Source organism: Arvicanthis niloticus, chromosome 9 (genome assembly GCF_011762505.2).
Source record: "Arvicanthis niloticus isolate mArvNil1 chromosome 9, mArvNil1.pat.X, whole genome shotgun sequence".
In the NCBI taxonomy this organism is placed as follows: domain Eukaryota; kingdom Metazoa; phylum Chordata; class Mammalia; order Rodentia; family Muridae; genus Arvicanthis; species Arvicanthis niloticus.
In genome coordinates, this window is record NC_047666.1 from 52,356,381 (window position 1) to 52,644,738 (window position 288,358).

Sequence of the window (288,358 nt, forward strand, 5' to 3'; positions counted from 1 at the left end):
GATGGGTGGGGGCACACCCTCATAGAAGTAACAGGAAGGGAGATGGGATAAGGGGTTTCTGGGGTAGGGGGAATGGGGAAAGGGGGTAACATCTGAAATGTCAATTAATAAAATATCCATCTCTCCTGCCATCCTGAGGTAAGCCTTCGCTGCCCCTGTGACATACTGAGGCTGTGGGTGAAATGAGACCTCCAGGGTAGAGGGTACCGGGCACAGGGTTAGGGTTAAAGCCCAGCTACCGTCACCTGGGAGCTTCAAAAGGACTTCCATCTCATGCCCCGGCCGTACTCTCACCAGTCTCCTGCAATTGAACGCTACCTACACAGCTGTTCGCCCTTCAAAAGTTAGAGCTGCTCATCTACCTCTGAGTAGAAATGGGAAACCTGAGGCCCAAGATTTGAAAGGTCACAGAGAGGGGGTAGAAGTTCAGGTGTCGCACTCATAGCCCACTTGGGCCTGGATAGAGGACTCTGCTGTTACCTGCACTCAGAAGCCAGTGAGTCAGGCTGCAGGGCAAAGCCTGTTCGGCCAGGGGCGCGCAAGGTCAAGGTGTTAAGGGAGGCTCTGGCCACACCAGGTCAAGTCACCGGGACTTGCAGCCCCTCTTCCACCCCGGGGTTCAGGCAGGCAGGAGGTGGCCTGGGCACCGCGTCCCTGTCCCGTGAGGTCCGGCCCGGGCGGCTCCCTCGGCTCCACCCCCGGCTCCCCCGCCCGCCGCTCGAGCCTCTCAAAAGCCCGGGCGCCCGGGGCGGCGGCGCAGAGCCGGGGCCGGCGCACGAGGCGGCAGGGCGGCCATGACTGCGGAGCAAGCGCTGCCCCTGGGCAACGGGAAGGCGGCCGAGGAGGCGCGGGGGTCCGAGGCGCTGGGCGGTGGCGGCGGCGGGGGCGCGGCGGGGACGCGCGAGGCGCGCGACAAGGCTGTCCACGAGCGCGGCCACTGGAACAACAAGGTGGAGTTCGTGTTAAGCGTAGCGGGAGAGATCATCGGGCTGGGCAACGTGTGGCGCTTCCCCTACCTGTGCTACAAGAACGGAGGAGGTGAGCGCAGAGGGGATGGCAGAGATGCGAGGCGACACATGGGGTGGGGTGACACCTCTTGCGCAGGGGCCCCGATCCCCCTTCCCAGTCGCCAGGAGCAGAGGGACTGCACGGGGCCCACCTGTTTCTCTGCGCCTGCGTGCACAGAGCCGCTTCGCACCTGCCACCTGCCACCTGCCATTGGGCCCAGAGCAGCGTCTGTCACCTGCGTGAGAGACAGACCTGGTCCAGGAGCTCTGCTTTCAGGCAACTCTGCTTTCAGGCTGGCATTTTGGGCAGAAACCTGTTATTTAGTCTCGGAGGCTCTCCGTCAGTACAGGAAAAGACTGATCTGAGCTGTCTTTTAGAGAGGTCACCGAAGTGCCAGGAGTAGGGGCCCAGTGTTAGGCATGTCTTGTAATTTTTAAAATTGCCTCACAGTCAGTCACCTCGGAAGGCAGTGCTTTTATGGATCTCAAAGATGATGGGACTAAGCGTCTGAGAAGCTCTCCGTTTTACTACTGCTGAGGGTGAGATTCAGACTCCAAAGGCTTACGGTGCAGGGTTGAGCTGACCCCTGGGGAGAACTTTTGGACAGGCTTTGCTGCACGCTCCTCTCTGTAGTGTTTTAAATGTGCTCTTCAGGCCCTTTCTAGGGAAAGTATTTTAGGCCTCTCTGGAGGAAAAACTGGCACCAAGCAGTTTCTTTTACTGGGCTCAGACTCACCCACAACAACTGCAACCACACTGATGTGTGTGAGACGGGGAAGACCAGCATCCCTTCCAACGACAGCATCACAGTGCCATTGGGAAGAACTGAAGCTGTGGTCCCCAGCTCTCCCAGCTTAGTGGTACCCAGGTCCCCCCATCCCTCCCCCAAACCCCCACACCCCTCCTATCACAGTAGGATGGCAGAGTAGCAAGGGGTCCCATTGAAACCTGTGGTGGCACAGTTCCTCTTAGAAAAGGCCTATGTTGGCATTACCCCTCCTCCCTGCGTTACCCCCCCCCCCATCTTCAAGAAAAAAATCCTCAAACCCTAAAAAGGTGACAGAGAAGTTGGTTGGCAGGGACAGTGCAAGGCTTCCTGTACAAACAGCTGAGGGGCCTGCGAACCACACTGCCCTTTCTTTGGGGACATTCACCCTGAAGGCACAGGCTGCTCCAGGCCTGCCTTGCACTGGTAATGAAGTAGCCAGTGGTGTCCGTGGCTTGGCAAGGGGAGACAGCTGGCTGCAGACTTGGAGACCCAAAATGCACCCTGTGCCCTCAGGCAGGCCCTGCCTCACTGTGCAGATGGAGCCTTTAGAAGCTCCTGTGTGTTCTTAGGAAATGCTGTATGTACCTTTAGGGTAGTTTGGGGCAGAAACTACTTTAATATCTTCATACAATCTAGGCAAGGTTGGGCCTAAACAAGAAGCATTCTGCAAAGTAGAAAATGGAGATAAACCGGGCTAGTCAGAAACCCTGTTACAAATTGTTTCTAAGGCTGTAGTGCGTAAAGTTGAGACGTGACTCATTGTTGGTTGTTTGCTCTTTGGTTTGCCAAAAGCCTCCATCGGTGCAGACACTCCAGTTTGGTCGAGTTAGTTATTTTAAGAATGACAGTACTAGCTTTGTGAGTATACAGGCCAGCTGGCTTCCCCCCAGTGTCATCTGTTGGGTTCGCAGAGGCTCACAGGTGAATTACAAGCTCTTAAGAGAACCACTTCAGCTTTTTAATCAAATAGATTTGGAATCAGGCCTTGGACGCCACTTACCCTGTCATATAAGTTTCTGCCTTCAATCTAGCTGGACTGTGGTTTCCTCTAAAAATAACGTGTCCACAGGCCAGACTAGTAGATTCTCACAATAATTGAAAGTATCTCATTCACAGGGTAGAAATCTTAAATTAGTTCCTTGCCCAGAAAAGATTTAAGACCCTTTCAAAGCCTAGCAGATAGGCCCACACTATCAGGATTGAATCAAGGTTGTTGCTGTTAATCTGGTGGTTAAAGAGGCTTCATTTAGCAAAAGCAATTTCAGGTAAAGCCTCCCTTTGTAACCTCAGATGGAGGATACTATGTTTTTATGCTTTGTTATTAGATGAGAGAAAGAAAATGAGGGATTTGGGTGGGGGCATCCCCATCTGTGCCTAGGAGCAAGGCTAACTTTGTTTCATTTATTTTGTAGAAAGGCCCGAGCCAGTGGGAATTGTGTTTAGGGCAGTCCTTACCCAGGCTTACCCTAAGTCAGCTTTGAAGGGGAATTCTTGCTACAAATTTCTTGGGGCTCAGATCCATACCTCAGTCATATGAGCAGGGACATTTAACCCTTACAAGCCTGGTGCTTCTCATTGTATGATTCTCTAAAAAGTTTTCTTCTTCTTCTTCTTCTTCTTCTTCTTCTTCTTCTTCTTCTTCTTCTTCTTCTTCTTCTTCTTCTTCTTCTTCTTCTTCTTCTTCTCCTTCTCCTTCTCCTTCTCCTTCTCCTTCTCCTTCTCCTTCTCCTTCTCCTTCTCCTTCTCCTTCTCCTTCTCCTTCTCCTTCTCCTTCTCCTTCTCCTTCTCCTTCTCCTGCTCTTCTTCTCCTTCTCCTTCTCCTTCTCCTTCTCCTTCTCCTTCTCCTTCTCCTTCTCCTCCTCCTCCTCCTCCTCCTCCTCCTCCTCCTCCTCCTCCTCCTCCTCCTCCTCCTCCTTCTTCTTCCTCTTCTTCTTCTTCATAAGAAAACCCTTTTTGGGGGATTCTACAAGAAAATAATGAGGGGTTGTCTCCCTCAACTCACCCCCTTGAGGTTAGTTTGGGGTTGAGAAGGGAGCAACACGGGATGGGGACCTGCTTCATCTGTGTGGAGGGTGGAATGGGGGCTGGAGAGATGGCTCAGCTGCTAAGTGCTTTCTCTTCAGGCATGAAGGTTGGGTTTGAATCCTCAGCAACCCACACAAAAAGCCACGTGTGGTAGTACACACCTGCCACTCTAGCACCAGGGAGGTGGAGACAGGAGGGTACCTGGAGCTCCCTGGCCAGCCAGTCTTGCTGAATCAGTGAGCCCCAGGTTCACTGTGAGACCTGTACCAGCCATGGGGTCAAGGTTCCTGAGGAAGACATTTATCTCTGGTCTCTATATACATGTGCATAAACATGTACACATACACTCACAGAAAGTAAATCTCGTGCGCGCACGCACACACACACATACAAGGAATTAATCAACAAAACACTTTTTTCCCCAAACATTCTTATTTTAGTCATGCGGCCATCCCAGGAAAAGGTCAATGGCATTAATTATTAAAACTCATTTTACAGCTGGAGAAGTTGAGGCCCAGAGATGGGGGGAGAATTACTTAAGGTAAAAGGTGGTAGAGGGCACAAACCCCCTTCCCATATTTTCTGGCCTTTCCAGTCAAATTGGAATTCCAACTGGGAGAGAACCGTGTGCTGCCCTGGGGTAGATGCCCACGGAATAGGACTGGTGCTGGTGGAGAAAAGCGGGGCAGTTTCCATATCACCCCTCTGCACCCCCACAGGGGCATTCCTGATTCCTTATGTGGTGTTTTTCATCTGCTGTGGAATCCCTGTCTTCTTCTTGGAAACGGCTCTGGGGCAGTTCACGAGCGAGGGCGGCATCACGTGCTGGAGGAGAGTCTGTCCTTTGTTTGAAGGTAAGTTTTGATCTCATGAGCAAAGCAAAGTTTACCTCACTGATGCCGAGTTGCCAGGAGCCGCCAAAGGCTGTTTCAAAGGGCAGAGACCCCAGCTGCTCTTTTCCGTTTCTCCTCACAGGCATTGGCTATGCAACACAGGTGATTGAGGCACACCTCAATGTCTACTACATCATCATCTTGGCCTGGGCCATCTTCTACCTAAGCAATTGCTTCACCACCGAGCTCCCCTGGGCTACCTGTGGGCACGAGTGGAACACAGGTATGGTCTCCAGGCTGGGCCTCTCCTGGTCCTGTGGAGGGATCTGGGGTTGGTGGTGCACCCTGAGTTCAGTTTCCTGGGAGTGGCCTCTGGAACAATGGTCACTTGACCACAGTCTATTCAGCAGTTAGAGGTAAGGCTGAGCCCTGGGGACAGTTAAGTTATAACCAAGTGTGGGACTGCAATTTGAGGATCAGGCATCCTCTAGTTTTGCCTCACTGAGTGGTTCATCTTCCATACTAAGATGGAGGTGGTAAACTAAGGGCAGTAAAGATGATTGCATCTATGGTAATGAGCACAAACTCAAAAATGCATTTGGTTGCCAGAATTCGAAACTCAGAAGACATTGTGTGGCAATCCCAATCTCCAGCTTCTCTCGTTTAAAATATTTATTTATTCTTATTATATGTGTGTGAGTGTTTGCTTGTATGTGACCATATTCATGCAGTACCTATGGAGGCCAGAAGGGGGTGTTGTATCCACTGGGACCAGAGTTACAGATGATTATGAAGCACCGTATGGGTGCTGGGAATTGAACCCAGGTCCTCTGGATGAGCAGTCAGTGCTGCTAAATGCTAAATGAGCCAACTCTTCAACCTCTGGCTCCTCCCTACTTGACAGCAATAGCCACAACCATGAGTGGGAAGCAGCAAACGCTTACAGATGACACAGTTGACAGTACCACACCCAAGTTACTTGGTTTGCTCTACTTGTTCAAACCAGCTAAATGTTTAAAGGCAGCAACATCCCCTATATATACATACACACACATGCACAGTGGAAAGTCTTGTAGGTCATCTTTGACTTAAACACAATCTGTCATTCTATCAGGACTTCTTTGGCAATCTAGAGAAGGAGAATACCGGTCCCACCCCTTTCTGAGATTTCTGTGCTCATATCAGGCATCACCAATAGATTGTAGCACTCTTTCTTTCTGAGACAAGCTTTGGCCTCTGAGCCCTTCTCAGAGGTGCTGCCTTTTGACTGGAATTGGCACACATACTTTGACCTATCCGTCTATGTTAGCATCTTTGGTTAATTGTGTCTGGGAGGGGCCTATGACCCTGAGAACTGATATATAGCGAGCCTGGGTACTGCACTGGTCACTGAGAGACGCCACAGCCATGTTAGGTCTAGAAAGCACAGCAGTCTAGTTTCTAGGTCTCTGTGTCTTTGCCTCACCTGCCCACCAGTTACTTCTGTGACAGCTGTTGTTAACTGTCTTCAGGCCCAGGGTTCAGTCAGCCTTCCTTTGGCAAGGGACCTCATAGAGATGTTTATCAAACTAAAATTCAGGGTTGCATTCTTGGACTCCTGATCATTAGTGTGTTAAGGAAACCAAAAACCTATATATGCCCCAAATCTCCACCACAGCCACTGCCACTGAGGGCTCTTGGGAGATTCTGTGGCTCGAATCTGTTTTTATAATTTACAATTTCTCAAGATTTAATTTTAAAATCATGTGTTGACAAGACATATGTGGCTTAGTAGCCCAACAATTGCTTAGCATGCATAAGACCCTGGGTTCCATCCCCAGCATTGAAAAAGGATGGAAGGAAGAAAGGGTGGGTGGACGAATGGACAGACAGACATGTTGGAATGAGCTGAGGCTGAGGCACGCTGTAAGGGAGAAGGCTTTGCAGAAGCATGAGCTGGGCAAATATGGGGGAATGTGCAGGGTGCTTTCACAGACCCTGCTTCTCTGCTGTTGGTCTGCTTCTCTACTAGAAAGCAGTTCATTATCACCACATGGAATTGTTCTGCACGTTGTGGGAGGGTGTGGTTTTGTTTAACCTTGTGTTAGTTTCCCAGTTGAGTTGGTATTTCATTTACAAGTTAATTAATTAATTAATCTTTAAGATTGAGTTTCATGTAGCCCAAGATGGACCTAGAGTTCCTGATCCTCTTGCCTCCACTGTCCAAGTTCTGGGATTAAAGGTGTGCACAGGGCAGCTTTAACTTGTGTTATGCTTGATCTTAGATCAAAGGCTAAGAAGCAGTTGGTTTGCTATAATTTTAATTTCTTATCGGTGAGAATACTCACACAGGTTTATAACCATGGTTTATTTTTATATAATCAATTTTAATGCAAATGACAGATCAATTTTGAAAATCTGAAGGAGTGTGTGTGTCTACCTTCCTCTCTGTCTGCCTGTCTGCCTGTCTGCCTGTCTGCCTGTCTGCCTGTCTGCCTGTCTGCCTGTCTGCCTGTCTGCCTGTCTGCCTGTCTGCCTGTCTGCCTGTCTGCCTGTCTGCCTGTCTGCCTGTCTGCCTGTCTGCCTGTCTGCCTGTCTGCCTGTCTGCCTGTCTGCCTGTCTGCCTGTCTGCCTGTCTGCCTGTCTGCCTGTCTGCCTGTCTGCCTGTCTGCCTGTCTGCCTGTCTGCCTGTCTGCCTGTCTGCCTGTCTGCCTGTCTGCCTGTCTGCCTGTCTGCCTGTCTGCCTGTCTGCCTGTCTGCCTGTCTGCCTGTCTGCCTGTCTGCCTGTCTGCCTGTCTGCCTGTCTGCCTGCCTGCCTGCCTGCCTGCCTGTCTGCCTGCCTGCCTGCCTGCCTGTCTGCCTGCCTGCCTGCCTGCCTGTCTGCCTGTCTGCCTGTCTCCCCGTCTCTCTGTCTGTCTCTCTGTCTTCTCCCTGTCTCCTCCCTGCCTGCCTGCCTGCCTGCCTGTCTGCCTGCCTGTCTGCCTGCCTGTCTGCCTGTCTGCCTGCCTACCTGCCTGTCTGCCCGTCTGCCCGTCTGCCCGTCTGCCTGTCTGCCTGTCTGCCTGTCTCCCTGTCTCCCTGTCTCCCTGTCTCCCTGTCTCCCTGTCTCCCTGTCTCCCTGTCTGTCTCCCTGTTTGCCTGTCTGTCTCCCTGTTTGCCTGTCTCTCTGCCTGCATGCCTGCCTGTCTGGCTTGTTTTATTCTGCTAGGGTTTAAATTGTTAGCATTGAGACATGGACTTGCTCTGTGGCCCAGGCTGGCATCATCTGTCCTTCAGCATCGACTTCCCAAGTGTTGGGACTTCAGGTGTGACCACCACACCTAGCAGAGTTTCTTTTTCCTCATAGGAAAAATACTAAGCAGCACCATTTTAGAGTCTGATAAAAGCCAAGGACACCATCAAGGCAGAAACAGGCCAGGGTATATCCAGTCAGTTTGCTGACAAAGTTGGGTTCTAGACTCCAGCACAGACTCTCTGGGCACCCAGACCCACCTGCTTTCAGCATGAGACAGCACTAGCCAAGAGGAATGAGAATGACACAGACAGCCGGGCCATTTATCCCCTGTGGAGCACAGACCTTCCTGGGTTGTGATCCCCTTTCTACAGAGCCCATGACATCATCACTTGCTATGCCTAATATGCTCCTGCCTGAACAGCAGGTGCAACTGGGGGGGTTCATCTGAGCGAGAAGGCACTGGCAGATATAGCAGCACCTACTCCTCACTGGAGTTGACTGAATGTCTGGGTCCTAAGGCAGCTGATGTAGGAGGCTGTGCTCCAGGGAGCCTGCAGCCCAGAGGCTCATGCAGCTATGTCTGCAGGTACAAGGTCCATGGTGGCTGACAGGTTCCAAATCGATGGCAGCCAGCAATAGAACCCTGGATGGAGTTATTCTTGTTTCTGTCTTTAGCAGACTGTAGGCTTTACAGAGGAGGGGAGGGTGTACATGGGGCCTCAGCTATTCTTTATCCTTGGATTCTTTCTTTTCACAGTCAGGAAAGTTAGAAGGTAATTCCTTGGAAGTTCTTGGGGTTCTCACTTAGTTAGAATCCAGGAGAGGGAGGTCAGAGAAGGCTTCCTGGGGAAGAAGGCAGCTCAGGATTGCTCTGGGACACTAGGATGCTTCTGCTGCAGAGTCCCTTGGTCATCAAGTTTTTGATCAGAGTTTGTTCAATAACCAACTTTTTTTTTTTTTGACTCATTGGAGTGAGGGAGGGAATAAGAGACCATAGGTCTCTTCTGTGTGTGCTCCTGCTGGTTCACCCAGACCTCAGCTCTTCACGAGGCAATTCCAGTAGTCACCTCATGCTATGTGAATGGGAATCCCAGCTCCATCAGAGCCCCTGGGAATGTCTGTTCTATCCTGTTCTTTCCCATGAGGACACTGGGCACCAGAGACCAATGCCATGGGTGGGGCTAAGCAAAGAAAGAGTAGAAGATGGTGCTGGTGTGTGTGTGGGGGGGGCGGTGAGGTCAGGAGGTGCATGCAATGAGATTCTAGATGACAACAGAGTGAGGATTTGCTCCCACCACATTCCCCTCCTGTTAGAACCAGAGCAGGCCACCAGGGAAGCTGTTGTCAAAGTGTGGATTCTCCTGTGTACTCTGACCCGTTTGCCAACATCATCTGGCTGTGTCATCAGCTCTGTGTGCTCCCTGGGTTCAGCCCCATGAAGGTTAATTTCCTGTGTGTTTTTTCTTGTTCCCATTCAGAGAAATGTGTGGAGTTCCAGAAGCTGAACTTCAGCAACTACAGTCATGTGTCCCTGCAGAATGCCACCTCCCCGGTCATGGAGTTCTGGGAGTAAGTGAAGGGTCAGCTGGCCTTGCCTCATCCCTGCCTTCCCATCTCCTCCCACCTCCACCCCACTCCTGGAAAAGCCTAGGCTCAATTCCCTCCACTCCAAGCTTCTTGGCTTCTATGGCCATCAGACTGCTGTAGAAGCATGTGTGTGGGTTTTTCTTGGGAGTCCCATAGGAGCAGCTGAGAGGAATGCATTCTGGTTCTTTGAAAACATGTCAGCATGCCTGCTTACTAGGGCGGGAAGTGCTTGGTAAAAAGACAGTTTAAAAATTCATTCTGAACAGCGGAGAAGGCAGAGCGTGCTTGCCTTGCCGTAAGCAAAGCCGGGAGTATATTTAGCCTTAGAAAGTAGAAGTCTGGGGGGGGGACGGACGGAAGTGAGGGCTAGCTTGCTCTCAGTACCTGAAGTGTATGAATGTTTCCAAGTGTATTTAAGAAGGATGTGAGATCAGAAGGACCCAGAAAGTTGTGAGCATCCCTTATCCTAGAAGCTAGCATGGTTTTATCAGAGTTCTAAACACTGTCATCCTCACAGGACTGAGGAATACAGTTGTGTGTAAACTGCACACTAGATATAACCTGGGAGAGCATCATTCTGAGGTGCCTTATGAAGTGTGCTCCGGAAAAGTGTACGATGCACAACCTGCAGAAGGTATACAGTGGCTCTGACTCCTATCGTAGGAGAGTCCCTCATTGCAGGTATAGATAGGTGGTTTTTGTAAGCGTTGGAGGCTAGACCAAATGTTCCTTGAGCTTTCTCAGTCTGCAGGGATCTGACATCATTGATGAAGTCTCTCCTACTTTGTGGCTAATTATAGTAACATGTGAGGATGAATGGTGGGTTTCTGAGTGATTTTAATTGGTTTTCCAGATACCATATCTTTCCTTTGTTCTAGAAGTCTGGCTGAATTTAGATCTCCTGTCTGTCTTTATATTTATTTCTTCTGTTTATGTATGTGCCCGGAGTAGAACATTGTCTTATATATTGTAAACCTTTCCAGGACTAGTATCCAATCCCTACATTCTCTTTTTACTATGTTTCTTTTTCTCAGTTGTGGTTTTCAGCTGAGTCTATATTGATACAAAGATCCTGACTTCTGCATTCCTACCCCCTTCTAGGGTTGCACTCCCTGAATGGTTACTTTGTATTTACAAGACTTCTTGGTAGGGTTAGACTATGATCCATCCCCACGCATGGTTGAGCTAATTGAGCTTTCTTGACTGTTTCTAGCCTGTAAACCCATCTTAGTTTGTTATATGCTACTGTGACAAAATACCTAGGGCTGGGTGACTTATAAAGAACTGAAGTTTGTTTCCTATACTTGTACAGTTTGGAAAGTCCAGGGTGGAGAGACTGGTGCCTGGCAAGAGCCGGCTCTGGCAATAGAAGAGCAAGGGGTCTAAATTCAGCTTTTTCTTAGGAAATCCCTGTTGGTCCCATGGTAACTATTCAAATCAGTTCCCATAAGCTACTTTTCAACGCTGTTGCATTTGGATCTCACTCTCCAACTCATACTGTAATGGGGGCACATTGAAACCATGGGCAAAGGTGTAACTGCTGGGTTGTGGGGCACACATGGCATCTATTTTATCAGACAATAAAGAGATTGCTCTAATATGCATCCTGAATGTCAGCTTGAAAGAATTCCTGCTGCTTTGCTTCCTTCCTTCTTTCCTTCTTTTCTTCCTTCCTTCCTTCTTTCCTTTCTTCCTTCCTTCTTTTGGGAGGGGAATTTTATTTTGTGTGGAGGTACTTTGCTTGTTTATATGTCTGCACACCACATGCATGCAGTACCTGCAGAAGCCAGAAGAGGGTGTTAAATCCTCTGAAGCTGGAGTTGCAGATCATTGTAAGCGGCCATGTGGGTGCTGGCAATCAAACTCAGGTGTCTCCAAGAGCAACAGTTAGGCCCTCTCTCCAGCCTCAAGTGAACACTCCACTTTCTGTGCAGCACTTTATCTGAGCAAGGGGTTTCTGTTTGTTTCATGTTGTTTTCTCCAGACAGGGTCTTGCTGTGTAACTCTGGTTGGTCTGGAACTTGCTGCATAGATAACACTTTCAGCAATCGCCCTGTCTCTGCCTCCCAGGTACTTGTATTGAGGGCCTTTGCCACCCACACTCCAGCCAGATTTTATTTCTCCCAGGTAATGAGTGTGAAATGGTATTTTACTATTTTAAACGCGCATTTTCCTGACTGCCAGCAAGGTGAGCATCTTTTTGTGATTTTGATGCATCTGGAGAAAGACAAAGCCTCCTGTATTTCTCTGGGTTGTGTTTTCTTACTGACAAACATCCTTTATACTTTTTTTTTCTAATACAATTTTCTTCTCTGTAGGATCTTTTCTGAGTGCGCGGCTTTTTCTTCTTAAGCTGTACAGAATTTTCCATTTTACTGACGCTGTTCAGCAGTTTCTCCTTTGTGGCTGGTACAGTTGGCCTCTTATTTAGGATGGTATTCCTCCCCAGTTGTATGAACAGTTTCTGTCTCTTCTCCTAAGAGCATTAAAGTTTCGATTTTCTCACATGTAGGATCACCACGTGTATGTGATGTAAGGTAGAAATGTAGCTTTTGTTTTTATGTGAAGATTGGATTTCTCCAGCAGCTGTTACCCATCTGCCCCCACCCATCCTTCATCTTGGCAGATTTGCAGTGTCTTCATCTAGACATCTAGGCTTTCCTAAAAGCACAGGTCTGTTTTGGCATTCTTTGCCTATCTAGTTGATCTTTTTGTCTTTATTGATGTCACCCTGTGCTGCTGTTATGACCCTTGACCTAGTCTTGTTTGTTCATTTCCAAAATGATCTTTCTGTTCCAAACACATTGCAGAATCAGCCTATTTAACTTAAGCAGCAAGAAATAAGTGAAGACAACTTTATGGAGATTTGGGGTGGAAGTCTGTGGACCTGTTGGCTTAATTTGAAGAAAGTCATCTCTCTTGGATTGAACTTTCAGTTCGTGAACATGGTTCAGTGGGCTCTTCATTTATTTTGGGCCTTTTAGATGTCTTCAAGTGTGACCTTGGAGCAGTTAGCATCCAAACGAATGGCATTTACCTAGTCAGTCACAGTCTCAAAGGAACCTCGGATACTTATGCACTAAGGAGGAGGTTTCGGTTCTGGGTGGGACAACAAAGTTTTTTTCCAACCACACTGGGTTGGGGTTCCCTTGAGAAATGTACAGGAGCTTATTTCGGCCACAAAAGGTTAAAGGTATATACATACATACATACATACATACATACATACATACACACACACACATACACATATATCAAGAAGACAAGACATGATATCTTTATATGGCACCATGTGTTCTCCCTACAGACCAACCATTCACTCTTTTTGTAACTTACTTGTGAATCTTGTGGGTCTTAAATTCTTTTAAATTGTATTGTTCTTCACTTTAAGCGGTTATATGCATGCAACAGTACACTGTGAAGGTCAGAGGACAACGTTGAGAATTGGCTGTCTCTTTCTACCATGTGGGTCTTGGAGACTGAACTCATGTCTCCTGGGTTGATGGAGGGGGGCCTTTACCCATGGAGCTGCCTTGTCAGCACAAGTCGCTGTATGTGCAATGTCTTTGCCCACAGCCTGTGCTTTCTGCCAGGCTTGGAAAGGCTCTCAGTGAGTACTGATAGGATGCATAGATGGAGGAGGAGGGCAGGCAGGTGGTACAGTAGCAAACCCTACACGAGAAGGGGCAAGGAGGCCCTGGTGGGAGCCCACTCTTCATGAGTTTCCCATTCATCAGCATCCATCACTCCCAGCATTGCTGTACCATGTCCTTGCTACACATCAGAATGCCAGCCTTTTCCAGCCGCCTGCTCACTGCAGATAAATGAGCATGGGGAGCATCATCTCTTCAGTGTCTGTGTTATTATATACAGGGTGCTGATTGCTTTGTACCCCCGGTGCCTTTTATCAGACCCTAACAATTCATCTTCTCAGAAGAGGCCTTGAAGCACAGAGACCATGTGAGGGTTCACATCATCCTGTGAAACTCTGAGAAAAGTCAAGACATTGGAGGAGCATGGCTGTGCCGTTTGTTGGGACCACCATGTATCTTTGATCAATCCAAGTTTGCAATCATCTGATATTCACTGGAATCATTTAGACTCACCTCTCCACAGTGTGCCCTGGACACCATGAACATTTCCTCCAGCCCCATGTTTGAGAATGCTTTGCTAGGACATGGCTCTTTCTTGCTTTGAGCTGATAGTTGATCCTGGGACTCTGGGAAGAACTTTCTAGTTTTCCACCTCACAGTCCTTGGATACCGGGTCAGTTTCCCCAGAGCTGTCCCACCACCCTGCTTTCTGGCCTCTTTCTTGTATAGCCTGTTCATTTTCCCCACTTGTTCTCAAGTCCCTGTCATCTACACCAGGGCTACCATGCTTGGTCAAAGCACAGGCTTTGGCTGCCTGCTGGTTCATTCGTTCTACAAATGCCTGCCTCTTGCTATAAGTAAGAAAGACACTGTGTTTGAGGGAGGCGGAGATGACAAATGCCAATCTCTAATACACAAGTGAACCATAACATCCATGACAAGTAGCTGCTTCCCTGCCTGCAACTGGTCTGGCTTCATATTGCTGAGAGCACCCAGCCCAACCCACACCAAACCCATTTAAAAATTTCATTTTCTTTTTCAGAATGTATCTTAAATGACTCACTCGGCCAAGAAGACGAGCCAGACCTTGCATCTGTCCTGGTTCTGACTCTGGCAGGGGCTTGTAGGGTGGGACAGCTTGTCTTTCTAATGTCACATTTCAAGATCAGGCCATGGTGGTTTCCCTTAGTTACCATTATGCATCAAGCCCATGTGCTTATCTGCATATGTCTGCATTTCTAAATCTTGAGCCTGCATCCTCTGGCGAGACAGAGCCGACAACATTAGATGGGCCGTGTGTTCGCTTTTCTTTCTCAATCTCCTCATTCTCCCTGTCCCAGAGTTTCGTGAGCAACCAGACTCATGATGCATACAATTACCACTCTGCACAGGGCCCACGTGAGGAACATGTCCTAGCATTTACTGTATGCTGGGCTGCAGCTAGGCTCAGAGGGAATTTCACCTCTGTTTTATAATTCAGAACCCAGCCTTGTCTGTCTGGATTATCTTTACTGCAGGTTTGTGTGTTTCTTTTGTATTTTTAAAAGCTGAACAGACATCTTAATTCATCATCTTTGGATAGAAATCAGGGCTCAGAGGAACAAACCTGTTCTTACTGTGAGACTGGGCATCTCTCTTGTTGCCTTTGCTCCTCCTTATTTTATTCTTCCTCCTGCTCTTCCTTCCACCTCCTCCCTCCTTCTTCACCATCCTCATCCTTCCTCCCTCTCCCTCCTTCCTCCCTTCTCCCCTTTCCTCCCTCCTCCCTTTTTCTCCCTCCTCCCTTTTTCTCTCTCCTCCCTTTTCTTCCTTCTCATTCCTCCTCCTCTTTACTGGACTCCCTCCCCTCCCCCTATTTTCTTTCTGCCTCCTTTCTTCCTCTTCATTCTTCCCCCCACTCCATTCCTTCCCCCATTATCTTCCTCCTCCTCTTCCTTTCCTCCTCTGGTTGCTAGCTTTCATTGTGGCCCATACGTGCCCTGGCCTGTACCAAGGTCACCCTTCTGGCTTGTTGCCCTCCCCTTGCCTGTGTCTGTTTCTGTGTTTTCACTGAGTCTTAATTCAGATGTCAGCACCCTCCTGGGTGGCACAATGGGATGATGCCAACTCCTTCAGCTTTCTCTCGGCATAGCTGTCTCCTGAAATCCTGTGTCTGTGAACTGGCTCGTTCCCCTTCTTCTTCGATGTAGTTTAAGCTCCATGCTAGCTCAGCCTGTGTTCTTTGTTCGCTGTTGCTTGCCAGCACATTTGAGGTGCTTTGAAAACATTGTCAAAAGTCCATGAATGGGATGGTGAGTGAATGGATGCATGCGTGCTGCATAGCCCCTTCTGTTTCAGCTGGAAGTTGGAAGTGGGTAATTCCACCAGTCAATGCTGGAGGCGATGGTGCCTCCCTACACTGTGCTGTGTGGACAGACCTGCTGCACAGGTGGAACATTTGTGAGCAGCTCTTCTGCCTATGAAACGGGGACTTGTGCTAGTCAATGTCCCTTGATGTGACAAAGCACCCCAGGTAAAGAGCTTCAGGGAGGAGAAGGGTCTGTGTTTGCTCCTGGTTTCACAAGTCTCAGTCTTTGCTCACTTGGTCCTGTCTGAGTCCATGGTGGCAGAGTGCACTACGGTGGGAGCAAGTGACAGAAGAGGGGGCTCACCTTAGGGTAGCTGGGAAGTGGACAGAGATTGGAAGGGGACTAGGTTCCAGTGTCAGCCACTCGCATATATGTCTCTGTGTTCTAACCTCCTCCTAGGCTTGCCCTCCTAAGGGTCCCATGGCCTCCCCATTACTAGACATTAAGCCCTCATGGGACATCTAAGATTCAAACCATCAGGCATTTTATGCCTGTTCTCTGTCTTACTGGCCTATCTGGGTAGCTGTGAGGAGACTTGAGGAACATGGGGCCCTGCATGGGCTGTAAGCAAACACACAGGTTAGTTCCTGCTTATTGAGTATCCTAGTTAGAGTTACTGTTGCTCTGATGAAACACTATGATCAAAAGCATGTTGTATTTGACTTATACTTCTACATCATAGTTCGTTATTGAAGGATGTCAGGACAGGAACTCAAACAGGGCAGGAACCTAGAAGAAAGAGCTGGTGCAGAGGCCCTGGAGGGGTGCTGGTCACTGGCTTGTTCATTATGACCTTTTCAGACTGCTTTCTCATAGCACCTAGGACTACCAGCCTCAAGCTGGCACCATCCAGAGTGGACCAGACCCTCCCCCATCAGTCATTAATTGAAAATGCCCCACAGGCTTGCCTGCAGCCTTATCTTATAGAGACATTTTCTCGACTGTGGTCCCTATCTCAAATACCTAGTGCACCGAGCCACAATGTTCCTTCTGCTTACCTCTGCTGAGGCAGTGTAGTGGCTGGGGCTGAGCTGTCATGGCCTGTGCAGCCAGCCTGTGACCTGAAGAAGCCTTTCATACCCCTGCTTCAGGGACAGAAGGACCCCATACTATTTCTCCAGGTCAGACCTGAACACTCTGGTACATATGCTTCCTGACCCTGTTCCACGCTAACCCATCTCCCTGCATGTGGCTGCAGTATAGATCTCAGGGGTAGGTGCTGTGGCCCGGCTGGAATCTCTTTCTTTTTCCATGAAGGCTGTGGCCCTGGGCAACTTGGGTGGCCTCTGGAAGCCTGCGTGTGCTCCTCTGAACATAGCTGAATATTATTGAACATTAGCGTCAAATGAGACAGTATTTATAGAACACCTGGCACGTGGTACATGCTCAACAAACAGTTTTAACCTTGTCCAAACTCCTCCTGGGTGTGCTTGCAACGTCTCCAGAGATGTGAGAAACAGTGGAGGAATCCAGGAAGTGAGAGGGACTAGACTTCCTGAGGTACTTGACAAAAAACTGAGATGCTTGCACAGAGCCAAGAAAAGGAAGATTGCCTATTCAGCTTGTGGGACAGGCTTCATAAAGGTGCTTGGCTGACCCAAGCTGGGCTTTAAAGGATGAGTCGAAGTCCAGATGGTTGATTGTGGAGCTAGGAGAAGGGACTAACACAGAGGAGGTCACAGACACTGAGGTCACACAGAGCTTGTGGGCTTCAGTTGCAGTGCTAGAGTGTGCATGGAGGGAGGCTGAAGGTAGCAGGACAGTGCATCTGTTCGCTTACAGTACTTACCCCCTTACCTGTGGTCAGCTGATCAAAAATGTCAAGTGGAAAATTCTAGAAACAAATCAATTGGTGTCCCTGTGTTTTAAATTTCACTGTTTGAAGTACTAAGGTGAAATCTTGTACTTCTTTGGATAAGATGTCATTTGTCCTCCATTGAGGGGGAGGGAGAGAGAGTGGAAGCAGGGAGGGGGAGGGAGAAAGAGGTGGAGGGAGGGAGAGAGGAGGGGAGAGGGAAGACCAGGAAAAGGGGAGAGCTGGGAAAGAGGGAGAAGGGAGAGGGAGAGAGAGATAACACAGGCCAGGGGTTGCTGGAGATTTCTTCCTCCCTCAATAACGTTCTACCCTCTCTCTCTCTCTCTCTCTCTCTCTCTCTCTCTCTCTCTCTCTCTCTTTCTCTCTCTCTGGTATATTCATGCTGTTTATGCTGCCTGCCAGTCACTCATAGCATCTTGGTCAGGTGCTGTGGCATCAAGCTGCTTGTGTTCAGGTGACACATATTCTTTAGTAACAGCCCAAGAATACAAGAATAATACCAGGATTTCAGATATGCCAGTCAGTAAATGCTTTAAGGAAAATTTAATTTCCCCTCTCTCTTTTTCCCCACCTCCATCCTTTTCTCCCTCCCCTTTCCCTATCCTCCCAATCCCCTATGTGTTCTCGTGTGTGTGTGTATGTGTGTGTGTGTGTGTGTTGGGAACAGTTTTTCTCTTTAGCTTAGGATGGCCTCAGATTTCTTATCTGTTGGAATCTGTTGAATTTCAAGTTGACTTGGAATTCACAGCCTTCCAGCTTCAGCCTCCCAAGGGTGAAATATGCACTCGGGTGGCTGAGACCTTTACAGTTTCCTTGCATTTCCTTTGCAGTTCTTTCTTTGCAATGTACTTTAGTGAACATTTAGATGTATAGGGAGAGTGTGGCACATATAAAGGACTCATTGTGTAGTGTCAGGCAGCCACTGGGGCTCTTGAAACTTCTGTTCTCTGGTTAGGAGGGAGCTGAGCGCTTGCCCTATGCCCGGTGTCATGGAGGGCCTGAGGTGCATTATAAACAAACCATTAAGAGAGTGCCTGTAAGTCAAGGTCCATCCTCTAAGGAAAGCACCAGCAGGCTAACAGACTTGAGAAGGTCGGGGTCAGGAGGGCTTCTTTGAGGGGATGTTATTTGAAAGGGACCCAAGAGAGTGGAGTGATAGCCTTATATGTCAGGGACAAGTTCTGAGGCCAGAGGAGCAGTGCAGGCTGTGACCCCACTGTGGAGGACATGTGTGCCTTCTGAGACTCCCATGCAAGGTGGACATTTCCTGATAGATACTTGAGAGAGAACCCATCTTAGACAGCTTTCTGTTGCTATAATAAAGAGCAGGACTAAAATCAACCTGAGGAGGAAAGGGTGTATTCAGATTCCCTGCAATCGTAGTCCATCACTGAGAAGGTCAGGGCAGGTACTCAAGCAGGAAGAGAGTCCAGAACTATGGAGGAGTGTAGCTGGCTTGTTCTTGTGGCTTGTTCAGCCTGCTTCTTCCTACAACCCAGGACCATCCACCCACCCAGAGTGAGCTGGGCCCTTCTACACTAATTGTTAATCAAGAGAACACTTCCTTAGACTTGCCTACAGCCAGTCTGATGGCACATTTGTTCCTATTGTAGTTTTCTCAGATGACTCCAGCTTGTATCAAGTTGACGCAATACTTACCCAGCACAGGCCCTAAGGGTGTCTGGACCTAGTACCTTTATGAATGGTTGGAAGTGATTCTGTGGACTGTCCTGAAAGAGTCCCTGTGACTCTGGGAATAGGACAGAGCTCTGCCTTGCATCCTGGGTGTGCTCGGTGTGGCCTGGGTGCAGGAAGCCAGTTTCTTCCCAGGCAGAGGGAAACTGGGACACGACTGCCCTCAACTGTTGGAAAAACACGGGTGGAAGCAGTCTTGGGGGGGGGGTTCACTCTGCTCAGCTGTGCTGCTCCCTTACAGAGCTGTGCCCCGACTTATGAAGACTCCACCAATGCTTCCTCTTGCTATAAGCTATCTTCCGACCTCACATCACATCTTGGGTGTGCCTTTCTCAATAGAGACTCATGGGAGGCTCCAAATTGGCCAGGACTCAAGGTTTGTTTCTTTTATTTGATAGTAACAAGGAGACAGGTCTCACAGGTACCAGCTTTTGGGATGCATATAAGCTTTGTCTCGTTTCTGAAAACTCTTTCTGGGGTGTGACCACACAAGTTATGTGTAGTCCAAGCATGCCCGTGGAAACACCATTCATGATGCTGAGAGAGAGAGAGAGAGAGAGAGAGAGAGAGAGAGAGAGAGAGAACAAGACCACCTGTGAGATGTGCCATGAGTGAAATTATGCAACAGCTATAAAAAAAAAAATGAACAAGGTAGGAAATGTGTTGCGCAGAGGTGAAGGAGGGGTGAAGTGTGGAGAGAGACATATGCAGGCTGAGGTGCTGGCATCTGAAATGCTTCCCCTCTTCTTTGGCCTCTGGAGTCCCTGTATAACCATATTGAATGAGGATGGGATCAGAGTCTCAACAGGAAATTGCTCATTATGAAGTTATACTTAGTACACACAACCTAAAGGCCATTGTTCCTGGGTGCTGGAATTTCAGCTGCAACTTGTACTGGGGAATGTTTGTGTTCAGAAAGTTTCTTATGGGCCTGGAGAGATGGCTCAGTGCGTACAATGCTTAGGACCTCAGCTCCGGGGCACATAAAAGATGGAGGAGGGAGCATGCCAGCCTACCTGTAATCTTAACACTTGGGAAGCTAAGACAGGAGATCCCTGAGCAAGCAGGGTAGCTCAGTTGGTGAGCTCTGGGTTTAGCCAGAGACCCTGCCTTTGTAATTAAAATAGATAAATGATCAAGGAAGGCACCTGATATCACCTATGACCTCCACATACATGCAAGCACACATTCATGAGTATTTGCACACACATGAGAATTACAAATACACAGGGGCTTATGTATACAAACACGTACGTACGTACATCCTACACACATACACCAACACACACACATGGAGGGGAGAGAATTTAAGATTTTAAGCATTTCAGATTTCAAGTTTTCAGATGAGAGGGTACACTACCTGGATTTATGGATGCTTGAAGACACACACACCCCTTAACCCCACAGACATGTCTGGGCAGGAACATGAGATGTCATTTATCCCCAGCAGTAGAACATGGGGAAAGGGAAAGTAGATAGTAACAGAGCTGTGCTTCTCTGGTCGGTGCTCTGTACTTGAGCTTTCAAGTTACAACTAGCAGAGTTGTCCTAATAAAAGCAGGACTCACCTCATCCGTGAGTGAGTGTCAATCTTGACGGCTCTCTTAGCTTGTGTGACAGCCCCACTTAGAGCTCTAGCCTCATCCTGTTATCTTTACTTGTTGGCTTATTCTTGTTAATATTAACTCATTTAATCCTGCAGTTATCCCTAAGAGGTGGGCAGAAGATGGATCTCCATCTTCCCTTTAACCAACACAAGGACCTGAACCCCAAAGCCAGTCCATCGTTCACTCCTACCCCTGAGCACCTGGTCTCTGCTGCTACAGGCTGTGCATATGCAGAGGACCTCATCTACATGAGGGTTCTGCTTGTCATTGTCCCCTCATTGAGGCACTGGGGTCCCTTGACTTGAACACAGCTAAGAAGAACAGGGAAGGGGTCAAGACATTTGCCAACACAAACCACAATGGTCCTTTGTTGTCCCAGCAGGGTTGTCACCTCTTTATTCTAACTGTTAAATATTTAAAGGGTTGCATCACTGGCAAATGGAGTTTTAGCAACTAAAATGTAGTATATTCTATGTTTCTATAGTAGACTGTAAGTCATGTATTACCCCCTGGCCCCTAAGAAATCACACCACTAACAATTCACTCTCTTCCTGTCCCTGGGATCCTGTGCTGCCGAAACTGGAAGATTCTTGCCAAAAAGCTACTGTTCCATTTTCCTCATACCCAATAAAACCTCCCTGGTGGTCCCTACAAGCTCCAAGTGGAGCCAGCCCTCCGTTTTACTGCCAATGGCACTTGAGAAGTAGAGACGGCCCAAGAGGGACCTTATCTGCTCTCGTGTACCACATGAAGCCATCTGTCTTAAGCCATCCCCACGAGGGTTGTCTCCTGGCCAAGAGCCCCATCTCAGGAAGGACCACTTTGTGTTCTGACATGGTCTGAGCCCCTCACTGAAAGCCCCACTGAGGGTCAGGCATTGTTTCCATGGACAGTTGTGAAAAGCTGTTCAATGCCATGATGTAATGTGGGAAGACAGAGACTTGGGCCTTGTAGGGCTAGCTAGCATCAAGAAATTAGCCAGGAAGGTACTGGCAATTCTAACTGACACATTACGCTGTATAATGGGAAGGAGCCAATTGTGCATAGGTCCCCTTTTGAATCCTGATGGCTATGGTAAGGAAAGAGGGGTCACTTTCAGATACTCCCTACTGTGTACCCTGCCGTTACACAGCTGCAAAGGCTTGTTCCTTCCATGCACCTGTGCAGACAATGGGTTGCAAGGCTTGCTATCTGCCCTGCACGTCATGGGGGATCTGGAGGTCAGAGGTTAAGGGGCTTGTTAAGGTACCTCTCAGGGTGAGCCAGAGCTGTGGTCAACAGCTCTGATCCCCACCTACATCCTCCTTTGATTGCTCACTCTTTTCTCCTGCCCTGAAACAATGTCAGCTTTCCTCTGTATCTCAGGTACAGCATCCACTGTCACATGCTTCCCACAGAGTTCCAATAGCATCCCTCTGCCAACAACCTTGTGCTCACAGCCCTGCCCTGGAAGATTGTCACTAGATAGGGTATGTTCCTAAAAGGAAAAAGGAAGGGAAGGGAGGTTGGAGAAAACTTACAGAAGGCTCCAGCGTCTGCACTGAGTGAAGGCATCTGGTCTTTGTGGTTTGTCCTTTAAGAAGATCGTTTAGAAAGTGGCTTGAGCCTTGTTTTAGAAAAAGTACTTCCTGTTGGGCTGGGCCAGATGTTAAATGTGAGACTGGTCCTGTCTGCTACCTCTTGGGAGGATGGGGGTTTGTGAATCGATGCTGGCTCCAACATGCTCTCCGTGGTCCTTTCACTGGTGGCAGGAAGTATCAGTGAATAAATGATTTTAATTCAGGGACAGGAGCAGAGAGGTTTGGAAATGGCTGCTGCTTCATGATCTCAGATTGTTTTTCACAGAGTTATAAGGGCATATTACACGGTCCAGATTTGCATGCGCACGTGCATGGACACACACACACACACACACACACACACACACACACACACACACCTCTGTTCCCCTGTGCTCTATCATCTTCTCACTGAGTGGGCAGATGAACGACATCCCGGATAGAGATGGATCCTCAAGCCTGGGGCAACCCAAGGCTCCTTCATTGACCTAGAGGAAGTAATTCAGATTCTCAGACTCTTTCTATAGCGTGATGTCTGGCTTCATGACTCTTTCACTTACAGTGTTCAGCTTCATAGGGTGTAAAAATGGTGAACACTCATAAACTGGGCTTTGATTTGGGGATTGGGGTTTGTTCCTCCATTAAAGACACGTGATCTATCCCATCTCTACATTGTGCAAGGGCAGGCAGCTACAGCTTGTAGTCAGCCCGCAGTCACAGGGATAAATGGCCAGCACTCACAGTGTGCTGTGTACTGCAGCTCCAGGATGCTGAGTTCACTGTGTCCAGCCCTTCCTTCCATCTGGGTGTTTCCGACTGCCAGGGGGTTTATCAGGTGCAGCCCATTGCCCATGGAACAGTTTCTAAGCCTTATTTTGAGCTGTAGTGGGTGGATAGGATGTGATCTCTTGTCCGTTGGTCCATCTGCTCCTGTCACTCCTGCAGCCTTCCCCCACCCACACTCACTTTCTGTTTAGATCTCAAAGGTATGAGGGAACAGGACAGTGGTGGCCTCTGGCAGACCCTATTCTTCACTGCCATTGCCTGTGTGTCCCTTGATTACTATCTGGCTGCTACAACTGTGACTCTCCGCCAGCCTCTATCTGTGTAAAGCCTTGTCACCATGGATTTGTTACAGGGCCTTAGTGTCCCTGGGCTTACAGAGCAATTATGGGGACGGATGTGGCTTAGACAGTGCCTCCGAGCTCCCTGAATCCTACAGAAGAGGTAGGAAGGCGGGATGCTGGTGCTAGACAAACAACTTGAGGTCCTATGGATGAGAACAGATTGCACTGTGAAGCTTCAGCGAGTCGCCAGCAGCTCTGCAGCCCTCTGCTTCTCCTGGCTGTACTTGTCTCTGGCCTGTCGAACTCTGTTCACTCATCCCACAGAGGAGCAAGCTTTGGGCGCCAGTCTCTGTGCCCTTGCTGTCTCAAATGTGCATACTTCTAGACTCGCTGTCTCGTCTTCTTTCTCCCACCCCTCTGGTCACACCATACAGCTGTAGAGGGTGGGAGAGACGAGGTGTTGAACTGACATATGGGAGACTAGAGTTCAAAGCCAGGCTGTGCCACCCATCAGTTTTGTGATCGTGGGCAAATGAATTAGTTGCCATTCTACTGCTATTGTAAACCAACCCTGAGCAAGGCCACTTATAGATGGAAGGGTTCACTGGGGATTCTGATTCCAGAGGGTAGGAGTCTTCAGCAACTGGCCTGGTGACTGGAGCTAGAAGCTGAGAGCTTACTTACCTCTTGAACCATAAGCAGGAAGTAGAAAGCATACCATGAGTGGAGTGGGTTTTTAAAACCTCAAAGCACACCCCCAGTGATGTCATTCCTTCAAAGAGGTTACCTCCCCAAATAGTGCCACCAACTGGGGACCAAGTGTTTAAATACAGGAATCTGAGGGCAGAATTCTCATTCGAATCAGCAAGTTAAATGTGTACAGCCCGCATTTCCTCTGAACACCAAACGACAAGCCTAAGTGTCCGGGTTCCTGTCTGTGTCAAGCACAGTGTGGAATTGCAGTGGCCCCTTATTCTTGTGCTCCAAATCAAAGTTCTGAAAGCCATGGAAATTTAAACCTACATATTTCTACATATACACACCTGTGGTAATGGCTAATTGATAAATTTCAAACAGTGGTTAGCAGTAATAACTAATAGTAACATCTAAGAATACCACCATGACAAAGTCACCAAACCCCCAATTCTTGCACCTTATTCTTATTAAGTGGTTCTTATTAAGTAAATTAAGGGAAGCTTCTAAGGTGGGTAGCATATAGACTGTGGAAACTTTGGTCAAAGGGGCAGCTCATGTCTTGGACAGGATGTAGTGGCACAGTGAGAGGGTTCGTCATGCCACTCAGAATGATGTACCATTTAAGACTTAGAAATTGTTTATTTCTGAGATCTCCCATTTAATATTACCAGAATGGCAGACCCTCAGTAACTGAAATTGGGGACAATCATGTACCTTGGAAAGCAGAAACAGGCTGGGTGGGCACTTCCTTCTGAACGGCTGTTTAGTTGATTTATCGAGGTACAAGTTACCTATACGATGAGACCATTTTAAGCATACAGCTCAACTGTCTTGTATAAACTTACAGCGGGCAGCATCACAACACAGGTTTAGACCACACCCATCTCCCAAATTATCTGCTACTGTCTGTCATGTGTCTCCTCCCACCTCTAAGCCACTTCTCATCTGCTCTGACTCCATGGACTTGCCTCATCTAGACAGAGTATATAAATGGAACTGGGTCTTTGGTAATTGGCTTCTTCCATGTAATGGAGTCAAGGGTCATCCCTGAAACGACAGCTTGAGTCTGTGCAGGAGGGGTGTCCCTGGTTTACTCTGCTTAGTGCCAGAAGTGTTTCAGACCTTGGATTCTCTCCTAGCTTTTGAGGTACTTACACCAAGTTTAAACACAGAATCATTTATGTTTTATATATAGCTCATACAGCGGGGTGAAGGTAACTTTATATAGTACTCCCAGTGTGTCTGGATTTTACCGTGAGCTAGAGTTTTCTACTTATGATGTCAAATGACCACATAAAAGGTTTCTGCTTTGGGAGCACTTGGGTTTGGGGTTGGGAACCCTCACCTACACTTCATCCCTTTGTTTTAAGTAATACAATCTATGTCCTATGGACACTGCACATCCTATTGGCATTTATAACTGATGGATGTCTGAGTGGCTTCTCCTTTGAGCTGTGAGGACTGAATGCTGTCCAGGGCGTTCATGTGTAGGTTTGGGGTTGAACCTGTGTTTGCTATTTCTGGGGTAATACTTACTCAGGAGTGGAATTGATACTTAAATTTTGGTTCTTACTATGTGTGTGTGGGGGGGGCACGAGTGCAGGCCTGCATCATGTGTGAAAGTATGGTCATGTATGTATAAAGGTCAAAGAACAGCTTTCACAGGTCGGTTCTCTCCAGAGATTGAAGTCACATGGCAAGCGCTCTTACCTGCCGAATCACCTTATCAGCCCGAGATGTTAGGGTTTTTTTGTGTCTAACTTTTACAAATGTTCGAAGCTGCTCCCCAGGGCTTCCGATCTTTGCTACATCTTTACAATGTATGACACTCTATTGTTTCTAGTGCTGTTTGTTAGTTTCCGCCTTTTGCCTTGGAACCATCCTCCTAGTGACTCGGGAGTGGGTGTTACTGTGGTTTTGCTCCACATCTTCCTGAAGGGCTTCTGTAGACACAGTTATGGAGTGCTAGGTCAGAGAGCTATTGGGGTGTTTATTTCCGGCCTTCTAAGAGAATTCCTAGGGAAGTCTGCAGCGGGCAGTGTTTTCCTGAATGAGGTTCCACTGTGGGCTGAGAACTCAGTGCCTTGAAGAAGTCATAGGGGTCAGCAAATTACTGGCCAAATCCTTGTTTCTGTAAATAAAGTTTTATTGGAAGAGAGCCCCACTCTCTCATTTGCAGATTGCTTCTGGCTGATCTCACATTGCAGGGGCAGAGCTGGTGTCTGGGATGGAGATGGATGCCTTGCAATGACTCAAGCATTTGCTCTCCACAGTGTAGCTTGCATAGCTTAAGCCTCAGAGATCCTGGCACATAGTGAGGTGTCTGCACTGTGTGGATGACCCTGCTGTGGGGACTGGTGGCCTATACAGTCTGAACTGGAGTGTGCAGGGTGGGTAAAACTTTGTCAGCTTGGGGGGAATGAGGAGATTCTCTGAAGAGCAAACAAGAGAGTGGACATGAGTGGGGGACTGATGGGGGACTTGTTTAGCTATCTGAAAGGTCTACAGAGACAAGAAACTAGAGAAAACCCCAGATACTTTGTACCAAGTTCCTTCTCTAATTGGTCATCTTCCTTGGATTCTGGGGGTTCGAACTCCCACCTACAAGATGCACTTCTGATCTGGCTGCCCCTAAGACAAGGCATTCACATGAAGGGGGGAGGGTCCTTGCTCTTGATTGGGGGTGTCTGAGCTGGGGACACTCTAGGAGCCCCCCAGGTTTGGGAAGGGTTGAAGAGCTGAGTTTGTTCCCAGAAAATCGTAAGTAGAATCTGGGCAGAAGATTCCAGGAGGTGGCCCTGGCTCCCCTGTAGGGGCCAGGAAAACACACTTGTTTTGGTTATGGGCCCTTTTTTGTTGTTATTGGAGTTGGTTGCTTTGAGAGATCAGCACAGCTATTTATAGCCTAGCCCCTCTGCGCCAGCTTTTAGGGCCGACTCCATGTCCCTGCCAACCCACATGGCAGGTTTAAAAAAGGTGATCTGTTTGCAGGCTCCGTGCAGGACATGAAGATGAGGCATCCAAGGGGAGGGTGAGGGCTGTTCTTTGCAAGGTCTCTCTGAGGTTCTAATGGAGAAAGGGACAGAGGAAGGGTGCTGGAGGTTTGGGGAAATTGCTGGTCTCCAACTCTGCAACCTCTGATCAGAACCACCTCGTTCTGAGAAGTTGTTGCGTCTGTCCAGAGGAGGACCAGCACACAGGGTAGGTGAACCTTTTAGAGGGAAAGAAGGATGCTGGGAGGACTCATTGCATATTCCAGATACTTCCCTTGGGCCTTCAGAGACAGAGGTTCAAAGCCCAAGACTTCCCCTTGGTAGGTCTTCACCAGGCAGCTGGTGTCAGCCAAAGAATTTGGCCCCAATCTCACAATCTCACCTTGAACAATTGCTTTACCAGCCTGGGCCTCCGTTTCACCATTCATGAGTGAACAGTCCGTACTCCAAGTCTGGGTTCTAAATCTCAGGTTTCAACCAAGCATGAACTGAAGATACTCAGGAAAAAAAAATGTGTGTGTCCTGAATTTTCTCCTGGTCATTAGTCCCCAAACAGATCAGCTGTTTGACAAGCACTGGGGGTTGAGGTTATAAGTACTTCCACACAGCAGGCTGCATCAGGTTCTGTGCAAATATTTCACCATGCTATATAGAAGGGCCTGGCATCATCAGGGTCTAGAATCAATGCCCCATGGACATAGAGGATGCTGGAACTAACTCCCTGACAGTAGTTTGCTATGAAGACAAAATAGAGTGAGCTGGGTGACCCTTTCCTTAGCTCCTGTCATAACCCCCTCCACCATCAGCTTCTTCAGTTTGTTCCCTCTCAGTTTCCTAATAGGGAGGCACATTGTGTGCTCAGGGCTTGCTTTCTACCAGCATGCCTTTCTCTATGGAGAGGTCCTTCCCATCCCTCCCCTCATGTCCTTGTTCTCTTATGTCTGGAACTCTGCCCTCCCTCTTGGCCTTTCCCTTGACAGCTCTTATCCACTGCGTCCCTTTCACTCCTCTGACCCAAGAACTTCACTCCCTGAAAAGGCCACCTGGCTGAACTCTCACCTCCCCTCAGCTTCCTTCCACAGGTGTCCCTGCATAGGGAGGCTCTCTGCCTTAATGGTAGGCAGGTCAGTCACTTGCCCCCATCTTCTGTTTGTCTTTGGGTGCCCTTCTACCATGCTGTCCTGCCTGTCTGCCCTGCCTTTGCCTCTTTAAGGGGTTTTCCTTCTCTGTGCCCTAGACTGGAGATTCTGGAGTAGTTGGCAGATGGTCTCCCTTTTCCAGCTCTCTCTCTCTCTCTCTCTCTCTCTCTCTCTCTCTCTGAACCAGAGTTGAGGTATGACTCTTCACCCTACCTGTTTTCCAAGCTTTGGATCCAGAGACCTAGTGGGCTTCAGGCTTTTCAGTCGCTGAGTGTCCCACCTTGAGCTACCTGAGCTGCTTAGTTCTTTTGTCCATGTGATACAGTCTAGAGTTATCTGAGAAAGGGGAAACTCATTTGAGAAAATGACCCCAACAACTGGCCTCTAGGCAATTTCTGCGGGACATCTTCTTGATGGATGACTAATGTGAGAGGGCTCAGGTCATTGCGAGTGGCACCACCCCCGGGCAGGTGGTCCTGGGTGGTATAAGAAAGCCTTGAGGAGCAAGCCAGGAAGCAGCACGCCTCCATGGCCTCTGCTTCAGTTTCTGCCTCTGGGTTCCCACTCTGACTTCCCTCCATGGTTGACTATAGGCTTAAGATGAAGTCAACCATTTCCTCTCCAAGTTGCTTTTGGTCATAGTGTTTTACCACAGAAATAGAAAGCAAACTAGGGTGCCATCTTGTCTTAAAGTATGGTGCCCACCCACTGTTTTCCAGTCTGCCTCACTAGCCTCCCTGCTGTTTCTCTGGACCTGGCCACCTCTGAGGGGGTCCATGGCCCTGTTCTTTCAGGCAGTCACCTTCCACCTCTGCCACTTTCAAACTCATCCATCCCTCCCCACTGACACTTCCTACCTTGATCCTAAGCTTCTCCATTTACTGACCTAACTAAAATGAGTTCTTCTGCACTGGGTACCCCGCAATGCCCCAACTTTACAATCCATTCTTCCTGATACAGCTGAAGCTGGGTCTCCAGAGGTACCCCTCTGTGCTGACAAGGTATCACCCCTCTTCAGACTCTTCCACCACCCTTGTGGGATGCAGCCCCACGCTCTGCAAGGCTCACACTCCACTTTGCCAGCATCTCCGCTGCAGCACTGGGCACACATGCCCTGCTGCACCATTGCTAGCCTCCAGCTTTTGCTCTGGCTTCACTTCCTGCCCCTGAAGACCTCTCTCTCTGCCCCCCTTTTTTGCTTTCTTTCTACCTTTTGGTACCCCCAAAGACCCCCACATTCTGATACTGGTGTTGACAGTTTTGATGGTGTTCCACTAAGCCTTGAGGGTTTGCTGTTCTCTTCTCTCCATGACAGCAGTTTCCGTGTCTCCATTTTCCACTGGGTCCTGAGGTCTTATAGAACCTCTAACTCGCCACAGCAGCCACTATCCGGATGGTGCTCAGTAAGCACTTGAATATAGCAATCCACGAAGTAGTGATAAGCACTTGGTACTCTTTTTATTTACTATGCAGAGGTGTGTCAGACAGCTCTAGCCTGTAGTGAGTAAAGCTGGAAGGAGTTCAGTAGTGACTGTGGGGTTCTGGAAGACCCAGTGGCTAGCATAGAGGCTTCCAGATTCCTACCTATGCTCCATCGCTTGCTCATGTGGCTCTACCAAGTTCCTTGACTCAGCTGTACCTCAGTATCCCCATCCTTGAAGCAATAATATGTGTCTCTGTCTCAAGGCTCCTGGGATGGGTTAGATGCTTTCATCCCTGGGCAGCCTGTGGAGGGAGGGGCCATTAATTCCTTTTTACAGATGAGGAAGCTGAGACCCAGAGAGGTGATGTTTCCCAGTCAAGGTATAACAGATGGTGGGAAACAGAGCTGGCTTGAGCCCAGCTGTTTGGTATGTATCAAGGGCTGGAGACACCTGGCCCTATCCCTCCAGGGAGATTTCAGCCTTCAGGGGTGCGTCTCCAGAAATATGCTAAAAGGTGCTCTCTGGATTTGCTCCAAAGCCAGTGCAGAGTGCTCAGCTAGCGTGACTTGCATATGCTCATCTCCCCAAGAAGTTCTGGCTAGTCCTGAGTGCTGAGTGTGTCCGCTCTGGGCACAGTGTCCAGAGGTCCGGTCCTGGGTCCTTGCCGGCCAGCATGTTGGCAGCGAGCTCTTCCTCATTCAGCTGCCTCTTGTGCTCCAGTGCTTTATGGGGGAGGGTCATTAAAAAAGCTTTTTCCCAGGAAGAGCTGTGCCTTCCCTGAGTCTCTGCTGTGGAGTGGCCCAGCCCCCATGCTCTCAAAAGCTGCCCTTGTGGGTTTCAACACAGTCCTATAGCCCAGTAGGCCGAGAACCCCATCCACCGAGCTCAGCTTTTCTCCAGAACCTTCTGAGTGACAATCAGCATTGGTTCAATGTAAAGAAAATAGTTTGACGATGTTTTCAAATAAGAGTCTGATGGAACAAAAGAGCAGTTCATCCGCTTTGGCTTTTTGTGTTGTGCTTCTCAATTGGGAAATGAGATGGTTTAGTTAAGTGAGGGGGCGCCAGAGCTGGCTGTTCAGGACTGAGGCTCACAGCTTCCAGAGAGTGGAGCCAGCTCACTCCTAGCAGGCCTGTTCCCTCCTTCCTCTCTCCATCCCTGTGTATTTTTAGACTTCAGATCCACAGTTCAACAGACAAGTCCACCAATCTGAACACACACACGCACACACACACACACACACACGCTAGGTAGGTAACCTGTATGTTTTTTCATAAGCGGTCCCAAACCTAGAATAGATGGATACAGAGCATGCCACGCCATGCCCGTGCACAACGACCCAAGGTCTTGTCTAGACCTTGTCAACCAATGGGCTACCCTTTGGGGGTGTTTAGAGTAGCAATTATAAGACAACAGATGTATATCTGTGACTGGGTTCTTAAAATGTAAACAGGAGAGGCAGTGGGCACCCTAAAAGTCCCTGTACAGTTTAGGGAGTGGTAACATTTTGCAGGAAAAATTTTAACCCTGTAATAATTCTTCAAAAGATCCATTATACAGGAGCAAGAAAAGAATGTGTTGTTTTCCATCTTTGAGATCTCTGGGGGGGGGGGGGGAATACTTGTTACTATGGCAAAACTCAACCTCCCCTGACTGCTACAAAGGGCCCAAATTAAGCTTCCTGTAAGAAACTATAGGTAAAGCCATGCTTTGAAGGGTGAGTGGAACTGACCCAGGAGAGGAAGGTACAGGAGATTACATCCCTCAATTCCTGTCAAGAAAAAGGCAAAGTTAAAAATGCAATTGTAAGTCTCTTCTTGTAAGTCTCCTGCTTCTGTCGAGTCCAAGTGTTTCATTTGGTAAGAAATCCATGGCTCAGTGCTCCCAGGGATCTGCTTGACAAAGGTGCTTCTCAGTTTCCACACTAGACTTTCTTTAAGGTCTTTAAAGACTCATCATGTCCCCGTGAGGTGTGAGCGCCTCAGATGAATTCAAGCTAAAGATTGCTAAAGCACTCCAAGCAAGAACTATGTTCGTTGTTGGGCCTGGCTAGACAATCCTTTCTCCTCACTTAACTCGCACCCCACTTTTGTCCAGCTTAGCCTAGTTGAGCATACTGACCTTCTATTCTCAGAACCTAAGGTAATGAGTGCCTAGCACATTACCTGGGACCTAGCACAGTAGGTCCCAGGAGATGAGTACTGAGTGTGGTTGCTCCTGTTTCTTCCAGCCGTGAGCTGGTTTCTAGTAACTCGGAGGCTGCCCACAGTCTGATTTTGTTTGGGGGCCTGCCTGATTTCTCCAGCAGGGGCTGGGGCTACAGGGAGCCTGCTGACCAGTGCTAATTGGTGTCATTGAGTAATTAATGCAGAATCAGACCCGAGCTGATTCCCAGGGAGACAGACACTGAGGGTGGCTTTCATGCTTGGTGGGATGGGAGTTCCTTTCTCCGGGGACATTCTCAGAGCACTGAAGGCGACTGGCACCGTCTGGTGGGGGTGGCTTGGCAGCCAGAATGGGGTTCGTGGAGCAAGTGTGGAGGGGGTTTGTGCTAGTGCCACGGTTGGACACAATATGGAGCGTGGCAAGTTTGACTTTAAAGAAACACAACCCCAGGGTGGGCGCTGGGAGCCAGGCATGTGTCAGCTCTGAAGAATTGATGCACTCTTGAAGAAGGCTATGGCGAAGGCATTTCCCGAGTACCTGGTATCCTCAGTGCTCTATAGCCTGGGTCCTCTTGGTATGGGCACCTCTCCCCATTAGCATGGGTTCTCCTCCTCCTTGGCATGGATCCCTCCTCTGTCTTCTCCTCCCTCCATTCCGTCTGCCCTCTGTGCCCTGCGCCTCTGTCCCCAAAATGCACCACACTCTGTCTCTAGAGGTTTCACTTAACCTAGAATAGTCTCTACTCCTCCATTCAGTGTGCAGATCTTGCATCCCTTCTCCCAGGAAGTTTCCAGGGACTCTCTGCAGCAGCAAAGATGGGTTCTGTTTTGTTGCAGTGACAAGAGCTCCAGAAATCTGAGTGACACAATCCACTATCTTCTAGTATTGCTTGTACCGTGTCTTGGGCAGTCCCTTCCAATGGGCCTTCTAGAACCCTCACCATAACACTCTTCTTTGATCACAGCAAAGGGAGGAAAAGGGGAACTGGAGAGCCATGACAGCTGGCTCTAGAAAATTCTCTGTGATTTGACACATGTCCCATTGTCCTGTGACTGACCCTGAGTTCAGCAGTATTGCAGTGAGTGGTCTTCTCTTAAAGACACAGACTATTTTCATAGCGGTATGGTTTCCCAGATACATCAGACTTGGTGAGGTGATTCCTAAGCCCATTGTGCCATATGCCTTTTTACTTTCCTCTAGAGTGGTTCCACAAAAACACAGGCTTGGTCTTGTCCTTCTCAGAGGCTTCCTGCTCAGCCCAGGGTCTCATAGTTGGTGAATGACAGAGGCTGGAGGGGTGGGATCATTGGAGGGCAGCCTATCCTTGCCTGTCTACTGTCTTGGCTCTACCATAGGTAGAAGCACAACAGCCATCTTTGGTTCAGTGACTCCCCACCCTCTCTCCACAGACGGCGGGTCTTGGCTATATCCGATGGCATTGAGCACATTGGGAACCTCCGTTGGGAGCTGGCACTGTGTCTCCTGGCAGCCTGGACCATCTGCTACTTCTGCATCTGGAAGGGTACTAAGTCGACTGGAAAGGTAAGATGTTAACAACTGAGAAGCTAGCCCAAAAGCAGAAGATGAGAAGAAGTGACCTATATGTTGGCCACCAAGAAGCTCATGTTGGAAGCACCAGCTCTAAGTTGAGAGATGGGAGAACAATGGATGAGGAGCCCACCTAGGAGCTTCTCCACATAGCTGCCATACCCTAAAACTTTGGGTTTCTCCTCTGTGAAATAAAGATGGTATACCTTTCTGGGTGAGTCGAGAGTCACAAAGGGAAGGCAGGATAAGATGTACTGAAAACTGAAATACGCTAAGCAGCTAATGACTATAACAATTCTTATGCTACCGAGCCTGACTCCAGATACATACCAGGGCAGACCATGCTGGCCTTCCCACAAGCCACCCTAGCTGTGTCTATGTCTCATGTTCCTGCAGTGTGGCATGGGGAAGCAATGCCTTCTCTTACAGTGCTGCTGTGCCAGCTGTACCGGGTGACCTTAGAGGTCACAATGGAGGAGGAAAGGGAGATAGTGGCCAACTCTGAACTGTCTGGGAGTTAGCTGTATGTGTCTCCTTCACTTACAGGCTACTGATCAGAACCTGGGCCATAGCCTCTTCCAATCACAAGGTAGCTGGAAAGCACAAGGGGGCTTTGGTTAGCACAGAGTGGACTGTGCTGCTGCCAGATTGATAGAGGAATAGAAGTATGACCTTGTGGGCATGTCCAGCTTGCTTGTGTGTGGCTTAGGAAAAAAAAGGGATTTAAAGGAAAAGTTAATCTATTGGCAGTGTTTAGAAATCTGGTGTTCTGGTTGGGTACAGCCCTCCACTGTCCCCTGCTGTTCTTACTCCTGAGGCTGAGCATCAAGGCCATTAGTCTTCTGTCTGGGACTCAGCCATTAGCCTTCTGTCTGGGACTCATTTCATTTTCTTGAGAAATAGGAAATCAAATTCTTACACCTGGCTCCATCACTCCTCATGAATGTAGGTGACACAGGTCATTGCTTGTCACTTGTGTTCTAAGTTCTTGTCTAAGGTGAGGGCTAGAAATGAGGCTTCGAAGGACAGAGGGATGAGCAGATCTGGGCCTTGTGAAAGCTGCTCTCCAGAGGTCCCTCAGGGCTGGGTGGGATGAAGAAACTTCTAGGGGTCCAAACATGGTGGTCCAAAGGAGGAAGCTGGGAAAACACAGAACACAGAGGGATGGCTTATGGGCAAAGCAGGTGTGCTGAGAGGTCATCACAGAGGTGTTTGGGGACCCCAGCAAGCAGAACAAGGACGTTTGTGTTCCATGTCACGTCCAGCCATGTCATCTGCTGACCTTTGCCTTCTGTGGGCTATGATGCCACAAAGCAAGATGATCCCTCTGTTTCTGCAAATAAAGAATGCTTATATTATTGCTATACTTGAAACTGTTGCCTTGCTCTCCCCCGTGGCCCTCCTTGCTGCCTCCTCTAGCTGAAGAAGAAGATAACTGGATTGTTAAGAGCCAGGCTCAGTGCTTGGAGAGCTGGCTTGGCAGCTGAGAGTGCTTGGTGTTCTTCTAGGGGACCTGAGTTTGGTTCTCAGTACCCATGTTGAGTGGCTCATAGTTTCCTATAACTTCAGCTCTAGGGAATCTGATACCTCTGGCCTCCACAGGAACCTGTGCTTACACATGTGTGCCTACACATACACACACACACACACACATACACACACACACACACACACACACACACACACACACACAATCTTAAAATTAACCTTAACAACAACAAAAGTGTCTGGAGTCAGGACTCAATCCCCAAGTCTGTTGTTCAGCGAGTATGTTCTAGAATACCCGGATTAACTTCTCTTAGGTTGTTTCCCAGGTGTGAGCTTGCATGTTAGGGCTGAACAGAGTGGGAGAACTCACAGCAGGACTGAATGAATGGAGGTTTTCAATAATCCTTTATAAGGATGACCTATTATCTGAGGAGTGGTTTCTGAGCTGGGAGTGGTGGTTCACAGCTATAACCTCAGGGCTTGGGAGGCTGAGCTGGAGGACTGAGTTTAAAATCTGCCTGGGTTATATAACAAGACCCTATTTAGAGAAAGCAAAGGAAGAACAGGAAGAGGGGGAAAAATATTAAAAATGTTTTCTGAGTCCTGCCGTAGGCTCGTATAATTCAGTGGGTTTCATGTTTTTATTACATTTTTATGTATCTGATGTACATATTGGAGGAGCCGGGGCATCAGAGGATAATTTACTGGAGCTGGTTTTCTCTTTCAATCATGAAGTTCTGAGGGATCAAACTCACATTGTCAGTCTTGATAGTAAGTGGTTTTTCCTGCTGAGCCATCTTAGCACCCCTCAGTAGGTTAAAAAAAAAAAAAAAAAACGGGAAAAGTGCACCCTGCACCACTTCAGAGTAGGTCAGTGGAAATGCATAAGGAACCCAGAGGGGAGGCAATGTTAAGCTAGCACAGTCCCAAGTACTGCCTCTTGGATGCTGAGCCTACATCAGTGGGCTTGGCTGGGCAGCAGTAAGATGTGGCATGGAGAGAGCTGGGGTTTATGTAGGAAATTTGTGCATAAGAGCCCAGCATGCAGCTGCAGCAAGATGCATGTATACTCCACCCTTGCATGGGTTGTGTGCTGTTGTCTGGGGTGGTAGACAGCCCAGCGCTGTAGAACTGTTGGAGAACTGAGATCCAGGAAGGGCAGGTGCAGTCTGGGGGATTTCAGATAAAGCTGCCAAGAAGGAGAAGAAGCAATCGTATCTTCAGCCGTGGCTTCTCTCAGGGCCCTTCACATCTGCCTTAGACATCTCGTTTCCTTGTTATGGGGAGTTAGTGTTGTATTTCACAGAGAACCAGAGTCTGAGTGATCAACCAGCCCAGTCATAGGAGTCTTGTGTCTGCCTTTAACTCACCTCAGAACGTTGCACTCTGCCTCTCTTTGACTCTTGTTTTACCCTTATTCCTCCTGCATCCACCTCCTGAGTGTTGGGACTACAGATGTATGTCACCACACCTGCCTCCACCTCCTGAGTGTTTGGATTACAAATGTATGTCACCACACCCATTGGCATGCACTTGACTAACATGTAGACTATTGTAGCACCATGAAGGGCACACCTTCCTTTGTCCCCTTGGTCACATGGTTGGTAGAAGTGACAACCGCAGCTACAATCATAACCAGAGTTCATGGTGAGGCACTGCAGGTGGATGTTCCATTCAGGCCTTGGAGCAGCCCTGCAAGATGGAGGCTCAGTAGCCCTGTTTGCAGAGGCAGCAGATTGAGCATCTAACCAAAGCACTCTCAACAGGCAGCATCAGATGGGGCTGAAATCTAAGCGTTGGTGACTTCACAGCTCGTGTTCTGTATAAGGGCACGGTCATGCCACCTGCAGCATCCTGAGGACGGTGATGGATTTCTTATGACTTAATTAGGAAGAAGTTAAGGAGAGTGCTTAGGTACTCAGGGGATGCTGCATATGTCTGAACAAGTGCTTTTCAAGGAAGTAGTGATGCTGGATATGGTAAGCTGATGAACCATACATACTCTTGCAGGCTGGCTTCCATAAGATGCTCCCTGTGTCCCCAGTGCCACAGTGACATGAAGGATGAAAGCTATTTTGACAAAAATAAAACTCTTTAAGCCATTAAGCTCACACTCCCCTGACTTTATGTATGAAGAAATTGAGGCATGGAGACAAAAGGGGGACTTGTCCAGTGTTACAGAGCCAGCATGTCATGCCAGCTCATGGGCTTTTTATGAATGGTGGGGTTCCAAGGTTACACCAACAACTTATGGAGGTACATTTGGTTTGGGGGGGGGGATGGTGTATGGCATAGGTTAGTTACTGGGTTTTTCTCTCCACAGCATCTTGGAGATGAGTCTGGAATCCAGAAGTCTTTGGATTCTGCTCAAAAAACATATGAAAACAGCATGTTGGGTTATCTGAGATGTCCTATGTGGGTAGCGGTTGCCTCTGGTCCCAGAGTGCAGACCCTAGCCAGAGACATTTGCATGGCAGTTCTCAAGGAAGGAGGCATCTATCTTCCGTGGACTGTCCAGGTCTAGATGGGCCAGTGTTTCCTCTTCATCTCCTTCCTGAAGATCCAGTGTACTACCCAGAGTCAGATCTCAGTGTCTAACATATTCTAATGTGAGAAAAGTTCCTGGTGCCCTCCATCTCCAAGGTGAAAACTGCGCCTGATTTCAGCACAGTTTACTTGCTTCTTTCCATGGTCAGGGAGGCAGGCACTGTTGACCTGACCTCATTATCAATGGACATGGGAACAAATGACCAACATACAGATCCCAGGGGAAGCTATGATGTACCACAGATGAAGTCCCTATAGCACTGTCAAGCAGGGACATGCCCAAAATGGCCACGATGAGCCACAGGGCTTTTCTATCATTGGCATCTCTCTCAGAAGACACCTGACACCACAAAGGCCAGCACTCAGTATCTTCTGAGGTCCTATGAGAAACCCCCCAACCTCAGAAGATGCTTCTCCAGGGAAAAGGGATGCAGGAAAGTTCTCTGCCACACATCCATTGCTTCATAAACCTGGTATAGAGCACAGATCCTACCCCGTGCCAGAGAAGGCAGTGGACAGCGTGGTCCTCAGTAAGCATGCAGTGTGCAGCCCTCAAGGGTAGGTGAGCCATGCAGCCTGTGGGAGTGAGCATGCTCAGAGAAGCAGCTGCATTTGAGCTAGATGCTGCTGACCAGTAATGAAACAGATGAGCATGTCAGAGCCTGAGAACTCCTAGGGTCTCTAGAATGATAGAATTCAGGGCATTCGACCCTGGGGGCATCTTTATTTTTTAAGGTAAAACTCTCTTACAAGCCACAGAACACCATATAGTTGACCCAAGGTGGTTCATTGGCCAGGAGCACTTGTAGCATTCAAATTCATGTCTGCGCCTGCTCTGTGCCCTCAGTGAGGCATGGACTCAAGGACAAGACCTTGGTTGTAGTTCTCAGCACACAAGGGTTGCTCATTCATCACTTTATGTTTCCTGCCATGGGAAAATAGCTGAGGTTTGGATGCCATTTCTTCTCTAGGCCAGTGGTTCTCAACCTTCCTAATGCTGCGACCCTTGAATTCAGTTCCTCATGTTGAGACCCCCCAATCACAAAATGACTTTTGTTGCTACTTCATAGCTGTAGTTTTGCTACTGTTATGAGTCCTCATGTAAATAGCTGATATCCAGGATATCTGATATTTGACCCCTGAAGGGATCTTGACCCACAGGTTGAGAACCATTGATCTAGACACCATGGAAGTGCCAGCAGTTTCCTGTGGATTAAAAAGAAAGTCAAACGTTTGTTAATAATATTGTAAGTCCTGAGTGAACAAGGCTGAATGAGGACCTGTTACCTCTCAGGTGATAAGGTGTCACTGTGTAGGACTAATAGGAACCCTAATCACTGAGGCAACTTTGTGTTTTTCTTGTCTCCATGTTTTGTACATCTACGAAATTCATTATGCCTGCCTCTGCCCTTCGCCTCCATTCTTGGCTCTAGGGGCACAAGATCACTAAGTCATATTGACGAACTCCTCTGATCTCTCATCCAGTTATCAGGCAAGCCTCCTGACAACCTTTGTACAGACAAAAACTCTTCTCTGCATAGACAAACATAAGTGCTGTATGTTCCATGAAGCACAAAATGCAAGTGAATTTGTAGGGTTCATCTTTTGCCCCATCTGATTAGAACACTGCCTGTGGGCTGGTGCTGTCCTTGTCGATCTTTTGCTTGTAGCTCTGTGTATCCCAAAGCTTTCTGTCTGCAATCTCTTGTGCTGACTTTGCCTGGCCTTTATCTACACCAGCAGTTGGCCAACAGTGGTTTCAGCAGATCTGACCCCACTGCCTGTGTCTTTAAGCTGCACCTCCAGTGTTGCCACAAATCAAGGGACTGAGGAACTGCAAGAGGCTGAGAAGCCCACAAGACTCCACTTGTAGGCCAAGCATTCCATTACCTAAAAACCCAAAATTCAAAATACTCCAAAATCCAAAGCTTTCTAGGGGCTGATATAACACTTGAAGAAATTCCATATTGTCCAATTCTATTTTGTGTACAAATTTACTGAAATATATAAAATTACCTTTAGGATGTGCATTTAAGTTGATTAAGAGCATAGCTGAATTTAGTATTTAGTCTTGGTCCCATAGCCAAGCTGTCTCAATGTGAACAATATGTATAAGTATTTCAAATAGGTTTGTATGAATAACCCAACTTTAAAAATTCTGAAATCACAAGCAATCTGAAGTCCAATCTTCTATATTGGCTATGTAAAACATTTCTCTTTTAATAAGAAATTACTCAAAACTGATGTCATCTAATGCATGGGCTATTAACCAATGAGAAGCAACAATGACCGTCTGTGAAGAATTCTTCACATATGCACACACACACACACACACACACACACACACACACACGAAAAAACATATAATTCCTAAATATACATATATAATCAAACTCACATAAATATACATGCAAATAAACATATATATGCAGGTGTGCACATACACATGCATGTACATATACACATCGATACATATTTACATGTATATACACATAAACCAATATATATGTATATATACACATAAACATACATATGCACACATGTGCATATACATACAGACACCTATATATACATGTCCATATGCACACAGACACATATCCATACATATACACATAAGTACACAAAATCATAAATACATGCATGTGCACACACATACCCATGCACAGGCAAGCACATACATATACATGTACATAAATGTGTATACAAATGCTCAGACACATGTACACATAGATAGATATGATTACACACATACACACACATATAAACATCCACACATGTAAACATACATGTGCCCACATGGGTGCTCACAAACACACACTGCTTGTTCTGTCTCCTCATACAGTATCTCCTGTATCCAGAAGCTTTTTGTGTGTTTGAAGTTTAGCTTGTTGTTTGGGCAGTACTGGAGTTGTAGCCCAGAGCCTACCACAGAGCTCCTGTCTGAGCCCAGCACTCATTTTCTAGGGAGCCTAATCCTTCTGTCCACACCTTCACCCACCCAGTGAGTGTTGGCCGTGTACCCACTGTGCACTACGTACCGAGTGGGGGCTGTTTTCAGTTCAGTGGCAAGTGGCACAGACTGTGGAACCTTTTCTTTCCTGCAGAGGGAAATACATGCATACATACATACATACATACATACAAACATACATACATACATACATACATACATACATAACAGAACTGCTGTTTGAGGACTGCTAGAGTCTGGTAGAAGGATGCTGAAGGGACCTCCCAGAGAGAGCATGGGACAGACAGTCGAGGGTCAAGCCACGTGTAATTCTCCAGGTGGAGAGGCCCTGGTGAACTTAGAAGCATTGCAAACCAAGGTGAGAGCTGATGATTGGCAGTCAGGAGTGGAGCAGAGAATTGAATCAGACCTTCTGCACTGTGCAAAGGGGCAGGACTTAGTTCTGAGGACAAGGAGACCTTTGGAGCAGAGGAACATGGCTGACTTTCTGCTTGTTGTTGGAGGAGAGGCTGAGGGCATCGCTGCGATGACCAGGAAGGCAATGGCAGAGTGTGGGTCAGAAGCTACACCCACAACCCACTTAGGGTGCCGTTCTTGCTCTGCCCACATAGACACTGAGCCCCTGCTGTCTTTCACCTTTTAAGCAGGGGAGACCAGCCCTGCTTCTAGTTTGGACATTGAGCTTTCAGCAGACAGCTGTCCCATCTAGCAGATCAAATCAACCCTCAGCTGTCCCGATGCCTCCTCTTCGGCTGGCATCCTGTCTTTCCCTGTTTCTTCTGTCCTTCACCGTGGATGATTTATGGATTTTTGCCCCTCGTTTCCTGGTCTCCAAGAGCAGTGGTTGAGAGGGGAGGACCTAAAAAAACAATTGTGGTCCTTTCCCACCTCCCCCACTGCCCCTTCAGAGGAAGCTGCAGGATTAGCTGGGATTTGAAGAAGAATCCTGTCTTTTCACTGCTCTGGGGCTCTGTTGCTATTCTTTTCAAAGGCCCAGGACACCAAGGCAAGGGGAAAAAAGTTAGGAAAAAAAAAAGCCACACACACACACACACACACAGACAGACAGACACCCTCGCCCAGAAACAGCTGCAAACAGCCTTGAATTGAGTTTGTTTTCTTTCCCTTCGCCCCATTCAGCCACCAGGAGAGGAGCTGGAGGGGACACAAGGACTCCCAAACAGACTGTGTCTGGTCTGGAGGTTAGAAGTAGTGAGCAGTACCTCCTTCACTCACTCTTAACCCGTTCTGTCTGCACACCAGCCCATGAGAACAGTGCTGCCACTGTGTAAATCAGAAGACAGTTTCACAGGCTGTCAGAGTCCATGGGGGTCTGGAAAGGGCAGGTCCACAGGCACATGTTTTTCTAGATGGAGACAGCCCAGGGGTACAGGAGACTCTGCCTTCCTCCCACCGCTGAAGCATGGATGCTTCACATGGCGATCTATGCATCAGGAGCCCCCTGTAAAGTGCCTAATGGGTTTAGTGAGGCATGAAGGAAGAGAGAAGGGGGCAGGGAAGTTAAAGAGAGAGACATGTAGGAGAGCAGAGGACAGGCTCAGAAGGAGACCTGGGCAGCCCTGCCTCCCAGCCCTCGAGCAGCTTTGGTGGTGGGACTGACTGCCCTAGTGGTGGCTGATGTCTGCTTTCAGAGAGGAAACTGGAGCAATCATGAGAGGCATGCAGAGAACCCCAGCAGCTGCCATATGAAGGTTTCAGCCAGGAGCCCCCATGGGGGTACAAAGGTACAGAAGCCACACTGCAGTTTGGGGTGCTACTTTTCACTGCTGCAGTTTGGGAGAAGGGGTAGATCGTGTCATTAAGTCTAAAGAGTCCAGCATCCAATTCAGCCCTTTCTCTGGTGCTGAATGGCTGTGGTTCACCTTTATCAGGGCTCTGGCAGCAGCGAGGGGACTTGGAAGGGATGAAACTTTGCCACTCAGTAATACCGTCTTTATTAAAGCACAAAGGCCCCCCAAAGTCCGAGTGATTGCTGGGGGGGAGGGGGCGTTCTGCAGGCCCAGCCAGCTCTAGAGAAAGCCTGCAGGAGCTCAAGTGGGGCCTGGAGTCCAGGGTTGGGGGATGGGGGTTGGAGGTAAAGGCACTGTTAACCCTTTCCAGTCCTTCCCTGACACCTAGCACTGTGTGGAATCCCAACCCTGTATAGATTGGTGGATATCCCGGGGTCACACAGCACCACTGCCGTGCAAGGCGGACACAGAACAACTAGAAAGGCTCTTTTTTTTTCCCAGCAGAGCTTTAGCTCTGCACCCACAAGATGTTAGCGTTGTCGGAGGCCCAGGTGATGGTAGAGGTGACAGTCTCCATGCAGTAAGCAGGTGTCAGGAGTCCTGCCTTTTCACTTTCAACAGTGTTAACAGCCCAGACTCAGTTTCCTCTTCAGTCAAGGGGAGTTTAACAAGTTCAGAGCCTCAGAAGTGTCTAGTACAGGGAAGGAGGACACACTGTGCCACCATGTGTGCATGGCTTAGGATAGGGTGAATTGTGGGCCAGCTCTGAGGATGCATTAGAAACATAGTAAGGAAATGCCGGGGGTGGGGGGCACTAAGGGCAAATCATGATCTTTTCTAGGGAGCTAACAGCTGGATGGCTAAATCACAAGTGTCACAGTGTAGGTGTCCTGTCACCTGCAGACCATTGGCTAGTTCACATTGTGGTGGATGGGACCTGCTCCATTCTCCTGGGGTCCCTACTACATGCCCCTGTTTCAGCATCACTTCTGTACCACGATTAGTCTGGGCCCACTTAGAGAGCAATTGTGTGCCACACAATGATGTTTTAGTCAGCAAGGGACCATACAACAGTGGTGCTTAAAATTAACAGTGAATTGGAACGTTCCTGTCAGTGTCATCAGAGGCACTGTAATGATCCTTCCGTGCTGGTGCTGATGATGGCGGGACACAGCAGTTGCCCTAGCTATATAACGTTTATTAGGCACTTATTCTCAGTGCACTCATGATGAGGATGCACAGGACTGCTTTTATCCTATACTGCACTTTGGATAGTGACTTTAGGTATGGTCGTGTACACAGAACTAGGATAACTATAAGACAGCCTTTCTCCTCTTTCCTTCCTCCTTGTAGACAGTGAACAAGGTTGAGTGCATGCAGGTCAGGGGTGCTGAGAGCAGCCATGACTTTGTCCCCAAAGGAAGTCACATAGATACTCCAAATGATGACCTGAATGAGTGAGCGTCCAATGAACATGTGATGCCTGTGTGTGTGGTGCCTGCTGTACTGAGTTAACAAGAAACAGCATTTCCTGGGTGGTCAGATATTTGATCCCCCTCCCACCTTTCTGTACCTACAGTGGCTCAGGAACGCTTTCTTGGGGAAGAAGATGAACATGGGCACAGAATGGGTAAAAAAAGATTTGTGGCTCCGAGTGAGTGAGACCCTTGAGAACCAGCTCTCAACGGAGGGCGACTGCTGATAGAGGAGAAAGCATGGGGGAATGCCATAGAAGCCATCTAGTGGCAGGCAGATAGGCCATGCTCCAAGTTCAGGCCTTTCCCATTTTCTAAACCCTCCCTGTGTTTCTGACATGGGATCATGGTGCTTTGCTGCCAGATGGGATTCAGCCTTTCCAGTAGGTGCTCATGTGAGTGTAGGCAAACCTACTTTAGGAAATGACACTAAGGTCCAGAGAGCTAAGTGGCATACAGAGTCACACAGCCAGCAGATGAGCCAAGGTACAACCCATCTGCCTGGGCGCATCGCAAACCACCATACTCATCAGCACACAGAGAAAAGCAGAGACCAAGTGTCTCTGGCCCCTGGCAAACGTGGTTCTGAATGTAGTGACCACTGGGCTTTCTGTGCCTCTTGAGGAATAAGAAAACCTACCTTGTTATGAGGTTTCTAGAAGGTGCTACATGTAAAAATACTCGAGGCTTGTATGTAGCAGACACAGTGGCTAGCCTTGCTGGAACTATGGGCTCTCTCTGCTTTGCTGAGCTCACCCTCTGACTCCAACTTGAGTCCCTCACCTGCAGATATTCACAGTGACACTGTTGTAAACAATAGTTGTCCACAGACCAGTTGTTGATGTTTGGGTCGGGATATTACTATGGCACTGGGAAGGCTGGAAACTCTTGAGAGAAGCTCCATAGAGGAGGACAGCCAGGTGGAGAGACTGGAGCCAGGCCCACCTTTGCAGGAGAGGTGGGGGAAGTGGGGCAGAGTGTTGCCATGGAGGTTAGGAAGCAAGCAAGAAGCTGGGTTGCCCACCTAAGGACCCATGAGCAGTGGGGAGCCATTGATGATGGCCCTTAAGCAGAAGTGTATTTTCGGAAAGTGGAGATCACACTGACAGGTCTCATACTGTGTTCTGTACTGTGACCGCAGCTGTCTTCCTTCCGTTTGACAACCTCAGGTATGTAAGGAACAAGAACCCCATCGAGAACATTGAGGCAGACCATATTTCACTCTGCAGAAGCCAGCAAAGTCTTTATCCCATTAAATCATTTGTGTTTGGATCAGTGAGTTGATCACAGTCCTGGGAAGAGCCTGCTACATGCCAGGCCTGCTGCTTCAGATACTTAGGGCTTCTTAAGTCACTCACAGCTGTAGGGCCTCCCGTTTATAGCAGGGGTTTTTATAGCACACCTTGACCAGCCTGAGGTGCCAGTCACATGTAGTCAGACTGCTCAGATCGATTGCAGAAAACCTCACTACATTGCAGAAAAAGCCAAAGACAGCAGCTTTTACATACAGCACATTTGTAAAGATGTGAGAGTTCTCCAGTGAGTGAGCCAACACACTGAGTCCCAGTAGCGGTGATTCCAGTTGTGAGAAGCACGCATGGATGTGAGGCAAGATGGCAGCCCCAGACTGCTCAGGACCATTGCTCTGGGGTTTTCATCTTGAAATAAAAGCTTCAAGTAAGCACAGATATTAGTTTAGAGTCCCCACTATTGCAATGGTCATAAACACAGCTGCCCAGGAGCGGTGCCTTGGTCAGTAGGGTTAGGTTGGTGTTGGCATAGCAACATGAGTTATCTGAAGGGAGGGGTGATGTTTAGATAACCTGCCTCACCTCACCTTGACTGATGATTATATTTGTGGAAACTTCAGTTTCAATTAGTATCAGAAAGGAAAAAGGCACTGGATTCAATCCTTAGCAGCCCCAAATAAAACCTTTCAGTTTCATGTAAAACAGACTTGAAGCTAAGTGGTTAGAACTTCTTGCTCCCACATGGTTGCCAGGCCATTTGGAAACCTTGGGAAGCTCCTAAAAATCCTTGGATTTTAATGCAGTGATTTAGTCTCTGTGATATCAGGAAATGCCCCATGTGTCTCTTGTTTAGACCTTAGGAAGCAAGACAGACATTACTGTAACCACCAGCTTGCACTATACCATGTAAGCTTCCTAAGAATTCCACAGCATTTATAGATATGCGAGACCATGTGTAATGAGATGCCAGCAGGAAGACTATTGCAATGGTTGTAATGGTGAAAATGAAGCATATGATATTGCTTCGTGGTTTTATGCAGTTGATGAAGTGGAGTCAATCAGCAAGTGTCAGACCTTGAGACAGTACGTGGGTGGGCACAGAGAAGTCGAGAATGCAGCTGGTTACTGAAAGGCCTTTTGATACTGTGATACAATGATGGTGTCTATAAATATGTTGGGCTACATTCACAGCTATCTTGGGACCCATGTGGCCCAGAGAATGCAGCTTGGATATAACTGGAAGCAAAGCGGTGGCATGGCCTGGCTTCCTCCTTGTGGTGCCCCCAGAGCCATGGCATGTAAGTAGGTGACCATGGAGGAAGTGCAGGTCAGGGATGCTAGGTACTTTGAGGTGGAGAGAAGAGCGTGGGCTTAGGAAGTGCCACAGAGAATAGACCCTCCCCTCTGTTTGTGGTAGGTTTAGGAAACAAAGAGATTAATGATGAAACCCAGGCCATAAGCTACATGACCAGAGCCAGATGTGGTGCCACTAGGGAAGAGGAGAAATACACTAGGAACAGAGACTAGAGGAGATAATTCTCTCTTCTGAGTTCTCATCAAGATTGCAGTGGCCAGTGGGAATGCACAGGGAGATATCTGGGATGCCACTGAGGTATCTAGGCTCAGAAGAGAGGCAGGTGGCTTGGAATCACCTCATAGAGGTTAAGATTCTTTTTCCTGGGCATGAAGAGGCATCAAGGCTCCCATGAACCCATAGGAATTCTATAAAACTCCTAGAGTTATTTGGGGGTGTGTACTTTTCTACACTTGGGTGCCATAGATATCATCTTGAGTTTTATTTTGTGCCCTACTCTTAAAAGGAGAAATGTCTAACTGATATATTTCACCTGCATTAAGTCATGCCATTATTTTGTGCACTAAAAAAAATGCATTGTGTCTCCCATCAAGATGGAACAGAAATCAGAAAGGTTGTGCACCTCCGTTGGAACTATGCCATGTGTTGGTCTGTGGCACGGCCATGTGGACTCTTGCTGCTATGGAGGCTCTTCCACAGGATCCTCAGCATATGCAGGCTCGGATTGCTGGTCAGAGCACTAGCAGGTCATGTGTGCAGTTTGGCCACGGTAACTCGGGATAGCACAGTAACAATGGGATAGCCTACTCTGCCTGTGGTATCTTCTTTTCTTGGATCTGTAAAGTACTGAGTTGCCTCAAGAACATGTGGAATTTTAAAAAATGGACTCAAGATAATGTTCCTAAAGTTGGCTTTTCAGTATCAAATTCCACCAACCTTTTTTTTCTGATACCTTTCTACAGAAAAGAATAGTTCAATCTTTTAAAGACATTTAAAGTATCTTATCATAAATTTAGTGTGTGATGTACCATGGCTTATATGTGGAGGTCAGAGAACTATTTAAAGAAATTCATTCTCTCCATCAGTGGATTCTGGGGATTGTACTCAGACCCTCAGGCTTGGCAGCCAGTGCCTTTATCCACTGAGCCATCTCACTGGCTAGAGTCATCCTAAATGTTAAACAAGTGGTCTCGATTATTTTAAGATATTTCAACCAGGAGCTGGACAGATGGTTCATTATGAGCACGCACTGTTCTTCCAGAGGACTCAGGTTGGATTCCCAGCACCCACGTGGTGGCTGACAACCATCTGTAACTCCAGCTCAAGAGTATCTAATGCCCTCTTCTGGCCATCATAGGTACCAGACATGCATATATGCACAGATGTACATGTATGTATATAACACTGATGTACATAAAATTATATTATGAAAATTTAGCTATTTTAGCCAATAAAGTTTCTTGCTCATCTATAGTTATAGAGATGGTGATGGCCTTGGTGCCTTGCATTCAGCAGTTTAGTAGTAGACTCTCACTTTCATACACACCCTGCCATGATATCATGAGGTGTTGCCCAGGGCTGAGATGAATCGTGTGCTTTTGCCCTTGTATTTCCTGAACTGCTCCCTAAATAAGCCTCTTCTCTTTACAAAGTTAGCTGTCTCTGGTATTTGGTGATAGTAACAGAAAATGGACAAATACAACAATTCAGAAATATGTGTTATAGGACAGATGGGATCACGTGAGCAAAGGCTTGCTCAGGAAGAGGATGCGGGGAAGGTGGAGGGACAGAGAGACATGGGAAACACTGACATTTAAGGAACAGGAAGAAGACTGAGGCCCAGAAGACCAAAGTGGAAGTGTACACTGGGGTTGGCTAGCCTAGAACAGGCCAAAACAAGAGTGATGCATGCTAGTGCTTCCAGAAGTAGCAGCCATGCTTCCTGCATTTCCAGAGTTTAATTCAAGCTGAAGCAGGAGAAAAGGAAGCTACAGGCCAAGGGCCAGAGCTTAGGAGGCCAAGAAGATGATAGGGAAGGTGTAGGTTTGGGGGAGAATGTGAGGACTCCAGGCTTGAACATATGGATTTGTAGGTATCTACGTGGAGTTGTGGAAAGTCCAGGCAGATATGAAATGTGGGTCTTGAACTCTGAGGCTTCCACCAGTTGGTGAGTGGGACTAGGAGGCACCAGCCAGTCTCCGAATCCATAGGAGGCAAAAAGATTGAGACGCAGCTCAGGAGAAGAGGGCTTACTTAACGTGATAGAGACCTTGATTCAATTCTAAACACACACACACACACACACACACACACACACACACGTTAAGTATAGTGGCACACACTATTGATCTCAGCATTCCAGGGGCATAAAACAGCCTGGTTTACATAGAGCTCCAGTCCCATGAGGAAGGGGTGCAGGGAGAAAGGAAAGTGGGGTATACTAGTCTGTTTTCATTTCTATAATTAAATAGCAAGGTCTTCTTTTATTTTGTTTATTTCTATTACTTGGGGAGGATGTTCCTGAGTGTGGGTACACATGTGTGTATGAGTGCACATGTGTGTAGACATCAGAGGTCAGCTTCATGTGTTTCTCTTCAGGAACTATCCACCCACCTTTTTGAGTCAGGGTCTCTTGCTTGCCTGCTGCTTCATGGTTTGAGGCTCATCTGGCTGGCCAACAAGCCTCAATGATCTCCTTGTCTCCACCTTCCCTGTTCTTAGATTAAAAGGACGACCACTCTGCCCACCTCCATGGGTTCCAGGGATCAAACTCGGGTCCTCATGTTTGCACGTAAGCACTTTACTGAGGAAGCCATCTCCCCAGGCCTGATACAAAGTATCTCATAAAGAAGTTGCTCATCAGAGTTGGTTGATTGAGCCATTAATTGTTTATTTGATGTAGGGAAAATATTACAAAACAAACTGGGGCAGAGGGCCTTTCAAATGAGACGGGGAAGAAACAGTAGTATAATAAAGGAAAGTTTTAAGTCTGTCAGGACAGAATGAGGATCATAACTGAGAAACTGTCAGGCTGGACTTTTAAGGGGGAGCCTGGTGTCTTCTGGGATGCTAGCTGAGTAACAGAGGCAACAGAAAAGCAACTGAGGCAAGGGAGAGAGGGGAGCCAGATTCTTTTCTGCCATGGATCTGGTTTGTCTGAGATGAGGTCTGTTTTTAAGAGCCTGGTAATAGCCATGGTCCCTGCCTGAGCCTTTGCTGTTCTTCATGTCTCCATCTTTACAAGTGTGTTCAAGAGAGCCAGGACACATGGGTGATGTTTCCATCTAGCACCCCACTACATACATACACACTCTCTCTTTCTCTGTCATATCTACACACACACACACACACACACACACACACACACACACACACGAATACACACAGACACGTGAATCCACTCCAGGGTATGTGTGCTTTCTTTGTGCCCTTGGTTGCTATGGTGACAGAAGCCTTCTAGTCCAAGAAGATGGATGGGACTTAAATCATTATTAGCCAAGGTACTGGGCATGTTTTTCAGGCAGTAAGCAATAGCTCTTAATACCAGAGTAAGCTTGACTGGGCACAGCATGGAATATTTATGTCACTCAGGCTTGTTTTGAGATTGTTTCCATTTCTGTGGCCTTTATGGTGGAGATGTAAAAATCAATAGCATTGACTCCCTAGCTAATCTTAATTCACCATGAAATAGGCTTAAACCCTGCCTCTCAAATCTGGTCATCTTTCGATACCCTGTGGACAAGGATTTCAATTGGATTCGGCCATCCTAATGAGCGTGCAAAAATGCCTGCTGCTTCAAGACCATGTCACCCAGCATGTAGGGCTTGCTTCTGTCCCTGAAGGTTACTTTTTCACAGGCTAACACATCTGCCTTGCAGAGATTTGCTCTCACAGTGGGTTCTAGCAGGATTAGAGCTACAGGGGCTTGCTGTGCCCCTCAGAGCTCATCTTCAGGAGCCCTGAGCCACCCTCCCACTATGCTGTGTCTCTTGTGGAATATCTCAAGGATGGGGACATGTTCATTCATCAGCTTCAGCCTGCTCTGAACCAAGCACAGAGCCTGGCCACAGTGTGCTGAGCAAACCTGACTGTCTACAGATGGGATTCAGTAGAGAGATCTCAAGTAGATGAACAGAGCTACCTCAGTCCCAAAGGCTCGATGTAGTGTGTGATGTTCACTGTCAAGATCTGAATTTCATATTAGCCTAGTATTTACAGTATGCAAAGGACTTAATAAGAAAAGCTTTGGAGCCTTGAGGAAGCATACAGCCCCTAGCCTTGAGCAGCTTTGAGTAAAGCCACAGCCAGCTGTGTCAGCAGCTGCTTCAGTTTAAATCTTAAAGAGCCCCCTAAGGCCTATGTGTTAAAGACCGAGTTATCAGTCATGACAATGTAGGAATATGGTCCAGCCTTTAGTAGGTAGGGCCTAGTAGATGGAAGTTAGGTCATTGGGGGTGTGTTTTTTGAAAATGATGCTGAGATCTAGACTCCTTCTCCCCTCTCTGCATCCCACTTCATCTTCTCCCCTTCTCCTCTTTCTTTCTCTTTCCTCCTCTTCTCTTTCCTCTTTCTCCTCTCTGACCATGATAATGATATAAAAGGATCTCCTCTACCTCACATTCCCACCACGATGTCTCTGCAGACCTAAAGTAACCAGACCAAGTCACCACAGGTCAAACCTTCTGAACCATGAGTCAAAATAACCAATCCCACCTCTTAAGCTGTCTGCCTTGGTTATTGTATCACGGAGGTGGGAAGCTGACTCCTATGCTGGCTAACTATATTATGAGGTAAGATGAAGTAGAGCTGAATAAAAAGAAGGTTGCCATTTATTAAAGGCTGATGCGTCAGGATGTAGGACTGATGCGTTGTGGACCTTGGCTTGGTTATCTCCCAGAGTTAGTACAGAGGTGGGAGCTGTCATGGCAAGAACCTGAGGCTCAAAGGACACATCTTTTTTTTTCTAATTGGATTTTTTATTTATTTGCAATACATATGTCATCCCCTTTTCCCATTTCCCCACCCTAGAACCTCCTATCTCACCCCCCTCCTCCTTTATGCTTTTATACCATTTTAATTACATGTATGTATTAAGGTCAGTTCTAGGTTGAGGGTCTAGCAATACAATAGATGCAAATAGTCAAGGAACAAGCAAGACAATAAACACAGATAGTCAAAGAACAAGGAAGGTATTAAACCCAATTACGTGAACACTCCCATGATCACTGTTTCTAAGGGCTTATCAGGATGATCAAAGTATCTGAGCCTACTTCCCTGTCCTAGCCCAAAGTAATTCTCATGTCTGAAACCTGCTTCCTTGTTCTAGCCTAAAATTTAGATCCCTGTCTGAAACTACTTCTTTGTTTTAGTCTAATATTTAGATTCCTGCCTGAAGCCTACTTCTCAAAGGACACATCTCATGATCTGTAAAGAAAAGAGAATCAAACCCCAGAAAGACAGTGGCTGGCAGAAGTCTAGTGGATGCACAAAGAAATGCTAGAGACTGGATTCGTGTCTGTATGGTGTTACTGTGCTGCTGAGTGTTGTATGCCATGTAAGGGTGGTTCTTATAGCCTGGGTGAAGGCAGCCATGACTAAAGAGGCAGGAGGAAAGGGTAGGACAGAAGCAAAGGCTCATGGCATGGGAGAGCAAGAAACACTGGTGTGAAATTATCCTACTTAACTACAAGACAAGACTCCCCACTGGTCTATGTGGCAGTCAGGGTGCAGGCTTTGGAGCCAAGGGGATCTGACCAGGAATTCTGTACTTTCCTGATTGCAAAAATATATTTCCTTCTGGACATGGGCATAGTTTGTTTATAAGTGGTCTTCAACCTTCCTAATGCTGTGACCCTTTAATATAGTTCCTCACCTTGTGATGACCCCCCAATCATAAAATTATTTTTGTTGCTACTTCACAACTGTAATTTTGCTACTGTTATGCATATTTCCTTAGGAGTCTGGGAGTGATGGCTATGCGTGTGTCTTTATGCTACGGGTCATCTTCTCTCCTCACCCCCTTTGCTCTCAGGCTTCCCCAGCCAGTGAATTAGCCCCTCTTAATATCAGCTTTCCAATCCCACCATGTCTCCAGTCAGTATCACATTCATTAGTGATGTGGTCTCCTGAGTATTTTCCAGAATCACTGCTCTGACCCCCTTGCAGCTGAGGTGAGACTGTTGTAGCTTCTGTCTGAAGTCTAGAACTCCTGCTACATTGTTCCCTACCCACAAAGGCTACTCATTTGCTAGGATGATAGGCCACCCAGCCTTTTTGGTGTCTGAGTGATGGTGACTTCTAACCTACCTTCATCATCTGTGTGGGAATTGACCTCTCTTCACAAACCGGGAAGACGTAGTTCAGGGCACCACGTGCACATACTATGCATGGCAATTCACCTTATGTGCAGGTCCCCACCAACACTGCTCTTGAACCATGGCAGGGAAGCTTTAATTTCATAGCTGAGCCCTTCCTATTTGTTGATATTCCTGGTTGATTCCAGAAGTAGCAGATCGTCTCTCTCAATAGCCTGCTTCTAGGGGCCTCAGGTCATCCTCAGCATCTCTGTGTCTGTGAAGGGAGATATGGGTCTTCTTAGCCAGTACCCTCACTTAACAAAAGACTCAGACCCAGACCCAGACACAAACCCACCCAAAATGGGAACAGCAGTGCCTACACTAGGTCAGAGAGACAGTTGGTGGCTAGACATTTAGATTCTCTGTTGGACTAAGTCCCATTTCTTTCCTCTCACTTGATGGATCAGACTCGGGAGCTCAATCCTCTGTTTTCACTCCTGTCTATGTTAGGGTACTGCCCACAATTTCATAACCTAAAAGATCTTGTCTTCATTTAAGACCATATGAAGGCAAGATGCAAGGGTAGGATCTAGCCCTTCCTTTCACATGCAGGATCTTGAAGTGGTACACACACCTTTGTTTGTATCTTATTGGCCAGCTATCATCACATGACCAACCAGCTGTGAGGGAGGTTGGGTTAGGCAGTCAGAAGTTCTCTTAAGGGTGAGGAGTCTTGGACTGAGGAGATTTTTTTTCAGTCAATAAGGGGTTTGGATCCCAGAACCCACACAAACACCTTGGTGTAGAATTGTATGCTGCAAACCCTGCACCAGGAAGGCAGAAAAAAAGGAGTGCCTAAGACCTGCTGGCCAAATAACAGACCTCCATAATAAGTGATTCTTTCTTGAAAAAAATAGAGAGTGTGATTGAGGAAGACAACTGTCAGTGACCTGCACACACATGCATGCACACTCTAAACAAGGGTCTAGTTACTGCCAAAGAGGGAGTAGATATTAGGTCTCCCTCATGGTCTTACAGTAAGTTCCAGGTTCTGCTCACCACACGCATCTGGGGCATACTCTGATGATGTCTCACAGAATCTTCCTCTCTTCCTCCTTAACCCTGTCTAGGGATGTCAGTGTGAAACATGCACCTTACAGTGACACAGTGTTTGGTGACAGTCAGGTAGTCTCTGCTGTTTTTAAACGCCATTAGTCAGTTGTTGCTTAATAATCATCTCTTCATTTGCCTAGAGAAATAGAACTGTCTTGTTAAAATACCCTTGCCTCAATAGGGAGATGATACCCTTACTGTCTTATGAAAACACGACACTACACAAGTCATATTTAGTTACTTAGAAGTATGTTTTTCCCCAACATATACAAGTTTTGTTAGAATAATCTTGAAAACATCTCTAAAAGTAGTAAAGAAAAATAAATGTGAGAAGCCAATTATGTCCATGGAAGTTTCCATTTTCAGATTTTCATCTTCCTCACATCTTCTCAAAACCCAACAAGTCGTTAATGGAGGGTATGTCTGACTATTTGGTGAAGGTTAGAATAGTCTTCCCTAGGAAATCTGGGAGTGATCATTAGAAATCTGGGTTGGGGTGAGTAACAATGATCTGTTAATAGTCAAAAGAATGCTTGTCTAACCACTGTATGTCTAGTGCTGTGCTTTCTAGCCCAGGGAGCAGGTAAATATTCTAGAATGACCAGCTGGAAAGGGAAATGGGAACGGGACATTGTATGGGCTTGCCATGGCTGGGGGTAATGTGTATTGGTGAGTTTCTGGCAAACTCTAGTCAAGCCAGAGGCTCCAGGTTAAAAACAGAAGCTGCAATGTGGAGAGGACAAACTTCTGAGTGCTTCCAGCTGTGTGAAGGATAAGCCATCTTGAAGGTTTCAGTCTGAAAATAGAGAAACCCACATAAGCTTTGAAGGCAGGTTAGAGGTAACAGTGTCAACCGTCTCTGGCACCCAGGTGCTCAGCTAATGAAAGCATGGTTCAAGGCTCTGGGCAGTTAGTGCAAGCTAAATCAGTGTCAGGACCCTGGAGAGCACCAGGGAGTCCTGGTTCTTTGGGAAGGCTATCACTTGACAAAGGACTGGTATCTAAGAAACTGAGACCCCTGGCAGGACCTCACATGACATCTGACTGCTCTTTCACTACAAATATGGAAGAAATTCTGCTGGTAGAGAATCCCAGAATGATCGTATCTGCATGAAAGTCAAATAAGATCATTTTTACATCGTGGGATGTTTGCTTCCTCGGCAGAGTCCAGGGAAGAGCTGGTTTAAGGTTAGCCCTTCTCAAACCTGATTTGCTTTCTTTAGACATAGACAGAGAATCCCAAAGGACAGCCATCTTTGGGCTAGAGTTTATTCTTCTCTTACTTCACCACATTTAATTCTGCAGTTACTGACTCATTGGGCTTAGAGATGGTTTACTATCTGGCAGGAGTTCACAGTTTCCTTTCACATTTGATAACATAAAAGGCATACTACCTTTGAGAAGATTCTGGTAAATAACAAAGACTAGCTCACATGAGTAAGTCCATTTGTGGAATACAAGGTGGAAGCTTGAATTAGCCTGTCTGTCTCTGTCTTCACTGTATCATACCTTCTCAGTTAGTGAGGAATGAAATCTGCCTGAGCAGTCCAGCATTCTGGATCTACTGACCCTGGGGACCTAGGCCTTTGTTCCCACATCAATCCACTTTTCAATGCTTTTTGAACAACACTCCACTTTATAACTTGCCCCATTGTCCTGAAATCTTCGGGAGGGAGGCCCTTCTGCAAACTCTATGGCATTCCCAGTGACCAGACAGTCTCCCTGCTATAAAATAAATAGCTGTGTCCTGGAAGTAGGGGGGAAAGCACCCCAGGATTCCAGTATTGGGATGCAAATGAGCAATTAGAGTCAATTAAGACAGGATACAGTGTAATTACCACAATTATGGGACCTTTCTGTGCAGAAGGAGATGACCTGATGCAAGGGGATTCAACAATAGTGAAACTCTTCATTAACCTAGGGGTGTGCTCTGGGTAGGGAGGCCTCACAGCCTGAGGCTAAGGAGGCTGACAAATGGGACCCTCCCTCCTCCACACCCACCTCCCTGTATTTGAGTCACTGCTGGCAACACCAAGGAACAGTCTGGCTGGGTGCTGCCTTGTCAAAGGACTTATTGTGCCTGTCTTAGTTACCTATCATCCAACACAGTCACAGGCACTGTGAACAACTCCTCCCTCTTCCAGACATATCCTGGGTCCCCAGATGACTTCAAAGGGACCATATTCTTGCCAGGGGGCACCTTGATCATGAGATCCCTGACTCTCAGTATATGTGTATATGTGTGTGCAGGGGGTGGGTCTGTTACAAGGAAATCCCTTGTGATGACCCTCCCTATAAACACACCTCCTAAAATCCAATATTCACCAAACCTCAGTTCACAAGGCTCCCATGTTTCACAGGGACCTGGCACAAAACCATATTCTAAATGACTGGCACTCTACCCTAAGTTTGTGTTTCTCCCACCAACAAATTGTGACTGTTCCCATCTCACCCAGAGCCCTCTGTGCTTTGGGACCAGTGAGTGCAGCATTAGAAGTCAAACATCAAAGTCCATTCTTCTACTTTAGAAGTCATGAATGAGCTTTCAAGGCAAGGCAACCATAGTATTTGGTTCTAGAGAGAGGACTGGAATAGTTCAAGTGATGGGTGACAGGGGTTGAGTCAGGATGTGGCAGTCCTTATAACCACAGCAGGGCTGGCAGTTTTGTTTGTGGGGTAAGAGGTCATTGCTGAGGTGAGCAAGGGGTATTTCAAGTCAGCCACTGTGCGCCTTTGCCTCTAGAACTGTGAGATGGGACAAGGACATCCTGGTGGAGGGCAGAACACGTGACCTGGAGGAAACTCAGCCAGCTGTGTGGGGACTCAGACACACAGAGAGTGAACACCGTGGGTGGCCTTGAGCTGGCGATGGACCTCTATGGACAAAGGAAGGCTGGGAAAAGGCAAGGGGACTTGGAGGAGCCTGGCATGCTCCCTAGCAGTGAGGAACTGGCGGTGGGTATGGGTGGAGACCTGCCAAGTCACACAGTAAGAAGCAGAATTGGATGCTAACACTCGCTACCAAGGCTCGACCATTTCGCTCCACCCCACCTTGAGCATGGGCTGCTGGCTGAAATTCACAGGACAGAGATGAGCCAGGTCTTTGCTTCTGAACCTGGGCAGCAGTGTGGATAGCACAAGATTGTCACAGTGACCCAGAAGGAAGGAAGCGAGGGACCCTTGCTGTGAGTGAGCCAAATGGTGGGAATTGAGTGTGATGCTTGTGGGGACAGCTGAGGAAAGAGGCCAACCTCCTCATCACCCCAGTGACCACTTGGAAGCTTCTAGATGTTCAGAAGGCATATTCTGTGCCCATCCCACATCCTTAGCCTCTACCATTCCCACTTACCCAGGGATGCTTGGCTCCAAACCACTTGTACAGATCTGTCTCAGAGACCTGGGAATCACTTGGCTCAGCAACCTTCTTTACCCATTTGACTCTGCTGTGCAGCAGTATCAGGACTCCAGGGGACCCAGACACACATGCATACAAGTTTTTCCTTAAGGACTAGACCTGGATCTTATACATCCATTGACCTATAGGAAATGCACATGTAATATGTGGAGTAGGTCAGGGGTGACAGCTGGAGTCTTACATAGAGGGCTTTAAGGCTGCAGGCAAACTCAGCTGCAAGGAATGCTGTGATTGATTAGTAGTGTCTGACAAGTGCACAAGAGAAGTGGGTGCTGGCACATGTCATTCACGGGCAATCTTTTGACAGCCAGAGCTATACGGCAATAGTCAACAACTTCTCTGAGGCAAGGGTGAGGCAAATCAAAGATTACACAAATACCTGGAGTAGCCAAAAATAGAGCTACATGAGAGGGGATTTGGGGAGATAATACATTTTCAATTTTGATGCCACTCACCCCCCTGTGCATATTATGTAAGGACGCCCCAAACCACCCTTTATACCCTTGTTGAGGCTTTCACACTTCAGCTTAGGAGTGAATCTTGGGTAACACATGGCAGCCAGTAGTTTCATTCTGGTAGGAAATATGCCCACTCTATGACCTGTGGGCAACTCATTTGCATATTACTTATATTTTATGGTTTTGTTAAAAGTGTAAAAATGAAAGTATGGACACTGGTTAGGGGGCTTGGCGATACTAACATAATATAGAAGCATAGCATCCACTGGGAGCTCATTCTGTGGCCTCAGAATCATCACTCAGAACCATCAGCTGTTTAATGGATCACACCACCACCAGGATGAGGCTCGGGCTGCCATCCACACTCTCTGGGAACAGAGGGCATACTTGGTTAGGTCTTAGGTAATTCTCTGAAGGATACCCCAGCGACCCTATCCACTCAGTAAAGACAACATAGGAAAACTGGCAAATTCAGCCTCATCAACGTGGTCTTGCAGGTTGAGAATAAATTCCTGTGAATGTGAGTCATCCTTGTGTTTCTCATCTTTCAACTGTGCAAGCAAGGGCTCATGGCAGTTAAGCTGGAGAAAGAAATATGGGACATGGCAGCTCTTGGCTACTGCATCTGACTGGCACATTTTTGTTGGGTTGTTACCCTAGCTGATGGCAGTGAGGTTGTTACCTCTACCTGACTTGTAGGTTTGAGCTGACTTTAGAGTACTCAAAAGAATCAAGTGTGTATATACAGGGGCCAGTAAGATGGCTCTGAGGGTAAGGGTGATTGCTGCCAACCTTACAATCTGAGTTCAATCCCAGGGACCCGTGTGATGAAAGGAGAAAACTAACTCCTGTAGACTGTCCTTTGACTTATACCCCTTCATATCCCTACACACACCCATCCCCATGCCCCCACACACACACCAAATAAATGAATAAATCAACATTTTAAAATATTTAAAAATTTCTTATGTTTTAAAATTATGTATAGATATGGGGGGGGTTGGTATGTGTACACATCCATGCACATGCAGATGCATGCACATGAATGCAGGTACCCTCGGAGGACAGAGGTGTCAGATCCTGAGGAACTAACAACATGTGAACCACCTGATATGAGTACTGGGAACCAGTCAGTAAGCAGCACCCCTCCCATGACTTCTGCATCAGCTCCTGCCTCCAGGATCCTGCCCTGCTTGAGTTACTGTCCTAATTTCCTTTGGTGATGAACAGCAATGTAGAAGTATAAACTGAATAAACCCTTTCCTCCCTGGCTTACTTTTTAGTCATGGTGTTTCATGGAGGTAATATAAAACCTGACTAACACAAATTGGTACAAGGAGCAGGGTATTTCTGACAAGTTTTAGGGAGGATTGTGGAAGGATTTTGGAACTTTAGGTTAGAAAAGCCATTGAGTATTGAGACCTAGTGGGATGTTCTGGAGGAACTTGAAAGATAAAAATGTTGTGAGCAGTGCAGAAGATGGAAGCTTGGCTTGGATCATCTGGAAGAGCAACAAGGGAAAGTGCTCTTAACCACTGAGCCATCACTCCAGCCCTAACAAGCATTCCTTAGAGAATATTTGTGCAATGCTGAATATCTGTCATAGACAAAGTCTATAAAACTACGTGGAAGAGGAGAGTCTTACAGTAGTCAGCTTGCTGGCCGATGAGCCACAGCCATGGCTGACCTTTTTCTTATTGTTAATATTGACTGCCTACTCCAATCGTGTGTCTTATTTGCATATTCTTTTCTTTGAATGACACTTTGTGGCATTGTATATGACAGTATGAGAATGCATCCATCATATGACATACCAGGGAGCCCATGGCTCATTTGCCAGCTGCAATGCAGGCATCGGTGGACCAGAGGCTTAAATGAGCTCTCATTGAAGACCAGAAATAGCATCCACAGAAATTATCCAACCTTCAAGGTGTGTCTAGATGATGCATTGTCACCATCTCTGCTAATCCTTGTGTCCTCTTGTTTGAGGACTGTATTTAAACCTGTGCTTTGTGCTAACAAAATGACTGCAAATCTCTCAAATGAGGAAAATAATAAGGTATGTTTATGAATGTCATTATGATCTCATGAGTGGAATATTGGGATGTTCAAATAGGTGACTTTGGAAATAAGTCAGCCTTGTTATGAATCTATACCTAGCTATTAGCTGGGTGACTTTGTTCAGGCTACTGAGCTCTCTTTAGTTCTTCTTCTTCTTCTTCTTCTTCTTCTTCTTCTTCTTCTTCTTCTTCTTCTTCTTCTTCTTCTTCTTCTTCTTCTTCTTGTTCTTCTTCTTCTTCTTGTTCTTCTTCTTCTTGTTCTTCTTCTTCTTGTTCTTCTTGTTCTTCTTCTTCTTCTTCTTCTTCTTCTTCTTCTTCTTCTTCTTCTTCTTCTTCTTCTTCTTCTTCTTCTTCTTCTTCTTCTACTCCTTTAGGATCCGATGTCTGGGTCACCTTTTTGGAGAAGTCTACCCTGACTGCTCTTGTCATGGACTGTTGTCCCTCTGTGCCCACCACTGAATGTATTATATGTCTTTGTCTCTTTCTTTTAACCAGTTGGGCTCATTGGCTGAGTTTTCCATACCCAAGCATAGTCAGTACTGACTGCACAGGAATGGCTTCAGTGTTGTGAATGCATGCATAATGAGGAAATGAGGTTATGAATGGAGGACTGATATGAAGGACTGGAGCCCTGGCTAAAGCATGCCCAGCTTACACAGGAGTGAGGGATGATAGCAGAGGCAACCTGCTCAGAGCACATGCTCATCCTGTGGTGTCCAAGTCCCAGCCATCAGCAAGCCTGTGCCCTGCATCTGTGTGCACTGAGGGCTATGCAGAGCTAAACTAGAATCTAAGGATGTCCCTGACCCTTGAATGGTGACAAGCTCCCTTCTAAACAGGAGTGGGGAGGTCCCAAAAAAGAACAGTGCAAGTGATTAGAGAATAGAAAATGACAAAGGAGAAAGGGTCAAATGTGGCAGTCCTGCAGGGTCTTCCAGTGGAGGAGGGCTGGCAACTATGTGGGGACCCAGGGCTGGGGTCCAGAGTATGAATGGTTGGCCAGCTCTGTGTGAGCAGTGTTCAGGACAGAAGGCTCCAGGAGGAGGGCTATGTGTCCCTGAGTACACTTTCTCTACTGGTTCATCCTCTCTCAGCTTCTCTGGGTTCACACATCTGCCTCCAAGCAGACCAGACCTAGGGAGTTCCAAACCAGTGTGGGATCTTTCCTGCTCCCTCAGCCTCCTCTCCCAATCTCTGCCTCTACCTCCCATCTCCTTTCCTACTCCCGTGCCCCAGCCTATCTTAGGTTATAAAAAGAAAAGATTTTTACTAAGAACAGTTCTTTTCAAAATTGCATATCTCAGACCATTGATGAGTTGTGATTTACAAGAGTCCTGGCCAGGTTTAAAAAGAGATGAAATAGAGGACCAGCAAGATGGTTCAGCTAGAAAAGGTGCTTGCTGCCAAGTCTAACAACCTGAGTTTGATCCCTGGGGGGTGGGGGGGTGGGGGGGGACATGGTGAAAGGAGAGCACTGACTCCTGAAATTTTTCCTCTGACCTCCACACACATGCCGTGCCATGCACACAGCCTCCACACAGTAAGAAAATAAATTTCAAAATGAGTGGAGTCAGATAAACATTAGCAAGTGACCCACATGGAAGTGTTTTGGAGAAACTTCTTCTTTCCCAGAGCTCCAAGTATGGGGTTGTGATTTCTATGTCTTTTGGTGAGTTTGAAACTCACTGCTGTCAAGCTCCTCATATGCCCTCCATATACACTCCCCTGAGGAGTAGGCAGAGCGAGGCAAACAGGTGCACATGTGAGCCCTCTCCCCTTAGCTCTCAGTGAGGCCTACTGCTAACACAGTCCTTCCTTCCTTTTCTAAGTCTATTTATGCAATAGGAATCATGGAATCTCCCCTCTCAAGGTTTAAATGCAGGACACATTGTTGCTGACCATGTACAACCTTGGAAGATACATCTCCTGCACATGTTCCTCTTGATTGACAGGGATGTCATGCCCAACATAACAAAGATGACAAGGGAGGCAGGATCATCTCACTCTTTGCTTCTAGGACTCTAGTATGGGTACTTTCTGTCAGTACAGTCACATAGGAGCCACATCTGTGAATTCAAAGAAACCCAGATAGAAATAATGAATGGCTGTTTGCATGGGAACTGGATGTGTAGACTTTTTTCCTTGTAATTGTTCCCTAGATAATTCAGGGTGCTGATTACATGGTGCTTGCATTGTATCAGATGTTGTCAGCTGTCAAGAGATGACACAGAGAATTGTGGAGCTCTCTGTAAACACCGTGCATGCCATTTGATGTGAGAGGCATGAGCATCCATAGTTACTAGCAGCTATGGAAACAAGACCCTGAGGATGCCCAGAGCCAACTGTCTTTCTGAGACTGGGCTGTGTAGATGGATACAGACAGCATGGTCCATGTATATCTAGTTAATTTCAAGGCAGCCTCCATAAAGGATGATTTGTAGCACGGAGAGGGAGCTGTGCTGAGTGAAATAAGCTCACCACTACCACCCCTGCCTACCTCTTGTCTCTCTTCTCCCGGGCAGGTCGTGTATGTCACTGCAACCTTCCCCTACATCATGCTGCTGATCCTCCTGATTCGAGGGGTCACACTGCCAGGCGCCTCTGAAGGCATCAAGTTCTATCTGTACCCTGACCTCTCCCGACTCTCTGATCCACAGGTAAGGGCTGCAGCTCAAAGCACAATGTCACCCACCAGCCACTTAGGCTGATCTGCTCACCCCCAGGTAAGTAGGTGAAAGCCTGTGGCCTCCTCAGGATAATAATTATTAATACACACAGGAAAGCAAGTGTACTAAAGTGCAAGTAGAAATCATTTAAAGGTAACTACATGGGCTGTTAACAGGGGCACTTCTCGGTGAGTGCCTTCAACATGTGATCCTACCTGGAATCCCTGAAATCAAACATGTCAGGTTTGGGATTTTTCTGAATTTTGGAATATTCCATATAGCTGATGACCATTTTGGAGATGGTGCCCAGTTGTAAGCATGAGATTTATTTGTTTCATGTATTTCTTATATATGTATTTTTAGTTGTTTTGTCTGTGAAACAAAATCCTTTTCCTGTGAGCTTTTCTACTTGTATTATCACATTCTGGAAGTTTCAGATTTTGGGTTTGGAGATCCGGGATTTTGTGTGTGTGTGTGTGGGGGGGATCACATGATCACTCAGTATCATGATTTCAAGGCAACATTCATCAGAGATATTGCATTTTTATTTATTTGTAATTTTAATTAACTGATTTGAATCATGTATATGTATGTATGCCATGTATGTGTGGTGTTGGAGGAGGGCACAGATGTCAGATCACCTGGAGCTAGAGTTCCAGGTGGTTGTGTGCTGCTTGATGTGGGTGCTGGGAACTGAATTCCAGTCCTCAGGAAGAGCAATATGTGCTTCTAACCACTGAGCCATCTGTCTCTCCAGCCCTCGCCATAGATATGAGTTAGCCATACCACCATCATATCTAGGCTTTCCTTTGTGAGAAGTCTGTGGCTTGTTGACAACACTCACTGTCACAAGTAAAGGATATGTTAAACTTCACATAGGACTTGGTTAAAAGTACGAGTTATCTTTTCCCCCTGCCTGATGTCACAGACCTGCCATGGGGTATCTTGGGGAGAAGGTGGATTTTTATTGTAACTGGCCTTTTTGGTAGAATAGTTTACACCCAAACCTACCCTCGACCCCACCTCCACATAAAGAATTGGAGAAACCAGCTCACCTTTAGTCAGGCCTGGGTTATTCTAGTCATGAGTGACAAGTGTTTATGCCTGAGCCCCTCTGACTCCTCATGGCCTGGGAGTGTGTTAAACAGAGACCTCTCATCAGCCAAGCCCTCAACCTGCACTGCATGCCTGAAGCCTTCAGGGAATCTCCCAGATACTTGCCTAGGTTGGAAGTATCCAATTACCACTTCCTCAGAGAGCTCTGTACTTATACACAGATACATTCAGATAAACACACACAGACCCAGACATGCATATACATACATAGACACACACGTACACACAGACATACATAAACACAGAGACAGACAGACACAGAGAAAACAGATACACTTGTTGTCTTAGTCAGGGTTTGTATTCTTGCACAAAACATCATGGTGAAGAAGCAAGTTGGAGAGGAAAGGGTTTAGTCAGCGTACACTTCCACATTGCTATTCATCACCAAAGGAAGTCAGGACAGGAACTCACACAGGGCAGACACTTGGAGGTAGGCGCTGATGCAGAGGCCATGGAGGGATGCTGCTTACTGGATTGCTTCCCCTGGCTTGCCCATCTTGCTTTCTTAAAAAACCCAGGACTACCAGCCCAGGCCCTCCCCCTTGATCACTAATTGAGAAAATGCCTTACAGCTGGATCTCATGGAGGCATTTACTCAGGGGAGGCTCCTTTCTCTGTGATAATTCCAACCTGTGTCAATTTGACACACAAAACCAGCCAGTACACCTGTACATGAATGCACATATGCACACATATGTACACACGGAAACACGTGAATGTGCACACACATCTATACACAGATGGGCGTGTACATACATATGCACACAGATGAATACACATGGACACACAGTCTGAAAACACAGATTGAACCCAAGGCCATCTCAGGTTCCCACTGTCTTCCCAGGTCTCTTTCTGCACCTCAGTTTCTCCATCCGTGGCCTGAAAGGGTTGAAATCAGCTGGTGGTTTTTCCAGGTAGAGTTGTGAGAGTATAGCCTGGCAAGCTATGGCCTCTGGTTCAGTTCAGGCCCTCTGCCTATTTTTACACTGTTCCTGGAGAAGGCTTTGCTGTTTCGGTGTGGCAAAGAGCTGAATAGCAACATGCTGTGTAGACATCTGGATTGGGGATCCCACAACCACCCATATACTCAGGGCGTCACAGAAGAACCCCCAGGCCCAGAGGCGGCTATACACAGAAATACAATGTGTTCCTGTCATATGAAATTGCTACATCATGACACATAGAGATCATCCTAAAGGCTGAGTCCCAGACTCCAGCCACACCTGGACTTGGCCACCTCAGCTTGCAGAGCTGATGCATTTACCTTTTAGTCTTTGCTGACCTCTACCCCAGAGCATCCTGGGAACACCCAATGCTTCACTGCTCACCAGATCCTGTTGTGTCTTTTCTATTCTCCACACCCTGTGCCCCTAGTGTTGTGCAGGCTACTGCTGTCTCCACACAAAAGCAGGATTGGGCCCCCCTCAGTGGTTTTCAGAAATGACACCTGACTCCTCCAGGACACTCCCTGGCCAGACAGACAAACAGCTATTTGAAATGTGAATCTGATTGGCAGCTCTTCACTTAAATCCTTTCTGGGGTGCTCATGGTTACTTGAGTAATTCCAAACGATGCCCCCCCAAGACTTCTGGGACCTGTATCTACACTGTCTTTTCATCTCTGCCCTACTTTCTAGCTCCCTTTGTTACAGATAAGAGCCTCCTTTCTGAACCTCAAACATATGTATCATTTTGTCTCAGGATCTTTACACATGCTGTTTCTTTACAGACAACTTTCCTTTTGTCCCTCACTCCTTCTTACCCTAGCATTTACCCCCCCTCTAGGACTCAGCTGAAGTATGTCTTCCTCAGGAAGGTCCTTGCCATCTGCCACTGTGAGCTACCCCTGTGCCTCATGCCTAGTTTCCAGGACATCCATGTTGACTGTGGAATATTTATATAAACATATGTGCATGTACAAGAGGTGTGATTTTTATCTGTATAATGTCCATTTCTTTTATCAGCTGTTTGCTGACCCTGTACTTAGATAGAGGGTCTGTAAAATAAATTGAAAAAGCAGAATCCAGAACCCAAGAGATGGTGGAGGGTACTGGGTTGGCAGAGAGGTAAAGAAACAAATATGCTGGGTGGGGTGGGGGTAGCTGCTGTGTTCAGCAAGAAAGCAGCTGAGAGAACAAGGTCCCCATCAGACTTGCCCACACTCCCCACACTCAGGCTAGCCCATGCTAGGTATACAGTAGGTGCTCAACAAATGCTTGCTTTCTGAATGTAAGAACCGGAACTCTTGATGTTTGGAAAGTGGTTTATTTAACAGAGACTCTGGGAGCATCCTGACTGTCATGTCTAGGAGCACCTCCTTTAGTAAGGCCAAGTTTTTCTGTTGGTTTAAAGAATGATCCTGGCTTTGTTTCCTATTTGCACTTCAAGTTGTGCCACAAGGAAAAGTTCCCAGAAGCCATCACTGGGCCTGGCATTTAGTTGGCACCCTATTTCTTGAAGATGATCTTGAAGCCACAGTGTTGGAGCCTCCTTCAGCCATGAACCAATAAAGGATCACTCCATAGCTACCCACGTCTCCCCTGAGAGCCAGGGAGGAGATAGCAGGAGGGCAGAGAAAATCTAGAGCCCTAGAGTATTGTCAGGTCAGGCAAGTCTCCAGCTTCTGAACCCTTGGCCTCAAGCTGTCCATCTAGACATGGGGAGCCTGGGCAATTGGGGTGAAATGATGATCAGATAGGGTGTCTCTCCCGGCTAGGAATCCTGCCGGTCTCATGAGCTGTTCATCTATCTACAAAGTCCTGCAGAATGGCTGCTGAGAGTTGTTCTGGAGAGGCTGCAGGCCTGGGCCCATCAGTTTGCAGAGTACACAATCCTGGTCCCTGGAGTCCTCAGGCTGGGGGGAGAGGAGAATCAGGCCACTTCCCTCTCCAGGTCTACCTCTGAGAGAGGAAAACAGGCTAAGTTGAGATCAAAGGTTCATGTCCTTCCATGGGGTCTACCATCTGCATCAGAGAGAGGGATATATATATATATATATATATATATATATATATATATATATATAGAGAGAGAGAGAGAGAGAGAGAGAGAGAGAGAGAGAGATCCACCAGGCACTGTGGTCTGGAAGGGCATCAGCCTGGCCACTCACCTTTCCTCCTCATTCTCGGTGCCAAAGCCTGTGGGCAACTGCATCTGACCCTCACTAACCCTCACCTGCCTTCTCAGGCCTTCTCCCATCTGGAGCTCCATAGTGGGTCCTTCTGCTTCCTCTGTGCCTAGTGTGCATGCGGGTTGGGGCTGGTGATGGCACTACTCTACTCTCCCTCCTTGGAATTTTGGTACCATTTCAGTTTTGTCATCAGTAAAATGGAGCCAGTTCCTTTTCTGTGGGCAGAAAAAGATAGCTGTGAAAATTGTTTTAAAATTCTAATGGTGTGCATGCAGCTATTGTAGTCACCAGAGAGACCCCAGAATTTAAGACCCCACCATATCCTCCCCAACCCCCATATCTCTTGTCAGTCCTCAAGTTCATTTTCCACCATTTCTGACATCTCAAAGACTTCTGGGTAGGACTTGCAATTCTTCACTGTAGTGTAGACTCAGTGAGGCAGGGCATATACATGTTATACCCACTGTCCAATTGCCAGCTCCTGGCACAGCCTATAGTGAGGTAAAATGATCTGTGACTATTTCTTGGAAGGAAGATAGTTGATCCTAGGAGTGCTCACTGCCGTGTCATGGCAGGCCAATTTTTCAGTACATATGAGCATGCTCTTCATGAAGCAGTGACTTGAGAATACTGAGTCTACTGCTGCCTGCTGTGCAGCTGTGTGACATCATGTTCTCACTTGTCCTTTAGGGTAAGGATGCCAAGGCATAGATACATACACATGCCCAAGCCCTTGTATTTCTCTCACTTCTGCCCAGACCCAGGCCTGACACATAGTAGGACCCTAAGTCATGTTGGCTTGTGTCTGGCTCTTAGTAGGACAAGTCAGAGCCCCACGTGGCAAGAGGAGGCCTTGAACTAATAACCAAGGCTTTTATTGAGGGTCCAACAAACCAAGTTTCTCCTATGATGCAGCAGTTTGCCCTGTGGTTTGCATTCCGTGGTCAGAACTTTCTAAACTTCTGTTTGTCTTCGCTGTCAGCCCTGAAGTGTGAAGTGCTCCATTTTTACCTCGTTAGATTTTCACTTTCTGTCTTTTCAGTCTTTGGTGAGCCAAGGGGATCTTGCAAGAAATCACATTGTCCCTGTCCCAGATTCCTTTCGCTCTCGCTTGTCATTGTGTTTCGAGTGTGTGTTTTCAGGACAAGAACAGAAAGGCTTGTCACAGATCCAACTCGGGCCTGCTTTCCCAGGCAAGCCACTGGTACACCACTTCCCTGTGCTGCCTCCTCTACAGAGGGAGCAGAACCTGAGGAGGAGGTGTCCAAATGCTGGACCTCAGAACAGGACCTTCCCTGCCGCCCACTCCACAGGAGGACAAATCAGACCACCTAAGAAGACAAGACCCTGGTTCGAAGCCTTCTGAACCTTGAAGATGACATGAAATTACTGCCACCTGGTGGCAGTGTACTCTGGTTCCATGCCAAGACCCCAAATAAAAAATGGCCTCTGGGCTGAAACACTTCAAACCAAAATATCCACTGACTCCACTATCTCCACTGACTTAGAGATAACAGAGACATTTAAATAGTATTAGTGTTAGTGTTAGTATTAGTAATAATAATAATGATAATATAATGATAATAATGATAATAAAAATGAAAATAATAATAACAATGAAATGTCACTGGTGTGGTGCTCATGCTCATTCCCTAAAACTGGAAGTCCCTTAAATTTTTCTTTGAGTATGTTGGTTCTGCATTAAGTGGTTTCTCTAGCACCATGAGTTTATTGTCTACTTTTCAGGCCTAGCCATGGTGGCTCTTGTCTTCAAGGAGGCTCCTGTCTCTTTCAAGAGGCATTGTTAGGTCAATAATGACAATGGTGGGACAGTATTGGGGATTGGAACTGGCCTTCAATGTGTATCTTACCTAACCTCATTTCCAAAGGCAGAAAATCCTCTCCTTTTCTTGTCTTATGGACTCAACATTGTTGGGTTCCTCCTTGGGGTTCTGCACATCATAGAGATGTTGTCAAAGAGTTGGGGCCCCATGTCTTCCCAGAGTGAAGTTCTGTGGCCTCTTAGCTGTTTTGATGCTGGAGACTGGAATGTGGCCCAATCATGTAGCATACACTTAGCTTGCCATCTAAAAAGTAACTACTGATGGTTATCATCTAGTGACAGCTGGTAGTCTACCAGTCACTATAACTGTCTTGTCTCTCCAGTTCGCTCAGCCACCCAAATCATTACCGAAAACCATTGTGCTCTGCCTATGAAGGTATAGGTGCTTTTTATAAGCAAAGTTCTCATAGGAGATACAAGCTTAAAACCTGATTTAGCAAATGAGCTGAGCTGTGAGGGCTGAAGTTTACACTGCTATCCCCGAGCCCAGGGGCTTGTGACTCAGCTGAGCACAGGGCAGGCACGATGCTGGAGCTGTCATGTCTGACCACCTGGCTTCCCAGTCACAGCTGCTCTTCTAGACTCTGAAGTTGCCACACAGATTCTTTACTAGGATCCTAGATGTTTCATCACCACCCAGGCACCACTTCTGACTGTGCCAGGGGTCCCTCATCTCCAATTTGAAGCAACTGCCCATAGCTCATGTCTCAGTGTTCAAACTTTGTCTGTTTGTCTTCCCCCTCCCTCTGTCCCTCTTTCCAACCCTCCCTCTCTCCCATTCTGTTTTGACTTTTCTGCCTCTGGTTTGTTGGTGTCCCACTTTGAGAGTAGCTACTGGGCAAATTCAAGTTCAGCCTAAACAATGGGGGTAAGCATCTCAACACGGCTCCTGCTTCTTACTGCTTACGACCCTTCCCTCACTGGGCCTACTGCCTTCCTGCAGCACCCTAAAGGAGCTCAGTGGGGAACCTGGATCACCAGCTCCCTGCCTCAGTGCTTTGAATGTGCCCTGTAGTTCTCTGAACATCTGTAGGGTCACTGAAGCCTACTAAATGCAATACCTTTGGTCTAAAGCCTGTATTTTCTTATCTGCTTGTGTTGCCCACAGTTTGTGGCTACTCTATGTTACAGAATTGGTGTAGACACTAGATTATGGTTTCCTCCTCTGAAGAGTGCTGGCTTTTGTCTTCGTGTGCATTTTATTTCAGTCCTTGACAGTCAGCTGGACCTTGTATAGGCTAAACACACTGTGAGGGTTCACCCTCACATTTTCACAGTTCAGCTCTTGGAAGCCGCACACTGACCCCAAAAGACTGACTTCACAGGACTCAGTAGAAGGTGATGGGCTTCTAAGTCATGGTTCCCCTATGGGTCCCTTCAAGCCCTGGCTTTAAGCTTGGAGAAGGTGAGTATAGATATTTCCTTGGTCTAGAGCAGTGCTGCTTAGCTGCAAAGTTCTGACTCCCAGGAGACATTTGGCCACATCTGCAAATTTGTTCAATCACCATAATTGGACCTGGTCCTATCTCACATGGCCCCCACTCCCAGGTCACAATGGGCCTGGCACCAGCTGCCAGGAACCCATCATCCAAGTTTCTATCTCAGTTATTTTTTTCTCTATGCTATCCCATAGCTGGCCCTCTCACATGCTGCTGGTCATTCTGCTCCCATGTCAGGTCCCTGCTCAACCCATGACTTGAATAAAAAACCTGTTGTTTTTTAATTCATGGAACTGGTAGCTGCCTGGTTATAATCTCATGTTTATTAATCAATATGTCCATGGTTAGTATCATCAGAATTTCAACTCTACATAAATAATGTTTGTGTGCCATCCATTGTGGATTCCCTGGCACTTGGGACAGAGCCCAGGACATGAGAAAATCCTAATCATTATGAGATAGATGGATAGATGGGCAGATGGACAGATGGACAAATGGGCAGACAGATGATGAATAAGTGGATGAGTGGATAGATAGTAGATGATGCATGTTAGGTGACCTTGTAGATGGTTAATAGTTGAGAAGTCAGGTGAATGAGTGGTGGATGAGTGGGAAGATGGATGATGAGTGGTTGAGCAGATGGATGGGTGGACTGATGATGGATGTAGAGAGGGCATATAGATACATGGATAGATGGATGGACGGATGGATGATGGATGGATAGACAGACATACATGGTCATGTGGATGAATGTTAGATGAATGGGTAGGTGGTTGAATAGTTGGATAGGTGAGTAGACAGATGAATAAGCAGATTAATAGATGAGTGGTGTGTACATGGATGGTTGGATGGATGCTGTTTGGGTGGACAGATTGATATATGTATGAATAAGTAGATAGATAGTAGAAGGATCAGTGGGTAGGTGAGTGGATGGATGGATGGGAAGTGGGTGGGTGGATGGATGGACAGACAGATGGAAGGGTTGGCAGATAGAAGCAGATGAATGGATGCCATGTGTTAGTTTATCTTAAGGAACACCAATAGTCAGAGGTGAATAAATTATTCTTTCTGGCTGCCTGTCCTGGAGACCTTGTGGAGCTTTGATTTGCTGTCTGAAGGAAGAGGGAGAAAAAAAAAAGGTAGTTTGGAAACAAGCATGGATCAAAAGAATAAATGCCTGTATACATGCAGGAAGTGGCCAGAGGGACATGAGTGCAGGGGAGAGTTGGTAACTAGCAGCCATATGTAACATGTAATGTGCCTTTAAAGAAAGAAAGGTCATGTTACTCTCTCCAGAGACTGTAGCTGTCAAGCCAAAGAATACAGACTTCCCCCGTGGTCTGTGGGTGGGTGTGGAATGCTCCGCATGAAAAGTTGATTGGTGTGAAGAGATCTGTAATTTTAGAAGGCTGTCTAGCTCAGGGTAGACTGAGTGAAGCGAGGCAGAGTGTGTTAGGGAATTGGCTGCTTTTGAATGTGCTCTTTTCTTTCCTATGTGGCTATGTCTTAGAAACTCACCCTCTTTCATCTTCAGACTGCCCTGTTGTGTGATCCTAGAGGGCAGGGACTCATTTTTACTTGTCTCCTGGCCCACATGGATGTGGTCAGACTAGGTGAGACAGCCAGTATTAGGCTCCTCAGAAGTCTGGAAAGTGCAGAACAGGGAGGATGGAAGGAGGAAGAAGTGGGGCCACGTATTCAGTGAGTTGTTGGGGTTTTAGCAAAGTAGCCATCTAGGTGCTGGAGATGAAGGAGGCCTTGTAGTGCTGTGGGGTCATGAGAAAAGCACTACGTCTATGACATTAGAGGTGGCTGTGGCTGAAGCTCAGAAGGCTTGACAGGAAAGAGGTAGTAGGGTCACTTCCAGGAGACACCCAAAGTCCCTCATGACATGTGCTCAGTGAGAAGCACGTCAGCCCTGTGGAGTGACCCCAGACTGGCCGTTGGCTGGATTCCTCCTTGAGCTTATTTGCTCAGAACATATTTATGAAGTATTGCCCCTGGCTCTGTTTTCATAGACCAAGTGCCCATTCTTGCTAGCTGCTGGCTGGCCACTGTGGGGGTGGGTGGAGGAGCAGGTGGGTAGATATAGTTTGTGTTTTCTGGGACAGAAGTTTTTAACTGGGGAGAGTCTTTACATTAATAAGACTTACTTTTTGGGTGTTTTAAGCTTATAGAAATAGAAAGCAGAAAATCTGAATGACTTTGGTTCCCATAGCCTGCCTTTGCTACTCTGTGGGTTCTTCTTTTTCCCACCCTTATCCCTACCCCATGTTTCACCTTCTATCACTATATAGGGGGAAAGAAGGATAGAGGGAGGTGGGAGGGAGGGAGGGAGAGAGGGAGAGAGAGAGAGAGAGAGAGAGAGAGAGAATATTCGTGAACTAATTTCTTTCTTGAGCACGACTGTTAACAAACCAAAACCAATGCCCCCTGAATGACCACCAACCACCTAGCATTTATTCATCCTTTGAAAAATTCCCAGAACTCCAAATGTCACACAATTGCAGAATCTATCTGCAGCTGTCAGAACCACACCTCTGCTAGAGCACGAGCCAAATCAGTCAGCAGTTGCAGAGCATCTCAAAGCCTCACACCTGGGATTAAGATGAAAACAGACTTATAACATTTTTGTGTTTTTAAAGAAACCAAACTTCCAGAATTCTCATTAATACCCCAGGTTTTCTGTCATTGTTAAGGCAATCCACTCCCCCAAACTACAGAGCTGTTTTTGATGTCTTATATTCACTGAAGCCCATAGATTTTATGTATTTTTTAACTTGTTTGTTCATTTGTGTGCGCACACACATGCATCACAGTACACTTGTGAAAGTCAGAGAACTGCCCTTGGAAGTCAGTTCCCTCCTTCCACCATGTGAGTCCTGGGATCAAACTCAGGTCATCATGCTTAGTTTCAGGTGCCTGCACTCTCTGTGTTAGTCATTCTGTAGACATTCTGTGGGTTTGAACAGCTGTGTAATGACATGTCCTCAACATTTAAAGTATCATACAAAGTAAGATCACTGCTCTAGCATTCATGTATTCTGCCTGTTCACACCCACCCTCCTTCTGGCATTTTCCCTGTTTCCATAGTTTTGTCTTTTCCAGAATGATCTGTAGTTGGAATGGTGCAAACGTAGGCTTTTCAATACTGGCTTTTTTTTCCTCACACCTTACTACACAAGGTGTTTTCAAGCCAGCCATGCTGTCTCCAGGAGTTTGTCAGAAGTGCTGACACTTGGGCTCCATCACAAGGCTGCTCTCTCAAAGACTGCATTTCAGCAGTGCCCTCAAATGACTGGCACACAGGTGGATGTTTGAAATGTTCTGATCTAAGAGATCATTCCAAGCAGGTGAGGCTTGTAAGGTAAATCAGTAAGGGCTCATGTCTAAAATGGCTGTTGTTCTGAGGACAGATATTTTTCAAGCAAAAATTTCTTGGAGTTTTGGCCTTCTTCCTGCCTTCCTGCCTGCTCTAGTGTGGGAGAAGGTAGAGGAGCACCCCAGGCTTCCTGAAGGTAGAATATAGTAAGCCCTTTAGGGTACTACTCCCCTAGAGCTGTGCTATACAGTAAAGTAGCCACAAATCATGTCAGTTTAAATTGACTGAAACTAAATCACATTTATAGTTCAGTGCCCTGGGCACTGTAGGCAAGTTTCAGATCATCAACAGTCACATGTGACCAGTGATCAATATAGTGAAGAATGTATTAGTCAGGGCTCCCTAGAGCAGTGGTTCTCAACCTTCCTGATGCTGCAACCCCTTAATACAGCTCCCCATGTTGTGGTGACCCCCAACTGTAAATTTATTTTTATTACTACTTTATAGCTATAATTTTGCTACTACTATGGATCGTAATGTAAATATCTGCATTTCCTAATGGTCTTACGCTACCCCTGTGAAAGGATCATTCAGTCCCCAGAGGGTTCACAACCCCCAGGCTAAGAATTGCTACCCAAGAGCAACAGAATCAAGAGAAGGAATATGTGTTAAGAAGGGACTTGCTGGATTGGTTTATGGATGCCATCAGAGTAGCCCAACCGTAGCTGCTTCACACCAGAGAGGCCACCAGCCTGAGTTAGTTCATGAGGCTGGATGTCTCAGAGGTCCCAGTCTAGTGCTGATGGAGTCCTGAAGAGCTTCTGGACTTTATCAACGAATGAACCAACAGTAGTGAAAACACCAGGGTAGATAGACTAGCCAGCAAGCAAGATAGACTAGCCAGCAAGCACAAAGACATGCAGGAAAATGCAAAGCTTCTTTCTGTTTTTATCTGTGCTTCTACCAGTGCTTCCCAAATTTAGAGTGGGTCTTCCCATTTCAAATAATTTGATCAAAAAGATCCTATATGTGGATGCCCTGTGACTTGACTTTTAATTAACAGGCAACTTGACAACCATGACTAGCTATCACAATGAGCATTGGCATGGAAGGATTTATCTTTGTAAAGATGTGTGTTAGGCAGAAATGATGTTTAGAACTGAAGACCCCAAAGCAGGGGAATCTGTAGAGGCTGACACTTATGTCTCCCTGGGGGGTTAAACATGGAGCTGTTACCTTGTCTTCTTGAAGGCATATTGCTTGTTGTGTGACTATCCTTCCTCTAGCTCCAGGGGCCTGCTGATATCCAGCAGTGTTCTGAGGATGACATTGAAGAGCCAGGGCCAGAACTGTGGCCACTGTTTATCTGGACAGGAAGAGCCATGATGAAGGCTCACTTGTGAGCCTTACAGGAGACTGTGATAGCAAGGGTCTGGGAAGAAAGGGTCTTTCCTGAGCCAAGGGAGAATGTGGAAGGCATGGGTGTTGACTCAGCCAGCCTCATTCTCTGTCTGAACGATACACGGTAGGACACACAGTCTCCTCTAAACACCACACTCATCAGCTCAATGATTGTTATCTACACCTAAATTCCTCCTTATTACATTTTAGGAGTCAATAGTTGGATTTTATGCCATGATTTAATGATATATTTTATTCCCTACCATTTTCATTTGTTTCTATAGGGTTATATTTGTTTTTCTGGCTAAAGTATAACCTTTACTAGCTCTTTCCACAGAGTTTTAGAAGAACTAAACTCTCTCAGTCTATATGTGATTAAATGTATTCCAGTTTTTCCTCTTGAGTGATAGTTTATCTGGGTACAGAATTCCAAAGATAACTTCTCAGTTACATGTTGGACTTGGATGTTTCTATACATACATCCAGTACTTCCATGTTGGGTCCTATGCTGAAAAATAATATTATAACTTCTTATTTACTACAGGAAACTCATAGTTCTGCGGAGTAATTCATCTTAATTTGTGGGCATCCCTAGAGCTCAAATGTTAACTATCCTCAGGAAGGTAAACCCCAGCTGCTTGGGCTTCTGTTTGCTCAGATGTCCACAGGTTGCTGGGTCTTTTCTTCCTCTTCAACTTTCATCTTTGACTTGTCTCATTTCTTTTGTCAATAGGGAGACATTTCTATCTTCCTCCAAGCAAGACTGGCAGTTAAAAATGCCAATCATGTATCGTGCTTGTATATTCTTTGTATCTCCCATGACAATATCCTTGATCATTAGCATTTGTCTCTCTTTATCTGCTGGTCTTAAATCTGGCTGGCTAATTAGTTGAGCATAGTATGAGCATTCGGTGAAATGACCTCTAGTCATTCTTAATTCAAATATGACCATGACAAAGTCCTATTTCTTGGTTGATTTCCCAAAGACCATATTTTGACTGCCAATTTGTTTCTTGTATAGAATGCAATTACATTCATTAAGGTGTGTGGTAATGGATGCAATGCGGTTAATTTCTTTCTTATGTTAACAAGCTGGGGAAAACAGTATCTGGGACTAACTGCTTCCTTGATGGGGAGTAGCTGGGTCCCAGAGAGAGGGTGTGGCTCACCCAAGGCCACAGTTGATGGAGAACTAGACTGGGACATAGGACCCCAAATGAAATATCTGCCACTTTCCCAACTTTCTGAATCTGTCTCATCACTTGTGAAATAGTAAGTATAGACCGACATGGAATAGAGTCCTGACTCACTAGCTTTGTGACCTCAGACAAGGGGTTTGACATCTCTGAACTTCCATCTTAATTAGCCCTGTCCCTTCTACTTCTGTTGGTGGCAGAGAACATCAGATATACTAATAGTCTGACATGGAGGAAAGTGCCCTGAGATTTGCAGAGGCCACAGGGAGGGAGGTAGAGGAAGGCTCCCAACAGCCCCACACTTCTACCATAATTACAATGAGCACCTCATGGACATAGTAGTTTCTGATAATTTCTGACCCAGCACAGCTTTGTGAAAGAGTGAGGTCTCTTTTGCCTGTGAGCAACAAGATGATGGGGCATTGATAGGTCTTGGGTGACTGGGATTGTGACAGTTGATGTTCGTCTCTGTGCAGACTCACTGGTGTGTGAATCTCCTGTCCCATTTCTTTCACTTCCCATATGCAAGCTGAGCTCTAGAGCACCCACAGGGCAAGCACAGCCCTGCTTTTGCTCACAAAGAGCTCAAGCCCGACTCCACTCCTTGATTAAAACCTTAGTGACATTTCACCAGGCATAGGCAAGGAGATACAGCTCCTCCTCCAACCATATAGAGTCTTAGGTCATTGTCTTGTATAAGCCACCTCAGGAGGCTGTGCTGTATGATGGGAAACTCCCCACTCAGACTCTGGGGACCCAACACTATCACTAACCTTAACAAGCCACTGTCTCTCCCTGTGCCAGAAGTTCCCTCATCTAGAAAAGAAGGTTATTGAGTAACATTGCTGGCTTTTATCTTTTCACTATCAATACCCTTTAATTCTCTATTTTGACTCTCCCACTTGGGCTGCTTCATGACAAGTGGAAATTCCTCTTAATAGCCCCATGTGTCTGAGTCATAAAAGGTGCCAAAGTCCAGGGATACATCTTCAGGGTGTCTCCTGAGAGAAAACAAGGCCTGTAGAAGAGATATGATTTATCTTTGGTCCTCTGTGTGTTTCTACTTTACATAACATCTAAAACGGGATAGATGGATATTAGTTTAAGAGAGCATGTGATTAAATCAGGTTATACTCATTCACTACCCAAATGGCAAATCCCTTCCAACATGTGGACAACATCTTACTCAGTTCTCCTCTTGAGATGGCTAGTAGATAGCAGGTATCAACTGAATACTTGTTGCAGAGTCTCAAAGTTATGCTCTTGCCTGGAATAGTGTGTACTGTGGTGTCCATTTAGACCTCTAAATAGGTGATTGAGTTGGTGGAACAGTCACAGAGTAGTAAAGAAAGAAAGAGCTCCCTCTTGGCATGACATAGTCTCTCTCTCTCTCTCTCTCTCTCTCTCTCTATATATATATATATATATATATATATAGTTAGATAGATATAGATATAGATATAGATATAGATATAGATATAGATATAGATATAGATATAGATATCTCAATACCTGTGATTACTAGCACGAGATCAAGTCAGTCAAAACAGTCCAGAATGAATGTGGGATGGACCTTGAGGACCCACCTTTAGCAGAAGAGCTAGTAACAGCTGAGGGCCACTGAGGGAAGGAGATTTGGTGATTCAGCTAGTAACCTGTGCCTTGGTGGATGGCCCCGCACCAATGTGCATATAGGAAGCACTTATTAGACTCAGGGGACTATATTGATAACAACAAAAAAAGGAAGACAGGGAGTTTGGGGGTGGTGCAGTGGAGACACTCGTGCAAGCTGGGGGCAGGGGGTAGTAGATGAATATGATCAAAATAAAATGGGTAAATGTATAAACCTTCAACAAGCAAATAAAACATTATTTTAAAGGAAAAAAAAAAAGAGAGATTCCTAAGAAAGTCAGATAGAGAGAATAACAGCAGTCTCAGGATTCTCTACTATGTCTGAGACAGAAATCCCAAAGAAAGACCAAAATGGAACAATGGAGAGAAACTCATGCCTTCTTGTACTTAGCTTGTCCTTCATTTTCTCTGGATCCATGGCAGGCTGTGCCATCTCATCCAGAGGGATGTGTGGCTAGAAGCAAGGGTTAAGAGCCATCCAAATAGGCATATAGCTTTCTGATGGATGATGTTAGGCACTTTAAAGTGTCATTAGCCTGTGAGGCAATGTCAAGGCAGAGATAGATGAGTTCCCAGAATTCTCTGGTTTTCTGGTTACAGACTGAACACTTACCTTTGTCCTGGCCACTGCCAAAAAAGAGCAGAGCTTTACTCAGTTTGCCACCACTGATGCAAGTGTGCATGTGCATGACTTTTCCCAGGGAGATGTGAACAAATCTCTGCTTATCCCAGATAGGGCACCAACAACAGACCAAAAGAAATGAAGTCACCCAAATCTTGCTTGGTGAACCAATGTGTTTGTTTATTGGCATAACTCCAAGGCAGATGTATCACTAAGAATCCTTCTCAGCATGGGTGATGAGTCACAAGTCTACTGAAAAGCCTTTTTCTCCAGCAATTATTTATTGCTTATATTACCTGGGGGAGGGGTCTTTTGAGTCCTGTAATCCTCTGTGATTTCTGAGCCTTATGAGTTTCCTTAGCTTCCTGAGTCTTTTGAGCTTCCCTTATCCCTCCAGGAGAGAATGCTTCAATTTAGAGACAACAGGTGTGCAACAGTCCACCCCTTCCTCTGGCTCTGTCCTCTTCTGAGTTGTTCCCCAAGAATGGAGTGAGTGGTTATTGTCTTACATTTATGGATGAGCATAGAGCCCCTTTGCCAGGGCAATAGTCAGTTATTCTCAGCAGCTTGGATGGCTAGGAGTTTTCAAACCCCCCTCCCCCACTGCCAAAGAAAAGTTTCTTTCTGTGACTGAGGGTAACAGCAGCAGTATTCCATGGCAAAACCAAAAATGTTTGCAACCAAATTGACAGACACATCACTTCCACTTGATAAAATGATAGAAGTTGCTTCCTCACGGGCACCTATGATCTCACCAGCAACGAGCTTTGCCCTGGAGCATACTTAAGTTCCCATCAAGGGAGTTGAAGCCAACTGGAAATCAGTTGGTTGCCCCCTGAATAGTCTTAGTTCTTCTATGAACACAATCCTAGCAGGCCAGTGAGCTGGGCATGTGCACCAGAGGGCACGTCTTGTCTTGTATGTTGTTAATGTAGCATGTAGGCTTCATATCTGAGTAATACTGTCAGCAAAAATGCCCATCCCCAGCCTGCTTAAGCACTACGAAAGCCAGCCAATAGATAAGTGGCTTCCAGCTTGGTCCCAGCTTGATTTCTCCATGTCCTAGAGAATATTCAGAGAATATCCAAGCACAACTGCTTGGATAGAGGTACTACCTTATTTATCTCTTTATAATCCAGTCACTCTCCATGAATGTCCAGCTTCCTCATCCTGATGTGAGGCTTCTGTGGGTCTTCCTGCCTGCCATAAGCTCGTGGGACTATATACTACTGCTTAGCTGACAGGGAACCCAGGGAGCAGGGTTATGCTGTGCCCTGCTGTGACAGGCTGTGCCTGCTGCTGAAACTGATTCTGGGGTCAGATAGGCTCCTGGTCTTGCAGTAGCTCTTGCCTCTCTGATGGCCACTCTTGGCTATAGGAAGGGCCCTGGGCTGGATAAAGGATCCCTACCCTCAGTGTGCTTTCTTTCAGGGAAGAAATGTATAGCATATATTCAGAGGGTACAACTGCCCACCACTAGAACAAGCTTAACCTTTGTCTCCTTACTGTATCATTTATGTCTTCTGTGAACATTTTTTTCTGGCTTTAAAAGCATCCAGGTGCCCACCAGTAAAGTATTTTGCTGTCAGGTTTACCACACCCCTGGGAAAACTAGCTTGATATAAATCTTGCCACGGTCACCTTTGGGTGACCCAGACAAACCCCTATGTTTGCCCTGCTGTCTCTTCTTGATTATCTCAGTACTTTATAAGCCCAGTTCACATGCTGGTCTAAATCACAGATACATCAGAACCTCTTCTGAAGCTCACAGATATCATACTTCACCATGTGGCCACAAAGCCACTGAAGCCACATAACAGTCCCAAGGTCTCTGCTGAAAAAGCCTCTTTACTAGCTCTTCTGTGGACACAGTCCTCACAGGCTGCTGAGCTGGCCACCAAGCACCACCGTCTAGCACCACCTCACTCATTCTTTCCCTCTGTTGTCGTCCAGCCCTGATATTATTGGGGGAACTTAACTGATGATGGCCAAGTGTCTTTTATGGCTCTGTGAGGCAGTGCATCAGGAACTGGTTTCCTTACCATTGTGTCAGATTCTGCACCCTTTGGCTCAAGGAAGGATGGGTAGTTTTATTACGCAGTTGCTCCATTTCCACAGAGCTCAGACTGATCCCTACAACCTCATAAGCCAGGCTGTGGGAACTCTAACAGTTATTGTTCCAAAGTTGTTCCCAATCTAAGCAATGCAGCTGAGTGTTGCCTGATTGTCTGTGTCCTGTACTGAGCCATCATTAAGGGGGGTTTTCTTTCCTTCAGAGTTAAAGATTGAACCTGTAGGCTTCTCCCTCCCTAGACACAATCTGATTCTTCTCATGAGTGACAAGGTCTATGCCCCCAGTAGACTCTCTAGCACATATTTGACTGAACACTCTTTTTCCTGTACCCTGTCAGCTGTAAGAAACGGCAGGACAACACCTTACACACACACATACAGGCATGCACGCCCACATGCACATGCACACGTACATACTCTTTTCCTGCCAATGAAGGCAATAATGTAGAAGAATAGGATCCATTTGTCTCTTATTGTAATTCCTCCTACTCAGGAATGTTCTTTCTGAACAGACAATTGAGCATGTGTGTGTTCAATGCCACCATATCCTGTATATGATCCCAGTCTATAGTGCTACTCTTGGGGATGGCAACATATTTTCTAGTCCTTCTGGCAAGAGGGTATCCTCATGTTCATGCAGTGGGTGCTCCTCTTCAAGGAGGCATATAGCTTGGATGTCTGAGATATTCAATGTCAGCTTAGATGGATGTGGAACTTCATAGGAGGCAAGCCTCCAGACACACCTATCTGGGAGTATTTGGCCTCTGGGTATGCCTTTGAGAGGTTTTCTTGATGAGCGTCATTGATATGGGAAGCCCCATCTTAACAGTGGGTTAGACCATTCCCTGGGCTTGTGTCGGGAATGAATTTTCTCTTTATCCTGATGAGATGCAAGTGGGGGGATCAGTAGATGATCCCACCCAAATGTAAATGATAAACCAGGGAGTTCAGTAGCAACTGCATCAACAAGATGTCCTCCCATCCCCAGTATGAGTGACAATCAGAAAAGACCTCCTTGGAACTCCACTGAGGAGTCTCCCTTGTTACCACTGCTGCTTGTGTAGCCTTGGGAGTGGCCTGTGTGAGTTTCATAACATTCCAAGCTTCCAGAATCCCACAAGCCTCCATTCTTCTTCTAGAGCATGATGTCTCCACGCAGAGGGGACAGCTACACAGCAGTGGCATTGAGCAGGAATCATGTCTCCTCTTCAGAGTGTCCTGGAGTCTGTCTCCCCTTCTTTTTGTAGTCTTGATCTGTCTCTTCCAGGGAGTATCCCCTCTGCCATCAGTCTGTGTAGCCCCCATCCCCTAGATTCTATCATTGACATTCACTGTGTCCACTGCTGCCTAGGACTCTCTATCCTTCCTCCATCCAATGTATTTCCTATGCATTTTAAAGTGTGTGGTACACATGCGCGCCCTTCACTCGGGATGTGTCAGCCTGCATTTCTTGATTTATCTTCTTAACAATCATTCTTAGTTTTGCTGTTCAAGATATAGCTCTGGGAAGTCACCTAGGGAACCATGAGTAGTAAGGACCTTGGCTCACTCTGTGCCTTTGCCCCAAGGCCTGGCACACTGTGCTGCAGAGAATCTTTTGGGAGGGTGAGTAGCCATAGCTGCCGTGTGTCCTATTTGTCCTCCTGAAGAAGCCAGCTCTCCTGCATGCTTGCCTGCAGATTTTGCTGTGGTTTGGAGCAAGGCTCCTCCTCAGGGTCTGAGCCAACATCATCCAGCTGTGGTGTCACTCCCCAGCCACCCCAAAGCGGCCTCTTCAGCCCTGTGTATGCCCCATAGACTACCATGTCAAAGTCCCAGGTACACAGAACTCTTGAAAGCTGTCACTGAGGACAGACTGTGTGAACCTTTCAGGATGGCAAGGTGACCTTTCAGGACGGCAAGGGTTCCGAGAACTGAAAGAGAGCCCTGAGAGGAGGTGGGTGGATCGCTGGAGGCTGAGCCTCAAGATCCATGGGAACAGTGGGTTTTGTTGAAGCAGAGGCTGGGGCAGATGCATAGCCTGCTTGGAGACTCTGGACCCTGCCCTGGGTTCAGCTGGCAGTAACTCCCTGGACGGTTCCTCAGGTTGAACTGATCTTGGTTCAATAAACAAAACTGCATCTTCATTGATCGTGAGGAGCCTTTTACCTGTTGTTTTCCCTAAATGACACACAGCAGCTCGCCCATGGGTTCAGGTGGGTTAGGTTTTGCCAGTCACTGACAGACAAGATAATGTGCAGGAGGTATGCAGAGGTTGACACAAATACTTCACTACTTTATTTAAGGACTGAGCATCCTAGCATTTTGGTAGAGTGGGGGAAATCCTGATACCAGTTCCCAGTAAAATCCAAAAGATGGCACACTTTAAAAATCACTGAGAGAAGTCGATTAAAGTGTTCTCACCTCCCACTACACACTGTGAGAAAACGTGTGTGTTAATTAGTTTAACCTGGCCATTCACACTCCCAAGAGCACCTGCCTCCTGAGAGACCTGGCTTCAGGGAGACCCAGAGACTCTGAGGAAAGCCTCAGATGATGACTCTCTGGGAAGTGTCTACTGCCCTTGGGAGAAGAGATGTTGACCCCCAAAGAGAGCTGGGCAGGAATGACTCTTGGGGGTGGGATGGTTTCAAACTAGAATGAGGAAGGCAGGCCTGCTTTACTGGTTGAAGGCTCCACAGCTAGGGCTGGGATGGGAACAGGGAGTTAGAGGTTTCCGAGCAGCTCCCTGGAGGGGGAGAACACACTTCCCTCTGCTTCCTCAGCTCAAGATTATGTATAGCCTCAAACCCTTCAAAAAATCCCTTTTAGACACACGTAGCCATGACCCTTTCTGGCCACGTAATGTTTTCTGTGAGCCCTTCGCATGAACACTGCCATGAACTGTCAGGGCAGCCTGTCAGTTCCCAGCTGTACCGTCACAACCACAGAGAAACTGTGGCTTCAACCTCTCCAAAGTCACCCCAAGGTCACTCAGCCTAACTGACCTGCATCCTCCAGGCCTGCTGTTTGTCTAAGTTCCTTTCCCCCTTGTACACCTGCTCTTGAGCAGAGGGTCTTGGGGTCTGACTACTTCTGAATGCCCATATCTGGGCGCTATACAGATAACGGTCAGAAAATATGACTGAGAAAGTGTCTCTGCAATGGTTCGGCTTCTCAGTTGCAGAAAAGCTCAGAGATCTGCCCAGACTTAAAGTGCGGTTCAGAGCACTTTAAGCACCTACTTCCTCCTCATCCCCAGGCACAGGGGACTCATTCCAGGATAGACTGTCAGCCAGGGAGGAAGCTCATTGACTCCTGTGACTGTCGGAAGTCCCCAGCCAACATGGGTCCTCTTTAGGAGGCTCCTTGGGGACTTGAGTGTGTTCCCACTCAGCATCAGACATCTGATAATTACAGAATTGAGTAATCTCTTCCAGCAGCCTCCCTGTGAGTCCCATGGGCACATTCCTGTTTGGGAACTTTGAACAACTTCCAACCAAATATGCACTGATAAATTGGTACCTGCTCCATGGATTCTGGGGAGGGCTCAGGAATACCCCTCATCCCTCACTCAGCCATTTGCTTGTAAGTGCCCCTCCTAGGCAACTTCAGTCCCACCCTAGATTTCCCAACCTGGGATTTTGTTTGAGTCTTTGCCATCTTGTTTCCTTCTGACCTCCCAGGCCAATGCATACACCAGAGGCCCACTAAATGTGTATTCTTTCTGTAAGTATAGGCTTCTGCTTGTGACTTCTGCAATGGGTTCAACTAATCCTGAAATCTAGCTATAACTTCCTTGCCTGAAATGTCAGAGATGGACAGTCATCTCCCAGGCTTTACTTCATTGCCAGCTCTGGCTGATAGCAGACCCTTTTACCACAGCTGGACTGAGGACTGAAGAATGATTGATTAGTAATGCCTGCCATTGGCGGCAGTGAGAATGGGGTATGCATGTCACATAGTGGCCATCGCCATTGCTGTCTAGTTTCTGCATTTTATATAATAGGAAACCAAGGCTAAGAGAAAAAGAAAGGGCTTTAGGAGGATACTCACGAACTTCAGGGACTATCTGCAAGGGAACCCAGGTCCCCTTCATTTTCAGACCAACAGGTTCCTCACCTGGTCTGACACTTAGGATTCTGCATGGACCCTGAGGGTTGTGTTCCTGTGTTCTGAGTCTCAAGCAGTGGTGGTCTGGCTCTTGAGAGCTTGCCAAGCATGGCACAAAGGGCTGGGTGCTCTCGTGGAACCCCATCTTTGCTAAGACAGACAGATGATGCTCAGGGAACACAATGGGATGCTGGGAGGTCTCTGTTCTGTGTGTAGGCAGACACAGTAAAGTGGGCAGTCTTCCACCGGACAGCTGTATTTTCTCTCCTCCAACCCCAAGAGACCCTTTTCTGTAGACTGGACCCCACTCTGCCATGGCCCTCAGAGAACACAAAGCATCCCTGACTTTGAATCAGTTCCACAGTTATTAGAGGAAAGAATGTGGCCATAGTGGGAGGGGCTAAGGCTTCATCCCAGGGCCAACTTGGCTGACACAAGAGAGTATGCCAGCTCAGGCTGGACTTGGGAGCTAGAGTTTGGCTTGGTCCAGGGCACACTGGCCTGGTGCTGTCTGTGGGTGATGGCTACTGCTGCCAGCCCAGCCCCCTGCCAAAGCAAGGCTGGACCTCTGATCCAGGTCACTTTGAATGGGATAGGTCATCAGCTTGGTGTCCACAATGGTGGGGGGCACCTGTGGCTCTTAGTGGGAGTCAGTGGGGCTTATGTGTATGTGCCAAGTCCTGCATGTAGAATGTGTCATCTATAGCACCAGGGATGGTCCCCTGAAGAAGTCCCAGTGGGGGAGATCTTGGCTTAACTGGATCTCTGATCCCATGGACAGACCTTGGGGGAGGTCCAAGCTGAAAAGGGGTCCTGGCTCTGGACCTCCTCTGCTGAGCTCTTGGAAAATGGGGCTCAGCACCTCATGTGATAAGCTGGGGTATGTACGCATAGCCCCCCAGGATTTTACTACATAAGACACCAAAGGTCACGTCTACGTACTTGGTACCACCAACCACCCATCCACTTCCTCTGTTTTCTGTGTCTCAGATGCAGCCACTTAGCATCCTGGACAAAGGTCCAGCCACAGTGACCCCTGCTCAGCACTGCATACACAGGGGCCACCAGGATCAGCCTACACACCCAAACTCCACACACAGAGAGCCAGCCAGCACCTCAGTACTCACAGTTTAGCCCGTCAGCCCACTGACACTTTACTGGCAGGTTCCGGGGGTAGCCAAAGCCAGCTGCCCAGGGAAGGGCTTGGCACCCACTCGAGAAGCAACAGAACATGTTTCCAGTGGGCCTTTCAAGCCAAGATCCCCTGCCCCTTCCCACCACTACCATCCTGCTGGCCCTGCCTGCCAGCCCCGCACATTAGCATTTAAATATATCCAAAGTCAGTTCCCCCCAAACCCTCTTCCCCATAGAAGCCACCAGGGAGGAGCATTTGAATCCTTCTCCTGGACTCCAGGCCCCTCATAATGGCCATACTGTATTCACTTGCTTCTGTATGTGGCATTAGCCGGGAGAAGGATCGAGGGTGCCTAGCAACCCGGAGGAGGCTGAGAAAGAGGTGGGAAGGAAGCGGTTCTCATGTAATTATTCACTTCCACAAAAGCCGTTGTCAGGTACACACTGGAAACACAGCTGTTTCATTCTTCTTCTAACCTACTTTTAATCCTTTCAGAGGCCTTCCCAATAGAAAAGGTGGAAAGAAAGACCTTGATTCAGCCCTTTCCTGCCAGGCTATATAGTTATGTTTTTTGCTTCGACTGAGGGCTCGACTTTAAAAAGTTGTGTGTGTGTGTGTGTGTGTGTGTGTGTGTGTGTGTTTGAAAATAAAAATGTTCAAGGAGAGGCTGTGGATCACCAAGCCCTGTCCTGGCTCCTGGCTTCCTAAGTCAACGGCTGCCGCACTGCTGGGTCTGGCAGTTTCCACTGAGCATCAGGGAGGCAGGGAGCCTAGGAATCGAGAAATGTTGGCTCCTCCTACCCATCATTGGTTTCTGCACTCATGACCAGAGGAACTAGGTATATCTGTGCAGTGTTGAGGTGTCTCAGAAACCTGAGAGGGTGGTTGAATATTGGTTATTGGAAAAGACATGAGACCTTGTTTCCTTAGCATAAAAGCACCAGAGTAAGGGGCAGGTGCCCAGTGCCCACTGCATACTTTCTAGTCATCTGCTGCTGTTCACGAATGATGAACTGGAGACCCAGAGAGATGAAGAAATTTACCTGGGGTTACATGGAAGGAGTGAGACCCCAACCTACCTCTGCCTACACACAGCTTTTGTTCTGTTCACAAATCCCTCTGAGGATTAGAGCAAGACATCTGTCAGGAACTCCCCACCAACATTTTCTTGTTTGTTTGTTGTATTTTGGTTTTTTTTGTGTGTGTTTTTGTTTGTTTGTTTGTTTTACTTATTTACTTTACATCCCATCCACTGTCCCACTCCCGGGCACCTCTCTCACAATCCTTTCCCTACCACCCTGTACTAGTTAGGGTTTTACTGCTGTGAGCAGACACCATGACCATGACAAGTCTTATAAAGGACAGCATTTAATTGTGGCTGGTTTACAGGTTCAGAGGTTCAGTCCATTATCATCAAGGTGGAAGCATAGCAGCATCCAGGCAGGCATGGTGCAGGAGGAGCTCAGAGTTCTACATCTTCATCTGAAGGCTGCTAGTAGAAGACTGACTTCCAGGCAGCTAGGATGAGGGCCTTAAAGCCCATGTCCACAGTGACACATCTACTCCAACAAGACCACACCTCCTAATAGTGCCACTCCCTGGGCCAAGCACATACAAACTATCAGTGTCCCCTTCCCTTCTCCTCTAGTAGGTGGGAACTCTCTAGGTACCTCCCACCCTGGCACTTCAAGTCTCTGCAAGGCTAGGCACTTCCTCTCCTACTGAGGCCAGACAAGGTAGCCCAGCTAGAAAAACATATCCCACATACAGGCAACAGCTTTAGGAATAGCCTCCCACTCCACTTGTTCCAGACCTACATGAGGGTCAAGCTGCACATCTGCTACATATGTGTGGGGAGGACTAGGTCTAGCCCATGTATATTCTTTGGTTGGTGGTTCAGACTCTGAAAGCCCCAAGGGTCCAGATTAATTGACTCTGTTGGTCTTGCTGTGGGGTTTCTATCCCCTTAGGGACTGCAATTCTTCCTTCTATTCTTCCATAAGCATTTCCAGGCTCCACCCACTGTTCGGCTACCCCAACATTGTTTTATTGAATTCTCCCCTATCCCCAGAGGCATGTATCCCCAAGCCAAGAGGGACTGTACACATACCAGGGTCCATCTCTCCCAAACTGAGTAGGTGAAGTTTTCTTCCCCAGATGCCTTATCTACCTAAAGGACAAAAGACCTCCAACTTGACAGTGAGACTGAAGGACAGCTGAGGTGCACAAGCAACTTGCCCAGCCTTTGGGGTCCCAGGCTCTGATACAGCTGGTTGGAGCCACTGTGGTAACCAGAGTTACTATCAGCATACACCTGTTCTTATTAATGTCTTCATAAGCCCACTAAGGGACAAAGCCATTGGTGCTGACGAGCAGTGGGCTCTTTGCTGACCTGGAGGAACATTCTGGCTGGGGTTTCTCTGTGGTGATCCATCCCACCTCAGATGCCTTCAAAGAAAACACCTCTTCCAGCTCACTCTTGACTTCCTCACCTGCCCTTCTCTGCCAAAGTTGTTCTTTCTCTATCTTTATCTCTACTGGGGGGAGATGGGTGAATTGTGTCCCTACTGTGTTCCTTACTCTCAGAGATTAGCCAGTGTATCCATGTTACAGAGGAGGAGATAAAACGAGTTCTCACCTCAGCCAGTCTCTCTGCTCTGGATATTAGGACAGAGGCTGTCTGGTGGAGAAGTGAGGATCACTGGACCCCTTGGCTCATTTAACACTGAGACTAGGATGCTGAGTCCCCTGTGGGTGCCACTCCTGGCTCCCCAGGCATGAACCCTGATTCTATCTTTTGTGTGTGAGACAAACAGAAAGATGTGGTCCCTACCTAATCACAGTGTCCTGCCCCTGCCAAGTACCCTGGGTCAATCACCCATATCTTAGAGGCACTGAAAAGACACACAGCTTTTGTCTCTACATGTGGATAAAATTAGACATTCTACAAGTAAGCTTGGGACAGGGCCATGGGGAAAAAGTGAGCCAAGGATCCACTTAGCCATATCTTTAACCTTGGTATGGATGCCCCAGAGTGGGTACAAGATTCACAGTGCAATAGTGTGAACTGTGGCATGCCATCCCGGTGACTGGGCCACCCGTTGTGGCAGCAGAGCCTCTAAGTATTGAGAGAAAATGTGTCCTCGTGCCTACAGCTGCCCTTCCTGAATTCTGAGGGTCCCACTGGGCAGGCAGGTAGCACCCTGACCCATGTGCTGGGGCTCCTTGGAACCAGTTGTCCTGAAAGCCGTGAAGGGGCTTTTCCTGTTCCCACACAAATCTGCCCTAAAATCTCTGAATGTGGGCCGCCCTTGCAGCAAGGCCAGCACGCCCCCCATTCATCCTGCAGAACATGGGGAGGATCCGCTCCTCCACTGACCTGGCTTCCTTAGAGTTTGTTTAGTGAGACTGTTTTCCCTTCACATTGTGTAGGGGGCAGGGATAGGAAGCCATTTCTCTCAGGAACCTCCACCTCTGCAGCTCTTGGGAGATGCAAGCAGAGAGGCTGGGGTGTTCCCACCCCCACCCACCCCCCCACCCCCACTTACCAAGATAGAGTTATTTGTTTTGTGGAATTCAGGGATGCCAGGTGCATGCTGAAGACCAGGAAACTCTCCCACCTTTCTCTGAAACATAGACCCAGAAAGCACAGACTCAGACCTGAGTCTTCTTTGAGAGCTATTTCACCTCCACTTGGTCCACTTCCTCTTCAGTGAAAGCAAAGATAGCAGAACGACCCAACAAGAACAGCATACAAATTCTGAAATTTAAACATGGCAGCCACAAGAACATGGTCCACTTCAGTCAATGTGAAGTCAAGTCTTTCCTGAGGGGCCAATCAACTGCATGGAGGGGTCAAAAGTGTTCATTTCCCCTGTTTTCTTTACCTCTCTTCTTTTTAATTATCAAACCCTTCCATGGCCATCATAATTTTATGCATTCATCCATTCATTTATTCATTCATCTATTCATTCCATATATAGAAAATTTCAAGTAGTGAAAGAAATATGTGATAAAGTCGTGCCTTAGAGATAATGTGATGTGAGCCTCTAGCCACTTATACCCTCTTCATGGGAATAGTTCCCAGATGTCCTGACCTTTATGTTGGGATTCAGTGGCCTGGCTCTAGTCAAGGTATGTGGACAGAAGTGACAGGAACCAGTCCCTGCAGGTTCCAGAAAGTTTCCCAAAGAAGCTTCTGGATTTTTGTCCCTTCGCCCCATTGACTGTGTAGGAAGCAGTTACTGAGGTAGCAGGGAAGGTTTGGGTCACCATGTAATGGATGGCAGAGGACCTGAGCACAGGCTCTGTGGGGGTGATAAATAGGCTGGTATCTAGCTAAACCCCCAGACGTCAAGGCTCATAAGTGGCCCAGCCATCTTCACCAACTGCAGCAGCTCGCTGATAAAACTCATTATCTTCAGTCTACACCAAGAAGCCAGGCACAATAGCATCTTCTTAGCCACAGGCTTATCTGCTATACCCAGTTACTGAGGGAGTTACTGAGTTACTTCCAGACTTCACATGAAGACATGTCATGGCTCTTCATGGATTGTTCTTAGGAAACCTAGCCTGGAATATTCTCAGACCCTGTGATGCCTAAGATGCGTGTGTCATTATTAGAGAGGTTGACATCGGGACTATAGATGTCATATATATATAGAGATGGCTTGGTAGTTAAGAGCACTGGCTGGTCTATGAAGAAGAACCTGGATTTGCTACCAGCACTCATACCAAGCAGTTCATATCCTTCTGTAACTAGTTTCAAGGGGTCCAGCCCCTCTTTTGCCTCCATGACCACTGCATGCATGTGATGTACACACAGACAAGTCACATACACAAACACCATTTTAAAGACTCTTGATAGTCACTGAAGAGGGAATCCTAGAACTACAAAGACTGGAAAATACACCCTGGGCCATCACCACCCCTCTCCTCAGCAACATCATCTCTAGTCTGCACCAAAGCAGCAGAAGAGGACTGTGGTCCAACCCAACACATGGTTTTTATAAGAAAACCATGAGAATAGAGTTCTCATGGTAAAGAATGTACTGTAGACAGAGCCACAGGACAGCCCAACCCTGTGGTGGAGCTAGGAACAGCTGGCCACTCACTCACAAAAGGAAAACAACTAAAATAAAAGAAACTGTTTGTGGCCATGATAGTATCATGAGGTAAACAGAGGCTATTGAGGAGAAAAATAAAGATCAAGTCGTAGAGATATATAATTTAAGATTTAAGAAAGGTCTGGCAATGCTTATGTTCAAAATTTGTAAAACAACCAATCATGTGTAACTGCATGAAAATGCAACCAATCATGTGTAACCGCGCAAAAATTCCTTCCTTTCCCCACCCCGTGCTATAAAAAAAAAACCCTCAGCTTGCTGGCCTTTTGTCAAAATTCTGTTCCTGCGTGGATGAGCAGTTTTGACCTTGGCTAGCCAACTCTCCCCAATAAACCTCTGATGATTGCATCCAGAAAAAAAAAAAAAAAAAAAGAAAGAAAGAAAAGAAAAAGAAAGGTCTGGCAAGATGGCTTACTAAGGAAAGGTATTTGCCATGAAACTGGACAGCCTGAGTTCCCTCAGCAGGACCTACACGGAGAGAAGAGAATCAAATTCCGCAGTTGTTTCTTAACGACAGGCACACAGGAGCACACATGCACCCTCACACATGCATACCCACAACAAATAACACATAAGCCAACAAACGAGTGTATTTTTTAAATGTGAGAAAAATCAGTAAGTATAATTAATATGCAAAGAAGGCCCAACACAGTCCCTAAAGAAACGAATCTAAAATAGTAATGAAAGGCTATCTTCCCACCCAGAAGGGAAAAATGTACATCTTGTTAAACTTATTATACCTGGCACTGGGAATGTGGCTCATCTGGGAGAGTGCTTGCCTTTCGTGCTTGCCTAACATGCATGAGGCTGGGTTTGATTCTAGCTCTATGTGAACTGGGTGCCTGTAATCCCAGCACTTGGGAGGAAGAAGCAGATGGACTATGGGCTTGAAGTTATCCTCTGCTAAATAAGGAGTTCAAGGCCAGACTGGACTATATGAGACTCTATCTCAAAAATAAAATGAAATGAGCTTTTAAAACTGATACACAAACTATAGACATTGAGTATATCAACTGAGATAGTATGTATGTTATGTATGGGATATCATATATTTTAATGTATATACAAATTACATAATGCTTAAATCAGCTCAAACACCCCTCTCTTTTCGAATATTTTATCATTTCTTTATGATAAAAGCTTTAAGGTCCTTTCTTCTGGATTTGTTTATTTTGTTTTTGTACAGTGCTGGAGACTGAACCCAGAGCCTTGTGTGCTCTAAGCTACTACTGAGGGTAGCCTTCCCCTTATTCCTTTGCAGATCTGGCCTCTCTTTAGTAGATCTAATCTCACAATTATAGCCTCTCTTCCAGCCCCAGCCTTGGCTGTCACATCAGGCTTGTCAGGGTCCTATTCCTCTCTATAATATACATTTAGTATCTTTTTCTCCTTCATTGTAACTTGCTTACTACTAATTATTAATAACTACACGACAGAGTCAATATTAGACTGTCTTTAAATCTCTTTCTTTGAAGAAATTAGGCTTATGCTTCTAAATTTTGCCTCAGGCAAGTTCTTAGGACAAGGACAGAAAGCAAATATATTTTGCCAAACTATCATAAAAATGATCTCTAGCCCAGATGCTAATATCATTCTCCCATGAAACCTCTTGAGCTGGGCCTCCACAGTCTACACAGCTCTTGGCATTACTGTCTTCCAAGTGTCGTCTAGGATAGCTGATTAAGCTCTGCAGATAGCATTCAACTGCTTCCTAGTCCAAGGTTTCAAAGTCTTCCACATTTCTGGAAAAGCTAGCATGGTCAGGCTTGTGATATGGATCTACCCTGAGTAGAGGAGAAGTAGATTCCCAAAGAGAATCTGAAGTCCCATTACTCAAAGGGAAGGGATGGGTGCTAGACTGCCAAGAAAGTTGTCTGCAAATGCAAATCCATTCATGGGTTTGTGATGCCCATCATTGGGATGTGTGGACAGGAGCTCTGGAATCTTTTCTAACTCAGGGTTAAGGACTGTGATGGGGGCACTGTTGAGTGATGGTTGATCAAGCTTTCCCACCAGCCTGTGGGCTTCACCCTCTCTGGCCTGTGAGAGGCTGAACTCCTAGGACCACTAGTCTCAGGTGTGAGTTGCTGGTGAACCAGTCAGCCACCAAGCATCTCATGAGGCTCCATCAGGAGTGGGCATTCTATTCCTGATCCAGCATCTGAGCTGTGTTCTGCTTGTGGTCTGCTTGCTTCTCTGTGTAGAAAGAGGCATTCTCAGGGAGAGACTGGCACATGGGAAAACCGAGACAGGATGTAGCATTTAACAACATATTCATCTCCTCAATCTTCAGCAATTTTTACTCTTCTGGGTCCTTTCTGCCAACATGTAGGTATTCTCAAGCTCCTGACACCTTGAAATTCCCTCCTTGAGTTTTGATTTTTCCTTGCACTGCTAACCGCTCGGACTCTCCATCTGCAACGGTGATTCTTGAGCTTTGTGGGGCTTTAAAAATCATTTTTAATATAATATTCTTTCTTTGAGAACTTCATATGATTTGTTTTAATCATATTCACCCCCTTTGTTTTCCCAACCTCCACTTAGTGTTTTGTTTTATTTTTTAGATGACATTATCTCTCAGCAAACATCCTGGTCTTCTGGCTCTTCCAGTCTTTCTGTGCCCTCTTCCAAGATGTTCCCTGAGCCTTAGCTAAAGGAATGTGTTATAGGGGCTAGATGCTCATGATCAGTTGTTCTCCACATCTGGCCAGTTGTGGCTTTCTTTGACAATCTTTGCTGCTAAAGGACGCTTCTTTGAAAACAGGTGAGAGCCACACTCACCTGTGAACATAAGGATAAGTATTTTGAGGGCATCGAGGAATCATACTGCTTTATGGTGGCTGTAGTAGGTTTTCCTCTAGGGTCTGATGCCTCAGCAGGCACGGATTTAGCAGGACTAGGTTTACAGTGCCAGGCATGAATTTTTTTCCTATTGAGCAGGCTTTAAGTTCAGTTAGACAGCTGTTGGTTATCCCAGAATATGCCATTCTTGCAACTTTTAGAATCTCTTGTTATTCTGGTCATTGTTGGGGTTCACAGGTGTTACAGCTGGCTAGGACTACTGATTGCTTTCTCCTTGGCAGCCTGCATGGCTTGTTCTGATGCTATGAGAGGTGGTCCTCAGAAAGGAGGCGTTCAGGTCAGATCCAGATGGATTCCTCCTGTGTCCAAATTATGTAGTGTTCTCAGTAATGAGGTCTTACCTTCTTTTTCAAGAAGTCACCAAGGGCTATGGCCATAGCCTATATTATTTGGGCATTTTCATGGGCTCATCTAGCCAACAGTGCAAAAGTTTACTTCCCGTGCCTGGCATTGGGGTTTATACTATCTAGTCTATGACTATTGAGAGGTTACCCAAAGAGCATTACTTTAATTAAACACTGTGTGTGTATGTGTGTAATTTTAAGTAAACAAAAAATAATATGATTCCAATGCCTTTTTAAAAATATTCTTGTGTTCTCTCTCTTTCTCAACACCCATGCCTTGGTACACCCTGATTTGGTAGCACCGCACATACACACACACACACACACACACACACACACACACACACACACACACACACACGATGTGCTCACCCTGTGTTGTTCCTTTGCTGACACTCTAAAGCCAGCCAGCCTAGGTTAGGAGAGGTAGCAGATACTCGGTGTCAGAAGCACTTCTCACATGTTACCATTGGATGGTTTCACAAATGTGAGCAGACCAGGCAGAGTGGCCTGTTCTGTGTGAGGAAATCTGGAGAAAAGATCGTGCCTGAAATGGGGATACTTTGGGAGCTAGGAGGCTGTGGGGCAGTACCACCGTGTGCAAGAGAAAGCTGTGGTCTGGGGGACACAGAATCAAACACCAGGAAAGTTCTCACTTTGGGAAATGACTGCCAGTTGGAGGTGCCTAAAGAAGGAAGACATGTGTCACTCCCTGTCCCTGAAAGCAGTCAGGCAGAAGTCCATCAGAAAGACTTGGAGAAGAGCCTGTTCTGAGGTAGGAATGCTTCCAGGATGCAGGGTCTAGTTCTGAATCTGCATGAGTCTGGCAACGCTATGTCTCTAAAAGATCTGTCTGTGTTTCCACCCATCATGTTCCAGCTGCCTGGTCTTGGGCAGGCTACTTGCCCTCTTTCTTCCTGAGCTACAAGAGGAGGCTATGCCCACCCACTGTACCCTGCACAGGGCTGCCCGGGACTGCTGACATTCAAGGGCAGTCTTACATAGAGGTTCAGCAAGGTGCCTTGCATACCAAAAGTGCCTAATAAAGGCTGCTACTGTCCGTGTTCAGTGCTGAGTTTCGTCTCCAGGTGGCGCTGGATGCTCAGCCCAAATCCCAGCTTGAGTTTCAGCTGTGGCTTTCCTTAGAGACTTCTAGGTACTGAGTTTAGAGCCTCAGAGAGGGAAAGTACTAGAAAAGTCAGTGTAATTGCCACAGTCTAGTTCATTCTGTCCACAGGAGTTTTAACCAGAGGGGACTTTTGTGACCAAGAAGCTGCTGGCTGTCTGCATCCCTAGGAAGCTCGTAGACCCGAACACATGTACACACACATGAACACACACACACACACACACACACACACACACACACACACGTCTCCTCTGGACTTGGGGGAGCTGAATTAACACTTTCTCTGCACAGTCATGAGACTCTGTTCTCGTGATTATTTCAGTTGCCAAGAAAAGGAAGTGTTTTTTTTTATTATTTTTTATTTTTTTATTTATATTTTGGACTTAGTTGTGATGTGGCATAGAAGCAGGCTCATGGCCAGGAATCCCAATCCTGATCTGCTCCTCCTCATAGCAGGCCTCACAGGGTCCTTCTGTTCCTACTTTGCAGATGAGGAAATGAAGCCTGAGAGATACTAAGCTACTTTTCCAAAGTCATAGAGCTGGAACCAGGGCCCTTAATATCCAAATACCATTTTGTTTGTTTGTTTGTTTGTTTGTTTGTCTTGTTTTTGAGATAGGATCTCACTATTTAGCTCTGGCTATCCTAGAACTCACTATGTAAACCAGGCTGGCCTTGAACTCACGGAGATCTGCCTGGCTCCACCTCCCAAGTGCTAAGATTAAAAACATGTATCACTCCACCTGGTTTTATTTACTATTTTATTTATTTTTTAGAGACAAGGTTTTGCTATGTAGCTCTGGCCAGCCTAGTTACTAAGTAGGCAGGTTGGCCTTGGACTTGCGGAGATCCTCCTGCCTCCGCCTTCTTAGTGCGAGGCTTACAGGCTTGTGTCCACAGGCTGAGGTCAATATCCAAATTCTCATTATGTAGTGGACTGTTACCAAAACCTTTAGAAAAATCTAGAATTTATTAAGGAAATTTTGTTTTAATGAGGTCGTCCCCAGGAATATAAATGTTTTAGTAGGGGTTTCTAAGAAAGTTAGGAGTTTGATATTTCTGTCCTAGAATTACTTGGGGGGAAATGTCCAGAGAGCAAACTCCCTCCTCCTCCATTGGACTCTCACTTTCCCCCATTGGACTCTCCTTCCTACAGTTGACTCTCCCTCATCCCACATCTGACTCTCTCAATGCCCACATTTTTGTGCCCTCCTCCAGGTGTGGGTGGACGCTGGGACGCAGATCTTTTTCTCCTACGCTATCTGCCTGGGCTGCCTGACTGCACTGGGGAGTTATAACAACTACAACAACAACTGCTACAGGTGAGCCCGTGACAGCCACAGGTGTCCACCGCACAGGGCCCAGAACACATAACTGCTGGTCAGCCACTCCCTTTCCCTAGGATCACAGGGACAGAGCTGGGAAATTGACACATGCAAGCAGAGCCTTCCCTGGATGCACAGAAAATCCACCCTGCAGCCTCAGTTGGGACCTAGTGCCAGCATGTGCAGCAGAGGTGTCTGTATATAGACACTTTATTATAAATAGGTGTAAATACTGTATATAGACAACTTGTTGTATATAATAAGTTTCCTATGGCCACACAGGTAAGAAGAAGTAAACTGGTTCAATCCAACTGTTTCTGTATCAGGAACCTCGTTTCTGACTCCTGTTGCCTCGCACAGGTCCATGGGGCCTCTCTTGACCCACCTGGAGTGCCTGGGCCCTCCGTGGCCCATTCTTGGCCCACCGTCCTCTTGTCATTCTGCAGCTAGCCACTTGCCCCTAGGGCCTCAAGGGGTCGAGGCAGGGAGGTGGCTAAGACTATGGATCAGCCTGGCAGGCCTGTAGCCTGAGTGGCGATGGACCTTAAATTCACTCTGGGGTTCTTGACTGTGATGCCAGAGTTTGTTCTCACACCTAAGAGCCCTGCACGTGGCACACAGTAGGTGCGCAGAACATCGCAATGTGAGATGGAGAGCTCCTTCTGGAATTGTGATGGGGAACTGCCATGAGAACAGACCAGTTGAGAAAGGATATCACGCCTGTATATACTCTATGTACCAGTTTCCCACAAAGCAAAACTATCCCAGAGGAAGGAATTAAGTGCTAATTAGAAAATGTGACATGATGCTCGAAAACTAAAATCGAGTTCATAGAGGAGGGAGCAACTGATGGATCCATGTGAAAGTGTAAACTGCCTCAAACTTCTGGGAGGGTAGAGAAAACTATTCAAAGCATCACATCAAGAAGCTGGGTCTGATTTTCCCTCTCTGGATTCCTGTACATAGAAGGTGTTAGTTGTTAACTCAGACGTCTGACTGCAGCAAACAGACCACTCCGGACCACACAGTTCTGGGGGTGGGGGTGGGGGTTTATTCAGGAGATAGGGCAAAGGTGGGGGGAAGAAGAGGGAAGGATAAGAGAGAAGAAGAGAAGTAGAGGCTGGCCATGACCATGAGGAAGAGAAGTGGGGAGGGGACAGAGAGGCAAGAGGGTAAGAGAGAGAGTAGGGGTAGGAGATTAAGAGTAAGAGAGAGAGGAGGGGGCAAGCAGCCCCTTTTATAGTGGACCAGGCCTACCTGGCTGTTGCCATATTACTGTGGGGAGGAGCACACCTGGCTGTTGCCAGGTAACAGTGGAGGTGGAGTTTAGACAGAATACTAACAGAAGGTATCCTTGTTTTCTCTGGGTTCATATTGCTTTTATGATAAAAAAAAAAATAGAGTCAGGATAGCCAGGCATATTAGTATACAACACTAGGATGCTAGAGGTTGAATCAGTATTGCTGTTAGTTTGGGGCTAGCCTGGGCTACATAGTAAGTTCAGGCTAGCCTAAGATACAGTTAGACCCTGTCCTAGCCCTTCCCCATTCCAGCAAGGAAAATCAAATTAGTACAGATAATATCTGTGTATTATTTAACTTGAAATAAAATATACAAATTATCTATTAGATTAAAAGATATAATAGTGACATAAAGGTGTTCAGGGCCTTAGATCATAATATATAAAGTTAAACATGAAAGATTTTCTCTACCAGCAACCTGGCAGTGAATCTGAAAATGAACAGCATTTTATTTTGCAAGAGCAGCCTGTCCCAATCCACCGCTGGTAGGAACTCAGCAGACAGAATCTTTCCTCTTCCTGTCCGCTCAGTGGAACAAAGCAGATGCCTGCAAAAATCTGTTTCCAGATTGTTCTGCAAACAGGTCTGCCCAGCAGTCAATTAATCCCCTCTCCTGACAGCTTAGTCGCCTCTGGAGCTCCTGCAAGCCCAGCTCAGCTCCTGCTGACTTCAAAGCCCCGGTTACATAAGCCTTCCCCAGAGATTGCAGGGAGCTGTAGGGAAGGCTTCAGAGGGACTGAACAGCCCTGGCCAGGCAGGGTCCAGCCTCATGTGGCTGAGTGAGCTCACAGGTGGAGACTGACATCCAGATACAGTGCTAAAGGGGTAGGGGTCCCTAAGAACTCAAATACAAGAAAGTGACCAGAGAGGCCTGTGGGAGAGATGGGATTTACCGATAGGGACATTTGCTTTCCCCAGCTTCATGGTGGCTCAAGGTAACTGCCTGGTCTTGGAAGCCCTGTTTTAGCTCCAGAAAGGGTATCTGGGAGGACTGGATTCCCAGCTACAGTTTACCTGATAACTGATGATGAAGCCGGAACTCCAGTCATGGGATTGGGGGACTTGACACAGAGCTGGCACACAGTAGCTCCTTCAGCGTGACAGGAGAAATCTAGAAGGTAGCAAGCATGGAATAATGCCCTCCTCTCCAGATCCTTCTCTTCCCACAGCTGGATAAGTCAGGGCTGTTTGGATTTAGATGAGAGGAGAAGATGCAAAGGGCAGCTGTGACTGGATTTTGGACAATAAGATGCTAGTGAAAGTGTGAGTCTCTCGGGAATAATGTGGTCCTCTTCTGGGCTGGGCTGAGTTTCTTCCAGAGTAGAGGCAAATCGGGCTTTAGACAGTATATGTAGTTAAGGTTAGCAGCTCAGCTGGTGTTCATTCTCTAAGGGGTCTTTAAAGGGAACTGTATCAGTCATCTGTTGCCATGGTAATGTTCATAACAAATAACCTTGGCCCCAGGGGCTGAGTGTTTGTGTTGAGGTTGGCTATGAGTGAATGGGTTTGGCTTCAGGCCAAGCTCAAATCTGCTCTTTGTGTGTACATCCTGTGGTCTAGGCTGAAGGGACAGTTAATCCCCTGGAGAGTTCTTCCCACCCACATAATCATCACCATCAGCATCACCACCACCACCACCACCACCACCATCACCATCACCACCACCATCACCATCACCACCATCATCATCATCAGAATGATAGAAGACAGGTCCAATTAAGAAGATACAAGTCAAACATCTGTATCATGTCAGCTAACATCTTACTGTCCAAAAGTAGGTCACATGGCTAAGCCCAAACCAGTAGACCTGGAGGTTCTATTCCACCCCCAAGAAGGGGGATTAGAAACAAGTTGTGAGGCCTGCCACCAAATCCTTTATCATGGTTAGGTTAGTCCCAAAGAAAAGACCTTGCAGGGAGATTCATAGGCCCAAGCTCCTGACTCTGTGTCTAGTGCTTTCTCCACTGTGCCCTCATTACCAGGGTCATTGTTGGTTTGTCATAAGTATCACCTTTGGTTCTATTACAAAAAGCATGGTACAAGAAGAGAGGAGAGTTCTCAGTCCTGCGTGTGACAGCTACAGAGGCCCTGGGCAAGCCAGAGTGCATGACAGACAGATGGAGACAGGATGAAGGAGTGGTAAGAGAACCACATGTTAGCCGAGACAACAGAAGGCAGAAGGAGCTGTGAGGCTCAACCTCCACACCACCATAGCCTCAAGCCCCAACCCCTGTGCATAGATTTTGACTAGCAGAATATAAGCAGATTCTCTGTGCTGTCAGCAGGAGATGCCATTCAGTAGGAAGGGGCCAGTTGAAAGCAGCAGTAAACTCTAGCTCCTGACCAGAAGCAAAGGCCACAATGTCACTCCATCTAGGACACTTATTGGTCAGGATCACCCAAGGACACCTCCCATAGAGAGCAAGGCACTGGCATGCACCCCGATCTGAATTGTGAGCCCACACTACACAGGCTGAGTTCTAGGGCCTGTGCTAGGATGCACCAAGTCTCTGGACCATCATCCTCACCTTGATAAAGCTCCATCACTTGTTGCCTGGTTTCCCGTAGGTTGGGGATTTGTTTGTGTTTCCCAGATGGTTGTGTTCCTCTTAAGAAAAGGTCAGAGTAACTGCTCTGATCATTTTCCTCTGTGAACTGGCCAATATGCAGAACCTGCATAGAGCAGAATGCTGGGCTTTGCTTGGTAATGAGCTTAGCCAGGATGGGTGCCACCACAAAACCTCTCCCTTGTTTGGCCATGATGGGTGTCACCACAAAACCTCTCCTTTGGAAGCTGCTGGGCTGCAGGCCTAAGGTTCTTAGTCACTGATCTGGCTTCTTCCATGGAGGCTTCTCTCACTTTCTATAAAGCTAGGCTCCCTTCCTTTAGCCATATCCTTCTCCCTGTGACCCTGTGTGGTTGTGGGTCAGCTACCCTCTCTCTGAACCACAAATGCTTCATCTGGAAAACAGGAGGCTCTTGGTATCTATGCTTTGATGCCTACCCCAGAGTATGCCCTGGTCTTAGATGGGGAAGGTTCCAGAAGGTGCCTATTCTGCTCATGCTGACCCAGACACATCTCACTGTTTCCCAACAGGGACTGTATTATGCTCTGTTGTCTAAACAGTGGCACCAGCTTTGTGGCTGGGTTTGCCATCTTCTCCGTCCTGGGCTTCATGGCGTATGAGCAAGGTGTGCCTATTGCTGAGGTGGCAGAATCAGGTAAGTCGACAGAGCTGGGATATGGGAAGCCCAAGCTTATGGGGGAAGCCAAGGGGTGGGGCTAATGTGGCCACACTGTGGTCTTCCAATCCTCAGATTATTCTTAAGATGTGGCCACACTCATCCACCACCTGCGGGGAAGCCCTGACCTTCCTGGTTGGGAAGCCAGAGCCATTTACTTCCCAAACTACCCTGTATCCTGCCCCACATCTTCACCCAGCTTGGACTTGCTCTGCTCTTCACTCAACCCCATGGTGTGTTTACAGAGTGGCCTTGAGCGTGGCCTGCACAGCCTGGGCTGCTGGGCCAGCCCACCCATTTTACTACCACTGGCCCACTCTGTCCAACCTCGGTGGTCTATCTCACTTCTCCACCACACTCAAGCACAGACGTGCTCCTGTGCTTGGAAGCACAGGAAGGGAGGTCCCTTCCTCCCCTCTGCCGCCCCGTTCTTCATATAGAATCCTCACAGATGTCACAGCCTGAAGTATTGATGTATTTGTATTAAATATACTATGAGCAGAGTGAGGGTTCATTGTGATCACAACTCCTTCTTGACTTACATAGTTCTTGGATTCTGCAAACAAACACTGCAGTGAAAAAGTGCCACGGATCCTGAGTACTGAAGATAGATATGAACCTTAAGGAGGTTGGATCAGAGTCAAAGTAGATGACATCAGAGGTGAATGGTGTCTTACACAATGCCCAATAGTATGCTTAGTTCCTCAGCCCATTGAAGGGGCATCATACAGCCTTGCACCAAACAACCTCAGAGAAAGATTCTCTTCAAGCAAGCATGAAGTGTTTACCAGAATAGGGTGCACAAATGGGACACTATTAAACCCAAGAAAAGTAGAACCAGAGAAAATTTATACAATTAATAGAGAATATTTTAAAGCCAAAAACTCTATTAGAAGAGATGGACAAAAGTCATAATTCCTTGGCAAAACTACCAAGGGAAAAAATAAAATTAAATAAAATTTAAAAATTAAAGAAAATACAAATTTCGGTTTTCTATTGCTGTAATAAAGTGCCATGACTAAAGCAACTTCAGGAAGAGTTTATTTGGCCTACAGTTTCAGGGGATAGAGTCCATCATGGCTGGAAGACATGGGGTGGTATAAGCAGCAGAAAGCTGAGAGATCACATTTCATAACCTCCTCAAACAGTACCACTGTCTGCAAACCAACTGTTGAAACACATGAGCCCCTGGGGTACACTTCTTATTCAAACTCTGACAGGCATCCAACATCAACAATGAAAGGGGCCAGCAAGATGGCTCAGCGGATAAAGGCACTTGCCACACAAGCCTGATGACCTGAGTTTGATCCCCAGAACCCACATAAATGTAGGAGAGAACTGACCCCACAAAGATGTCCTCTGACCCCTACACATGTTCTCACCCGAATAACATGCACATGTGTAATATAATAATAAACAATAATAAAGAAGTTTTAATGGTTTTTGAATAATGAGATAAAGAGGCAGATCTACAGACCCCACAGACATTAGAATAAAAGTCGAGAACCACCATGAATAGCTTCAACCTATATTTGATCACAGGTTATGTGGGTAAATGTGTTTTAAAAGGCAGTGTACTTGGACTGATACAGAAGAGACAGGAAGACTGAATAACTCCATATCTTTTAAAGACTTAATTTTTTTATTTAAAATGTTTTGGGCTAGCTCAGTTGGTAAAGTATTTGCCACCCAAGCATGAGGACCTGAGTTTGGATCCCCAGAACCCCTGTAAAAAGCTGAGTGTGAAGGTGCTTGCCTATAACTCCAGCCTTGGATGTAGGATAGAGAAGACAAGCAAATCCATGAAGCTCATTGGTTGGAAGGCCTACCCAGATCAACGACTTTCAGGTTCAGTGAGAGATCCTATCTGTAAAAATAAAGGTGAAGAGAAAAGGCATCTAACATTGATGTCAAACCTCCACATGCACATGAACACATAAAACATGCACATGAACACACATGCTTACAAACATGTCAGTTTCAGGGAATCTGATAACATCTTCCAATACCCCTGAGAACTGCTGTACTTACAAAGTGCTTAGAAACTTAAGCAGGCAAGCATGTACATGTTACATATATATGTGTGTGTATATGTATGTATATATATATATGTGTGTGTGTATATATACATATACATAAATATGTGTATATGTGTGTATGTGTATATAAAGATAAAGACAGAGGGAGAGCGGAAGGGAGAGAAGAAAAGCTATACACGCTACTATAAAAGCCAGGAATAGGAATTTCCCATGAACTACTAAAGAATCATGCTCCTCTATAAACCAGCTATAAGATATGAAAAACTTTCAAGTCCACAGTCTCCAACTGTTCCCATATGCTTTTCCTATAACAGAATACCTAAGTTGGGTAATTTATAAAGATGTGTTATTTGTTTATCTGATAGTTTCTGAAGAAAGAAAAATTTGGTGGTTGCATCATGTGTGGGGGGATCTCACGCTGTGCCATCACATGACAGAGGCATCACGTGGCAGGAGCCCATAGACAGTGAGATAGGTGCTCAGTAAAGAGGGTGGGCACAAAAGAATTGGCCCTGCCTACCAGTCCACACTGAGAGAACCACTCCATTTTCACAGGAACTAATCCAGACCTGAGACAGACACTGATCCTCCACCTAATCATCTTTTAAGACTTAATTACCTCTTTAAAACCCACCTGCCTGTGCTGCTACCCTGATAAGCACATTTAAATATGAGAGCTTGGCCTGGGGGTGCCTGGCATTGAACCAGATAGAAACAAAACTGATAGAGAAAACTCACTGTGGTAAACACTGGAAAGGTGCAGAAGTAAACTGATTCGTAGGTCTTGGCCAAGAAGAACCACTGCAGGAATAATGCAAGTTTTTTTGTTTACTGTTAGGGACTCCATTAATAGTATACATTGTATTCATAGATTAATAAAACCCTAATATCTTCATGGTTACTGAAAAAAAAGATGTTGACAAAATGTAACAGCAGTATGTATATTAAAAGTAATCAGGAGTGGGGTGGAGAGATAGCTCGGCACTTACAAGCACTTGCTACTCTTACAGAGGACTCAGGTTCGGTCCCCAGAACCCACATCAGGCAGCTCATACCACCTGCAACTTCAGCTTCAGGGGATCTGATGTCCTCTTCTGGCCTCCACGTGCACTGAACTCATGTGGTGCACGTAGAACCACACAGGCAGGCACACACATACATATAAATGAAAAAATTGTCTTACAAAATGTTAAGTAGTCATGAAAATATCAATTGAAGGGTAGTTTTAAATCAATGTGTACAGAGAGCCGTTCATGGTGGTACACACTTGGAAGCCTGAGGCAGAGGACGGTAAGTGTCTTAGTCAGGGTTTCTATGGCTACAATAAAATACTATGACCAAAAAGCAAGTTGGGGACAAAAGGGTTTATTTGGCTCACACTTCCACATTGCTGTTCATCACCATCATCAGGACAGGAACTCAAGTAGGGAAGGAAGCCAGATGCAGACACCATGGAGAAGTGCTGGTTACTGGCTTGTTCCTTAAGGCTTGCTCAGACTGCTTTCTTATAGACCCCTGAACCACCAGCCCAGGGATGGCATCACCCACGATGGGCTGAACTGATCATTAAGAAAATGCCTTACAGCTGGATCTTATGGAGGTATCTTCTCAATTGAGGCTTTTTCCTCTCTGATAACTCCAGCTTGTGCCAAGCTGATATAAACACACTGTCAATACAGTGAGTTTGAGGCCAGCCTGGGCTACACAGTGAGACTTTATTGGAAAAAATGGTATGTAATTAGAAGTTGAAAAATAAGTATCAGTGTTTATCCCTCATTGGGGAAAAACAGAGATGCAGGAAACTATGCGTTGTCAACTGTGCAAAAGAGATACAGAAAGGACTAGAAAGCAGAGAATGGTTACTGTCATGAAGGGCAGAAAGGGGTGGGAAGAGGAGGGAGGGGCAGAAAGGGTGAGTGGGGGAAGGAAAGAAAGATCAGTGCTTCCCAGAGTGTCTTCTTCATAGCCTGGACCCTGGGCAATATCTTATACCCCATCCAAAATGGAATATAAGCTAATAACAGTGACCTCACTGTGTAGAACGACAGCGATGCATTTATGTCTGTGTGCAGTGCCTATGGAGGCCAGTTGAGGGCAATGGATCCTCTAGAACTGGAGTTAATAGGAGGGTGTGATCAAACATGTGGGTGCTGGGAATTGAACTTTGGGTCCTCTAGAAGAGCACCTAGTGCTCTTAACCACTGAGCCACCTCTTGAGACAGAATAAAAGTACATCTTAAAAAAAAAAAAAAAAAGACAGAAAAAGACCAGTCATAGCCTGAGAAGAAATGTCCATGATACCCAGTCTCCCCATCAAAAGAAAAAAAGAAAAAAAAAAAGAGCTACTTCAACTAATAATAATAATAATGATAATAATAATAATAATAGACTAATAAAAGGGACATTTGTTTAAATAGTAAGCGCTTGAAGGTACCCAGGCAACACAAATTAAACCAAAGTGATGGTATAACGCTCAGTCACTTTAAGGACTAAATCTGAAATAATAACAGTAGCAAGTATTGGCAGGCATGCAGCCTCACACATTGCTGTAATTATTTAATTGCTGAAGTATTTAATTTTTCCCGTGACAAAACTACATGGCTGCTTTTGAAGTCAACATTCATAGGTGAAGTGTGTGGTTGTCACCCCAGCAATTTCCTCCTAAACAGCACAAGCAACATTAATCTGAGATTTAAACAACAAACAAACGAACAAACAAACAAAAACCTGACTCCAGCTCTGGGGTATCTATTGCCCTCTTCTGGATTCCACAAGGCACTCCACTCAGACACACCACACACACACAGAGACACACACACATTAAAAGGAATCTTTTAAATAAAAAATCCTACCAATAGTTGCCCAGTATGCTGATGGGTGTGGAAGTGGTATGCACCTAGAAGCAACAGGAACATTGTGTATCTTGATGGTGGTTGTGGTGTGGCCATCTTTTCAGAATCCACTGGGATACATACTTACACATGGCTCTTATCGTATATTGGCTGCAATAATAGATCCTCCTTCTGCGCATTCCCTGCTTGGTGGCATCCCACTTTTCTCAGGAGCAGAGACTGCTCTGCTCCTGCTTAGATTCAGCTGCTGTCCGGTCCAGGTGAGAACAGACTCCGCCCTGCACTGTGAAAGCAGGTAGCAGGTGGATACAGAAGACGATCTGGGGGGCAGACACTCCTGTCTTGAGCCCTGACCCATCCAGTTCCTCTCCACAGTAGGTCCATACTAACATGGCACCATCTGCACAGTACAGACAGGAGCTCTGAGTGAGACCTATCTCAGGAACCTGCAACCACTACCTACCTACCAGATGGAAATACTGAACTCTCTCCCTCCCCTCCAGGTCCTGGACTGGCTTTCATCGCCTACCCCAAGGCTGTCACTATGATGCCTCTCTCCCCATTGTGGGCCACCTTATTCTTCATGATGCTTATCTTCCTGGGCCTGGACAGTCAGGTGAGGGGGGCGGGAAGAGGGAAGGAGATCGTGGGGGAGGGGGAGGGACATTCAGATAAGAGGAAGAGAGGAGAAAGGAAGCTCAGAGGACTGGACGGAACAGGTGCTAGCTAGTCTTAGGAACAGCTTCTAGCTGCAGAACTGTCTCCTGGCTTTGGACATCAAGCCATCCAGCAGCCCGCCACCTTCTTGGCAGCCTCCTAGCCACAGACATGTCTATTTGATATTCCTCCACACATTGTTCTTGTCACTCAAAATGCCCAATTTAAGTGTTTTGGGGTTTTTCCTTTTAGCTTTGTTTTGTTTTAATTTTTTGCATTTATTTATATTTTCCATTTCTTTATTTAATGCTGAGTGTGTGTAGACACACACCTGCTACAGTACACGTGCAGAGGTCAGAGGGCAGCTTGTGGAAATCAGTTCTCTCCTTCTACCATGTGTGTCCCAGGGACGGAATTCAGAATCTCAGACTTGGCAGAAAAGTTCCTTCTGCCAAGCATCTCCCCAGACTCCAGTTTGGTCTTTAAGATAATGCCCTACGTCCTTCCATTCTGACAAATGATTTCCAGCCAGAGGCTCCTGGAAAAGCAGAAACAAGGCCTAAAGAGATGGGCTGTGGCAACTATAACAATTATAATGATAACAGTGTAACCAGGGGTCCCTGTGTCCCCATCCTTACTGATCCATGGAGCACATGGGAAAGCCAATTTCCTTCCTCAGGCTCTGTCACGAGGTCTTCATGACCCTTTCCTGGCATCCCCCTGGTACCTCAGCACCTTCTCCCACCAGCTCTATGCTCACTAATTCCTATGGACATCTGTCCATCCATCCATCCCTCCCTCACTCTGTAGCTGTGGTCCATAGAGCAGGTACCTGCTCAGTTCTAGGAGTGAAGTGCATGTTCCTATCCCCTCATGCCTCCACACCAGCCTCTCCTCCCTTTCTGCTTCTCTCCATGCTCACCCTCATCCTCCCCATGACCTCCCGGCTTGCAGCGTGTGGCCTCTCTTTGCCCCATAGGCCTAGAATACAGCCTCTGCCTGCCGCTGAACCCAGCTAGCTGTCTAGAACCCAGAGAACTGCCTGCAGCCATGTTGGTCACAATCAGTAATCCTGACAAGTCTGTGCTGTGCAGAGAAGCCCTGTTTGACAAAGGAAGCCTCCCCAATCCTCCTATATTAGTGGGAAGGATAGTGCCCAGGTTGGTCCAATGAGCACTGCTCCCATCACTGAACACACAAGCCCTGGCCTGTGTGTCTGTCAATCCAGCCACATTCAGTTTCTCTCTGAAGCCAGAATCCTTCCCCAGAAACCACTAAGCTGCGCTGCAGAAGCACTGGGTGTTTTTGCTGATAGCTTTTCTTCCTTTGTTGCTGGCAAAGCCTTTCAGAAATCAGAGCTCTGCAGCTGTTGTGACTGACAGACAGTCCTGCCTGGCTGAGGAGGTGCTCATGCCCCTGGGCTCAGTGGCTTTCCTGCCATGTGCCTGGGCCACATTCTAAACCCACCCTGTAATCATCACATGAGCTGAGGACCCCTGTTCACTGTCTGGGTTTAAAAACAGAAGCTAAGGCTTAATGTTGCTGAGAGATTTGCTGGGACAGATATTTGGGTCTGCCCGCCTCTTACCTGTGCACATTGGCAGCCCACACTCCCACTCCCATTAGCTTCCTGGGTAAACAGCCTTCTTTGAATCCCATCTCCCTCCCTCAAGACCCTGGAGAGAGACTGGCAGTACCACCAGCCCTTGTGGAGGCAATGCAGGGGCAGACATTGGTTTTGAATAGCTCCCAGCTGTGTGACTTTCAGAGAGTTCCCACACCTCTCTGTGCCCCAACCCTTAATGTATAATGGAAACACCTTATCTGGGAAGATAGATGTGAATTCGACAATTAGGGGAGCCCAACATGGTAACTAGCAAATGCATACACCATTTGCAGCACAGAGGTGGGAGACCACCTCAGAAGCAGGCTGGTTCACAGCTGGGCTCTGTTACCAAGCACCGGGCTGACAGAGCTGAGTGTGGCTGTCCACCTACCATAGGACAGGGGACTGTCACAGTCCTAGAAATCTAAGGTAACGGCCAGAGCCTGCTGCCAGCAGATGGCCAAACTCCCAGGACAATTCTGAGATTCCCGCCTTGCCTCAAGGGCAAGGGCTAGGTCTCCTGGAATTCACAAAACCCAGAACAGTGACAGTGATGAAAGAGAAGGAGCCATCACAGTCTGAACTGCATGCTGAGTGACGCTGAGCAGTACTTCCTGTACTCTCAGCATCTTCTTCCTGGTCCACTCAATGGATATATTGGAGCATGTTGGTGATAGGCTTACATTCATCACTATGGGTGGAGTGTGAAGGTGGGGGCCAGACCAGTGAGAAGGAAAGCCCTGGTACGTGGACCTAGGGTACCAGGACTGGCCTTTTCCTGGGCTTCATGCACTGTCTCTCTCCTTCCAGTTTGTATGTGTGGAGAGCCTTGTGACAGCCGTGGTAGACATGTACCCCAAGGTCTTCCGGCGGGGCTACCGGCGAGAACTGCTCATCCTGGCCCTGTCCATCATCTCCTATTTCCTAGGCCTGGTGATGCTGACAGAGGTACGTGGTGTTAGCCGTGTGCTCTATCAAACTCCTACTCTCAGACCTCAGACTCTGTGGCTGTGCACAGATCCAGCACCTTCTTGGTTACTCAGGTACCTGCTCTTTCATGAGAGTGAACACAGACCCTCAGTGAGCTCTGAGTACAAGGTCAGCCCTGTGTTGGTGCTAGATGTTGTTAGACAGGATAGCTCACACAAGGACTCGTCAGGCCAAGCCACTGATTCCCTGATTATCCCTTTGGTGACCCTCCAATGAAAAGAACAGTGTCAGCCCTCAGACCCAGTACTGGCTCCTTGTCATGGCCTCTTCTTGTCAATGCTGGCTCTTTTGGGACTCCTCTCAGAACAGGCACTTGTGATAGCATTTGCTATATGCTCTAGTCTTAGCTTCCTATGTGTTCCTCCTTCCTGTCTGTGCAGGTGAGGTGGGCTTCTCCCTGACTCTGAATTGAAATGGTCTTCTAAACTATGTGTTCACCCCACCCCCAGCCATTCTGTCTCTGTTCTGTGTCAGGTATCTGGAAGGTGAGGTTAGGCAGTTTTCTCTGCATAATGCATAAAGATAATGCAAGGAAGGAGACAGGGATCTGTTGCTGAGAGACAGAGAGGCTGTGTAAGAAACAGGAAGGAGTGGAGAACAGGAATTCATTAGGCAGCTGGGGTGAAACAGAGGCCAGCCATCTTCAGAGGCCCTCTTCTGCATCCCCCTCCCAGGCCACAGCCTCAGGGAAGCTCCCCTGCTTTCCTTCCCATCAGGCTTACACATACACACACACACACACACACACACACACACTCTCACGCACACACACACACTGACACACACACACTCTCACGCACACACACACACACACATGCACACATGCATGCACTCGCGCACACACACCACTGTGTTCTCAGCTCCTTCCCTGTCCCTCTGACTATTATTAAGATCCCAGATCAGCCTTTTTACCAGTTGTCCTCCAGACCCAAAAGTCTAGGAGAACGGGAGCATCCTATTCAGTCAGAGGCAGCTCAGGTCTCCTGCTCAATGTGAGTGCTCAAATGATCGCTGTCCTTGCTCACTGTCACATTTGAGCAAGCGAATGGCGTGAGAGTCTAGTTCCAGCTCTCCCTGCAGTGTTTCCACCTAGAGTTTCTCCACGTAGGAAAGCCAGGCTACAGTGACTAGGGCCTCATTAAGCACTGGTTAATTATACAGAATGGAATCATTTGTCACATACAAATTGGGGGGTTAATCTGATGCCTTGAAGAAGCTAATGGGAAGGTGCTGATGTGGGTACCATTGACTCCGAGCACAGGCTGCCTTGGGTTGCCCCTAGTGCACAGAGCCTCTGCCCAGTGGTGCATGGTGACTCCCAGGGGCCATCAGGGAACCAGTACTCTAGTCAACCAAGACTACTAATCAGCAGGCATTTGGGCTTCACGTGCCAGCCCTCCACCCCCACAGCGGGGTATTCAAGCCCATTGTGCTGAAGAAGTTCACAGTGGGCCCAGTGAGCCATGTAAACCTCAGCCATCCTGCTAATTGCCTGCCAGAGCCTCTCTCACCCATTTATGCATGGTTAGAGCTCAGGTCTAAGGAAAACACAGGCTGTCCACTTCTTGTCTTCCACCACAGCAGTATGACTGATGGTTAAGGCTGTGAGCCCTGCCACTCAGTTCTCAGCCCTCCACTGAGCTCCATGACATCATGCTGCAAGTTGCCTTGCCTCTTGGTGCCTCTATTTCTCTGTAGGGACATTGAATATCAGTAGTCATGCCCGTCATTGTGTTGTTGGAAGATGGATATAAGAGGTATAAGAAATACATTAAGACATGGAAAAGTTAAAGCCAATCTAGCCATCAATGTCTTAATGGGGCTATGCTGTGAGGCATATGTCATCAACGTACATATGGACACCAGTGGACGTACGGACACCAGAGCAGGAATTCCTAAGCTTTGCTACACACAGCTCCTTTTCGCCTAAGAAATTTGTATTGTAGGTATATAGGAATATAAACTAGATATACATAGTTCAGGGAGATGGCCCAGGGGGTCAGAGCACCGGCTGCTCTTGCAGAGGACCTGGGTTTGATTTGCAGGACCCACATGGCAGCTCACAACTATCTGTAGCTTCAGTCTCATATGATCCAGCGCCCTCTTCTGGCCTTCACAGGCATTTCACACATGTTGTGCACAGACATATATATGCAGGCAAAAAATACTCACATACGTAAAAGATAATAAGAATACAAACCAAACACTTACTGATAATAAATTATAAAGACATGTCTTTGAAAACAATTCTTTGGTATATGTAGAACTTTGAAGCCAGTCTTGGCTGAATATTTGACACCGCGGGATGCAGAATGTCTTTAATGGTTTTCTGGGTTGACCAATATTTTGGTTTCATGATCATCGATACTGAGAACACTACATAAATATATAGTTTATAATTTCAAATGTGTACTCAGGGTCATTTCAGAAATTATAACCCTATCCTAATCCCAAGACAAATACATTAAATCATCTTTTATGCAACTCAAACATCAGTTTTTAAAACCAAATGTTCTAAGGCTGTCAAGATGGCTCAGTGGGTAAAGGTGGCACCAAGCTTGACAACCTGAGTTTGGTCTCAAACCCACATGGTAGGAGGGAACTGACTCCCATAAGTTGTACTCTGATGTTCACACATGAGCCAAAACAGCTCACATGCATGTATGCACACACACACATATGTAAACACATGCACACACATATACACACATATCCCATATACGTGCACTAAATGTAAAAAAAGATATCAAACATTCTAGCAATAGAATGTAAAGCTGGCCTAACTTGATACACACTGAGGAAAGACTGAAAAAATGTTTTGTTTTCCATAATTAAACCTTCATGTTTCTGATAGAACAGAAGCCTTTGGGGGCCATTTCCTGGAGAGCAGGACCTTGTAGCTGCTCAGCCCATGGAGCCCAGTGGTTGTAAACTAGAACTGGAGGCCTGAGATATCACCGGAAAGTTACTGGCATTGTGTGTGTGTTGGAAGGCTAGAGAGGCTGGGGTCTTGGATGATGGTGGAAGCCAAAATAGAAGCACTCACTCAGCGATAGGCAAACACGTGGTTTTCCTCAGATCTCTTTCTATCTGGGTCCCCTACTGGAAGGTGCTCCCCCAACCCCCGCCCCAGGCCAGGTTTTTCTCACTTTGGTCAAGTCTTTCTAGAAACCTTCCCACAGACATGCCCAGAGGCAATTCTGATTCTGGTCAAGTGGATAATTAATAACAGCCACCAAGGGGTCAACCATGTGTTACAGAGTAGGCCCACAGACAATCTTCCATCAGATGTATTACTGTGCACCTACTGTGTGTCTGTTTTTGAGTCAGAAAGAGGGACATGGCCCTAGGCAAACCAGCCAGTATCACGCCACAGAGCCCATGCTCTTGGTGATTCTACTTACATCTTTTTAGGGACCTACTGTGCGCTGGACTCTGTGCTGAGAGTTGCAGATACAATAAATTCCAAGGTGTGGTGGCTTCCTGAGCAGAGATCAGAGCTCTTGGCTCCTAACAAGGCACTTTTAGGATTACATTGTGAGTTTAAACAATGTGGTCTGGAGGCCTGAAGAGAGAGTGAGGCTGAGGATGGAGGGCTTCTCAGAGGAAGTGACATTTGGGCTGAGCTTTGAAAGGACTTAACCAAATGCAAAATGAGGCCACTTTGCTGCGAATGGGTGGTGAGCGGGTTGGGGGAGAGCTGAGGGTGCTCTTAAACCTCTGAAAATATAGAAAAGGGCGAGACCAGCAGCAGTAAGGCCAACCTGGAGGCTGCTGAGAGGCTCTGGGGGGAGGTGATAAGGCCATCTGCCACCCACTCTGGTTTCAGTGGAGCCTCTGATGCCACAGACCAGCTGCAGCCCTGACATCTTGGCAGGACAGGGCCTTGGAACACCCAGCTGCAGAGTGTGTAGCACTCAGACTAGAAATGAACAAACCAACTGGCTAGCAGAGAGAAGACCACACAAAGGCTGGCTACTGACCCTGTGCTCCAACATGTCTGTCTGTGTGTCTGTCTTCCTGCCCTCAGGGAGGCATGTACATTTTCCAGCTTTTCGACTCATATGCCGCCAGTGGCATGTGCTTGCTCTTTGTGGCCATCTTTGAGTGTGTCTGCATCGGCTGGGTGTATGGTAAGTGAGGGCTGGACCACTTGGGGCCTGGTAAGCTGTATCTGCCCCAGTACTTCCCCTGGGGACTCAGGTCCCTTCCTACTGTCACAAGATCTTCCTGGTTTTATGCCAGTGTAGGATGTTCAGGACCCAGACTCCCTGAAAGCTTGCCAGTCCTACCCAGAGGCTCAGTTTTCTCCTTTGTGAAAATTGTGTCCCAGAGCCCCTAGCATGAGCCATGCCCTTATTCATGCCACTTTCTGGTCCTCACATCAACCAGGAAGAGATCTGCCATGTCCAGAACAAGCAGAGTGTAGCCTTGCTACATTAGCCAGTATTCACAAGCAGCCCAGACAGCCTTCACCCCAGAACCCTGTTTCCTGTGAATCACCAGGCCCTCATCTCACCTTGTCCATTATGTTAACTGTTTTTTTTTTTTTTTTTAAAAAAAAAAAAAAAGGTTGCCATGGGCTATGGAAGAAGTAGAGGGTTAGCAGAACTCATGGTTCCAGAGTTCAAGTCCAAGATTGGGTGGTGCCATTGCTTCTGGTCCTGGTGAAGAACTTTGATGCTGAGAGTGTGTAATGGAGAAAGATATCACATCCCTAGCCAGGAACAGAGAGAAGCACTCCCACCACTGACCTAAGGAGCTCTGTAGAGCCCTTTCCTAGAGCACGATAAGACTACCTAATAATGTTGTCACCCAAGGGACCCCACTTTAAACGCTGGCACTCGACACTCAAGCCCAAGCACCCTATGTCCCATGTAGACCCTCCTTGCCTCTTCTCTGAGACACATACACTTGTCTGCTTTCCTCTGGATAGGAAGCAACCGGTTCTATGACAATATTGAGGACATGATTGGTTATCGGCCACTGTCACTCATCAAGTGGTGCTGGAAAGTCGTGACTCCTGGGATCTGTGCGGTAAGGCTGGCAGAAAGTTCACCCCCTCACCGACTTGTTCACCAGCCACTCTTCAGCTCCAGCCAGCTCAGCTGAGGCTAACCCTGAGGAGGGTCATGTCCCCAAGGTCCCTGCCACCTGACACTCTCTAGAGCTGATGTCTCAGGTCAGACTCTGGGCTTGCTGAGACAAGGCCTCATTCAAGTGTTGAGTGACCCTGAACAGGTTTCTCCCCTGTGAGGGCCTTATGTACACCAGCCCAACACTGGTCTACCTCTCTGGAGACCAGGGGTATGCAAACATGGGTGAGGAGATATATTACTGAGAAGGTAACAGACAGAGTTAAGGAGAATGTCTGTCCCTGGAACCAGGCCACAAACCAACCTTGGTGAGAGGACCATTAACAGAAAAAATGACCCTATTATTCTTTGTCCTGTTTCTGGTTCTGGAGGTATCTGAACTTACCTTCCCAATTGAAGGGGTCAGAACAGCAGGTTTGAGATAGCCCCAAGACAAGCTTTTGAGTGGGCAGAAGCTGGGAAAGAGGATGCTAGGAAAGGGGAGAGATTCCACAGCCCTGAAGAGACCCCAAGGTCCTTAAGAGCCTGGGCTCCAAGGCCACAGTCCCTGTGTTGACAGTCAGACTGACTTCCTCCCATGGTTCTGCCTCAAGCCCACTGTGGACAGTTGAGGTGCCTGGGCCTTTGAAATAGGGCAGGGGTACCACCAAGGACCTCCTCCACCTGCCTCTCCACAGGGCATCTTCATCTTCTTTCTGGTCAAGTACAAGCCACTCAAGTACAACAACGTGTACACATATCCTGCTTGGGGCTACGGCATCGGCTGGCTCATGGCTCTGTCCTCTATGCTCTGCATCCCACTTTGGATCTTCATCAAGCTGTGGAAGACAGAGGGCAGCCTGCCCGAGGTGAGCAGTTGGTCGAGGAAGCTGCTGAGGCTGGGTCTGAGTGCAAGGGGAACTGCAGCAGGGTCCTCTTTGGCAGGTGTCCATCCTCAAACTGTGTCAGAAGCACCTCTGTGAGATTTCCGGTTTAGGCCAGATTCTGTGGATTCCACCTCAGCCTCCCATCCGCCAAACAGGTTGATAGTGGCCCTTAATGGATAGAGGGTAGAAACGGTCTGGGCATTCCTACGGGGAAAGCATTTGAATCAGGATCTGAACTGAGGTGTAGCCAAATGTCATCTCTGACAGGTCACAAGGAAACACAAGTGTCACCTAAAATGCTTCTTCCAGCTCCCTGCCCATGGGGACATGGGCTTCAACAGAGACAGATGGATGGAGAAGGTCCCTTCTGTTGCTTCTGTTGTTCACAGGAGGTGCTGGTCAAGGGCGGTTGTTTAATTCAGATTGAGACCAAACTGTCCATAGGGGAATTGACCTGGGACTTTAAAACCTCAGCCTCAGGACATCCCGATCAGCCCTCCAGCTGCCTGCTGGTACTTACAAGCCCTTCTCTCTCTGTCTCTGTCTCTCTGTCTCTCTCTGTCTCTCTGTCTCTCTCTGTCTCTCTGTCTGTCTCTCTCTCTGTCTGTCTCTCTCTGTCTCTCTGTCTGTCTCTGTCTCTGTCTCTGTCTCTCTCTCTCTCTCTCTCTCTCTCTCTCTCTCTCTCTCTCTCTTGTTATCCTAGTGCATATCCTATCTATCCAGACAGCAGGACTTGTTACAGAGTGAGCTCTCTGATCTGGCCTAGCCTCAGGCTTCTCTGCTTTGTGATCTATACCTGACAATTCACTTCTGAGCTTGAGGCCCACACAGCCTCTGTCAGACATGGGAAGGGTCTAGAGGGAACTGAGAGGTATAAGGACCTTCCCAGCAGAACAACTCAGAGGAAGAATCATGTTGGAGTTGTGATTGGTTCTTTGGCTCAAGCCTCACAATAATTCTGGTCAGCAGCTGGGGAAACGAAGCACCAAGTTTACATTTTTGCTATGTAGGTGATTAAGCAGGGATTTGAACCCAGGCACCTGCCTCCAGAGCCTCTTCTCTAGACGTTGGTCTAAGACAAAAGCCTGGTGCAGGGCCTGGCATACAGGAGCACAGTTAATCAGCTGCCATGAATCTAAATATTAATTCTACCTAGACAACTTCCACCTGAGAGAAGAGAACCAAGCATGTCTTTGAGCACTAAGCCACCTCAAAGTCCCTGCAACTTTTTTGTTTTTTTTCATGCTCAGGAATGGTTTACTGAATCCTGATTCCAGGGCATGGCAGATGGTGCTGAGGTGGGGCCCATGCATGAGATGCATTCTAAGAGGTTGAGGCAGCCCATGGCAGCTGAATTAGGGGTGGCAGCTGCCTCTAAGCATAGCTTGAGGAGCTTGAGCTCAGTACATAGAGCCCCCCCACCCCCCCACCCCCAGCACTGCAGTGGTGTGCTGACGAACCCAGGGCAGGGTAGAACCCTGATCAACCAACATTCACATCAGTAGCCCTGGAAGTGCCTTTCCCTCTGGTCAGTGCCTGTCATCCTGGCTCACAGATACAGTGATGCAGCCAGAGGTCAGGAGACTGGCTGGCACAGCTGTCAGGCCACTTCAAAGCTGAGCTGCCCCTGCTGCCGAGGAAGGAACAGGGTGGCAGCCCTGATTCTGACTCTCTAGTCCTGGTTACCTTCCACATCCACGCTGCAGGAGCTAAATGCCTTCATTTTCTTATTTCTCACTTACTGCCAGGAGCAGGGATCTCAGCCATCCCTGTTTCTGGTGGTAGGAACTCAGGGAGGTAATGCCTCACCCAGAACTGAGAAGTAAGGCAGAGCCAGGTATTGGCCCTAGTCTGATGGCTCCAAGGAACATCTGTATGGCTGGGGAGGCAGAATGGACAGACCCGGCCCCCGGCATCCTTGCTCATACATCCTTCTCCTCCTCTCCAACCATCTAGAAATTACAGAAGTTGACAGTCCCCAGTGCTGATCTGAAAATGCGGGGCAAGCTTGGGGCCAGCCCACGGACGGTGACCGTTAATGACTGTGAGGCCAAGGTCAAGGGCGACGGCACTATCTCTGCCATCACAGAGAAGGAGACGCACTTCTGAGTCCTCACCAGCCACTTGGATGCAGCTCCAACCTTCCTTCCCTGTGTGTAAATGAACCCCGAACCTCGTACTTCACCTAATGTTAGGGGCTTGCTCGTCTGCACAGGACTTATTAACAAGTTAACTCCCAGCCGGCCACTGTGTGCCCTGTACCCTCGCCTCACCCCTGTGATCGTGGGCATATCCACCTCACCAAGATAATTCTGTACAGTGACTAGTAGATCCTGGCCTAGGGTGGCTCAGCCTGTGTTTTCTAGGGTTCTTGTATTATACTGTCAACTCTTATGCTGGGGGCAGGTGGAGTGGGGGAGCGGTGCCTGTCTGCCTCTGGCTTTCAGTCATTCCTGGTTTTATCTCTGAACTTCCCTGGCCATCCTCCTCTGTGCCCTAGGACAAGCGTGTTTTATTTTGTTTTATTTTGGTCTTCCCTCTTTCCCAGTGACACCTTCTACATGTCGAGGTTGCAAGATAGAAAACAAAGCATCCCACCATCCTCAGGGCTCCTGAGTAACCAGGAGTTGCTGACTGTCCCTTCCAGTGACTGAGGCTCCTCCTTTCTCTCCCTAGCCTCCAGTTTCTCCACCTCCCAGACTGGGAGGGGATAAATGGAGTCTTCAGAGCAGGGAAGAGTACCTGCCTCACTGCTTTGCAGGGCTGAAGTACCTGCAGAGACTTGTAGACCTCTTCTCTGTCCCCTTGGTTACAACCTACCCACTTGCTTGTCTTAAGTCAAACCTACCACCAATGATGTGGGGAAGTGTGTTTCCCTAACAACTGGAGTTTTAGCTTAACCCTGATCCCTGGAGACTAGTGCACCCCCAGCCCCTGTGGCAGGGGCTCCCACCATCTGTCCAGCCTTCTTGGCCACCAGCTCTGTCCCTCCTTCCTAGGTAGGGATGATCAGAAGGTAACCATCTCTTCTTGCAGCTGTCTGGCCAGGATCTATGGCTTAGGATCTATGGCTGCCCCTGCAGGGGAGCTACAGTGAGGCCTGGGGCTGGATTCTACCCACAGTCCCTTCCCTGTGCACCCTGCTTTGTCCCCTGCCTTGTCCCTGTCCTCTTTTTTACCTTTCAGCCTATCCCTGCAGATCCTGTAGGCAGACACCTTAACTCTGGAGCCATTCCACCTGCCTGTCACCTGCGTCTGAGGAGCCTTCACTTCCATTTGCCAGAGGGAAGAACTGGTTACCCATCCCTCAGACTCTTCCTTGGAAATGGAGCATATAGTCCCTAGGGGGAGGCCTTTTGCCCTTTCTGCCTAGCTCAGACCTCTTAGGCTGCATCTCTCTTCCTCAGCTGCTGTGTTTTTTTTTTTTTTTTTTTTTTTTTTTTTTCTTTTTTAGCTGCGTTGTCAGCCCAGCTATTGGAGGATGGGAAGTGGAGAGAGGGTCATTCTTTCCCTCTTCCTGTAGTTTTCTAGATTTGTCTGCAGAAAGGTGAGATGTCTTCATGGTACAGCTCCAGTGTCCTGTCAGAGACCTGAATGCTCTATTTACCCAATGCTTCCAGACTCTTAGCTGTTCTGCCCAGACACCTCCCTCCCACTTAAAGCCTGAGCTGGCTGAGCCAAATGCCCAGCACTGTCCCTATCTAATTGGGCACTTGTCTAGGGCACACCGCCCCCAGGTGCTCACACACAGGCCATATACTCCTTCTGGGAAGGCCAGCATCATCCTGAAGATGACCTGTGGGGTTGGTCCTTGATTGCTGTCCCCCCTACAACCCCTGAGAAGGGAGGCTGCCCATTGCTGCTATTGCTCCTCACCACCAACTCCCTCATGGACAGATGGACAGACAGATCCCTGATGTCTGTCACCATAGACACACGTGTTGTACATGTGGCCCTTAACACTTGACACTCTTAACACTACTCATGGGGCTGGGTAGAGGGAGGCTTGTGGTTTGGGGATTGTTGTTTTTTTGGGTTCTTTTCTCTCTCTCTCTTTTTTTGTAATTTCATACTAGTATTTGGGTAACTGTAGGGAGGAGGGGAGGGAACATGGGAGCAAGGGAACATGTCATTGTGACAACTTTTTTGATATTCATTAGAAATGATGCAATATATCCTTTCTGAGATATTTACAGTATTATTAAAAAATGAAAAGGGTTGGACTGTTTTGCATAACAAACTTTTTATTGGCAACTCAAAGAGCACAAGGTTGTCTGTCTGCTCATTTTTAAAAATTAAAGGATGTGGATCAACTCCCATGTGGCTGTCCCCAGCAAGTGGTCTTTATTGGGGTTTCCTTCTGTCTTTGGGTATCCTCAGGGTGTGCCTTCCTAACTGTCTTGGCTCTGTAATTAAAGTCTGTGCTCTGGACTCAGCACTACAGACCAGACGACACTGGGAGTTGTGGCGTTTCAGGTCCCACCTCCTCCGATGGCTCGTGGGTCCTGTAGTCACTGCAAACTGTAGTACTTGGTGGCTGCTGCAGCTTCAGGTGAGCTGAATGTTCAGCATCTCTCTCTCTTTTATTCTCACAACCAGTTGCCCATTTTACAGATAGAAAAAATCAGAGCACAGATAACTCAAGCAATTTGCCTTCCATAGTCACATGGCTTATACACCGCAGAATCTGCCCCGTCCCTCTCCTTGCTGAGTCGGATGAGCTGTGCTCTCCCTGCTGACAGCTTAAATGTTCACTTTATCAGGGGTCAGCAGCAAGGCAGTAAAAGACTGTCATAAAAATGTCTGTCTCCTTCCTTCCCAGGAAACTTGAACTGCAGACTTTTGAACTTACAGGATTTAAGAATTTGCCTGGTTCACCAGTAGGCAGCTGTGTGTTCTAGTGACCCCTGCTGGCCAAATGAGGCTCTGCAACCTAGCTCTGATAGACACTGCTAATAATCGGAGTCTGGAAGGGGAGATCTGAAAGTGAAGTCAAAGACCCTCCCGAGTTCTAAAAAGTTTCCCATGAGTGGTGGAGGGGACCAAGCATCAAAGAGCAAGCGGTCTGCTGGAGCCTAGTGCTATCAGGTTCTTTCATGCATCCAGTAGGCTGTCTCTAAACACCTACCAGTTTCCATTCCAGGACTTCGGGGTGGGATATAAGGGCAGCCCTCTTTCTTCAATGTTCCCACTCTTAGTCAAAAGAAGCAATGTCTTCGGCCTTCTTGATGGAGATTGTCTGTGGAGGAGCTGCCTCTCTGGCCTCTCCAGTAGGACTGTGCTGTTTACTGGGTGAGTCTGCCCACTTTCCTAGGCCCTGCCTCAGTTGTCTGTAATGGGGTAGCAATGAGACCCAGGGAGGATATGTGACTAGCCCACACTTCCCCAGGGGTTCCATGTAGACCCTACCACAGCTCCCAGGGTCAACTGTGGGTGTCAGTAAGCTGGCAAACCATCTGCACGTCACTCAGCACCCAGCAGGAACAGGGATGGGTTCTGAGCCTAACTCAGAGGCTGGGGTATCTTTCTGCTCCCCTGTTGAGAAAAGGATACTCCACAGGGAACACTGTGGGGATCAACACAGCATCTACCCTCTGTGCACTGGAGACACTGAAGCTGTGGGGTGTAGCCCCATCCCAGGGGAAAACTCTGAAGGAAAAAAGTCTGCCTCAGCCCCAGCAGAGTGAGCCAGGTCTACATGTCTTCTACCTTTCCGTTCTCCCTAGGCCCTCTACAGAGGGCATGACACCCACTCACCAGGATGAGGGATGTCTACTTTACTCAGTCTGCTGATTCACATGCTAACCTTACCCTACCATGACGCCCCACCTGACCCACAGGCAAGCCCTGTTTCACCAGCTACCTGGGTACCTCCTTAGCCCAGACAAGCTCACACATAAAATTGACCTTTGGGAGCTTGGAGAGACTGTCACCAGCACCACTGGGTCACCCAAGAGTATGCTGAGATTACAGATGGTGGAGTTTCTGTAGGGAGAGCCTTGAAAGCCACTTGGGAACATGATGCAACATCTCAAGGGTTCCACGTTCCTCCAAATGACGGAAGGCCACTAGAACTCATTCTGAGGGATGGAGACATTGAAGACTCCAAGAGGCATTGAACATGGGAGATACATCCTCCCCTGTAGGACCTGAAAAGAGACATCAGAGGTTCCTGGTGGATGGTTGAATCAATGAGCTATCAGTGAGGGAAACGGCATTGGGAGTTAGGATGGACAACTGACAAGAGCCTGTGGGAGGGGGAGGGGCTCTGGGAATAGGAGAGGCTGGGGACCAGCAGAATTTAAGAAATCAGGGTTCAGGGACATTACTGGGGGCTGTTGTAGCCACCCATAGGCCTACAGGAGGACATGGGTTGACAGTCAAGGAGTACATTGCCAGATGGAAGGGTAGGAATGGGGAGACCCCTCCCATCCCTTATTTTGGCCTTAGATCAGCAGGTGGCAACAAAAGAGGCTACCAGGAGGCACTGCTGCTAACCTCAGGCCATTGAGGTAGGACCTGGAACAGGGGCCTGAACAGGAGACTTGGGGTGGGGGATGGGAATTGTTCCAAGGTCTTATCTAGGTTCCCAGCTGAAGGAACAGAAAGGCTACCATTGACAAAAATAAATGAATAAATAAATAAGTATAATTCATCCTCCCCTGCTTCACCCCTAACCTGACAGCAGACACCCTCTCCCTTGGCTGTGACCTTGAGCAAATGGCTTCACTTGTCTGATTCAATCTTTTTGACTACACAAAAGAGCTAAGTGCAGGTATCTGACCCACCTGTGGGTCTGTTCACACTGCACCACACTATCCTGGCTTCACACCTGCTGGCCAGCCCTGATCTATCTGCTGTGGAGTCAGACCCCCATCCCATCTGGACACGGAAGTTCACAGGAGAGCCACAGAGACAGGACTCAGATTGGGGGTGGGGCACAATACCAAATAGAGATGCCGAAAGTTTCTGGGGAGAAGATTTAGGCCAATTTCCCTCTCTTTTTTTATTTTTCTTTTCTGTACCATCTAATTATTTTTTTTTCCCTAAACAAAACGCGTCTATTGCTTTTTTTATTCCAAAACACGAAATCAATGACGCTATTTTTAAAAATCCTTCCCAGGCCACTGAAAAGTTGGTTACAAACGCACGTTCTGAGGGGGAGAGAATGTGATTGGAAGAGATGGGGAGAGGAAGCAGAGAGAGCCAGGAGGGTGGCTGCCCACCCTCGCCAAACTCATCAGCCCAGGAATTCAGCTCTGCCCCAAGATGCCAGCAACCAAGCAGGACCTGTCCTTTGTGTCACAGGCAGGATCCTTCCTCTGGTCACAGCATTTATGGGCATTGTAGCTATTTCTAGATTGTGGCTTCTCACAGCTATTGGAGGAGAGAGAAGAATCCTTCATCAATGGCTAGCCCAGTCTTGATGGCTTTCCTTTTCAGCTACATACAAAGCCAACATTCTCCCGCCCCCTTACCCACTGAGGGCATGGGGTCACTAACCCAGTGAATAGATAGAGAAACTGAGTGGTGGGGCTTGCACCACCAACTGCCTTGCAATCCTGTTCTCTTTCTCATTTCTCAGGCAAATTCAACCCCTGCAGCCTCTCCCCCTACCTATTCTGTTCTCCTCCATCTCTGGTCCTTCATCTAGCCACTACCTACATCCAGAAAATGCCAGTTTTGTGCTCTCTGTATCACACAGCTTCATTCTGGTAGGCAGAGACAGGACTGTGAGCATCCCATGAAGTCAAGTAAAGAGAGGGCCAGAGCAAGTGAGCTACATGAAAGGTGGAAGGTGGCCATAGAGCATGGCAGGGATCAAAGTGTGTGTGTATGTGCGTGGTCTCCTTGAAAGGGGAGGGGAAAGACAGACAGACAGAGACAGAGAGAGAAAGAGAGAGAGAGAGAGAGAGAGAGAGAGAGAGAGAGAGAGAGAACATCATGACCTTGTGGGGAATAGCATTACTGGAAGAAAGAGCAACACGTGCAAAGGCCCTGTGGTAGAAACTTGTATGCTTGTATATGTACTATTCCCAGGATTGCAAGAAGCCAAAACAAGGTGCTTAGTTTGGTACATGCCAAACTGAGAGGTGGTGAGTAGATGGGGATGGCCTGGCAGGCTAGTGTCAATGTAAAATGAGAGAGCCGGGAACCATGGAAAGGTTGAACAGAAAAGGTACAAGTTCTGCTGTCTGTTTGTGGCATGTATGTATGTATGTATGTATGTGTTTATGTATTTCTTTTTCTTTATTTGCATTTACATGTGTATGTTGTGGAAGGGGTACATGTGTGCCCAAATGTGTGTATGTGGAGGTCGGAGGGCAACTGGCAGGAGCTGGTTCTTTCTTTCCACCATATCAGTTCTGAGGATCAAACTCAAGTCTTCAGACCTGGTGGCAAATGCCTTTATCATTTGAGTCATCTCATAGGCTCTTGTTTATGTCTGAATGAAACCTTCCAGCTACTGGAGGGGGCCCAGGTAAGATGGCAGCTAGAACCAGAAGCAGAGGGTGAGTGGGGAGGAGGATGGGGTCAACCTCAAGGGGGATATGCAGCTCCTGGGTGTGGTTTGAACGTGTGATTTCTTGGTGCTCTGGAAGTGGAGCATCTGAGATGATGGGTTGGAGATAGGAGCAGCTGAGCAGATCTCAGTCTTCTGGTCAGCGCTGGGTACCATCATGAGCCATGGGTGGAAATCCCTCCACCTCTTGAGGTCTCACTTTGCCTCATCTGCCAGCTGGAAACAGTTGTTCTTGGGCCTCAGAGTTTTGCAAGGCCTGGTGTCCTGTTAGCATGGTGCTTTGTGCTAGCTGAGACCATTATCTCCTAGAGACTAAAGGGCTCCACTATGGGTATCAAACAGGATACCCTAGGATGCTGCCCTAGCTAAATGACCTTTGACCAGACAGCCACTTCTTCCATCTCCGTGATCTCCTCTGCAAATGGGAACCCACTTTACACAAACAAAGCAGCTGTCCATGCTCCCAGCACACAGTAGGACCTCCACCAATATGCAGAAGGAGAACCTGGACTCCGCCCTAGTGCAGCTGGACCCATGTTCCCATACCCACTCCTGGCCGGGGCAGCTGCAGCCCCAGTGGGGCATTTTTACCCTCCGAGATTGCAGTGGGCTTCGGAGCATCACTGCTGCTCTGCTGAATCCCTGCGTGTGTGGGCAAAGCTGCTGTTCTCGAGGATCTAAAATTGCCTTCCTCTGATTGCTGCTATACAAACCGAGGCGCTGCTCGCTTCCCCCATCCAGTTGGGTCTATTTCAAGAATGCATTGATGAGCACTGATTGAGCCTTGATTACTGCAAGCGGAGCAAGCGAGCTGGTGCCTTGGCCAGCCCCCTCCCCAGCCTCCGTGGGATGTGCTCACTCCCACTTTGCCACTATGGCCCACTGCTCCCGAGGGCCACCAGAAGAGTCGAAGAAGGGATGCAGCACATGGGACAGGCATCTCACACTTATCTACCTCCTAAAATCCTTTGTTGAGTCCCTTCTCTCCAGAGCCATTCTCTCCATTGCTAAACTTACCTCTGGATTTTGGAGCGGGGACATGGGGGACAGAGTGAAAAGATTTGCATGTTGGGTTTAAGATGCACTGAGCTATTGGCCAGGCAAAAGGATCTTCCATTCATCGTCTTTGTCAAACACACAAACACACACCCACACAAAACCATGCTCACCCATGCCTGTATCTGGCTGTGCCTGAGGCCACCTGGCTCACTGGGCTGGACCTTAAACTTCTCTCTTTTTCTCTGCTGAACAATGTCCCAGACCCCAAGCACATGGTCACATGCAAACTCCATGGTCACTTTTGTGAGTGCACCTGTGACTGTGCATGTTCCTGTGTTGTGTGAGCACACACATGCATGTATGTCATGTATGCATATAGAAACCACAGGTCAACCTTCCGTGTGTTTTTCTATTGCTTTTCACCTAGTCTTTCTTTTCTTTTCTTTTCTTTTCTTTTCTTTTCTTTTCTTTTCTTTTCTTTCTTTCTTTCTTTCTTTCTTTCTTTCTTTCTTTCTTTCTTTCTTTTTTTTGAGACAAGATTTTTCCACAGGCTGACCTTCAACTCACAGAGATCCACCTGCCTCTGCCTCCTGAGTGCTGGGATAAAAGGCATGCGCCACCACCTCCTGCTTTCACCTAGTCTTTGATACAGGACTCTCACTAGGACCTGGGATCCACCTGTTTGCACCTGCCATTGTTGGATGGCTAGTGAACACTACCATACTCACTTCACTTTCCCACAGATTCTGGGGATCCAGCTCTGGGCTCATGCTGCCCCACAAACTCTTTATAGACTGAGCAGTCAACCTCCCCACCCCCACCCCCACCCCCCGCTCTCCAGTCAGTTTTTCAGCTATATTTGTGCCCACTTTGCCAGTCAGGACACTGAGGCTGGTGGAGCTGGATTGGGGCTGCTCTGAACCCTACATCTTTGGTATATATGCTATTTCTTGGCAACCCCTGGGGTATCTTTTTCAAAGCAGCCTCTGGCTCTTACCTGAGAGATTTGGTGTCAATGGCTTTTGGCTGGGGCCAGGTCTGCATTATGAGATACTATCTGTGTGGCAGAGTGGGGAGGTGGAGCAATTACTGCCCCAGCTCCTGTTTAGTCATCCTGTGGCTCATGGGGTGTGTGGTACTCTCTCTTCTCCCTCCTGCTGCTCTGTTCTCATGTGTCCCTAGCACTCATCCTTCTTGCCACTTCCTCTGCCTCCCTCCTATCCTAGTCAGCAGTTCACATCCTTCCCTGTCCCCCCTCCTCTCCTCCTCTTCCTGTAGTCTTCTCTTCCTCCTCATCAGATTCTCTTCCCCTTGGCAGCCATTGCTCCATCCTGTCTGCTTATCAGACCCAAGAGGGCTGCAAGGGCAGACCCCATGAGGATTGCTGCAAACTGACTGCAAGACAGCTCCACCTGGGGACAGGATGCACGCCACAGCCCTTGGCTGTGACCCAGGCATTTTAGAACCCACAGCACCTCCTGAGGAAGGAGATAGGACATCAAGGAGCCCTCCCCTAATATCCTGAAACAGATCATAGTGGCCAGGGCAAAGTGCCCTGGGTAACCTCATCAGCCTGATCCCTTCCTACTGTGTAATCACCATGTTTTCCTTCTTCCTCCTGATATAACAAGGGCTCCACATTTAACACCTTGCTGTTCCTCACAGCTAAAACTACTGCTGTCAAACTTCTGTCCTAGGCATAAAGCCGCTGGCTTTCTATGTCTTGCATCAGGTGTGCTTATACACACATGCTTGCACACCCATGCATACATGAATGCACATACATACACATGCACATGTAAGGACACACACACACACACAGAGAGAGAGAGAGAGAGAGAGAGAGAGAGAGAGAGAGAGAGAGAGAGAGAGAGACTATATTTCCTAAGTAGGAACCTGGGAGAGGAATCCAGGAAAGGCATTGTAAGTTCAGGGTCTGAAGTCACATGGACCTAGTTTCAGATATTAACTCTATCTCATTCATTCTATATAATGCTGGGCAGGTCACCTAACCTCTCTGGGTCTCAGTTTCTTTTTCCCTAGGGTCGTAGTGAGTACTTAAGCAGATACATACGAAGTGCTTCATTTCCACCCAAAACCCAGATTTCATGTCAGGAGCTAGTCTTGTTTGAGAACTCACATCTGGGAATAGAGAGTGAACTTCTGACTGAACCATTTCCTTTGTTTCTGAGTTGGAGGAAGGGGTCCCAAGGTCAAGACTCTCAGGTACCTTTTGACCTAGTATCCTCCCAAACTCACAGTTCCTAAGCCTGGCAGGATGACACAGTGCCCTGCTCCACCCAGAAACCAATAGTAAGAAGCCAGACTGGGCCTTTCAGCACATTAGCAAGGCCAGGCACAACCCACTCCATTACCTGGCATTGGGTTTTAGATCTGTGGTTGGCACAGTGTTTCCAAAGTTCATACCTGAGATGTGGAATTCAGGCAGGAGGTTTATACAGATCCCAGGATTCTGCAGACCCCCTACCTCCTACTTCTGTTGCTAAGCAACAGCTGCTTATTGCTGAGGGTTCCAGCAGAGGATGAGCTGAGGGAGGCTGCAGCAGCTGGCTTGTCCTTTACTAAGCTGTCCCCTAAGTCAGACACAGTGAGAATCAGAGTCCCTGTGATAAGCAGGGACTTGCCCAAGATCACTAGAGCTGTGAGTGAACACATCCTCGCTCCATAGTATCAGAATGACAGACTCCCGGGAAAACTTGTTCGGACCCTTAATTCCTAAGCCCAGGGAGACATTACTATGGTAACAGGGGAGCAGAGCCCACATTGCTGTGTGGTTGCAGGCGAGGCCCTTCACCTCTTTGAGCACGGTTCCCCTCCAGTAGGAATTGTTTGATGTCAGTATGCCCTCCCTGAAGTAAAGTGTGTGTGTGAAGTGTGTATATGAAGTGTGTATGTGAGTGTGTGTATGTGTGTGAGAGTGTGTGTGTGTGTGTGTGTGTGTGTGTGTGTATGTGTGTACATCAGGCACAGAATGGCCAGTGGCTCCATGCATAAATGATGGTTTCTGTCTGTGAGGGGACAGCATGTTGTCTGTCAGATGCAGATTTCACAGGGCTCTTGGTAGGATGAAAAGGAAAAGAGGAAAATGTGGTGGCCTGAAGGGTGGGATCCAGCCTGAGGATAAACAGTTGCCTAGCAACAGCTGGGGTCTGCTGATGCTGACTGCAGGGAGGATTGGAGTCAGCAGTCTCAACTTCCTTCCCTTCCATTTCCCTGACTCAGAACCTATACATGCTCCAGCAGAACTAGCAAGGGCTCCTCGCACATGCATACATACACCCTATTAGTGAGGGTTGGCTCAGCCCCATGAAACACAGGGAGAGCCATTGCCCTGGAGCCAGGACTTATCTAGCCCCCAGGTATCCTGTACAGTGTACCTGAAGCACCACCTTACCTCTAACTCTAGCTGCTGGCCCTGCGGGGTGCCCTCCCTGACTGCCCTTATCACAGAAGGTGGGGGCAGGGCCTTACCAGTACCTATAGCAAGCCTGGGCTCTCTAGAGGCAGGACCTCAGCCTGGAGACTCAGCCCAACTAGAAGGAACCACCCCACGGGTGCCATAGCTAAATTCAAGGGAACTGCTGTGAGGACATGAATGAATGGCAGAAAGGAATGTGTCCACCATGGCCTGGTGCTGTGTGGATCACCTGAAGGTAGACTGAGGACACCCAGTAATGGACTTAGTCAGAGACAGGATTCTACCTCAAGAGCTCTTCTCTGACTAGACAGCTTGGGAAAAAATAGAATCTCCCCAGCCTCAGTTTTCCTATCTGCCAAGTGGGGAACTCTGAACAGATGCCCAGGGGCTCACCTCAGTGGTTGTGGACATGGCCTGGATTCCCCCAAGAATTAGGATGAAAGTCCCTGAAGTAGTCATGGGGAGAGAGACAGCTTGGAACCTCTTGGGTCCCAGTAGAGACAATGCTTTGCTAGAAACAGGCTCTGTGCCTGGGCCAGAAGGACACTGTGGCATTGTCTGGCTTGTGTCTTGGAAAATGATTGTGGAGGGCTGCCGGGAGGAAACAGTGTGAGAGAACTCACCTTGTACCCTGCCTGTAGAGGAATCTGGGATGTGGAATAAGGTTGAGAGTCAGCAAGTTCATATATGTTAAATGTGTGTATACACATGCATAGGCATGCATGCACACATGCCACATACTTGTTTGCTATGTGCATACACACTGGTTTTCTTGTACAGCATTTGGGCTCATTCTGGCCATGAAATCTTTCCATTGCCTTGGCCTTCACATGGAAGGTGTTGTCATCCCCTGCTCAGGTAACGAATTCAACTGTTTTATAGTGAACCTGAGAGCCAGGCTTCTGAAGGGGCCTAGGGATAGTACAAGTACTCAGGGGTGACAGCCAGGGGTGACAGCAGCTGGAAGCTCAGGAGCAGATGCTAGGAGACAGTCATCATTTACTTCTTTTTGTTTGTTTGTTTTTGTTTTTGTTTTGTTTTGTTTTGTTTTTCGAGACAGGGTTTCTCTGTGTAGCCCTGGCTGTCCCGGAACTCACTCTGTAGACCAGGCTGGCCTGGAACTCAGAAATCTGCCTGCTTCTGCCTCCCAAGTGCTGGGATTAAAGACATGTGCCACCACTGCCCGGCTCATCATTGATTTTTTAGGTTTAGGGCTTCCACAAGCTTGTCCAGTCTGAAAAGGAGGCCTGCAACTTTGCCAGTGCACCAGGGGCCTCATGGCTTGATCTTGGGCAGCTCTTTCTCCAGCCTCTCCCTTTGGCTTCTTAGACAAAGGGCTTCCAGTGCCTTCCCCCTCTGTGTGTGTCTTCATGAGTGTGTATGTGTGCGTGTGCATGTGCATGTGCGTGTGCGTGTGCGTGCGTGTGCGTGTGCGTGTGGCTGTGACTGAGGGTTGTCACCAGGACCACTGTCTGCCATGTCTCCACATTCTATTTAAGCTTTAGTCACTAAGTTGCCTATCCCTTTCCATCTTCCATTTCAGAGCCCTCCCTCCCGCAATGATAGTGTGCCAGGATGGTCCTGAGGGCCCAGCACAGGCTTGAGCTTATTTCAAACTATCCAGCAACTCACAGAAGACATCTCGTGAAATGTCCCTTTACCCAGACACTACGCTTTATACAAGCCTCTTGACCTGTGGAGTACAAGCATACAGACCAGCAAGGAGACATGAGTCTCTTGATGTGAGCAGGGAGCCATGACATCACATGGAGGTGTCCAGACACTGATGTGATGAAGCTGGAGCTATGCTCCCAGCAGGTGGCCACAGCTGCTGAGCCCCACTCTCCTGGGGAAAGGGCAGAGGCACACAGAACCCTGCTGGAGTGCAGAAAGGCGATGGGGTGGAAGGGTTGGGGATGGGGATGGGGGAGAAGAGCAGTGCTGGTGCTGCCGTGGAGGGGTGGGGGAGGGGGAGGCTGGAAGGGGGAGGAGGCAGGGTGGGGGACCCGGCAGACATTCAGGACTTGAGCAGGATGGGTAGAGAGGGCTTGTCGAGGAGAAGCAGTATTGGAGGAGCTCATTTCCTCCTTAGGCAACTGAAGCTAGTCCAGCAAAGCATCGGAGAGGCAGACTACAGCAGACTGCAGGTGTCACCCAGCTCCTAGGAGATCAATGTAGGGACACCGTGACCAGAAACCCTGGCCCCAAGGACGGCCTCACAGACAGCTGTGAGGATGTCTCCTACTTCCTCCCTAAGCATGTGGCACAGTCTGGCTGTCATCTGAGGCCACCTGGGGGACTGAGTCGAGAGCATTTTCAAGGTTAGTGGGGTCTCCAGGACACAACTATTCTCTTGGGTTCCAGGATGTCTGCCATTCTGTCCTCAGCCTAGAAAATATATCACCACCACCTCCAACAGAGACAGAAAGACACCTAGCCCCACTACTAAAGATTCCTCCCCCTAGAATTCACCTTCCACCTTCAGAATGTGGCTTCCTTCTTAAAATAAGGCTCTCACTGAAAACCTAACAACAACAACAATCCTGGCTGACCTGCTATTGGTTCAGATCTCCCCCCTCCCCAGAATCCCTCATCTCTAACCAGTTTCTTTAGGGCAAGGGCCATTAGTTCATCCCATTGAGCTCTCTCTAAGACAAAGCAAGAAACAAGAATCCTGGGAGCAGAAATTCTAGATTAGAGCCCATCAGACCCATTGTGTGACTTTGGACAAGTCCCCTGAGTTCTCTGCCTCATATTTTATGGGGAAGTTGAACGTAACCCCAATACCTCTAGCCATTGCAAGAGAACTTTGCAAACAATGCCAGGTTCTGGTACATAGCAAGTATCTAACCAATGGCATCTGTGCCATCATTGTCTCAGAGGTATGTCCTTCTGAGTGTTAAAGCAAAACAAAAACGTCAACAAAACAAAACAAAAACAAACAAACAAACAAAAAGCAAAAAGCACTGGTTTGTCCTTGGCTCCTAGCCATCTCCGGTGGCTGGCAGAGAGACTCCTTGTCCCTGCTCAGATAGGCATGTTAGAATCTCTCAGGCAGGTCTCCCTGGCACAGCTGAGGAGACCAAGCACGTGCTTCACCACTAGCAGAGGCAGAGACAGGACTGCCACTGTCCCCAGCGGCTTTGTGAGAGGGGGATGGGGCATACAAGCCCCTCACCAGGTCCATGTGAGAAGTGGGCGGGGCCTGAGGAAGACGCAGACAGAGAACAAGCCCCAAAGTGGGTCATCGCTGCCCTGGATGCCAACCCACTTCCAGTCCCTGCTGCCCACAGGCCTGCGGCCACGGGCTGTCATCTCCAATTCTCTCCTCCCCTGCCTGCCCCGTTTTTCTCTGAGGTCTCTTGCCAGTGTGGGCTGACATGTGGACTGAGGGAGGTGGGTGAGGCCCTTGGGGCTACAGAGAGAGCCATTGCAGTACGTTTGAGCAGACTTATCCCCCACCCCCACCCTGACTTCATTTGGGACAGGAAGTACAGGTGACAGAGACATGGTGCAGCAGGAGCAGGGTGTGCTCCTCCACTCGGGGTTCCGTGGCTTCTGGAACTGGATTCATTTCTTCTGGACCTGTTTTCTTGTTCACAAGATGGGCTATTATTAAGAAGGTTTAATGAAGTAACCTTTCCCTGTGCTTGCTGAGGGCCACTAGAAACTGCCATATTTTTTTCTGGGTAATTGCTTCAGAATCAGCCAGACTCCCCTAAGATCCTGGCTCTGGCCCTCTCTTCTGTGCAATGGAGGAACAAGTGACTAAACTTCTCAGCTAAGAAAGAGAGAGAGATTTACCTCCTGGGTCTCCTTGGTCCTCAGCACTAGTGGGTTTAACATGAAGCCTCATAGGAGAGCTCCAGACAGTGATGGCCATCTAGATGATGTGGGAAGTCATCCACTGTATGTCACTGAGGCTCTGTGTGACTGTGAGCACTGGGAACTAGCAAGGAAGAAGCCACACTGGCTGCAGACCCCAGGAGAGCTTACCAACAGTGGGCAGATGACCCCATGATAGGTCAGAACAGGGACCCTGCATGGAGACACCTTCCTGGCTCAGCCTAGTCATTCTGCCCATGAGGGTCTGAAGGAGGGTACTAGATGCTGAATATCCCAAGCTGGGGAGGGTGTCAGGTGCTCCTATGTTCTCAGATGTTCACACTTCATACCTGCCAGGCATCCTAGCCTGGGTACCACCCTGATGGAGTGGCATGTGTGTGTGCAGTTGCCTGTGCATGTGGATGGAGGCTAGAGACTGACAATGGCTGCCCTCCTGATTTCTCTCCACCTTATACACTTTACAAAACAGCATCTCTCATGTGAACCAAGAGCTTGCTGATTCACAGTCTAACTGGCTGGCTTGCTGTGAAGATCACTGGTCTTTGCCACACCCACCTACCATTTCCTTGATCCATGGGTGTCATGGATCAAGACTCTGATCCTTATTCACATTCACACAGCAATCTCTTTACTGCTGGGCCATTGTACTGGACCCAGCTTATAGATCAGATGACAGTGGAGTGGGTGAGGGGAGAGCTCATGGAGTCTCCAGAAGCTGGAGGCCCAGGGCTGCTACCCACAAACTTGAGAAAGGGACCCAAGATTTCCACACGTTGGTCTCATCACCTCCAAACCAGAATAGTGATTCCACCTCAGGGGGACTCTACAGGTATCAGGGGACAATGCAAGCTGAATATTTTCAGAAGAGTCCTCAGCATAGGGAACTGGTTCTCAACACATTGCAGCTGTAACTGAGATGGGATCCAGAGACACAGGGCCAGACCCCTACCTCCCTGCATGGCTGCCCTTCAAATGGTAGCAATTAGCTCCTTGTGCTTGGCTCTATGAAGGGGAAGGCAGCCTTCCCAGGGGCATCTCCCACATCCTGCTCCATGTGTACCCCAACTCAGTAGGTAATTGAGGACAGCCCCTCCCATCCCCTCAAATAGAGGGTATTCCTGATAGTTGTAGGTGCATGAACTCTCTCTGTGAGCTATTAATGTCACAGGCATAACTAGTTGGTGGCAGTGTGAAAAGTGAGAAATATATGTATCAAGAATTAAGATATTTTGCCGGCCATGGTTGTACATGCCTGTAATCTCAGCATTCAGGAGGCAGAGGTGGGACGATCATAAGTTCTAGGCCAGCCTGGGCTACCTTATCTCAGAGAAAAGTCAGACATGGAGGTGCAGTGGGCAGGGGCGCTTACATCCCAACAGGACAGAAACAGCCTATAATTGTGGAGATATTTAGTCTCAAGACCCCAGGAACCCAAAGGAGGAGAGAAAGATGGATTCTACTATGCTATACTTCAGGCTTCAGGATTGTAGGAAACAAGATTGTGGGAAGGCCCACCGACATGGTGGCCAGCCTTGGTCTAGCACCTATTCTACTTGGGGCCAAAGGGGAGTGCCATGACCTGCTCTGAGATTACATGTCTCCTGGCAGCCACCATGGCTTTCTGACTCCCAAGGTGATAGTCACATCTATTACTTTCTTCTGTGGCTGCCCACTCCAACTGTAGCAGCCAGAGCCAGTGGCTGCAACCTCGGTGACCCCCTGTTCATTGCAGAGATTGCTAAGGCCCCATCCCTGTCACCTCTTGTCCCCAGACAGCAAAGTGCTGGGACACAGCCTGAAGACAGTAATTGTCTTTCTGGAGCAATTCAGGTGACTAATAGCACCATGGTACTGGCAGCTGTGAGTGCTAATGATATTAGAAACTGTCAAACTGACGGTAATAATTGTTTCCTTTAAACAACAACAACAACAAAAAAAGCCTAGCTAATTAGCATAATCAGAAACGGGCCAAGATTTCTAGCCCAATGTGGGGGTTGGGGGGTGGTGAACGAATGTCAACTGTGATACAGAGCTGGGAGGTTGGGGTCACCAGGCCAGAGGCAGAGGAGAGAGCAGTGTGTGTTTAGAGTGAGCCTGTTATAAGAGCCTAGGACTTGTGATTCTGTGTAAAATGTAAAACTGGCATTTTTCCAGTCTGGCCCTTTGATGTGCGTTTACTGAACACCTGCTGGGAAGACAGCCAGGGAGTCAATCATTCTTGGCAAAAGAAGGGGGGGTTGAACTTGAAGTTCTCAGAGGGTGCCCCTCACCCCCAGTTCCCTCAGCTCTCTTCCCACTCCTGGCTTGATTGGCTGCCTGGGTTGTCAAAGGAAGATAAGAACTTAATTCTAAGTCACACTTGTCTGGCAGGTACCCAGAGGGCTCTGGAAATGGATAAGAATCATCTGTCACACCTCTCATGTCACCAATTGGATCCAAGCAGACAAGAGCTGCCAGATCCATGTTTCTGTGAGGTGGATACAAAGGTAGACATTACCCACGCGCACTAAGGAAATTACTGTCTCGGTCTAAGCAGAAAAGTTCTGGCAGATGAAGCCACAATGAAGGCTGAGAGGGAGAGTCCCAAGTGAGGAGGCTCTGGCTGAATCCTGAGACTCTTAGGAACCAGAACCTCATCCTCCTAACCAAGGGACTAACAAGGCACCAACACCTGGAGGGACAGACACAAAACTAGCCTGGCTCTTCACCCATGTGATGGGGCTGGGGTTTAGTCTGGGCCAATGACAAAAGTCTTGATTTGCCTGAAAATTGTCCCTAAAACAAAGACTCAAGGCTCACCAGTATTTTTGGAAGCAACTCCAGGAAACACAGGTAGTGGAGTGAATTTATTACCTTCTGTACAACAAATTACCTCCAGCACTTAGCAACCCATTAACTAATCATTTCTGAGGACCAGGAGCCAGTAAGTGGCTTGGCTGGTGATTGCTGCTCGGGATGTCTCTTTATGTGTCAGGGAGTTCTAAGAACAGGAGCGTGTCCCACGGCTATGCTGCTCAATGGTCTGAGAAGCCTGGGAGATTGCCGGTGCCACCAAGGTGTTTCAGCCACTGTTTCCCTCTTAGCCTGTTTGCTGGTCTGTACGCTAGATTGCTAGACTGACTTAATGGCAGAGTAATTGTGGCGGGCCTCTTCCAACACATGGCAAGCGCTCAATGGAGCATGTGAGAGTGTGGCTGAGGGGTCACTCTGATGGATGGTCTTGGGATACACTGACAGGAGCCACCATTTTTGGCAGGTCTCCATGGCCTGGCTTTCCTCAGTGCCTTCCAATCCAGAGCTCTTGCTGTCAAGCTCAGATCAACTAAGAAAGGGGACAGATAGCGTCAAATGCCCTTACCCATTTCAGCGTGAGTGAGACTCAATGCTTGGGAAGCATAATACAGGATCAACACTTGAGACAAACTCCAGCATGGGGCATAGCTGAAGCTGGCCTCACCTGGTGGGCCTGCTTCTGCCACTGTTAGCTGTGTGAAGTCTGTTTTGTCTGTCAGTAAAGAGCAGAGCTGAGCCCATGTGTAAGAGCCTTTGGTGAGGTACTTGATGCTCAGCTCTATCCCTTGGTCTCCTCATCTGTGTCTTGGGAACCAGCCAGCTTCAAGGGTGTGTGACAATCAGTCTTTATTTCTGCCTTCAAATTCTTAATAGTTTTTAACAAAAGGCTAGCATTTTCCTTTTTTTCTGGACCCTCGAAGTCCAGCCCTTCAGATAATGGATATATTTCATCAGGACTTGAAGGGACTGAGGGGACACTTTCTACTTCCAAGAGTCCTCCACTATTAACTGTGGCTCAGGAGAGAGCTGGAGAGAGCCATCTTCAGGCTCCCTTGTCCTGTCACAAATCCAACCGGGCTTAGCCAATGGATCCTGGCAAGAGTCAAAGGTCAGGAGAAGAGTGACTGTCCACATCCAAAGCTGTCTACCTACCCCAGGGACTTGGACACAGGTTGGCAACATTCTTTTTGGCAACCCTCGCTCTGCTGGGCTTCACATTGGTCCTTCCTGTTTCTAGACATACACCCATTCCTACCATATTCTGGTGGCGTCATCTCCTTCCCTGGACTCACAATTGCCAGTCTCAGATGTTTGTCCCTTTTGTTGTTTTCCTCAACCATATCTTTAGTGCAACTCCATTTTACTGCCTGAGTGCCTGGCCTTCTCACGGGATTCTAGAGAAGATTAAATAAAATCCCAGAAGTAACTCATTCCCTGGAGCACAGAGTGCACAAGCCAAGTGTCCTGTTACCCTGGCTTATCTACATCCAAATACAGCCCTTAGGTCCAGCACAACACCACACTACAAGCTTTGTTTGCTGCTCAGAGACAATCAGTAAAGCTGTAGCTAGGCTAGGAGCTTCTGGCTTTGAGAGTAAAACCTAGAATTTAAATTGTCCCTAAAGACATTTTGTTTCCAACCCAAGGACTCAGAACTGCTCCCTGATTCTCATCATGGGAATTTATCTCTCTCTCCATCTGGTTTATTGCCCCGCCCCCATATGCTCTCCAGCCAAGTAGGTGGCTCAGAGGCACCCTGGCCTGTAAGACTCAGGTCTCTCTCAGACTTGACCCTCCTCTGGAGACAGAGGTTATACAGGTTCTCCATGACAAGACACAGATTCACATACAGCTTCTCTCAACTCTGCAGCCCCTACCACAGGGCAACTGGAAGACCAGAGAGTAAAAAAAAAAAAAAAAAAAAAAAAAAAAAGAGAGAGAGAGACCAAGATAATGCTGCCACCAATCAAAGGTACAAAGTGTGCCCAATGCAGACCCTACTTGGAGCAGTGCTAGGGGCTCTCAGGGAAGGCCAACTAGAAGAGCCAACCCAATAGGCTCCCAACTCCATAGAGCTCAGATTCCTCACACTGCTGCAATCTGTGGATGGCCTTAATGTACCAGGGTCACATCTGTGCCATTCCCTATTGTGTCCTTGAATCCTAATACAAAGGTGAGGCCTCTTACAGCATGCTGAATGGGGGAGTGAACATTCATGTCTGGAAGCTACTGCAGGAACTGGCAGGGCTCTTCCTGAACCCCTTAAGGTACCCTAGCCTCTGGTTCTCGGCAAGAGCCATTAGAAATGTGCAGGAGCCATGTCTTCTCATGTAACACACAGGTCAATGTAGCACCATTCGATTTGGAGGGCACCAGATCATCACTGCTTCAATTAATTATTCTCCTACCATGTTCTGGGTGGTAGGATGAGGTAGAGGTGGAATTTTAAAGGAACCTCTAAAGACACTGTAAGAGGACTACAGGGAGAGTTGCTGGGAGGGAAAGGCATGGCTGGACAGGGGAGAAGGGGGTGCTGAGAGTCCCCAGGGAGGCTCCACCCCAAGAATCCATGGCAAGTATGTGACCTGCAGTGCCGGCATGCAGAGCTCCCTGTACAGCCTCCAGGAGCGTCCTGGTAGGGTGTGCATTTTACAGACTGGGAGACACAGACATTGTATAGTTCTGCAGTGCCCCTGTGGTCTCAGGTCCCCTTTAATGGCCTTAATAGCTTTGAACATGGGGGTGGGGCTCCCTTATGGCATGGTTGACACATGGCCTGGCATGGAACACGCTTTTAATTCCAGCACTTAGGAAGCAGTGGCAGGTGTCTTTCTGTGAGTTCAAGGCCAGCCTGGTCTACTGGGTGAGCTCCATGTTAGCCAGAACTACACAGTGAGACTCTTTAAAATAAAGGGTAATACATGGTACACAAGAAAAGGAAGGCAAACACAATGCTGGGAATGTGCAAGGGCCATGGCTCAACAAGGGTCAGAAAAGGATGCCGAGGTAGCACCATTTAAATCTAGACTTGCAGGAGATGAGACAGAAGGGAACTGTGTAGTCTAAGGGGACTGAATTCCACCTGGTGGAGACCAGGTTAGGAGAGGAGAAAGTAACATGTGAATGACTGAACGAGGGGATAGATAAATAGATGGATGAATGAATGATGAATGGATGGTGTGAGGGAGGGAGGGAATGAATGAGGGGTGAAATTAGTGAATTAATGAGGTGTGAATGAATGAATGAGAAAACTGAAGAACCAGGGAGTGATTTAACAGATGGATGTATAAGCCTCTTTACTGCTTTTCACAGGTCTTAACTGTTTTCATTCATAGGGATGTCAAGAGACAGGAGAAGGGAGCAGCCTAGTGGGTCACAGGAACCCAATCACACAGGCTGGACCTGATAGGAAACGGAAGGTCTCAGCGGCCCTCCTACCCCCACCTCATGGTTCCAGCACAGGCCAGCCCAACCCAGGAGAGCTGTATAATCACAGACTTGAAAGGCCAGCCAGGTGGGGAGTCTGGTTCAGGTCAGTGACAACTGCTTTTGCAGAGTACAGGTTCAAGAGGCTAAGACATCACAGAGGCCGTCTCATCTTCTTCCAGCCCACAGCAGTGGACCAGGCCTCCTGCTCTGACCCAGCAGGAGAGAGCAAGATGCTGAGACAATAACAAGCCTTGAGGGAGCCCTCCCTCAACTCCAAAGGGGAACCGGAGACCACGGGGTGGCTGCAGAACATGTTTGACATGCTTAAAAAGAATGTTGGCTCCCAGACCCAGAACTGCACACCTGCTCCCAAGAGAAGGAGGGAGAGGGAATCAGAAGCTGAAGGTGGAGGGTAGAACGGAAGATGTTTGAACCATCATCTGGGGCGAGACCAGTTGTCCAATCACATGAAGACCACATGTTTTCAACTCACCGCTGCCCTAGAAGTGGACCCCATCAACAGCCCTTCTTTGCAGATGTGAAAGAGAGGCTCACAAAGGGCATGTCACCTGCCCCTGGGCAACTATGGTGACTATGGCCTTTGGGAGGCTCTCAACCAGACTAGAGAAGGGTAGGGCCGGCAGATGTGGGATCCCCAGTAAATCCAGAAAAGGCAGTGAACACTGGGAGCAAGCATTTTCAGAATTGAGTGAAATGTAGACAGGGCTGGTTAGAGATCTTAGAGTGGTCATTGTGCTGGGCTTTGAGGTATAATTAGGAGTTTGCTCTGACTAAGAAGACAGACCTGAGCATTCCTGGAAAGGGAAGGGTTTGGTAAAATCCCAGGAGAGGAGATGTCACAGTGTGTCTGGGGACATGCCAGGAGACCAGGGCAGGAGAAACAGAGAGGATAGACCTGAATCTCCGTCCCTCTCCTTCTTCTGTGGTCTCAAGCCTGCCCTGCCACTGGACCAATGGCAGTATGCCCTCAGCCTGCTGCTCTCAAGCAGTAATTTGCCCACAGTGTTCCCACTGGTAAACTTGACCTCAGTCTCTTCCTCAAAACCAGCATGAATTGTCTGAGCTTCATTACCCTCTTCCATTGGAGAAGAGTACAGGGAGAGGGCAACCATCATTCCAGCGGTAGAATGTTCTGACAAATGAGACTGGACAAAAGAAATGGGGGTAGAGGGATCATCTGGATCCCAGGGAAAGAGGCAAGGGAGACCAGGCTGGGCCACTGAGCATGCAAATGGGACATTGGGTGCATTGCATGAACCTAGGCCCAATGGCTCCCTCAGGCTCCCTCAGGCTCCCTCAGGCTCCCTCAGGCTCCCTCAGACTCCCTCAGTTTCCTCAGGCTCCCTCAGGCTCCCTCAGGCTCCCTCAGGCTCCCTCAGGCTCCCTCAGGAAAAGCAAAGTCAGTGTTCGGAATCATCAGGAAAGGCTGATTCCTTGGCAATAGGGTGAGTCACTCTAGATCAGTGCCCATTCACACTTCACACTGACAGACAGCAACTGCTAACACAGGAATCTCATCCTCAGGATGATGATGGACCATGCCCATTTCACAGATGAGTAAACCAAGGTCCAGCCAGATTAAATCTAGTACCCTAGATGCCACAGCCAGAAAATGAAGCCGTTAGGACTTGAATCTGGGTCTTCCCATATCAAAGACTATGACCTCAGCAATACATAAACCCACTTCAAAAGACCACATGCACCATGGGGATCCTTTTCCAACTTCCTTGAGGTGATTAGTTGCCCTTGGCATCCCCATGATCTCACAGACCCCTCTTATCTTGGGTTCTAGAGGAGACACTATGGTGTTTCCTGCATCCACACCCTGCATAGACTTTTCAAGCTGGGAAGGCACCCACAGGCATCACCGAGGGGACCTTAGACCACATGAGTCTTCAGCAGTTGACGTGAATGAACACTCAGCATAGATGGACAGCCAGCACTGTCCCCAAGCTATGGTCTTTCAACCGTCCTCCATATGTGACCAGTCACCCTTCCAGAATTCAAAGCCATTCCATATCCTCAAAGTGGACAGAGGGAGGAATGTTGCACAGCCGTGGGAAGCTTTGAGGCCAAGCTTCCTGACTCTGAACTCGGCTCCGTCCCTTGACCTCAGAGCCTCCCTACCCAGCCAAGGTTGAGGCTGAGGCTTTGACAAATGAACAATTAATGTGAAGCCATCTCACTGTACTACCATGGAGTGAACAGAGCTGTGTCCCATCCTCCTGTGTCCCTACCACCCAGGTCCTTATCAAAAGAGCTCCACCAGTCACAGTGGTGTGACAGTGCTTCAATGCGTGTGCATAGCTGATGTGTGGGGGTGAGGTTTCAAAGAGGCTGGTGTATGTGAGGTGATCGGGTGGTAACTGTTCTATATATGTCAGCTATGGCTGGGTTCTGCTGCAGTAACAAACATCTCCCTGCTCAGAGAGGCTCAATACCCAGACTGAATCCTTGGTGTCCTCCAGAGAATGTACAAGTCTCCTGAGACTCTGCTCCCTGTCGAGTACCTCTTGGGACCCAGAGTAAATGAACAAACCCTTCAGAAGGTCACCATGGGTAGAGAAAAAAGAGCACATGGCAGAGCAGGCTCGTAAAGTTCCAGCTGGAAGAGACACACAGCTCTCCAGAGGCCAGCACCTGCAGGTGGGGAAGTGGGATCCTCCCTGGGGATCCAGAGGAGGCCGTGGACAAGTCTGGGGTGCACCGCTTGGCTTACTGTAAATCAGGCACCAATCAAACCTGAGCATCTCTGGGGGTGGGGGTGGCACAGGGACTCCCTACACATTGCTGTGAGAAAATCCCGCAGCCTGCAGTCTCCTCACCTGCCTCTTGGGTTTGGGAACACATCCCTCATGGGGAATGGCAGCATGTCCTCTGGAAGTGAACCATGGGCTGGCCTTTCATGGACCTGTGTGAAAGCATGGGCGAGCGCAAGGATGGATGGATTTTGGTGCAGGGGTGGCTAGAACTGGGCAGGCAGAGGGTTCCTGTGGAAGTGTGCATGTGCAGACACAGAGGGTACATGCTCATCCCGGCACAGTCCAGGCATAACTGCACAAGGTCTTCCACAGGGAAGAAGGGGCCTTGCAGATGGAAAGCAGGACACTCACTCCCAGTGGGCCACTTAGCAGCTTCATTTGCCCCTCATTTGGGGCTATCCATCTCCTTCCACGATACTCTGGATCCATCTGGCCTTGAGCTATGGTCGCGGGGCTTTTCGTCTTTGGCTGCTGACTCCAGTGTGGGTTCTATCCAGGGCTCAGAAATGGACTCTTGAGCAGATGCTCTGAGAGAGGAGGCTCCAGGGGGTAGGAGCTAGGTCCATTCCAGAGAAGACTTGGGGATTATCCAGATACTCTGGACTCCCCCAAACCACCAGCAGCTTTTTTTCTCCTCTGATTCTGCACCTCATTGATCATACATGTCTCAATGAATGACCATTAAACCCAAGAGGCAGGTGAGGAGACTGTAGGCTGCCTACACAGGGGGGCTGAGACCAGGCCACATAGGTGTACCGTTCTGAGAAACCTCTTAACACATATGCCCGGAAGGGATGGACAGGCATGGCGCTCCAGCTGAACACTTTGGGAGGTGGGGCAGGAACTTAGGTTTCTTGTCTTCTTCCCTGACCTCTAGAGGAGTGACCTATCCCTGGAATAGGACGCTCTTCTGACCCTAGCACATCTTCAAAACTGGCCATCCAAGTCAGTTGGTTGTCATGATACGTACATGTACACACACACACACACACACACACACACACACACACACACACTTTCCGCTCCAAGCTACTACTTGAAGGCTCCATAGTCCTGGTGATTCCCACTCTCCCCAATCCTGCCTCAGTTTCCTGGCAGCCACAACTCACCCATCTCCTTGGACTCTTTGTGTAGGCTGTGCTCCCTACCAGAATCCCTCCCCTCCCCACTTTCTCTGCTCACTCCTGACCATCTGACCTCCTGCTCTGGAAAGCCTCCCATCTCAATCCCACAGTGGGACTCCTGTCTGTGGCCCCTAGAGGCACTACCCTACCAATCTTCGCATCTCAGGATTCATATCTTTCCTGTAGTCCCCAGTAAGACAAGATCCCTAGTCACTAGTCACTCAGTTTCTACTCTAGAATCCAACCATGGGGGGTGAGGGGATTGGCAGTTTTATGAAAGGTGATCAGAGAAAGCTGGGGACAAGGGTGCTAAGATTTGAACAATGAGGGGGGTCTGCTGTAGTTGGGGCTGCCTGTGCAAAGGCCCTGAGGCAGGAACAAGTTGGGCATATCCAGGGACATGCCTAGGGCCTGTAATAAAAAAAAAAAATTGGGATGGGGAAGGGTTCCATATAGTGAAGGAGCGTACATGGTCATTTATTTCACCTTGAATTCCCACCCTGCTTCCTGCCGGGCAGTGGTGGCGCACACCTTTAATCCCAGCACTTGGGAGGCAGAGGTAGGCGGATTTCTGAGTTCGAGGCCAGCCTGGTCTACAGAGTGAGTTCCAGGACAGCCAGGGCTACACAGAGAAACCCTGTCTCGAAAAACAAAACAAACAAACAAACAAAACCTACCCTGCTTCCTCCTCCAATGCCCACTGCTTCAGAGATGGGGTCTTTTCCTCATCTCAGAACTAAGCTCCCAGGGAGGATTCCCTCAACCCCCGTCTCTCTTGCTTCAGCCCCTCGCTGCCCCTTTGGAGAGGTCTCCAAACCCCTCCTCTGTCTTACTCAGAGATAGAGTAAGCATTTTGCAGATGGGCCTCCCTCCAGTGCCCGATTCTGCAGCCAGCGGCCATCTGTGGGGTTTGGCCAGAGTCCCGGGCTGGACACTCGTCTCCATATCAGCTCTGGCTCCTGCTCTGCTTAGCGGGCCCCGAGGGAGCTCCGGCTGAACTGGCTGTCTGGTATTCACAGATTTTAATTTCCCTGATGCTTCATGGTGAGACCTCAGCAAAAACTTGTTCAGTGCTCACTCCAGAGCGGGAGGCAACTACAGGTTGATGGAGTACCCTGGCATTCACTCCCAGGGGCATTTCAGGACGGGGTTTGAGGAAAGAGAGACGACCCTAGGTGCGGCTAATGTTTCCAGAGGGATCAACTAAGGTGAGACAATCACATCATCCATGGATTGGGGGCCAGAAAGGAGTAAAGGAAGAAGGAGGACTAAACCAAACTGCAGGCATCCTCTCTTGGCTTCCTGCTTACAAAGATGCAAGTTGTTCAGCTGTGCCCTCCCACACTAAGGGACTGAAGCCTCTGAGACCGAGAACCGAAATAAGAGTTTCTGTATTGGTGACTCTTCTTAGTGCTAAGACAAATATCCTACACATGCGAGCTAAGGACTAGGGTTTGTTGGCTTGTGGTTTGAGGGGGCAGCAAGCACAGTGGGAAGGTATAGCCCATGAGTGTGAAGTAGCTGGTCACATTGCATCCACAGTCAGAAAAGAGAGAGAGATGAATTCCAGTGCTCAGCAAACTGCTTTTCCCCTTATTTAAAAGGACACCCCAGAACATGTGATGGTGCAGCTCATAACCAGGGTGGATGTTATTTTTCCTCTGCAGTTAAAGCTCTCTGGATATCCCCTCCGAGAAACACCCTGACTCCTAGGTAACTCCCAGTCCAGTCAGTTGAGAAATAAGCTCTCACCCTCCCTTACGATGTGGAACCTTCTTACATGCTTTCCAGGAATACAGAGATATATACAAATGAAAAGAACATTCTAGAAGGGCCTGCAGGGAAGCTATTCCTGGCGGTTCTCTGTGGGAAGGGGGCAGGAGGGCAAAGGATTAAGTGTGCTGATCAAAAGGAACGCTCTAAGTATAGGGACCTGAGCTCAGATCCCCAGCACCTACACAAAAGCTGGGTGTGGTGGCATGAGTCTGCAACTCCGGTGCTGCACGGAAGCAGAGACAGGAGGATTCCCTGAGCTCTGGGTTCAGGGAGAGATCCTGCCTCAAATGAAATAAATAAGGTGAAGTCAATAGAGGAAGACACCGCACAGCATCCTCTGTCTGCCACATGTGTGCACACCTGCATGTGCACACGTGCATCACAAGCACACCACACACACATACACAGAAAAGCAATGTCTGTCTTAGATACTTGTACTCCTGCCTAAGAAATAGATAACTGAGACATTTAAAGAGGGGAGGGGAAGGGGAAGGGGAAGAGGGAAAGGAAAGCCAAGTTCAAGCATTCCCACTCCGGAGAGGGAGGGGGGGCAGTGTGGGGGACAAACAGGTGCAAAGTTCCTCTTCCCCTGGGACTCCTGCTCCTCTCACCTCCATCTGCCAACACCTCCCCAGCCCCATCCCTACAAAATCTGGGGTGCTTCTCCCCCACAACATGCCGGCTCCTCTTCTGGTCCCACGGCAGCTCTAACCCTTTATCCTCCTATCAGAAGGCCCATGTGGTTGGTCCCAACCTTGTTGACTGCTCATTGTCTCTAAAGGCTCCATTAACTGTGGGCTTTCCCTCTCAGGAGCTATTCTAGGACTGTCAATAGCTTCCGTTTTGAGGAAAGATGCTGAATGCATGGTTTATCTCATAAATAAGGAGGCCGTGATTAGCTGTCACTTAATGGCTGGCTAATGAGAGCGGGAAGAGCTGGCTGCCTCTGGACTGCCTGAGATATGGGAGTTATGGGTCACATCCCTGGTTGCCATCCACTTCATGCCAGGATTCCACCTGCCACCACCTCACCTGGATAGTCATGATGGTGTCTGTGTTGATAGAGGGAGGAGTACAGGCCCCTCTAGGAAGACCCTGGAACAAAGCCGACTCCCAGGTCAGAATTCTCACCCCAGTGTGCCATAGCCTATGAATCCAGGAGGCAGAGCCTGTGGAAAATGAGCACTGCTGAGCTGTCTCGGCGCAGCCTGTGCACTCCTCAGCTGCCTTTGTGCTCGCGAGCAGTGGTTTGGAATTACTATTCCAAATTAGCTGCATTACTATCTGAGTGCTTTGTGGAGGGGCTGCAGCCTTTAGGAGGTTGGACCTCAGTAGTAGAAAGTCTTCCAGCCATGAGGTGTGGTGGGCCCAGGGAGAGGGTCATTGAACAGACCCTCCCTCCCTCTATCCCTCTTTTTCTTTCCCTCTTCCCCTTCCCCTCCCTTTCTCTCCCCTCCCTTCCCCTCCTCTCTCCACCTCTTCCCTCTCTTCCCCACCTTGTTTCTTTCCTCTCCTCCTCTCCCCTCTCTTCTTCTCCCCTCTCTTCCCCACCTCATCTCTCCTCTCCCCTCCCCTCCTCTCCTTTTCCCACCTTATCTCTCATCTCCCCTCTCCTCCTCTCTCCTCCCTTCCCCTCCTCATCTTTTCCCTCTCTTCCCCACTTCACACTCCCTCTCCCCTCTCCTCCTTTCCCCTCCTCTCTTCTCTTCTCCCCTTCCCCTCTCCCCCTCTCCTCCCTTCTCCACCTCACTTCTTCCCTCCCCTCCTCTCTCACCTCATCCCTCTCCTTTCCTTCCCTCCCCTCCCCTCTCTTTCTTTCCCCTCCCTTCCTCACCTCATCTCTCCTCTCCCCTTCACTCCTCTCCTCTCTCCTCCTCTCCCCTCTTCTCCCTTCCTTTCCTCACCTCATTTCTCCTCTCTCCTCCCCTCCCTCCTCTTCCCTCCCTTCCCTCCTCTCCTCTCTCCTCCTCTCCTCTCCTCTCCCCACCTCATCCCTCCCTTCCCTTCCCCTCTCCTTCCTTCCCCTCCTCACCTCTCTTATCCTATCACCCTCCCCCTCCCCCTCCCCTCCCATGCTCTCCCCTCCCCTCCTCTCTTCTTCTCACTGCCATCAGGTGAGCAGCTTTACTCCAAAGTCCTGAAAACAACAGAAGACAAGTGACCATGGCCTGAGTCCAGGAGGCAGAATAACCCCTTGCTGCCTGGACGCTGCTGTCTCAGGTGCTGTATCGCTGACTTCTGAGGTGCACACAGCCCCATCACCCCCACTGGCAAGGACACAATGTGGCACTCATAATGGAGCCTGACCTGCCTCAGGTGCTTTGCTTGGCCTGCCCCCCCCCCCAACCATTGTTGTCATCTGGGCATCTGGGAGTGTTTCCATGACCCCAAAGTCTGCAGTCCTGTGGGAGTGGCTACACCAATGCCCCAGTGCCTCTTGGGAGATGCCTTCCAATGCAGCCATAGTGTTGTTGTTAGGCTGTTTGTTTGTTAGGGTGTTGAACATTCACACTAGGGTTCTCATACTTACAGAGCAAACATTCTTACCCACCAGGCCATCTCCTCAGCCCAGAATGTTTGATTTTAAAACTGCTATTTGAGTTTCAGAAAATTTGGTTCAGTGACTTTGGGCTTAGGATAGGGACAGACTTTCTGATGATTTCAAAAATGGCCTTAAATGAGCTTCTGCCTTTGAGACTGTTTCTCTGCTATGGTGACACTCTCAGCAATTTCAATTATTCAACCAAGATTTAATCTTTATAAGAAATAAACACATCTATCTGGTTAGTATGCAGATTTGCTTTCACCTTACCGGTAAGCTTGTATGCATAACAAAGAACTGTTCCAGCACAAATTTCTTTATGATTTGTTAGTTAGTGTTTGATTTGCATGCCCATTTTATATACCTTGGGCTGCAGAGAGAGTTTAAAAAGCCTGCTCTACCCAATGGCAAAGGGAAGCCTCCATGCAGGACGAGTGTGTTTGTACCCACAGGAGATTGGAAATAAACCTGGGCTCTCGAGTCAGGTGGATGGATGTGATAGCTAATACTGATTGTCAGCTTGACAGAATCCAGTATGAAGAAGAGACATGCATCTAGCACATCTGTGAGGTGATCGAGATTAGGTTAACTGAGAGACCCACTCTAAATGATGGCATCATTTTGCAGGATGGAGTTTGCAATGTGACCAACTATTCTACATTCTCCCACCTTGGCTACCCTTTTGTGACAAGCTGCACCCTCAGACTTCAAGCTAAAATACATCTCTCCTATTCTAAATTGATTTTATCAGGCATTTGTCATAACAACAAAAGTAATACCATGGTCTCCACTCAGATTCTAGGGAGATGGTGCCTACGATGGAGCTTGTAAGGAAACATGTGATTTCTCACATCTCCTGGCCCACTCAGCATGCCCGTGTGCATGGTCCTCTCAGACACCCTTTGTCTAGGCCTGGCACCAGACATGTAAAGGCACACTCTCAGGGTGTATTAGCACAGTGGTTAGGTACCCTCTCTCCGCTCCCACACTCCCAGCTGTGTACCTGGGTAAAGCACCTGCCCACTCTGTGCCTCAGATAAAAATAAGGACAGGAATCATTCCTACTTTTGTGGCTGGTTGTAAATCAAGCACAACCTGCAAAGACCTGCCATTGAGGCTACTGGAACCATCTTCCCATGGGAGTTCTTCATAACATCTGTTCTCTGTGGTTGAGCAGTGGCCAGTGTGTGCCAGTCTTGCCTAGCGCTCATTCTCCTGAAGCTTACCTCAGGCCAGAATCTCCGTCTCATCCCTATTTCACAGACCATGAGACAATAGCTCTAAGAAATGAGTGACATTTCCAAACAGTGGGGTTTTTGTTTTTTTGTTTGTTTTGTTTTGTTTTGTTTTGTTTGAGAGTAACAGGCTTGTGAAGGGTCAAAGGAGAACATGTGTAACTTTGGTGGGCAGGTCACTTTGTTTCTTAGCCTGATCTGTGATGGGACTTACAGTCTCCTGTGCTAAGGTGTTTATAGGGATCGGTCGGCATTGAGGGTTCTGGCACTAAGTGATGGCTCAGTAAATACATTTTTGTGGTTGTATCGTGTGGAAAAGGCTTCCTTCAGGTCGTGAGGTTCCTGTGTGGCCTACTGGGGTAAGAATCCAGTCCTTCCACCTCGTCAGCCCTGTTTTGTCCTAGAGCTCAATGTCAAGTTGGGGGTGAGATGGAATTGACCCTGGTGTATCCAGCTCAACCCTACAGGAGAGCTCCCTGGAAAAGCACAATCAGGAACAGTGTCTTTGGTAGAGGATCCGAATGTGCAAGAACCTAGAGGTGTCTTTTGAAGGACCTTGAAAATAATGTCATAGACCGGATGCAGGCAGAACATAGATGAGTGTGAATCAAAGGGTCCCAGCTACCTTGTACCAGGAGGGGACATATGGGTCACAGTATTGGTCCCACTGTGTACAGGCTCCGAGAAAAAGGCACACATATTTGAATGTTCTGCAGGGGAGCCACAGCCAGTGATGATATGCCCCAGTGTGACTTGGGGACAGAATAACAAGATGACCGCATGTCTTAGTACCTCCCTCAGGTTCTTCAGCCCTATCTTGCTTTCCTGAGCATTCAGTGGCTTCCCTGTACCCTCAAGATCCAGTCTCAGTTCTCTAAAGGGGTGAGTGAGCTATCCACTCATCCTCTGGACTCTTAAATGAGATATTCCCAACTCTGGGGATTGTCTTGTGCCTTCAAGTACTAATTCCCATAACTGTAGGGACTCACTGATGGTGAAATTCTGGGCCCACAGCAGGGATGTGAGTAAGGTACCCACAGCTCTTCTGGAAATCAAACACAATAGGAAAAGGCCTGCTTGCCCACAGCAATGATTTTATTGGGATGGAGGGAGATTTTCCATCTTGCTACACTTTCAGCAAGACTGGAGGATAGAATTGAATGTTGTCATGGAGACAAAGTCAGCTTGAGCAGCAGCAGATAGGGGTCCTGAGCAGTGAGCCTGTACTTAGGAGAGGACAGCAGACCCCAAAGCATAGCACACACAGCAGCCTAGTGGCTTGAGATGCCTTCTGTTTACAGAGGAGGAAATGGGTTCAGAGAGGGAAAAGACTTATCCAAAGTCACACAGCAGATTAGTGGCAGTTCTAGACATTCTGACAACCACATCTGGTCTTATTTCATAGTGGTATCATATAATCTGATGAGCAGCTGTCAAGAATTACCAAAAAAAAAAAAAAAAAAAAAAAAAAAAAAAATCCAGGGACAAGATCAAGAGTTATTGGCCTTAGAGACAGACAGGTCTGAATTGGGATCCCAGCCCTGCAAGTCATCTACTGTGTGTCTCTGAGCAAAGTACTCAACATCTCTGTGTCTCCATCTCCCCATGTATCAGTGGTATTATGTATCCCACAGCGCAAGTGCTTGGAAATGCATCAGGTATTCATGACTTCTTGGCTTTGCCACTAGATAGCTAGGTGCCCTAAGTCAAGCCACTGCTCCCTTCTGGGGCCTCGACTCATCCTCAAATGGTCTAACTAACACCCACAAACTGCTTCTGGTTTGATGACCCATGGAACTAAGACTCAATTAATTCTCCAAGTTAAGGAAGAGAGGGGATTTTAATAATAGTAACAGCAATAGTTCCAGTCATATATTGAGTGCCTACTATGTGCTGGGCACTCAGCTAGGTACCAGCCCTTCCAGCCTCACACCTATCACAAAGCTGCCCCCATGAGCTGTCAGCTTACAGTCTTCTTTCCCTTTACTTCATCCTGTACTCGGGCCAGTCTCAGCCTCCACACAATCAATCTTACTTCTTAGCCTAAGGTCAGCTCCCCAGTGCTCTTTGGATCAAGTCTCTTAATGTGCTGTGTGGGTGAGTTTTCCACTCAGACCCTGGATTCCTCAATGGAATCTTGCAACTCTGGTGTCTTCGTTTCATCCTCCTCCAGTGTCTCACACCCAGTAGGTGTTCAATAAATATTTGTTGAGTCAATGAATACACAGAGGAAGCATTTCTCTAAATTAGGCCACAGAAACTGAAGTCATTTGCAAGCCAGCCACAAGAGCTGGGCAAACTTCTGTGTGCCATGTCTATTTTTATTTACTTAAATATTTCCTTTTTTTAGATTAAATAAGAGTATCTCAAAAGGAGATTTTACATCATATTGTAACTGAAAGACCAATATTACTTGCCAGAAATAGGTCTCCCTGAAAATGAGCACAAGGTCAAAGCAGAAAGACACCCAATGTGTTCTAGGCCCCGCTGCCCACCACAGCTGGAAAGATAGAGCCCTCACTCATGCTTGTCCTCACTCCTGAGAGATATTAAGCTCTGCCCAGCAACAATCTGAGGCTTGTCCTGTTGTATGAATATTCCCCTGACCACAGCTAGGGCCTGGAAGCCCACATTTTGGAAATGAGATGTTACAGGGGCTGCCACCAGGTCATGAAATGACTGTGAGTTACCTGGCAAACTCTCTCAGGCTTTGCACAAGGGGTTGGTGAGGGGTTCCACCTGTACCTGGCTTGCCTGTAGACAGACAGACAGACAGACAGACAGACACACACACACACACACACACACACACACACACACACACACACCTGACCCATGCTTCAGAGATAGTACTCTGAGCTCTACCATGCCAAGTTTGTGGTTCAACACCATCTGCCTAGTGGGCATGCCTTGAGGGATGAAGCTATCCTGGGAGGCATGGGGGTGGCAGTGGGCATGGGGTGGGGAAAGGGTGTGAGGAGGTTTTAATATGTAATAGGCAAGCCTAAGAAGCTGTCTCAACAGCCAGGGGCAGCTTTCAGTGGGAGGTTGTGGTGGTTTGAAAATGCTTGGCCCATGGAAAGTGGCACTATTAGAAGGTATGGCTTTTGTTGAGGAAGTGTGTCACTGTGTAGGTGGGCTTTGAGGGCTTCCTAGCGCTCAAGCTCCATCCCATCTGAAAGAGACCCTGTGACTGTCTTCAGAAGAGTCTTCTGCTGCTGCCTTTGGATCAAGATGTAGAACTCTAGGCTCTTCCAGCATCATGTCTGTCTGATGCTGCCATGCTTCCCACCATGAAGATAATGGGCTGGACTTCTGAAACTGTAAGCCAGCCCCAATTAAATGCTTTTCTATGTAAGAATTGCTTTGCTCATGGTGTCTCTTCACAGCAATGGAAACCCAAACTAAGGCAGAGATCAAACAGATACAAAGACGTGCAAAGACGGAAATAAAAGCAGATCAGTAATACAAGACAGAGGGGCTGGAGAGATGGCTCAGTAGCTGAGCTTTCAGTGAACCTGGATTTGATTCCCAGCACACACACACATAGTAGTTCACAACCATCTGTAACTCCAGTTCCAGGAGATGCAAGATTGTCTTCAGAAATCTACAGGCACAACACACACACAAATGAGCATACCCACAGACAAACATGTAACAGTAAAATGAATTAATCTTTAACAGAGAGTAATTCGATTACTCAGAGAACCATTCTGCCTTCAGGTACGGCTGGATCAGAGGGCTCGAACAACTTTCTCCAGCCTCCGCCTCATTTCTGCCACCCTCTATGTTCCCTTATATCCAGGCAGGCTCCATTGCAGGTGTGGCTGCCCAGATTTAAAACCTGTTAGTGATTAAGACTTTTGGGAAAGGTCCTGGGTGATGGTGCCATTGGCCTAACATCTGTCACTTGCCCTTGCTTTGAGGTGACATACCCTGACTAGCATGGCTCTAGTCACATTCATACTTGTGGGCAGGAACTTTGTACCCAAACATATGCTTGTGACAAGTGCGTAAAAGACCCTAGAGTAAAAACTGAGCTCCTGAGACCGTAAGACATTGAAATGATCATCAGGCAAGCAAAAGCCTCCCCACTTCCCTAATCTTGCTTGAAGCTACACCCACACCCCCCCTCCCTGACAGCTTTGTACATCCATCTATGCAGCAGCTCTCACCCCAGTGGCACTTTCATGAATGGATCTAACTCTCATCCCAACCTAGGCTGGGACCCTCATGGATGGCCCTGGCAGACCTCGTCATTCTGGGCTCTCAAATGGTTATTTCAGGAAAGCCTGTTCCTTTCACTTGCCCCATAAAAAGAGCTATGGCCTGTGTGTCTACCATTGTGCTCCCAAGCCCAGACCAGTGTTCGGCTCACAGGAGCTCCAGAAAGATTCATTTGAAGTACACATAGCACTTGGTAACCAGTCAGGAGGCCAGAGAGCACAAAACCTCAATGCTTGTGGAAGTAAGTATGGAGAAAGAGCCATAAGCCAGGTAGCCCTTGGGTGGTGAGGCTGGAAACCCCAGGGTTGATGAAATTAGAGGATAGGAGGTCAGATATTGAATGCCAGACTTGGGGACAGAAGCAAGAGGCCATTGAAACTGGAGAAAATTAATCCTTTCTGAGGCTTTGGGGATCTCGAAAAGGGAGGCATGGCCCTTTCCCCAAAGCCTCGATGGAAGGAGCCAGACGTCTGGACTGGGGAAGAGGCAGCTGGAGCTGGCCAGGAGCAGAGGTGTTCTAGGCAATCCCTCACACCTCAGAGCTGGAAGCAGAGCACCTAGGGTCCTTAGCCAACCCTTGAGTTTCCAGATTGTGGTTTGCTGCACGCACACACACACACACACACACACACACCCCTCCATGACCAATCCTGCACTGACAATCTTTCCCAGCCTAGTAGCTCAGATAGTAACTTTGTTTCCCACAGAAGGCAGCCGAAGACAGGAGAGGTAGGGATGGGGCAAGAGTCCTACCCAGCTCTCACAATGCTTCCAAGAGAGAAGATGTGTCAGAGCTAGAGAAACCAAGAGACCAATTAAGGTAGACCTTTGAGGCCAGGAGACTGAAGGAGGATGGATGCCAAAAAGGGGGGGGGGGGCTGAGACGTGGGGGTGGAGAGAGGGAGCAGGGTTAGAAGAGAGAGGAGGCCAGAGAGAGGAGGGAAGAGAGGAGGGAGCAGGCAGAGAGAAGAGGCGGGCAGGGCCTAGAAAGGAGGGGAGCAGGGCAGAGGGATAGAGGGTGCTAGTAGAGGGAGGAGGGGAGCAGGCAGAGGGAGGAGAGAAAAGGGGGTAGGCGGAGGGAGGAGGCAAGCAGTGGGAGGAGGGGAGCAGGGCAGAAGAAGGACGAGGGGAGAGAGAGCAGGGCAGAGAACTGGGAATGAGGAGCAGGAACAGAAAAGGTGGAAAAGGAGAGATGGAGGCTGAAAGGTAGGGGCGGGCAAGACGGCGCGGACAAGCCCCGCCCGGAGGGCGTGTCCTGACAGCCCCGCCCCCTCCACCCGCCCTGGGAGCCCTAGAGAGCTGAGAGGTTGCAGGCGAGCTGCGCGAGCCCAGGAGCCCAGGCGCCCGCGTCTTAACGCGGCCGAGCCCGGAGCGGCCCGCGCAGCCCCGGCCGCAGGTAGGAAGGGATGCTGGCGTCGGGGCACTGGGTGGAGGGAGGGACCCTAGGCTGCAGCGTCCCCCGTCCTCGCCCCACGACGTGCGCGGGCTGCAGCCCAGGGATGCTACGGAGGCGGGAGGGTCCCAGGAGGCCAGGTGCTGTCGATGTCCTGGTTCATTCGCCAGCCGACGGCGGGGTGCCCAGGAGAGAGCCAGACCAACCTGCGCCACGTCCCCAGTCTCCGCGTACCTCATGCACTAGTGGCGGGAGGATGGAGGGGCTGGGGATCTCCTTCCCATCCCGGGGCAGCTCAAGATCTCAGGAAACCTTGGCTTTAAGAAAGTGCATAGCAGCTGAAGCTGAGCGCGCGCAAGCTGGCGCTGCTGCCCTGTTCACCTGAGAGATGCCCAGTGCAAGAGGTGGGTAGGGCCAGGACTTCCCGTGATTTGTCTTTCCCAAGTATTTATTCCTTTCTTTCTGTGGCAATGACCACGGCTCTCTACGCTCAGTCTCTCTGTACCCACCTACCCCATGGGTGACACCCACAGATGTCCCGTTCTGTGTTTGCTTTGGGCTTCCAACAAGAGACTCAGAATGGGCAGCTCTGTATGGAGCCAATGTCCTCTCGAAACAGACCTGAGTCTCAAGGAAAAAAAAAAAAAAAGGAAAGCCAGTTGATAAGACCAAGATACCTGAGGTCTACCGGCTGGACCTCCTGCCCACCCACGAAGATCAGGGGTGAAAGGGGTTGTGGCCACATCAGGGAAGGGACTGTGTCCAGCCGAGTGGAACTTGATGCTAGTCGCAGTTTTTCTATGGCAAACAGGGTATGTGTTGGACAAAAGAAAAAAAAAATGATGTGCTGGGTCCTGCCTATGTTCTCTGCTGTGAACTTTGGTAGAAATAGTGGAGCGTGCATCCCCCAACTTCCAAATTGCAAAACAAAAGAGATCTGTGGGAATTCAAAGTGCCTAGCAGTCTTTCCCTACCCCAGTTCTGGAAAGGATGGACCAGGTCCTAGTCAAAGCATCCTCAGACCTTCTTCCAAACAAAGGAGGGGGGGAAAGTGGCCCTGGGAGGTGTAAATCCCTGCCGAGAAGAGAGAAAGAGGGAGCTTTCCCTAGAGCAGGAGGGCAAAATGGCTGAGCCTCCCTTGAGCCTCAGAAAGGAATTGCCAGGCAGGCGGCAAACAAAGAAAGCGCTCTGTCTCCAGCCAAGTGCTGGCTTGGTGGCCAGTGGCTAGAGGACAAACAGTGAGTCCCAGGCAGTGAGACACAGGCTGCCCTGTCCCCAGAGCTTCTGTGGAGTGGGGTTCCCTGAGAAAGGCACAGGAGACAGACGTCCACCACGGAGGGAGAATGGTCAGTCCCCAGTAGAAACCTTATTCCAGGGACCCACATTTGTTGAAAAGTAACGTCTCCTGGGTGAGGCTCTAATGAGGGGTCCAGAGGCCAAAGAACAGGCAGCTAAGAGGGTGAAGGCAAGGCTAAAGAAAGATACACATAACTCCACACTTGTGCCAGCCTAGTATTTGATATTCCTGGCAACCCAGGAGAAAGGGATGCAAATTTGTTTACCCACGGCCCAGAACCCAGGAGGAACTCAATACGTGTTCCAGAATAAAGTCTGCCTGGGTGGAAGGTGATTGCCTAATAATGGTCCAGCTAGCTGGGACCTGCCTTTATATCTACCTGTGTTGCTGAGGCAGGAAGGCTGTAAAATGCTTTGCTCAAATCCACACTCAGGAATGAATGAATATGCCCTGGGCTGGGTACTGCTATTTCTTGGCCAGGTGACCTTGGCCAAGTTCTGATTCCCTTTGGAAAGAAGAAATGGAATGTCAAAATCTTTTGGTGTGTCAAGCTTGTAATTTCTACCCTAACCTTGTACAGCAGAAACTGCTCTAAACCGAACTTCAGAAGTGAAGAGAGGATGAGACAAAGAGGGAGAGCGATTTGTCCAAGGTCACACAGCAAGGAGGAGGCAAGGCAACCCTAGGCTGCCATACCCTATCAGTCTTCACATCTGTAAAGTGGGGTAGTCAAGGGAAGAGCAATGACAGTGGGATTTCATGGTGGACAGTTAGTTAGTCCCTCTGGACCTGCTGTCAGAGAAATGGCTACTTCTCTTCCTTCCCAGCAAGGGGCACATCTACAGCAACATTAAATAAATCGCCTCCCACAGAAATACCATCCCTAGGATTGGCTGTGAGAGATTTCTCAGGTCAGTTGGAATTCAGATTTGTCTCTCCCTCCGTCTCTTGCTTGTTGGCAGAGTGTCGACCCCAGCAAATGCAGACTTGGTCCCCATTCACAGCCCTCTGCATTCTGAAAGCTCCTACGACCTTGAGAATAGGCAGCATGCCCATGACATGGTGCGACAGGTAGCCCCTTGATCTCAAGCTGTGCTGCCCAGCTCCCTTCGATGCTCAATTGCATTCCTAAAGCCAAACCCAAGGAGAGAGAGCCCCTTTGCCGCCCTGCCTGGTCCTAAAATGGAAACGTGCCAACAGGGCCTGTCTTTGCCCAAATAGGAGCAGTCTCTTTCACTCAGCTCTGCAATGTCACCAATTCCTTACTTGGGGAATAGTGCTCAGCCATTGCCAAGATGGAAATAACCTTAAAATGACTTCATATGACCTTGAGATGACTTCATCTGCAAAGAGCAGCCCCTCCCCCAGCTGATGAGGTCACCTAGTATCCACTGCTCCAGGATTTGGCCACTTTTTTTTCCCTTTTTCTTTTTTGACAGTTTTGCCCTATTCTCTGAAAGTCATTTTTAGGTAGTGGAAGAGAGCTTGGTCCCCCAAGAGGGAAGAGGATGGGTGGTCACATTCTAATCCCAAAGTAGGGCTTCCTGGGAGAGATGTCTCTGTGAACTTGTTAGACACCCAGCACTGTCCTCTACTCCAGACTGACTCTGAGCCCTCGGAGGCAGAAGGAAGCAGAGACAAGCCCACGCAGAACAGGCTCCTGTTTCCTGGTTCAGGCAGTAGGTGTGAACGCAAGTTGTGATGCTTAAACAGAGACCTGGAACTCAGATGCAGAGGAACGAATTCCAAGAACCCTTATCCCCACACCAGCCTCGCAACTACAGAGACAACTATCCTTGCCTGCGACACTTTATGTCATTTAATTTGTATAAGCTCCTGTGAGCTGTGTACACCTGTCCCTGTGTACATGTTGTGACAGAGGACAAAAATGGGTCTGAGTCTGTACTTAGTCATAAAGTCTCTAAGTCTCTTGCAGGGGATACCCGCTGCTGTGGATCGCAGGCACAGCCTACTAGAGAAACTACAGGGTCTCCCGAGTGCTTCCCCAGCACCTGAGCCTAAGCATAGATTGAGAAGGCCAGACATTGGCCAGTGTAGTGGCTCTTGACATAGGGGGAAGCTGAAGTTTGGAGACCTCTGCCGTTGTGATGCAGAACTGAGATTCTAGCCGAGGTCACCATCCTATCCCAACAGGTCCATGGTCTGCACTCCACTTACAGCTGGTATTGGTGGCCTGCACCCAGCTGCCACCTTTCCCAAATTTCCCGGTGTCTCTTCATTTGTCCCCACCACCTCCCGGCTCAGGAAGCCACTGAGAGCAGCCCAAGGAAGCCATCAGTTCTGTTTACCGTGATCTGACATGACACAGAAAGTGGCATGCGATTCGATGTGAGCTGCCTGCAGCGAATGGACTTCTATTTTTATATTTCTCACAAATTGGAAATTACAAGGGGACCAGGTCTTGGAGAATGATTGGCGGTGGCACTCTGGAGGTGGGGGAGATGTGCAGCTGGGCGGAACGGAGCACATTAGGATGTTAGGCCCCCTCAGCTGGCAAAGCGGCCCCAGGCTTCTGGGCCTGGGTATAGTCCTGATACAAAAGCAAGGTAGAGAAGAGAGGAATTGGTGGCTGCTTGGGATAGTGACCTGCCACTCTGCTCACCTGTCAGCTGCCTGATGTCTGCAAGACCAGAGTCTTGTGCCAGCCCTTGGGATAGCTGAGCCTTAGACAGAGAGACATTCAAGGTCAAAGATGCCCTGGAAGGGACTGGCAGCAGGTTGCCTCACTGGCCTTATTGCTTGAGACGAGCAGAGAGTGCGCGCAGGCAGCAGCCATAAGGAGGCGAGTGGAGACATTTGGAGTCAGTGTTTTGGTTGGTTGCAAATTGGTGCTGACCACATAACCCCTGGTTATCAGCATAATACTTTACAGTTTGTAAACCATGCCCTTGCCGGTAGGATGGGGACATAATCCAGGAGAAGAAAGGGTGGTCCTAGAGAAGAATCTTCCATCAACCAAAGAGAATCTTTTTAAAGCTGGGTTTCTAATCTCAATCTGAACGACCTTGACCTAGATGAGTTCTCTTTGCACGAGGGAGAGAATGCTCACTCCTTCAAAGCCTTTTCTTTGTTGAGCCAGAACACAGATAGTATTGCTCCAAACACCGATAGGATTACCTTTACTATCCTCATCTTTTGGGGAAACTGAGGCTCAGAGTGCTGATCTCTCACCTGTCCACTGGCTTCTCAGCCAATGTTTGTCCCCTTTACTGAGCTATTTCTTCCTGAGAAGGAGCCTAGGGAAGCACTGTGCTGGCAGGAAAGGAACCCACAGCACTTGGAAACTGAGGTAGCGCATGACACAGGTGTGCTCAGCCAGAGGCTGTGGAGGGAAGTGCCCTCCCTGGATTCCATTTGAGCCTTACCTAGGCTCTGGCCAGAACTTGTCATTATCTAGGTCATGTCCAGAGTTTAGAGTTCAAAAATGTGGCCCTTTGACCCCATCAGTAGCCAGACACCAAAGAGGGGAATATGTGTGTTCTCAAACAGGCCTGCATGACATAGGCATGCTCATCTGAAGAAACTGGGGTGACACGAACCACCCCCTGCCTTTGTGAGGTTATACAGAGGGGCCTGTGGTCTCAGGAGCCAGGAACGATGTGGAACAATGTTTCTATGTGAGCCAGGTCACCTGAAGCCCACTGTTGGAGCATCATGTAGCTGCCAGCATGCTCGGCACAGAGGGTTGGGCGGCAGGAGACAGTATAGAACACTGGTCAGGATCACCTTTGAACACTTTCAATGCTGGCATATGTGATTAAAGGTTTGGGACACTTGCCTCTGGGATGCAGGAGGTGAGGCAAGAGGCCACCCATTTGACCACTGCCCAAGTGCCCCCACCTCCAGGCCCTGGACAAGGCTGGGTGCGTCACTTCACCCATGGTGCTATGGTGGGTGCTCTCTCCTAGCTCTGAGGCTGGGGGCAGGAGTGGGTGTCCTGCTTGTCAGCTATGTCTGTGGCAGGGGGTTGCTGGGTTGCTGATGTCAAACCTGGTGCTTTTCCATGTTGTTCATTTCTTCAAAAAGCACCTGAGCAGAGATAAGGGTGTGAGGAGGCGATGAGAGGAGATGGGGCTCATTCTTTGCCATTGCTGTGACTGTTTCCAAAGCTAGATATCAAGGGCTCACTTGTAATGGAGAGAGAGAGAGAGAGAGAGAGAGAGAGAGAGAGACTACCAATCCTACCCTCCCCCAAAAAAACCCCAGCATCCATGGAGAAGGATAAGAAGGGATCACATAGATAGATATGTGATGGGGTTTAAGGCACACACCTGCCTCAGAGGCACTGAATGGGTTTCTTCAGGAAGGAAGCACAGAACGGGGTCATTTCTCCCTAACCCCCATGCTGACTCTGTGACATGATACTGAGCTAACTGCTGTGCCAATGCCCTCTGTAAGGGAACAGAGGCACCAGAGTTGAAAGGTTGTCCCAGGTTAGTTCACAGACACATGACAGATCTGGGACCCCATCAAGTCTGTCTAGCACACCTGGGAAAGAAATGGAGCACTACCTTCTGCCTGGCTTTAGGCTTCATGGACCATGGATAGTTCCCTCTCTGCAGTGTTGAACAGGATAGACAGGAGTTTGCTGGAGCTCATTCCTCAGACTCCAGGCAGGCCTCGGGGAGGGAAGCTGCCCACCCCACTTCCCTTTCACCCCCTTGAATTTCTCCACGACACCCTCCCGAGACTAATGGCTGGGTAAGATAAGCGCTCTCTCTCCGAATGGCAGTGAATGGCAGTAATGACAGAGCAGATGTGGTACCGCTCATTTGCTAGGGCATTCAATGGAACTGTCGACCGAGGGAGTTCAGTAGCAGTGCAGGGCTGCCATCAGCCTGCTCAGAGCCGCCATCCTGGGCCAGGGCAGACCCCCCCCCCCCGCCCTTGGAGACTCATTAGGTCCCACAGGTAGCTGATTGTCCTTCCCAGGCTTGGGCTTCTTGGCTGCTCCTGGGACATCAATCCATAGTATCTTTGGGAGACTTTCCCAGAGGCTTCTGGGAACCTGAACAAGTTAGCTACTGGGACAAGTATAAGCAATCAGCTGTATCAGATAGCATGTTGCACACCTACTGTGTGCTAGGTTCTACAAGGTTCTGTTAAAGAAGAGCTGTTTGTTGTAGAAACTGCATACTTTCAGGGACCCAGATCACCCTTCCTTCTCTCTACCCATCATCTGTATGGTTCCTTAAGTGACAGCCAGAAGCCACATGGCTGGGGACCATAGCAATAGGGGCTAAGGGTGGGTAGAAGTACAGGCAACAGACAGGCCATTCTCTGTGTCCCGTTGATTCAGTCTTCCTGGGTAGTATGTTACTGGGTTCTGAGGACAATCTGGGCTTTTCCCAGAATGAGGACTGTTTTGCCTCAGTTTGCCCATCTATATGGCTGCTGGCAGATCTGTATGTCCCAACCAGTCCTAGCCCTAATGCTAGAGGATAAGGGAGATGGTTCTGTGTCTAGAGGTTACATGTTAGAATTGGTTCAACGGAAGGGAGTGCCATTGCCCAAGACAGCTTCCAATTCACTCTTTGGTCTAAAATGTCATTCTCGCCTTCTGCACTGGTCCCCCTTGGGGCCCCCTAGACCTAGAAGGCTACTTCTCACAATTTCGAAGTTAAAACCACAACCATACCCACTGCAAGTAGCCCTGTTACAGATGGATAAACTGAGGTCTAGACAGTTGTCCCAGTCACAACAGGTGCTAGGACCCAGAACTTCTTACCCGGTCTTGCTGCTCTTTCCCCTGCCCCAAGCCAGCCCAGCTTGACTGTTGAGAAATTATTAAATAGAGTTGGAGGAAGGACTCGGGTTGCCGTGACAACGGAGCATGTGTCCTCGGGAGATAATGGCATTGCACAAGGAGAGCGATGTGCGTGGAATGCTGATTCGGGAGCTTCTGGAGTGAGGGAGCCAGCTAGAGCTGAGAGGACGATGTCTAGGCATTAGGCTCCCATAAAGGATTCATGGGAACCTGGGGATGGGCGCTCAGGGTTGGGATCTCTGCAGAGATGCTTGCTGCTGCTGTTTCTTTCTTTCCCAGCCGACTCAGAAAGGGATACTTCACTTCACTGTCATCCAGAGTTAGGTAAAGGGAAGGCAAATCGGAGGCTCAGGTCATTCCACCAAGATGCATAGCTGGCCCTTGGCCTCTCCCCATTCCAGGGAAAGTTTCGCATAGGGGACAGAAGCTAACTGCTGGGGTCTCCAGAGGGGTGGTCTCAGGTTTCAACAGAACTCTTGTTTCCCCTAAGTGATAAGGACAATGAATGTGAAGATTCTGCTGGACAACCAGGAACGGGACAGCCCAACAAAAGAGAAAACTACACACCCCAGAGCCAAAGGCATCAGTTTTGAAGTCAAAATCAAATTCTCCACTATGTCTTTAGTTTTATGGCCCTGGGCAAGTCATGCATCTTTGATTCTCAGCATCCTCAGCTGGAAAAGGGGTGGGGGGAGGGATGCCATTTCCCACTTCACAGGAGATTACAAGATGGTGTACTGCATGGTAGGTGAAGCCACCAGCTAGTCCCAACTGGCTCCCTCGATACCAGCCACCATCTGTCATTAGCCCAAGGAGCAAGGCCAGGAGCAGGGGTTGCTGCAGCCATCTGTGAAGTTGCAAGGATGAAAGTCGCTGAAGTCAGTGCAGGTGCACAAGATGCTTGTCCCCAGGCTTGGACAACAGTAGAACACACAAACGCCTCCATCCTCGGAAACAGACACAATGTTTTGCATGCTGCGTGTACTGCGTCCCTAAAGATCTGTGAGCATGACATCCAGGAGATGGGCTCTTTCCGCCAGCTGTGTAAATGGCCACAGGCTGCAGAGCTTTATGGAAAACAGTCTCACCCCTACCATTTACGCGTGTCTCTCCTGAACAGCTGTAAAGTGTATTTCCCTCCTGGATTGATCAGAGATCACAGACTGTGAGGGTAACACCTTGGAGGAACCCCAGAGAGCACTGTTTGCATGCTGATAGGGATGTGAGCTGGCTGTCACCCCATTCCTTCTCGGAAGTGGAAAGAGAGAGTGCTGGATTTGGGCATGTGGCCATTTCGGAGGCAGGGGAAGAGCTGCAAGTGCTCACAGAGGTAAAAGCAGGCGACCATTTTGTCCGCGTAAATGAACCTATTTGAGCAGACCCAGTCCGCCATAAGATGATATCCTGTTTGTGACTGCTGTACCGTTGCTGGCTGACAGGATGGCAGGTCCCTGTAGTCAGGAGAGGGTCAGGGGACTCACTCCGAGGTAAATGAGTACTGTTCACATGTAGTCCGGATTTTGGTAACATTCTAATTTTTGAGTTCACTGGAGGAGTTCAAAATGATCAACCTCTCCCTTTATTTCCCCAGATCCTTCATAACTGTAGCTCTGCTACCGTTACGAATCGTAATGTAAATACCCATGTTTTCCAACGGTCTTAGGTCATCTCTGTGAAAGGGTCATTCAACAACCTCTCCCCCCTCACACACCTCCCTGCAAAGGGATCAGAACCCACAGGTTGAGACGCACTGGCCTGGAGTGTTTTTACAAGAATGACAGAAAACTATATTTTTAGAATTGACAAAGGGTCAGGTTCTGGGATCTAATGCTGGTCTGTGTTGCCTGTAGCTGTGAACTCCTAACATCTTTCTCCTCCTGTTTCCCCATCATTATCTCAAGATATAAACAATGTCAGCCGCCAAGCCTTTTCTGTGTCCCAGGTACTCACCACACCTTACTCCCCAAGAATAAGTCCTAAAATGAGACACTCTATGTACACAGAGAGCTTACACGACCCACCTTTAACCCCACAGCACTCATCTCGGACTGTGACTCAAAAGCAGGTTTCCTTACTCCAAGGGTCTGGGTCCTGGTCCTGCTCCGCTCTCTCCATCATAGTTTGTGATAAACATCTGATCGTCCTTTGACCCCCGAGCAGAAGTTCATATGTTTGAGCTGACTTCACCGAGCCTATAGAATCTGTTAGAATCCCATCTTCCGGGATTCTTGCTCTGTCAGCATTTTTACTTTATGGCATGGAGTGGAGACAGACAGCATGAAATTCCTCTGAATGCAGATGTGCTGGCGAAAGTGAACCTCCGACAGAGTCTTTATAAATATAAAACCAGCATTCGATCCTGGAACCCGACCTGGAGCCTTTGTCAGTCCTAAAAATACAGTCTCCCCTCAGTCTTGTAAAATACCCTAGACCATTGGTTCTCAACCTGTGGGTCGCAACCCCTTGGTGGAGGAGGGTTGAATGACCCTTTCATAGGAGTTAGCTGAGATCATCGGAAAACACAGATGTTTACGATTTATAGCAGTAGCAAAATTACAACTATGAAGTAGGGCGGAAATCATCTTATGGCTGGGGTCCCCTGCATTAGGAAGGTTGAGAACCACTGGTCTAGACATTTCTTTTTACCCCGACTGAGATCTTATGAAAAGAGGACTGAGATTTGTAGTTTTCCAAATAGAAAGCAGAATGCCTCACAAGCTTCCCTGAACTCCATCTCCCCAAGACATGGCCATCTCTACCTTCCCCCTTTTACTACCTCCCAGAGGAGCACTCTGCAGAAGGACCAGAATGGCACTGTGTACCCTGAGACTGCAAATCAAAGGCCATCTGGGGCCAAGTAGTTACACAGGAGTGAGGGGCTCAATGATCAGGTCACAGCAATGCAGGGTCCAGTCCCCTCTCTAGAGGATACAAATTCAAGTCTGAAAATTCTAATTAGGCATCATATAATGCAAACCTATTTAGCCAAAGACCACTGGTTCTCTGGTGACCTTGTGTGACCTTGTTGCTGATAGTATACCTCTGGAAAGGCTGGATGGAGCCTGTGCCATTGTTGGGAGTGGGGTGACCCCAGTGTAGATGCTTGGCCTGGAACCCTGAAGCTGTTCTTGGTTACCTTCACTGTTGAGCCATTTCAAGCTGGTCTCAGTTCTCCATGACACTTACTAGCCATGTGTTTAGTTCAGCAAGCCTTGAGAGATCTTTTTTTAAAATTTCCTCCAAATTTGCATTCTGCTAACTCCTGTGGGAGTCTCCAGCATTCTGAAAGAGGCCGACTGGTTATTTAACCCCATGGGCTCTCACAGTGTGTTTGACAAGGCAGAGAGCCATGTGAGAGCGTGCCAAGTGGCCACCCTGTCACTCACTTCCTGATCCCGGTTAATCCTTCCGGTGGGCTGAGCTCAGAGCCTTTGCAGGAGAAGTCTTGGAACTGAGGCCCTCCCGAGAACCAGCCTGTGTCACCACAGGCGGCCAGGAAAGGAGCCGGAGGAGCTGGGAGAACACCCACCCCTGGCCGACTCTGTGAGGTTGCCTTGTGTCCAGTGTGGGGCTGGATCCTGGATCAGCACAGGCCTGCCTGCATGGAAGTCTGGGTAGGGAGGTTCACTCGGCACCCCAACCTAGTTAGGATCCACAAAAGAAATCAGTGGGCTATGCCCTGAGGCCAAGTTTGAGTTCAGATCATTCCCCCTGAGTGACCTTGGGCTCCTCCAACCTTAGGCTGCTTCTGGTGAGTGTATGCTCCCCCACTCCCTGGGTACTCAAGGGTCTGTAAGACAGGAGACTATTCTGTTCCCCCTTTCCTCCCTTTTCTCTCTCTCCTTTTATTTTCCTCCCCCTTGGCATTTTCTCCCCAGCCTCTACCTCCTCTGATTTTTCCTTCTTACCCTCCTCCTAACCCCCACCATCCCCACTCCTTCCTCTGTCATATCCATCCACTATGCCTCCCCGCTCTCTTTTGGATCTAGGATGCTACAGCTAGGGTGACTGGGGTGACCAAGAGGCATTCTGAGCTGGACCTCTTGGGAGCTACTGAACATGCTCAGAGCCAGTGAAGGGACATGATCCAGGGCTTTCTTTATAGGAAGCATCAGAGAGGTCCAGCATGAGGTCACTGGGTGGTGAGGATCCTGGCTACATAACATCCAAAACCCTGTATGTGGAGCTGGAGACAGAGCCCTGCAGCCATGCCACCGCTTGTGGGCACCTCCAACTGACCCCAGGAGGGACAGCAGCAGTGCCACCCATCCAGCCTTTTGCCTTGTTTTCTGAGAGCCCCTTGTTAAACATTTACCAGCACGATGCTGCTTTGGAGACACATGATGTCATTGGACCTTAAGGATGGTATTCAAAAGGACATGCATGCATTCAGTGCTACTGTAGAGGGAACTGAGTCCCATCTGTACAAAGCTGGCACCTCCCTTACAGGGATCAGGCAGTGGTATCAAATTCCTTCACATCAGTTTCCTCATGTGCTGGTGGCCCCGTGTACCAACCAAGCATAGGATCTTGGGCATCTGATCTAACCACCCTCTCCTGGACTTCGGCAGGCTTTCCTTATCTGAGCCTCAGTTTCCACCTCTGTGCAATGAGGATGTGGTGAAGGGAAATGAAGTGGTGCATGAGATACACAGAACATATTAAGCACACAGGAACCTTTAGTGGGTTGGATCTGCAGCCCCAGTGCAGTCTAAACACACCTTTCTGCACACAGGGCTCTGTAGAGCAACTAGCTATGCCCAGGGAGAAATCCACGAACTTGGTCCATCTGTGTTCATCTCTCAAATGCCCTGGGAACTCTGTAAGAGACTGCAGGTTCCATCTCGAATCTCATCCCCCAGTCCCCAGCATGGGACCTGGCTCACTGCATGCCGGGCAGATTAGATTGAAAATTGCCTCAACAAAATGAGGTGCACCACCAGACACTGTGGATAATTAGGTATCCGAACAGAGTTTGGCAGGATGCCTATGGTGTAATGGAGAGAGAGCGGGGAGGTTAGGATCACTGGGAAGCAGAGCCTTGCTTCTCTGCCGCTGACATACAGAAGGAAACCACGGCGCAGAGAGGGCAAGGTGCTGGCTCAAGGCTACACAGCTAGTGAGATGTGAGCTCAATGATCCCCATGGCTGCCCAGTTGGTATCTGCGGTGAGCCTAGAGCCAGGGGAGAAACTCCCAGTCTAATGAGGACTGCTGGCCAGACTGTCAGGTTAGCCCTCAGGAGCTCTTAGGGCATCCCTGACCCAACTGTCCTCTGTGCAGCCCATCTAATGGCCATAGGGAGATGTCGTCTATTAGGTTTCTTCACAGAGCAGCAGGCCATATCCTTGGAGGTTAGTCCTGTCGGGAGCTACCTGCTGGGGACAGGCCACATAGCAAAGGTATGATTGAGAGTCCCCCTCTAGAGCCAGCAAAATGGAGAAGTTAGCATATAGGCCCAGCAGCATTTAAATCTTGACACCCAGCTTCTGGCTAGGAGACCTTGGCAAGTCACTCTGCCTCTCTGTGCCCCGGTTTATGCTTCTGTGAAATGGGACTGTTGCTAATCAATAGCTTAATAGTTCTTCAGGGCAGCCACAGCTGCTGTGTATTTGATGTTCTCACCCAGGGTGTTGGGTACCTTCAGCTGCTTCTCCCTGGAAGGCCAGAGCCTCAGTTTCCTTTTCCTTTTACCTAGGCAACTTCATCTCCCAGCAGCCCCAGATCTCCCACTGTAGCCATACCAACTAGGATGGACTCTGGGGCCAGGAGGCCTAAAGCTTCAGAGAATTTACCCAGGCCTGGTCCCAGGATGCAGCAGCTAAGGGAGGTAGTAGCTCAGGCTCTGACTTCAGGGCCCAGGTTAAGCTCTGGGTGATATGGGACAGGTCATTTGACCTCTTTAAGCATCATGGCATCATGTCTGCAAGATAGAACTATTGACCACGTAGCTTCGGTATTTCACACTCTTCCCTGGTCCAGTTATGGGAGCTGGGAACTTCACCTCTGTATGAGGGTTCTGTAGATCCTTGAGTAAAGAACTTACTGGACCACCTGGGTGGGATAATGGGAGAGCCTAGCATCTAGTACTTTCTAATGAGAACTGCAGCTAGGACTGCTGCTGACCTTGGGGTAAGGTGAGGCGTCAAAAGATTTTCAGGTCCTGAGTGAGCGTGGAGAGTTCATAAACTGGCAAGATGAAGTTACTCTTGTGCTGTGTGATCCTGAACTCATGCCAGCCTTCTCTGAACCTTGTGCACATATATAAATGTGGCACAGAACCAACCTATACCAGTCAGGGCCTTTTTTTGATCCCCTGAAATGTTCAAGAACGGGGCTTGTTTTAGATGTCCAGCTGGACACTCCTGTCAATCTTGCCCAAAGCGGCCCCTTTTGCATGAACATCTGTCAACTTCCAGGACTCTACCTCCCTCTGGCCTCTCTGCCCTGGGCTATCTGTCATTGCTAGTTGCTCTCTGTGACAGGGTGTGTACACAGCTGATCATCTCTGCATGGCAGCTGGAACTGCCCCTTACTGGAACATCCTGTGTGTCCTGGCTTTGACTCTCATCACATTCCTGAAGCCTGAGGCCATCCAAGTCAAATATCCCAACTAGCCACCCTGCAGGGATCAGATGGCAAGCCATCGCCACAAAACGTGAGGTCCCTACCTCACAACCTCAAGGCCCAGCACACCCAAGTCACACTACCTAGTCCCAGTGGACACTGCTGCTAGCAGAGCCACCCTGTGCATGCAAGGCAGGAACTGCACAGCCCTCTGAGACCCCTTCTGACTGCAGCCTTGGGCTGGCAGGCCCCAGTTTCTTTCTCTATCTGGGGAATATAGTAACTCTCAGCATATGTAGTTGCAATCACTCTGGGCACTAGAACTCCTGTGACATGCCTGGAACACAGTAGACGTCCAATAAATGCAGTGCCTCTATGAAAGGCTTCATGCACAGGGACTTGGTACACAGCAGATGTCCCAAGGGTGGGCCTAGCATTTCCCTCTCAATCGGATAATAAAATGCATTGTTTCCTCTTGGCACTTAGCCAAACCCAATATTAATTCCTTTCTTGAACCATCACAGTTCTGAAAGAGATAAAAGCAAGTGGGCCCGTTACAGCTGCTACAAGCCTCTGCTGTCCCAGTAATTACTGAGCGGAGGGGAGGGAGCAAGAGGAAGCAGCAGTGGGCCTAGCCAGGGTGGGAGGGAGGGAGAAGGGGGGTAAGGGAAGGAAGAATAAAGGGGGAGAGGGGAGGGAGAAAGGAGGAGCGAGGAGAGTGGCAAGCAGGAGCAGAATTCAGGCCAAGCCTGTTGCTCTGCCTCCTCCAACCCACAACTCATGTGCTGGGACAATGGCACCCCTGACTGTCAAGCTCTGGCTTCTCAGCCTCTGCCTATTTTCCACCCACAGGACCACACCAGGCCTTCTGAAGTAATGGGACAGAGGGAGATTGTCCCTCAGGGTCCCCTGCACTCATGTATTCCACAGCTGGCCACTGGTTCAGCCCTGGGCTGCCCATCTACCCACCACCAGCAGGCTTCCAGGCCCTGCTCCAGGGTGGAGCCCTAGTGCCCCAGTGGCCAAGACCAAGTCCTCATGTCTCTCTTGGACTCTGTTTCCCAAGAGTGTCTCTGCTTCTGCTCCTGACCCTTGGAAATATTTGTCACAGCTAGGGTGAGATCAAGAAGCATGAGATAGCCTTGCCCACTTAAGATACAAAAAAATAATAATTTGAACTGCTGGCTTTGGCCTCTGAGACCCCGTGTGATGTGACCCCCTGTCACCCCTCCACCTGGATCTGTTCCCTTCCAGCCCTCTGTGCTGTCTTTCAAACACCAAGCTCTCTGCCCTACCTTGAGGTCTTTGCATTACTTTCCCACTGTTTAAAACACTGTGTCCTAGAGTGTCACATTTTCAACTTCTAATTCAAACTGAATCTTCTTGTTGTTCTGGCCAAATAAAACAAGCCCAAGGGCTACTTCTGACCTATTTGCCATGTCTGATCTAGAGCTTCCAGCTCCGTACTCCTTCCTTACAAAGTATCTCTGGCTGAGGGACCTGCAGATCTCTGTATGCTTTAGCTGAGTTTTTGTCAGTGGCGTTAAGACTCGGTCACAGAACCACACTAAGGAAGGATGGGTCATCACTGAGACTCACCACTCTTCCATCTGGTCTCTTTCATTAACTCCACCCTCTTAGAGGCCTCTAAGTGAGTCTTCTGTTTGCCTCATTATCTTTCTTGTGACCAGTCCTCACATACATTACCCTAGTCTTGCTCCCATCTCAGCCTCTGACAGGGATGAACTGGATCTCGTTCTCTTTGGGCTGGGAAGAAGACACACAGCAAAAGGTCTCATGTGTTTACACCTGCTGTGCCTCACTAGGACTGACAGAATGACACTCTGGGACCAGAGTACCAGTATCCCTGTGATATCCCTGCTGGTATATTTCCACAAAGCTGTAGCCAGAAGTGCTGGGTGGTGAATGTTCATATAGTACCTGAGATTTCCTGAGGCTCTGTCAGCCAGTGCTGGAGTTACCCTGCATACCTATCTACGTGCCTGGCCTTGTTGTTCTCATCCCCATTTATCCAGATAGGGGTCAGAGAGCAGAGGTAGCTCACCCTGCATTAGCAGGTGCTGGAGACAGCCAAGGTCAGGCTCAAGACTAAAATGGCTTTTGTACCAGGCAAGTCCAAGTCTGCATCTTGGATCTTCCCTGGGCATCAGTTCCATCACGCCGGCCCCTTTTATTTATGCTCAGACATAAACATGAAATTACAGCTCTTGGCTCTGCAGCTCTTTCTCGGATGCTGCAGGTGTTCGGCTGCATCCAGACATACATTTCTGGAAAACAGAAATGACAGTCTGGCTCCCTCAGGGCCAGCTCTTCCAAGTAGCCCTGCCTGGGACCCCTGGGTTGGGTCTGAGGACTGTGGACTGCCTTTCTCGAGGAGTCTAAGAGCAAGCCACATGTGACCATGGGGAAGACCTTTGCCCATCAGTGCTTCTGTCATAGAATGCCACAGGCCAGTTTTGCATAATGGCTGGAGGCTTGTGGTTCTGGAAACTGAGAGTCTACGGGAATAGGGCAAGAGAGAGGCCTAAAAGGTGGAACTTACTTTTTTTAACAACCTGCTCCAGCAACAATAAGTCACGCCTCACTATCAACCTGTCCTCTGAAGTGTCTCAATCAAGACGTAGTAAGGGACACTTAATGGCATTCCAGAGCAGAATAGCTGTGCTAAAGAAAGCCTGGAAGTACGAGCTAGAACATCAGCAACATACCTCCTTCCTCCTCAACAGCCAGCTCTCTGTGCCACACTGAGTATAGGGTGGGCAGCCCATGCTGCCGCAGAGTTCCCAAGACTCTTCTTATACCAAAATCCTAGGGAAGAAATCTGATTGGCTAGCTTTGGTCACGTGGTCAGACTGGCCAGAGGTGATTGGATCGTTCTGAATAAATATGGCAGCTGGAACCTACTGGGAGAGAGAGTGGGACAACTGAGGACAACTGTGGTCACAAAAGCTAGCACATTTGTCTGTCTCATCTGAGTCGGCAGTCTGCATATCCTGATTCTGGAACAGGCCCTATCTTTCACCTTCTGTTCTCTCCATCCTGGAGGGAGCAGGCTGCCTCTACCTGAGGCCACAGTTCTCCCTAATGTGGCCAGGCCCGGCCAGAATGGAGATAGTCATTCAGGACAAGACTACCACTGTGCAGGAGGCTCAAACTGAGCCGGCCACCTTGAGGAAGAGAAGCAGGAGTGGCCATGAAGTATCACCACGAGGAGGACACGTGGTGCTGGGTAACAGGCTGCATGCGAGGGGCTGAAGGCCGTGCACCCCACACCAGGCATCTGGGGCAGATCCCAGGCACAATGCCCATGCTACCCATGGCTTTTGCTTATCTCCTATGTGGGGGCCACGGAGCAGCACTTCTTCCCGATGTTCCAGTTTGTTCTGAGGGTTCCATAAGTTTAGTGTCGTTTTAGTGAACACCTTCTATAGAATGTTCTAGAAAAAAGTTGACACAGAAGAAAACAAATTCCATGACCGTCTGTTTACATATTTAGGGGGCAGGACCTTAAATAGGACACCTGAAGAAGACCTTTCCAAATCCACCTTCCTCGCTATAAAATATAGGGCTCTTCTCTCTGCTCTGACATCTTTTTTTTTTTTAAATAACATTTCTGCAAGATTATAAGAAGGATGGAGAACAATATCAGCTAGAATAAACTTTAATTTTGCGTATTAAAAAAGAAAAAAAATCAGCCCAGTTCGGGACTCCCAACATGCCCCAAGTGTTATCCTACCCTGGCTCCTCTTTTCCTGTTGATAAAATTATGGAACACCCTGCCCAATGCCACAGCTGTCTCCACACAGCCCATCCTGCATGTCTCCGCATTGGCAGGCCAGTGCCATGCTGCATGGACTCACCACAGTCACTCTGGCTGGGGACGCTCTGCAGTCGCAGGCACTGCCTGTGTCCCAGCTGCTCCCTCCCCCCCCTCCCCCCCCCCCCCCCCCCCCCCCGCTTGTTGCCCCCTGCTGACAGTCCAGCCCCATCTGTTGTAGCCTGCCCATTCACCTCCTTGCCCTTCTCCCTACTCTGTTTTGCAGGCTCTGCGGAGACAGCCTTTAGGAGAAGACCCCTAGCAGAGAACCTAGGTAAGATAAGCAGCCAGCTGATGAATCACACCCTGGCAGACACAAAAGCTGAGTTTGTTGCAAGTTGGCAAGCCAGAAGAGACTGGCCCCATTGGATAGATGGGAAAACTGAGCAACCAAAGGGATGGCTGAGTCAGTAAGTACATCAACATGAGGCTCTGGTTTGATCCCCAGCACCAACGTCAAAGGCCAGGCATGGTCACTCACATAGCCTGCAACCCCAGCACTAGGAGGAGTAGAGATAAAAGGATTGCCTAAGCTTGCTGGCAGCTGGTGTACCTGAAAGAAATAAAGAGAGACCATATCTCAAGTGACCATGACTGGGGGTGATAGACGTGGAGCCCCAATAGCCTCCTTTAGCATCTCTGTGCATTCTCACATGTGCTTGTGTTTCCCACACTCAGCCAGGTGTGGGAGTGCACACTTGTAATCTCAGCACTAGGGAGGCAGAGACAGGAGGATCCCCAGGACTTACTGGCCAACCAGCCCAGCAAAAGACATGGTCTCAGAAATAATGGACAGCTGCTGAGGAATGGCACCCAAGGTTGACCCCTGTCCCATATATATGGGACACACACACACAAAAGACAGACTCAGTAGGAGTTGTTAAGACCTAGTAGTAAGTACTAGTCCTCAGCTGGTAAAAGAGAACTGACCTGAAGGCAGTTTCACATCTACGCTACCTCTTTAACTATAACCCACCCTGTCCTCCCACAGAAATCCCAGGCCGCAAAGCTGCTGTCCACGTGGACTGGAGCTGACATCACACGCCCACCCGCCAGGATCCCCGCTGCCAAATTTGTGCTCCGAGACATGGCGACTGACAACAGCAAGGTGGCTGATGGGCAGATCTCTACCGAGGTCAGCGAGGCCCCTGTGGCCAGTGACAAGCCCAAAACTCTGGTAGTCAAGGTGCAGAAGAAGGCTGGGGACCTCCCTGACCGGGACACATGGAAGGGACGCTTCGACTTCCTCATGTCCTGCGTGGGCTACGCCATCGGCCTGGGCAATGTGTGGAGGTTCCCTTACCTCTGCGGGAAAAACGGTGGTGGTAGGTGGCCACCTGGTGACCTTGGGACCAGGTCTTTGCATCTCCCGAGTCTACCTTGAGGGAAGGGAGGGTCTTTGAGAGCAAGCCCTATTTGTAACCCCTTGTCCTCTCTTCAAGAGTCCCTAATGACAGTTGTCTGTGGCAATGATGTCACAACTACTGTATCTTTTACATTTTGAATGAAGGACACCTTTGGGCCTGGCCCTGGATACTGCTTTTCAGGCAGGACACATGGGAATGGTGGGTGGGACCCCAAAACTGCTGGGAAGAATCAAGGTCATGAGTGTGTCTCTCTTCTCCAGGGGCCTTCCTAATCCCATATTTCCTGACGCTCATCTTTGCGGGTGTTCCTCTCTTCCTTTTGGAGTGTTCCCTAGGCCAATACACCTCCATTGGGGGCCTGGGTGTATGGAAGCTGGCCCCCATGTTCAAGGGTGAGTGTGAGAGCTGGGCATATGGAGGGGCCTCACCCAAGATCCTCCAGGACAAGGAAGTCTTGGACCCATTTCTAAGGATGCGGCGGCAAACCCTGTGTGCGTTCCTCCCCAGGTGTGGGCCTTGCAGCAGCTGTGCTGTCCTTCTGGCTAAATATCTACTACATTGTCATCATCTCCTGGGCCATCTACTACCTGTACAACTCCTTTACCACGGTGAGTGGCTTCCGGTCAGCACCTACATGACCTGTGGGAATCCCCAGTGTGCTCACTGGGTCAGTAGCTTGTCTCCTGTAGTGTCTTCCCTGATCCACCATGTTGAGAGCCACTGTCTCGTACCCCAGGCAACACACAATTGGACCCGGTAGCCATTTTGTATGGACTCGGCTAGCGTAGGTTTGAGTGCTAACTCTACTGTCTATCAGCTGTGCAACTTCAGAAACCAGCTTTAGCTTCTCTGAGACCTCACTGATCTCATTTATAAATGTGATTCAGCAATTCTGTTTCCACAGAAGCAAAAGCAGGGTCTCAGACACATGGGGGTTGATGCCCATATGTTCACAGCATCATGTTTTATAAGAGCCATTCATAAGCAACCCTGGGTCCCCAGGGAACACGTGTGACTGCATACACACGTGTGTGGTGGAATACTGTGCATCCTTAACAAAGGAAGAAACTCTGACCCATGTACTGTGGGTGTGAAATTTGAAGACATTAAGACAATCACAGAAAATGGATGCTGTGTGATTCTGCCTGCATGTGCTTCTTAAAGTGGTAAGATTCCAGGAGACAGGAGGCATCATGGGGGAGCCTGGAGGATGGGGAGGTGGTGAGTAAAGGAGACCAAGGTCCTAGAAAGAGCTGCTCTACACTACTGTGTGTGCCCCATGCTGCTCAGCTGAGCACGGAGCAGTGGTCAATTTTACATGACCTGTATTTGACCAGAAAGAAGGAAACAAAAACTGAAACTCACTTCATAAATCATGTATAAAGAGTCTAGAGCCAGGCTGGACATGGGACAGACCTTGTCTGCTGGGGTCACCCCTGGAGACACAGGGTGAACACAGAAACTAGCTCTTGGAGGGGCAAGAGTTCAGACTTGGGTGGTATGATCTTGTCTACCTGCCTCTGAGAGCTCTCAGGAAGAAGAGGTGGAAAGGTGGTTGTGAGCAGGTGCGTGGGGTGATAAGGGTGGGCTGGTTGAGTGGGGTCCTCTCTGGCCAGCTCCAGGGACTGAGTGGGATCTGTCTGTGACTCTGCCCTTGCAGACCTTGCCATGGAAACAGTGTGACAACCCCTGGAACACTGACCGCTGCTTCTCGAACTATAGCCTCGTCAATACCACCAACATGACCAGCGCCGTGGTGGAATTCTGGGAGTGAGTGGGGGATGGGATGGGGCTGGGGAGGATATGCCAGCTGGGGTGTGGCAGATAATATGGCTTTTCTTTCAACTACTTATTCTTGAATGTTTCTTGAACACCTACTGTGTGCCAGTAACTGGGGATGCCAATAGACAGTGACAGCAGCAGGTGACTCATTGGCAGGAAGACATTCAGGGTATGGGAAGTGGCCTGGATGAGCCTGCAGGAGGATGTAGCTGCCTACTATGACAGGTGGGGTCGGGGAGTAAGTGGTACTGAGTCAGTGGGGAGGAATATATGTGTAGGCACAGTGAGGGGGCCAGGCAGCTACAGAGGGTGCCCAGTGAGGGGCTGTGCTGAGAGGCAAGGGTGATCTCCGGATGTTGGGAAGTCTTGGTCATCTGTTCTTCAGACTCAGACAAGAGGGTCCTGTGTACTACACAGTCTCAGGCAGGAGAGTGAGCACATGGTCCTACCTGGGCCTTATAAGGATTCCATGGGGCTGGGTAAGCAGAGCGGAGGAGGGGTGAAAGCCTAGGAGCCCAAGAGTTGCAGTTGACACTAACTACTGCAACTCTCCAGGGTGAGAGTCCTGGCCAACAGTCCCTGTCCAAATCACAAGGTCACAGTGTCACCAGGACACTCAGGGATAGTATGATCTGTGACAGAGCCATGCATACTCACCTCCTGCTGGCCCTGTATGACCCTTTCCTCTTTTCCTCTGTCCCCAGACGCAACATGCACCAGATGACGGATGGGCTAGACAAGCCAGGACAGATCCGCTGGCCGCTAGCCATCACACTGGCCATTGCCTGGGTGCTTGTGTATTTCTGCATCTGGAAGGGTGTTGGATGGACTGGAAAGGTAGGGACATGAGTGGATAATGGAGACATACAGGAGAAGGGGCAAGTCTATAGGTGGAGGTAGGTCCTGGATCTGAACCCATGGCTCCCACATGCTCCATCTGACTTGAGTTAAAGTCCTTTCAGCTCTCTATGCCTGGGTTCATTCTTGTGAAATGAGATGAGCCAGTGTCAAGCTCACAGATGCCACTGGGCTTGATGGAGCCATAGCCAGATGGCAGGTGTTGCTCCAGGACCACTGGACCAACTTCCCCTGACACTTGTTCTGTGACTACCCTGTGTCCAGTACAGGAACCCCAGAGATGCCATCTTCTATCTTGACCCATGGATGAAGGGATGGATGGTAGAGGCATACAACCCTAAGCTCAGATCCCTGTATCACTGTATCATTTGGGGATATTGACCCGTCAATTATTGCTGTCCTTCAGTAAGTTTCTATTGAAAACCTACTGTGTGCTCAGCCTCCTGCTAAGCATGGAGAATAGAGAAATACTGACAGCAACTATGTGTTAGACATGGCCTGTGTCCTTGTACAACAACCACTCTGCTCACTGAGATTGAAGATCATACCCATGTGCTAGACAAGCAAAAATAAGGCTTAGAGAAGGTAAGAAATCACCCAAAGTCACACTGATGATTAAGTCCCTTTTAAAGGTTGGTTTCTTTATGGTTTGTGGCTGCTTTTCCTAATACAGAGGACTTCAAAGTCCAATAAGTGGAGTCACATCAGACTTTGGGTCAGCCAAAGTCACAAAGAAGCACAGTGTGAAGACCAGTTCCTTAGTGATGGGTCTGACAGAAGACAAAGTTTAAACATACTCTGTGAAGCAATACAGAAGTCACCATGCCCTTCCATCTGCAGTTCCATTTCCAGAAGGTTCTTAAGCAATATAGGTCACAGGCTTGGAGAAGTTGCTGGTTTTAGATTCAGCAATTACACAGCTGGAAGTTTCCCCAAGCATGGAATGACACTTTTTTGGATAAAGACCTGTATACAGACAGGTTCAGTGTTGCATTTAGATCTCCATGTAGCTGGAAAGCTGTAGGGGAGAGCTGGCAGGTCCCAAAGGACATTCTGTAATTAAAGATCATTTTCTTCCTGAGACAGGGAAGCATCGTTTAGGAACAAGCTTAGCCTGTGGGGTTTTGGTTTATTTGTTTTGTTTTGGGGGGGTTGTTTTTTTTTTGTTTGTTTGTTTTTGATTTTGCATTTGAGCTCTTTTGCAAGGACTTATGGTCAGCCATACAGAAAAAGTGAGAACCAAAATGTTACGTGATTGTCAGACACCTACCAAGAGTCCACTGAATCCCATAGCATTGGGAGAACAGAGATATCAGCCATGTGGGACCTGTCCTTCATGTAACCAGTAGGAGCTGTCTATGGGACATTGTGTGCATGTCCAAGCGGACTTTAAACTCCCCTTGTTACATTTGTGTCAATCAGATGTAGAAATTAAAAAAAAAAAAATAGAGATGGGGGCTGGGCATAGTAACACACATCTCTAATCGCAGCGTTGCAGAGGTAGAGGTAGGTGGCTCTGTGCATTCCAGACCAGCCATGACTACATAATGAGGCAAACAAACAACACCCCCAACCCAAAAACTAGAGCTCACTCCTGTAACCCAAACACTCAGAAGGATGAGGCTGGAGGATCACTGTGAGTCTGAGGCCAGCCCTGAGCTTCACAGAGAATTCTAAGCATGGGGCATGGCCTCTGGTTGGGACGGGGGTGGGGGAGTGTCTCCCCTCCCAGAATTGTGTGTCTTCTTCCTTGCTTGGCCACAGACAGGCACTAGCCTCATACACCTGAGAGGAGAAGGGACAGAGGGTGGCTGACAGGAATGGGGCAGGGGAGGTGATAGCCAGCACTACAGACTCTGTGGAGGGGCTTCAGAAAGGTGGGCAGCCTACCAGGCTAGAAATCCAGGGATGGAGTGGTCCAGGAGGAGGAGGAACAGATCTAGTGCTGCAGAGAGGGGCAGCCCTATGGTCCTTTGCTTCTAGGTGGTCTACTTCTCGGCCACATACCCCTACATCATGCTCATCATCCTGTTCTTCCGTGGAGTAACGCTTCCTGGGGCCAAGGAGGGGATCCTTTTCTACATCACGCCCAACTTCCGAAAGCTGTCTGATTCTGAGGTGAGTGTCTGCATTGCCCCACCCTGTCCCGACTGCTCTGCCCAAATGGGTTCCCAGGGTCACGAACATTCTACAGCCACTAGGTACCTAAGCAGGTTATACGGAGCAGATAATCCCTGAGGACTCCCAGGGGGCTGAGGTATCGATGACAATTCTGTACTTGACCAGATCTGAGGTTCTGTTCCTCTGCCTGCAGGTGTGGCTTGACGCCGCCACCCAGATCTTCTTCTCCTATGGGCTGGGCCTGGGGTCCCTGATTGCTCTGGGAAGTTACAACTCTTTCCACAACAATGTGTACAGGTGCGAGGGGGCGGGCTTTGAGGCTTCCTTCCTGACCATGCCCCTGACCATGCCTCCCTGATGCTGAGGCCACACCCCAGGCATGAATGCCAACCCGTACCCCCCCCCCCATGTGCCTACCCCAGTAATACACGCTTATCCCTCGCACTTCCCCTCTCACACGCTGGAGGCCATACTCGCTCTTCATCTGAGACTACATCCCTCGTAGAACCTCCATCTCCACGTCCTCTGTAGCCACACCTACCCTATTAGGTCTCTCTTTACCTTCTTAGGAAACCCCTCCTTCCTGCTCTACCTTGCCTGGCTTGCTCTGGCCTTGCCCTTCTAGAGCCACCGGACCCTGTAGTTTCTCTTCTAGAACCCTTCTCCCTTCCCTTGGAGGTTACTGGCCCCTGGTCCCACTCTCCTGTAGTCGTCCCCAATCACCTCACCTGCCCTTCTGTTCTTCAGGGACTCCATCATCGTTTGCTGCATCAACTCCTGCACCAGCATGTTTGCCGGTTTCGTCATCTTCTCCATCGTGGGCTTCATGGCTCATGTCACCAAGAGGTCCATAGCTGATGTGGCAGCCTCAGGTCAGCACTACCTGGGCAAAGCAGGGCTTGCTATGATGATTGTGTGTGGTCATGAGGCGTGTGCATGTGGGTCCAGCTGGGCCATGGTCACCTCCATGATACAAAGCTCTCCAGGCTAGACTTTTGTCCTAGCTCCAAAAATATTATCACTGTGTGGGTTGTGCCACTCTGCTCCCATGGCCACCAGTGTCAAAGCCAGGAAGATCCTCAGGCTCGGACCCCTTTTTTTCTTTTGGCCAGGGCAAGCCACAGCAGGAGGGACTGTGTACCAGGCAGACGCCCCTCAGGGAGGTCATGTGACTTGTCCCTTGGAGAACTGGGTTGGTCATGTCAGAAATACTCTTTGCTGAGGTTCCTGTCTCACCTGTAGGGAAATCCCTCCTCCAATTTCATTTTCCTGGGACTCTTTAGCCTCTCAGCCCACCCCTCTGCCCCAGAGCCACAACCAGAAAGATTACAGTATCCTCACAGGAGGCTTCTCCTGAGCTCCTATGCATCTCCTCTGGGGCCTCCAGATCCACCCCTACCCCATCCCCACACAGACATCCCATATCTGCTCCATCCCATAACTTCCCACCTTATGATGGGTTCAGCTGCTGAACAGAAGGCCCAGTCTCCACCCACCTTCTTCCACAAGCCTTTCAGGTCTAGCATCTGTCCTCCACCTGCCTCCTTCATGTATTCCCACCCTGCCTCTCTGCATGTGCGCTGTTCCTGCCACTGGCCAGGTCCCCATGGTCCCTTGCTGGATGGTGGCCACAGCTATGCACCACCTGTCTATCTTCCCTCTGGACTCTCACTGTTTCCTAAGGAATGACAGTGCACACACAAGGCTACCCAAAGGATGAACTGAGATCAAAATGAGCAAGTGATAGTGTGCTGGGTGTGTGCTGGGTGTGCTGGGTGTGCTGTGTGTGTGCTGTGTGTGTGCTGTGTGTGCTGGGTGTGCTGCTGTGTGTGCTGAGTGTGTTGCTGGGTGTGCTGGTAGCATTCACACTCTCCTTTTCTTTCTTGTTTTGCTCTCCCCACCAGGCCCTGGGCTGGCATTCTTGGCGTACCCCGAGGCTGTGACACAGCTACCCATCTCTCCCCTCTGGGCTATCCTCTTCTTCTCCATGCTGCTGATGCTGGGCATTGACAGCCAGGTAAGGCCCCCTCCCCACAGCACCATGAGGACCCCATCAGGACCAGCCTGGCCTTGATCAGCTCCCACAGTCCCTGGAGGATCTGTCTAGCCTGCCTCTGCTGTCTGGTTACAAGCCTTTCCTTACAAGGCCAGGTTTTGGGTGGGTGGGTAGGTAGAAGGAGGATGGCTGCAGCTGGTAGCTAACCCCATCTTCCCCCCAACAAGTTCTGTACCGTGGAGGGTTTCATCACTGCCCTGGTGGATGAGTATCCCAGGCTTCTCCGCAATCGCCGTGAACTCTTCATTGCTGCTGTATGCATCGTGTCCTACCTGATTGGCCTCTCTAACATCACCCAGGTAGGCTGACCAGCATCTGACATAGGGATTGCCATACCTTTACGTGCCAGGAACCTTGTTCACCCCCAAGACCCAAAGCTCTCCAGCCCTTGGACCTCCTTTTCCCAGGGTTAGCCTATGCCACCATCTTTCTCTGTACTGAGCGCCATTGTACCAAACCCAATCACAGCGTTGTGAGATTCATGGAGTCCTAGATGGGTGGGAGGGGTGGACTTTGAACTAGAAAGTACGGGGTAAGTCTAGAGAATGTAGCATACATCCCAGCCATGGAGGAGGGGATGGAGGGATAAGAGAGATAGGGAATCAAGGGGTGGGGGGATGAAGGGTTGAGGGGATAGTGAGCTTGCAAATGCTCATAGAAATGAGTCAGAGTCAAGTGGGGCCTTTGACACCATCACTTTCCAAATCCCGTCTATCTCAGAGAGAAATGCTGCACGTACCTGCTGTGTGATAACCCAACCCTGAGATTCAGCAATTATCATGATGGGCACAGCTTTGTTGGTTTTGTGGAAGGTTGTGGGGGGTAGGGTCAAAGTGCCAGGAGGGAAATGGCTAGTGGGCTCAAGAATGATCAGTAGGGATGGGAGGAGCTCTTACTCCTAAGGTAGCTAGGAGAAGCTTCCATACGCAAGTGACCATTGAGCTTTGACTTCAGAGATGAGGCAGAGTCAGTGTTGGGGTGGGAGTGGAAAATCTTAGGGGAGCAAGCAGATCAGGCACAAAGGCCCTGCAGTAGGAATGATCTGGGGAAGCAGAGGGACAAGAGAAAGCCAGTATGGAGGAGGCAGAGAGTGGGAGGATGGATGGAGATCCAAACTTGCAGGCTTTGCAGTTAGATCTGACCTAAAACAATAGTGTGTGAGAGCCAGGAGACTGTTTAAACAGGAAAGAACAATCACTAGTGTATCCTGGTGATGGGCTGGCTGCTTCTCAGTCCTACTGAAAGCCATAGTGGAAACAGGACATCTCCTGCCACCACCTAGACATCTTCCCGGCCCCGAGACTATGAGCACCACTGACCCTAAGGGCTTCTTCACTGCCTTCAAGCTTTGTGGCTGCCATGTGCCTAATCCCAGCCTCTTCAGGATCTTGGAGCTGGGGGAGCGTGTGCAGTAAAGGAGCTGTGTCTGCACTTTGTCCCTTTGTCTCTTTCAGGGTGGCATTTATGTCTTCAAACTCTTTGATTATTACTCTGCCAGTGGCATGAGCCTGCTGTTCCTGGTTTTCTTTGAGTGTGTCTCCATTTCCTGGTTTTATGGTGAGATCCAGCCCTCCTCCCTCATTAATCCTTCCATCCATCCAACCATTTATTCATTAACGATATCTTGACCATTAAACCTTTATCTTGCCTTTATAGCACTCCCACATGCTTAGTTAACACAGGTGCTGCCCTGTTGAGAAAGTGTGACAGAGAGAGTCACACATGTTCACTTAACATGCAAGCCAGGGGCTGCAGGGATGACTCAGAGGTTAAGACCATGGGCTGCTCTTGCAGAGGACCCAGGTTCGGTTCCCAGCATTCCTCATGGAGACTCACAACCTCCTTTAACTCCAGTTCCAGGAGACCCAATTCCTTCTTCTGGTCTCTGTGGACACTGCATGTACATGGTGTGGATACACATGTAGACAAACACTTACACACATAAAATAAAAATAAGTACATCATTGAAAAGTAAAATGCAAGCTATTATGACTTCATAAATTGAGGGCGAAAAGATTGGTTTGAAATTGATTAAAAGGTGACATGGCTCAAAACACTTGCCACCAAGACTGGCAACCTGAGTTCCTCTGTAGGAGATAAGTGCCTCCCACAGGTTGTCCTCTGGCCTCCACACACACAAACAAAATAAATGTGAAAAAAATATGAAATTTTACCTGAAAAGGGGGAACCCCAGACTATACAGTTTTCAAAGTCACATACTTAATAACTGTAAGACTGTATATTACAGGTGTTCCAGAACTGATCCCAAAGACTCAAAATAGACTTTTTTTGGTTTTTGTGGGCCCAAGGTTCCCCTAATGAATGACTGCCTGGGAGTCAAATCCCTAAGAATGTCTTTCCCAAATATGTCCCTCCCCCATCTTCCACCTGCACCCAGTCTCCCTCCTCCCACCACTGTCCGCTCCTCCCTCCTAATGGGTCCCCTCTGTGCCTGCTCTGTGGTTTTCCACAGGGGTCACAAACCGCTCCTTTCTGAGGCCTTTAGGCCTCTCTTTTATCATTAGCATTGATTTCCTAAATTTGGAATCTCTTCACACGCTACCATCCGTTTCTCATAGTAAGACCATCACAGGGAAATGTGCCCTCCTGGTAAAGCCCATGAAGGCATGGCTAGGACAGGTGCCTGTGGGCGGGGCACTAGGCCGGTATGTCTTTACACATCCTCCTGTCTCCGTGTTATGGCGCCACAGGATTTGATTAAAACCAAAGCACATGTTCCATATAAGAGACAAGGACACTGGGTCTCATAGACATGAGGGGACTTGCTCATGGCTGCACCTCAAACAAGTAGTAGAATTGGGTCCTAGAGCACTGTCCTGGAAGCTGTCCCTGCCTTCTGTTCTTGCCCCTATATCACAGGTGTCAACCGGTTCTATGACAACATCCAGGAGATGGTTGGCTCCAGGCCCTGCATCTGGTGGAAGCTATGCTGGTCCTTTTTCACACCCATCATTGTGGCGGTAAAGATGAGGCTTAACCAGCCATTGGGATGAAGCTAGTCCACTGGGATGAGGCTAGCCCCACTGGGAAGAAGTTAGCCCCCTGGGATGAGACAGGCTGTGGTACAGGCAGGTCAGCTCCCTGGAGAAAACTCTTGGGAGTGAGGACAGGGTAAATCTCTCCAGGTCTTCTGCTTCATGTGAGTAGTAATGCTTCCCCTGTATTGTTTGCTGCTCATCTGTGTCAAGCCCTGCTGGGGAACAATCACATGACCTCCTCATAGCCTTAGTACCCAGACTGTTGTCCTAAGTCACTCCCCTAGCTCAGCCCAGCCCAGGAGCCCAGGTTCCTGACATGCAGAGCCTCCTGTTCTTCAGCAAGTCACATTCCCTCTTTGACGGGCACTGAGGTCCTGAGAGCCCTGGCAGGGACACCCCAGGTCTTTGAGGTGGGGAACTGGGCTGCTGCCTATATTGTGCTATGTGTAAGATCATGGTAGCCTGGAGAAGCCATGCAGCCCATTATACCAGCTATCCTGCAGGAGGCAGATCTCCTCTTTAGGCCTTTTCCAGGATAGCAGGCCATAAGAGTCAGCTGCAGTGGAGGTAGGGCCTGTCTTGGTCTATGCCCCAGAGCTGACTGTCATGCCCTTCCCCATCCACAGGGCGTGTTTCTCTTCAGCGCTGTGCAGATGACACCACTTACCATGGGAAGCTACGTTTTCCCCAAGTGGGGCCAAGGCGTGGGCTGGCTCATGGCTCTGTCTTCCATGGTGCTCATCCCCGGGTACATGGCTTACATGTTCCTCACCCTAAAGGGCTCTCTGAAGCAGGTAAGCCCTTCTGCATTGAGGGAGCTCAAGGTCTAGTTGGGAAGGCCTGAGTTGGCAAGCCAATGCCATTTAGAATGACAGGGAACACCTCTGAGGCATTGCGATCCTACCTGAGTGGAACAGCATTGGATGGCTCCCTGGAAGCCTGAAGAAAAGCCAGGCTGAGTGGTAGAAGTAGAAAGACTGTTCTTAGGAGGGTAGGACGGGAGCGTGGGATGGCAGGGCAGGGATGGTAGGTTGTACAAAGGTCCAGGCATCAAAATGCCATGAGGTTGGCTGGAGGGAGAGCAGCATGGCTGGAGGGCAGGAGGAGGAAGTGGAGTGGGCAGAGTAAACTAGGTAAGGATTTGAAAGGAAGGCTGTGGCAGACAGAGGAACAGATTGTACAGGGCATTGTAGGATCCGGCTTTTACACTGGATGAAATGGTTGGGTCCTGAAACATGGAGGGAGACATTCTGACCATCTTCCTGCTGCCATGCTGAGGCTAGAGGGAAGATGGTGTCAGGAAAGGCATGAGAGGACCAGTCAGGAGATCTGGTCATACAGATGGGAGCAGGAGTGTTCTGGCCATGTGGCCTCCATTGTATGGGACATTTGGCTTACTAGTGAGGACACTAGAGCTGAGTTTGGTGGAGGAAGAGGGGGGAGGACTGGTCCTCACTGCAAAGGGTCATACCACCACCCCCTGCCCACAGCGTCTCCAGGTCATGATTCAGCCCAGTGAAGATATCGTGCGCCCTGAGAATGGCCCTGAGCAGCCGCAGGCTGGCAGCTCAGCCAGCAAGGAGGCCTACATCTAGGGGTGCGGCCCCCTTATCACCCCTACACTGGCACCCTGGACTGGCTGTACTCACACCCCTTGAAGATTGAAGATACTCTCTGTCTCCACCTACCTCAAGGGGCGGGTCCAGACACCATCACCATGCAGAGAGGGGAGGTGGGGGACAGTCTGACCCCTGGGTGGGCCCTGAGTGGGCAGCCACCCCTGGGGGCTTTCACAGAGGCCCCTTAGCAGGAGCAGGTGGCTAGCCTTTGTAACTGCCGCTGTAGCTCCTCCTTATGCTGCCAGAGAGGGTGATAGCTGAGTCCACACACTCCTGGCTTTTAGTCTTCTTCAGACTGTTGTCCTGTACCCCAACTGTAGACTGTTATCCAGACTCTTCTGTCCGCCTTGGCTCTGAACTGGTCATGGACCAGGGCTACGGCATATTGCTCATGGCCTCTGTGAGCCAGCAGGCTCTGCCTCTTCCTTCTTAAGTCCTCCTTCCCGAGGCCGCTTCACAGACCCACCCCAGACTGTTCACAGATCAGTGCGGAGAGGATCCTCTGTCCTGTGACCCTGTGACCCGGGCAGCTCAGTGTCCCCTGCCCCACCTCCCCAGGTGGCATTAACAGCAACAGCCCATCCAGAAGGGCCTTGTGTGCTGAGGAGAAAAAAAAAAAATCACAAGCACAATAATTGCCTTTTTTGGTCACCATCCTAGGATGTTCCCCAAGTGGGAGCTGTGTTCCCTCTGAGCTGCCCAGTTTTACACAAACAATGACCAAGGTAATCAAGGTGAAGGTTCTAAGTCAGGACCAATCCAGCTCGCCCTGGTTTCCCTCTTAGACAGTCACTGCCACTATGTTCTGCCGTCCCCCTCACCTTTCTGGAAAACTTTCAGACGTACACACCCACTAGTGGAGGAGGGTTACTCCAGAGGCTCCACCCACCCTACCCTGGCTCTGAGCTTCCCTTGCTAGCCTGCTCCAGGGGGAGCGTCACTTGTCCCTTCTGGCCTTGGGTTCTGTGTTGGTGAAGCCAGTGGAGACAGTTTCTGGAAAGTTCCAGCAGCTCTGTCTCTCTCCTCTGCCGAGAGGATGGACTCCCATGTAGCAAAGCATATGTCTTGTCCTGTAGCTTCTTAGCTTGATAGCTCACAAACTGTGTTTATGACTAATCCTTAATAACTATGGTGAATAACTGTGACCGTGGGTTTTTTGAATCTCTTGTCATTCTCATCCAAAAGTGACCAGCACACCAGTTCTTGCAATAAGCTATCTCCCTCCCTCAGAGCATTAAGCGCACTGTAGAGAATGCAGACACGTAAGCACATAGAAATGCACACACATGCATACCCATCCTCACATGTGGCATTTAGCGTCCCGTGTGATATTGTGTAGGCAATCTACCAGCTCTTCCCGAGGCCACTTGTAACAGGGTCGTGTGGCTGAGGCATCTGCCTGCTCAGTGGAGACTCTGCGACAGACCAGCTTGCACAGGTGCCTGTTCTCCAGAGTCCCAGGTGTGGAATGCAAGGACCCTCCACTGTGTCTCGTGGCCCCATCCCTCCCCCACCTGTGTAGGAAGCCCTTTAGGATGAGGGCAGGAGGTTTCCTTCTTGCTGCTCGCTGTTCTTCAATGTGAAACTGAGAACAAGTCTTTTTGAGATAAATGCAGTATATTTCATGTTTGTAAGCACCTCTAAGATGTTTGGCAAGAAATCTCCTGATTTCCACCCAAACTTACCTTATAGAGCACAACATTAAGGGTCGTACTGTGAGAACTGTGAATATGTGTAACTTTTCTTTTTTAGTTTTTGCCCAGAGGGAAGAAGATAATTGTATTATCATATATGCTTTTTTTTTTGCAATAAGGATTTATTCTCAGAACACCAAGTAAATTTATCTCTATATAAAAAGTATATGTAATATATGCCTATTCAGACTATATACAGAGCCTGTTTTAAAAAAAATTACAGTATTATTTAGTAAAATTATCTGTTCTATGGACCAAATGTAAAATATTTATACATGAAGATGTGTTTTAAATGTCTATAAAATGGTATCACAACTAGAGCACGGGCGTTATGTACGTTTCTAAGAATTTAGAGGAAAAATAATAAAGGTTCTATGATATATGGTGTATTGGTTACTTTTCTGTTGCTGTGACAAAATGCCATGATCAAGACAGCTTACAGAAGAAAAAGGTCATTTGGGCTTATGGTCCCAGAGGGATAAGAGTCCAGCATAGCAGGTAAGCAGCAGGCATGGTGGCAGGAGCAGGAAGCAAAGACCTAACATCCTGAACCACAAGCACAAAGTAGAGAACAAACTAAGTGGGGGAGGCTATTTACCCTCAGAGCCTACCCTGGAGTGACATACCTCCTCCAGCAAGTCTGCACCACTAACCTCACCCCCAAACAGTGCTACCAGATGGGCACCAAGGGTTTAAGTGCCCAAGGCTCTGGGGGTACTGGGGGTAGTTCTCTTTTCAAACCACCACACACTACAGACTTCCCTTTCTTAGAGCTGGGAACAGGCAATAATCTTTTGCTTTGGAACAACACAACAAGGCTGAAAACTAACTCAATCCCAGAGTGACAGAGGTGTGGGCTCAGAACCCACTGCCATAGAGCTGGTTCCTCTAAGAACAAGTAATGTATGGAGATTTCTCAGAGCTACACAGCGTAGACCCTCTCAACTGTGTCAACCAAATAAAGATCAAACCTGGAAGATAATAGAGGCACATTTGCTGTCATCGACTTGATCCATTCTTTAGAATTTTAACTTTTAAATCATATTTAGAAAAATGTGACTTGGTAGAGATGTTGCAGGAGTAGCTAAGCTGGACTCCTATCTTTGCTTCATCCAGGACCCACTAGTTGTAGGCACGCCATGTTCTCTGGCTCCACCTCCCCCACTTCCTCCTTCTCCTCTGTCAATCAAACCAGTCTGGGAAGAGAATCTGTTACAAGTATCATGGGATAAGAGATGTATTAAGGGATATAGTTATTAGGTAACTATGAGAAGGCTTGGGAACTATGAGCCTTAAAGGGGACTTGAGTGACCAGCGTGACAATTCTCCACAGTCCTTGACAGCTCTCTGGCACACTGCCTCTAGCTGCCCCACCAGCATGGAATGCAACTGCATTCCACAGCTGGGTGCTGAACGAGACTCAAAACCTGTACAAGGTAGGAAAGTGTATCAATGACTCCGTCATCCTGGCCTCTGAGAGCCCCGAAAGGCCGCTCTCCACTGGGATCAAGAACTTGCTTTGAACCCTAAAAGAGCCTCAAGGAAACATTAATGACCCAGGAGTTGTGCTACTGAGATAAGGTGTTCACAAAACCAAACTGAAGGATGGTGAGGAATTGGTGAAAGTCAGAGGGGCTTAGAACAAATTCACATGGGCAGGAAGGCATCTGTTTTGCACATCATTGGCTGTGGGGCTTTATACTTGCTCATTCTCTTAACCTGCTCTCCCAGCATAGCCCACAGCTGCTTCCTTCCTTCATTCTTGCCTTCTCTCAAAGCCATCTCGTTCACAGACACTTTCTGTGATCACTCTAAAACAATTGCTCTCTCTCTCTGTCTCTCTCTCTCTCTCTCTCTCTCTCTCTCTCTCTCTCTCTCTCTCTCTCTCTTTCTCTCTTCCATCTGCTGTTTGTTGATGCAGTTTGTTGGGATAGGTTCTTACTATGTAGCTAAGGCTAGCCTCAAACATAAAATCCTTCTGCTTCAGCCTTACAAGTGCTGGGGTTACAGATATGCACCTGTTTCCTCTTTATTTTTCTTTACTTTTAAGTTGTCAATTATATTCGTGTGTTTATTTGCTTATTTGCCTGGTTATGTATATCCCACAAATGCATGATCAGGGGTTGGAGACTAGCTTGCGGGAGTTGGTTCTCTCCTACTATGTGGGAACTGGGGATAGAGCTCAGATTGTCACATGGGTAGAAAATGCCCTTGTCTACTGAGGCATCACCTAGCTTCTTTTATTTTGCCTTGTCTAATGCATTTTTAAACCATCTTTTTCTCTCTCTCCCCCAAATACTATAAAGAAGGTTGCAGGTGGCGAGGACTTTTAAAATACACTACCATGTCCTAAATATCCATAGAATGACTGACACACAGAATGAGTTCAACAAATGTATAGAAACTGAATGCATAGATGATGGGTTGGTGATGCATGAGTGGTAGATGGATGGATGTGTAGTGGATGGATGGATAGTAGATAGATAGATAGATAGATAGATAGATAGATAGATAGATACTAGATGAATAAATGGTAGAGACATGGATGAGTCGAAGAAATGTGAAAAGCTGCTGGCTAGATGCAAATGGATGGTTTTGCATCTATTTGGTGGTTGTTGGATGGTGGCTGGAAATGGGTGAATGCATGGTGCATGAATAGATAAGAGGGTAGACTGGTGTGCTGGTGACGAGATGGGTGAGCAAGTGGGTGGTGGGCGAGTAGGTCTCTAGGGAGCAGCAGTGTGAGCACTATCAAGGCACGTGTTGTCTTAGTTAGGGTTTTACTGCTGTGAACAGACACCATGACCAAGGCAGCCCTTACAAAGATAACATTTAATTGGGACTGGCTTACAGATTCAGAGGTTCAGTCCATTATCATTAAGACAGGAACATGGCAGCATCCAGGCAGACATGGTACAGGAGGAGCTGAGAGTTCTACATCTTCATCAGAAGGCTGCTAGCAGGATACTCCCTCCCTCCCAGGCAGCTAGGACAAGGGTATTAAAACCCACACCCACAAGGCCACACCTGCCAACAGTGCCACTCCCTGGGCCAAGCATATACAAACCATCACACCCATCAACCCCCTAATGAGGTCTGTCTCTGCTGCTCACTTTCCATGCCACTCCATAAACAACGGTGGCCTGGATTCCTTAAAAAATTACTGGTAAAGTGCAGTGAATTAAACCAAGAGAAGTACATAATACCTGGCCCCAACCGAGCCATCAAAAAACAAACAAACAAACAAAACAAAACAAAAACAGAAACAAACTGATGTCCATATAGCAACCAACCCTGAGACCTTCCTCCTCAGTCAGAACCCATCCCCCACCCGGAGCCCTGGGGTTTGAAGCTTTGGGTCAGTAACACTGTCACTTCATAATTAAGCTGTTTCTCTCCCTGCTTCTATTAATCAGATGTGGTTGCTAATGAGAGCTTCTGGTTAGCGTGGGGTAGCCAGGGTGACAGCGCTGAGCTGTTATCATTCCAGGCAAAATTGAGAAAATATGGCATTTTGGGTCCCCAGCTTATGCCAATGATAGACAAAGCTAATCTCCCCCAGGCTCTCTAATGTGGAAAGAGCTTCCAGATTTCTCAGTCAGCTCTCCCGGGACTCTTTCAGTTCCCGAGCCTCAGGTGAGGCCTATGGCTACATCATTTCACATAATGTTTAGCTAAAGGCTTAATAGTTTTCCTCTTTAAAATCAAAGTGGTGTAGATAGCTGTGAGGGACATTTTGCAGGCTTGAAAAGAAGGGCTCTTCATCTTAAGTGTTAAGTTCTGTGCATATCTGTATCTCTCCAGATGTGCTGGTAGCATCAGAACTATCGAATCAAATCTAAAGGTCTGTATTTGCAAGACTGCTAACACTTACTTATAAGCTGTCCTCATGAAGTTGTGTCCATTTTTACGAATCGCTCCCCCATGCCCTGTCTAAATTGGATCTTGTTAGTAAGTCTTTTGTCAGTTTAACAGCTAAGATACCTTAAATGTAAGCTTGCACTAATTGACTTTATTTTTTGTGTGTGTTATGCCTGCATCTATGTATGTATGTATGTATGTATGTATGTATGTATGTATGTATGTATGTATGTATGTATTTATGTGCACCATGTGTATGTAGTACCCACAGAGCCCAGAAGAGGGCGCCACATTCTTCAGAATTGGAATTATAGACCTGGGTCCTCTGGAAGAGAAGACAGTGCTCTTAATCTCTAAGCCACATCTCACCATAGCTTTTGAAACCTCAAAGCCCACCCTTAGTGGCACATGTCCTCCAACAAGACAATGTTTCTTCCAACAAGACCACAACTCCTAATCTCTTTTTTCTAACCCGTCTCTTTTGGGGTAGATGGGTATCTGTCACTTTCTACTTTGTCTTCCTACAGGCTTGAGGATTGGTGACTCTTCAAGCATCAAGTTGTCAGAAAGGACCTTGAAAACAGTGAGTACTCAGAAGGGACCATGCTGACAACATCCTATGATGTCACAGTAGTGACAGACTCTTCTCGATTATAAACCAGACTGCTTCTGCCTCTCAGGGGACCTTTCCTGGCTGCTTGAAGAAGCTCATGCTGGAGTAATGGTAGCAGCAGAGACAGTGGTAATGGGCAGGGTCTATACCAGCCACCTTCCAGCCCGTGGAATGCAGATGACCCTCAGGGTAGCACTCCAGATGTATTCCCTCTGGTTTGTTTTGTTTTATGATTGCTTGTTATTGTTTTTGTTTTTGTTTGTTGTTGTTGTTTGGGGTTTTTTTGTTTTGCTTTAAATTTTCATTTGTGTGAATAATGGCTTCCCATAGAGTCAGCACCCTGTCTGCATTCCAGACATGGGTGTTATTTTTATAGCGAGAAATGCATAATAAACTATATTTTAAAAAATGTAGTCCTCCTTTGGAGGGGGACAGTTCACTGACAAGAACATTTCATTATGATGCACACCAATTGAAGCCTGTGCATATTTTGCTCTTGATAGCTTCCTTGTGCTAACAAATGCTAATGGGACAGAAACAGAGAGCCTCATCTTGATGGACACATCTAATAATATCTAACACTGTCTCTGGAGAAATCAAGGGAAAGTAAGATTTTTCCCTAGATATTACTTGTCAATAGAATGTTTTGGTGTTCCGATCACATCAGGTTAGATAGGAACCAGGAGAGGGAGGGGCACCAGTGCTTTATACTAAAGGGCTAGATGCCTTTCGGTGGCCATAAGGACACCAGGCAAGAGTGGACAGGAAGATATTCTGCTTGGGAAAGAAGGGAGAGCCTGGGGAGGGTGCTGACTAGCAAGGCCCCTGGGCAAAAATATCATTAAAAGAAGTCATCATAAGAGTCCACACCCTTGTACCTCTGCAAGGTTCCTTGACTTAGTGCCAGGGCCATGTGGATTGTCTCAGACTCTGCTGATCCCAGGGTGTTGATGTCTAAGCCCCCCTCTGGCCAATGATGCCCCCTCATTCATGATGCAGGGTTCAGGACAGAAAGACTAAGGAAAGGAATCGTGTTTCCTAAATGCCTGCTACATACATACCCGGCACTGTCCCCTGGGATGCTTCCTGTCACAAGCCAGGAGAAAAGCTCAGCTCCCTGTTTCTACTACTTGGTGAGAATCCACAGGCCCTCAGAAGTAAAGCAATACTCCCAAGGGCACACAGACGCAAGCTGGGTCTGGGAACATGATCCCCGATCTTCATACTACACCACAGTGACCTCCACAGGCAGAGAAGTGACAGGGCACGAGGCAAAGGGCTAAGTCTAGGCAGGGTTAAGGCAGGGCAGTGGTCAGGAAAGCTCATAGCATGGTCTCTAGGGCTTTTTCCACAGGAGTCTCTGGAGTCACCTCTGTCTCTCTGCCTGCCCCTCTGGAGGTGCATCTTACTGACTTAATGGGCTGCAGCGTGAACAGAGCAGAGCTACAGAACTCAGTCAGACTATGCTGGGAAACGCCAGCCCCAAGCATGTGAGAACCATTATTAGTACCAGCATCAGAAGCCTCTGAGTGTCCATGAAGGACAGAGTCTCCATGCATGGCGGAGCTCCAGACCTCACGCCTATTCAGATGCAGGAAGCCTCAGCCAACACTCAGAAATTGCTCAGTAAAGAACCTCACAAGCCTTCCAGAATGCCCTATAAACCAACCCAGGAGAGGGCTGGAGAAATGGTTCAGTGGGTAAAGGCATTTGCCAGCAAGCTTGACAACTTGGGTTCAAGGTCAGGAACTCACTCAATGGAAGGAGAGAAATGATGCCTCAGCACATACATATGGGAGAGAGAGAGGGGAGAGGGGAGAGGGGAGAGGGGAGAGAGAGAGGAGAGGAGAGAGGGGAGAGAGGGGAGAGAGGGGAGAGAGGGGAGAGAGGGGAGAGAGGGGAGAGAGGGGAGAGAGGGGAGAGAGGGGAGAGAGTGGGGAGAGGGGGGAGAGGGGGGAGAGGGGGGAGAGGAGGGAGAGGAGGGAGAGGAGGGAGAGGAGGGAGAGGAGGGAGAGGAGGGAGAGAGGGGAGAGAGGGGAGAGAGGGGAGAGAGGGGAGAGAGGGGAGAGAGGGGAGAGGAGGGAGAGAGGGGAGAGAGGGGAGAGAGGGGAGAGGAGGGAGAGGAGGGAGAGGGGAGAGGGGAGAGCGGAGAGGGGAGAGGGGAGAGGGGAGAGGGGAGAGGGGAGAGGGGAGAGGGGAGAGGGGAGAGGGGAGAGGGGAGAGGGGAGAGGGGAGAGAGAGAGAACCTGAACTGGGAGACAATATACAAAACAACATACCTATGTTCTTGAAAGCAATCAGTCATAGACAATGATAAAGGATTTTGTTCGGATTTAAGAGACACAGCAGTGAAGGCAGCCTATTCTCTGGTTGGCTCTCTGGACAACAAACAAACAAAACTGTAGTTAGTCTTCTTCATTGTTAACCTGATTGTGTTCAGAGTCATCTGGGAGACACAACTTCAGGTGTATCTATTCAGGAATTCCCAGAGAAGTATAACTGAAGAGGGAAGACCTGCCTGGATGTGTCTGGCATCTTCCCATGGCCTGGGGTCCTGAACATAAAGTGAACAGAGCAGCAGCACTTGTGGCTCTGTGCTTCAAGCCTGGGGATTAGTATGACCAACCTCTTATTTCTATTTACTTATCTCTATTACTGCACCTCCCTGGCCATGATGGACTGTGTTCCCTCAAACCATGAGCCAGGACACATCCTTAAGCTGCTTTTTTAGTTATTTCATCATAGCAATGAGGAAAAAGTAACTGATATAGTGAATTAGTAACCGAGAAGTGGAGCCATTGCTTGTGACTAACTGGCCATGTCATCTTTATGACTTTGGAATTAATTTATGAGAAGAAGGTGAATGTGAAAGCGTCCCCCCCCCCAACCCCCGGAGGCTGCAGGAGCCCTAGAATGCTTTAATCAGAATTTGATGGGCTATTCTGGTGGGAGTTTAGAAAGCCAGCAATCTGAGATGAGGATAATAAAGACTGTGCTCCTGAGGATTTGGAAGGAATAAGGACTCTTACTGGGAATTGGGCTGGAGGCCATCTGTGCTGCATTCTGGCACAGAGTTCTCTGTATTTTGCTCATGTTCTGAGAACTTAAGTGAGGCTGAATTTAAAGGCAATGGACTGCTATTTGGCAGAGAAAATTTAATGCATCTAATGTTTAGGTTATGATTATGGTGTGGCTACTGCTGTTATGTTTAGTGAGGTTTGTAATGAGACTCTGAAGCAGAAGGATATTGAAAATGTGTAATCTGTCCAGGAAGGAGCACCAGGAAATTCAAAGTTGTGTTGAGGTGAGTGTGCAGGAAGCAGCTACAATTGTTACAGAAAGTGCACCCTTCAGAAAAAAAAAAAAAAATCTTGTTTTCTATGCTGGAACAATAGAAAGGATGCCCTGAGGGTAAGACTGTAACAGACCTTAGCACAACTGACTCCATGATGGAAGTATTATTTGGGCCATACAACTCAGCACACAGACAACAACACCTGATATATCAAAAACAAAGACCTAAAAACAAAAGTCTCTAAATGTCCTACCTTTGCTTTTTGGCTTCTGTAGTTCTGTTTCTGGCTAACTGCTATTCTTAACTAAAGTATGTCAGCCCAGGACATGGTTTTTGTGCTTTAAAATTTCACCCTGAGAAAGGCTCAGGGCTATATGGGATCCCAAACACCCAGTGTAGTCACCAACAGCTAACAAAGCCTTCCTAGTGGCTTAAATCGTGTCCAAGCTGTCTTCTCTGGTGAATACCCCATAATAAGACAACACCCATTAAAGGCACCAACCTGTGGAACACAAATGTATCAGAAAAGAAAGACTTAATCTGAGGATATCTCTGAAGAACTTCTCCATTTGACACCAGAGAGGCCATTGCATGAAGCTAAGAAGATAACGCCTAAGTGATCTGGAGATGCCAGGATGTTAGGACAACCACCAAGAAATAAAGTTGGCCCAAGAGAGAAGAGAGAAGGTGTGTGTGCTAGGGACAGTGGACCTGGAGGGGCAGGCTGCCCAAGCCCCCGTGGGACTCAGATGAAGCCACCAAGGAGCTCCAGATGCAAGGTATGGAACATCATAGTTTGTCCTGTTGAGTCTTGGTCTTTTTAATCCCATCTTTCCTTGCTATGCCTGAGCTCCTCATTTTTGGAAGACAAATGTTTACTCTGCCATTGCATGAGAGTTTTATATTGCTCAGAATGGCTCCAAACTCAGTATATAACCAAAGATGGCCTTCAACTCCAAAATACTGGAATCGTAGGCCTGGGCATTTCTAACATTTAAATAATTAAATTTAATTAAATTACATTAATATATTAAATAACATTAAATACATGTAATTTAATTACATTAAATAACATTTAAATAATGTTTAAAAGGTTAAGATTTGGGAGACCTTTAGAGATGAGCTAAATACACCGTGAGATGGTCATGACTCTGAGGGTCAAGGTTGTTTAATGAGTTAAAGTAATGAGTGTCAGATTGACAAGGGGTGGTCTTTGATGACTGTGTTTCACTGTCAATGTGACTGGACTAGGAATCACCTAGAAGACACATCTTTACCTACAGGAGCAAGGGGTGTTTCCAGAAAGGCTTAACTCAGGGGGGAAGATCTACCTTGAGTAGAAGTGTCACCATTCCATGGGCTGGGATCCCAGACTGAATAAAAAGGGGAAAAGAAGAGACAGACAGAGACAGAGACAGAGACAGAGACAGAGACAGAGACAGAGACACAGAGAGACAGAGACTCACCAGAGAGAGAGAGAGAGAGAGAGAGAGAGAGAGAGAGAGAGAGAGGCACCAATATTCTTTCTTTGCTCCCTGATTCTGAGTACAGAGTGCACAGCCATCTCACACGGCAGCTGCTGGGACTTCTTGCCACAATGTACTACAATCCCTCAGACAAAAGTGAAATAACCCCTTAGGTCACTTTTATAAAATACACATTTTGCTTTTACTCTAAAGGACTTGGTGGATCAGTGGCTGGAATTTGAATACACTACGTAGTGAGATTAAAATATATTGTATCTGTGTTAATGCTTTGATCTTGAGCAGTGCATTGAGGTCATGTAAGAGGATGTCCCATGCTTGAGAAATGCATGCTGAAGGGTGTGGAGCTAACTTGTCTGAAACTCAACCCCAAGTAACTCAGAAACATGTAACTCATATATGCGGTGTGTGTAGAGAGAAGATGGCAAAGGCAGGAAAATGGTGCTCAAGACAGTGGAGCAATTGCTGAAGGGGTGAGTCTGGATTGGACAGGAGATGATAGAGCCTCGGGGCCTAGGGGCAAAGGCCTAGGGGTAAGAGGCTCTAACATTCTGATAGCCAGGCCTGTCCAAAACTCGAAAAAAATCTGCCCTGGTCATTAGGGAGTGAACTCACTATTCCTGGAGGCATGTAAGCAGAGCAGGAAGGGACTGCACGCCTGGCAGCAGTGACTTTGTGACTCTTCTGGAAGCAATGGGCTTCTGAGTGAATCCACTGGAAAAAGGGACCTGAGATAAGTATTTTCCCTTCTCCTCAACCCTGCCTCATTGTGAGAATAACATTCCCTAGAGGTCCAGCTGCTAAATCCTGGTCATTAAAACATTCATTTTCAAATTGGCCTTTTCCCTTATGAGTGTTTTTAACTGACACTTTGTAACAAATTAATGGCCTCGTGAGACTTTGTTTGAAGTAAGGAAGCTGACCTCAAACCGGCTAGTGATCTTGTGAGACCCACAGCTGGACTTCACGTGAGCTGAGAGCCAACCTGGGGGTCAGAATTGCCTCTCCCAACCCAGATCATCGTGAGGATGAGAGGTTAGACTCTCACCTCAGTTGTCTCCCCCCAGCTCCACCAATGTTACAGCTCCTCATTGCCTGCTGGGGCTAGAGTCATGGTTCACCTGCCTACTACCATGCCCCCTTCTGTTCTCCAGAACTGCAGCTCTTTCTCCACACTCGGCCACAGAGCAGGCTCTAAGGCAGCAGTTCTCAACCTCTGGGTCACAACCCCTTTGTGGGGGAGGGAGTCTAACGGCCCTTTCACAGGGATCACCTAACATCATGGGAAAACACAGAGATTTATATTATTATTCATAACAGTAGCAAAATTACAGTTTAAAAAGTGACAATAAACATAATCTTATGCTTGGGGGCCACCACAACATGAGAAACTGTATTAAAGGGGCACAGTGTCAGGAAGGTTGAGAACCACTGGTCTAAGGCTTAGCCAGGGACTGGGGATGCTTCCCACAGCCAGAGATCCATACTCAAATCTCAGAGTTCCCTGCAAGTCCCTGCCCTGCTGGAGCTCAACCGTCAGTCTTCCACTGACCCCAAGTCCCTCACACTCTCCAGCTGACTCACCTCTGGCTCTGCCAGGGAAGCCCCTGTGTGTCCTCCACCACCTGCTTGGGAGATCCTACACTTGTGGGTCCCTCCAGACTATCACAAGTCTGGAAGAATCTTCCCTCCCACCACCTCTTGCCCTCGCCCTGTGCTCTGGAGGCTCCAGGGGAGTAGCAGGGCGCCATCTTGGTGAGTTCTTTGCAGCCTCCATCTGCCAGCTACACGATCATCCCCCTGGAAACAGAAACTTTTCTTATAAAGTGCCTGTCATGCCATAAAGGCTGCCATTCCACTTATCCAATTCCACTCCCTGCAGTTTCTATTACAACTAATTTGAAAATATTACATGGAAAATTCCAGAAATAAGCACTCCATTTGTTTTAAGTTGTGGGCCATCCTGGGTACCACGATAAAGGCTCACATCATCCTGCTGCATCCCACACAGGATATGAGTCACACCATTGTCTAGCATGTCCACACTGTGCACACTGCTCACCATCTAGTCACCTAGTAGCTGGCTTGGTCACCAGACAGTAGGGACTGCCAGAGTGCCACAGGACCCCAGTGCCACAGCACTTGTGTTTAAGGGACCATTGATGTCACAGTCCCGCACCACCACCATGCCTATGCCTCGCACCTTTCTACATCTCCTCACGCAGGCATGACATCAGCTTGCATCACAGAAGGGTGAGTACAGCACAATGGGATGACAGCACAATGGGATGCTCCAAGAAGCCATGTTCATTTGAACACAGAGTAGGGGGCTGTTCATGTTCTCAGTGTTAACTGTTGTGGACTTCTAACTGTACCTAGTCTATAAATGAAATGACCATAAGTGTGCAAGTGTGGGAGGAACTAGCCTGAGCAGGTTCGGTATGATTTGTGGTTTTGGGCATCCACTGAAGTCCTAGAACACGTCGCCCTAGAAAAACAGGGGATGCTGTGACTATCTGGATTGAAATAGGTAGCGGGATGAAGAATGAGAAAGCTGGAAGGCAGATTAAATAGCATTAATTAATTAATAATAATATTTTTTAATTTCTTAATTAATAAATTAAGAAGCCAACAAGCAAACGAATTAATGAATGATGGCATCAGTGCCCAGAGATAGCTAAGGGACAGGAGCTTCTGCCAAACTTTGTAAGTGCTGGTTCCCAAACCTGGTTCCAGGTTCAAGTCTCTACCCCACCTCAGAGCCACTCACTCAGCATCTTTAGATGTAGGAGGAGACTTGGTGTTTTAAATTCCCTGGTGCCTCGTGTACAGTTGAGCTATCTCAGAGTGTGGCTCCTAGGCTCTCACAGCCTAAGCCGACATCTGTGTTAAGTCGAGTTATGCTCGCCTGTTGGAAGGAGCTGATGTGGGCCTGCTCATTTGCATGTCTGATAAGCTTCCAGTGCTCTGCTGCTGGCTGTGGTCAATTGAGGCTGTGTTTGTCTCAAGACCTTTGCAGGGAGATGGTGGGAGGAGGTGGGAGGTGCTGCCTGCTGGTCTGGAGCGAGAGAAGCTGCAAGAGTGGGGTAGATTGCTCGGTCAAATACCATTCTCTTTCTTTTCTCATCTTTGTAGCTGATACAGCTGAGGCTTGGGGAGGGGTAGCACTTTGCCCAAAGCCTGACGTCAATCTTAGAGGGGAAAAAGAGTTTATTGAGCACTGCTGTGTGCCTTAGCACACATGTTTGGAATCTGGTACTTAAGGCCAGGCTAGCCCTCCCTCTTGCTTGTTGACAGCAATCTTCCTGGGTCCATCTGTAGGAATGAGAGGGCCCTGAAGGAGAGGGATAGGGAATCAGCTTTATTTCTGGCTTGAGAGAAGTCAAGGGCTGTGCAGGTGGGCACCCTTCGCCCCCACACTGTAAGGAAGGAACAGAGCTCTGAGCTCTGCCCCCTGCTGGGCGCTCTGTTCTGGGAAAGTGGAGTGAATGGTGCAGAAGGTCTCCCTTGGGTTGCTTGGGTTCCACACAGCTCATCTCTCTGTCTGTAGCGTGCTCGCTCTCTGGAGATGGTGTTAGAGGGAGGGGGCTGGAGACCCATGGCAATGTTGTTCAGGTATCAGGCAGCCTTGTGTTGTAGGTGAACATGGCTCTGCCCCAGCTGGTTGGTGAGTCTTAACTGGTCTAGTCTAGTCATGTGGTCCTTTGCCCTGGATAGTAGATAGAAATGAGGGTGTAGGAGTAATCCTAGCCAATGGGATATGGTAGGTAAACTTGAAGCATGGAGTTAGGAAGGCTTTGTATGATTGTTTGTTGTTTGAGACAGGGTCTCTTTGCATCCTGGCTAGCCTAGAACTCACTTTGTAGACTGGGCTGACCTCCAACTCACAGTGATCTCCCTGTTTCTGCCTCTTGAGTGTTGGGATCAAAGACATGTGCCATGCCCAGCACTTTGGGGTCTTATATGGTGGGGAAAAGGGTGGACACATGGGGGGGAGGTAGACAGATGGCTTGTGGGGGTCGTGATCAACATGTATAATGCAATATTAAAGCTAGAGTCAAGCTGGCAGACATTCAGGGGATCAATAAACTGTTAGCTTACCTGTGTTTAGAAACTTGCACCTTTAAAAAAAAAATACGGAAACTGGATGCCAAGTACTTAATAAAGCCAGGTGTGTGCATGCTCTAGGACCCAGAAGTTCTACTACAGAGTGTCTGCCTACCAAGAGGCAGGCTTAGTGTTTGTTCCAACTCTCCCCCACCCCAAAAGGACAATTTGGATTTAGCTCAGGCTAGACTCTGACCTATAAACACTCAGTGTTCTTATAAAGTGGGCTTGTTTGCCAGGAGAAGCTGTTCAGTTTCTTCTCTGGTCCTGCAGCCATGCTCCAGTCTCTGGAGAGGGCAGCTAGTGTTCTGTCATCTCAAACAGGCTTCCAAGGGATCAAAGCTCCACGCTGGTTCCTAGGCTGTTCCAGCCAAGCCTCCCTCCTCTCAGATACCCCATTCTCTTTATAACCAGCTAGATTTTCTCCAGTTCCTGCTTTTCTCTGCTTTCTCAAAAGATGTCTGTGGCCGTTTGGAATAACCTTTTTCTTTTCCTCCCATGGAGCAGCCATTTTGATAGTTTCTCTACTGTGCCCTAGAATACGCATGCACATGAGCGGTATTTCCTGCACGATAGAATGAGAGCATTCTTGGCAACATCTCCATCTTCACTGGGGGGCCACGACGCTCTTCAACAGGATGGGTAGACTGTGAGACTTTCAAATAACAGAAGTAGAAATGAACAAGCCAGAGAGAGCTCCATGGGGCAGATATGATTTCATCAATACAACTCTGGGCAAAGAACGCTGAGAACACTGTGTGTGGCAGCATGAATGTAAATTTAGCTCGCGATCAGGCCAGGCTGAACTGCCATGGGAACTTCCTTCAGGGCATTGCTTACTTATGTTGGGGCTGATGACCAGAGGGTGCACAGAGGAGCCCTAGGGGCTTGATGACCTGATGCTGGCTGCCAGCAAGTAGTGGAACCTCGATTTCTTCTTTATCTTGTACCTCGGTTATGAGTACCGGATCCCTGACTCTCTGTTGCTGGGTGAGGATGCTTAGCCCTCCTGCCATCTTATGGCCAGGTGTGGAGAGGCCAGCCTTCTAAGATGGCGTACCAGAAGGACAGGACCCAGCCTCCTGATAGCATCTATGGCAACCTTGACTCTGACCTGCCTCCTGGCTTCTGTTTGGAATGGCAGATGCCTTCTCTGACTGAGCCCTTTGCTAGAGTTGGCACTGTGAGCCTGACAGAAAAGGCCAGAGGCAAGCTCGGGTTCTGCAGGTATTGGACAGGAACACAATCACGGCAGCTTTCCCCAGGGAAAGAGCACGGCTTTTACCACAGGGGAGACTGAAAAGCAAGAGCAGGCTGCTTGGCACAAAGCAAGGTGGTCCCTGAGCTGGGGCTCCAGCACCTTTCTCTTGTATTTCAGGACAGTGTGAGTGATGGGTGGCTCTTCTGCACTGCCTCTGTGAACACCTCACCAAGTTGTAAGTTCCTCTCCCTTGACGCTAGGCTGGGATAGGAAGAAGCATGGGTGGCAGAAGGACTGCTCACCCACCGGCCATCCTCCCCTCCTTGCTGTAAAATGGAAACCCATTTTCTTTGAGTAACAGTAGACAAAATCCCTTGAGCAGCTTCGAAGGCCCAGTTTCTCCTTCCACCTCTGCAAGCGCCCTTTGCTCTGCCCAGAGCAGAAGATACCTGCCTTCCCCCAAGCTGGCCCCTCCAGGTTCTTTCCTAAGTCCTGGCTTTGGTGCCCTTCTCCAGAAAGACTTCCTGGACTCTCCCACTTCTGTTTGGAGCTACTAAACCCCAAGATGACGCATCCCTGCTCTGCTTCAGAAACTAACCTGACTAGGGCAGGGAGGGAGTAAAGAAAAAACAGAGACAGCTGGCGGTGGGGGCGCACGACTGTAATCCCAGCACTTGGGAGGCAGAGGCAGGCAGATTTCTGAGTTCCAGGCCAGCCTGGTCTACAGAGTGAGTTCCAGGACAGCCAAGACTATACAGAGAAGCCCTGTCTCAAAAAAACAAAAAACAAACAAACAAACAAAAACAAAAAACAAAAAACAAAAAAAAAAAAGAAGAAGGAAAGACAGAGATACACACAGGAAAGCTGGGATTGGATGAACTGGGCCTTCTGATGAGGAAACCTCAGCACCTGGAAATGCAGCGTGTGTGTTATTTTAAGTTGAACCTGGAGGTGGGTTATTGTATTTGATTGAGGAAGTGTGGTTAGGACACACAGATAAAGTGGGTGGGTGATGGCATACTGCTGGGTCAAGGAGACAGGCTTAGCTAACCTCAGTAGGAGAAACCTCTGTGGGGGCAATATTCAGGTCATAAACGAGGGGAGAAGGCTGTGGTGGACCACATATGCATATACATATATACATATACACATACATATCATATACATCATACACATCATATACATCATATACACCATATACACCATATGTATCATATACATATACACATACATATACATAATCACCACAGGATAATGGATCAGAGGAAGCTTTGGAGGACAGGCTTTTTCATTTTCCCCATGGGTCTTGAGGTTATATGGTCCTTGATATGGGCGTGTCCGTGTCTATAGTGTACATTCTTCAGGACTTTGCTCACTCAGGACTTCCCCTTGCTCTGTACACAAGAAAACCAGAGATGCACATCCTCATTCAGCTATTTAACAGCTTTCTGAGGTAGCCACACCGGCCTTACAGGCCCTGCTGACAGACTGAGGAACTGTGAACCCATCAGGACAAGACCCACATCAAATTACACAGTGTTCTTCCCCTTACATGATAAACTCGGACAGAGTCTGCAGAACCACCCAGTCTATCAGGAAGCACTAAACCCTGGTGGGATGTAGCTGTCAAGACCAGGATGGAACCAAAAACTTGGTGCAGTGTGATTCCTACCATCCACCACAACTTTGTGAGACACATGCCAACCACAACTTTGCGAGACACATGCCACCGTTAGCCCCAGTTTAGAGAGAAGAAGCCAGCTGTCAAAAAGAATTTGCTCTGTCATCTATTACCCGCTCCTCGTCAACATACTCAGTTCATTCACCCAGAAACTAAAGCAGCCTCAGAGAGCTTTCTTACTGATTAAGCACATGTACAGACGTGTTGGAAAGCACAGTGGGCAGTGTCAGTGGGGTTGGAGGGGAGTACATACTTTAACAACTGGTGAGCACATGCAGACATAGATCTTCAAGACGTCTCTCTGCATATGAGGTGGTAAGACTCAGCCCTGCCACTTCCAAGACTTACTTTCTTAGGCATTATTCAGAGACGCAACCAACATTCTCTCCAGAAATGTCACCATGGCGTCCCATGTGACAACAGCCATAGAAGAAAGAACTCATGGGCACCTTGGTGTCAGGCTTTTCAGGATAGATGTCACCCCCACCCCCCGCCGCCTCACCCCCAGCACACATCCCTGAGCCATTCGAAGTGGAATATTGGAAAAGAACGGCAAATGTCACTTTGCATCAAGTGGCCACGATTTGGTGACAGATAAAAATAGGATGCAAAGTACCACATTTAGACAGCCCCTGACTTGCCAGGACCAGATGTTTTTTAGCAGGGCTGCCATCTGAAAGTGACAGGCATTTGGCAGAAAGCTTACCTCGAGTCAGTTTGAACTTTAATCTTTCCTGGGCTGGTAATATTCAGTGTAGCACTATGCTGCCATGCAGAGCGGGAGACTGAGCTGCTCCCTGTCAGCCCCAGGATGAGAGGAGCCCACTGCCTGCCACTCTGCAGCTGCCGTGGGATGAAGCCGCGGTGTAGGACAGGTTCGGTGTTTCCTGTGTTTTTCCACTTCTGATATTCTCCTAGTGTGTGTTTTATTGGGATGTAACTCCAGCTTCACACAATGCCACAAGGACCCTGTTGTGTGCTGCTTCTCGGTTGGAAGGAGATCTTGGGAGCTGGAGTAGGGGTGCTATCAAGATTAATCGAAGTTCCAGCTACCCTTGCTGCAGAGGTGAGCCTGATACCTGAAGTCATCCTTGCTCTTGGCAGCTGTCTTGGTTTAGGGTTACTATTGCTGTGATGATACACCATGACAGAAGCGAGTTGGGGAGGAGAGGGTTTATTAGCTTAGGCTCCCACGTCACTGTTCACCATCAGAGGAAGTCAGGACAGGAGCTCAAAACAGAGCAGGAACCTGGAAGCAGGAGCTGACACAGAGGCCATGGAGAAAAGTTGCTTACTGGCTTGCTCAGCCTGCTTATGGAAGGCAGGACCATTAGCTCAGTTTGGCACCACCCACAACTGACTGGGCCCTCCCTCATCCATCACCAACTAAAGATGCCATTTATACTTGTCTACAACCCAATCCACTTTGGGCATTTTCTTAGTTAAGGTTCCCTCTTCTCAGATGATTTTAGCTTTTGTCAAGTTGGCACACAACTAGCCACCATAGCAAAGCCAGACGTGGCGGCCTTATCTTTGATCCCATCACTCGGGAAGCAGAGGCAGTCAGATCTCTGAGTTCGAGGCCAACCTGGTCTTCAGAGTTAATTCTAGGACAGCCAGGGCTATGAAGAGAAACACTGTTTCAAAACCAAAAATAAAAAAAAAAAAAAAAAAAGAAAAAGAAAAGAAGGAAATAACAAAAGAAGCAAACAACAATCAACCATTACCCAGCAACCTTCCAAGAGAGATACAAGATAGCTGCAAGATAGTGACTCTGTATCCTCAGATGGGACACAGAGGCACTCGAAATTAGATTCCTAGCTGCTGTAGTTTGGATCCAGAACTAGAACCATAGAGCCCCTGTTGCCAGTCACATAAACAGCCAAGGGCAGAGACAAGAGTAAACCCTTAAACCAGGCTTTATTCAGGAGCTATCAATGTAAGGAGGAGGCAGATTTTTACACGAGGAAAAATAAGGCAGTCAGGGTGAGGAGGTCAGTCTCATCCCTGAGTTTTGTGGTGTCAGTGTCCACTTTCAGCTGTCTGTCCCTCCAGGTTCAAAGGCACTCTAGGCTGTTCATAGGGTGCACATGCAGACTTCTGTCCTGGGCATGGTAGAAAAACATGCCCTAATAATACAAGATGTAAAGTGTCCCGTCTGTTCCTGTGTTCCAATAAAGGTCTGAGTGCTAAAGACTTGGCCCTGTTAGGGCTGAGTGGGAAGTCCTAGGTCATTAGGGACAGGCTCCCGAAGGGGTAAGGTGACAGTCCCCTTCATCTAGCCTCTCTTGTCTGCCACACAATTTCACCAGAAGCTTAAAGGTAACAGATTCAGTATGCGCTGACCATCTCAGGCATTTATTTGTCGCTGTACTGGAACTCTAGGACCTATTAGTGGCCCCTCCCCCACCCCTGCCCAGAGCTCCACTCAAGCCGCTGCATCGGTGGGGGTGGGGTGACTTTGCCTGTGAATGCTCCAGACGCACAGCTTGCACCATACTTTTCTAAGCTGTTTTCAATGATTATCAATCACTTTTATAATCAAGGTGGAGAGAAGGCAATTAAAAAAAAAATCATTGGGTCGTGCAAAGAGTCTAGAAAGTTCCTGAAGACTGTTGTCCCCCAGGTGTTAGCCATGATTGTTTCCAGATGGTGGGAGGACGGTGGCACTGAGCAGTCTTTTATCTGTTCTGTTTCCCCCTCCCCTTGGGGGAAAGGAAGTTCTTGAGTTATTTAGAATTCTGGCATATTGTCCCCTGAGGCTTCCATGAGGGTCTGCCGTAACTCATAGGATGTAGGTGGTACTTGCAGACCCTTGGTGGCAGCCCACCTCTCCACCAGCCTGGAGCACGGCCACCCCTCTCCAACACACACCGGAAGAGATTGGAGCTGGTGCCAGCTTGTGTCTCTCTTCGTCCCCCTCCCGGGAGAGCCATGTCCTCACTCATCTGTAACTTTCAATTAACCAGGCTCCAGCTCAGAGGCTGAACAAATGTTCCAGGGAGGGAAAGAGATCCAGCCCCAAAGCACTGGGAGGACATTTCCTTTTAATTAAAGTGAGAATTAAGGCGGCTCTAAAACCCATTCTGGTGAGACCAGAAGGTGGTCCAGGAGGAAAGGTTGCCAGGGAGGCATTCTGGGGAGGGAGGCAGGGTGCAGGGTGCGAGGAGGGAGCCATCTACTCCTATATTTCTCATTAGGCCCCTGCAGGTCTGGGTCTGCTAATTCAGGAAGATGGTGGCTGGCATCAGATGGTCCTGGTAATTAGAACCCATGACCCCCAGGGCTGCCTTACTGGGACGGGATTATTGTTGATACTGGGTGTCGGGTACATGGGAGGAAGCACTTGGAAGTACTTGGGCAGATGGAGTTTAAAGCAGGATCCTGCCTCCAGGCTCCCTCTCCACTCATCCTGAGCCAACCTCTCAGAGGCCCTCAGCCCAGAGAAGGCCTTTATCTCTCTCTCTCTCTCTCTGACATGGATGCAGGAGTAGGGAGCCATCAGGATGGAGGTGTCAGATACTGGCTCACAGTTGCTGGGTGTTGCCACTGCTCCTAGGCTTGGGAGCTGTGGCTTTGTGGGTTTGAATCCACTTCTGTCCCTCCCTGACCCACTGAGGACAACTTAATTCTCCTTGTGGGCCCCCACTTCCCCACCTGTAAATTAGAGGTGACAGTGACACTTGTGTTGAAGGGTTGGTGTTCAGGATTTAGGATCTCCTGCCCACTGTGCTCATCAGTCAGAGAGCTGGGAATGGTGTAAGGCAGGGGGATGATTCATTCCATCAGTGTGGCCACTCTGAGAAGAGGACCTTTGTCACAATCACTGACATGAGGTGGAGTTGGGCAGGGGTGAGAAGTGGGCAACTGATTTAACAGCCTTGGTCACAGGGAGGACCTAGCTTTCATTTACAAAGTGGCTCCAAGTCCTTCTGCTCAAGGAGACGATCCAGTTTCAAGAGGTGGATGTGATCTCTGTTGGAGGGTGATGTCATTATGAAATGATCTCTCTGTGAGTCTCTGGGGCCTTGCATCTTCAGGATAGTCACTAGAGGCCTTCAGACGCCCTTTGGAGGGCTGGGAAGGAGCCTGGAGGCTGACGGGAAGATGTCTCTATTACCCATTGGTGGGCCTTTACTCTTACAAAGAGCTGAGATAGACCTGGTGCTGTCCATACTCAGACAGGCCTGCTGTGAGCGATTAGCACACCTTCATGACGAGGTCAGCAGGTGACTGTGCATAAGCACTCAGATGTCGAACAACAATCTTGCTTTCATGGATCTTGAAGGTCCAGGTGAGGAGTCATTGCTTGCTTTTCAGCACAAGCTATTCCCAAGTCTGTCTGTCTGTTCTTCTCTCTCTCTCTCTCTCTCTCTCTCTCTCTCTCTCTCTCTCTCTCTCTCTCTGTGTGTGTGTGTGTGTGTGTGTCCCTCTCTTTCCCTCTACCTCTCCCTGTCCCTCTCTCTTCATCTCTTGTAGCCTCTCTCCCCCTCCCTCTCCCTCTCCTGAAACCCCTTATCCCTTCCTTCTCTCCTCTTTTCTCCCCCTCCCTCCCCCTCTCTTTCTTCTCACAAGTTGGGCTGCCAATCATGCCCTTGAACCTCCAGAACTATGAGCCAAAAATAAACCTGTCGGCTTACTTCATAAGCCCCTGTCAGGTGTTTTGTCTTCACGTCGAAAGCAATGCCTGCTTTCCAGGCTACAGTGAGGATTCACCTGGTAAGCCTGTGCACAGGGTAAAAGCAGCGCCCACTGTGTGGCCTGCATGCACCGGGTGCCAGCTGTTTCTTTCACTTCAGTGTCACTTCACATTAAATACATGAATTTGTCATGTCATCCCAGGATCTCATGTGCCGCCAGCCACTCAGGAGATCTCTTTTGGTAGGTGTACAAAGAGCCCCAGAGAGATTAAGTTACTTGTGAAAGGTCACACAGCTCATAGTAAGGAGTGGAACTAGACCCCAGGCTTTGTGATTCCATTACCCACCATCCTTTCGTTCAGCCTCAAGAAATGGGGTGTAGACGTGGAAAGAGTGAGAGTTGGGCGTTGCAGCGATAGTTTTAAAGAAAGATTGTAACCACAAAGGGAGTGGCTATCAGAGTCAGATGGGTGGGGTCCTGGCTTAGAGGAGCACCAGCTTAAGTTGGCTGCCTTCTTGGCCAGTGAGAGGAGAGTGGGAACCCCCATCGCTTTCTTGAACAGCAGAACCAAGAACAGTGTGTAGCAGGAATTCCTGGAGGAGGGAAATCGGAGGTCCCAGAAGGGGGGTTTCCTAGACAGGCTGCCTCCCCATCCCTGAGCCCATGAGGCAGCCAGAGGTGAAGCTCCAAAGCCTTCAAGTGCCTCATGGGAAGTGATGAGGCAGGGTACCCTGATCCTAGGGCATCAGATCCTAGCAGGGACCAGCAGGCTTAGGCTTCAAGGCAGAGAAACTGCCCCCCTTCCTAATAGAAGTGAATACAGTGAGAAGACACAATGCTAGATAGCTCAGCCCTGTAGGACAGGCCTGAGCCCCTCTCTCCCTGCCTCCCACCCCACTGGCCTCCTCACTGCCTCACAGGAGGCTACTTGAAATGTGGGTTTGATCATGCTGCTTTCGGACCTAAAATTCTCCCATGACATGCACATGATACTTGGTCCTCACCAAGTCCGTGTTCTTTGAGTGACATATTATGCAGTCCCCTGGGCACAGTGTACACCCTTCACATGCCCAGCTTCAGCCAGTGTGATGTGTGCTTTGAGCACCTTGCTGCCTGAGCATTTATTTCTTGTTTGTGTGTGCGGGGGAGGTATGTGTGGGATAGGGGCCAGGGGGTGCTGAACAGTGCACACATGGAGGTCAGAAGTTGACTTTGAGCATCTGCCTCTGCCGCTCTCCACCTTATCTTTTTTGAGACAGGGTCACTCGTGGAGCCCGGAGCTCCCTGCTTTGGCTAGGCTGGCTAGCTAGCAGGCTCCAGAAATCTGCCCATCTCCATTTCCCCTGCACCATGGTGCCCATCACTTAGGTGGGTGCTGGGGACCTGAGCTCAGGTCTACACTGAGTCATCGCTCCAGCCCTCACCAGGGCTTTTGACCATGGAGTTCCTCTGCACAGGTGTCCTTCCTTCTCCATCTGAATCCACTAGGCTTGGCTTCTAGGTAAACTTTCAGTCTGAACTAGCCATTTCCTATCTGAGGAAACCCGATACTCCCTCAACTATGAGCCAGTGAGGGCTCTACTGAAGATGTCCTGTGCTACAATTATCTAAGAAAGAACCAGTATTCTTCATTGGACATAGGATTCCTGCACCATAGAGACTGAGTTGAATTTACAGCCTGGGGACAGAGAAGGTGATAATGAATGGGTGGGTGAGTGGATGGATAGATATGTAGATGGACACACAGAGTGGGTGGAGGGACGAATGAATGGTTGGGTGGATGGATGAATAGATGGGTGGTGTTCTAGTTTACCCTCTGTTGCTATGATAAACAGCATGACCCAAAGCAACCTGGGAATGAAAGAGCTTATTTCAGCCTATAGTTTATAGAGGGAAGTCAGGGCAAGAATGCAAAGCAGAATCCTAAACCTAAAGAGAAACCATGGGGGGGATGCTGCTTGCTTGCTTGCTTGCTCGCTCGCTCGCTCGCTCGCTCTCTGGCATGCTCATAGTCCCAAGCCTAACTAGCTTTCCCATATAGCTTAGTACCACCTGCTTATGGATGGCGCTGCCCATAGTGGGTGGGCCCTCCTGCATTAATTAGCAAACAACACAATTCCCCACAAGTCAGACGGATCTAAGCAGTTCCTTTCCATGCTAAGTAGCACAGATGGGCATATGGACAGGTAGATGCGTGGTGTGTGAATGGGTGAGGTGGGCGATTGGATGGATGAGTGCGTGGATGAGAGGGTGGATGGGTGGGTGAGCAGATCAGTAGGTGGAGGACAGGTAAATGAGCAGATGGGTGTATGAATGGATGAATTGATTAGAAGGTGGTATACAAATGGACAGATAGACTAGTAGGTGAGTTGGCTGATACTCTGATGAATAGTCAAGAAAATAAGTTAACAGTTAACTGTGGGTAGCTGATCTGGGGAGTGGATTGGCAAATGGGCACATGGGAACAGGTGGAGCTTTACTGCTAGAGGAAAAAAAAGCCTTAATCTTTGGCTGGCAATGTTATAATCCACTCTCCTGGCCCTGTTTTTATCTTCAAATGGCCTCAGTAGCAAGAACATGCTTAAATCAAACTTGTTTCTTCTAAATCAAGGTGAAACTCACTTCACAAAGCTGAGTGTTTTAGTGGAGCTGTAGAGAAGCATTTGGTCTGGTCCCAGCTACATCCAGTCACCACGTCTGTGGAGCACAGCACAGGACAGCACAGCACAGCACAGGACAGGACAGGACAGGACAGGACAGGACAGCACAGGACAGCACAGCACAGGACAGCACAGGACAGCACAGGACAGCACAGGACAGCACAGGACAGCACAGGACAGCACAGGACAGCACAGGACAGCACAGGACAGGAAAGGACAGCACAGGACAGCACAGGACAGCACAGGACAGCACAGCACAGAGCTCCAATTGCCAAGCAGAAACTTTGTGATTTCTGTTCCCATCTGGCAACCACTGCCCTGTGGATCCATCCCTTCTTGACATGTCATATAAATGTAATCATGCAATCCGTGGCCTTTGTGTCTGGCTTCGTGTCTAACTTAAGTTTCTGTTTCTCTGATAACCAGCAGCACCAGAAGCAAGTTGAGGAGAAAAAGGTTTATCTCAGCTCACAGTTGTAGCCCGCCCTGTCAGGGCAAAGCTCAAGACAGGAACTGCAGCAGAGACTATGGAAGAATGCTGCTTACTGGCTCACTCCTCATGGTTCACTCAGCCTGATTTCTTATACAACTCAGGACTGCTAGTCCAGGATAGTACAAACCACATGGGCTGTCTCCTATCCTCAGTCAAGAGACTGCCCGCAGTCAGCCTGATGCAGGTACTTGAGGTTCCTTCTTCCCAGATCATCCTAGCTTGTGTCAAGTTTCTCTCTCTCTCTCTCTCTGTCTCTCTCTCTCTCTCTCTCTCTCTCTCTCTCTCTCTCTCTCTCTCACACACACACACACACACACACACACACCACCAACACCACCAACAAAACACACAGAAAGCCCTAACCGACACAATTCTTAAACTCCTGTGCTCAATAAAAACTAATTTCTGAGGCCAGGAAGGACTCTGAAAAATGGACCACCATTACTCCAGCCTGAGCACTCCTGTTTAAAAGACAAAGGAGCTCTGGGAAGCAGCTGGGACTGAGAGGCAGGTGGCAGAAAGCTCCAGCAATGGGGATATGGGGATGCAGTGAGTAGAAAATTCACGCCAAGTACTGGCATTTGCTAAGCACTTACCAGAGGCAGACAAGATTGTAGTAAGCAGGAACTGGGCTGGTCCTTCCTGATCAGGTTTCCTGATCTCCTGGGGAAGGGAGATGCTCACCCTCCTCTATGGTGTCAGTGAACACTGAAGGCTCACCAAGCGCCTGAAGCTTTAGTGTGTCTTTCACTTACTCTCCCTGTGACCCTGCAGAGGATCCATTATACAGATGTTAATGTGGAGGTTCAGAAAGGTGAAGTGACATTTATATGATGAAACCACAGAGCAAAGTGGCCTGTCTAGGCCTCAAGCCATGCACATCCAGCCACAGCTTCCATGGTCTTGGTTCCTTTCCTCTTTCATCAGGTCTCAAGGTCCAAACAGATTGGAGCCCTGAAGGACCTGGGATCCTGTGATCTGCTCCCAAGAGCCTTCTCAAAATCTTTCCCTGCTGTGCTGCCACAGAAGCATCAAGTTCTGGTCTCTCCCACTAACTCCCTGCTCCCTCTGCAGGCAGCGTCAAATGATGACTTCATGACACAAGGCTGCCACCTCGTGTCAATCATGGGTATAGCAACCCCAGAGACAATGAGGCCAGGAACTGACAGGGACCTCTGGGACCAACTCAGAGCTAGGGGACACCTGCATTGACCCCATTAAACCTTCATTTGGCCCTATAGAACCTACTTCCTTTGTATGTAAAAAAGACCTCAAGAAAAGCAGGTGGCCACAGACAAATAAGGTTCCCATTACAGGAGGTCTCCAGAGCACTCGGCTTCATAGAGACCTGGTGATCAGTAGATTGTTAGGAGTTGGAGGGACAGAAGTGGGTGTGTTTATGCTTAACAGACAGAATTTCGTTTTTATTGGAAGAAGTCTGGTGACAGGGCTGGTGATGGCTGCACATGGCTGTGTCATCTCACTTCCTGTCGCTGTGATAAAAGACTGTGACAAAAGCACGGAAGGAAGGAAGAGCTATTTGGAGTCCAGTTCAAAGGTGCACCTCAGTCGTGGCAGGTTATGTTGCATCTGCAGTCAAGAAGCAGAGAGAGATAAATGTTGGGGTTCGGCTCTCTTGCTGCTTTTCATTCAATCTGGAATTCCCAGCCCCAGTGCAGCCCACATTCAGAATGCGTTTTCTTACTCCAATCAGTATATCCTTGAATCTTCCGCACAAGCCCAAAGCTGTGTCTCCCGTCTCCTAGCGATTTTAGATCCTGTTAAGATGGCAGTGCTGACTATCACAGTGACCCACTGACATCCTTAGCATGGTAGCTTCCCTGCTGTGTAGTTTATCCCCTCGTCATTCTGTGACTCAACTAGGAGCTGAGTAAAAAGCTAAACCCAAGAGAGCGCGTGAGTGTATCCCGAGTGCAGGGTGTACAGAGCGCTCAGTGTGTGCCTGTTGTTGGTGTTGCACTTGATGGGCACGCTCAGGCCCTGCTCTGTGGTGGCCGCTGCCTTGACACGCAGTAAACCAAACCTGTCTCATGATGGAGCTGGTGCTTTGTGGAAGGGATAGTAAGAAATGCTGAAATGTCGGGGGAGAGGAGTATGTGCTGCAAAGAAACAACAAAGCAAGATCAAAGGGTAGTGTAAGGCCTAATGGGAGGTGGGGGAACAATCTGGGAGGGCTTCCCCAGGAGGTGGTATTTCAGAGTTACCTATCCCCACTGCCATTTTGTTACAGATGAGCCACCCATCTGAACAAAGATGCTGGGTAGGTATCACACAGCTACAAAGTGACCTGGGCAGAAACTGGACCCTGGCCTGTGAAAGACCAGCACTGGAGCCCCCATTTCTACCCTTCAGCTCTGTTGGGGTCGTTAAGCCGAGCCTCTGCCAGTCAGCTATGTGCCAGCAGGTGGCACTGTGACCTGATAACAGACACTAGCGTCCATCCTGTCGCAGTAGCTGAAAAGGCTGTTAATGAATGCCAGGCAGGGGAAGGGATACCTGGGGCAGATGCCTCAGAGGACAATGACAAGCCTGGCAGGAAGACCAGCTTTTTCTCTTTCAACCCTCTTAGTCACATCCAGTTGTGGGAGTTCTGGCTGGATGCTGTCTCTGTCTCCCGCTCTGAGGATGAGTCCGCAGAGGCTTTGGGCTTAAGCTCTGGGTTTAGGTGTGCCTTTACCCCACAGTGTTTCTTGGGACCTCCTGTGCTCAGCGAACCCTAGGACTTGAGAAGAAACAGTGTCGAGATGTGTGCCCCAGAGACTCCAGCTGGTACCGGCCACAGAGTCTGTCCTGTTAGGGAGATTTCCTGAAGCTGGTACCGGCCACCAGGAGTCTGTCCTGTTAGGGAGATTTCCTGAAGCAGGGAAGCCAGGTGTGTGTCGGGGGAGGCGGGTGTTATTGCGGGGCTGGAGAACTTTAGACAGAGCTGGTTGTAGAGAAACGCCAGACTGCAAAGGTCATATCTGAGCCGATGAGATGTGGAGGAGCCACAGAGATTCACATGGGAATGGTATTTGCGGCGGAAGGATAAAAGCAAGGGGTCTCTCAGGATCACAAAGCCGGAGCTGAGTAAGCCAGGACCGATTTGTCAGAAGGCAGAGCACATCACAGAGGACCTTGTGGGTTACACCAGAAGGGAGGGAGCTGTAGCTCTGAGACAGTTGGCGGGGGAACATTCTTGGACTGCGGTGTGACATGACTCTGGCTCCCATGCTTAGAGATCGCTCGTAGCCATCCTCTGTGTGGGGAGCCTGGCAGATGCTCGGTGAAGGAAGGGTGGGTATCTGTGCACAGCCAGGACAGCCCACGTCAGGCTTTGGCAGAAAATGACGTCACATGATCTCAGAGCTTCTCAGTCGCACATGGCATGACTACAGAGGTTTGGCCCAAGTGGGTGACAACCCTTTCCTGGGGGTCCACCTGGTAGAAGCCAATCAGTTTAGGGTTCAGGTGTTTTCCATGTGTGGTTCCAGTCAGAGGAGGACTCTGGAACTGATAACAGCAATGCGCCTGACCAAGAGGGACATTTTCACAGGTCGGAGTTCAGGGAGGGATGGGAGCTCAAGCCTTCAGAGGACACTGGACTAGACACTGCTCTTAGGATCCCCTGTCACAGTGAGCCTTCTTTTCTAAGGAACATAAATTCCAGTTACACTCACTCCCATTTGGAGAACTGGATACCTCTGCTTTTCATGGAGAGAGGCCGTGGAAGCAGAATCAGGTTCCCAGTCTTAGCCAATAGCGTCTTCCCCCGGCTCAGCCTCCTACCCAGGAGCCAGGACTCCCTTTGAAACCCACCACCACTGTTTTACTTCTGAAAATACTTAATTGTCTTGCAGTTCCAACCAAAGGCCAGTGCCTCTTCCCTTCCCACTTCTCTTGGCCCTCCACACCAAGCTTGCCACAACTCTCCTAGCAAGTTACAGCCTCTCTTTCTCTGAGCACCTCTGTGTGTGATGAAGCCCAGAAGTCTACTTTCTCTGACATTCAAGGCTGACATGACTAGATAAGGGAATCTGACGGTGGCTTACTCAGGAGACAATGGGTGGGTTATACGTGTGTTCCCAATCAATGTGATGCCCCATGCTTCTGCTTCAGCCACAGTCAGCAAGAACCTTGGGGTGTTCCCGAGCATAGATGAAAAGGACCTCACTTATGGTCTTATTTAAATGTTTGTCTGATACAAGGTCATTGTAGCCCAGGCTGATTTTCAACTCGTTGTGTGATTGAGTCTGAAGTCCCCTGGCCTCACCTTGACAGAGGGACTGGGCTCTGTTGGCCTCTTATGGGCTTTGTGCTAGCACTGTACCATTTCATGGAGAGGACCTGCACTCATGGATGCAGTGTCTGTCAGGGTCCTGAAAATGACCCCCTCAAGTAACAGAGGTGAATATTAGCATCTGTTCCTTTCCCCAGACCAGTGTACCACTATGCATATATTTTTCTTACAGAGTACAGTTTTTTTTTAATTTTTTAAGAATTAAATGCCAGTCTATCCATGGGCAGTGGCTTCTCCTCCTCCTCTTCTTCCTCCTCCTCCTTTTCTTCTTCTTCTTCTTCCTCCTCCTCTTCCTCTTCCTCTTCCTCCTCCTCCTCCTCCTCCTCCTCCTCCTCCTCCTCCTGCTCTTCCTCCTCCTCCTCTTCCTCCTCCTCCTTTTTTTCCTCCTCCTCCTCTTTTTCCTCCTCCTCTTCCTCTTCTTGTTGCAGTTAGAAAACCCCACCCTGAAACCCCCGCATGGCAGCAGAGGCTATACCTTAATTATCTCCCTGTCTCTCAGAGCTCAGGTAGTAATGGATGTTTGCTCAGAGCAGTGAGTACATAGAGGAAGGCATGGTTATTTAAATGTGAACGGAAGAGTCTATAATTGAATGGATAAGCAAACACATCGTGAGTAAGTGAAGGCATGAGTCACCAAATGAAGTGACAGATTACAGATCCAGAAGGATCTGTGATTGGGTTATCCCAGCTCCTGCACCCTCAGACACCTGCGGGTGTGGTTGCAGGGATACCCCTATTCCTTAGTCTCCAAGGGGAGAGGGGAGATTTGAAACTGTGCAGGTATTGCCCCCTCCAAGGTACCTCAGACCTGACTCCACTTTGTGAGTGAGGCTCTGGAATCTGCAGCAGCTAAGGATGCCCAGAGGACTCTGAACAGATCATCCCTGTATCCCTGAGCTGGTGCTGAAGGGAAGGGGAAGGAGTAGGGTGTCAGCCACAAGGACAGAGCCAGACCTCCCACGTCTTCAGAAGAAGAAGGACTTCTGGTGAGTCCATTCCTCTTCCTCCACACCCCAGCCCCACAGTGAGGGGGCGACAGAGCCATGAGCAGGAGCCAGTGGTTGCCATGACAACACATTAAGAGATGTGAAGCCGCTTTCAGTTTTCAGTTTCAGCTTCTGGAAAGGGGTCAAGCATGTGGGGCAGAAAGAAGAGTCAGGAGGGGAAAATCACAGCCACCCCCACTCAATCTTCACAGTTAACCACATCCCAGTGCATTGCGTGCTCCAAGTCCCTACATCTGGTGTGTCACTTCCCAGAACACTCATAAGGAACCTGAGAAGTGGTGATCCCATTTCACGGTCAGAAAGATGGGTCTGGAGTCATCCGCTCACCCAGCTGGTAGTAGAGCTGGTTCTTGTATTGGGTTTCTGACTCCAAAACCTTGTTTAACAGTTCTGTATTTTTGTTCAACAGACCCAAAGGCCCTAGAAGCCCACTGGGTTGGGACAATACACTTTATTGGTCCACTAAACCAGACACTTACTCTACTCAGGCCTACAGGCACTCAAGCAAAAAAGCTTGTAGGACTTGCTCACACTTACAACGAAGCACATGTGTGTGCACAGCAGCTATGTGTGCATGTGCACACATTCATACCTATGCACATTCACGCTCACACATAGACACAGCTGCAATCACACAGGCAGGCACACACCTGTGTGTCCACGGAAGCAGATACAAAAATAAATGCTTCTTTTGACACGTGGCTTTGGAGTTTCTCCCCTCTTAAAATGACAGTCTGTTTCCTTAGCTGAACTTGGCCTTGAACTTGTGTGACGAAGTTCTGGCCCACACAAAATTAGCAAGCACGGAGCTGGGGAGATGGGCGGGTCTGTAAAGTGTTTGCTTCATAAGCATGAAGATCTGAGTTCAGATCCCCAGAACCCTCATAAAATGCTGGGCATGGTGGCTTGTGCTTAGAATCCCTAGTTCCAGGGATGGTGAGCTTGGAGGGAGAAACAAGCAGATCCTTTGAGCTCTCAGCCATCTAGCCTAACATACTGGAAAAAATTCTAGGCCTGGGAGAGACCCTGTACCAAACAAAGGTAGAAGGCTCCTGAGGAAGGGCACTCAATGTTGGTCTCTAACCACTGCACATAGGGCATACACACAGGGCATACACACAGGATGTACACACAGGGTGTACACACAGGGCATATACACAGGGCGTACACACAGGGTGTACACACAAGGTATACACACACAGGGTGTACACAAGGTATACACACAGGGCATACATACTTGCTTGCATACACCTTCATGTGTGCACATACACATGATGGAAGGATAACCTTGGGAAAGTATATTTCCACTGTATATTTCTATTCTCTCTCTCTCTCTCTCTCTCTCTCTCTCTCTCTCTCTCTCTTTCTCTCTCTCTCATAGCCTTCACATGAAAACATTCCCAGGATGTCAGAGGAGAGCTCATTAAGTTCAGAACCACGTCATCCCCTCTGTCCTAGCCGAGATCATCCAAAACTTTACTACTCCACCAACAAACAAACCATTAAAAGTGAGACTAACGGAAATCAGAACCACTGATCAAAGCCCAGGTGACTCATGAGCCAAGTACCTTCTTACTGTAGCAGTTCAGCACTGAGGTTTTAGGTTTGCTTGTTTGTTACACAGCATTGCTACCGATGAATAACTGATACACATATGCATTAAAGAGAAATGTGTCGTGGGAGGGACCTAAGTAATGTGCTTACCTGGTTATCTTTTAAAATGACATCTGGCCGGGCAGTGGTGGTGCACACCTTTAATCTCAGCACTTGGGAGACAGAGGCAGGCGGATTTCTGAGTTTGAGGCTAGACTGGCCTACAGAGCATGTTTCAGGACAGCCAGGGCTACACAGAGAAACCCTGTCTCGAAAAACAAAACAAAACAAAACAAAACAAAACAAAAACAAAGCAGACAAAAAATGGCATCTGTATTAAACGTTATTGATGTAAGAATCATGCTTTTCCACTGTCTTAGTTTGGGGAGGACTGGGTTTATTTCATCTTATAACTCTCCAGTTATACTGTAAGAATAAGGGATGTCAGAGCAGGCACTCAAAGGGAGGAACCTGGAGGCGGAAACTGACACAAAGGCCGTGGAGGATGCTGCTTATTGGCTTGCTCCTCATGGCTTACTCAGCCTGCTTTCTCATATACTCAGGACCACTGGACCTGGGCTGGCACCACCTTCCATGAGCTGGTGGTGCCATCAATTATGGAGCACCCATTAATTATGAAACTATGCTATAGGCTTGCCCACAGGCCAGTCTAGTGGAAACATTTTCTCAGAGGAGGTTTCCTTATATAAAATGACTCTAGCTGTACCAAGTTAACATAAAACTAGCCAACACACACACACACACACACACACACACACACACACACACCCCGTGCAGTATTTTTTAAAATCATACTCACAGTCATAGACCACTTAATTCCAGAATTTTCTTATCACCTCAGGGAGATGCTCTTACCCATTACTCTCCACTTACAGTCAGAGCCTCATAGTCTTTGTGTCTGGGCGTGTTCATCTGCACAGTGCTTTTGGGGTCCATTCCTGTGTCCTCCAGTGTCAGAACTGGATAATAGTGTGAGCAGAACACAATCTGTTTATGTTCTTTGGATGATAGATATTTGGGCCTAGTAATGCACTCTGGCTATAGCCAGGATGACAGCTCTGTCTGCTTAGAGTTCTCTTCTGTTACCTTTGCTCTGCCACAGGGGGCATTTGGGGGGAAGTTAACTTGGGGACACTGTTTGGACCCAGTGTGATATACAGATGTGGCTCATTGTCCCTTCCCTGTGCAGGTTAATGTTACCCACCCTGGCCTAGCAATGGCTTCCACGAACAGCCTGGCTGCCCTGCTAACTTGCTTCATCACTGCCATGAATGAGCACAGCCTGGGGTGTGATGAAGCTTTGCAGTGTGTATCACGGAGTTGGGGACTAGAAATGTGAGGGTCACAGAGGACAAACAGATTGGAAGTGGACAGAAACTGACATCTTGGGATTAGACAAGGAAAATTAATCCCCAGACACAGTATTATGATTGGATTCAATTCTCATCACCATCTAGTCAAAATTATTTTCCAATTGCAGAAGCAGAACATCACCAACAATGCAGCACTAAACAACATTCATACACCACACGTTATCTTCTGTGATGGAAAAGATACAAAATAGAGTTTACCAAAAGTCCTTGTCTGAAGGACCTACACCCGAAGTCATGCATGTGTATGGCATTGCATGTTCTGTGCACTGCAGCTCAGTACAAAGCAAATGTCAGTCAGTAGCATGGCATGGGAAGGTGATGTGGCACTCTCTTACCTACATAGAAAAGCCATCAGGGTAGGATGGAAACCACTAGAATTAAGTAGAATATGTAAGAGAAGGATGGGCTGGGGAAATGCAAGCCTGAGGACCCAAGTTTGATCCTTAGAACCCACACAAAAAAGCTAGACAGCATTCGTTTATAGTACCAGCTCTGGGTGGGCAGAGACTGTGCATCCCTTGGGCATGGTGGCCAGCCGGTTTAGCTGAACCAACAAGCTCCAGGTTCATTGACAGACCCTGCCTCAAAAAATAAGGGAGAAACCAATTAAAGACACCTGGCTTCCACATGTACATACATGTGTACATGCAGCTGCACACACGCACACATACATACACACAGAAGTGGGAAGGTGTGGGGAACTTAATAAAACGACATTACTTATTTGGCTTTGTGATATTTATGGTATTTGCCATTTTCTTTTTAAATCTAAAATCATTATGGTTTTTTGTTTTAAAAAAAATCTAAAGGTTCATTATGTGTGCCTACTGCTTTATAATGTTGAGATCTTTTTCTTAAACAGAATGCCCCAAATTGTATGTATATTACCTCTCACTTCTCCCTCTCTACAAAATATGAATGCATAGATCTATACTGGTATGCACATTATAACATAAAATGATTACAGACACACAGACACAGAGCAAGAGACAGACAGACAGACAGACAGACAGACATACGAACACAGACACAGAAAGAGATAAGGTACTTTCCAAGTTTAGACAAGTGAGAAGGAAGCCCAGCTTGGCTCCTGGTGAGTGAGTTCTTTGGTCCCAAGTGTGGTCTGTCTCTTCAGAAGCCCCAGCGGAGCTATGGGAAGTACCCAAGCCCAGCTCCACATACTATAGCTGCTTCTGCTAGTGGTCAGCTCTGTGGCTCTCTGGACCCCAGATACTTTTCACCCATTAAGGACTGGCCTCTCTGCTCCCTCCCTTAGGCTTCTAGGTCTTTCCTGTAGCTTATCTTATCTCCTATAATGTCAAGGAAGTGAAGTGAGCAGTAGCTGAGCTTCCCAGAAGGAAACTTGAAAGCTGGGCTTTTCCCGAAGGGCTGAACTATTAACTGTGGAATTCTGTCATGGAGAAAGATAGCGAATGTAAATATTTGTGGGAACTGAGACATCTCAATCCTTGTTCTGCTACTATATATGAACACACAAACTGGATCATTTATATAGAAAAGAAACTTATTTGTTATAGTTCTGAAAGCTGAGAAAGTCCAAGGTTAAGAGGCTGCATCTAGTGAGGGCCTTCTGGCTGCTGAGTCACAGCTCAAGTCAGAGCAGCACATGGTGAGACCCAGTGTCCTGGCTCAGGTCTCTCCTTCTAGTCTTAGAAAGCCTTGAGGCAATCTATGAAGACCATGCTGAACACAGTCAACACATGCCTGTATTTCAGTGCAGCTTGAGTCACAAGTAGCACAGACTATAAGCAAGAATGTGAGGTCCCTGGGGGACTCACAGTTCCCCAAAAGAAGGTCCTGAGCCTACACAGCCCTGGATTTCCAGGCCTTAGCTATGCCTGGCATGAATGGATTCAGTGCTCAATTAGGGCAGTAGGCTGTGACTCTTCGTGTCTCTTTGTCTGTCTTTTGGTTTGCTTCTACTCTGTCCCCTCCATCCACAAGACCTCACAAAGGCTCAGTTCTTCAGAGACATAACTGCTTGCTCCTAAACAAAGGAAGAAGTCTATGAGCCCTGGCAACTAGCTTGTGCTTATCATCCTGGGGCTCACAGGCCTTGGGCAGGGGACAGGAGACCCACACTTGACACAGTCTCTGGAAAGGCACAGCACTACCTGGGAGAGCCAAGAGGCCCAAGCAGGACCCCAGCAGGCTTTCATAACCAGGCAGCAGTCCAGAAGAGCCTCCTCCCTTCTTGACAAGCACACCTTTCTCTTCTGAATAGCAATGGTGAGAGTGTGAAGGTCTTTTATTGCCACTATTTTGTCCCCTGCTGGAGCTGGGGCAGAGGGTCATTGCTGACAGGGCAGCAGTGGAGGAGATATGGAGTTGGCGGGGAAGCAGGGGGAGGAGCATCAGAGGATGGTGTTCAGGGGAATCTCGCAGCTCTGACTGACTAACAACCAGGTGCTTCTTTATTTATACAGGTTTCTCGGAACAAAGACAGACTAACAATTATCCAAGAAGTACAGATTATGTGTTTGATTTTTTTTCATGACACGTCCAGGGTCACAAGTTCAGTCACAATTAGAAACTACAAGCAGCACATATTTTATTTTTATTATCAGCCCTATAACTCCAACTTAAAGACTCTAAAGAGTCTCCCCCAAAGCAAACACGTTTAACATATGACGGCCTGCTTTTAGGTCGGAAGTGTTTGTAGTTTGAAATCACTTCAGAAAACAGAAAATATCTGAATCAGTCTTTTTATGACTAGCAAATCTTAATTACTGAGTTTTATTCTTCGGGGGAGGGGGGTATACCCTGTACAACCTCCTATCTTTAAACTACATTTTTAGAGACCTCTAAAGCCTATAATAAAAAGAGACCTTGAATCTATAACCTATTCTCCTGGCCAGTCAGAGTTTGTTAGTTATCTCTGGTTATCCTGCACCATTTATTCTGTTTGAGTTTGCTCAGGGGCAGATACCCCAAGAAGATTCCTGGAGGAATGGCCTTATCTAGATATGTGCTTCTCTGTGCTTAATGATCTCCAGAGCACAGGGAAGAAGTAGCCAGGTAAAGTTAATTTTAGGATTTTCCTAAAAAGACCCAGACACAGTTTTCTCTGGAGAAGACATAAAATGAATCATCATGCAGTAAGTGCCCAAGAACGCAACATGCAGGAACCAAACCCCTCAAGTTGGAGATAAAGGACAGTGGTTGCAGCAATCGGCTCAGCTTTGCTGGAACTGTGTCCAGCTGCTGTGCTGGCTTCATGACTCCTGAAGTTTCCAGTGGATATGGCTGTGCCAGTTCCCCAAGTTAAGGTTCAGTAAGCCCCTTATGTCTGCAGAGCCATACCCACAGAATCAACAAACATAGATCAGAAATATCCTGGGGTGCAGGGAAGTTATGTTCCCTAAACAGTGCAGGACAAGGATTTGGGTAACATCTACATCCTATCAGTATTACAATCTAGAGATAATATAATGTATCTGGCAGGTCTGTATAGGCTGCATGCAAATTTTATTTTATGCAAGGGACCAGAGCACCTGCATATGTTGCAGATGCATCCTGAGATGCTGGTAAGCTTGAGGTCTGGCAGGTAGACAGAAAATGGGCACTAATGGAGTGTTTCATATATGTAAAATAAAAAAAAATGAAATGAGTAATAGACAAATGGATAACTTGCTGAACCAAGATTATTTAGAGGTAAAGACTGATCATTCAATCAGGCATAGTTTAGGAATGTGTGGGGATCAGAGGCAGAGACTCTTGTTGGAAAAAGTGACCCATATGACAAGGAGCCTGGGGCAGCCTTGGACTGGCTCTGTGCCCAGAGTAGGCACCTTCATCATGGCTGTAGGGTGTTCTTCATCATAGAAGCAAGGTTGATGGTCAGAAGGCATCAACTATGACGTCAGAGGTAAACTTTCCAGTACCTTGGGGAAAAAAATAGTGTGATATGCTGGGAAAGGCAGCTACTTGGAGCTCATGGTCCCCAAATGCCGGTCAGCATCCTCTCCATGATGCCCCACCCCCACCCCTTCAGAAGTCACCACAACAAGGGGTCCGTTTTATCCTCATGGAAGCTCAAGAGCAGAGCCTTTGCTGATTAGCATAATGACTGTTAAAAATAAACGAATTTCCAGAGGTGAACTCCGTAGCTTGTTAGGCAGCTTAATGGATGCTGGAAGCAAGCTCTTGAGGAGCTGAGTGCAATTCAGAATATGTAGCTTGGCTACAGCATTTTAGAGGCCCTCTCTCCTGGCATGAACAAAGTGTAAGGAACCAGGCAGCCCCAGGGAGGCACTTCTCCATGTCCCTAATAGACTGTGCCCAGCCGTCAACTAAGGATGACTTGGAGTGACCTGTAGCAGCCATAGACTATGACCAGTCTTGCACCTAACCACACTGAAGCTTGCTTTCTTATACCAGCTACTTAATCAATGTCTACACGGGGGCAGAACTTGACTGCACAACAACAATGATCTGCCCTCATTATTTTCATATCGCTGTGACAAAAATATGTGGCAGAAACAAGTCAAAGCAGGGGGGCATTTATTTTGGCCATGGTTTCAGAGCTCTTCAGTCCGTGATGATGAGGGAGGTGTGGAGCTGCAGCCCAGATCATGGCAGTGGGCAGTGCGGCAGAGGCTGCTTATGTCACCACAAATGAGGAAGTAGATCTAAGTCAGACTCCAGGGGCTGACAGAACCTTCTAAGGCCCACCCCAGTGACCTGCTTCTACCACTAAGGTCTGTCTGACCTCCTGAAAAATCAGTAGCCACTTGATGAAGTGCTCCAGCATGAACTGTTGGAGATATTGTGTGTGTGTGTGTGTGTGTGTGTGTGTGTGTGTGTGTGTGTGTGTATGCATATATATATATATTTGAGTATCTGTATGCATGTGTGCATGTGCGGGCATGCATGTGGAGGCCTGAGGTTGATGTTGGGTATCTTCTTCTGTCACTGTGTTCTATACTTTATTTAATAAGGCAGGGTCTCTCACAAACATATGGCTAACTGAGTGGTTAGCCACTAAGCTAGGGGTCTTTTTGGTGGTGTGGTGTGTATGTCAGAGGCTTGGTCCTAAGCACAGTGGTATGAGAAGTAGTAAAACTTCTTCAGAGGTGGGCTTCATGGAAATTATTTGGTCATTGGGGCAGTGTCCTGTTATGAATTAATATTGTTCTCATTCTCTCTCTTTCTCTCTCTCTCTCTCTCTCTCTCTCTCTCTCTCTCTCTCTCCCTCTTACTCTCTCTCTCCCCCCCCCACCCCCACCCCCACCCCCGGGGACCATTGTTTGTTCCCATAAAAGTTAATTGTTATAAATAAGCTTGTCTCACTTTAAAGATCTCTTCTGTACATGCTCCCACCACATGCTGCTGTCTACCTTGCACAGAGCTAAGCAGATGTCAGTTCTGTGCCCTTGAACTTAGAACTGAGTTGAGAAAAAAGAAAAAAAAAAAAAAAAAAAAAAAACACTCCCTCATAAGTTACACAGCTTTGGCTGTTTTGTTTTTAGCAACTGTATTTGTTACTTTTCCTGTGTTGTGAACGAATACCTGACAAGATACAACTTAAGAGAACAGGGATTTATTCTGGTGGGTGGTTGCAAGAGATATGGCCTGCTGCGGCCAGCAGAGATGAGGAGCAGGAGGTGGCTGGTCACATTGCGTCTGCAGTGGGGACGCAGAGAGTGGTACTCAGCTGGATTTCTCATTTTTTGTAGACTCTAGAATGGTGCTGTCTTGCTCAATTATCCTAATCTGGACAATCCTTCACAGATGGGCTGAGAGGTTTTTCTCTGTGGGGACACTAATGCCTATTGAGATGACTATCAAAATTAGCCATAAAGCAATGGATACAGCCTATTGGATGTGAACAGTGGTGTGTGTGTGTGTGTGTGTGTGTGTTGTGTTATAATTTGTTTTGAAACAGGATCTCATTATATAGCCTTCAGGGACCTGGAACTGGCTATGTAGACCAGGCTAGCCTTGAGTAGTTGGTCTTACAGAGATTCTCCTGCTTCTGCTTCCTGTGTGCCAAAATTAAAGGTGTGTGCCACCATGCTGGGCACTTTTTGTTCCAGCTACTCCCAAACAGATTAAGACAGCACTTACCACTTTGGATGTCATTATTCATATTACTCTCCCAACTAGACTGGAGACCCCCTGAGATGAGTCTGTCCATTTTACATCTATGCACAGACCACACAGTAGGTTCTCAGCAGACATTTGTGGACTGGGTGACCAGTGGTGACTTCATTCCAGCCCTGATCACCATGCACAAGCTAAGCGCCCTCTGAGGAAGGGACCACTTTTAACGTAGTCCCTACATGGGAGACTGAGGGTCAAAGAGATGATGTCGCTCACACAAGAGTATGGGTTTCAAAGTTGCCCAGCTTGAGGCACCAAAGGCTAGATGCCTGCTTTACCCTTGAACAGGCTAGGCTGTCACCACCAGAGGAGAGCAGAGGAGCCAGGAATCTGGACCGAGGGAGAGCAATAGAACAAACTGGAAAAAAAAAAAAAAAAAAAAAAAAAAAAAAAAAAAAAAACCAACCAACCAGCCAAACAAACAAAAAAACCACTGGTCGTCTCTGGCCAGGAGTCACCAGGGCACTCCTGAGCCAAAGCTTTGCTTCTGTGGAAGCTTTCAAGCCAGGAAGCTGCAGACTTCAAGAGCTGGCCCTGGGCCAGAGAGAGTTTGGCTGGGGCTTTAGCCTCCAGAGTCCTATCACACCTACCGGGCCCTAGAGGTGCTGCCATAATTACCCACATTCTATAAAGAAAGAAGACACTCCGTGGAAAGGAAGTGACTTGTCCATGGGCACATGGCTTGTGTATGACTCAGAATTCCATGGTTGGTCTGAATCCACATTCTTTTCAATTACTATGTCCCCTTCCAGAAAGAGAACACTTTTTAAGATTAAAAAGAAAAAGAAGAGCCCGATGTAGTCTAACTAAAATCCAATTATATTTCTCTAACTGATTAAGGTCTAATCCCATGGCAGTGACAGGCAGACAGGGAAGTTAAAGAACATGGAGTCCCATTCCCCAGAGAACGCCACATCCTACCACATAGGTCTGGTTAACTGCCAGTCATTGTGATTTTTCCTGTCTGTTGTCCTTGTGTTATGGAAACATCCTCTGGTATGGCTAAGCCCTCCCTTTACCCGGAGAGAAATTTAGGCCCAAAGCTTAAGCAATTTCCTAACTTAGCACATCTAGGAAATACTAGAGACAGAATACAAACCCCACTCGAGTCCAGAACTCATTTCTTGAGCCAGTGCTCATGACTCTGTTTAATGCTTTGCCACTGTGCCATTTAACCCTCTGACACTTGTGATTCTGTCTTATAACAGAAACAGTGAACTCAGAGGATGACACTCCTGAACAGCCTCTGTCAACCAAAGACCAGCTAGATGCAACTTAGCTTCCCTGAAGCCACCTGTCCTGCCTAGGGTCTGATGGAAAGGCTTCAATAACTTACCAGGTCTGTGGAGTAGCATAATCTGAGAATTTCTCAGTCATTGTTAGACAGTAGGAGAAAGAGCTGGTTCCCATTCTCCCATGCTTGGCTCATGCCATCCTCCCAACCCTTCCAACAGGAGTGACCCTTCTCATTTGTAGAGGAAGAAACTGAAGCTCAAAGAGAATCCTTAACCAACACAAGATCACACTGCAGATCTCTAGAAACAGGGATTCCTACCCCAGCCCATCCAGAACATCAACCATCCCCAGAACCCTCAAATCTCAAGGCCTCTTTCCTGAAGCCACCAGAGAGCCTGGAGAGTCAAATGTTGTTGCCCCTTGTTGTGGTTTAATGAGAAATGTCACCCATAGGCTCGTGTCTTTGAACACTTGTTCCCCAGATGGTACTGCTGTTTTGGGGGGTGTTATGGAACCCTGGAAGGTGCAGCCTTGCTGAGGAAATATATTACTGGGGCAGCCTTTGGGAGCTCATAGCCTCACCCCACTCTCTGCTTCATGCTTGCAGTTGAGATATGATCTCTTGGGCTTTTTGCTTCAGCTACCTGCTGCCATGCCTTCCCCCTGACGTTATACATCCCCTCTCTGAAGCTATAAGCCCAAATAAAACGTTCTATAAGTTAACTTGGTCATACTATTTTATCACTAAAACAGAAAATAGATGTACCTAGGACCCCAGGATGAGATCTAAACCCAGCTGTGTGACTATCATGGTCCTATTCTTAGTCTGTTGAGAAAGGCAAGCATAAGAATAGCTCAGCAACCTGGGACTCTGCTCAGTTGGCCTTTACACACCCTTCTAATGATGCACATGGAAAGCTAGACCTTCATGCATACACTGTACACACATTTCTCTTCTTAACAATGTTTCTGGTAACCTAGGCCTCCTTCTAACACTGAGCTACACACACACACAGCCCTCTCTAAATAATGGACTCCATTTCTCTTCCATTTCTATTCAAATATATTTCCAGTATAGACCAGAATGTAAGATCGTCAATCTATTCTGGAAAAAAAATAGGTGATAAACTATGTCTTATAGGTGAGCTTTTAGGGAGAATATTCTATTTACCATCTTATGCCTATGTATAATTACCTGTATGATTAAAATCGGATGCATAGTGGGAAGGGACATGCTCAGTGGGCAGAAGCTTACATAATGCAGATCTGTCAATCAAAATAGAGGACTTCCTTGCTATACACCTTAGCAACCAAATTCCTCCTTCTCTTGAACCCTTCAAAAGAAAACCCCATACACTAACCAGAGATCTTGAGCAGTCTCATTCAAGTGGCCCCTGTCACTCTTGGCAGCTAATTTCCTTCTCATATGAATTATTGCTTTAGATTAAATAAAACCATCTTTCTACCTTTGTGATCTATGTGAATCTTCATTTCTATTCCTTAAATAAGAGTCTAAGAACCTGGAAACATTGGCCTAGACCCTGACTACAAGTTAGACTGAGGTCTAAACTTCACAAGCCTGGCTGTTTCCTGCCCTTTACTCCTGAGATGAGAGAGCAGATAAATAGTGCCAGGCACCAGAGACTTGAAAGGCACACAACCCTTGCCAAGAAAAATGCCAGAATTTATAGGGAGAATATGGCTTCCCACATACCTCAGGCTAGACTCCCATTTCCTTGCCTTTGCTCTGCCAGACACACATCATCTTCCCAAGGGACTCAGCCTGAATCCAAATTCATATCAAGAAGATGTATCTACTTTGTGCCTGAAAAGATGCCCCTAGCATCATGACAGGACAATTGATACTGTCTATGCCCACTCTGCAGGGGAAATTGAAGTTCATAGGCGTGAACTATGTGGTAACTCTGCCATCTAGTTTTATGTCAACTTGACACTAGCTAGAGTCAATTTGGAAAAGGTACCCTCAATTGGAAAAGTGCCTCCATGAGATTGGTGTGCAGACAAGCCTGTGGTGAATTTTCTTGATTGATGTGGGTGGGTTTAACTCACTGTGGGTGGTGCCACCTCTGGACTGGTGGTCCTGGGTGCTATAAGAAAGCATGGCTTTTGAAGAGCAAGCCAGTATGCAATATTTCTTGGGAGGCTCTGCTTCAGTTCCTGCCTCTAGGTTTCTGCCAAGAGTTGCTGCTCCAACTTCTCTGGCTGACAAACTACAAGCTGTAGAAGGAAATAACCATTTTCCTCCCGAGTTGCTTTTCGTTATGCATGGTGTTTCATTACAGCAATAGAGTAACAGAGCCACAAAAACAGAGATCATAATGTGAACCCTGCTATATCTGACTTAGCATTTTTCTGCTGCCATAAAAGGTAGAAAAACCAGTGAGATCACAGTTGGAATACACAAGAGCATCCCGATTTCAGCCTTGTGCAAAGCAAGCTGAGAAGTGCTTCCCTTGCTTGGGGTTTTCTACCACACGAACTCTGATACAAACAGTCTGTTTCTTATGAATCACTAGTTGCCTCTTCTTTCTCTCTTATGAACATTTATAAATCGGTCTTACTTCATAACAGACATAGTTTTGACACCTCGAAAATAAATTTTATCATATGTTCCCCGGGGAACATATTGTGTGTGCAGAAAACCTTGCAAGCCTTTTGGGATGCAGGGGATTGCTTCTGTGTATCTATTTAAATAGATTAAGTGAGGTGTAGAGAGAGGGGGCAGGAAGAAAAAATATGATAGGCTAGGAAAGGAAAGGGCTGGATAGGACAGGACAGGACAGGACAGAATTGGACAGGACAGGACAGGTTAGGATTGGATAGAGGCAGGGGACTAGAGAGTTGGCTTAGCAGTTAGAGCTCTTGCTGCTCTTCCAGAGGACCCAAATTTGCTTCTCAGCAGGCAGGTTAGCTGATTCACAACTTCCTTTAACTCCAGTTTTAAAGGATCTGAGCCTCTTATAGCCCCTGCAGCCCTGCAGGCATGTGAGTACACACACACAGACACACACACACACACACACGCACGCACGCACGCACACACACACACAGAGTGTGGGAGTGGCTTGCATACACATAAATCAATAAATATCTTTAAAAGGTAGTTCCAGCCAGGCAGTGGTGGTATACACCTTTAACCCCAGCACTCAGGAGACAGAGACAGGTATATCTTTGAGGCAAGCCTGGTCTACAGAGTAAGATCCAGGACAGCCAGGGCTACACAGAGAAACTGTCTCAAAACAAACAAACAAAACCAAAAATCAACCACATAAGCAAAATTGAAAATAACAAGAAAAGCTAGTTTCAGGTGCCTGGAGAAGCAGACTTGCCTTAGCCTCGGCTCCGCCTCACAAAGCTGTGTGACCTTGGGCTTGAACTAGTCACTTCCCCTCTCTGAGCTCACACAGAAATTGAGGAAGTTGAGCTTGATCTCCAAATCTCCTCCCACTCAATTCTGAATCCTTTTATTTCTTTCTTTCGTTAGTTAGAGTGTTTGTGTGTGCACATGTGCACGCTTACGCAGACATCATGTGCACGCCACAACACACAGGAAGAGGTCAGAGGACAACTTATAAGAGTCGCTTTTCTCTTTCTACCGTGTGAGTCCTGGGGATCAAACTCAGGTTGTCAGTCTTGGCAGCAAGCACCTTCGCACTCTAAGCCCTCTTGCCACCCCTCAGCCTTCACATTCCACTCCTTGAAATTTAGTAAGCTCCATGACTGTCCTGCTTAAAACAATCAGCTTTTGTTCGTCCCCTGGAAGCCATTTAGCAAGTCATGGTCATTTAACAGAATGGCAACATGTATGGACCATTATGTTAGCTGAATGAGATTGCAAACCATATGGCATCATTATATGAAGCTTAAAACTGAACCAAATGCAGCCCTGGTGGCAAAGCGTGGGTGGTGCTTGCTTTGTGGTGGGGAGGGTGGAGTTTGGGCTGTTGATTGAAAAGTGCCAGGGGCCGGGCGGTGGTGGCGCAGGCCTTTAATCCCAGCACTTGGGAGGCAGAGGCAGGTGGATTTCTGAGTTCGAGGCCAGCCTGGTCTACAGAGTGAGCTCCAGGACAGCCAGGACTACACAGAGAAACCCTGTCTCGAAAAGAACCAAAAAAAAAAAAAAAAAAATGAAAAGAAAAAAAAAGAAAAGAAAAAAAAAACAAAAATAAAAGTGCCAGGGAACTTTTGGGTATGGTGGAAATGATATAGTTCTTGATTCAGGTAGAGTTTGCAGGGTTATAAACAGCGAAGATTTAATTAAGCTGGAAACCAGAAAGGCAGATTACTGGTTAAGAGCTGATTGCTTTTCCAGAGAACCTAAGTTTGATTCTCAGCACCTAGAACTCACATGGCAACTCACAACCATCTGTAACAGTTCCAGGGAATCCAGCACCTTCTTCTGGCCTCTGAGGACACAAGGTACATATGTACACATACAGGAAAAATATATGTAAAATAAAATTAAACAGTTTTTTAATTTTAAAAATTAAACTAAATATCTTCCATTACCATGTTCACATTATATCCCATTACATACTGTGAACATAGTAAATCGTAACATGTAAATGGACACATGCATGTGTGTTGCTTCTAAAACTGTGAATATAATAGAAACCACGAGGAAGCCGCTAACACCGAGTTTTTACAAAACAATTAGCCAGCCCACCTCTTGGGAGTAATCATGCTCCGAGAGGAAGAAAAATGACCCGATCTGGCTTGATAAGCGCCGTTCTCGGTGTGGCTGTGCTTTGGAAAATAGCTCCATTTCCAGGATGAGGAGTAAGGAAATCTGTTTGGGTCTTGTGGAACCAGACAGCACCATGAGTGGAAATGGGGGACGTGGTTGGTAGCCATTCCCCCAGCTCCACCCCAGCTGTGAGAACTGTTATCTGGTTTTGGCAGCCCTACCACCAGCCCTGCCTTTCTCGGCATGGTAGAAGTCCTTAAGGGACTGGACGGATGTGTCTGGTGTCTGATATGTCTGATCTCAGGCCCTGCTCAGCCTGTGGCCCCTGGGAGTCACCTGGCATCATCTGTCCATCACTCTCAGACTGAGCCCCACCTTCTTTCCAGAACCAGTCCTTTTGAAGTCCCCACTCGTGATGCCCAATTCCAGGTAGACCCCCCTCATCAGCTCTGGGCTATGAACAAAAGACCAGTTCCTGGTAAAAGCTCCAGCTTAGTGAAACAATTCTGCTCGGAAAGTGTGACCAAGTGCCCATGAGAGCACAAGGTTTTAGAAGACAACAGACAACTAGGCCTTTGAAGGGCAGTGATGGGACAGGAAACAGAAGCCTGCAGGACAAGGACCCCCACTCAGAACTGAAGAAAACCCCCAAGGACAGGCAGGCAGTATAAGTGGCCTGGTACCATGGTGAGTCCATGCAAGCTGCCCCTTAGGGATGGAAGATCTCTTTCAGGAGAGAGGAAGGGGTCTGCTTGCACGGAAGCGCCTAACCATGTACTGCAAGACACAAACTATGGTAAGGCTCTTACTCTTCCCCTTACCCATCCTGAACAAAGGCATTCAGATATGCATGTTTTAAGGAAGAGGAAGCTAGCAGCCAGAGACGGGTGGCAACTTGAGCAGGATCCCAGAGCTAGCGGGTGACAGAGCTGGAGTCAAAGCGAGGTTCGTCTGATTCTAAAGTTTTTCTAGTTAGGTTTCTATTGCATGGTAAACACCATGACCAAAAGGAACATGAGAAAAGGCGTTTATTTAATCTTTTGTGGTCTATCATGAAGGGAAGCCCAGGCAGGAACTGAGACAGAGAATGAGGAAGAAGGCTGTTTATTGGCTTGCTCAGCATGCTTTCATATGTAACCCAAGAACACCTGCCCAGGGGCATCATGGCCCAGGGCTGGGCCCACCCACATCAGTCAATAAGCAAGAAATGGGGGAGATAGCTTTAACTGTTAATAGCATCAACTGCTCTTGCAGAGAACCTGGGTTTGGTTCCCAGCACCCACATAGCAGCTCACAGCTGTGTATACTTCAGTTCCAAGGGGTCTTCTGGCCTCCACAGACACTGCACACACACTGTGTACAAACAAAAGTGTGGGCAAAACAGTTAGAAATAGAAATAAAATTGTTCAGAACAGAACCCCCCCAGACTCTAGGGCGAATGGCTGAGATGGGCGTGTGGGACTCTGGCCCATTTCAGCTGCGTCAGGAGCATCTCTGTGTTGCTTAATCAATGCTGCAGCCCCTGAGGGATCAGGCCAAGGCCAGATTTACACCCAGACCACTCCCTGTTTGGCTCAGCCCCTCCCTAGCTTGCCAGTTTACCATACCTTCCATAAGGGCATGACCTGATGTCCCCAAACAACCCCCATGTCATTTTTACAGAAGAATTAACTGAGCTTAAGTTGAATGTTTTTGGTTTGGTCTGTCCCCAAAATTCAGATCTTTGTGTCCTTTCATCCTGCCTCCGCTGGCTTTAGGCTCAGCTTCCCTTGGCTCTACCCCCACAGTGAGTCATTATCCTTGCTGGGACTTTATGTCATGGTCAGAAATCCTGGAGTAGCCACAGGCAGACATGGCTGACACTTTAAATGAGATTTCCCAGAAGCCTCATTTGCTCTGCCTAGGGAGGCACATGGGGGCAAAAGATCCAAGCAAAGGCAGAGCTGGAGCCCTATGCCCACCTCATCTGCCCAACATCTGGCCCCTGAAATGAATAGATTGGTTCATTTCAGGTATACGAGTGTTCTGTCTGCATAATGTGCCTAGATATATGTGCACCATGTGCATATCTGGTACCCTTGGAGGTTAGAAGTAGGCATCAGGTCCTCTGCAACTGGAGTTACAGGAGGTTGTGAGCCACCATATGGTGCTAGGACCCGAACCCTGGGTTCTCTGCAAGAGCAGCTGGTGCTTTTAACCAGTGAGCCATCTCTCAGGCCATAGACTCTTTAGCCCTGAATGCCTGGCTCTTCTCTGCACATACACACTTTCTAGTCTCTCCTCTGTCCCTCACAAATTCAAGCAAAACTTACACATTGACCTGCAGGGGTCCTGGGTGTGCAAATTCATGATCTTTGACAGAGGTTATCAACACAGTTCTGGGAGCATGAGATGTTTCTGTTACCCTGCGATGTGTCTCTGTGCCTTCCCAGTTAAATCCCTTAGGCTGTCACTGTTCTGATCTCTATCGCCATGAATTAGATGTAGCTGTCCTTCTGCTGAATGCAAATGGAATCACACACACTGGGTCTACAGCAGTCTGGTTTTTAATGGAGTGCTATTTCATTATACAGGTTTATCACAGTGTATCCATCCATTCTTGGTTGACAGACACCTGAGTTGTTGCAAGGTTGATATGAGCTCTTCTCTTCACCTTCCTTTCTTCCTTCCTTCTTCTCTTCCTTCCTTCCTTCCTTGGTTTTTTTTTTTTTTTTTTTTTTTTTTGCAATTTCTTCCTATGTTACTCTGGCCATCCTGGAACTCCCACAGACCTAAGCCAGCCATGGACCATCACCATACACTTCACTCAGCCCCTATTTTTTATTTTTTTGCTGACCATTCTTCCATTTGACAATATCATAATATTCTATAAACCATCTTTTCTCAAAAATGAATGATTGGGAGTTAGAGAGACGGTGCTGAGGCTAAACGTTCAGTGACCTTCCAGAGGACTGAGATCTGTTCCCCCAGCACCCATATCAGGCAGCTCACAAGCTCCTTTAAGAGGAGCTTCAGGGGATCCAATGGCCTCTTCTGGCCTCCTGGGGCACTGGAACACACACACACACACACACACACACACACACACACACACACACACACACACTTTAAAACCAGGGCTGAGTGGAAATGAACTCCTGTGCACTTCTGACATGACAGGGAAGCACCAGAGCAGGAGTCTGCCTGTTGCTCAGCCAACATCTCCAGCCAGCAGGTACCTGCTATAAGAGGATGCATCCTCTCCAGGAGTTCTGTGGCCATGGAGACGGCAGTCACGATGCATTCCATGTGGTAACACTTCAGCTTAAATTTCCCCTGGATTTCACACCATCCGTGTGTGTCTTTCTCACCATTGATGGGATATGTTCATATCAGGAAATCACATACATAAAAATGTGGTCAGCCACATTTGTTTGAAATAGCATCATGCTTGCACCCAGCTCCCATGTCCTGCTAGCCTTAATTCAAATTACAATAAAGCTTTTAATTTTTGTAAAAGTCCAACATCTTCATTTTTCTCTTGTTGATTATGTTTTTGGTATCATATCTAAGAGACGAATCATTTGTGATTTAATTTGTAAATGGTCCATGATCCACTTTGGCTGTAGTTTGAGGGACGATGATTGGTTGGCATATGGAGCCAGTCTTCCCAGCTCCATTGTGTGGAAAGACTCTCTCTCTCCGGTTGAATGTCTTGGCACCTACTGAAGATCAGTTGGAGGGATGTCTCGTCTCTTTCCCTGGTTTATGGTCTGTGCATCTCTCCTGGCTTTGGGACAGGAACTTCTGAATATGAGAAGTGTAACTCACTTACTTCTTTTTTTAATTTTTTTTTTTTTTTTTTTTTTTTGCTATTTTGGGTCTCTTGCATTTCCGTATGAATTTTAGAATCAGTTTGTCAATTCTTTCAGAAAAAAAAAAAAGAAAGAAAGGAAGAAAAAGAGGTGACTCTATGTCTGGTAGGAGGGGCATTGAATCTGTGAGTAGATTTTAGCAGCACAGACATCCTAAAAAAAAAAAAAAAAAACCATGTCTTCCAGTGCAGACATCTTTCTTTGTGTGGAGCTTTTTTGACTGCTTTCAAAGAGGCTTCGCTTTGCAGTTTATAATGTGAAAGTCTTCTCAAAACATTTTAATGTTCCATTTATTTATTGGACATAGGGGCACGCAAACCATGGTACGGTGTGTGTGTGTGTGTGTGTGTGTGTGTGTGTGTTTATGTGTGTGTGTATAGGTCAGAGGACAACTTGAGAAAGTTGGTCCTTGCCTGCCACCATGTGGGTCCCAGGGATAGAACTCAGGTTGCCACATTTGGTGAGCAACACCTTTACTTGTGTCAGGTCCCAAAGAAACTCAGGACAAATGGCTAAGGGTGGTGCCTATTTAACACACCAAAGGTGCACACTGACCCAGAGTTACTCAGGACCTGGATCTCTGCTCTTCTTATCCTGTCTCCCACCCTAAACCTCTCCAGCCCAGGGCTTCGCTCTTCCCCCCCCCCCCCCGTCAGTTGCTGATCCCTACATAATCCATCTATTTTGCCCATGTCCTCTCTCCCCTCTCTTCCCCTCACTCTTCCCTCTTTCCTTGCTCCCCATACCTCCCCTCTCATGGCCTGGTTTATTCTGCTGGCCATGCTCAATCTGCTACTCTGTCTCTGCTCTAGACCCTTCCAGATGCTTCTAGCTGACTTCTCCCTCATATTTGCAATAAAACCTCTCCAACCATCCCTTACAGTGGTCATATCCTCATTTTTATCCAACCTGCTGAGCCATCTCTCCAGCCCATAGTGTTCATGTGGTTTGTCTCTCTAGTCATTCCAGGTATTCTGATCCTTTCATTATAAATGAAGTCGTGCTATCATTTTATTGGTGGGGTTTTCATTGCTAGTTTACATAAGTAGCATTGGCTTTTCTCTATGTTGATCGCTTGATGACCTGCCTGGACTCCTCCATTACCTCCACTCTGTCTTTCATGCATTAGTTCAGATTTTCTATCTGCAAGGTCATGCACTCTTACAAACAGAGATGGTTTTCTTTCTTTCCAGTCTAGATGCATAATATCTCATTTTCTTGACCTTTAGGGGGCCATGCTCCATATTGGCCACCTCAGATACCTGCTATTGATCAAGGTAGATGGACTCCCCACCCTTCTGGAACTGCTTTGTGGCCTCTGTTATCCACAGTCTCTCTCGGAAGTACCCCAGTTCCCTTCATTTCTTTTTAGTCCAGAAACTTTCAATAAGTATAAAAATAGACAGAGTATGTAACATGCATCACCAATATCAACTTGGTTCCATTTTATCCTTAGGGTCCTGCCCCTCTCCTCAGACATTAGTTGAAAGCAAGTTCCAGATATATTATTTTGGCATGCATCCATAAATATTTCAGCACATCTTTTAAAAATGAGAATGACTTTTAAAAACATCCACAGTCCCATTATCACATTAAATACCAGTCATTCCCAGGCACCATCAAATGTTCACTGTTCAGTAGAAGCTTCTATCATAAACATCATGAAATGTCTTTCAGGTGGTTTGTTTCAACCAGGAACTAAACTAAGTGCACACATGGCTGCTACTTGCCATGTGTCCAAAGACTCTGGTAGTTTTAAGTGTATTTTCTGATAGTTTTCCCCCTTTAAAATGTACTTTATTTTTTAAAACTAACATTTATTTATTTGTGCATGTGGTGTGTGTGTGTGTGTGTGTGTGTGTGTGTGTGTGTGTGTAGGGGGTGTGCATTTGGCACCCAGAAGACAACTTCTGGAAATTGGTTCTTACCTTCCACCGTGCAAGTCTCAGGGAGTCAACTCAGGTTATAAAGCTTGGTCACAGGTTTTTTTTCTACCATCTCACTGGTCCCATAATATATTTCATTTTTGCCTTTAGTTTTATTTTATGGGTGTGGGTGTTTTGTCTGCATGTTTGTCTGCATCGTGTTTGTGAAGTGTCTTTGTATGCCAGAAGAGAGTGCTAGATCCTCAGGGACTGGAGTTTACAGACAGTTGTGGCTGCTGTGTGGTATTGGGAATTGAACTCAGGTCCTCTGCAAGAGCATCCAGTACACTTAACCACTGTGCCATCTCTCTAGCCCCTACATTGCATTATATTTCTTTAACGAAAAAATGCCGGCCATCTTTCCTGTAGAGTGTCCCACAGTCTGGATTTTGCTGGTTGGACCACTGTGGTGTGTGGTTAAATTAGTTTCTCCATCCTTTCAGTCACCCGGAGACTGAGAGCTGGTCCACAGGTGTGCTGTCCAGAATGGTGCTCATCAGTTTCACGGGAGTGTGTATGTGTGTGTGTGTGTGTGTGTGTGTGTGTGTGTGTCTAGTCCTGACTGAGTTGTATTTCAAATGCTAAACACAGGCCAGCTTTCAAAGACTTTGTAAAAACTGGAAATGATTTTGGCCATTTTTATCACAATGACGTACTTGGATGGTAATAGTTTGGACATGTTGGTTTTAGGAAAGGATGTTAAAATTGATTCTACTTGTTTCTTTTTATACATTCTTAGGTTATTTCTAGAAACTCTCTAAGTTCACATGTGACATGTATGGCCTACATCTGTGAGTTGGGCCAGAGCTGGAGTACACTTGTGTGTGTGTGTGGTGGGGGGAGATCAGAGGACAACTTTAATGTTCTTCAGGTGACATCACTTTGGCACAAGGGCCAGACTGGCCAGAAGGCCCCAGGGACTTGCCACTGTACATGGGCTTTGGGATCCAAATTCAGGTTCTCACCCTTGCATGGGGATTACCTACTGAGACATTTCCCTAGCCCCAGATTTACTGTTGATTTTCTAAAGACTCTTTGGTACTGCATTGTATTCTTTCTCCAGAAGGGACATGGCGTCCTGCTGTTTTCTTTGTGGTGTTTGCAATTCTCAACTCCCCAAACCTGTATCTACACCTTTCTTTGTGGTGTTTGCAATTCTCAACTCCCCAAACCTGTATCTACACTGCCACCGAGGGCTGTGAAGGTATAATTGTCTCTGTTATGTCATTCTTATTTATTAGCCCAGAGTTGATTAAGAAAAGCTTGTCATCTTGGGGAAATTAGTTATCTCCTTAGAAAGGATTCCCCTGGTGTCCCTGAGTCCTGGTTCATGCTGCGTTGCTGCAACCAAAACCCCGAGACTGGTAAATAATAAAGGACATTGCTTAGCTGTTGTTCTGGATGCTGGAAGTCCAGGATCAGGCAGTCACAGATATTATTTCTGGTGTGACTTGTAGAGTTCACTATATAGTGGGAAAAACAAAAGGACCAGCAGGCAGCTTGTGTGCCAGAGACCAAGGGGAGTTGCCAGGCACCCCCTGCAAGTACCTGCTCTTGGTGAGAATAACCTATGCCTATAAAGCTCAGTCCTCTGTCTTGAAGAAAGACATGAGTCCATCTGTGAAGGTGGTATCCTGTGATCTCATTAATGCCATTGCCCTGACAACCAGGTTACCGTATGAGCAAAATGCATTAAACCGCACTCCTGTGTAAGGTAGTCCATGGTCATCCTGGGTACCGCAGTTTGCCACCCTTGCAATCCATCCACACTCTGCTAGCACCCATTTATTTACTTGCTAGCCTTTTCAGTAGGGTGTCCTCCACTGCAGAGTGAGCCCGTGGGAGGAGGGGCTCTCTCTGACTTACTCATCTATGAAGCTTTGGTCTCTTAACACAGTGCAATGGAGCTCAGTTTACAGTATGAATAAAGGCATTTTGAGACAGTCAGCTTTAGACCCAAATCCAAGAATGCCAGGCTGCTTCATGACTCTATCCACCAAAGGACCCCAGATTACTCCCCACCTCTGTGGGCCTCAGTTTCCCTAGGGGAGCAGGCAGTGGAGCCACTGGGGCATGTAACTTTCGCTCTCTTGCCCTTAGTCCACTGGCCCTAGGTCAGTTCCTGCCACTAGAACTCTCATTCCTGCTGGACCAGAGAGGGGCAGGTGGCAGATGATTAAGGAGACTCCCCACAGTGAAGAAGTCCAGAAGCTAATTAACCCCAACCCAGCTGGCCTGAAAGAAGCCAGCCAGGCTGTTCAGTGATGGTAGGTGGCATTAGTATCTAATGGCTCCTCTCATCACTGTCCTTTCTGAAGTCCCTCCTGCTTCCCACAGCACTTTCAATCAAGTAAAGAACATCCACGGGTGTCTGTGTGCCCTCGCCCCCAGAGGGAGGAGGGCATGGCACAGAAAGCCCTGCCAAGAGATAGCAAGTGAGCTGGCCAGACTAGACCCAACATCTGATGAGAACAAAGGAGCTGTGCAGGGCAGGGTGTCTTAGTTAGGCTTTCCATTGCTGTGAAGAGACACCATGACCGAGATAACTCTTATAAAGGACAACATTTAATTAGGGCTGACTTATAGCTTCAGAGGTTTAGTCCATTATTGTCAAGGCAGGAAGCAAGGCAGGTATGGCAGTGGAGGAGCTAAGAGTTCTGCATCTTGATCTGAAGGATGCTGGGAGACGACTGGCTTCCAGGCAGCTAGGAGGAAGGTCTCAAAGCCCTCCCCCACAGTGACACCTTCCTCTACCAAGGCCACACCTGGGCCAAGCATATTCAAATCACCACACAAGGCAAGGGAGCCGTTGCTTCTGCTCACAAGGCTGTTGGGAAAAATGAAAGGGCAACCTGTTTGCCTGGTGCATCCTGAAATCTCATGTCTAGTACTGACCTCTCACAAGTCCCCAGGATCAACTTGATGGTCAGGATCATCCTGACCTCCCCTTTGGGAAATTCATCTCAGGATCAAGGCCATATTTTTTCTGAGTTATACAGTGCAAGGGGGACATGGAAATAGAAGGGAAATTCATTCAGACCTATCTGGTAGTTCAAAAGTATTTCCTGGGCCAGGCACCTCTCCAGGCTCACAGTTGAGTCTTGAGGGCACAAGCCAAATGTACATATGACTTCTGAGTACTGGAGGCGGCCACCAGCCTAGGCCCACAATGTCACCACTGAGTAAATCCTATCTTGCATGTCAGACAGGGCTCCTCGTGCCAGATGTTCCCATATGGATAGCTCAGGACTTAGCCTAGAGAGGCACACAGACAACAACCACAATCTCAGGTAACCAATAGGATACAGTTGCTATCTATCCTTGCTAGGGTTACCATTGGTGGGATGGGGAGGAAAGGGTTTATTTGACTTCTGTTTCCAAATCACTGTTCATCATCAAAGAAAGTCAGGACAGAAACTCAGAAAGAGCAGAAACCTGGAGACGGGAGCTGATGCAGAGGAGATGAACAGGCTTGCTCATCATGGCTCATTCAGCCTGTTCTCTTACAGAACCCAAGACCACTAGCCCGAGGATGGCATCACTCACAATGGGCTGGGCCCTCCCATCAAATACCAATTAAGAAAATGCCCTATAGGCTTTCTTATAGTCCCACCTTATGGAGGTATTTTCTCAATTAAGATTCCCTCCTTTCAAATAAGTCCAGCTTGTGTCAAGCTGACAAAACTAGCCAGCACACTACCTTCAAGAATTTTATAAAGAGCCCTAGACACTAGAGGTAAGGATACTCTTTTCTTTGAGAGGAAAAGCATTTGATAGTCCTTAAAGAAAACTTTGTGAGACCAGAGTGAGCCAAGCACATTTCTAAGTATTTGGGAAAATAGTCCTCCTCCCACCCCATGGCTTTCACTTTTTTGAGTGTTAGGACCATTGTTGTACCACATCAAGAGTCACCTTTGCCATATTACATTACAGTCTGAGAATGGAGAGCACTGGGGCTGTAAGATACACAGCTTGTACAACAGGACAGGGCTGACCCAGGTAGAGGATTCAAGTGACAAGTAACGAAGGAAGGTGTAATGTGTACCACACAAAGAGGTGATAAATAATGAGGAGGAAGAAACGGGGAATGTAGAGAGATAGTATAGGCTAGGAGACAGACACAGAGTCACTAGGGAGAGCTGAGTAACAAGGTTAGCACAGGGGGTGGGCTCCTAGCAGAGAGTGGGCCACTGAAGAAGAATTTGCTGTGTTGAAATAGTGACTGTGACCACAGGAAGGCCCATGGCAATCCCTGGGGGAGCAAGGAACAGCATCCGGCCTCACTCACACTCCATCAGTCCCACAGAGTACTCATGGGCCCAGCCCAAGAAACCTTCCATTTATGCCTCTTGTCCATCAGCACTGGAAACACAGAACAAGGTATCAAGTGGATGCAGAAGGAGATATAAAATGTGGTTGGCCCAGTGTCCCTGGTCTCCACATCCCCAGGTCCACCCAACCTCAGACAGAAACTGTTCTGAAAAATAAAATTCCATCATCTCCTAGCAGACCTATTCCCCTTGAGCTGCAGTGAAATCAGTATTTTCAGAGGATTTACACTGTACTGGCATAGGCAGTCATCTGGAGATTCTTTAGCACACCAACCCCCTCAACTATTTCAACACTTGCAGGCCTGGTTCTAATGGAACCTGCACCCACTTTCCCTGGTAAGTGTAGCTTTCACCCCTCATTAAAGGAGCTTCTTTTTGAAACAAAGGGAGACCATCACAGAGATTCACAGCTAGTGAAAATGCAGAGAACAAACCATGGGAAGCCCAACGCTAACTCATACATCTACAACACACTCCCACACATAGTAACATCAGAGAAGAGGAGACAAAGGCTGTTGGAGCCAGAGGACCAGGATATCTGTTTCTAGACAGTAGGGTTACCTAAATAAGACTATCACAATGACAAATCAATTAACACACCAACATGGGTAGAGGAAATTTCACAATATCCCATCCTTAGGTGAAGAACTACAGGCAATAAAGACTGCTGAGAAAGGACAAATCAGTCTTCACAAGAGAGGAGTTCTCTGACAGGTTATATAAATTCCAAGTGGTCAGTCCTAAACACATGTACATACAAGCAACACCAAATGGACTCAGTAAAGTGTGTATGTATGTGTAACAATAATTGTAGAGAAATTTTAATCCAGCAACATGGCTGCTCTGGCAAGGGATTACATCCCAAGATCTGATTCAGCTGGAATGCAGACATGGCACACATCTTTAATCCCTCTGGAATACAGTACATACTTTTGACATCAAACAAGAACATCTATTGAGGGGCACACAAAGTGATGAATTGGAGGAAGATTTGACAGAATGAGTTGGAGATAGGATATATTCAACTTTTATGAGAACAGACAGGAAAGAGAGGCTACTTAAAGAACAGTGAGGGAAATTCATGTGCGGTCATTTCTGTTCATAGCAGTTTAGTTGAGTGCAGTTGAGCTCAGTTCAGAGCAGAGCAGTTGAGTTCAGTACAGTTCAGTTTGTGGAGTTCAGAGGCAGTGTTTTCAAGCAGAGCAATTCAGTCCTAAGCCAAGAGAATCCAGTTTGAATCAATCAGCTTAAGGAGTTTGAGCCAGAGTAGCTAGCTGAGTTGAACCAGCCAGCAAGGGTTCAGAAAAAGCTAGAAAGGGTGAGTTTATTCAGCAGTAAGTCTCAGAGGCTGAAACATTCTAGGCCTAGGCTAGCAGACAGAGACTGGAAGCTGAAGCCTTCAAAGTCTGGGCTTGCAGAAGATTAGATTATATGGAGGTTAGAAGCCTCCAGGCCTAGGCCTAGGGATAGTTAGAAACACTGTGGACTCATCAGCACAGGCTGTGTATTCACACAGTTTGGGGATGGCTCTCATCTTAGCCCTTCCTCTGAGAAAATAAAAGCAACATTTATTTAAAAAATTACTAAAGAAGAGGTGGTGAATTTGAGAAGGGATAGAGAGGACACAGGAGAAGCTGAGGGAAGAGGAAAGGATTAAATTTACATATAAAAAAGCTTGGCCTCAGAAGTCGGAATTAGGTATCCCCAGAAACTGGAGTTAAGGATGGTCATGAATCACCATGTAGGTGCTGGGAAGCAAAGCTGAGTCCTATGAAAGGGTAGCAAGTACCATGTCTCCAGTCTCAACAAGACTTTTGGTGGATTGTCTGTAGGGCATGAAACTGTGGCTTTCGTCTGCCACCCCAAGTGAATACCTTTGCAGTCTGTGCTCCCCTCGTCTAGGATGTGGCTGGGTTGCTGCTGTTGGAGGTGGGTGGGTAGGTGTCTAGGTGGGAATGTCTAGGGTTTATTGTTGTCTGGGAGCAGGGGTGTGTGCTTAAGGGTGCTGTAGCAGATCTGCCCCATCTCTTACCTTTCTGCAATGGCTGCAGATGGAATGATGAAAAGCCTCTGAGCTACTGAAAAGTCAGGGAGGAGAGAGGAGGCCAAGAGGAAACTGATGCTGAGAGCTGACACCGGATGGCAGTGCATGGGTGCTTTTTATACTGCGAGCTTTAGTTTCCTGTCATTTAAATTTTCTCCACATGCTTAATATTGAAAAAAATCTTTTGGAAATTTAACTGATGTGGTTTCACATGAATCTATGCATGTGATAAGATTTAAATATCTATACACACACACACACATTAATAAGCACTGAATGATGCCAGCACTTGCTTGAACCATTATGCTTGTGATGTTGTAACTGTGTGACATTACTCTTGGTAGGAAAAGGATGAAGACTATGGGGACACTGTATGGTGCTCTTGAAAGTAGCTACATGGCATCAACAATCCTCAAATTGGAAAAAAAAGGTTCTGTAATAACTATTCTTGGTTGTTAATGTGACTATTTATAATCAGTTGCACACCTGTGAGGGATTTTTGCTTAGTTAGATCATTTGAAATGGGAAGATCAATTTCTGATCCAGACCTTTGAGGTAGGAAGACACACCTCTCATCTGGGCCACTCCTTCTGTGGGAAGCCTATATAAGGCCATGGAAGAAGGAAGCTCTTACTCGTTGCCTGCTTGCTCTCACCTCACTAGCGAGTCCATCCCTCACTGGTGTTCAAGCTAACTTTGGGATTCCAGCATACACTGAGGATTTCAGCTGAGACATTCAGCCTCATGGACTGAACAACGACTGGATTCTTGAACCCTCTGTTTAAAAGCAATCATTGTTGCAGTAGCTGGACCACAACCTGTAAGTCATTTCAGTAAATCCTCTCTCTCTCTCTCTCTCTCTCTCTCTCTCTCTCTCTCTCTCTCTCTCTCTCTCTCTCTTCACTCTGTAAGCTCTGTCCCTCTAGAGAATCTTGACTAATACAGGTCCCTACAAAAGATGGAATGACTCAACAGTTGCTAACAAAGGTATGAAGGAAGTGAGGCTCCTGCACGTGGTCAATGGGACTATCAACTGGTACCACCATCACAGGAAACAACACAGCCCTTCCTGGAAAAGCTCAGTGGATCCACTCCATGATTTGGCTGTCATGCTGTTTAAAGCCACATGAACTGAAAACAGGTGTTAAAGTGCCCCCCCCCCCAAAGCCTCATGGAATAACTAAATTCAAGGAGACAGCATGGTGGGTGCAGAGGCCTGGAGGAGGAAGGGTGTGTCAGTGTTTAGTGTGGACGATTTCTGTTTGAGGAGATGAACTATTCTGAGACTGATGGTGTTGGCTGCAGCACTTAATGCCATGGAACTCTAGAGGGGGTTAATTTTATAATACGTATGTTTATCATAGCAAGACTTGGGTAAAACAGATGTATCAAACCTCAGAAAAAGACAGTGACAGGGAAGGTTAGGTGAGAAGCCACCAGGTCCCCAGCTTCTGCTCTGAGAAGCATGACAAAAGGCAGAGAGCTTCTGGCAGACGTGCCAGCTGACCCATGCCTCCAGTTGGTGCCTTGACAAGAATCCTAGGCAGAGCTGTCAGACAAGCATGACATTCCCCATGAGGGACTCATTATGACATTGAAAAATCACCTATCCAATGACCCACCAATATCACAATGACAACCACCCAGGAGAGGTCTACAGGCTGACAGTGTACAAAGCTGATCTAAGCAGCTAGTCAAATCGTACACATCTGTTAAGTCTTAGCTCAAATGTCCCTTCCTAGAGGAAGCCTCACTTGATTTCAAGGGAAGCTGGTGCCTCTCTGTGCCAGGGTACCTGTGTGCCCCATTGGCCCAGGGCAGCTCCCATGAGTGCCAATTAGTTATCCAATCAAAGCTGTAAATGATGCCCACTTTCACTCCCTAAAAGATCCTGGTTTGAAGGTTAAGTCACATCCAGACTTGCTTCCTAGATACTCTCCTGGAAGTCCATAGCTGTAACTGAGGCATACACGCTGTGGCGTGTCTCCCCTTTTCTTGGAAGCTTGGGGCATGTCTGCCTTATTCTCTGGCAGGTCCACTGGGTGTAGCCGAACACTTTCTGTACAGTCTGAGTTCAACATTGGTTGAACATTTTGGTTACTATGTCAGCACATAGGGTTGCTCTGGAGCTGCCCCTATCAGATGCTTTGCTGGGCATGAAGTTCTTGATCACAGTATCCAGATGTTGCCTCATGGTCTACCACTCCAGATCCTTCTGGCAATAGAGAATCAAGCCTCTTGTTCCCTACAAGGTCCCTCTAGCACCCAGTCTGTTCTATGGGTTTCTCTCGGTGTGGCTGGGATTTAGCCATACACAGCAGTTTATACTGTTCTGGACAACCTCTCTCTGTTCCTCCTGCTCAGGTGACAGCCATCACTCAAATGTAGTTAGAGGGTCCCATAGGCTCTGTCTCTGTCTTTCATTGCTTACAGGGGCTGCACCAATAATCCCTGTGGCATTGCATCCATTCTTACCTGGCCCTGGAGGAGGAGGGCCAAGTCTGTTTCTCTTGAACCTTCTGTTAGAACCAGCTCCTCCCTGGTCCACATCAATACAATACTGTCTTTTTAAAGTTTTCTTATATCTTGTTTTGGCCATTTAAAAAAGTATCTTCTCTTGCCCAGTTTATTCAGGAAAATATCGTTTTTTTTTTTTTTTTTTCTTCCCCACCCCCAGCCCTCAGCTCCATCCTTTGGACCTCAGCCTTTGAGAGTTTTTAATCTGTTTCTTATCTCCTTTTGCCCTCCTGAATTTTGCTTTCCCCTCCAAAACCTAGCCTTAGGAACATGACTTGTATTAGTGACGTCAGCTAAATTGAAAACAAGTCAGGCCGAGACAACAGGAGAGATGGGACTTGTGAGACCCTTGGACGTGTCCAGACATTGTCATCTACTCACCCCAAATGTTCCGCCTTCTCTAATTAAATCTGCTCTTCTGCAGCTGCAGTGTTCATGATCGATGCAACTGATAAAGGGCAGTGATGAAAAGGCTCTAGCCCGGCTGCACACTAGAATCCCCTAGAAGCTTATTAGAAACACAATGTCATGTCATACCCTTGGAGGTTTAGATCGACTCTTCAACCTCAGGCCAAATCAATGTGGTCATGTCTGTCACAGCAGTGGCCCATTCTCCAGCACCAACTTCTGCCTTAGTTAGGGTTTCTTCTATTCCTGTGATAACAACCATGTCCAAAAACAATACGGGGAGAAAAGGCCTTATTTCAGCTTAAGACTCCCAGGTCACACTCAGTCACTGAGGGAGGTCAAAGTTCAAGGCAGGAACCTGGAGGCAGGAGCTGAAGCAGAGACCACAGGGCTGGCTTGCTCTCTGTGGCTTTCTCAGCCTGCTTTCTTATATACTAAGGACCACCTAACCAAGATGGAACCGCTCACAGAGGGCTTCCCTCTCTCACCCCCCATCCCCGGCTGCCAATCATTAATCAAGAAAATGCCTCATAGACTTGCCTGCAGGCCGATCTGATGGAGGCAGTTTCTCAGTTGACGTTCCCACGTCCTAGATGATTCTAGCTTGTGTCAAGTTGACAAAAAACTGACGAGTACAATAAGGAATATGGTAAGGGCTCTCAAGACACAAGGGAGGGCGACGGGCTACAGGCATGCATGTGGCAATGACAACATCTGAACTGTGTTCTGAGAAACACATCATGGCTGGTTTCATCATTTGCAAACATCTTAGAGGATAACTTCCTCAGTCCTAGATGGCCTGGGTCGCTCACTCCCTGTATGTGGCCTTCTGAGGCAATCAGGAGGAATAATAAACAAGATGTTTAAGGCTGCGGCCACCACCACAGGGCTTCAGCTTTATAGTCAACTATTTTTTATTAAGTCAAGAGATTTACTCTGCTGTATATGGTGCACTCATTGCATAGCTCTCTGACATTAAATTGATTAAGTTGATTGTTAATTCCAAGGGCTAGGTACCACACATAACTGTCAGTGCAGCTCACACAGTAGGTCTGTTTATACCAGTGTTACTACAAATGAATGACAAATGCGTTGTGTCCCTGCCCAGAGTTCCTTCAGTGATGAACCCTGCCCTGCAATAAGCCAGGTGAACCCTTTCTTCTCACATTACTTTTTCCCCAACAGTATTTGTCTTAGCAACAGAAAGTAAACTAGGATATTGAACACAGCTATGGTCAATGCAGCCATGCAGTCCGTGGCTGTGAATAGAATTTAAAGTGGTGGGATTGGCTGAGAGAAGAGTGTGGAGGGTTGAGCATTAGGTCACCCCTACACTGAGAAGTTGGGGAAAGGAAGGAATAAGAAAAATCATTCGGGAAGGCCGGGCTGTTGGAACAGGAGGAAAAGGAGACACTGAATCCTGAAACCATCAAAGAGGGGAGCAGACAACTGTCTTGAGCCTAGCAGTGTAAAAACTGAGACCTTACTATGGATCTTGCCATGTGGTAGCTACTGGCAATGTCAAAAAAGGACATCGTTGTTCACAGGGGAAATGAATACCTGACTAGCAGGGGTTTAAGAAAACTGGAAGGAAGGAATGAAAGAGACGGAGGAGAAGTTCTTCTGCAGAGGGCAGTAGGGTGATGGGGCACTAGGGGGCCTTGACAAAACTCACCTCCTGTATTCAAGGACTATTGTAGCCCCTTGCTGTTGAATCAGGACCATACTTGTGATTGATTATCACCAAGGAAATGTGTCCAAAACAACAGTGCTGCTTCAAGATTGAGCCTTAAGAAGATCTAGCAGTGTCCACAGTCTTGAACACAGGCACCACACTCTAAATAGGACATGCCACTGAAGAAGGACATAGAAAGCCTCAGGTCAGCAACCACAGACAAACTCCAGCCACCAGCCAGTGCTAGCCTGGCCCAGTAGAGATGCCAGAAGGCAATAGCCCCACTGATGCTACATGAATCAGAACAGCCACACAGCTGAGTCCCGCCAGACTGCTGGAGGGAGGATAAAGTGATAGGTCCTTTAAAGCCATTAGAGGTTCACGGTTGGACAATAGTAATGACCCCAAACAGACATAGGAAGGGGTATTTGGGAAAGGCTTTATCAAAAGGATTTTCAGTGGTGTGATGTTTCAAAGATCGGAGAAATGGCAGCATGATTGTGTGCTGGCTAAGAATGATCCAGAAATTAAAAATAAAACAAAACCAAAAAAACCCAAAAAACAAAAAACCACTAATGCTTGGAGAGAAGGAGAGAGAGAGAGAGAGAGAGAGAGAGAGAGAGAGAGAGAGAGAGAGAGAGAGAATTGGAGTGATGTTTCTGAGCAGATGAGCAGGATGAGGCATGGGATGGGTGTAAGGCCAGGCTCAGACACACAACTCCATGGTCAGTCCACCTTTAGCAGTGAAGAGAAGGCAGAATACGGCACAAGAGGGAGGGGTATTTGTCTGTTTGCTATTGTTGCTCTAACTAAAGAGCTGATGCTAAGCAATTTATAATGAATAGAGTTTATTTGGGACATAGCTTTGGAGACTGGGAAGTCCAATATTAAAGTGTCATTGTAACATAAAGTCTCATTTTCCTTGTAGAACCCGGTGAAACTAAGTCAGGTCTTTATAACAAAGCCACTGATTACTGTCATGGGGGCCTTACCCTCGTAACCTCTCAAGAGGCTCCACTTCCAAATCCCTTATGTCTGCTTTTGAGGACTATATCTTCTTAATTCCAAACCACAAGAAATTTGGGAGGACACATTGAGAGCAGAGTGGCAGGCAGACCTTGGAATCCAGGGACATTCTGCTTCTATTTCCTGGAAGCAGGAAGTGTGGGTGAGACCTAGAGAGGTAGCATTCAGGCTGCAGCAGGCAGAGGCAGATACACCAGAGCAGGGGAGGCAGTGTGGTAGGGTCTTGAAACAGTCAAGGTCATGAATCTCAAGTGATGCCAGGTGGTTCTGAGAAACCTAGTGGGGAAAAAAAAAAAAAGATAAAAAACAAAACCAAAAACATGGCTTATTTTCAGTCATAGGTGGGGACAAGGCACCCAGAGATGTGGTTTTACCAAGCAAGCCTGAAAGAGAAGTGAGAAGAGATAAAGACCCAAGGAAAATGTAAACTTGATTAAAAGCTTACCATGGGTGTGGGAAGGGAGAAAGAGGAAAAGAAAGATGGAAGGAAAGCCATGCTTTAAACCAATGTTGTTATGCAATGGCCTTCAGCAGTGAGATGCTACAGCTAACAGTTGTGGCCAGGGCACCAGGAGGAGACCCTGGGAGAACCTACCTCACCAGGGCCTGATCTGGCGACCTGGCTCATGCTTTAGTTTGGTCTCAGTTCTACCTGCCTCTCCCTGTCTTTTCCTTACTTTCCTGAATGTCTCTTCCTGCATCTGGAGCTCAGCAAGCTGCCCCCCTGTTAAAGCTCCAGGTCAAGAAGTTCTTCTTTCTAGAACCTTCTTAGAAGCCAAGTCCAAACTACAGTGGCCAGAAGGGCTTGCCCCCCCCCCCCCCCCAGCACTTTGACAGCAAAAAAGCCAGGATTTGGCTTCCAGACAGGGTAAACATGGAGTGGCCACACACAGCCTGTACTGTAGTGACCTTGTGAACTGAGGTGTGCCTGAGAGCCTGCTTTCCACACCCACCTCCCAACTATGTCACCTGGGACAGGCTGAAGCCAACTTCCCTGATTATTCTAATCTTTTTTGCTTTCTTTCTTTTACTTTTTTGAGACAGAGTCTTATGTGATCCAGACTGGCCTTGAACTTGCTTTGTACACAAAGATGACTTAACTCTGGATCCCCTCCTGCCGCCACTATACAATTGCTGGGGTTATAGCCATGTACTTCCACACCTAAAAGTCATTTCCAGCACTTGGATTTGAGGATCCCATAGCAATCCAAGGAGGTCAGGTCAATTAGCTTCTAGCCCTTAGAGGGTGATGTGAACCTGTCCTGGGCACACCTTCTGAGGTGACTTGGGTGCATATTGAAGATTGTAACTGCACAGTTGTGGCCCAGGCTTTATCACCCCCAAAGTCCCTCCACATACCTCAAGCACCTGACTGTCTACATGATATTAAGCCTGCCACTGGCTTGTGGTTCTGACAGCCATATCTTTACCCTCATTCACAGTCTTAGATGGCTGTTCAGCTTGAAGGTGAGGGTAGTGGGAAAAGCTGCTTGTGTGGAAAAGACAACAGACAAAGCGGTTGCTTTGGAAGAGAATTTGGGGATTCAGAAAGTTGACCAGAATTACAAGATGATCCAAGAGCACTCTCTAACCCCAACTCTACCCCCAAGAGAAGGGAGTGTAAGTCCTCCTAAAAGCTTGCTCATATGTGCATAACATCCTTATTCATAGCAACCAGAAGGCCATCAGCCAATGGATGCATTCGCCAAAAGTAGAACATCCATGTACTGGAATGAGGTGCTGATTCATGAGAGAGAAAAAGGACTCGGAAACAACAATGTTAAATGAAAGAAGTAGCCACGAAACACTGAAAACTAGAGGATGCTATCCAGACACAAGATCCTTGGATGTCTAGACACTAGGTGGGGGGCATTAAGGGTTAAAAAATTGTTTTGGGGGTAATGGAATTATTCTACAAATTGAGGGTATAGACAGTTGCTCAGCTGTCCAGTCTTACCAAAGCCATCGACTTTTATGTTCTTAAGTATTTTCAATTATAGATTTTAAGTACCGTGAACTTTAGCTCATAAAACTTCATTTTTCTAAGTAATAAGAGAAAAGCAATCAACAACCACTCTGGGAGGTGCAGCCTTGCTGACATATGGTTAAGAAACAAAGGAAAAGCTGGGGTTTAGCCCCTTTGGCCTGCTACCTGTGTTCAATGAACAGCTCAGGGGTTGTTGGTAGCCTGAAGCGGGACATCAGGGTTTCCGCCCACATCTGGATTTCTGCTAGACCCTCTGACAGAAGAGGTAGACTAAAAACACATTTGCCAAAGCTAGTAAAACCCCATCAGTTCCTGACTCTCAGACAGAACAGGAGAGGGAGATGGTTTCTACTCAACAAGGACAATGAGCCTTGTCTCCATGCTCTGTGCATAGCACTGACTCTGGGCCCAGGCTCAAAGTTCCCTCCAGCACACGCCCTACAGCTGCAGTTTGAGCCAACCCTTAGGGTCTCTAGCCACACCTCTGCCACACACCCAGATTATTCATTCTGCTTTAGAACTGTTTGCCCTCTGTTCCCTAGCAAGCCTTGGGAACCCCAGCAACTTCTTCAGACCTTTTCATGATCATGCTCTCCAAGGTACCCTGTTGCAGTGAATCTCCAACCCTAATAAGCCTGCGCAGAAAACCACACAACTCAGTTGCAATATTTTAAGCTGCGTGCCCAGGCTGGGCAGATTTGCCACTACACCACTCTGTTCCCCAGCTCTGAGATCCCTTGCTACTTGTGGCTTCTCTGGGCCATGTGGTTCTGTTCCATCTTCCTTCCACTTCCTCTCCTCTGTCTCCTTGACTCCCTTTTCTCCTTCCTCTCTCCCCCTTCTCTAAAACCTCCAGCCCCACCTCTCCCTTCCACTGTCCGGAATTGCAGGCTTTAGCCTTTATTTGACCAGTTAAATCAAGGAGAAAATTCACATGAAATCACCCGAATTTCGTGATTCACTCCTCCATCTCTTTGGGCCAGCCCCTCTTGAGGAAGCAGAATTAACATCAAAATACAAACAGCACCAGGGCAATCCACATCATTGCCCTTCATTTCAAAACCACTCCTCACTCACTGAGGTCCTAACCACTGAGCACTGACTGTTCTTCCAGAGATCCTGAGTTCAATTTCCAGCAACCACATGGTGGCTCACAACCATCTGTAATGGGATCTGATGCCTTCTTCTGGTGTGTCTGAAGACAGAGACAGTGTACTCACATACATAAAATAAATAAAACTTTTTTTTTAAAGCCACCCCTTCCCAACTTGGAGGAACCTCATCTCCCTCTTCTCTGTCCTGTTATTTGTAAAACAAAAATGTGTGACTTTTCCTGGATGATGTCCTCACAGGCTGTGTGGTACTGCCGGAGTCACACAGCTTCGCCAGCCTCTCTTTCACCTTCACACAATACAAAAAACCCTTGTTGAGTGACAGGCTTTTCCCAGAGAAATGCAAACTACATATGTCTACTCACCCTTAAATGGTGAGCCACACAATTTCATCAAAATCCAGTTTGGTAAACCAGTGAGTTTTATTGGGGTTATTTACAGGAGCAGAAATGTCTCAAAGACAACTGCAGTACCAAAGCCCACCCCAGCATAGATGACAGCTCACAAAAGCTGGGAACCTGAAACACACTACACAGCCTGCAGGCAGCTTAGTGGGGTGGAGAGTGTCCTTAGGCACTTAGGATAGTTTTTCAGTTCGCCTATGCTGCTTCCAGGCAGCTCTGCAGGTCTTTGCATTTTTCTAGGCAGTTGGGCTGAATTCTGCTTCTTCTAGGCAGCTGAGCTTATCAGAGACTCTCAGCAGTCTTTATTATTTATATATTCTTGGCGAGTCAGAGACCTAAGGAATCAGTTTCAGGGACTTCCTGAAGCTACTTTTGAGTTGTTTACTTCCGGTCTTAATGAGCTTCCCGTCATTTTGCCTTCCCTTCCAGCAGTGGTTCGCAATATTCCTAATGCTGGGACCCTTTAATACAGTTCTGCATGTTGTGGTGACCCGCAAACATAAAATGATTTTTGTTGCTATCTCATAATTGTAATTTTGATGCTGAGTGGTGTCTCAGTTTCTAAGACCACTGGAAATGTGAGTTTTCTGGTGGTCATGACCCGCAGATTGAGAACATCCTCTTGTTTCACCTCCCCATTTTTGTTTCCCTCCAACATGGAAGGTTTAATCTCGGAGAAAACTGCTGCATGATGCCTGCTGACTGCCACACTTCTTGATCTCAGGGCATGCCACATAGCTAAGGGTGTGTGGGACTTCCTAAGGGCAAAGTGTCATGCTCTTTTGAAAGGTTTTACTACTGTATAGGCTGGCCTATTTCTCTGCAGGAAAATAGGCATGCATATTCCAAGGCTAATTAGGCTATGCGTATTCCAAATAACTGCAAGCCTCCCTGGAATTAATCAGGGGCTCCCAGGTAAGGTTGCTGTCTCTCAGACACTCTCTATCACCCCAGGCTATGAATGCAGACTCCAAAATTCCTAGCTTCTAGAGCTGTGTTGCCTGGAGTCATAGGTGTCTGAGCTCCAATTCTCAGGCCTGACTACAAAGCTCTCAAGTCAGGGCCTCTGCAGAGGGAAACTATGCTACTCTAAACCCCAGCATCCCTTGCTTGTAAAATGGGGATCTCAAGTCCTTCTGAGAGCTTAGCTGAGAAGGTATATAAAAGGCTCCTTTGCAAGTGCCCAAGATGGAGATAAGGAGACTTATTGCCTTGGCTGCCTCAGTGTATCACCCCAGTACATAGAGACTCACAGCAGTAACAGTAATGTCTGACTCCCATAGTCTGGGTGGTTGATATTTCAAAAGCGATTCTGCTGGGTGCTTCTAGCACAATCTCTACTGCTTTGCCTTCTGGTTTTGAGGGCTTCAGCTGACTGAAGAGACTTGCTGCAGTGGCTCGCTCGTCTGCCCCCAGCTTGGTGCTAAATGTTGGTAGGAGGCCTTGGTTCATTTCATAGCGGCCCTTTTCATGGAGCTCCCGAGCATCCTCTGTTATGATCTAGAATGCAGACATCACATGCTGTCACTCAGAAGGGTTCTTTTGCTATACAGGTCATCCCTATTTGCCATGGACTCCACAAGGACATAAGTAGGAGGGAGATAAAAGCCACTGTGCCTCAGGCAAGGCTGTTTCTTTCATTGCCTGAGACCAGATGGAGAGTCACTAACCATGGCAGGATTTGAAGTCAGGTCGCCTGGCCCGGACTCTCAAGTCAAAACCACTACCTATATGGTACCCACCATCTTCATGCAAACAATTGCTTAGTCATTTGCTAAGTACCCTCAGGAGGGATCTAGCAGTTACAAGGTGCAGAGCCCCAACCACTCCCATTTCTTCGGGCTGCTAGTTCATTATTCTTTCTACCCTAGAGAGAAAAACTACCGGGAAAGAGTCTGGCAAATCCATTCACAGAAAAAATATGGGAGGAATTATAGAAAGTGAATTGGTTTTAGAACTGGGACCAGACTCCAGCATTGGTGGCAGCGTGCTCTTGGTAAGGCCCTTCATTTGGGGGGCCTAACTTCCCAGGTGTCTCTAAAGACCTTGTATGTGCATACTGTTGTTTCTTCCATTGCCTTTTGTTAGATACCGGCTATGGAGATGGATGGAGCCCCTGCCCAACAGTTACCCACACTCAGAGTAAAACACTCATGAACTATAGCCAGCCAGGAAAACCTGGAAGGCGAGGTGACAGACATAGGGGATCTACATATCCACCAATCCATCATGGGCACTTGCAGAGAGCCTCCTATATAGCTTCTCAGCTAAGCTCTCTGAAGGACTTGTGATCCCCATACCACAAACAAGGCCTGGTAGGGTTTGGAGTAGCATAGTCTCCCCAGGTGAGGAAAGATTAATGTTGAGGAGGTGTTCCTGAACATGGCTGAGGCCTGTGTTTTCCTGGCAGACAGAAGAGATAGCAGGACACTCCCAAGGCAGGGTAGAAGCTGAAAGAACCTGCAGGGCTGCAGCGGGGCCAGGGTGAGCATGAGGCAGTGAGCCAGTGGTGACAAGGTTGAGAGACAAGGACAGAACAGGCACAAGGATCAGATGACATGAGTCCTTGTGGTCCTTGGGAATGTGTGGGCTTACTTCGAGGGTTTATGTGAGCACAGTCAGCTGTGTAGCTGCAGGGTCCTTGTTCTACTGTGTGGGAAGTGGGTTACAGAGGGCAATGGTACTGTTAGCTTATTTTTGGCCAAGACTGCCAGATGTCCTAGTGTGGGGAGGCTTTATGAATTAGGAGAGGGCAGGAAGGGACATCACCAGGCTGTATCCTAGAACCATCTGCCAGTCCCTGAGCTCACATCCATCCTGCTCCATAGGAACCTCAGATGACTCTGTCATCAAAAGGCACACTGGCTGGCACTCTGGTCTCCCTTCTGGACTCTTCCCCACTCCCTTTGCCTGGTAAGGTCGGCCTGGCCCCTCACATTCCCTCACTGTCTCCCTTCCTTTCCAGTCTGTGTGGCTTTCCACTTGAAATCCAGATTTCCCATGCCCACCCAGGCTTTGTCTGGTGCCTTTCAAAGGCTACCTCAGGATTTCATGGGCACCTTTTGTTTCTATTACATTCATCATAACAGGTTTTCAAGAATGTGCTTTGAATTGTGGGAATTAAGAACTTAACCATTTTAACCATGTGCTTTACAGCATAAGCCTGGCATTGCACAACCATCACCTGCTGACCGCTTCTAGAATGTTCCATTCTCCCAAGCAGAGGCTCAGTGATCACATAAAGTCTTTTGAAAGGGGTCTGTATTCATTAGAATGCTCTCGGTAAGAGAGACAACCCCAGTCTAAACAGGACTGTTCTAAGAAGATGATGTGTCATTTTATAAAAAGTTCCAGGCATGGCTGGGTCTAGGCTCACATCAGGAACACCCTGCATATGCTCTTCCATCCTTTGATTTCTGCTTGTTTGAGTGCTTGGTGTCTTCAAGCTGGCTCACCCTGCCTTGGTGGCCAAATGGCTATAAGCAGCACCAGCATCTGCCTGCTGAGCAAACCCCCAGAGAAGACAGACTTCATTACCAAGAACACCGGCATTTCTCAGGACTGGTGCCCTTTGGTTTGGTGTTGATTATGTGCCAGTCCCTGAACCAATCCTTGGGACCAGAGAGCTGGAGCATACAGATTGAGCCAGATCAGAGTCACGTGCCCTACAGCCCAATGGCTATATGACCTGAGCAAAGAGCAGAGTGGTTCTCCATTGCACAAACTGGGTTCTTTCTCAAAGATAAGGGGAACAGGAATGAGGGGATACAACAGACTGCTCATCACTCTGACACTTGCAAGTGTCCCTCCCCCTAGTCTTTTCTTAGTAAATGGCTTCATGTTGGCAGGAATCTCCTCAGCTGTCCCCTCCCTTGCAGTTCAGCACTGCCAGCTCCCAAAGCCATTGTGCCAGGATTTCAGGACTCTTCTCTCTTCCCATTTGTTCCTTCCCCGGCTCCACATGCCCCACCCCCATCTCCTGAGCTCTTGAAGACCCTGTGACCATCTCCTTACCCTCTCTAGGGTCATCCTTCCCATGCTCTAATCACCACCCTCTAGAGCCTCCCAGGCTTGCGAGGCTCTGGTACATGTCACTCCCCTTCCATCTGCGGACCTTCCTTGCTGTCTGTCGGACCTCTCAGGCATGATCTGAAATTGTGGCAAGACTTCGGCACCCTTAGACAAGTCTCAGTAAAACAGAATGTTAGAGAGCAGTACCTCTCTCAGGCAAGGGGTGTGTGGGTACACAGAGGAGCCTCCTGTCTCTCTCAGAGCTCTCTGAGTTCCAGCTGTCGTGGAGCTGAATAGTTTCCCTGGGGAACTTGCAATGTGTCCTTGAGGCTGCTGAGAGAGAGAAGAAGGGACAACTTAGCAGTGACCTGTGTGGATGGGAACAAAGCTATCTCCACAGATACCTATGTGGAGTCAGAGACCCAGGGCCTGGCAGACTAGGAATTACAGAGACTATTGTATACCAACTATAAGGACCTTGAGTGAGGAAGAGAAAGGCAAGAGAGTCACATGGGTGAGCACCCACATGTGTGAAATCCTGTGTTGTATGGTATACAGTGACCTTAGGACATCAAACATGCATATGTGTCCCACCTTCTACATAGGCCTGTACTCATGAAGGTCCCCGCCTTGTGCAAGGCCATTTATACTGTTCTATGAAACTGAGTCACTTAACCCTCTCTACCTGCAGTGAGCCTGATGCCATCATCCTCATTTGTGAATGGAGAGATAGGGGGTGGGGTTTATGTGCAAAGTGGCCCAGTGGTTTTCCAATACCCTGCTGGGATTTGGGTGCAGGCAGTTTGACACTACTGCCTATGTTTCCCTTCCCAGCCTTGTGCCCTGCTCCCTGGTGACTTCCTCTGCATAAAACCCTCTCCTTAAGCCCTGTCACAGAGTACACACCAAAACTATGCACAGAAGCAGAGGGGGAAATGGGACAGCTCTATTCATCCCAGTATGGTATCTGCCATATTTGGCATGATCTAGGACATGGGTTTATCTCTGCATCTTCAAATAGATAGATAGCGAAGGGTTTGGTATCAGCTCAGGAACCCCAAGACCAAGTTCTTCTCACAAAGAAGATTTATTTGTTCCAGAGGAACAGAGGGCAGGGAATAAAAAACAAAGACAGGAGACAGGATGAGAGAGAAGGGGAAGGGAATAAGGGAGACGGAGAAGGGATATTTGTCCAGTAGGGGCAGAGGCAGAGGGGAGGATAATAACAAAGGCCTCTGGATAGAGAGGACACAGACGTGACCCATAGGCAAATGACAGTTCATGAAGGTATAACGGGAAAGCCCAAGTTAGGATGAGGTGTTTAATTTTAGTTGGACATAGGTGAACCAAAGAGGGCTTCTAATTGCTATGCTTCAGGACTTTGATAGCTGGACCTTGTTAGTCAGCCTCAAGAGGAAGAAGTGGCCAAATAAGGAATGGACCTTGGTGGTAAGATTTGGAAATGCAATCTAACAGATTTTTAGCAAGGCGAAGGGAATAGAGGAGAAGGGCAAGGCTTGACAGAGCCATGTTGCCATGCTTGAGCAGGCTAGAGTCCCTTCAGATAGACAGATAGATAGACAGACAGACAGTAAGATAGATAGACAGACTTACTTCACAGCATATATCTTGCCAACCTTGAAGTGGAAGAATAAGACTTCCAGGCTTAGCTTTTCATCGCTGTGACAAATTCCATGAAAAAAAATATCTACTTTTGGGATGAGAAAGGCTTGTTTTAACTCATGGCTTCCGAGGTCTATTATTTGGGCCCAAATTGAGGCAGAAGCTCACGGTGGAGAAAGAGGCTGCTGATATCATGGCAGCCAGGAAGCAAAGAGAGAGGGAGAGATGAAGAGGAAGGAGCAGGGGATAAAATACAACGACCAGCTCCTGTTCCCAGTGGCCTGCTTCTGCCCCCCAGGCCCCAGCTCCTAACCCCCATCCTCTCCATAGTGCCACCAGCTGGGGACCGAGGCTTGAACACATGAGCCTTAGAGGACATTCCAGATCCAAACTGTAACACTGTCTAAGGCCAGGAACTTGGACTTGGGTGACAGCCAACTGGAAGGCTGACGTTAGTGACTGGAGGACAGTCACCTCTCTCCACTCTGGTCCTGGAGCACACACTTTGCTCTCTCAAACCAAGCAGAAGAGCAGTCAAGCAAAGAGTCATCTTGTCTAATCTGGGAAGTTTCATAAAAACAGCTTTGGAGGGGGGGGGGTCTCTCAGCACCCAGAGTGTGCTGTCCCCTGAGGAACTGGCTGATATAAGCTCTAATGGGTGGGGAGCCGATTGGGCACTCTTCCCAGAACTATGTTGTCTAGAGCTTGTGGCATGACTTGAGAGCCCAACACAAGTGGCAGTCACTTCCTCTGGGCTGGGAAGGCTTTGTGAGTTTCCAGTCATGTCTAGGCAAGGCAGTCAGCTCCCTCCTCACCAATGGGATTTGTCCCCAGTCAGACATATTTCTATGGCTGACAAGCTGGGGGTGCCTTGGACAAGTTTCTTCTATGGATCTTCCTCAGTTTCCCTATGTGAACAGGGAGAAGTTGGCGGGAATTTGAGGAGCCACAGTTCCTGTTTTCCAGAAGAGGAAGGAAGGGAGGTGACTCGGTTACTGAGCACCCACTGGAGCCAAGGGCTGCCCTGACCTACACACACACACACACACACACACACACACACACACACACACACACTGACTTAAACCCAGCAACAGTTCTGGAGAGAGAGGACTCCTGCAACCTCTAGATCCAACGCCACATCCCACTTGTCACGCCTGAGTCTGGGGAGTCATCTCTTTCCCTCTTCTAGTCCCTAGTGGCTGAAGAGTGGTTGGCTCTATCACTAGACCAGCCATCAGCATGTGACTTGGGCTTGGCCAGTCAAGAGTCACGGTTGTGATTTCAGAGCTTGGTATGTGGCCCAGGCCAGGCCAAGAGAGTTAGTCCTGAGGTGTTTGCCAAAGTATTCAGAAGTGATTTCCATGTCAGCTGGTCATCTCTCCTGCTTTCCCACTGGAAGACCTAGCTTGTTCAGTGAAGTGGACACAGAATGGTGCAGATGGGGGGGAGGGTAGGCTCATAGTGATGTTTTTGAGCTTCTGGAATGGGCTGTGCCAAATCTAGACTCATCTGCTAAGCTTTGAGGTTCAAGAATCCTTTCTGGCTAGACTTGCTTATTACTGGTTTCTGTTGCTTGCAGCCAAAAAAACCAAAGGTCACCTAAATTCTGGCTATGACCTGGACACTGTGCTCATTTTACAAGCTCTAAGATACAAAGTAAATGTAGAGGTGGCAAGTGGCCCAGCAGGGGGCTTTACTGGGCTCTTCTAACCCCTGCTCTGAGTTCAGTCCCCTTCTCTCATTCGCTTCCACAAAGTGCAGAGGCCAGAGCCACCCAGCGTTTAGATCTGGCTTAGGATTTCCTCTCTGGTCTTGGAATGACTTAATAGCTGCTGGGTTTTTGTTTGTTTGTTTCTTTTGTTGGTTTTTGTGTATGCGTGTTTTTTTTTTTTAACAACAACAACGATGACAACAAGAAGCTCTCACACGTGATCTAGATTGCCTTAAATTCAAAACCCTCCAACTCTATCTCCAAAGTGCCCTGATTAAGTCACACTCAGCTTTCTCATTTGCAAACCAGATGAAGACAGAGCCTCCTCTTGAGCAGCTCCTAGAAGCAGGCACTTTGACTCCTCTCAGGGAAGAGCCTCCATAGGAAGGAAGGACAGGAGGACAGAAGGACAGGAGGACTAGCCTTGTTTTTTCACTTGCTACCTACCTCTTGGTAGTTGGCTGACTTCAGATAGACATGGCCCAGGTTGCACTATGCTGTGTCAGTCATAAATGTCACAGCAGAAGTTACAACAAAATTAAATGAAACAAACAAAAACAAACAAACACCCCCCCCCAAAAAAAAACAATAGTGACTTCAAATAATCTCTGACATATTGTTTCTAAGATGCTGACGTTTCTAAAACTCCCATGGGAACCCGACCTAAATAGGCATTAGGAAGTGAAACCTTCTTAGAGCCGAATTCCAAGTTATCAGGCATTTGGTGACTTTCAGGAAACAGACGGATGAAAGGGACCCCACCATTTCCGAGGCTCTCTGCCACGTGCCCCGACTCCTGTCCGCTCCACAGCTGTGAAGAGGAAATATCTTGCCTTACAGTTTATAACAGGTGCGATCCCGGTCGCTCGCTCAGTTCCAAACGGTGCATTAGTCCCACAAAGAGTAAATATGGAGGCTCTAGAGTGGCGACCGGAAGTAGAACATGCTGTGAATTCCTGTGATCCTTGGTCTCCTGAGGTACAGGTCAGAAAGGGTCAGGGTCAGGCAGGATTGGTACCCAGGCCTGCCAGCTGTCCAGAATCCAACCACCTGTTGTCTGGGGTCCTAATGGCATTTCAAATGAGTCTGGAGTCCCATCTCACAGACAGGCAGGGACAGGCTCAAGGCCAAGGGCTATAGTGGGGCTCTTACCAAGTAAGCCCTCTGTGTAAATGATGCCATGAACTTGTCCTCAGCCCCACTAAGTTGAAAACTTTGGCCCTTGGACTTGGGCTGGGTAGGATAGAAGTGCAGTTCTTTCTGTGATGCTGTAGGAGCTACAAAACATGTCCAGGCCTCAGTTTCCTCATCTGTAAATAGAGATGATCAGTGCTTCTTTTTTCTTTCCTGTAGTTTGAGATTTAAATAAGGGTCCCAGGACAGAAAGGGGACTACGGCATCCATACAAGTCTCTGGAAATGAGCCCCTAGGTTCCTATGACTACACACCACTGCAGGAGGATGAGCCCCTTCTAGGGGGCAGTGTGTCATAGCAAGGAGGGGCCACCTCCCTCCCTCAGTCGCTGTCCCTTCCCTGAGTATTGCCATCTGAAGCCACAATTCTACATTAAAAGGATTTTTCTGGTAGCAAAGAAGAAAGAAGAAACGCCCTCTCCGAGTCCAGAAAACGAAAACAACTCCTGAAGTTACACACACACACACACACACACACACACACACACACACACACATCGTCTTCCTATCTTAAACGACACAGATTCCTAAGTGAAATGGTACAGTGAAAGTTGAACTCCTTCGGGATAGCTTAGCGCACAAGGCCCTGAGCTCCAGCTCAACACTTTCTAGAGGACAGGAGGGAAGGAGGGAGGGGGAGGAGGAAGGACGAAGGCGCATTCATTCTTCAGGGTCTAGAGAGACAGTGGCTGTGCGGTTCTAAACCTCCGAGTCTTGGTGATCCGGATCAATCAGTGTCTATTATTATTATTATTATTATTATTATTATTATTATTATTATTATTATTTAAAAACAAAAAACTGGTCCTTCCGTCCACCTGCGGTTGAATTTGCGAAGCCTCCTGTCGGCTCCTCCTTATCTGAGATCTGGTCTGTGGCTCTGCGTGCTCCTGGGTGACCATGCGGTGGCAGTGGCAGAGGGCTGTCGCCAGGCTTCCGACCCGTCCTTGGCCTCTTGCCAAGCTCAGGGCTCCGCCAAGGATGCGGGGCGCGGCGGTGGAAGCTGGGCGGGGGAGGGTGCCCTGTGGTTGTTGGTGGGCGGGCCCCTCAGCGGCTCCTCCCCCACGCCCGCCTCCGCGTGCTCCCGCCACCCCCGCGGCCGCCGCCACCGCACCAAGCAGCCTGGCCGCCGCCACCTCCAAACTTTCCCCGGAGCTGGCGCGGGTGAGTCGCAGCGCAGCGCAGGCAGGGGCGGGAACCCGGTGGCGGGCGGCGGGCGAGGATGCGCTCAGACCCAGCTCTGAGCTCCGCGCCCCCGCAGGGCGTTGGGGACACCCCGCAGGTAACCGCACGCGGTGGGCGCGCCGGATGCTCTGGCGAAGCGGTCGGCCTGGGCAGGGGAGCGGAGCTGTGGCTGCTACGCCCGGACGCGAAAACACCTGTGGCTTCCCGGAGCTGGGGCCGGGCGCACCAGCTTCTGGGCTAGGGGCCCGCCTCAGCGGCTCCCCGAGCTTCCTTAGGGTTTGGCTTTGATGCTAACCGTGGATACAGACCCTGGGTGGAGGTGCCAAGCTCCGGACATCCACTATCTTTCAAATCCTTCTGAACCTCCAGGACCCAGGTACTACTAGTATACCCACTTTACAGAGGAGGAAACTGAGGCTTGGGGAGGGAAAGTTGTCCCTTAGAGAAAAGCCTTGAGCCTGAATTGGATGAATCCAAGCTTCTTAGCTAGGTGGAACCCAAACCAGGTATCTGGGTATGAGAAGCGAACCAGCGCTCCCTTCTTTGCTAGCTGGCTGTATCCTCTTTTTCCTGGATAAACCAGAAGACTTGATGCTGTGGCCAGGGTGTGTTCTGATGGCAAAGATCCTTGAGGGCTGCCTTTTCCGGGAGAACGTTAGGGGGATACCAAATTCTGGAATTTACGATGGCTTGCTCTGAAAGTTAGAATCTTGAACCAGAGCACAACTGTTCTTTACAGAAGCCACCACTGAGGTGCTTGCTAGCCTGGGAGATGGAGATACAGGGTTGCTCCAGTCAGGGTGGCTGTCCTCCGACAGGGGGCTCCCACCTCCAGACGGAATGGAGCTGAGGGAACTGGAAGTATCCCTCCCGAAGATTCCCCAGGCTAAGTGTTTGGGGAGCGCATTCCGTTATTGGGGGGTGGGGTTGGAGGAGAGGGAGGGCAGGACCGTGAGCCCGGGTGAAGTGTATTACTGGAACATGAAGGAGAGAGTAGGTGGAGATCCGACAGGTAGGGTTTGAATGCCGCACTCTTGGAGGCTTGGAGGTCATCAGCAATCCTTGGAGACAGAGAAAGAGCCCACCCAAGATGGTTATGGATAAACAGTCCACACAGCAGCCACGCAAGGCACCATTATTAAGCAATAGTCGGGCACTCGCAGAGGTTAAATAGATCGCCTAGAGTTGGCCAGCTGGTCCGTGGCAGAGTGGATTGAGTACCAGTCTTGCCTGTATCTTAGACTTATCAGTGAAGCTCAAGTGGCAGATGGAACCTCAGGTCCTTCTGTGCTGTGGCTGGCAGCGGTGGAGATAGACAATGGAAGGGTGCTAGGCAACAGGGTCCCCAGCACCCCTGCCTCTGCCTCCAATGGGTCTCTGTGGGTGGGTTGCTGATACTGAGTAGCCTTTTGCAGGAATTCCTGCACCGCCCATGTTGATACCCTACTGCGTCTCGGCTTGCTGGACCTTCCATCCAAGGCCACCTAGCTGCCCCCAGAACATTGCTCCTGGTGGAAAGGCAGGGTTTGATTGATGCTGTTTTGAGATATGTCAAAGACCTGCAAAACCAGGAGGTAACTGGGTATTACTCGTCTATAATTTTGGAGCTATGCTGCCTGCCAGGGTCTTAACACACACCCCAACACTGGGTAGTTCTGGCCTGGAAGGGGTCCCCAGCTCTGAGCTGGTGAGGAGGTGTTTGTATGTGAACTTCTCTCATGTCCATACTCCTTTCTATAGTGAGGTAGCACCTGGCAGAAATACAGTGGCTTTTCCTCAGTACCAAGGCACAGCAGAGAGGGTGAAGGTGCATTTCTAGTCCAGTCACCATGCTGTCCCTTATGTGCCGTGCCAAGTTTCTACACCTATTTCTGTTTCCCCATGTTTTGATTAGAGATGCTCACGGTTCCCTCGTCCTGGGGGTGGTGAGAGAATTAACTGTGTTCACATTGACCCGGCACTGCAAAGATACCTTGTAATTCACCAAAGATACCTTGTAATTCACCATTGTAAGTGCAGCGTTGTCACTGTAACACCGACAGATCCAGCGAGGCAAGCCTGTGAGCTCCTGGACATTGTGCACCCCTTGCTGCTTTGGTTTTGTTTTGTGATGCTGAGAATCCAGCCAGGAGCCTTGTTCATGTTAGACAAATACTTGACCACTGAGCTACATCTCCAGCCCCAAGCCTCCTGGCTTTCTCAGCTATAAAAACGGGGCACATCTAGTTAGATGTTGTGTATGGCAAAACCTCTTCTTGCAGCCTCTAATTTTAACGGGTAGAAGACTCTTCAGCCAGACAGCCCCGTGCCAGGTCCCAGGGAATCGCCAGGCATTGCTGCTGTTCTCACTGCTACCCAGACCTGTCTCCTTCCCCTGGCAGGTTCAACTTTGTTCTCTTGTGTGCTATGGATCTGTTGATCTATTTTGCAAGATCTGTCCACAGCTGTCTGAACCGAGGACACCAGCCACTGCCTCTGAGAGTGTGCAGCTGGCTGTGGGGATGCCACATGCCTTCTGAGCAAGGAGAGTGCATTCAGAGTCCCACAGGCTCTCTCCCCCAGGAAAGCACACTCAATGTCGAAACTCATTTCTGTCCCTGAGAACTGAATAACCGTGGACTCCAGTATCCTAATCTGTGAAATGGCCATGAATCATCCTTACTAGTGTCTGTTTCTCAAGATTAACTCAGATAAGCAGCCAAAGAAAGGAAGAAGATTGGGGAGGGGGGACTGCCGAGTGTATAAACGGCAAAGAATTACATGCGATTGTAAATAATTCTCATTAGCATTCAAACTGAGCATTAGCTGTAATTGCTCCTGATCCAAGACGCTTTATCTGAAAGCCATACCTGGCAGAGGATCATTCAAGCCCCTGTCACCCGCTGCCCTCTCTTTCACGGAGATGCGGAGCGGTGCTGAGTCTCGGGATGTAATTATAACAAAGCTTCTGTATCTTACTTATAAGTGACTCACTTCTGCCATTAATGGTGGCAGAGGACTCAGCCACACACTCCTTAGGGAACAATGCTGCTGCTGCTGCTCAGGGCGGGGTGGGGGTGGGGTGCCTCGCCTCTTTTGTGCATTCATCAACCCCTTGGTAATTCTCCGATGATGATCCTGCAGGTGGATCACATGGACTGAAGCTAACAGCTCTCGCCTGCGTGGCAAGGGGACCTTACACCTTGTTGCGGCTAGAAGGCTGTGTGTTAGCAACCACTGTATCATTAAAGAGGATAGAGTGGGAGAGGCGGGTGAAGGCAACTCTAGGGATGAGTTGAAAGTGTAGCCACTGGCGTCCACTGGAGTTGAGTTTGGATGTGGGGTCTGCCAGATTGTCTGTGAGGTTTGGATGGGTTCCCAACTAGATGATGACTCTTGTAGAGCAGGGACTGTGTCTGTCTTACGAAAGGCACTCGTGGATGCCTATTGGAGAACTGAACCTTGACTTTTTCTTCTGTAGAATGGAGCCAGATAGCACACACCTCCCCTAGGGTTTGCTGTGAGAACTAATTGATGAAATGTTATGACCAGAATAAAGAACTCAGTGATGCCTTTGGTGACCAAGAGATGGTCAGCGGAAGGACACTGTCGTTGAGTCCAGGAAATAGAATCTTATTCTCTTACCCACAGTCTACCGAGAAGCAATTAGTGCAAGCCAGAAGAATGTCCCGTATTTAGACAACACGCTATAAGAGTGTTTTAGTATTTCTTTACTCCTAATACAGAGGCAGAAATCCCTGTTCTTACTTTCAGGGGAGGAAACTGAGGTTCAGAAGGATTGATGGAACAGCATGGAGGCTTGTAGCTATTTCTACAAACAAGATAAATACACACCAGAGTCTAACAACAATATGAGATGGAACTTCAGGTCCTTCTGTGCTGTGGCTGACAGCGGTGGCAACAGGGTCCCCAGCACCCCTGCCTCCACCTCCAATGGGTCTCTGCCGGTGGGTTGCTGCTATTGAGTAACTTCTTACAGAAATCTTTGCTCACCCCATGTAGATACCTTGCTGTGAGTTATGGCTTTCTAAACTTTCCATCCATGGCCACCTAGCTCCCCCAGATCACTGCCCCTGGTAGAAGACACAATTTACTCTGATTTCCTAGTCCCAGTTGTTATTGTCAAGCTCTCTGTTGCCCTCTGGAGGGTGGAATGAGTAGTGTTTAGTCTTTCATGAACATTGTACCTCTTTTCACTGTAGGGTTTTTGTAACCATTTTGTTAGAAATCTGTAACCATTTTAAGAGAAAGAATTTTTAATATATCCCCTCTCTGTGTCTCTCTGTATGTGTCTCTCTGTCTGTGTGTCTCTGTCTCTCTCTCCCTCCTTCTCTCCCTTTCCCCCTCTCCCTCTCCTTTCTGGTTTATTTGAGACAGGGTTTCTTTATGTAGCTCTCTCTGCCTGTCCTGTAACTCACTCTATAGACCAGGCTGGCCTCAACTCATCAGTCCACCTGGCTCTGCCTTCTGAGTACTGAGATTAAAGGCATATGTCTCCATCAGCCAGGCTCTTAATTTTCTCTTGATGGTTCAGTACATCTTTTGTTAGACATATTCCAGAGTACTTGATAGTTTGAAGCTGTTGTATCGGTTAGGCGTTTATATCTTTAAATTAAAGTTCTGTTGGTTTCTTGTTAGGGAAGTGCATTTGCATTTTTGCAAAATTGATTTTGCAACCAGAAATATTGGCTAACCCTCTTACTAATTAAACACTCTCCTCATAGATTCGTTGGGAATCATGAGTATTCAATGATAGGAGACACCATGAGCAACTCCATCCCTTTCCTTCTAATTCTCTTGTTTCTCCTAAGACCTCGGTATGATGAATTAAAGAATGTGATGGCCACTGTGCCTTTTGCCAGGCCTGTGTAGGAGCTGTTCTAATTTGCAGGTTAAGTATAGTTTGACTCTAGGTTTGTGGTAAATCGATGTCAGGTTGAAGAAGTCCCTTACATTCCCAGTGTCAGGTTTTCTTTTCTTTTTAGTCATAAATGGAAGTAGACTTTTTAGGGATGCTTTTCCTGCATGACCATACTATCTTTCCCCCCACCATTTCAACTTGATAAATGACCTCAATTTTTGCTTCTTTGGCACAAACCTACCTTTCACCATCCTGCAGCATCTCCACAGCTGATCTTTTAACATAGGATTGTAATGCAAGTTCATGAGTGAAATTCCTGGTGATTTTCATATTCAAGCGTATTTATCAGACTTCGGATGGTTTAACCTTCTTCTGTGTTGGAAGCAGTTGCTGAAACAGGGAGCTGTTCTTCCCCGGGTGTTTGCTGGAGGTCACCAGTGAGGCCACAGTGGGTAGACACATAAGTGGAGGACCCACAAGTGGAGGGTGGGGAAGAAAGCCAGCTCAGTCAAATCCCAGAGGAACTTACCAGCACTGAGAGGTTCCAACTGCCTAGTGCAGAAACGGACAGAGGCTGCCAGCCATCCATCCTGAGTGGCATGGGACAAGTCCAGCCGTACACATTGCATGAGGTGTCTGCCAACCCAGGACCCCCAGAGGTAGGAGACTCATCCACTAGTGAAACCTGATGCTTGTGGGCTGCAGTTGAGTCTCCTGAGCTTGCTGCTGCTGCTGCTGCTGCTATGGGCTGGTGAGTCATCATTCCCTAGGGTGGCCAGAGATCGAAGTACTTGACTTCCTCCTGCATCAATCCTCTTCCAGCTGGTGGCAGGGGCTTTCCTTCCAGCCTGCTAGTTTTTGCAGGACCTAATACCTTTGACCTAATACTGTGTCTCCTCCTGACGCCGTTCCCACCTCCTGTCCCACTCTTCTGGGTAGATATGGCCGAGTTTCTCAGCTAAAATCTTTGTTGGTCCTCTTTGCTGGATGTGCCAGGCTCCGTACTGATTTGGATTGTCTCTCTTAGTCGCTATAATGACACTATGGGTGGTTACTACCTACTTCTTCCAGATGAGAAAAAGCAAGGGTACTGGTTGGTTATCTTCATTGGTTTTATGTTTTACGGTGAAACGATTTGCTTCTTACCTCTTCAGCCAAGAGTTCCCTTAAGGCTCCCCATTCTGTCTCCAGAATCTTCCTTCCTCCCTTGTCTCTTCCCTTTCTTGATTGCTGTATCAGAACTAGATGACTTTGTGGAGGCACATGGACAAGTGGAATGCCACGCAGCTGGAGGAACACCACCAGCATGAGTCACAACTGACACTGGCTGCAGGCTCTTGTCTGTGCCGTGGTGTTCTTCTTTGTCCCACTGGCTTGAGTAGTCAACAGAGGCAGGAAACAAGGTGGTGTCAAAGAGCTTGACCAAGGAGAGCTTGGCCAAGCTTACTTCGGCCATTAGGGAGAGGAGTGTGTGCGTGTGTGTGCGAACTTGCAGCCACCCTCAGTGACAAGGTAGGGGCAAGGTAGAAAAGGAGTCAGGCAAGAAACACTCATCATACCCTTTCCAGAAAGCCTGGTGGACATTGCTGGCTGGAAACAGGAAGACAGACAGGTGGACTAGCAGACAGCAAGAGGCCTTCTTAGGTCTCTGTAGGTACAGAGGAGGTACAGAGGAGTGGGGACTGAGCCGCAGATTTGAGGGCTATTTGTATAGTGTGTATTTTATAGCTACCAAATGTATTTTATAGCTACCAAATGCCTACCCAGGTGCATTTTATAGCTACCAAATGTATTTTAAGCTACCAGATGCCTGTCTTTCTAGGCAATTTCCATGTAGTTTCTTGATTTAGTTGGGCTTCTTTCATTTGCTCACAGGCTTTTCTCTGTTCTTGAAGAGGCTCACTGATCCTCATAAAGGAAATGCACACCGTTGTCCCTTGCACTGAGTTATGGCTGGGCCACACATATGACCTCAAGGCGTTGAATGAGACTTGTCCCTAGGGGTCTTGCTCACTGTGGTTTTTTTGCAGTCCCAGGGACCTCTCTCTGGGTTCTCTGGGTAACTTGTCTCCAGCCTCCCTGGAGAACTGCAGACGGCTCGGCTCTCTCCAGTGTTTCCCAAGGCTCCCTGTATGAATCTAGGGGAAGGATGATCTTGCATTTAAATCAGGCCATTCCCGTTTCTCCCCGAGAACAGGCATATTTGAAGCAGAAAGGGCCAGAGAGACTGTTGCATGCACAGATTCAGCTGTACAGTGCCACTTGCCAATCCAGCCAGGGGTCAGGGGGACACAGGGCTCTGTGTTGGGCCCACCACCTTCCAGACTGTGTCCTGATCCAATGCCCTGGCTTATCTATACCTTGCTGCCCTCCCTGTGTTTTAGTACAGTCTCGTGTCATATAATGATATTTTGGGCAAAGATGGATTGAATGTAAGTCAGTATCTCCTAAGATTATGATGGAGCAGAAGAGACATTGTCATTACAGGAGGTGACAGTTACGTGTGTTATAAGACCTTTCAGTGGGACACATATGATGGTAGAATGCAAGGCCTCAGTTAACATACGTGTTTATGCCTTATGTTTTAGCAAACATGTTTTAAAAGTAAAAATAATGAGAATGACAATTAAGCCCAGGTATAAGCACATGCCTGTGAGAGCAGCAGCGGGAGGTGGGAGAGTCAGGAGTGGATGCTCACTGCTGGCTACACAGTGAGTGTGAGGCTAGCCTGGGAGACATGAGGCTCTGTCTCAAAAACAACACACATACACACACACACACACACACCTCCATTAACACACACACACAACTAACAACCTCCACTAACACACACACACAGACACAACCAACAACCTGTACTAATACAACAACAACTTTCACACACACACAACAACCAACAACCTCCACTAACACACATACACACATCCAACAACCTCCATTAAGACATACAAACTCACACACGAAAAAAACCAACAACCTCCACTAAAACACATACACACAACAACCTCTACATACACACACACAACCTCCACTAATACACACACACCAGCAACAACCTATACACACCACACACACACACACACACAGAGAGAGAGAGAGAGAGAGAGCTAGCAAAATGGCTCAGTGGGTAAGAGTGTTAGTTGTTCTTGCAGAAAACCTGAGTTCAATCCCCGGCAGTGGCATAGTGGCTCACCACCACCCGTAACTCCAGTTCAATGGGTCTGATGCTCTCTAGTCCCCATGGTCACCGGGCAGGAACATGGTGCACAGACTACATGCATGCACACCCATACACATAAAAGAAATACTTTTTAAGTATTATAACCATTTTTATAGAGGCTTCATGTGCAATGTTCCAGAAGTCTCTGGCAGTGAACAGAACTTTCCCTAGGTTTTACAGCCCTTAAATCACAGAGTAGTCTCCGCCCTGTAGGCTCTACCCACCATAGGAGCAGCAACAGGTGGCCCAATTTTTGTCTTATTTCATATATTTTGACTGCATCTTTTCTATATCTGAATTTATTTATTTATTTATTTATTTATTTATTTATGGTTTTTCCCTTTAAAAAGTCTTTATGTGTTTTGAAATTTTGCTTGTGTCCATGCCCCCCCCCCATGCATGCAGTACTAGAGGAGACCAGAAGGGGTCATCAGATCCCCTGGGACTGGAGTTGCTGATGGTTCTAAACTGCCTTGTGAGCCCTGGGAATTGAACCCAGGTGTCCTGCAAGAACAGTCAGTGCTCTTAACTGCTGAGACATCCCTCCAGCTCCTAGCTATGGTATTTATTTATTTATTTATTTATTTATTTATTTATTTATTTATTTATTTATTTAAAAAGACAAGAGTCTCACTCTGTAGCCCAGGATGATCTTTCTGTGTAGCTCAGGATGGGCTCCTGCCACAGCTTCCCAGGTGCTAGGATTTCAAGTGTGCAACCATGTTAGTTTAGACACGTCCAGATGGCTGGATACTTACTGTGTATCACTGTCACCTGTGGTGTTTGGAGCACTCACAGGCTGTGCTGACTTGCAGCTGGGGGCAATGGTTCATGCTATACAGCCTAGGTGTATGGTAGCCTCTGCCAGTTTGGTGTGTTTGTGTGGCAATGGAATGGCACGTGTCTCATAATGAATCGTGTCACATCCCTGTCCCTCGGTGTTGCCTGACAATTTACTGCCAGCATCGTTTATGAGTATTAAATGAGTCATGAAGCTTGAGAGAATTAATATTTGAAAAGCATCTACAACAGGGGCATAAGTGTATTAAATAAACTGATTAACACACAGCTGCCTGGAACATCCCCTCCCCCTAGGAAGTCAGCCATCCTTTTGTTGGGTTGTCGATTTGCAGTGGTGTGGCCCTGTCCCTGAATGCCAGGGCCTGTGTGGCCCTTTCTGAATGGCATCAAGTGTTTTCTGTGGAGACGCAGCTCATAGACCATAAACTACTGAGAGAGTGCCACTGGCTGCTTTGCCAAGGCTTCCTGGGGGAAGGTTCTAGTAAGGCATGCTAGGGCTTAGGGGCAGGTGGATTTGGTGGTCATCACTGGGACTTATGAGTCTTATCCTGGACTTGTTTGGCTGCATGTATGTCTGTACATACTGGTGTGCAAAGAGACCAGACAGAGAGCATCAAATCCCTTAAAACTGAATGACTATGAATTTACATATGGATGCTGGAAGCATTTTAATCTCCTTGGCCTCAGTTTCCTCATCTGGATAAGGGACAAAATGGTGATACTCATCTTACAGCATTATCGAGAGCCCAGTGTCCCAGACCCTGCACTTTACCATCTCTGGGCTCCCAGCTATCTCTTCCTCAGAGAGGACTGTCTTGCTCCACCCCTTGCTCTGACCAGTCTCTCTTTGGTTGTCTGCATAGCCCGCAGCAATTTGTAGAATAGGAACAGTATTTGCTGGCTTCCCTTCACCTGCAGTGACTTTGTTAGCAGTTGGCACCTAGTAGGTACACAATGAAAACCTACCAAATGCAAACTAAAAGGTAAGAGGTAACTGTGCAGCCCACCACAGTGTCTCTGCTTACTGCAGGGCTGGCGCGGGGCCACTCAGACTGTGAAGCTGAAGGACCTAGGAAACCCTGGTCAGAGACAAGCACTCTTCGCTATTGCTTCAGAAGCTCAATAAATATTTGTCGGTAATTTATCGATTGATTCTCACAGCACCTGGCACCAGGCTTAACTGAGGCCTTCCATTAGTAAGTCAGGAACATGAGATAGACGGTGTTTCCTCCTTCGCCTCTCCCGTAGGGGGCTGGGTGAATAGGAGGCTTTGCTTAGCTTCAGCTCTGTTCAATTGGAGGAAGATAAAAGGCAAGGCAGCTGGAGAACAAAATGTCACTGTGATTGCCAATCAGCACGGCCGGGGGGGGGGGGGGAGGCGCTGGAAGGCGGGGCTGGCGGGGTTCCTGCCCAGGTGCAGCTGTGCTGGGTGCTGGCCAGGCAGCCCCTCCTTCCTGGGGGAAAGCCTAGCAACCTATGCACTGCCCATCGGGCTAGCTCTGGCTGAGTCTGTTTGCATATTTCCTTTTAGATCCATGTGAGCGAGCGTGTGCATGTGCCTGTGTATCCAGTTGTGTGGAAAGTAAGTGGTAGAAACGGTGGGCTCACCTAGGGTAAGGAGGCATGCCAGTCCAAGGTGTTGGGTGCTGGCTAATTACCTGTGTAAGCAGAGGACTGAAGAAATGGGGCCACTGGCCTTTAGGGGCCCCCATGCCACCGACAGGCGAGGAGCTGGGCTCTGGGCACTTCTCTTCCTTAGAAGTAGCTCAGCTACTTGGGGAGGTGAGCGTTCATGCACCCACTGAGGCTGGAGGTGGTGGCTGACACACCAGAGGCACAGGCAGACATGGGAAAACTATCGTGGAGATCCAGGCAAGGGGAGACAGCCACGGAGAGGAGGAGGCGGCAGAGCAGCTGTTAGGAGTCTGCGAATGAACAGGGGACAGGCGACATGCTGGGGCAAGGGCAAGTGGCCATTGTTGGCGGTGGGCTGAAGCCATGTTCTTGGCTAAGCTCACTTCGTTTGTTTTTTTCTTCATTGAGGATACTCAGTTCAGGGGGGCATTGGCTTTGCACTTAGGGTCGACTAGACATGACCTCATAGGCAGAGCCTCTGCAGGGGATTCAGAACTCTGCAGGCATGGTGCCACTTGCCCACTTAAGGGTGCTGGGAATGGTGGGTTCTCTCCTGGAGCATATGCTGGAGCATGCTTAGTGAGTAGAGTCTGCAGGGCTTCCGTGGGGTCTGGACAGACAGGAGCTGGGACCCTTAAGAGATGGTAGACATCTTGACATAGCCTTCCTGTACTTTAGTTACTGTAGGTGACAGGTGGCTGCATCTAACTGATTGCCAAGGCCATTCCCTGTATCCTCCCGGCCCCAGCTTTAGCATAGACCTCCAGCTCCCTTTGCTGGACCCTGATACCTTCCCCGGTGCCTCCCAACGCCCATCCTGAGATTGTTCCAGGGTAGAGTCTGACCATGTCACCTCCTGTTCCAAACCCAGTGATGACATCTAGTGCCCTTACAAGGAACGAGCCCTAGGCTGAACCAAGAAAGATGTCTCTGATGAATGTACTGTAGGGGATGAGAATAAATGGCAGAATCACACGGACGGCATGCACAGTGTCCCTGCTACTTTTTTGTCAACTTGACACAAGCCAGGGTCACCCAGGAAGAGGGAATGCCATTTGAGAAAATGCCTCCATCAGTTTGTCTGTAAGCAAATCTGTAGGGCATTTTCTTAATTGCTGTTTGACGTGGGAGGGCCCTGGCTAGATGGTCCTGGGTGTTTAAGAAAGCAGGCTGAGCGGGCTATGGGGAGCAAACCAGAAAACAATGTTTCTTTATTGGCTTCTGCTTCAGTTCCTAACTCTAGGTTCCCCTGCTTGAGTTCTTGCTCTGGTTTCCCTCAGTGCCGGACTACAAGCTGTAAGCTGAAGTAAACCTTTTTTTTGCTCACCAAGTAGCTTATGGTGGTAATGTTTTATCACAGCAATAGAAACTTAATTAGGACTGAAATCACAGACAGTAGGGTGCCCTGGCCACAGCGTGGCTTACAGATCCACTCTTACCAGGCCACTTGGTAACTGTGCACAGAAAAAAAAAGTAAGTGACCTGGCTCTGCTCGGCCTCCTCACCCATGGAACCAGAGAGTCTGCACCCCAGGGAGCTGGATGTGTGGCAGGGGCTCTGCCATCTACACTGCCAGCCTGGGCTGGGGACAAGTTGCCGTCATATCTGGCCAGATGGTTATATGTGCTCACATAGACACAGACACACCTCTCCCACTTTCCAGCTCTGGGACTCAGGCTAGGTGTGTCTTTTTCTAGGAAGCCCACCCCCAATCACCCACAGCCTGGGTTAGGATCTTCCCTGACCTCACAGCCCCCCCCCAGGCCCCCCCCCGCGCCAGACCTATGTCTACCACACACTATTCCTTACTGTCGTCAGCAGCCTTCCTCGGGTATGAGCTGTTGGGGGACACAGGGTGACCAATCCCTTGATATACTTTTACATCCATCACAGTGCAGGAAATAGATACTCAGGAGTTGTTGAATGAATGAAGGATGAGCAAGTGAACAACTGAAGGAGTGAGGTGAGCCATGCTAGCGAAGACTGGAAGGTGTGTGACCAGGTGCCCCTGAGAGGGTGGTGACCTGGGAACTTAGCAGGAAGTAATGAAAGGGTACATGGTGGAACAGGCTGGGATGTGCTGTGCAGAGAGGCGTGTGGCTATGGCAGGGTGGGCGTGAGGAGAGTGGGAGGGGCTGAGGGAGGGTTCCTTCACTTCTGCTGATTCCATAGACCTTGCTGAATGCCTCTGTCACACGGTGGATTCTTTATGAGGTAATGAGAGGAACCGGCTTGATTTTTTTTTTTTTTCACAGCCAGACTCTAGTGTTTCAGAGGTGGAAACTGGAGGTACTCTGGTTTGGCTGGTTTGCTCCTAAAAATCTTCTTATGCACAGACACACACTGCTCCTCCGCCCCTTACACGTTTCCTCTCCACAGAGGGCTGCAGGCTCGGGATGTGCAGTGCATTGCTGGTGTGGAGTCCTGGATGTGAGTCCTCTCAGTTCTCGAAGGAGTAAAGATTGGATAGCTTCCCACTCAGATGGACTTGCTCCCTCCACCCGCTTCCTCTGTGGAGGCCTCGGATGGAGTCGTTAGATGCCAACATAGACCATTTGATGGACACCTGCACAGGAGACTTCCCTCTGAAGGTCTTGAGACCAAACAGAATCCTGCTTGTCTAAAAGCAGCAGAGAAGACAGTGCCTGGGCCAGCAGCTGAGGCTCACGAAGGTTGAATAGGAGTTGGAGGCTGTGTGTGGGTATCAGAAAATTCTGTGCCCCAAGGACACTGTACAGCTGTGGCCTGCTAGCCTGAGGGGAGACAAGATAGACAACTAAGAGGAACACAGGGAAGGGACAATGCAAAGGGAGACTCAGAGAGAGTGAGTGACTCATTCAGCAGCACACCGATAATGTGTAGCCAAGCCAGAGCTTGACCTGGGACCTTCTGGCTCCCTTCTACCGTGTCACAAAGCCGCTTGGAGTGTGATGCCACCTGCTTGGTACAGGAATGGCCACAATTAACCAGTTCTTACAGGTCTTCATGTGGAAAGTCGGGCTGCCTCTCCTAACAATGAAACGTGGGTGTTTGCAGGAGCTGTGTGTGTATCCCATGCCCCGAGACACCAGGCTGGGTGGTTCTAGAGAACCCCATCTTGGTTGTTCCCAGATACCTCTATTAGAGGCAGGTAGGGGAAAAGCCTGCACAGACAAGAAAGCCAAATACAGAGCCCTGGATGGAAGTGCAGCTTTGGGGTGAGTCACAGACCAAGACAACAGGTTCAGGACTGACACTGGGCTGGCTTGCTCCGTTGGTGTCAAGAGCTAAGGGTGACCTCAGTGGCTGGTCCCATGCTTCTCCGTGATTGGCTGGAGGAGAAATCCCTGCAGAAGTGAGCTTTTTTTTTTTTTTTTTCTTCTGAATGTGCCCTGCCCCTCTTACCTCAGGACTGTGTCGGACTCTGAATGCCACTCTGAGGACACTTGTTTTCAAGTTGAACATTTCCACATCCGTGCTTCCTGGGGAAATTGCCCTCATCAGGCTCGCCAGCATCACCTGACCCAAGGCGGGGTGATAATGGTGTGTGCTGAGCATCTGCTGGGAATTGGGCGGGATGCTGCACATTTGAGTGTCGTCTCACCCACCCTCCGAGGAACTCTGTGAGCCTGGGATTGCTGTTATCTGCATCTTTGCAATGAGCTGGAAGCTGAAAGAGTTGCATCATCAGTTTCTGTCATCTCAAAGCCCTCCCTGTGCTGCTGTTGAGAGTGATAGAACCTCTGGGAGTCGAGGCCTGAGAGGAGGAAGTTAGGCCATCAGGGGACCTGTCCTCGAAGAGAAAGCCCCTTCCTCCCCCCTACCCTGCTCCCCCTTCCTTGCTGCTACAAGGTGAACAGACAGTGACCATGAAGAGACAGTGTGTGCTGCTGTCATGACATACAGTGTTAACACAGGCCCAAAGCAGCAAGGCCACAGACTAAAACCTCTGTGAGCCAAAATAGCTCTTGTTCCCTTTAAGTTGATTGTCTCTGCTATTTTGTCACAGTCATGGAAAGCTGACTAACACAGAGAGGACCTTCTCCAGGGCACAGCATCTGTGGGTGGCAGTGTTAACTCTGGAGCCCAGGTCTCCTGACCTCTTAGGCAGATCTTGTGCTATCTTTCCCAGGTGTGCTAAGTAAAATTTGAAGGTCAAGGCACAGGCTCTGTGAAGACTGGCCTGGCACCATTCACCTGCTCTCTTGGTCTACACTGGACAGCCACATCTCTCTTGCGTATGGGTGGACTCCATCATTAGTTTCATGTCTCTGTTGCCTGCATGGCTTCCCACCTTCTCTGCCCACTCATCCCATGTTTCTACGTGGGTGAGAATTTGAAAATATTTTATTGTGATAAAATTTATATAAAATAGGTGAATGTTGTTAATGGTTTATGCCTGCACTTCAGTGGTCAGGGGGCTGAAGCAGCAGGATCGTGAGTTTGAGGACGGCTTACGGTAGAGTAACAAGACGACCCTCCCCTGTTAAAAAATGGTAAATGTTATGGGGGGTATTATGATTTATATCTCACCAAAACTGCTTAAAACTCAATGAAAACACACATGAAGTCTTCTGTCTGATGTCCCTTGTCATGGCATTGCCAGGCAGGCTGATTCTCCCTGTAGGGTTTGGGAATAGCCACAATCATGCATTGGCTTGGATAAGGGATAGTTGCCCAGATATGGGCAAGACCAGTGTTGTTACACATGGCAGACTCTGTGAGGAGCTAAGGGTCCATTTACAGCCAGGAAACTCCCTAAGACCCGGTGTCCTGATGTCCCTCTGCAGCAAGGTATTGTTCTTCAGTGCCAGGGCAGGGACAGCAAGATGACCATTGGCTATCCAGTCCTCTGCTCCTGTCATGTCTTTCCATCACTCTCTACCTGTTTGCTGAGTGTCTGTTCTACCTGTCGACTCCTGTGCTGGCTCCTGGGCTCCTTGCTGAGATGGGAAGGCTCTACCCAGACCAGGTTCTAACCTGCTGTCATTGTCACCCTGAGACTTCTCTTGTACCATAGTTCCTATTGTCCTCTCAATTCAATAGGCCTGACATATCTTTTTCTTTCTCCTGTGAGTCCTTGATGTCCTTTGTCATCTTGCACAACTGCTGGTTGTGATGTCTCGTGTTCATGGTCTGTGGCCCTGTGGCTCTGCAGCCCTGCAGCGTTGTTTGTATCTTTGCTCTGTTTTCTGTTCCACCTGCTTATTTGTTAGCCAGGGACCACTTGGACACAGTTTACCCAGCCACACCATAGAGGGACAGTGGATGATTGGCTGTGACTGGTCCTGTTTCCAGTGACCAGGGTGACAGCCACATGCTCAGCTGCCCTCCAGAGGAGCCTTGTGACCCACATTTATTCATCCAACAGAGTTCAGTAGTAAGGACTATTTTACTGCCTCAGTGTTGGGGACCGGAGTCCTGGGTGATGAGATACAAGAATAGACTAGACGAGAGGTCCTGCCTGCTTAGAGCTTTGTTCCTGTATGTGTGTGTGTGCATGTGTGTGGGGTGGGGGTGATGAGAAGGAGGCCCTCAGTTACTGTACAGTATGATATTCAGGGGATTGAGCAAGCAGTAGGCACAAGGACAGGAGGGTCCCTGCACAAGAATAGATGAATGGCCTGGGGCTCTGAGGTACAGGACACCAAGGCTTTGGGTTCCTATCCTCAGAAATGACCACTTCACAGAGAGTATCCAGAAGCCTCCCCCCAGCCAGCCTTTCTCTAGAGGCTGTTCAATGAGGCACATGAATTTCTTCTAGGGAATTATTAAGAATAACAAGTTTTTTTATGTCCCACTTAATCTTGCAAGAGGCAAACAGATACTACCAAGAACCCTGGGATGTGAGGACAGGAAAGTCTCTTTACCCAGAGTGTGAAAGGTGGGCATTTGGATTGAGTAAAGACTGGAGGGACACTCCTGAAGAAGTATATTCTGGGAAGAGACATTAGAAAGGCCTTGGGATGAAAGTAGTTCTACAGAGAGGAAGATCTGAGTGAATAAGCATAGTGAGTAAGGGTGACCGTGGGAGAGATCAAGAATGTGATGAAGGACATCCCTGGCCATTGTGATGTCTTGACTTTTGTTCAGATGACCCTGAGAGCCACATGGGGACTCTGGGCCACCAGCAACAGAACCGAAGGTGGTGCATCAAATGTCTCTCTAGCTCTATTCACCTGGAACAATGAAGAAAGAAAGCGAGGAGTGGCAGAGAGGCTGGGACACTTCCAACAAGCCAGGCAGATGGGACAAAGAACAGGGTGTGACCAGAGGGTGTGAGATGAGGTAGGCTTCTGACATGATCTGTAGGCAGAACTGGGGAGCATGTATGCCTCTTGGAGACACTGTCCTCTACTGGCTGCAGTGAGGAGTGGGGGTGGTAACTATAAAGGCTCAGGTAGTACCCTCATAGTGAGTCTAGCAGGTCAGACCACCCTCCCTTCTGCAGCCTCTGCCTCTACTCCTGTGGACCATCCCTGCCAGCATTCTAAAGTAGACATCTCGCTGCCAGATGCTGTCATGGAAACGAAGAGATGGAGAAACAGGAGAGGCCCAGAGGAGGGATGGGGGCGGGAGGGACGTCATTCCCTTGTTCACCCTATGGCCCACTCTCACCAGCTCATTATGCCAAGTGTCAGCTCTGAGGAACAAAGTTGGGGCAGGCAGATGGAGGGATGAAGACAAAGGCAGCTGCATGAGCTGGGGGGTGTAGGCGCCAGGGCAGCCAGCCATGTGGGCAGCCGTAGCTTTGTCATAGGCTCCCCAGGACTCATGTCGACTGGCACCAGGGTGTGACTCATCTGGTGACTGCTGCCCACCTGCCACTGCCCCTTTACTCAGTAAGAGCCTATGCAGTCACTTCCCTTGGAAACCTTCAACATGTCATCAAGTCAAAGCTTCTGATCCTCCAGTGCCCTTGTCACAGTATGCAGACAGGAGCTATTTTATGCTGTTGCCTGGTCTCCTCAGCCTGCGCTTTGTCCTGTTCTGGCACCTCATTCTAGCAAGAAGTGTTTCCCCTTCTCCACACCAACCCATCACACAGCTTTTGCTGCATCCATCCTGCGTGTCCATTGTTTGGCCTCTTCTGTCCCATTTAAGAAGTCAGCTTCAAGTTTTGTAGCCTCCAGAACTCAGCAGGACACCTGGACTTCCAAGACCATGTTGGAACCTCGAGCTGTGGGACAGAGGAATGGCCTTCCTGAGCCTCAGTTTTCTAATCTGTTTAATGGATTGGTTCTTGGACCAGCCTGGTTGGATTCAATGGTTGGTTGGTTGGTTGTTTTCAGGTGTAGCTCTGTGTCATTGTTATCTGTGCTGTATGTTGTTATTTTCTTCATTATTGAGCTGAAAATTCCTGACAAAAAACCTTTAAGGCAGGCATGCAGGCAGGCAGAGAGACAAGCAGGCAGGCTGGGAGGCAGGCAGGTAGGGAAGGAGGGAGGAAAGCTAGTTTTATTTTGGCTCATAGTTCAAAGGGATACAGTCCACTGAGGTGGATAGCCGTGACAGGAGGAATGTGGAGTAGCCACATTGGCTATTAGCTAGTAGTCACATCTGTCCTTAGCCAATGTTAATTTCAGTTGCCTGCTTTGCAGGATCTGAAACATCCAAGAGGAAGTCTCAGGAGGGGGTTGTCTAGATTAAGTTGGCTTGTGGGTATGCCTATGAGGAATTTTTTTAAAGATAAAAGCAATCTATCTATTTATTTAGTGTGTGTTCACATGTGTATTGTGTGTGTCTCAGTTAGCTTTAATTGTCAACTTTACCCATCCTAGAGTCCTCTGAGAGGAAAGCCTCAGCTGAAGATCAGATGGGCCTGTGAGCGAGTGTCTCGGTTATTAAGTGATGCAGGAGAACCCGGCCCACTGGTGGCAGAAACATCCCTGTTACAAAAACCATCCGAGCCTGAGCCTGAGTGAGCCAGCAAGTGTCTTCCTCCATGGTTTCTGCTTTAAGTTCCTGCCTTGAGTCTCTGCCCCGACCTCCCTTACTGATGGACTATGACCTGGAAGTATAAGCCAGATAGACCCTTTTCTCCCCTGACTTGCTTTTGGTCAGAGTTTCATCACATCAATAGAAAGGGAACCAATCCCTAACCCTGACTCCGTGTGTGCACGATACACATGTGGAAGTTGAGGACAAGTAGGAGTCAGTTCTCCTCTTCCATGAGCTGGGTCCCAGGGTTTGGACTTAGGTCTTAAGACTTGACAGGAAGTGCATTTACTAGTTGAATCATCCCACTGGTTGAGAGATTTTTCTCAGTTGCATCAGTTGCTGTGGAAAGACTCACCTGAGATGTGCCTGGCACCATTGCAGGCCAGGTCCTAGACTGAACGAAAAGGGACCACGCACCAGCTCTCTGCTTCAGACTGTGAGCCGATGTGTCTGGCTGCTTCAAGCTCCTGAAGCCTTGACCCTCTGCCGTGGTGCTGTCCTGGAACTCACTCTGTAGACCAGGCGGGCCTCGAACTCAGAAATCTGCCCGCCTCTGCTTCCCAAGTGCTGGGATTAAAGGCATGCGCCACCACCACCCAGCCCCTTAAATTGCTTTTGTCAGAATGTTTTACTGCAGCAACGGAAAAAACAGAACAACTAAGACAATCAGGAAGCAGAGATGAGAAAAGCGCATCACCAGGAGAAAAGTTTCAGTGGCTCCTCCCTTTCCCTCTTTTTCTTCGGACCTGATCTCAGTCCATGGAATAGTGCTATCCACATTACCACCTCAGCCAAACCTCCCTGGAAACACCCCCAGCTATTCTCAGGGAGTGATTCCTAGGCAACTCTAAATCCATCAGTTTGACAGTCAAGATCACCATCATGCTCACCTTTCAGAACTCCACAGCAGTGATGGAGGCAGGGGTGGGGGAAGCTGGGCTCCTGCACGGGCTTTATGCATGAGTTAACATTTCTCTGTGAGGTGGACCGAATCTTCTAAATCCAATCCCCCCTTCCTTTGGAGAGAGATGTTGACAGCCTTACATCATGTTGTCGGACATCCCTCTGCACCTCTTTCTTGGCACTGGGGGTGGGGTGGGGGAGAAGGAAGATGTGTGAATCACACTTTTGGGTTTGCTGCTTGATGGGACAGACGAATCCGGCATGCACTGCTTCCATACTCTCCATAGGATTGCCTCTATGTTGTGGTCCAGAGGAACGCAGGGCCGTGGGTGCACAGAGTCTGGGGGCTTGCAGCTCAGCCTGGGGCACACTCCCTGGAGTGCATGGGGTGCTGCAGTAGGTGAGCTTAGTTTGAGGACGTAGTGTGATATGTCCAAGCTATCAGAAGAAGTGAGGTTGTGCTGGTGGCTGGAGTCAAGGCTTGGAGAGAGCGTGGACCTGCTGCTGTTGAACTCAGAATTAATGCTGTACCATCCCCTCCTCCTGGTCTAGCCTATGACCTCTCCATTGCAGTGAGCCATCCAGTGTTATGCTTTGGATAAGTGTCCCACCTCAAGGCCCATGTCTTAAGGCTTGGCTGCAAACTATGATGCCCCTGGGAAGTGGCAGGACCTTTAAGAGGTTGGGGCCTAGTGGGGGATCTGTAGACCATTTGGAGGCTCCCCGGGAAGGGGATTGAGAGACCTTGCAACTTTCCCTTCTTTCTGTTTTGCTTCCTGGGCAAGGGTGAATGTCTTAATGCTGCTATTTGCTCCAGCCTTTAGCACCACCTCAAGTCCAAAACAACAGCACCAGCTGGTTCTTACTGGGCTTCAAAGCCGTGAACCCAAATCCACCATCCTCTATGAGAGTAGGTGAATGGTTACAAGCACAAGTGGGGAAAAGGAAAGAGAAGCAGGGCCCCGAGAGGCTGTCTGTGGCTTTCAGAGTCTTCTAGAAGTGACCTGTGGCAGTGTTTCCCATAGCTGCTCTGGGGAGCATGAGTAGAAAGGGGTTCTCTGTTGGATAGGCTGGAGGTACTTCTCTCAGGGTCTCCCAACTCCCCATTGAGGGGCGGGACCTACCTGGTTGGACAGAGTCTGGCTTTGAGTCTCTACTATGTGCCAGTGGATTGTGGCAAGTGAAACCTTTCTTGAGATGTCTCACTCTTCTTGTCTGTCAAATGGGAACGATGGCATTCCTAATGGCATGAACTCATGAGACCTCATGGACCCGTAAACAGCTAGAAAGATTCGGGGACAGATGTCGGCTCACCATATGTTAAATACTTGCTATGATAGTTTTATTTGAAAAATTCATTTAACACACACCAATTACGTTTTATTTTTATCTCTAAAGGCTCTGAGAAGTCCTATCATAAAGTTACTTTGCTTTACTTGACCCAGTATTTCTGACATCTAGTTTGATTTTGGATTGTTTTCTGTTGTATAACATGAAGAGGGGGGTCCTAGGGAATTTGTATCCTGTGATACTCATCGGGGGGACACTCAAGCTTTGGAAACTGTATGAGGAAACCATTGACTTTGGGTCAGGATTCAGTCCAAACAGGAGTTGTCTTTTAGCCTTGATCCCTCTCCTATCCTCTCTCACTCAGGAAGAAAGGTGTGGGGTAAGAGTGGCCAGATTTTTTAGCCTAGGAGTTGAAGGGGCGAGTCTGAGTTCTAGCCTTGTCCTGGGGAAGTGCCTGTTCATCCTTGAATACCCAACTCCAGTGTTAACTGACTGTGAGTTTCACATCCTACCTAGGCAGAATCACTTGGCCTTCCTTGTCCAAGGAGGCTCAAGTCCTCTGGCACAGTGTCAGCACACACAACACTGAACCACAGTCAGATGATTGTCACCCTGGCTGGATCATGACCTCTTCAGAGCAGATATAATGGTTTCCTCCTACGGATCCCAGCCAGCTCTTGATAGAGTGTTGATTTTGTCACCACCCCAGGGACTGCTCATGTCTCAGCTGGAGGTCAGAGGGTGAAGAGAAAAATCAGGGTGCCCTGAGGCTTGAGTAGCTGACCTCTGCTTCTGTGGCCATGGGGAAAGACACAAGACTTTGGAGTGTGTCGCCCATGGCAGGAGGTGATCTTAGCCTAGGCTTCTTTAGGAAAGAGAACACCATTGACAACAGACAGAGACACCAGAATGAGAAGACAAGCTAATCCCATCTGCCCCAAAGCCTGTGTGCCATGAGCTTGGAGTCTGGAGGCTTGTCTGGGTCAAGCAGAAGTCCATGGAGGTTCAATCCCAGGGAACAGCAGTGGCCTCCTGTGTTGAGGGCTGGGCTGAACCTTATAGGCAGGAATCTGGCCCATCTCAAGAGTTCTCAAATCAGTGCAGAATCCTGAGAGGAGACCCCACAAGCCTGAAGCCTAAAGATTGGCCCAGGACCTAATAGTGGTGGAAGACAATATGGAGTTTAGGGAGTTCCTGGGTGGTAGACACCCTCCCCCACCTCCTCTATCCTAGCATGCAGCCAGGAGCTGTGCCTGGTTCCAGCTGGAGTCCAGAAGGTCCCAGTACAGATATATCTGCTCCCTGGTCCATCTGGGTCAACCCTTTCCCCATAAACATCTGGTGAGCAAGAGCTGAGGGGATGCTGTAGCCTGGTCAAGTCAGGGTAGATTTTTCAGGAAAAATACTGACAGCGAAAATAAAGCTATTGAGACTTAACTTTGTCCCCTATAGAACCATGGGGTCAACTCCTGTGCCCATTTACAAGCCTTCGAGGGCCCATGGCAGCCCATGTTGCAAACAGTTCAGGATCATCAAGATCATCTAATGTCTCCAGAGTGTTTAGCTAGTAAGCCCCAGACTGGATCTTTCTGGCTTGAGGTCATGGCTCCTGACCGCTAGGTTGGATATTTGTCCCACAGAAAGGAAGTGGGACCCCTGACATAGACAGATCCAGCACTTCTGTTTCAGACCATGCCCCTTTCCATGATGTGATTTGTGCCATCCTCCCAAAATGCATCCAGTGTCTCTCCCAGCTACCCGTAGACTGCACTCCTGAACTGCAGGAGTGGCGGTGCTGTGGTCCCCACCAGTGAAGGAGGACAGAAGGAAACCACCCATCATGAGATGGCCATGTTTCACCGTATGAATGGTGGCATGCCTACACCTCACACTCCGTAGCCATTTGAGGCCTGTAGCCTCACAGAGTCAGGGATTCCCTACTTACAAATGTGGCAAGGGATCCAGTAACACAGCCCAAGCCACACTCAGGCTTCCTGCCAATCACACAAGAGCTAGCTCAGACGTTCTGAGCAGGTTAAACTATGCAGCAGGTTTGTGGCTTCATGTAAGTAGGATTGGGGTTCTGGACTCAGAAACTACAAGCTGATAGTTCTACCTACATCATAGCCAGGAAACACTGGGGGACACACAGTTCCTTGGTTCCTTGTTATGTGCAAATTCACTGGGGGTCATATGTAACCCCTAATTATTGTGGCAATTCATAATAGCTCCTCTGACCATTTATAAACCCCTAGAAAAGGCATGGAGCCCACACACCCTTGAAACCCACTCTGTGAGGCTGACAGAGGAACAAGTAAGCAGTGATGGTCAGCCTGTGGCTGTGTTCCCTTCCTTGAGCTCAGCTCCTCTCTGGGCTGGGAAAGAAGAGGCCTGAGTGTCTGTCTGCCCCTGGGCCTGAGGTCATGTAGCAATACTGTCTTAATTCTTACAGGGCCAGCTAACTTGAGAGGAATGTGGCTGGATGTGGTGCTTCATACCCAAGATCCTAACACTACAAGAGACTGAAGCAGGAGGATCACTATGAGTTTGAGGCCAGACAATGGGACTGGAGCCAATGAAATAGTTACCCATTATCCTGAGGGTAATTAGGGGTCATAATCCTGGTCCTACTGCATAATACTAAGCAACTCTGGAATGACAGGCTTCTCACTCTTTTGCTGGCAAGCTCTCCTGCATCCCTTCAATAACCCTACTTAAATGTTGTCACTTGTGAATTGTCCCCAGCTTTCTTAAGCTCCTTCAGAGAGTTCTCTCTTACAGGATCACTTGGTCGGGCATCAGCCTGGGGAATTGTGAGTCCCAACTTCATCATAAATGCACTCACTGTCCTTAGATAAGTCTGTAGAACGCTTGCTACTCAGCAGCTGTTTTAAGATGCAGTTCACACACCCAACTACTCATCCATTTGAAGTGCGTGATGTGCTGGTTTTCAGTTTGTTCGTCGTGATACGTGACTTTAGATACAGTTTAATTTAGAACATTTTCACCACCACCCCCATCTACTGAAGCCACCCCATCCCCTGCACCACTCCATCCAACCAGTGCCAGCCATCCAGACAGATCTTCCTGTTCTGAACGCTTCACATGAGCAGAGTCACACGGCATTAGGTGCTTCGTGACCTGTGCCGTCAGCCACTCGGCCCAGCGTTCTGTTTTATTATTTACTTTAACTTGTATTCATTTATTTTATTCTTTCTCAGTTCCATGCATAATATGCAATGTACTTTTTATCATTTCCCTACTATCTCCCCTCTGCTGAACCCCTTCTTCCCTCTAAGCCCCTCTCACCCCGTGTCTATTTCATTTCCGAAGCATTTAACTAGAGTTGCCTGCATGTACCTGGGGGAGGAGGAAGGGAGGTTCATTTACCCAAGAAAGGGCAAACTACCTATGGCTATGCCACCAGGAATATGATGCCAAGCAACCGTTAGCTGCCAGTCAGTTCTCAGGGAGGGCGGGGTCTTATGAACTCATCACTGCTCATAACCGAATGTTAATGGATTAAGTTTTGTGCATGTCTAAGCACCATGTTCTTGAGACTCAGCCATTATGGTAGTGGTTATTAACCTGTGGGTCATGACCCTTTTGGGGTCACATATTGGATAGTTACGTTATGATTCATAACAATGTCTGGCATCTGTCTTCTCTGCTGACACTCCCTGCATTCCAGGACACACCCAGTCTTGAGACATCCCAGCAAGGACCCTTTCAGTTTTGTTTTCTACCAGTGCTCACCATTGATCTTTGGTTGGAAATTCTGGGAACTGTGGAGGTACCTGAGGAAGATGGAAGGCCCACCCCAACCCTGCATCCCTGATGTTACCATCCTGAGACACTGTCTCCGCCCATCAGAAAGCTCTGGTACCATCACATCCAGCCCAGCCCACCTTTGCAAAGTGATGGGGTGGGGGTGGGGGGCTGAGTGAGCAGAGCCCTGGGTCTGAGGGCATGTTGGATCTGTAGCAGAAGTTTCAGAGATCGGCATGTCTGCACTCTCATGATGGGGTGGGGAGGGCTGGCCTGATTCCAAAGTGACCTTCAGGCAGAAGTAGGATACTGGGTAGTATCTGAAGTAGGAGTTGCCCCAGGTTGCAGGAAAGGGTGGGGGTTGTCCCAGGTTGCAGGGAATGGTGGGGGTTGTCCCAGGTTGCAGGGAGGTGTGGGGGTTGTCCCAGGTTGCAGGGAAGGGTGCTCTGGATATCTAGTGCACTCAGGCTGAGGGTTTTTGAGCTTTCTGCTCTGCCTAGGTTCAGACTTACCTGTACTCAGCTTTCCAGATACACATGGAGAGAAACTTAGGCTGGACCAACCGAGAGGCACGTGTGCGTGTGCATGCATGATTCTCCTTCGCCTGACTCACAGGGCTTCCTGGGTACTCTGCTCACCTTCCTGTATCCAGGGCTTGAGACTTCAAAGATCTTCTGATGAAACCAAGGGGACAGACACACCCACCCTGAAGCTCAGGGAGTCTGAGAGGTGTCAATGGCTCTTGCATTTCCCAGAGTGTCTCTGGACAGTCTTGGATAGGCCCTAGGGCATATACACCGACTGGTCTGCAGGGCCTCACAGTGAGGGTGCAGCCAGGCTCCTGCTGGATGCTGACTGAGCAGACGCTTGACTCCCACTAGATTAGAACCTGGAGTGCACACTGGGATGCAGAGATTAGAACAGGAAGAACTGGAGTGCAGCTGAGTGACAGAGCAATTGCCTAGTGTATTCCACCCCAGCACAAGGATGATAAATAATCAGTTAATTAAGATAAAATCCAGGAGTTCTGGCCACAGCCAGACTGCTACCAGGTCCTGCTCTAACTTGGACTGAGATCATGGGAGCAGTCCCAGGATGCGAGCTTTCTGGCCAGCACTGCTACATATACTATATCACGTGCACAAATTCTACAATCCCCACACATCCTACGCATCAGGTACTGCTATTGTTCCCATTGTGCAGATGAAGAAATTGAGGCACAGAGAGATTAACTTTTCCCAAGTCACACAGCCCAGAGGCAGCAGCAATTCACTCCGAACACAAACTGTTTGGTCCTGCTGAGTGTCACCTCCTTTTTCTAAGCAGGCAGATGAAGTGCTTCTTGCCCTGTCCGTGTCTGAGGCCAGCTTTCTCCAGATGGGCACACATTGCTCGCAGAATAATAGCCCTTCTCCATGGAGCCAGACATGAGCAGTAAGAGGGGGAACATTTCCCAGTGAGCCCAGGTCACAGACTTCAATTAGACTTAATGGGACAGACCAACTGGCAGGGAATTTCTCCTTGGGACTTCTGTTGCTGCTTTTCCGTTGCACTGAGTTTTTATTTAAGGAAACAGTGCTCACTAAAGAATCAAACGAGACAACGCTTGCAACAGCTGGTGACTGGCCAGCACTCCCTGAATATCCACCTCAGATAGCTATCCTGGAGGTCGTGAAAACAGTGTAGTGCCTGGGCCCACAGCTGTCCTCGGCAGAGAGAGCAGGAGCCTCACACCCAGGTCACAGTACTAGGAGGTGCACTAGAGTCATTATGTGTCACAGGCCCAGGCAGTATCAATCAGGTTTTGCCTCACCAGACACCTCCTCCAGGAAGCTTTCCCTGGTTCTTCAAAGGAGTTAGTAGCTTCCTTTCCAAACCTCACCACAGGGCACTGCAGATGATATGTGTACTGGGGCCTTTGGAGCAAACACTGTCTCACTTACTTTTCTGTTCCTAGTACCTGCCGTGTACCTTTTGGATGTGAAACTGGTGCCCTAAGAGTTGTTCACTGAATACTAAGACTCACAGATGGATGACCACATAGCTCTGGCCCACACCCAGTGTCCCCGCTGGTCTGGAGTCTGGTCTGTTCAGTGCTGTGTAGCAGGCTAGGCCTCTGCCCACCTCCAGCCACTCTCTGGTGTTTCTGTCTCCACCCAGTTTCACCCCAGCTTTCAGGACTGCATAGCCTGGGTCCTGGCTCCTCCAGACAAGACCTAGCTCTATTTTAAGGCCTTTTCTTCCCCAGGGCCCTGAGGTCTAGGAGGGCTTGGGAGAGTCCCACCCTTTCCTTCTCCTGCCACTGGAGGTATGTGCACTTGGAGAGTGGTGACTAGAACTTTAGATTTATTAGGGCTGTCAAGAAGATGGATCGCTTATTTCCTGCCAAGTGTAGCTGAAGGAATAGACATTATTTGCCTCAGCATGAGGGAGGCGGGCAGGGTCACCATGCCAACACTCTTAGACATTGTAACTGTGACTTATCATCACCCCTGCACAGCATCTAGTGACAAAATGTTTGGGACACGGTGGAATGCATACCATTATCATCTCATAATGGGAGAAACTGAGGCACCGAGAGGTGAGCTGAGTCTGGAGGAGGCTCCCTGACTCTGAGCGTAGGAGGAAGGACTTGGGTTTACTGCTTGCAAGTGCTGGTTCTTCTTGGCCCCTGGGGAACAGGAAGACACCTCTCCATCTCTGGCCCAGTACTAGGGACCCATGGCCACATTTACAATGAGAGTGTTCTGGTCTCTCTCTCCCGAGTCTCAGACTTGTTGCAGGTTAATATGGTTATTGTGAAGGCTCCTGCTCTGAGCTAGAGAGGCAGGCAGACAAGCAGAAACAGATATACATATAGGTGAGGTGCTCAATAAAGGAACAGTAGCAGCTTCAGGGCCTCTGACAATTAAAACCACAGAGGTTAAACAGGATGGTAAAACCATAGGTCTAGTAGGGTGTGGATTCCCACAGTAACCTGAAGGGAGGAAGTCTTGTATGATGTTACCATGGTCAGGTCTGGACGGGCTGTTTGCAGGTTCTTAGCCAAGGCTTACTCAGTGTTGCAAAAGAGGCAAGATATATCATCCAGAGTCATGTAGTGGTACAGATTAGAGATACACTGTCATAACTGGGGGGTCATGAGTGAGAGGACTCCAGAGCCCTGAATATTGCGTAGGGCTTCCTTTGACTGCATGCAAGATGAGGCGTTTGGTTACTAAGGGCCATGGTGAGGGTGGGTCTCTTTTTAGATGAGAGACAGGGATGTGTGTTTATTTCCCTGTTGTGCATATCACCTCTCCGACGCATCTGATTTTAATTATATGCATGCATGGGCATCAGATGGTAAGGAGAGGGTTCTCCCTGAAAGTTCACTTAAGGAAAGAGTTTTACTTTTATTGTAAATCTAAATTTACCTAAAGCCAGTTCAGGCTGGATTGGCACTTGTATTATTTATACCCAGGTATACTGGGAATACACTTGAAGAGAAAGTGTCTAAATCTGATTGCTACTAGACATGGTATTGCTCAGAGCCTGAAGTATGTGTAGTCTGCTGTGGCTTCTGGGGGGGGGGCTCCAGGTTTCTGATGCTGGGTGCATTGCTCGAAGAAGGGTGTGGGGGCACCGTTCATTCAGGTGAAGGAACTAAGCTACTAAGTGCACTATTGCAAGAGAAGAGCAGTTGCAAAACTCAAAGCCAAATACAGCCCCAGGCTTAACCTCCCCAAGGTATAACAATCTAGAAGACAGATATTTTTCTATAGACTCTAAAACTTAACATACTACCAGCAGAGCCCAAAGACAGAGGAGTCACTTGGAAAATAATCATAAACACATATCACACAGCCTTGAGCTAAATTTCTTAATATGTGAAGAGACCCTGTCAACCAATAAAGAAAAGATCTTTCCCATGATCTTTGAAATGGTCAAAGAACTGGGATAGGGATGAAGGATGTCCCACGTGGAAGGATGTCCCTTTGCTCTTGTTATGAGGAACAGAAGCTAGAGGGAAGTGAGACACGATTCTAACCTCCAGGGATTGAGAAAGATGGAGAAGTTAGATGACACATTTGGATTTTGAGGTTGTGTAACAATAAACACTGTTATAAATGCAGGGCTGCCTTGTT

General features: G+C 48.1%; 2 protein-coding genes across 3 annotated transcripts; both read left to right on the top strand.

Annotated features, from left to right (window-relative positions):
* Nucleotides 1-779: 779 nt before the first annotated feature.
* Slc6a11 (solute carrier family 6 member 11) lies at nucleotides 780-118,648 on the top strand. Its single transcript, XM_034512059.2, has 14 exons — nucleotides 780-1,038; nucleotides 4,522-4,656; nucleotides 4,778-4,918; nucleotides 9,328-9,418; nucleotides 32,949-33,081; nucleotides 61,749-61,883; nucleotides 95,572-95,675; nucleotides 100,078-100,202; nucleotides 105,618-105,730; nucleotides 108,188-108,325; nucleotides 112,398-112,500; nucleotides 113,304-113,404; nucleotides 114,141-114,311; nucleotides 116,286-118,648. The coding sequence occupies exons 1-14, from the start codon at nucleotides 795-797 to the stop codon at nucleotides 116,436-116,438; spliced, it is 1,887 nt and encodes a 628-aa protein (XP_034367950.1). The 5' UTR covers nucleotides 780-794; the 3' UTR covers nucleotides 116,439-118,648.
* Nucleotides 118,649-152,152: 33,504 nt separating this feature from the next.
* Slc6a1 (solute carrier family 6 member 1) lies at nucleotides 152,153-184,804 on the top strand. Of its 2 annotated transcripts, none has more exons than XM_034511646.2 (16): nucleotides 152,153-152,442; nucleotides 170,155-170,202; nucleotides 170,920-171,253; nucleotides 171,556-171,687; nucleotides 171,803-171,903; nucleotides 172,956-173,065; nucleotides 173,782-173,914; nucleotides 175,919-176,053; nucleotides 176,250-176,353; nucleotides 176,804-176,928; nucleotides 177,961-178,073; nucleotides 178,280-178,411; nucleotides 179,567-179,669; nucleotides 180,993-181,093; nucleotides 181,738-181,905; nucleotides 182,602-184,804. In XM_034511646.2, exons 3-16 carry the CDS (start codon nucleotides 171,016-171,018, stop codon nucleotides 182,704-182,706), a joined length of 1,800 nt encoding a protein of 599 aa, XP_034367537.1. In that variant the 5' UTR covers nucleotides 152,153-152,442; nucleotides 170,155-170,202; nucleotides 170,920-171,015; the 3' UTR covers nucleotides 182,707-184,804. The 2 variants fall into 2 exon arrangements, with proteins under 2 accessions (XP_034367537.1, XP_076796400.1); XM_076940285.1 differs by lacking the exon at nucleotides 152,153-152,442 and adding an exon at nucleotides 163,257-163,275.
* The last annotated feature ends 103,554 nt before the right edge of the window (nucleotides 184,805-288,358 follow it).

Coding starts and splice junctions, on each gene's coding strand:
- Slc6a1 (XM_034511646.2), top strand. CDS start 171,016: ATGGCGACTGACAACAGCAAGGTGGCTGATGGGCAGATCTCTACCGAG. Junction 171,254..171,555: donor CTGCGGGAAAAACGGTGGTG/GTAGGTGGCCAC, acceptor TCTCTTCTCCAG/GGGCCTTCCTAATCCCATAT. Junction 176,929..177,960: donor AGCTGATGTGGCAGCCTCAG/GTCAGCACTACC, acceptor TCTCCCCACCAG/GCCCTGGGCTGGCATTCTTG.
- Slc6a11 (XM_034512059.2), top strand. CDS start 795: ATGACTGCGGAGCAAGCGCTGCCCCTGGGCAACGGGAAGGCGGCCGAG. Junction 61,884..95,571: donor CCCGACTCTCTGATCCACAG/GTAAGGGCTGCA, acceptor GCCCTCCTCCAG/GTGTGGGTGGACGCTGGGAC. Junction 112,501..113,303: donor CTGCATCGGCTGGGTGTATG/GTAAGTGAGGGC, acceptor TCCTCTGGATAG/GAAGCAACCGGTTCTATGAC.